The sequence below is a fragment of the Desmodus rotundus genome, chromosome 1 (assembly GCF_022682495.2).
Source record: "Desmodus rotundus isolate HL8 chromosome 1, HLdesRot8A.1, whole genome shotgun sequence".
NCBI classification, from domain to species: domain Eukaryota; kingdom Metazoa; phylum Chordata; class Mammalia; order Chiroptera; family Phyllostomidae; genus Desmodus; species Desmodus rotundus.
This window is the reverse complement of record NC_071387.1, coordinates 83210509-83498866: the sequence shown is the minus strand read 5'-3', so window position 1 is coordinate 83498866 and position 288358 is coordinate 83210509. Positions and strand designations below refer to the sequence as shown.

Genomic DNA, 288358 nt, shown 5'->3' with positions numbered 1-288358 from the left:
ATATGTTTCTGTGTGCAGCCTTGCTCTTCAGTATAAGGGGTTTACTTATGAGTCAGTTGTACCCTGTCCTCTCTCTAGCTCTAGCCCCCGTTTCTGAGTGCCTGGCTATTGTACCTCACTGGGTGAGCCCCTTCCTACTCTGGGCCTCCGCTCACTCAGTAGTGCACCATTAGACTGTGAGCTCCTTGAGGGACTTCGTCTTAATCGTTGTTGTACCTACAGCCTTGCACCATGCCTGGCGCATAGAAAGTGCTCAATAAATTATATATATATATATTCTGAACCATTTGACAGCAAGCCTCAGGCATGCTGCCTCTTATATACTTCAGTGTGTATTTACTAAAAACAAGGATGTTCTCCTAAAACCATAAACCATAGTAAAATAATCAAAACCAGGAAATTAACATTGATAGAACTTTAGCTACTAAGCTATAGATCATATCACAGTTCTTTTGCTTGTTCCAATGATGTCCTTTAAGGAAAAGGAACCCCAGGACTGTGGCACATCCACTTGTCACGTCCCTTCAGTCTCCTTTCATCTAAAACCATTCCCAAATCTCTTTTTTGACATCAACATCTTAAGAGTTTAGGCCCCTTATGTTGTCAACTGTCCCAAGACTTGGGCTTGTATGACGTTCCATCATGATTCCATTCAGGGGGTGCAGGTGGCTCAGTGGTGATGTCACAGCCTCACAGGGTAGCTGTTGGCACATCTCTGATTGGTCTGTCATTCCTGGTCCCATGTTTGAAGCCATTTGATTAAAGTGAAGTCTCCCAGGTTTCTCCAAAATGAAGTTCCTCTTTTACTCTCTCCACTGAACAAGTGCTCTGCAGTGAGCTGTTGGGGCCACCACAGTCAATTAGCCTGCATGGTACTGGAGATTAATGCTGAGTTTCTACTGGAGAATAGTTGGCAGCAAATCCAAGCTCCTGACCTCAACGCTAGTTGTGGGAATACTACATTCACATTTCTCCCCTGGTGTTTGCAATAGACAGGAAATTATTACTAGTCCCAGGGACACATTAAACTTAAATATTAATTTTTAAAACATAGCCCAGAAAGAAGCCTGGAGGGCATATTTCCATTTTGCCAGTAAAATCCATAGCAGGAAATGTGTAGTTTCTGGCCAAGAGGACTGGGACTTGTTCTGTCCATCAGGATGCTTTCAGTTTCCAGGACAGATGGCCTGCCCAGCCTCTCTCTTTGTCCTGGATCCAAGTCAGAGACCTATTTTCCCCAGGACAATCTGTAGAACTAGTACCTGCCTCCCACTACCTTCTCAGAGTCTCAGTCTTCATGGGAGGACAATGTGTGCTGACACGGGTGGTGAGAACTAATGAGGAAGCCAGTGGTAACCCTGTCCTATCAGTGGTGATATCTGTAGTATCAGGTGGATAAAGACCACATGCCCACCCTGTGCCTGGGGTGCAGTACCCCCTGCTCCACCATCCTCTTCCCATCCAGCTCCAGCAAATTCTACTCTCCCCAACTGTTTTAACATGGCCTTGCCCTTGCTGCCGCCCACCCCTTCCTTTCCTCCCTTGGCCACTCTGCCCCTGAGAGGGAGGGAGTGATGTTTCCATCACAAGGACAATTCCTGCATGGCCTCTGTCCTTTACATAGCCCTGGGTCACATCCCTACTCGGTGTCCCCACAAGAAAGGAACTGGATGCGTGAAGGGAAGTGTCTGCTTCCCTTCCCTCCAGCTGACAAAGGAGGTCCTTTCACACAAAAAGACATGGTCCCTGCTTCACAGGCTCAGGGACCAGAGTTGTGACACAGAACAACCAAAGAAAGATGAGAAGATTTGGTAAGAAATGAGTGAGAAGAGGAGCCCACAAGGTGGCAGGGAGGTGGGGGCCCTGCCACTCCCACCCAGTACAAGTCTCTCTGCAGATGCAAGACAGCTTGCTAATAAGTGAATGGATGAGCAGAATAAGGGGAGGATAGAGAAATCATCGTAATGGCCAGATGATAAGCTCACCCCAGCTAATCTCGGAAAATGTACACATTTCCCTTCATAAGTAAAATGGGGTGACACTGTTTTACCCTCAGCTGAGTTATACTGCTCACCTTAGCACCTGGGGCCAAAGAGGGGGCAAGATCCTAAAACCATCAAGAGAAAGACAGTTAATTACCTACAAGGAGGCTCCCATAAGAGTGTCAGCTGATTTCTCAGCAGAAATTTTGCAGCCCAGAAGGGATTGCAAGAAATATGTAAAGTGATGAAAATAAAGGACCTACAACCAAGATTACTCTACCCAGAAAAGCTATTATTTAGAATCAAAGGATGGATAAAGTGCTTCCCAGACAATAAAAAGCTAAAGGAGTTCATCCCCACTAAACCAGTATTATATGAAATGTTAAAAGGTGTTATGAAAGAAGAAAAAATATTAAAAATTTGAACAATAAAATGGCAAAAATACATATCTACGAATAATTGAATCTAAAAACAAAACAAACAAACCAGCAAAACAGAAACAGACCCAGAGATACAGAAAACATTTAGACAGTTGCCAGATGAGAGGAGGGTTATGGAGCTGAGTGAAAAGGCAGAAGATTAAGAAATATAAATTTGTGGTAACAAAATAGTCATGGAATGTGAAATATAGCTTGGGGAATGCAGTCAATATTCTAATAACTAGACCTGGTATCAGATGGGTGCAAGATTTAACAGGATGATCATTTAGTAAGTTATATAATGTCTAATCACTGGCTTGTACCTCTGAAACTAATATAATAGTGTATGTTAACCATAATTGAAAAAAATAAAAATGATTTTAAAATAAAAATAAGTGGTATGGGAAAGTATGTGAAGTTGGATGATGAAAAAATAAAGACTGTTATTTGAGATCATATACAGATATTAACTCAAAGTGGATTAAGGACTTAAGTATAAGATCTGAATCAATAAAACACATAGAAGAAAATATAGTTACTAAAATTACAGATTTTGGTCTCAGAGAGGTTTTTATGAACCTGACCCCAAAGACAAAGGAAGTAAAAGCAAAAATAAATGAATGAAACTACATAAACTAAAAAGTTTCTGCACAGTAAAAGAAGCCATCATCAAAACAAAAAGGCAATCAACCAAATGGGAAAAGATATTTTCAAACAATACCTCTGATAAGTGGTTAATATCCAAAATATATAAGAATTTATACAACTCAACAATAAATAAACAAACAATCCAATTAAAAAATTGAGTAGTGGACCTGAACAGAAACTTTTCCCAAGAAGACATATAATATATATATAGCCAACAGATATATGAAAAGATGCTCAACTTCACTAGGTATAAGGGAAATGCAAATCAAAACCACAATATAAGGTATCACTTCATACCTGTTAGAATGGCTATTATCGGTAAGACAAGTAATAACAAGTGTTGGAGAGGATGTAGAGAAAAAGGAACCCTCATTCACTGCTAGTGAGAATGTAAAAGAATGTAAACTGGTACAGCCACTATGCAAAACCTTATGGCGGTTTCTCAGAAAATTAAGGGTAGAGTAACCATATGACCCAGCAATCCTTCCTCTGGGTATCTACTCAAAAAACTTGAAGACACTTGTTCATAAAGATATACACACACCTATGTTTATTGCAGCATTATTCATGGTGGCCAATACATGTAAACAACATAAGTGTCTTTCCATGGATGATTGGGGAAAGAAGATGTGGTACATGTATACAATAGAATATTATTCAGCCATAAGAAAGATGAAATACTGCTAATTGCAACAACATGGATGAATCTTGAGAATATCATGCTGAATGAAATAAGTCAGATAGAAAAGGACAAGAACCAAATTATTTCACTCATACGTAGGATATAAAACAGAAAGCAACAAATGAACAAACAAACTCATTGACACAGACAACAGTATGGTAGTTATCAGAGGGGAAGGGAAGAGGGAGGAGGATGAGGAGGGTAAAAGGACCCAAATATATGATGACAAAGGAGATAAGACTCAAGTGGTGAGCACACAATGCAATATACCAGCAATTTTCAACTCATGTGCTGCAAGCGTTTTAAAAACATGCAATACCTGACTATTTAGGCAGGGGCACTGACCTCTTTTCCCTTAGACTGTCAAATTATAAAAATGACAATAGCCAACACAACAACAGCCATCCAGTGTGAATGAATCAAAATTATACTTATTGTTTTTGTCAGATCAGCAAAAAATATATTTTTTGGTGTCTCAAGGCAAAGAATTTAAGTAGTTTATATGTGTCATGAGTTGAAAAAGATTGAAAATCGTTGCAATATACAGGTGATATACTACAAAACTGTATACTTGAGGAGAAGTTCTGGCCAAGCTGGAGGCATAGGTAGATACATTGTGCCTCTTCCCACAACCAAAAGAAGGGCAGCATTTTAAAAAACAAAAAACAACCAGAACTGCCAGAAAATCAAACTGTATGGAAGACTGACAACCAAGAAGTTAAAGAAGAAACATTTATCCAGACCAATAAGAGGGGGTGGAGATGGACAGCCAGGGTGGAGAGGACTTGAGGCAAGGCTGTGGCTGGAGGACCAGGGAGGGCAAGGTGGAGGCAGGCAGAGTGGGCAGTCCCATATTTGTACGTGGAAAAACCAGGGGGAACAACTGTACAGTGAGACACACCATGCAATCCAGGGTTCTAGTGTGGGGAAATAAAGCCTCAAACTCTCTGACTGAAAAAACCTGTAGGGGTTGGGGTGGTGGGAAGAACTCTCAGCCTCACAGGAGTTCATTGGAGAGACCCACATGGTCCTAGAATGTACACAAAACTACCCACCTGGGAATCAGCACCACAAAGGCCCAATTTGCTTCTGGGTAGCAGAGGAAATGACTGAAAGCCAGCAAAGGGCTGAGCAAGCGGCACTGTTCCCTCTCAGACCCCTCCCCAACATACAACACCACAATGCAGCCACATGGGTTGCCTAGCCCTGGCAAATACCAAAGGTTCCACCCCCTATTACATACCAGGCACATTGAGACCAAAAAAAATGGCCCAAATGCAAGAACAGATCAAAGCTCCAGAAAAAAATACAACTAGCAATGAAGAGATAACCAACCTATCAGATGCACAGTTCAAAACACTGGTTATCAGGATGCTCACAAAAATGGTTGAGTATGGTCACAAAATAGAGGAAAAAGTGAAGGCTATGAAAAATGAAATAAAGGAAAATGTACAGGGAACCAACAGTGATGGGAAGGAAACCAGGACTCAAATCAACAGTTTGGAACAGAAAAAAGAAATAAACATTCAACCAGAAAAGAATGAAAAAACAAGAATTCAAAAAATTGAGAGGCTAAGGAACCCCCAGGACAACTTTAAAAGTTCCAGCATCTGAATCATAGGGGTGTCAGAAGGAGAAGAGAAAGAGTAAGAAATGGAAAACTTATTTGAAAAATTAATGAAGCACTTCCCCAATCTGGCAAAGGAAATAGACTTCCAGGAAATCCAGGAAGCTCAGAGAGTCCCAGAGAAGTGGGACCCAAGGAAGCACACACCAAGGCACATCATAATTACATTACCCAAGATTAAAGATAAGAATCTTAAAAGCAGCAAGAGACAAGGAGGCAGTTACCTACAAAGGAGTTCCCATAAGACTATCAGCTGATTTCTCAAAAGAAACCTTACAGGCAAGAAGAGAAAGAATTATTCCAAGTCATGAAAGGCAAAGACCTACATTCAAAATTACTCTATCCAGCAAAGCTTTCATTTAGAATGGAAGGACAGATAAAGTGCTTCCCAGATAAGGTCAAGTTAAAGGAGTTCATCATCACCAAGTCCTTATTATAGGAAATGTTAAATGGACTTATCTAAGAAAAAGAAGATCAAAACTATGAACAGTAAAATGACAACAAACTCACAGTTATCAAAAACTGAACCTAAAACAAAAACAAAGCAAACAACTAGAACAGGAACAGAATCCCAGAAATGGAGATCACATGGAGGGTTATCAGGGGGAAGAGGAAGTGGAAAAATGGGGGGAAAAGTACAGATAATAAGTAGCATAAATGGTAGGTAGAAAATAGACAGGGGGAAGGTAAGAATAGTGTAGGAAATGTAGAAGCCAAAGAACTTATATGTATGACCCATGGACATGAACTAAGGCAGGGGGGAATTTGGGTGGGAGGGGGTGTGCAGGGCAGATGAGAATAAAAGGGGGAAGTGGGACAACTGTAATAGCATAATCAATAAAATATATTTTAAAAAGGAATTGTATACTCGAAACTTGTATAATGTCACCCAATGTCATCACAATAAATTTAATTCAATGAAAAATATAAAGGGAAAAATTTCACTGTTCTGGAAGCTAACTCTGGACAACCAGAAGGCCTCATGCAGAGGCCTCTCCCTCCACAAAGACATCCATCTTATCTGCGTCCTCACTAGAAGGAAAAATTAGTGCTCTGGCCACCCATAAGCCCCCTCCCCCCATATCCCTCCAGGGCACAGTCCTGGTTTCATGACCACACGTTCCTTCTAGGACACTATAGGAGCTTGCATGACCATGTCCCGATGCTGGGATGATTTTGTGTGTGTGGTTGTGGATGTGTTTTGCAACACAAAGCATTTCAGCCCAACAGAAGACCAGACCACCCCCACTCACTGTTCTTCCAGGCAGTCTAAAGAACACTGTCACCTCCCAGAGTGCAAGCCCATTTGGAACCCCCATAACCCGGAAACCCTGGGGGTCTACAGACACAGCATGTCCAGGAGCCTGGCAAGAGCAAGCCTCTGAGAAGTTCAACTGCCCACTGCATGGCCACTGCCTTTGCCAGCTCTCAGCAGCCACTGTCACCCAGGAAGTGGGAAACTCTGGGTTCAGAGGCCCTCCCTGCTTCTAAGACAAGGGGCACCAGACACTTTGGGGATCTACAATTAGTGTTTGCCATGGGCTGAACTCTGCAAGGTCAGAAAACGGTTCCTTAGGGACATTCATGTGCCCCAGACAATCCTTGCTGGTCTTCTGCAAAAGCCAGCTCTCCTTTATGCAAGACAAGAAAAAGCAAACATCTGGATCTATCCAGCAATAATCATTAGTTGAACACCTACTGTGTATAGTACAGTATGCTGGGGCTGGGCTCTGACTTCAGCAAGTCAGTAATGGGGGGCACAGAAAATCCACTGAGCATCCCCCAACCCTGCTGGTCATCACCTCTTCTTGCAACCTCTAACAGGGGCTCCTCAAAATCAAGGAGACATGCACAGAAGAGGGTGAGAAGAGTCAGGAAGATGCACAAGTGTCAGATGAGGGACAGTCAACAGGCAGGTCTGCAGGCAACATGCAAATTAGGAGGCTCACCCCACCCTCAGACTGCAGCAGCATCCTTGGGGACAGGTAGAGAAGCTCTGGAGCAGGTTCTCAAACCAATACCTAATGAAACCCTACCCCAGGGTGGAAGGGATGTGGGCAATTGACATAGTCCATTTTTAAACAGGTTTGGAAAATGCTGGGTTCAAAGAAGGCTGGTGCTGCACCGCAGGATTTATCAGAGATTTTACTATATCACAGTGTATGCTGCATCTCCCAGAGAGAAACTTTGGCATGTAAAACTTGTTGGATCACAAATGCTTCACCCTGGACCATAAATCTAGGTTCCATGAGACACAGGTTAGGGGTGCAGTATCCAGTGTGTCCCAGCCCTAACACTGCAGGGGTTTGCTTCACACAGGACAGCACCCCCCCAAGGTGTTCCCTCCACCTGGGCACTGGCTAGAAATGCAAATTATCAACCTCATTCCAACATCCTGAATCTGAAAGCTGGAGTGGCCACTGATCCATGCTGCATCAACCAACCCTTCAGAGGAATCTGATGCCAGCTCTATTGTGAGAACCACTGAAAAGGGGAATGGTGACAACAGCTAGGACACACTCCAATGTCAAAACTGGGATCTGGGAAGTGGGGAGAGAATCTCCAAAAGTAACAACAATAACAGTAAATGAATTTTAGGTGAATTTCTCTTGATCCCATGGTAGAGGGTGAGTGCCACTCGACCTCAAAGGCTGTTCTGTGGGATGGCAGAGCACCCCCTGGTGTTGGCTCCCTGTGGCTGCTGCCAACCCCAAGCAGCTTGTCACCACCAGGCCCAGGAAAAGCAGGAAGGGGCTCTCTCTCACAACCACTGACACTGTGCAAAATAGAGGTTTCCCTCTCTCGGGGCCAGGACTGCAGACATCCATGTCAGATGGACTCAGCCAGATAATAACACCGGGAGCAACCTGAATCCCAGGGCCAGTCTGCGATGACAGGCTGGTGCAGAGAATAGCTGAGGCTAGCGGGAGCAGAGCAGCCTTGCCCAGTCTCCCTGACCTGGACACTGATGTTACTGCCATGATGACATTGCACCTCACCCCGTGTGTGCAGCACACACTCTGATGGAACTTTCATTGATGTAAATTGGTCCAAATTGAGCAGAAGTAACATGGTGACCTCAGGCAGGTCACACCAGGGGAGCAATCTGAGACTGAGGCCAGCTGCCCACTCTCCACCCCATCCTCCTCTTCCCTGGGGCAGGACCTGGCTGCTGGGTCACTCCACAGCTCAACTAAGGGACGTCACTTTACATATTTCATGGATATTAAAGATAAAATCCAGTATAGAAGCTTCTTGGTTGTTTTTTAAATCTTGGAAGGTTCAACTGGGGACATGGGATCTCTCTATCCTGAATTGTATAGCTCATTTTGGAAGTTTCTCCTTTACTCAAGTGGTGTGATATTTGGGGACAGTTTCTCATAATTTGGATCTGAATATATACATATACAACTCCAGACAGTATCATTAACTCAAAATTTCACAAGCACGTTGAGAAGCACTAATTTATCCCCTGATGCCACAGGTATCATTGGACCCACCAAAGCAGAGAACGGAAATGAAGGGGGCATAGGGTGGCTACCTGCCCAGACCTTTGTGGCCAGCGCAGGTGGACCCCTGGACCTATCCTCCTCAGGGGGAGCACCTGGACCTTTCCTTTTGTCAGCTGAATCACAACGCAGAGTGTGTGTGACTGGATGATTCCTGAAAAGTGATGCCATTGACAGCAGGCACATCACAGCCTCCAGCTTTGATCACTGAAAGGTTTGCAAATGCCACCTGAATCCAGACTCTCCCTAGTCCAGAAGGCCCTTCTGTGACCATATATGCTTTTTTAGTGCCGTTCACAGCAATAATAATAGAAATAATAACACCCATTGAGCACTTCTGTATCAGGCACTGTGTTGAGCATTTTAGTTAAATACCCTTAGTTAAATTTCCTAACATCCCAACGAGTAGCCCTCCTATCCTTACCATTCCAATTAATGGAGAAACTGAGGCTCGCAGGGTGAGGTAATATGCCCAAGTTCCCAGAAAGTAGGCAGGACAGAGCCCTGGTATTCTGACCCCAGAGCTCACCCCCTTTTTCTTTTTTTATTTGAGATATAATTGACATGGTATAAGTTTGAGTTGCTCAGCATGTTGGTATAATATGTGCACATACTTCAGCATGATTACTACAGTAATGTTAGCTAACACCTCTATCACATCACACAATTGTCATTGTTTTGTGTGTTGAGAACAGTCAGAATCTAGTCTCTTAGAAACTTGAAGCTTATAAAGAGAACCTGCCCTCTTATTCACATTGGAGTACTGCAAAGTCAAAATCTCAAAATTAGAAGAAATCTCTTTTGAATGACTAGCTCAGAAGTGACAAAAACTGGGTGTTCACTTATTCATTCATCAGGTAATTGTGAGACCCAGTTAGACATGTGTGTGCATGTGAGCAGAGGGCTGTGATGCGGAACACTGTGAGGCTGGAAGGCAACGAGGGAGTTCGTTTCTGTCTCAAGCTGTTGCTGGGTCGTGTTCCACATCCCCCTGGAGCAGTACTGCCTGAGTGGTGGGCCAGAAACTAGATAAGAATGTTGTGCCAGAATGTGAATCAAACAGTGCTTTCTTCATCCGGAAGGTGTTGTTTTGCAAAAAAAAAAAATGTTACCTGAGCTAAACAGTGTGCTTGGTGATAGTTGATTTACATTCTGGCACTAACTCCTTCCCTCCTGATAGATGGTAAAGTTAATGGGACCAGTCCAAGGATCACACTTTGTGCAGACCCCATAGTGCCCCCATCTACCCAGGGTTACCACAGTTTCCACCAATGAGAAGGAAGGAAAGAGAGAGTGTGAAGGAGACAGGCCCCTGCCTGAGGTCCCACATTACTTCTGCTCCCACTTCTGTTGGTGTAAACTTAGCCAGGTGTCCACACCTCCTTGCAAGGCTGTGAGGAATGTAGCCCCATGCCAGGTCAGAAGAGAACAGCTGGCCTCCTAGAGGCCTGAGTCCAGGAGAGGAGCCCTGAAGACCCCACATCCCTCACCTGCTTCTCTCTGCACGTTGCTGGTGAGTGGCTGCTACTGTGGAGGGCACAGTAGAGACTTCTGCTTTCCTTCTAGTCACTTAGGAAGATCACTACCTTGAAGTAGATGTGGCCAGGTGTTGTTTAGGTCATGAAATAGAAGCAGAAGTGACATGACTCTCTCTGCTTCCCGCTTCCTGCTTCCCTGCAGCCATGGTCATCCACTAATATAGGAAGACACCATGAGAACAGGGAGCCAACATGCCAAGGGGAACCAGAGGGAGGCTGACCAGAACCACATCTGACATTGAGTGAAAGAGAACTAAAGCTGTGCGTGCAAAGCACTTGGATGTCGGGCTGTTTGTTACCCACCTATCCTGACTCACACCAATGTGTGGCTGCTCAGGGCTCTTGGCACATGCCTCCTGGGTTGCCCAGTGCTAGCTCACTCTCACTTTCCCCATTGCACGGCTCCATGAATGCCCTTCCCACATCATGCCATGACCCAGGCAAAGCCACACCCAAACTTACCCAGGCAATCCCATACAGCTGCTGGTCCAGCTCCAAATCAGATGTTTGGGAGTGACGTCCATTCCCCAAGTGGACGGTAAGTGTGACTCACATTGACCTGGCACTCGGTGACTACAGAATGATGGAACACTCCACTTTACAAGAGGGAGGTGGGCCAGTAGAGCAGGGCAGCACTGACACAGAGCACAGAGCCTGGGCGCCACCTTCACTCACTGCAGGCCACCCCTTGGGCAGGGGATGGGTTAGGGTTAGGGAGAAAGGAGTGGGCTGCTATTGGGACCTCATGTCTGCTCCCTCCCCACTCAGCATTTGTGGGCACACTAGAGGCTTCCTCTGCAATGCCTGCCTGTCCGAGGACCTCTCTGGCTATGCAGGCATGCCTGGCCTGCAGTCAGGGCAGACAGGAGGTGTGTGTGTATGGGTGGAAGGGGTACTCTTAGAGTAGTTCAACCAAAGACAAACAGGACTTGTTAGATGAATCCCCTCTCCCCTCTGGTGTGATGACTCTGAGGGAGGGCCTTTGCCATCTCCCAGAATTCCCAAAGAGCACTGCAGGTACCCGTGATTTCTTGGCTGATTCAAGATATTTATTTGGTAAGACACTACTACAGATGTTGTTGTGAAAGTGTGTTTTAGATGTGATTTACATTTAAATTAGTAAGCTTTGGGTAAAGCAAATTACCCTCTATAATGTGATGTACCTTGCCTAATCAGTTGAAGGCCCTAAGAGAAAAAGATGGAGGTCCACTGAGGAAGAGGGAATTCTACCTCCAGATAGCCTTTGGATTTGAGCTGCAACATCAGCTCTTTCTTGGGTCTCCAGCCAAAGAGAAGGCAAATCCATTTCTCCCTTCTACAGGAGGAGATGGGATATGGAACTCCTCCGGGTTACCCATGAGGTTGTCCATGTTTGGGTTGGAGTGTTCCCCACACTGAGGCAGATAGAAGGAGTGGGTAGGCACTTCAGTGTGGCTGTCCAAATGGCCCAACCACAATTAGGGTCAACAAGTCTCCTACAGAAGTGGGCCACACCTCTGTCCACTGCATAAAAGGCACAAGTGTCATGAGGAAGGAGCCAGGCAAACTTCACTTCACCCCTGACCATAGGGAGGAGGGCACAGCAGGCCCCATGTGCACTGGATAAGCAGGCAGCAATGGGAGACATGTCGGGTGTGTTAATGGATGAACTGTCTTCTCAGTAAGGAAAGCAGCTGCGGCCAGGAATGAGGCATGCTCCCAGCCTTCATGTGAACTCTCCCCCAGACAGCCAGGATAGACCATGCCAGCCAGGCCACTCTTCCCAAGCACCACAAGAATCCCAGCAGCTCACAGAGTCACAACACAAGATCAGAGTCCCTTCTTTGGTCAGAGTGGACTCTTCTTCCTGGGGAGTAGGGCTTCAGGGAGCTGGGGCTCCTGCACAGAATGGAGGTCAGCCTGGGAGGTGGCCATGTGTGCATGTGCCCACACTCACAGCCACCTACTTCCATTTCAGTTACGGTTGCCTGAGGAGCCTATGCAGCTCTCCTCCAGAAGACAGGCAAGGACGCCCCTCTCTGCATCAGGAAAGCAGCCTTGTGCTGGGTGAATAGAGCCCTGAAAATTCCCTTTCACTAGAACCTGTGAGTGTGCTCTTCTTTGGAAACAGAGTCTTTGCAGAGGTAATCAAGTTGAGGTGAGTTCATACTGGAGTAGGGTAGGCCCTAACTCAATGCCTGCTACCTTTGTAAGAAGAAGGAAATTTGCACACAGACACACAGAGAAGAAGGTCATGCGCAGACAAAGGAGAGATTAGAATGATGCAGACACATGCTAAGGAACACCAGGATTGCTGGAGGCACCAGAAGCTACAAGGGGCCTGGAGCTGATTCTGCGTTGAGCCCCTCAGGAGGAGCAGCCCTGCTGACACCTTGATCTCAAACTCTGGCTCCACAACTGTGCAGGAATAAGTTCCCTGTTATTCAAGCCTCCCAGTTAGTGGAACTTTGCTACAGCAGCCCCAGCAAACTCATACAATCCCTAAAGGACTACATGGTGGTTTTAAAACATCTTCAAAAATTCCAACAAAAGATGGAGCTCAGTTCCCCTCAGCTCAAAAGTGTGCCTTGCTGCTGAGGAACACAGCTCTGGGGAAGCAATGTCACATGACTTCTGAGGCCAGGTCATAAGAGGTGACAGCCTAGCTCTCTGGGCACTCACCCTGGGGCCCTGCCACCACACTCCAAGGGAGCCCAGGGCACACAGGGAGGCCACATGTTCTGGCTGACAGCACCAGTTGAAGTCCCAGCCTCAGTCTCCAGACATGGCAGTGGAGAAATTTAGGGATGACTCCGCCAGAGTGACCCACGCCACATAAGGCACGCTGAGAGGACACACCCAGAGCTGCAGAGGTCATGAACAAGTAAGTCATTGCTGCTGTTTTGCAGCACTTAGCTTGGGGGTGTTTGTCTTGCAGCAATGGAGAACTGAGGCAGAACTAACCCACTCAGAGAGGAGAGACAGGAAGCACCGTAGATTTACAATCATGGTGGTGCAAAGGGAATTGCAGGACACAGAGGGGAGCCCAGACCAGGAGTCAACGTTCAGTGTACACAACACAATCCAAACACAGCCCTTCATTCTCAGGAACACTGCCACCTGACCAGAAGGAAGTCAGACTTTCCCAGCAGCCCCAATACCTAGAGTCAGGAGGAAGGAAGAGCCTCCAGAGGGTCCCTGACTCCGTCACAAAAAGGCCAGCTGGGACCAGGAGAAAAGGTTCATCCAGCTACATCCCACCTCTGGGGCAGTCTGTTGCTTCTTTTTTCTTTTTTATTTTTTTAAATATATTTATTGATTATGCTGTTACAGTTGTCCCATTTCCCCCCTCCCTCCACTCCATCCTGCCCACCCCCTCCCTCCCACATTACCTCCCTATAGTTCATGTCCATGGGTCATACTTATAAGTTCTTTGGCTTCTACATTTCCTACACTATTCTTACCCTCCCCCTGTCTATTTTCCACCTATCATCTATGCTACTTATTCTCTGCACCTTACCCCCTCTCTCCCCCTCTCTCCCCCTCCCACTCCCCTATTAACAACCCTCCATGTGATCTCCATCTCTATGGTTCTGTTCCTGTTCTAGTTGTTTGCCTAGTTTGCTCTTGTTTTTGTTTTAGGTGTGGTCGTTAATAACTGTGAGTTTGCTGTCATTTTTACTGTTCCTATTTTTTATCTTCTTTTTCTTAGGTAACTCCCTTTAACATTTCATATAATAAGGGCTTGGTGATGATGAACTTCTTTAACTTGACCTTATCTGAGAAGCGCTTTATCTTCCCTTCCATTCTAAATGATAGCTTTGCTGGATACAGTAATCTTGGATGTACATCCTTGCCTTTCATGACTTGGAATACTTCTTGCCAGTCCCTTCTTGCCTGTAAAGTCTGTTTGGAGAAATCAGCTGACAGTCTTATGGGAAGACCTTTGTAGGTAACTGTGTCCTTTTCTCTTGCTGCTTCCAAGATTCTCTCCTTCTGTTTAATCTTAGGTAATGTAATTATGATATACCCCGGTGTGTTCCTCCCTGGGTCCATTTGGAAGTAGAGGGGGCAAGTGTAGACCTTCCACTCCAGAAGAGCAGTTGTGAAGAGAAGAAAAGGCAGCAAACTCTGCTGTGAGAGGTCTGAGGTGGTAAAGAACACAAGCCTCCTCCATGGTCCGAAGGAGCCAGCAGCAGACTGTTTGGTGCTGCTCAAGGTGTTGTTGGCAGCATGGCGTGGGGTGGGGGTGGGCTGAGAAGGCAACACTGATGTGTCTTCCTAGTGTGCCAGGGCAAGGGCCTCGTTGCCTGCACTCTGTGGGAGGGAAATGACATCACCTCTGTGGCTGCACTAATGTGGAAATAGCCCCTGAGGGGACAGCAGTGACCAGCACTGCTGGGTACACCCTTAGAGGTCAGTAACAGCACATTTCTGGTAACTTCAACTGCTGTGGCCCTAGGGTCTTCTGCCCTTGTTGGCACAGCAGGCAGACACACTACTGGGGCAGACCTTGTTGGGGAGCTAATCAGGGTGACTGAAATGTCTTATATTACAATTTGTGGCAGTTACAAAACTATTTGTTAGAATTCTGTGGGTTGGTTGCTTAAAATTCTGAACTTTATTGTATTAATTTTATTCCCATAAAACTGACCAAATAAGGGGAGAAAATAAGTATTTTTTAAAACATACTCTTAATTTATGGACACTTTGGAGAAAGTTGAAAGGAAGACAAAAGTTTAAGAATCATATTAAATTTGTAAGGTTTATTTATTTATTTCCCTATGTAAAACATTGCTTAAGTTTAATGTTTATTTCCCCAAGACAGCCTAGCCTGCACTCTACTTAGATAAATTTTACAAACTAGTTTTCTGCTGCTTCTAGTTTTAAACTTTAACCTTGTTTCTGATGACAAGGAATGTTGCAAAAATACTCTAGTTCAACAAAAAGTTATGATCACAAAATAATTTTTATCCATTCTACAGTGTTTCAGATTTACCAGTTGATTTTTAAACACAAAGTAGAGATAGATGCTAATGGTGGCTAATCTGGTGTGTTTCTTATAGCAAACTGTTGTTCATGCAACACTTGTGCTTGAAGGGGAAGGCACAGGGTTTCCTACAGTGAGCCACCTTATAAAGAGTTCTTTTTGTACAAATTAATTTATGTCACATTTAATTTAGTGTGCATAACCTCTAAACTGAGGTATTATTCCAATTTATAAAAACCACTTGCATAACTTTTATGCAAGTTTTAAAAATACAAAGTTTTCTTCCTAAAGTGGCTCAAAATAGATTGTTCATGGCTGCCTACATCTAAGATAAAAAGATTCTAAAACAATTGAACAGATTAGGCATATTATTAAAGGTGTTCAAACCATTACTTGATTTGTACAGCTATTCAAACCTCTTCACCAGTCTTTATTCAGAAGTACATATGCACCAAATTTCATTTTAGAAGTTTCCATATCATTTTCATAGAAAACAAAGTTTGAAAACAAGTAATATTTAAATACAGTACGGTATTCTACCACAACTGAAACTTTTTTCTTCTGTAAATTTGTAAGATTTAAACTTTACCAATGAATCTAAGTTAATGCTAGGGCATCAAAAATGGGGGCACAGCACCATCTAGTGGTAAAATTGTGCACTTACAATATGCTGGATTTACCCCAGAAATGCCAAGGCTACAATTGGTTGAAAGATATTAATGTTATACTTTAATATTAAAAGGTCCAGTAAAAATGAATTTTGCTTAATTCACAAAAGTAAATTCTTAACAGTTAATACCTTCTAGTAGTAAAAAGTTGAGAAACCTGAAAAAAGAAAGTATGATAATACTTAATTTTGAGTGACAATTAAAATCATACTTCAGAGATATTCTCATTTTAATTAGAAATAAAACAACATTGCCTGCTATCTCTATTACTTAACATTTTTGTGGAAGTCTTAACCATGCAAAAACTAAAAAATATCAGCCAAGGTGAAGGCGTAGATAGATATGCTTTGTTTCCTCACACAACAAAAAGAAGGACAACAACCAATTTAAAAACAAAAAGCAGTAAGAACTGCTAGATCATCAAACTATATGGAAGTCCAACAACCAAGGAGTTAAAGAAGAAACATTCATCCAGACTGGTAGGAGGGGGAACAGAGACAGGCAGCTGGGGCTGAGAGGATTCGCAGCAAGGTGGCTGGTGGGGCAGGTGAGCAAGGTGGAGAGTGGTGGACCACAAGGTCCCACATTCGAGTGCGGCGTGCAGATAAACCGGGAGGAACAACTGAGGAGTGAGACAGACTGTACAACCCAGGGTTCCAGTGTGGGGAAATAAAACCTCAAAACCTCTGGCTGTAAAAATCTATGGGGGTTGCAGCAGCAGGAGAAACTCCCAGTCTCCCAAGAGAGTCCATTGGAGGGACCCATGGGGTCCTAGAATGTACACAAAGCCACCCACCCAGGAATCAGCACCAAAAGGGCTCAATTTGCTTGTGGGTAGTGGTGGAAGTGACTGAAAGACAGCAGAGAGCCAAGCAAGCAGCATTGTTCCCTCTCTGACCCCACTCCCACATACAGCAAAACAGTGTAGCAAAGAGGGTTGTCCTACCCTGGTGAATACCTAAGGCTCCACCCCTTACAATGTAATAAGTACACCAAGACAAAAGAAATATGGCACTGATGAAAGAACACATCAAAACTCCAGAAAAAGAACTAAGTAACAAGGAGATACACAACCTATCAGATGCAGAGTTCAAAACACAGGTAATCAGGATGCTTACAAAAACCACTGGGTATGGATGTAAAATAAAGGAAAAAGTGAAAGTTATACAAAGTGAAATAAAAACAATATACAGGGAACCAACAGGGAAGGGAAGGAAACAGGGACTCAAATCAAAGATTTGGAACAGAAGAGAGAAAAAAAACATTTAACTGTGTAGGGTAAGTGGAGGCAGTCTGGCTTCATCACCCAGGTGTATGGGTAGCTAAGGAAAGCAATGTTCCCATAGCCTTGAAGGGGCCTGATAAGTATTGTTCCCATAGCCTTGAGACTGGGTCCAATAAACTGTTCCCATAACATGAAGTGGGCTTGCATGTGCAGACTTATGCTATGTTATATAATTTCTGGCTTTTGCTGGCTTTGTTTGTTCTAGTATTTAAAAGGGGCTAGGGGCTCCCTGCAGGGTGCCACACTGGGGAGCAAGGGCCATGATGTGTGCCACGTAGAGACATGCAGGGAGACATGCAGCTTGCAGTATGCGTGACTCGCCAACCCATGAATAAAAGCGAGCCAGACAACCCAACAGCTCCATGAATATTCTTTCACATGCCTGAATACCATGAACCTGTTCAGCCCTGACAGGCTGCAACGCAAACCAGAACAGAATGAGAAAACAAGAATTCAAAAATATTAGGAGAGGCTTAGGAACCTCTGGGACAAGTTTAAACATTCCAACATCCAAATCATAGGGGTCCCAGAAGGAGAAGACGAAGAGCAAGAAATAGAAAACTTATTTGAAAACATAATGAAAGAAAACTTCCTCATTCTGGCAAAGGGAATAGACAGTCAAGTCCAGGAAGCTTACAGAGCCCCAAAGATGTTGGACCCAAGGAGGTATACACTAAGACACATTATAATTAAAGTATCCAAGATTAAAGATGAGAGAATCTTAAAAGCAGCAAGTGAAAAGAAGACAGTTACTTACAAAGTGGTTTGCATAAGACTACCAGCTGATTTCTCAAAAGAAACCTTACAGGCAAGAAGGGGCTGGAAAGAAGTATTCAAAGTCATGAAAGGCAAGGACCTACATCCAATATTACTCTACGTAGCAAAGCTATTATTTAGAATGGAAGGGCAGATAAAGTGCTCCCCAGATTAGGTCAAGTTAAATGAGTTCATCATCACCAAGTCCTTATTATATGAAATGTTAAAGGGACTTATCTAAGGAAAAGATCAAAACTATGGACAGTAAAATGACAAGTCACAAACATCAACAACCAAATCTAAAAAACAAGAACAAACTAAGCAAACAACTAGAACAGGAACAGAATCCCAGAAATGGAGATCCCATGGAGGGCTATCAGCAGGGAGGGGAAGGGGGAAAGGGGGGAAAAAGAAGCATAATTGGTAGGTAGAAAATAGAAAGGGGGAAAAGGGGGAAGAAAGGGGGGAAAAGTACAGGGAAAAAGAAGCATAATTGGTAGGTAGAAAATAGACAGGGGGAGGTTAAGAATAGTATAGATAATGTAGAAGCCAAAGAACTTATATGTATGACCCATGGACATGAACTAAGTGGGGGGTAGGGGGGAGGAAATGCTGGAGGGACAGGGTTGCAGGGTAAGAGGGAATAAAGGGAAAAAATAGGACAACTATAACAGCATAATCAATTTAAAAAATTAGCCCTGGCTGGTGTGGCTCAGTGGATTGAGTGCCAGCCTGCAAACCAAAGGGTCATTGGTTCGATTCCCAGTCAGGGCACATGCCAGGGTTGTAGGCCTGGTCCTCAGTAGGGGGCACGTGAGAGGCAACCACACATTGATGTATCTCTCCCTCTCTTTCTCCCTCCTTTCCCTTCTCTGAAAATAAATAAAATCTTTTTTTAAAAAATTAAAAAATAAATACAGCAAAAAAGACATTTTTAAAAAGGAGAAATAAAATTATTGCAGTTGAAAGGTAATAGAGTGATATACTTAACAAAACATAAGAAAATCATCTTTAAATTTGTATAATTATTCAGTGATCAGATATAACATTAAAGGATAAAAAGTTAATAGCTTTTCTACAACACAACAATTGCAGAATATAAGCAATAATGGGGGAAGGTTCCCTCAATAACAGAAGTAGCAGCAACAAAAATACATAAAATGCATATAGATAATCCTAAAAGAAATGTATAGTGCCAAGGAAGAAAACTCAAAATTTATTAAGTGGAGTACAAAAAAGTTAATATGATGAGGCATACAATGTCTTGATGGAGAAACTTAATATAATATGTATATTCCTTCTCTTCATTATCTTATATGTTTTGTGGAACTTTAGTCAAAATCATTACATTATTGTGGAACTTGTCCATACAATTGAAGTAAGTCTAAATACTACATGTATATATCCATAAAATGGACCCCACTGTATTGCTTCTTTTTTTCTTTTGAATATTGGAATGCATTATTTTGCAATTGGCTTTCTTGTGTACAAAGTTACCATTTTGAGATGCACTCATGTAAATGCATGTGGTATTCTATTATAGGCACAACCTCCAGTTTGTTCATTCTCCTGTGGGTGGACATTTACGTTGCAATGTATTCTTTATGATAGCACAGCTGTAGCTGTCGTCTCAGATCTCCTGGTGCACACACATGCACACATCTCAGAGCAGACTTGCTGGGACATGGGAATGCACACCCTCAGCCTCACAGATACAAGGAACTGTCCTCCAGAGGGCCAGTGCACCCCCAGCCATGGAATTATCTTCTTTTAAAGGCTAGACATGTGTTATAGGCTGAATTTTGCCCCCTCCAAAATTCATACCAACCCCCAATGAAATGGATTTTGGAGGTCTTAAGGAGATAATTAGGGTTAGTGCCCACTCCTTAGCCACAGTTTCCCTTTCCAGTTTTCCGTTACCTGTTCTCTACTATGATTCAAAAATCTTAAATGGAAAATTCCAGAAATAAACAATTCATAAGTTTTTACTTGATGTCGTTCAGAATAGTGTGATGAAATCTTGAGCCTTTTAGCTCCATCTCGCCTGGAACGTGATTCAGCTCTTTGTCCAGCTTATTCACACATTATACCCTACCAGTCCCTTAGTCACTTAGTCTTAGTTATCAGATCGACTGTGACAGCATCGCAATGCTTGTGTTCAAGTCACACTTATTTTCCTTAATAATGGCCTCAAAGTGTAGGAGTAGTGATTTTGTCAATCAGATATGCCAAAGAGAAGCCATAAAGTGCTCCCTTTAAATGGAAAGGTGCGTATGTAGAGGGGAAACAGAGTTTAGTACTATCTGGAATTTCAGGTATCCTCTGGCGTCTTAAAACTTATTTCCTGTGGAAAAGTGGGAACTACTGTAATGACTAAAATTATACTGCCTTAATAAATTTTCCCCAAAGTTTTTTATCATGTCAGTCAGATATATATTTTGCAACAAGTTGAATTCATAAATTTAAATTATAGTGTCATGTCCATATCAATATTATTTTTAAAGATCAATTAAATATAACATGTCTGACATGTTCATGCAGTAAAAAATGTTGCAGATTATGACTATTTCCTAAATTTCTTCATTTGCATTATTAATATTCTTCCATAATTTTTGTCCCCAATGCATATATCAAACTGTTTTTGTATATATCTGATTCATAATGTTGTTTTATGTTTTCTCATTGATGATTACAAATTTTCTTTATTTGAATCATGAGTTTATCAGGATATTATTGCCCATTCTGATAAGATGTGTTTCATACTTTCAAATTTTAGTGACTTTCAAGTAACATTTGCATCCAACATTTATGACATTAACAACAAAAATAAGCCACTCACTTCTTTTGAAATTAACAAATATTTTATTTTTTTAAGATTTTATTTATTTATTTTAGAGAGAGGGGAAGGTAGGGAGAAAGAGAGAGAGAAACATTGGTGTGTGAGAGAAACATAGATTGGTTACCTCTCACATGCACCCCAGCCAGGGATCAGGCCCACAACCCAGGCATGTGTCCTGACCAGGAATTGAACTGGAGAACTTTGCCTTTGTGGGACAATGCTAAACACACTGAGCCATGCCAGCCAGGGAAAAATTAGCAAATATTTCATGCTAGAAAAAGATATTATCTGTTTATTATGAGGTATTGCAATTATCCAATTTTTGTGCCTATTATAAATGTATTTCAAAATCTTTCACCAGAAATATAAACCTCTTTTTAATGCATTCAGAAAAAATCATGTATTCTGTTTCTTTCTTTTCTTTCTTCCTTCCTTCTTCCTTCCTTCCTTCCTTCCTTCCTTCCTTCCTTCCGTTCTTTCTTTCTTTCTTTCTTTCTTTCTTTCTTTCTTTCTTTCTTTCTTTCTTTCTTTCTTTCCTTCCTTCCTTCCTTCCTTCCTTCCTTCCTTCCTTCCTTCCTTCCTTTCTTTTTGAAGAGCCCTTGTGGGATCCTCCCTCTGCTGCTCCCTGCAGAAACCTAGAACATCAAGTAACAAATCATCATGGGCATTCTTTTACCTTTCTTACTTGCTGGGTTTCTTGCTCTTCCTTCTGATTTATTCCGTGATTTTGCTCCAGCATACCCTGCAGTATCTTCCTGAAAAAGACTATCTGCCTCAAGAACTTTAAGGACAGAAATGTCATTTTGCCACTCTTCTTCTGACTGCTCACACTTTCTGGGTCTAGGATTTCAGCTGGATGTGGTCTCCCTGCAGTCTTAGGAGGCATTCCTTTACCGCCTATGAGCCCCCATGTGGTTGAGCTTGAGATCCTTCTTTCCTCACCATAAATGTCAGGGTCATTTTTGGTCTCAGTGCTTTGCTTTGGGGAAGATCTTTTCTCTTCCATTTTATGGGGCCCCCCGTAGGTTCTTGAAAACTGGAGACCCAAGTCCTTCTGTTCTACAATTTTTTTTATGATTTCTTTGATAATTTTCTCCCGTTTGATTTCTCTCATTTTACTAGTTGGGTCCTCTAATATTCTTCACTTTTCTCCTCTATTTTCTTTTTAAGTCTTTTTTCTTGGAACTATCCCCTAGTCTCCTTCCATCACCTCCACTAAAACTGTGATCTTATTTTTTTAATTTCCTAGACCCATCTTCAATCTATGACTATTTCTTTCTTTGTACCTTCCTGCTTGTAGTTCTTAAGGCAATATCTTTATTCCTTAGAGAACACAAATCATAGTTTCTAGGAAATTTTATTTTTACATTGTTTTTCTCTTCTCCCATTTTTTTTTTCTATTTATTTGGTTTCTGTTTCTTTCACGGGAAGCTTTCTTCAAATGTCTGAATCACGACTGTCTGGTCTTAGAACAAGATACAAAAACTCTCACTGGAAGGCGTGGAGGAAATTCAGGGACAGCTACTTGGCTGGTGGGCTTCCTAGCAGGGTGACTTTTAGTTCCCTGGACTATTTTACCCAAAACAGTCTTTTCTCTTGGGTGGTGAGTTTCTCTGTGGCAGACTATCATGTCTCCTGCCTGGAGGGTGTGCTCCTGGCTGCCATCATCCTTGGAGTTGCAGAAGAAGAGGGCAGATGACCTTTCAGTATCAACTTTCTCAACAATGCCTATGTCCCTCAGATCAGACTCCTCACCTGGCCTTCTGCAGGAAGCAAACTTCCCAACATTTCCAGGGTCAAAGAGGGGAGTCACAGAGCAGCTGGGCAGTGGGGAGCTTAAGGGGTGGGGTCAGGGATGTGAGGGTTTTAATAGTTTTCCCACACAAACTATCTACCAACCTGCTTCCTGTTGTACTTACTTCCCCCATTGCCAGGGCTATCTCCTGCAATTCCTAACCCTTTCTGCATTCTGCTACGTGAACAGACCTGGCCTGTTGCAGGCAGGTTCAGCTTTCTCTGTACTTCAATTATCCCTGTCTGTCTCACCCCTGGCATCTGAAATGCAGTAACTGCCCTTCCTGCTGTTCTCTCTGTCCTTCCTGTTATGACTCCATTCCCTCCCTTTACAGTCTTTCTTGACTTTGGGGCGAAAACAGAGATAAAAGTAAATCCACCATTTTGTTTTCATACTTTGGGTAAGTTGTAACACACTCCAAGACCTTCATGAGATAATTTGTTTTTCCAAATTAATGAAAAGATATAACTTGCTAATTTCAAGGAAAACCAAATGACTTACTTTTTACAAAATTATTATTTTTGCATCCTTACTCTAGAATATGTTTTTTTGATTTGAGAGAAAGAGAGAGAGAGAAACATCAGTGTGAGCGAGAAGGATAAATCGGTTGCCTCCTGTATGCACCCCTACTGGGGATAGAACCTGCAAACTTTTGGTGCACAGGATGACGCTCCAACCAACTGAGCCACCCAGCATCAGTGGTTTACTTTTGATATTAGTGATACAGTTGTTGGATTCAAATGTTATACAAAAGTTGTATCATTAAAGGTGAGAAGAGACAAACACTTATCAGAATAGGCAGAGAGGAAGTGCCCGATTCAGACAAAAACAGTGTGTAATCATCAATGAGAAAATGTGTGATAACATTATGAATAAGTTTCACATGATAAAGCATTTGGGGAAAACTCATCAAATAATATTAATAAATTAAATAACATTTAGAAAACACCATCACAATTTAAAAGTGTTACCATGTAGTTAAAAAATACTTTGGCATCTTCAGACACAATACATTTAACTGAATTTAAAAGATAATATTGATGTGGTTATATCACTGCAATCTAAATTTATAGAATCAGTTTTCTACAAAATATACATTTGATTGAAATAAGAAAACAGTTTTGTGGAAAATGTGTATGTATATCAAGGCAGTAAAATCTTAATCATAACCAATGAAGCTTCAACATTTTATCATAAAATATTATTTTAATAATTCACTTAAAACATAAAATCCAAGATTTTTATGGTGAATTAGTGATTTTGTAGTGTTATAAGATATCTGGAATAATATATCAAACCTTATTGGCCTTGACTGGCATAGCTCAGTGAGTTGGATATCATCCAGCAAACTGAAAAGTTGCCAGTTTGATTCCCAGTCAGGGCACATGCCTGGGTTGTGAGCCACAACCCCAGTTGGGGGTGTGCAAGAGGCAACCAAATGCTGTTTCTCTCACATTGATATTTCTCTCCCCCCCCTCTTCCCCCATCTCCAAAAATAAATAAATAAAGTAATTTAAAAAATAAATAAACCTTATTGTCAGGGCTCATAAAATATGGCCTCAGTGAGAAGCATTCACACTCAGGCTTTGCCTGGTTCTGTCTGGGCAGTGCAGTGTGAGATTCCAGAAAAATATGCTGTTTCAGGCAGTTAGAAAACATTGAGGTGGTTTAATCTGACACCAACCACATTCTATATTCCTTTATCTCTGAAAAAATGTAATGAAGACTATAAATTAATTAACTTTATATCTTTTCTCAATAAACTTTATCCTTACTCCTACAGATGAGTAAAGCTCAGAGAGGATTAAATAATGTGTGTAGAAAAGGGGAATTAGAATAATGAAACTGGAACCAATGCTGGGGCCTGTGGACCACCACCGCACAGGCGGTGAGTGGTTCCTGGCCTGGGTGCTCACTCAGGTAGACACGGTGACATGGCAATCATTAAACACCAGGCCAGGAAAACTTTTCTAGAGATTTGGCTTTACTGGAAGAAAGTTCCATTTGTTAAAGCTAATGGATTAACACGAGGAGTGATCAACATTATTGAACATATAAAATATATTCATAAAGGCAAAGCAGGATCTATCAGAGCACCGAAGGACCAAGAGAGTCCAATTGAAACAAAGCCAAATGAAAAAGTAGTGGGTTGCCTGAATACATTATTTTAAAATGCATGTGTTACATGGTAACAAAAGTGAAAAAGACGTACTTTGAACCAAAAGTTCTTTCAAGTTACTGAGTCATAAAATTTGGGCAAATAACAGATTGTGGGTTGAAAGTGAACAAAAATTGGTAAAATTAAGCAAACTAAACAAACCTATCATTTCTTTTTTTTTTTTGGAAGAGAATGTTATTTATTGAAATTTTCAATAAGTGATCAAATTGTGGCTCACTTGTATTGAATTTCTTTTTTTTAAATTTTTATTGTTATTCAGTTACAGTTGTATGCCTTTCTCCCCATCCTTCCACCCCACTCCAGCTGAACCCCCCTCCCTCCCCCACCTCCACCCTCCCCCTTGATTTTGTCCATGTGTCCTTTATAGTAGTTCCTGTAATCCCCTCAAACCTGTCATTTCAATAAGCAATTTTCATTGACTTAGTTGATCATCACTGAAGAGTTGTATAAGAGCTGAGCCTGGACAAATGTCAGCACATTTAGTTCAGGACAATATGAGATTCTCCATCCCCATTATCAATGCTGTGGATGTCAGAAGATTCTTGGTGAGTAAACATCACGTCCCTGGATGACTGTCGGGCTAGGTGGTGATTAGAAGACTTGGAGCAGCTTCGTGTGTCCAATCAAGACACAGACATGGGTCCGCATTAGACACAGCCACAGCAAACCAAAGATGACACCAATAACGCAAAACTTCAGCAGATAACTTAAGCCTTATTGGAATGTTTTGTTGAATGATTTTGCTACTGATTTCATCACTCAATATGCAATTTTTAATATACAGAAGTCTGTTTATTTAGAAAATAAAAGAGAACGTATTCACCTATCCTTCTTCATTGCCTGAGTGCAGCCACCCCCACTGTGGTCAGCTCATCCAGCCTGGTCTCTCCTCTCTGACATGCATCTGCTCCTCCAGCCTCCACAGGGCTGGGTTCTCCCCTGCACACTGCGTTGTCTCAGCCTCTCACTTTGCTGGTTCCCACTCAACCTCCAGGTGCTGGTGTAGAAATCTGTCCCCTGCTGAGTCCTCCTCGACCCTGGGTCTAGACAGGCCCTTGATTTTACATGGTGTTCCTCTGTCAGAGCCCAACATGCTCTGTGTCCTTTCTCATTTGTCTGCTTCTCCTTCTGTTTCTCTTAGTCACATCTGGGTCACCCAAGGCCTAGCTGGGAGCTCAGTCGAAGTTTACTAGAGTGTCTGTAGGTCCTTCTCTTGCTGCTCTGTCGAGTGCTGCCAGCCTACAGTGGGGAGGTGCAAGGTCTGTGGTCTTTCTGAACAAGGTCTGTCTCAGAAAGAATCCTGGAGGTGGTGCCAATTCTACCTGCAAGGACTGCTCCCTTCACCTTCCTATTTGGGGATTCTGTCTTCTCATATCCCTTCTCTCCTTCTAGATCCCCAAGGCTGAGATTTAGGAATTGTTCTAGAAACTCCAATCTTCCTCACTGACCAGTTCCGATTGATCACCAAATCCTTTAGACTTCACCACCTATGTTTCTCCTGTCCCTCTGTCTTAGTCCCTTCAGGCTGCTGTAAGAGAATACTATCATCAAGTGAGTAGCTCAAAAGACAAACATTTATTTTTTACAGCTCTGGAGACTGGAAGTCCAATATGAGGGTACCAGTGTGGTCACATTGTGGTGAGAACTCTCTTCAGGGTTGCAGACAGCTGACTTCTCACTGTGCCCTCCATGGCAGAAGGAGGGAGCTCTCTGGAGTCTTGTAGAAGGCACTAATCCCATAATGAGGGCCCCACCCTCATGACCTACTCCCCTGCCAAAGATCTCACCTCTGCATACCACCACATTGGGGGTTATATTTCAACATATGAATTCTGGGGAATACACAAGCATTCAGACCCCAGCACTCTCCCCACCACTGCAGCATTCACCTGGTGCCTGAGTTACTTCCCAGCATTGCACGTCTGGTCAGGTTGTGCTAGAAAGTTCTCTAGCTGACTAGGTCAGACTGGGAATGGTGTCCCCAGCATTCCCCTCCCTGTGGTGCAGTCTAGTGCTCTCCATGACTCCTTGAAGGTTTTTTAATTAGATAAGGAAATGGAGAGATGCAGAATTGCCAGGAAGTTCCAGTTTGCCCTCGCTCTTCTCTGCTGCTGACCATTACGCGCTTTGGGAAAACCCACAATGGCAGGAGCCACACAGAGGCAGCTCCTCCATAAGCCCTCCTTCCTGGGCCACTTTGCAAAGCTCCAACTTGTCCACTACACACACCCTAGTTCCCTGCCAGGCCCTCCCATCTGCAGCTGCCAGATATAAGGGCTTATTCTTGTAACACATCTCTTGTCCCATAACTCACATAATGGATTCACATTCATGTCATTCTCCTAACTGGATGACATCCAAGCCAGAATATTCTAGGTCCCTGAAGACACTGCTTCTGCATATGCTTTTCTTGCTAACTGGAATTCTCAACCCAACTCTATGTACCAGGCTTAACTCCTGCTTTTCTTTCAAAGGCCATCTTGAGAGCCACTGTCTCCTTGATACTTGCCCTGAGAGAAAATGCCATTGACTAGGAAGAGAATATCAGTATGACTCTGTTACAAGCAATGGGAATTGAATCTGGTTAGCTTAAAACAAACAGAAAATATTGGAAGACCATTCTGTAGACTGTAACCATGTAAAAGCTGGGCAGCCAGGCCTAAGAAGTATGGGGCTGTCAGTCAGAGGGCCACACAAGCCAGCTCATTGGAACATTCTGTAGGATGCCTCAGCTCTAAGCCCTCTCCACTCTGGGTCTCAGCTCAAGATGCAAATTTTCAAGGAAGAATCTGACTGGTTCTCTTGGGTCTTGCACTCACATTGTAGTCAGGGTGGTCACTGTATCTATCCCCACACTCAAAACAGGGTGCTTCTCTTGCCCAAGGAAGAGGAAAGGGATTAGCCCACATTCACCATTAACAGGATGGATTAGGCAGAACTTTCTGAACTGATGTTCCAGCTCTGCCATGTCTCCACCGAGATGCCTTGGCCCAGTCCTTTAGTGTCTCTAAGTCTCCATATTGCACATGCAATACTGTGCAAGGTTGACAAGAGAAACAGAGGGGAACATTTGTTCTGTTTCTTACGACACCCAGATTGGTGTTACCTGGGCCACTGCACTGTGTTCTTGTCTCCCAGCAAAGTTGCCTTTCCCATTAGCCAGAGGAGTAACTAACAAGGATAACACTGCAGAAAATTCAGTCAGTAAGGAGAAGACAATCAGAGGCTCATTCTCTCATGGAAAAACAAGAAATGAATTAGAAAAACATGAGGAAGGTGATGGATATGAATGATTTTATTTCAATCATCAATCACAATATGCTTAGAAATGTCATATAGTGTGAGGTAAAGATCTGATTTTATTGTATTGGTGGCTTGTTTCAAAATTACTTAATAATCAATTCTTTTACCACTGGCATGCTATGTCTCTGTTACCTGAGATGTTTTCAGCCATGAGAAACAGTCATGGCTTAAACAGTGAACAAGAACATCCTGCCTCTGTTGCAAATGATAGCTCAAGGCTTGGAGGCTTGAGCCAGTGTGGCCCTGAGGTTCACACCTCCTGGGACTCTGCCCCACTTCCCTGGGGCAACTGTGGTTCTGCCTCACTCCACATGTTGCCTTCTTCTTCCGGGTACTGCCTCTTTGGAGCAAAAGCCAGCAGCCATGGTTCCAGAAGTTCCAACCTTACATCAACCATCCAGAGGAAGTAGGTCTGTGTTGCAGAATTTCCAAAATTCTCTGAGCTCCACACAGGGGAACAGGGACCACATCCACCTGTAAACAGTCACCAGACCCCGCAGTACAAGATGGAATGTTGACCTTTCCATCTACAAAGAAGTAAGACCCACTTTTCAAGATAGTAGGGGATCAACTTCCCAGACTCACATGGGTTGCTGGTGGCAGGAGGGAGAGATGAATAGGCCCCAGAGAACAACAGATAAGACTACACTCTCGCTTCTCAGGGGAGGGTCTAGTACTAACAGCAAAGTCTTTACCTGGAAGTGTGTGGGAATGCACGGTTCCTGCCAACTTGGACTCAGCATTTAACAAGAGGGCCAGAGTGTGAGAGTGTAGGCTGGTCCTGGAGGGGACAGGAAGGTGCAGAGGTAGACCAGTTGGTCAATGTGGGAGTAGAAAGTCAATCTTATTAACAGCACTAATATACCACAGGGAGTCAAAGGCAAGGTCATCAGCCAAGAACACTCTAAAGAAACAGAGTCAGTTTCTCTGGGACAGTGTTACAGTTCAAAATGCACTGGCAGGACCTGGAGAGAGAGAGGCCAGGGCCTGGACATGTCCTCATCTGTGATGAGGACACACATCAGTGAAGACTATGAATTTGTCCCCAACCGATAAAGGTGGAGACTTCGTCACTTGATGCACACCATCTTAATTCTAGAAGCGGAAGAGGGTTATCTGATGCAAGTTTGGGAGAGCTGCAGTGCCTGTGTGGTTGAGTGACAAGGCAAAACAGGTATAAACTATGCTGCAAGACCAGTATTAAAATCATGCATCAGCTCTGCGAGTAAAGACCTCACCAAGAGCACAAGTGACAAACTGGAGGAGCCACAAGATCAGAGGGCTTAACTACTTGAATTAGCAGCAAGTGGACCTGCTGGAAAAACAGAAGTAACACAAGGCATGGTGCATTGGAGCTCACAGCTCAGAGATGATACAGCTGTAGGTGATGAGGCTCAGCCTGGAGTTATGCAAGGGCCTTGTTGGCATGAAGGAGTGAAGGAAGGCTTTCAGAGTTAAGGAAGCAAGGGATGTCAAGGGAGGAGGGTTGGGGGTAGGTTGAATGCACCATTCACGTGGGTACTGATGAATGCATCATGCAGGACCCCACTGGAGTGGAGGAAGACTGAGCCCACTGAATGTAGCAGGGAAGGAATGGGTATATGGCCTTGAGTAAGAAAAAACAGTGGTTTTAAAAGATGGAGGGGACTTAAAAATGTACATTTGGGCCCTTGAATGGAGATGTAATTATCTGAAAATTAAATTCTTCAAGAAGCCAAAGAAATTCCTTCCCAGTTGACCTTTGGTACAGTGGAACATGTCATACCCAAGAACAGGGCATATCTTAGGCAAGACTGCAGGGATATGCCAACTTCAGGGGACAGTCATTTTCAGAAAGGGCCGGGAGATGGAGGGCCCCTCCTGAGAGGAGCTGGTGGAAGCTAATGGGGGCTTGTTTTCTGTGGATTCTGAGTTTTGACTGGCATCACGGAAGAACCTAGGAAGAGATGAGTTATAGAAGGGAAAGTGTAGGAATTGGGGGAAGGGAAAAGAAGAGGGAGGAAAAAGACTTTATTTCCAACTAGAAATGACAGAAAAAAAAATGTCACAAGCTTCTTTATGTGAACAGCAAAGCTGGCCACACAGGGAAGACCTGGGTGCTAATGGCCCCAAGGGAACAGAACAGGCCTGGCCCACATGTTGGAGAATTGGATCTGAGACCCCCATGTAAAGAAAGTCTGTGCCCTTGGTGACAGGAGGTGCTAGGTAATCCACCCCTGGCAAAGGGAAACAACAAGGAAACGTATCTTTTCACCACCCAGCTCTGCGAGAGGATGGGCGGTGGGGGGATATTCTTCCCTGAGAGTTGGTAAGTCTGGCCTCAGGAGCTTACAAATCAGTGTAATGTATTCTACCCATTTCATCCAGGATGGTTCAAGACAAAAAATTAATGTGTCCCTGGCATGGTGGCACCAGGAACAAGATAGAGCAAACTCACAGCCACTCTGAAGGAGGCATCTCAATTTGGGCCCCACAGAGTTCCCAGGAGAAAAGTCCCACCAAATACAAGCTCACAATCACAGGACAGGTCACCAATGAGCTCCACAGTCAAAAGTCCACCAAGCCCACAAAGCAGGATTAGCCTCCCCAGGCCGCAGGCCTGGTACTCATTTCTGATGAAACTTTTAGTGTTCAAAATTGTTTATCAAAATTTGTAATATACTTTTGTTGTTTTGCTCTAATAATTGTACTACCAACTCAATGTAAAAGAACTATACACTATTTTAACTTAGGAATTTTATCTACAGAAATTTATCTAGTAAAGTTCTGGAGGTCAAAAATCTGAAACCAAGGTGTCAACAGGGCCATGCTCCCTCCAGAGGCTCTGGAAGGCCCCTTCTTGCCTCTTTCAGCTCCTGGGGGATCCAGGCAATCCTTGGCTTATGGCTACATCACTCCAACCTCTGCCTCCATCATCATGGGGTGTATTCCCTCTGCCTGAGTTATATGTTTCTCAGATCTTCCTTCATTTTTCTTCTAAGGATGCCAATCATTGGATTTAGGACCCACCCTAATCCAGAATGATCCCATCTCAAGATCCTTAACTTAGTCACATCTGCAAAGACCCTATTTTCAACAAGATCATATTCATAGATACCAGAGGGTAGGACTTGGACACACCTTATGGATGAACACAATTCACCCAGACCAACTTCCAAGCATTAAAAAAATATATCATTAGGACACAATTTTGTGAGGAAATCAGAATATAAATATGAGAAAAATATTAATGATGTAAAATTTCTGACTATTAAGTTTATGGATTTCTAAGTAGATGATGCTAAAGATCAAGTTATAAGATGTTAATATTTACTATATACAGGAAATTACATTCTTTACAACTACTTAAGTTTCTGATTAATATTAACTTTATAATATGCAAAAACATACTTGACTTTTCAAAATTCTTCTAAGGAGTATTAAAGAGAAGTTTTGAGTACCCTGCCTTAGGACATGTGGGAGCCTTTCAGGGTAGGTCCAGACCATCACATAGCAGAATGATGCACTTGGGTTTTCAGGAGCAAGGAAAATGGGGGAAGGAGGAAGCAGTGATGCCCAGCAATGGGGCACACCCATTCTCCAGCCCAGCTTGGCCAGCAACCCAGGGGCTGAGGTGAAATTTAGCATTGCATTGCCAGGCTCTAGTCTCAGGTAGGGAGGGGCTTGCTTTTGTTAGTTGGTTTTCACCAGTATTCTCATCTAACAGCCACATACTGTGTCCTCCTGGGACCCTCCTGTGCATGTCTGTGTCCCAGCCTCCAGCTAGCAAGTTCCAAGGACTCCAGCCTGATTACCATGTGCTGAACCCGTGAAGAGAATATCATGTCCAGAAGAGCCTCATGATATCACCTGTGTAGCTCAGCCTTGATGGGGGCCTCAGACCAATCAGTCAGCAGTATGCAGCAGAGGCTGGCTGGCAGTTGCCTTGCCACCAAGAGCTCCCTATGGCTCCTGGCACTAACAGGACAGATGAGAAGTCTTTCCTTTGTTCAATTGTAAGTTGCATTGTCAGCTTTTGGTCCATGGCCACTTTCTTATCCCTTGGCCTCAGAGATTCACCACTTCTCAAAGGCCATATTCCATGGTGCAGTCAACCCCCCAGGAGATGCCTGTGGGGCAGAGTCTTGGCACCTGCTAAGGATAAAAGCATGTGAGGACACCTGCACACAGTGCAGGCCCTGGGGCAGACCTGGCTGCTTGGCCAGAGGTCTCTCTCTAGCTGGCATTTTCCTGGAGTGTTCTCTCCAGTTCTGTGCTGCTTTTTAGCATCAGAAATGAAAAAACAGCAGAAGAGTTGCATTTTCAGCTTGAGCCTATGGCATCAAAATCAAAACCAATGTGCTCATTCCTCTATGGCATGTTCAATAAATGTTAGAGGGAGCTATAAGAATCATTCTGTGGACTAAAGACATGTCTTACAGATATTGGACATTTTCTGTCTAATATTATTATTGAGCTCCCCTTCTGTGTCCTCTGCATGTCTCAGGTGCTGAGCACAAAGTTGTGAGCATGCCAGCCCAGTCCCTGACTTGGTGCAGGTCAATAAAGCACAGCCCACAGCCTGAGTGGTGCATATAATGATCTGATGCTGAATCTGATGTTCACAATGGAAAACCTATCTCCTTTCCAGGTTTCAGGCCTTGGGGCAATGCCACGAGAGCAATCTACTCAGGGCCTGTGCGCGTGAGTGTGTGTGTATGCACAAGTGTGTGTCAGGGAGAATGATCGATCATGGGTGGGGCATCAGTGGTGATCCTGTCATTGGGACCTGCTGTCCTATCACACTAATTGCCATAATCTGTCCTCTTCAATGCGCTCCTAATATCACTTTCTGCATCGAAATGTAAGTTGACTGACAAACATTAAATCAGGACTGAACAACAGCAAAAGAGAATAAGCCAGACATGAAATACATAATTAAATTATTCATCTTTTGTAGAAATAAGAACCTAGCTCTGGCTGGGTGGCTCAGTTGGTTAGACAGTCATCCCAATGCACTAAGTTTTTAGGTTTGATCCCTGGTCAGGACACATACAAGAGGCAACCAATGAATGCATGGATAGGTACAACAATGGGTTGATGTTTCTCTCTCTCTTTCTCTCCCTCTTCCTCTCTCTCTAAAATCAATAAATAGAAGTTAAGAAAAAAAAGAAGAACCTGATTACATACATTAAAAGAAAGACACACAATGCAATATACAGATGATGTATTATAGAATTGAACACTTGAAACCTATATAATTTTATTAACCAGTCTTACCCTGATAAATTTAATAAGATTTAAAAATAAATTTTAAAAGAAAGGCAAACAGGTCATAAGTGTTGTAAAATAGGAAGCAATAAATGATAGAGTTTGACTGGAGAGGTGGCAGATTTTCTGATTGTTCCATTTAGATTTATAATAAATATCTTAATTCTTTTTTAAATAGTTAAATGAGTATACATTGCCTTAACAAGCAACTTCAGTTGAAAGAAATAGTCCTGGAGGAGGCCGTGAAAATATGAGTAAGTTAGTTTGAAATTTAAATATTGTAGACCAACCACAATGTGATGAATTGTTAGCCTGGCCTCCTTTCAAGGGAACAAAATAGAATTTAGTGAAGTGTAATAGAAGTTTACTAAATTAATAATTCTGATATTAAGGAATTCTGTAACTTCAATACCCACATCATGCTCAGTCTGACCCTCAAAGCCCCCTGTTCATTAATTCTCCAAAGAGTCCTACAGTGTTGGAAGGGACTCTACATTATGTTACATCAGCATTTGAGGTGGATGAACTCAAGTCCTTGGATACTGGAGTGCACCAGGAATTTCATCAGGAGGGCAGGAGGCCAGTGAACCTAGACTCAGGAGGGAAGAGCTAATGAGGCTGACTTCATCCCAACCACATGAGGTGGATAACACAGGAGTCCAGGTGGGAAGGCACAGTCTGTACGAGGCTAATCCAGGCCTGAGTCCTGAATCCCTGAACGCATCTGTGTGCTCCTGCACTGAGCCACCCCCGACCAGAGAGGGCAGGGTGCCATAAATGCTCCCTCATTGCTGGAGCTTAATGAAAGATTTAGTCACTTACTGTGGCACAAAATTGGAACATTCCTGAATAACGTGTTTGAAACCATAAGAGTCCCAGACACTGAAGAGTCTGAGCAACCAAGAGCAACAGCACTGATGAAAAAGGTGACTGCTAAAAACATTTCCACAAAAGTTTAATCATGAGGAAGACACATTTGTTGTTGTGTTAGCTAATTTTATGTGTCAACTTGACTGTGCCCAGATATTGGGTAACCATGATTCTGGGTGTGTCTGTGAGGCTGTTTCTGGAGGAGATTAGCATTGAGTCTGTAGACCTAGTATGCAGATGCCCTCTGCAGTATGGGAGGGCCTCATCCAATCAGTTGAAGGCCTGAATAGGCCAAAAGGCTATTGACGGGAGAATTCATTCTCTCTGCCTGTCTTCTCTGAGCTGGCACATTGGCCTTCTCCTGCCATTAAATGTGGGTTCAGACTGAAGCTACATCATCAGCCCTCCTGGGCCTCCAGTTTGCCAACTGTGGATCCTGGGACACTCAGCCTCTGCATGAGCCAATTCCATATGATAGAGAGAGAGATAGAGAGAGTGAGAGAGAGAGACAGAGAGAGCTCCCAGACTAATATACTTGTGTTCATTATAAAAGGCAGGAAACAAAATTGCATGTGCTGTATGATACCAATTTTGACAATTTTATACATATATACATGTGTATTGCACAGTTTTGGAAGAATTACAGCAAAATATTCTCATGGTTGAAACTAAGTTGTGAAACTATAGATAATTTTGCTTTTTATATTTTATTTTCCATTTTACTAGATAAGCATAATTTACTTTTTTCAGAAAACAATATACATCCTTATGCTCTGTTCATTTACTGGGATATTTATTTGTGTTTGCTTGTTGCTAAATGTTGTCTCTTATCGAATTTTATTCCTTCCAAAATGATAATGTGTTATATATATCATTTTAATATATTTTTAACAGTTTAATATAAATACAATCATATACAAATCTCAACATAAAATGTTTCAAATCAATTTTGCTTTAAAAACTGTGGTGAATTTGAATGTATCCAAGCAAAATAACTTCTCCCAATTCAAACAATTTACAAAATGTTGTTTGCTATCATTTTCCTGATTTCTACATATTGTAACAGCCAGCTAAATGTCATTAAAATCAAGTTTTTCACACACACACACACACACACACACAAAATTAAACTGCTGACACCCCCACCTTGGCACCAGTGGTGTTTTCCTTATGTTTTTACATCCATTTTTCATGCTATAATCATAATGTGCTTATCTATTCACTTGAAGTATGAGGGCATCTGGCCATGTGATTGCATGGCCTACACGATGGCTGTCTGTTCCCTGTAATACAGTGTACTTGGTCTGTGCCCCATTGTTCAACTCGCCAGAAATTTGAGATTGTTCCCCTATTATAAAAAATGCCACGATGATCATCTTCCTGCACTTAATGTTTTTCCTTCAGTTGTTTCCTTGGGATAACTTCCCAGGCACCATGTTGCTGGGCCCAAAACTGTGAATGATCTTCACGGCTCTGGAAAACAGGCTTGCAGACTGTCCTGCCAACTGTGGCCTGGTCAAACTGAGAATGTGAAGTTGGAGGGGAGTCAAATGGCCACAATGGAGAAACAGTCAGACAAAATCTGATGGAGCCACACCCAGAACACTAGGAAACTATGAAAAGAGCACTGGTGGGAACTCTCTCAATATGTGAAAACGTGCCATTAGCAAGTCAAGGTTCTTACTGTATTTTGTCTTCTTTTTTAAAGAACACCAGTAGGACTCCAACACCTGACCACAACTGTGGGTAAGGAGGACTGTGTGTGAGCACATCACCAGGCTTCAGCAGGGGTATAGGAGGCAGAAAGCAAGTTTGGGTTTTCCTGGGCACTTCTTTATGTTTACATAGCATTGCCATACTCTTCTATCACACCTGAGCTTCCTCTTAACTTTCTTAGAAATGTCAGCAGCCCAAGGGGGTGGGATTCCTCCCTTCATGCTCCTTGTGGTCAGCATCTGGCAAGGAGCCTTGATGGCCTCTCCTGAACTCAGACAGCAGGCCATGTCTACTCTGACCCCTACACATCCCTGAATCTGCCCATTTCTCCCCAACCTCACTGCACAGTGAAGTCAGGAAACCATTTTTTGTATCCTGGGCAACACATCCACTGGTCCTTAGACTACTCACATTGGAGCCAGTGACAAAAAACAAATAACAGACACACATCAGATTGTATCACCTGTCTGCTCTACATTCTTGACGGCTTGCCATTCCTCAAAAATGGTGTTGTCTAATTTGCAGCCAAAGTCGTATGTGTTACTTAAGTCACACTAGTCGAATTTCAAGGGCTCAACAGCTACATGTGGCTGACAGCTACCACACTGGACACCACAGACTTAGAACTTTTATTACAGAAAGTTCTTCTGGACAGTGCTGCTTCTAAAGATAAAGCAAAATCTTTAATTGACCCTCAAGACCCCACCATCCTCTCCAATTTCACCTGCCTCGGTATTTCCCTACACTCATCACCCTTCCACCACTCCAAACCTTAGTGTCCTGGTTCCCTTCCCAACTCAGGGATGTGGCTCATTCTCTGCCCCACTTCTAGCTAATTCCTTGCCTTCCTTTAGAACTTAGTTTTGGTATCACTAGCTCAGAGATTCTCCTGTCCTCCCAGATGAGGTCAAATCTCCTTGCAGGACAATCTCATGACTCCCTGTACTTCTCTCCAAACACTTGTCACCATTATAACTTAAATAATGAATCATACCACTCATTGCCTGTGTCTCTTCCCCAGAAGGATGGGAAATTATGGGTGGTCACAAGAGAAGTATTATCCTAGAACCAGTACAGTGCCTGGCATGGAGCAGGAGATACATAAATATTTGTTGAATAAGTGAATGAGTTTAAAACCTGATTCAAACATGGATAGATATTAGAAGAGTATTAACATCTAGCAAAGGGGTATTGAGCAATCCTAACACAGAGTAACTGAAGCTGTGAATAAATGTTTGGACTATCTGGTGTCTACTTCATGTGTCATTTGCTGCAAGGACAGGGGAGGGGCTGGGCATAAACTCAGACAGGGAAAACTTCCTGAGCACTGCATAATTTGAAGGTGATAGCCCAGTTTTTTCCAAAGCCTGTGTGGTACATGATATTTGCCTGTTAATATCCGAGGGCAGAGCCAAGGGTAGACTGTGGTCATAGAAGTCCTTTAATAGGCATTGCTTAAACTAAATCCTGTACTTTTATGTTAGAACTACCTAGTGAAGTGTGATCAAGTAAAATGATGGGACGGCTGGGGTCTGCTTTAATGTGAATGGATATCCATGGGAAAAAGTGACCTTTGACCCCTGCCTCACATGTACACAATAATGTGTGGAATGGATTGTAGACCCAAAATAAAACTAAACCAATAATTCTTCTAGAAGTGAATACAGAATGTGTTCGTGTCTTCAGTGTAGACAAAGACTTCTTAGAGGAGATATACCAAGCAAAACCATAAAAGAAAAAAATTGGTAAATTACCCTCTATCAAAATGCAAAACTACCACTCATCAAGAGACATCAGTGAGAAAAAGAATAGGCAAGCCACATACGGGGAGGAAATGTCTGCAAAGCATGCACAGTCAATCTCATTATTTGCAGTAGTTACAGTCTATAACGTCACCCTGAACAACGAATTAGGGGACATTGAACCATGACTCCTAGGGGAAATCCAGGATTAGGTTCCTGAGAGCCTCTGGTTACAATATTTTCATCAGTCATTCAATATATAGCCTGATTTTATATGTTTCTGTTTAAATACACTTAATTTAATTTATACTGTTGATTCATGAACATTGAACTCATGACCAACAGCACTGTAACTCCTGCTTGAATGGAGTTTATCTAACACACGTTTTCTCCATGAGGCATGTCACAGCCTTCTTCATTTAGGGACACCAGATGGCAATTCAGAACTACACTTGGGCCACCATGAAGTTCTAAATTACCAAAAAAAGTACTAAAAAGAAAAGCCACGGGGCTCTAAATAGAGACAAAGGCACTTTTTACAGTGTATGAGCTGAAACAATTCGGCAGCACATCACCTTGTTCGGCCTCAGCTGGGACATGGGTGTCAGTGACCCAAGTTTTTCCCCACTCCATGAATGTCCACAAAGGACCACCAGAATGCTGTGCTGATTTGAGGGTTACAAATACAGCTTAGTGAGTAGATGAATTCTCAAATATAGAATTCACAAATAACGAACACTGCCTCCGTGGACTGAGCACACCCACCAGCTCCCAATGTCAGGTAACTGGAACTCTCGGGCACTGTTAGTGCAGTGTGAACTGGATGTTCGTCACTAAAACAGTCTGGCAGTTTCTTACACACTGCACATTACCTTCCTCTGATGGAGCAAGTCCACCCCTAGGAATTTGCCTGAGAGAAATGAAAGCATGTGTATATACACACATGCACACAGAGTTCATAGCAGCTTTATTCACAGCAGCCAAAAACTGGAAATAGCTTAAGTGTCCACCAACAGGTAAATGATAAATTAATTGTGGTATACCCCCCAAATGGAGTACCACTCAGTAATACCAAGAAAACACATGAATGAATCACAAAATCATGCTGAGTGAAAGAATCTTCCACGAGAGAATACATAGTATATGGTTTTATTTATATAAAACTCTAGAACAGGCGAAAGTACTTTGCAGTGGTAAAAATCATAACAATGGTTCCTTCTGAGGGGAGGGGAGTATCACCTGGGAAGGAACATGGGGGAATCTTCTGGGTGACAGAGACATTCCACATCTTGATAGGGGTTTGGGTTACATAGGTACATGCATTTGTCAAGTTCACCAAAGGGTATACTTGAGATTTATAAATTTTACTGGGTGTGAATTTGATAGATAGATAGGAAGATAGGTAGATAAAGATAGGAGACACGGTGAGGGAATAGATGAAACAAGATGGCCATGAGTTGATTGTGTGTGGATATAAATGGAGTTACTTTTACCAAGTGGTCTATTTTTGCATATGTTTAAAATTTTCCAATACATGCAATACATAAATTTTGATTCTTAAAATTTGAGAATCTTCCAGAGCCCTGTATTAAGTGTAACTTATCCCTAGTTAACTTAGTCAAAGTTGAGTGATTACACCAATGCCCTGCAGAATTGGGGGCCTCAGGGTCCTCCAGGCAGGGAGGGGGACTGAGCCTGGCCTCCATACTGTGGGAAGTTTCAGGTCCTCATTTGGGCCAAGGTTAAACCCACCCAGAGGAGTAAAACAGTAGGGAATACTTACTTTGAGATTATCGCAATAGGTGAGAGATAGGGTCAGCAATGAATGCAGTGAAGACAGCCAGGGGTTTATGGCCAAAGAGCAGAATGGTGGTTGGTGAACGGGAAGCCACTAAGAGGAGACACCTGGGGTGGGAGATCTGGATAAACTGACTTAACAGATTCTTGCTGAAGGCCGGCTGGGGTGGTCACATCAAGGGTGGGGATGAGGAGTTTGATCAGATAGCCAAGATGAGCAGATATCAGGGGTAGGGGAACTCTTCCTAAACTTACTTAGCAGTATTCTTAGTAAAATTTAACTAGATCGACAGAGCAGGGCAAGGTTGAGGCCTAAAGAGGACCCATAGGAGCCTGTCTAAGGTTTGATCAAGGAGAAAATCATTGTCACAGGCAAACCAGACATCAGCTGGGGGTTCTGAGAGTGGCTGAGTGAGAAGCAAAGGGCTACAGGAGGTGGAGGGTCCCCAGAGCCCTGAGGGGTAAAACCAATGTGCCTCTTGTCATCTTTTCTAGATCCCATGGTCCCTCAGTGTCCACTCACCTGGGGAGCTATCTGACCCTCTACCTGGGCTCTGACCCAAATCTGGATGTTTCAGAATGAAGTTGCTTCCCCAGCCTCCCCAGCTTCAAAGCCAGGACGACTGTTTGGCAAATGGAGTTTCCTTCAGTAAATGCGTCAAAGCAGATAATGGTTTCTAAGACATGTGGACCCCACTATGCAGAATTCAGGGGTGTGGGTTGGCCCCACTTGCCCACATCCCCAAGCTCCTCCCACAGACACCCTTGGAGCTGGAGGCCAGGCCTTGCCTGTGAGAAATGCCCAAGTCCAGGTTCTGCATAGTTACCATACTTTGTCTCTTTTGAAGGACATTTAAAGTACCAGCTCCACACCTGAACCTTCTCCTTTTGCTATTTCCTCCTTGGCCTCATCCCCTTCTTTCACTGTCTCTGATTCACTCTTACATGTTGTATATTGTCCTTGAGAGAATGCAGGACAGGCTGGATGGCCATCTACCTGACTGGCTCAGGGCTACATCCCACTGCTCAGAAGATTGCCTGGCACAGGCAGTGCCCATTAACTATATGTCACCTGGAAGACTCCCGAGGCCAGCTGTCACACTGGCAGGGTGTTCGCTAAACTAGTTAGCATTTCTGTGTTGTATTTGTCACATTGACTCAGCCTACTACAGGGAGAAGTGTATTAGACAGCTCCCCTCCCCTCTGCCTGTATGGGAACTCACTTTCTCCGTGACTTGTGTGTGTTCCTTCAGAACAGAAGGTTCTGTTACCAACTTTGATACAAATGGCCACTCCATCAGAGGTGAGTCATATAGCCCCTGAGTCTAGATTTCCTCATAAGGACACCAAAGAAGCTTACCAGAGAACAATCAACACCTGTCCTGACACCCCACACAGGTGCTGGGAAGCCCTCGGGCCCACCCCAGGGCTGGATTCAGGCCTGAGAGGCAGAGGACCTGCTGGGTTTGGCTCTCAGTCATGCTGACTGGGAAACTAAGTAAGACTAACCAACTCCAGCTCCAAGGTCTTTTAGATAAACTCCCAAATACATCTCTGCTACATTTTTCCTGTTTAAAATACCCTCTGTTGTTTCAGAAACATCATTATAACTACGATTTTAAGGTGTTGCTTGTAAAATTCTCTGGCAGATTGGAACATGCCATGAGGCCAGGCCAGAGTTTCTGGGTCCTCCTCTGCAGTTAGTTATCACCTCGGTTCTGCTAGTAAGTGTCCAGAACAGCCTCTAACTCCGTTCTCCTGCTGCTGTTACAACCCTGATTGTGCCTCAACTTGCTCTCACTGGAGAACAAAGGGCTGAATAGGGGCTGGGGTAACGCCCCAGCCTGTCTTGGCTTGCCTCCACTCACTAGCAGGTGGGCTACAGACCTCCCTCCAATATCGCTTCCTAGGAGGGAGGTGCAGATTGTAAAACCTTGGCCCTGGATGCAATCCATCCATCTTTCCAGGACTACCTCCGGCAGGCCACCCATGTTGTTTGTCCACATGGCTCCTTTTGTGTCCATCCTGCAGGTGGTTTTTTTCCTTAGTTCTATTTTGTTTCATTTATCTAACATTAACTGAGGCTTCTTATGTCCCTGACTCTAAACCAAATGCTTCAAGTACATTTTCTTGTTTAATACTCCCATAACTGCTTCCTAGGCACTAGGGTCCTTAACTTACAGATGTGGAAACTGAGGCCTGGATAAGAGAGGAATTTGCCTCATCCTCCAGATGTTTAGTCAAGGTTCAAACCAAAATCAGGACACAAAGGGAAAATGGAAACTCGAGAAGGGGTCCCCTAACTGGGACAAGAGGCTTGGTTCTGTGCTCAGCCCCAGGGAGACAGCTGGGGTCCCAGCCAGGGCTGAAAGTCTCTATGTTGAAAAAAAAATTTAATTAAGAAATACAAAGGAGACTTGACTAAGTAAATGGAGGCATATACCATGTTTATGGATTGAAATTTTCAATATGTTAAAGATGTAAATTCTCTAAAAATTGATCTATAAATCAGTGTAATTCCAATCAAATTTCCAACATTTGTATATGGGTGGGACTTGACAAGTTGATTCTAAAGTGCATGGAAATGGAAAATCTGTAACACCTGAGGGTGGAAAGACTTATTCTACCAGACGCCAAGAGTTATTCTATTATAAAGTTTCAAGAATTAAGCCACTGTGATATTAGCGCACAGATTTTTAAGACACATACACACAGACCGATGGAACAGACTAGGAATCTCAGAATGACATCACACAAGCATGACCCTTGTTGCCTGAGGAAGGGGATCCTACAGAGCAGCGGGTCTTTCTGATCTCAAACCAAGACAATGGCATCAACTGTGATCCTGGGTCTATGTGTAGAGGGAAGTGTTAGAACTTTTAGAGCTAACGCAGGTGAACTCCAAGACCTCTGGTCAGCAAGGACATCTTAAACTGTACATAAAAAGCACTAACTATCAAAGAAAATACTGAAAAACCTTGATTTCAATGAAATTTAGAATTTCTGTTCATCAAAAGAGAACATTAAGAAAGCAAAAACAGATTAAACTAAATGATAGTGTTCAGAGATGGTGCTGAGAGGGTAACAGCAGTACAGAAAGTCAAGGAGTAATTATCACAAGCATCTGATCAGCTGCAGGGGCTTGAGGAGCTGATGCTAGTCCAAAGGGAGGGCAAGCTTCAGGAGCAGGCCATGTGCAGTTTCTTGAACTGGGTGGTGTTACATGGGGTTTGATTTATAATAATTAATGAAGGCATGGCTCAGAAGTTTTCTGAACTTTTCTGACCATGTATCATACTTCACAACAGAAAGATATGAAAATGCTTATATACTTCATTATTTTTTTTAATTCCACTAGGATGGAGTGCTTTATTATTTGACTATATGGTATCATATGTGAGCTATATTTTTAAAAGGAGCAAAGGTTCTTCCTAGTCTTTAAAGTTCTCCCTAAAAGCTTCCTGAACTCCATTGCAGAAGCTCTGGAGAGAGCAGATGCTGTCATTCTGCACAGTCCTGGGATGCTCAGGGACTGAGAACAGGCTAGTTCGCATTGAGCACCCACAGTTACACAACTCTTCCCCATTCATGTTCAACTGCCTGGTCTCCACGAGGGCTTTGCAGAAATAAAAATCAGCTTATGAAGTTAGTTAGACATGTCTGCTCCACCCTACACTCTATATATAGACTATGGTGAGACACCTCAGTGTCCTGCAGATGGCCCTCAGCAAGAAACTGTGACTGAGGGACAGTCATCTGAGCAGGAGTTTCCTGACCCTCATGTCTAATTCTTCCAGTCAGGTGGCACATAGTCTGTGGTGGAAGAACAATATGGAACAAAAAATTCTGTTTCACACTGGAAAAACCCAGTGTTTTCAATGACACCATGACAGAGCATGGGGAATGCATGCCCCGCAGATGCAGAGGGCTGGCGGGAGCTGCCTGTGACCAGGTCAGCAGGCAGGCCAGGTGCCCGAATCACTACATTGGCACCAGCCTTCCAGTTCCTGTCTGAAACAGCCCAGGTGTCCTTGGAGGCAGTTCCAAAGCTAGCTAGGGTCACAGAGCAAAGTGCTCAAAGGATCCCCTGAATGATTAATGAAGAGAAAAGCCTTGACCAGGCCCTCATGTCTAGGGGACTTGATGGCTTTCATACTAAGTGCTCTCAGGGACTCAGAGGCTTTCACGTTTTCATTATCTCCAAGGCCCAGAGAAGTAATCTCAAAGATCAAAGTTAGAATTTACTTGACTCTGGTCTGGCTGGTGTGGCTGAGTTTGTTGGAGTAGTGTCCCATAAACTGAAAGGTCATGGGTTCAATTCCTGGTCAAGGTACGTGCCTAGGTTGTAGGTTGGATCTCCTGATGAGGCACATATGAGAGGCAACCAATCAATGTTTCTCTCCCTGTCACTCTCCCTCCCTTCCCCTCTCTCTAAAAATCAATAACTATGTCCTCAGATGAGGAGAAAAAATAGTTTACTTGGCTCTGAACTCAAATTATTATGTTTAGGTACTGGGCAGAGGATGAAAACTAAATATTTAATTTTTCCTTATATTTTAGGGGAAATAAACTTTTGTGGGAGTTACTATGACCTGAGATAAGAATCTATTAAGTAGGGACAGAGAATTTTCTGTTCTCCTTGCTATGGGAGGAGTTGAAAACATAGTTCCTTTTAAAGCATAACCTGAAAAAGACTGGCAGCTATACCACTTAAAAATATAAAAAGGAAACATGTAAATGTTGTAAAAGGCATGCAGCAACAAGCATAGGTAAGGATATGGAGCACCACTGGTGAGGATAAAAACTACACAAATGCTTTGGAAAATAGTTTGGCATGTTCTTTAAAAAGTTAGACATAAGCTTATTATATGACTCAGGCATTTCACTCCTAGGAATCTACCCCACAGAAATAAAAACATTCATTCACACAAAGATTTGCATGCAAATAAATGTCTATGGCAGCTTAATTTACAACAGCCAAAGTGTGGAGACAACCCAATATCCATTGACTGATGACTGAATAAATAAAATCTGGTATATCCGGGGCTTCCAGCCAAGATGGAGGTGTAGGTAGACACACTGTGCCTCCTCACACAACCAAAAGAAGGACAACAACAATTTAAAAACAAAAAACAACCAGAACTGACAGAAAATCGAACTGTATGGAAGTCCGACAACCAAGGAGATAAAGAAGAAACATTCATCCAGACCAGTAGAAGGAGCGGAGACTGGCAGCTGGGGTGGAGAGGACTCGTGGCAAGGCGGCGGCTGGAAGACCCAGAGAGGTGGTGGATTGTGGAACAGGGCAGGCCAGGCTGTAGCTAGCAGACCCCACAAGGCGGTGGCTGGCAGACACTGTGGCCCCACATTCATACATAAATAAACCTGGAGGAATGGCAGGGGAGTGAAGCAGACCGCGCAAACCAGGGCTCCAGCTCAGGGAAATAAAGCCTCAAACCTCTGATTGAAAACACTGGTGGGGGTTGAGGCGGCAGCAGGAGAAACTCCCAGCCTCACAGGAGAGGTTGTTGGAGAGACCCACAGGGCCCTAGAGTGTGCACAATCCCACCCACGGGGGAATCAGCACCAGAGGGGCCCAATTTGATTGTGGGTAGCAGAGGGAGTGACTGAAATCCAGGGGAGAGTGGAGCAGGCACCATTGGTCCCTCTTGGCCCCTCCCGCACGTACAGTGTCTCAGCACAGTAACCAGTGTTACCCTGCCCTGTTGAACACCTAAGGCTCTGCCCCTTTATATAACAGATGCCCCGAGACAAAAAAAAAATGGCCTAAATGAAAGAAGAGATCAAAGCTCCAGAAAAAAACACAACGAAGCAATGAAGAGATAGCTACCCTATCAGATGCACAGTTAAAAACACTGGTAATCAGGAAGCTCACAGAATTGGTTGAATTTGGTCTCAAATGAGATGAAAAGATGAAGGCTATGCTAAGACAAAGGTAAATGTACAGGAAACCAATAGTGATGGGAAGGAAACTGGGACTCAAGTAAACGGTGTGGACCAGAAGGAAGAAAGAAACATCCAACCAGAAAAGAATGAAGAAACAAGACTTCAAAAAAATGAGGAGAGGGTTAGGAACCTCCAGGACATCTTGAAACATTCCAACATCCAAATTATAGGGGTACCAGAAGGAGAAAAGGAAGAATAAAAAATTGACAACTTATTTGAACAAATAATGAAGGAGAACGTCCCTAATCTGGCAAAGGAAATAGACTTCCAAGAAGTCCAGGAAGCTCAGAGAGTCCCAAAGAAGTTGGACCCAAGGAGGAACACACCAAGGCGCATCATAATTACATTAGCCAAGATTAAGCAGAAGGAGAGAATCTCAGAAGCAGCAAGAGAAAAGGACACAGTTACCTACAAAGGTCTTCCCATAAGACTGTCAGCTGATTTCTCCAAAGAGACCTTACAGGCAAGAAGGGGCTGGCAAGAAGTATTCCAAGTCATGAAAGGCAAGGACCTACATCCAAGATCACTGTATACAGCAAAGCTATCATTTAGAATGGAAGGGCAGATAAAGTGCTTCTCAGATAAGGTCAAGTTAAAGGAGTTCATCATCACCAAGCCATTATTATATGAAATGTTAAAGGGATTTATCTAAGAAAAAAAAGATAAAAAATATGAACAGTAAAAATGACAGCTGGAGGGATGGGTAGAAAAGGCATACAACTGTAATTGAATAACAATAAAAATTTAAAAAATAAAATAAAATAATAAATAAATAAATAAATTGCACAAGCATTACAAAAAAAAATGACAGCAAACTCACAGTTATTAACAACCACACCTAAAAGAAAGACAAAAGCAAACTAAGCAAACAACTAGAACAGGAACAGAACCACAGAAATGGAGATCACATGGACAGTTATCAACAGGGGAATGGGAGGGGGAGAGAGGGGGAAAAGGTACAGAGAATAAGTAGCATAAATGGTAGGTAGAAAATAGACAGGAGAGGGTAAGAATAGTATAGGAAATGCAGAAGCCAAAGAACTTATATGTATGACCCATGGACATGAACTATAGGGGAGGGGAGTGTGGGAGGGAGGGCGTGTGCAGGATGGAGTGGAGTGAAGGGGGGGAAATGGGACAACTGTAATAGCATAATCAATAAATATATTTAAAAAATAAAGTAAAATCTGGTATATCCACACAATGGAATACAATTCCACAATTACAAGGAACAAAATACTGATACATTCTACCACACATTGTAGTATTGCCCTGATGTGAATTGGCAGGAGAGACATCCATAGACAGAAAGCAGATCGGTGGTTGCCTGAGGAACAGGTGGCCACAGGCTTCACAGCATATGGACACGATAGAGGTTTGGGGTGAAATAAGAAGCAGAGGAAACAAATGAACAAAGAATGCATTAGTGAATAAATAGCATGCAGATGCTGGCTAAATATTTAGGGGAAAGAAATCAACTTAAATTCTGACTATACTATGCATACCAAAATAAACCTAGTTTTATATTAGCCAAACCATAAAAACTATTAGATTTTTAAAAAGCAGTTAATAGGTAACTCATTTCAATGTTGGGAAAGGCTAAGTATAAAAGCAATGGATCGAACTGGAGAGTATTATGCTAATTGAAATAAGGCAGGCTGTGAAAGGCAAATACCATATGATGTCACCTATAAGTGAAACCTAATGAACAAAACAAACAAAGGGGCTAAATAGAACCAGAGACACACGGAACTAAGGAACAAACCACAGTGACTAGAGGGAAGGGGAGAGCGGGATAACCGGGGAAGTAAGAGAAGGGGCAAGTAAGGAACATGTACAAAGGACCCCTGAGCAGGGACCACGGGGTGGTGATTGACTGTGGGACCAAGGTTTTAGGGAATGGGTAATGTAGGGAGAGGATATGGAAAAATTTGGGACCTCTGCAATTGAACAACAATAAAAAAATAAAATAAAATAAAATTTAAAAAAAGCAATGGAAAAATCCACAAAAGAAAAGAAATGCTTTATTTCACTGTGAAAAGGTATATACTTATATATATACAAAAATATATAAAATAAAGTTAGGGACAAACCAAAAATATATTTTTGCTACAAATATGACAGGGTTCCTTTCTCTAATGTTTATATACAGAAATCATAGCAAAAACACTAGCACTGATGGTTCCGAGAAAAAGATGCCCCAATCTCATTGGCACACACATCCTCAGCCCAGTGTCTGCTGTCCCTGCATGTCCTCTTCAGCCTGCCATCCAACACTCCCAGACCAGACATTTGTTCAAATCCAGCCTCACAAGAACATGGAGCTCCTGGTCACTTTGGACTCTGTCCAAACCCAATGCTGGGAGTGTCACTGAGCTCCAACTTGGCTGACCATGGTTCTCCTGCTGTCCCCGAAGTCCCCTCATACTGGGAGTTAAGAGCTCTCTGTCTCACCAACAGGCATGAACTACCTCCAGAGAGAGGCACCTCCCTGAATGAGTGAGGCTTCAAGCAGTTAGTTATCAAGGTTTTCACTTTAGCTTGAATTTCGTGATACTGTCTGTGAAGACAGGGAGACAAAAGGAGGGGAGATATTTAATTGTGGCAGGTTAGTAAGAAGCTAGGGAAATTCCTTGACAAGTGGAATAAGGGAAACTGAGACAAAATAATTAAACAAGGCCAAACAATTTGAACAATTTACAGCCAGCTAATGAATCACAAAGTGTTATCTTCCCTAACCAAGGACACTTGGAGCAAATGGTTTGCACATTACAGACCGTCCTGAGGCAGACCAGCCTTGGTCCTGGTCTCTGTTGATGATGTTCTTTGAAAACAAACCTAACCAGAAACTAACCAGACCCCTCTATACACATATTTTAATGAGTCAACATATTGAAGAACACACCTGGAAAGACAATGAATCCCCTAAGATTCCACACCTCCACCCCTGCCGCTTGCCACCAAAGAAAGACTAAAAACATCAAGACAAAGGACCCAATGTCAAGACAAAGGACCCAGGGTGCTGTTGCTAGAGCATACTCATGCCTCGCATCCCTGCTGCCTCCTCCTAAACTCTAAGGGACCCCAAGGGACTTTCAACTAGAGGAGCAGCAGGCAGCAGCACCTCTTCCCAGGCTAACCCCCTGAACCTGTCTCCAAGGCCCCTCCTTTTTTTAAACTTTCCAGTGAGTTAACAGCAGCCCCACCTTGGCTCACTTCTTTTACTGTGACTTACTTTTATTTCTCAGTGAGCCAAAGTAGCCCTGCCTAGGCTCCCTTCTGTTGCTTCTTCTACTGTAAGTCCTTCCTTTGTTTCACTGCCCCCAGCTTTAATAAACATACCCTCATAGTCACTTGGACTTGTGTTGTGAATTCTTTCCTATATGAAGTCAAGACCCCACACACTACAGGCCTGCCCGAGGCAGACCCGCTTTGGGCCCACCTGTATCCGGTAACACAATGTACCGGGTGTTCGCCTGGGATAATACGTTTGGGGAGAAAAGCGATGATTAGAATGTCTGGCTAATAAGGAAGGCAAGAGGCCTGAGAAACTAGGCGATCCTGGCATGAAGATTGAGTCACACTTTCAGAAGTGCAAGAAAGCACACTTTCTTCAGTTTCTCCAAATTCATGTACATCTGGCTCTGAACTATCATTCCCTGGGTAAAAATTCAGTCTCTCACCCTGACTGATGGAGCTCAGTTGGTTGGGAGTTGTCCCACAAAGCAAAAGGTCGCCAGTTCAATTCCCAGTCAGGGCACATGCCTGGGTTATGGGCTCAGTCACCAGTCGAGGCACATACAAGAGGCAACCAATTGATGTTTCTCTCGCACAGCAATGTTTTTCTCCCTCTCTTTCTCCTTCCCTTCCCCCTCTCTAAAAAATGATCTTTAAAAACTAGAAAGAAGAAACAATCTTCACTTTTTAAAAAATTCAGTCTCCCTCCCAGAGACAAAAGGTGTGCCCAGATCTCAGGCACAGATTGATGCCCTTTCCCAGCATCCACTCAGCATCCCTTGTTGAGGACAGAAACCATGTCTGCCCAGGGCATTGTGACATCCCCTCAGAGATCTTGTCACTCTGTAGGATGCTGCCAGGATGTGGGGCATGTGTCTGCACTAAATTATGGCCCCCAAACTCATCCTGTGCCCACTCTTCTCTCCTGGAATCTCCTTTCCCATCAGTACTCCCAGCACCATCTCTTCCATGAAGGCAGGATTTAAAACACACACACATAACCACATATACCTTACACATACTACACAAACTCTACACACATCTCACATACCACATACTTCACACACATAACACACACCTCACACATATAACACACACAATATATACCTTACACACCACACACACCTCAAACACATACACACAACATACCACCTACACATATAGATGCATACTCAACATATACAACTCACACCACATACATACAACACATACCACACACACCATAGTCACACACATATGCCACACTGCACATGCCACACAAGAAGCCACTGAGTCAGGAGTGCCTGTCCTTTCCCTTGCAAAGGTATAAGTAAATATCAGGACTTGATGATTTGCTTAGAACAGAGGCAAGGGAAATACAGAGGGAACAAATAAAACTAATACCTAACTAATGATCCCAGGACTGGCCCAGACTGTACTTCATCACACAGCTCATTTCCAAACCTAGGGAAGAAACAGCTGTGGTATTAGGTTACTTCATCCTGAACTTTAAAACCAAAGGCAAAGTGCCAGTGGAGAACCAAGGGTTTGGAGGGAAAAGCTCCAGATGAGCATCCATAGACTCCTTGATGTCCAACAGACTTTATGCATCAAGGGAAACCTCTACTCCCCTTTGGTACTTTAACTAATGTCTAACTTACTTCCCTTAGGGGTCAACAATCCCCCATGGAGCAATGGTTCCCAAACTTGAGCATGCATTGGAACCCCATGGGGGGCTCATTAAAACACATTTCTGGGCTCCTCCCTCAGAGTTTCTCATTTAGCAGGTCTGGAGCAGAACCTGATAATTTGCAGTTCTAGCAAGTTCCCCAGTGACACAGATGCTGCCGGTCTGCAGACCAGATGTTGAGAACCACTGCTGTAAATACACACTACTCTCATATCTGATAAACCAAAGACCTAAGTCAAATCTGATTTCAGGGACCTCTCAGGTCCCTGAATTTTGAAATATTGATTGCAAACTCAAACTCTTCTAAGCACTCAAGTAATATCAAAAGAGAATTGTATCAGTTGCTCTTGAATGCTTCAATACTTTAAACAGCATGTGAAATGATCACATATTATAATGATACAATATAATGATTACAAACATAATTGGCACATGAAAGTAAATGCTTGCAGAAGTGGCAATTCCATGGCCTTTAGTTGGCTTTTGCATGATTTCTATTCCAAGTCTGATTTCTGCTGTTATTATTTCTGTTCTCATTTACTCCCAGGGGCACAATTTGACTCCTTCCACCAGACAGACAGACAGTTACTGTGTTACATGCTCAGTAGCTTCGAATGAGGGACACAGGTGTTGGGTGCAACTTCCCAGGCAATTCCCCTGAAAAGCATCAGTGAGCACTGGGTGTGCAAACATCTGGGTTATGACCAGAAATCCTTTCAGGAACATGCAGCCCCACAGAGGGACAGGCCTTTTTACCTCCTGGCCCAAGTGTTCTCCTTCCAGGCATGCAGAGGAAGGAAGACACATGCCTGCAATAGGAAGATGTCCTTCTCAGAACTTCTGGCCAAGATGGAGGCATAGGTAGATACACTGTGCCTCCTCTCATAACCAAAAGAAGGACAACAACAAATTTAAAAACAAAACACAACCAGAACTGCAGGAAAATCAAACTGTATGGAAGTCTGACAATCAAGGAGTTAAAGAAGAAACATTCATACAGACCAGTAGAAGGGGTGGAGACAGGTAGCCAGGGTAGAGAGGACTAGAGGCAAGGTGGTGGCTGGAGGATAGGGTGAGGCGGCAGCTGGCAGAGCAGGCAGTCCAACATTTGCATGTGGATAAACCATGAGGAACAACTGGGAAGCGAGACAGACTGTGCAACCCAGGGTTCTAGCACAGGGAAATAAAGCCTCAAAACCTCTGGCTGAAAGAATCTGTGGGTGTTGCGGCAGTGAGAGAAACTCCCAGCCTCACAGGAGTGTTTGCTGAAGAGACGCACAGGGTCCTAGAATGTACACAAAACTACCCACCCGGGAATGAGCACCACAAAGGCCCAATTTGTTTATGGGTAGCAGAGGAAGTGACTGAAAGCCCACCCAGAGCTGAGCAAGTGGCATTGTTCCCTCTCAGATCCCTCCTCCACAAACATTGCCAAAACATGGCTCCCAGCATTGCCCCACTGCAGCAAATACCTAAGGCTCTGCCCCTTACTACGTAATAGGTGCAATGAGACAAAAAATGGCCCGAATGGAAGAACAGATCAAAGCTCCAGAGAAAATACAACTAAGCAATGAAGAGATAGCCAAGCTATCAGATGCACAGTTCAAAACACTGGTTATCAGGATGCTCACAGAATTGTTTGAGTATGGTTGCAAAATAGAGGAAGAAGTGAAGGCTATGAAAAGTGAGATAAAGGAAAATGCACAGGGAATCAACAGTGACGGGAAGGAAACCAGGACTCAAATCAACAGTTTGGAACAGAAGGAAGAAATAAACATTCAACCAGAAAAGAATGAAGAAACAAGAATTCAGAAAAATGAGGAGAGGCTTAGGAACCTCTGGGACAACTTTAAACGTTCCAACATCCAAATCATAGGGGTGCCAGAAGAAGAGGAAGAGCAAGAAATGGAAAACTTATTTGAAAACATAATGAAAGAGAACTTCCCCAATCTGGCAAAGGAAATAGACTTCCAGGAAGTACAGGAAGCTCAGAGAGTCTCAAGGAAGTTGGACCCAAGGAAGCATACAATAAGGCACATCAGAATTACATTGCCCAAGATTAAATATAAGGAGAAAATCTTAAAAGCAGCAAGAGAAATGTAGACAGTTACCTACAAAGGAGTTCTCATAGAACTACCAGCTGATTTCTCAAAAGAAACCTTGCAGACAAGAAAGGGCTGGAAAGAAGTATTCCAAGTCATGAAAGGCAAGGACCTACATCCAAGATTACTCTATCCACCAAGGCTATCGTTTAGAATGTAAGAGCAGATAAAGTGTTTCCCAGATAAAGTTAAGTTAAAGGAGTTCATCATCACCAAGCCCTTACTATATGAAATGTTAAAGGGACTTACCTAAGAAAAAGATGATCAAAAATATGAACAGTAAAATGACAACAAACACTCAACTATCAAGAAAAACAAAAATAAACTAAGCAAACAATTAGAACAGAAACGGAATCACAGAAACGGAGATCACATGGAGAGTTATCACTGGGGGATGGAAGGGGGAGGAAAAGGGAAAAGGTACAGGGAATAAGTAGCATAAATGGTCTACAAAATAGACAGGAGGAGGTTAAGAATAGTATAGGAAATGTAGAAGCCAAAGTACTTATACGTACAACCCACGGACATGAACTAAAGAGGGGGGATGCTGGTGGGAGGGGTTGTGCAGGGTGGAGGGCAATAAAGGAGGGAAAATGAGACAAATGTACTAACGTAATCAATAAAATATATTTTTTTTTAAAAAAGAAGATGCTCTTCTGTTTTGTTCATACCAGTTAACAAATGCTGCTGACATGCATTGGCCACCAAAGCACATAGGTCAGGGTAGCATGGTCTGTCATAGCCTTGCTATGGGGGTCCTGGCAGTAGAATTATCACTTTATTTGAGATGGGTTTGTGGTCATTTGTCTCCCTGTCATCAGATGAGCTGGGAGCAGAAACATCAAACTGGGCCAATGAAGTCCCTTGTCTCCACCTTAACATCATCATCGTCATTATTCATAGACACACACATGATTCCACAGGATTTTTACAGAAACCATCAACAGTAGGATGGATAAAATGTATACAATTGAATATGATAATATATCAGATAAATCATAGCAAAATTATCTGTGAACCATATGTAAAAACTATATATAATAAACAACTATATAAATTATCACATAGGATATATATGACATATTACTTATTACTTAGCTATATCATTATATTGTACAATACATACATTTGTTATTACACATGTATTATTTATATATTCAAGTAATATTTCTGTGATGCATATGGTAAAGCCATGGAATTGAATGTTGTGCAGCAAGAGTGAATAAATCAGCTGGTCACCTAACAACATGATGTGGGTGGAGTGAGAGCAGCCAGCCCCAGGGACACATTGGGATTCCAATGACAGAAGTCAGTGGCAGACCACCCTGAGCTCTGTGACCATGCTCTCTCACCAAGGATGGCCTGAGCCTCATTCTCAGAAGAAATAAAACCAGGGGAGTGGGGCAGGAATCTGCTGACTCTCCTTCCAAGTCTGGCTTTTAAAACTCTGTACATATCTCATCTTGGTAAATAAAAATAAACATTAATTTTAAAAAGACTATAAAAAAATAAACTCAGGGAGTCAACACCAAGTGCAGAATGCCAGAGCAGACAAGTCCAAAGCCAGTGGCTCTGAAAAGCCTAGCAAAGGCAGCTCTAGTGACCAGGCTCTGGGAGAGAACATCCTCCCAGAGCAATGCTACTATGCTGCAGGTGCTATTCACCACCCGCATATGAGAAGTATTTCTCCCCTGTCCACTCAACTTTACTTCAAAGACCTCGTGCGAATGTCTGACCGTGACTGACGAAGAGATGCACATGTCTGCAAAGGTGATACCCTAGGCTTTTAGATGTTTACATAAGAGCAAAAGGAGCACTTAGCTCTCCCCAGTGCACATGCACACTCTTGCACATGCACATAAACATGCACACATGTACACACAGGCAGGCATAGACATGTACATACCCAACACACAAGAATACAGAGCATGTACACAGGTAACATGCCTGCACACATGCAAGTGTGTGTCCATGTGTGTGCATGCACACACAGGCATGCACATGCTGCCCCGTGTGTGCTCTAACAGACATCATGAGGGTAAGCAGTGGCAGTGACAAATGGCAGAGCTAGGAGCAGGGGATGACACACTGGTAGGCCCAGATTTCATACCTGGGGGGCACCCTGTGACACTGATCTTTCTTCAAAGACATAATTCTTCCTGGTTCACTGATGGGCCAATGAAGACCCCTGGAAATAACCTGCTCAGGTCCACCAGCCATGGGGGTAAGGGACCAGTACAGCATTTTCCTTCTTCCCACATGCTATCAACCAGGCCTCAGGTCGCACCTGCAGCCCACAGTGCAAAGAGAGGCAGCAAGGACACTTGAGGGTCAGTAAAGCCTTAGAGGGAAGGGAGGTGATGAGGGTAAGCAGCCCCTCATCCCTATGCCATCCTACCTCATCCACCCAACTGTCATTCCCCAGTGAGTCCTCCTCCCTCTCAGACCCCAGCTTTCCCCAAGAAGCATAAATGCTGGGCCTGCTAAGGAGAAGAGCTACCAAACCCCTCCCTCTGCCTATGACCTGCAGACACTGACAGTCCGGACACCTTCCCAGCTCACTCACAGATACCCTGCCCACACCCCTTCAACATCCTCAAACCCACCTTTGAATTTCGAGGCTGTTTCCCCCATAGGCACGCCTGTGATCACCCCCAGTTAGTGGACCTGAGACTACAATCATCTCCTGCTGGGCCACTTAGCCATCTCCAGACCACTGCTCTCCACCAGGCCTCACTGACCCAAGGACCTCCATCCCTCCTGGGGCTCAGCTGTGCCCCTGTGCAATCCACCTTAAGCCTGCTGGCCAGCCAGCCAACCCTCTAGGAAAAGATCTCCTATCCAGCTGACCCCCTTGCAGCAAATACAGTATCATCTCCATCTACAGATATAGGAACCAGAAATCAGCAATTTGCCAAGAGACTGGCAAGGAGAGGGGTGCCCAGCTCTACCCACTCAGCTCTAGGGACAGTGGAAGGGGCATGGCAGGCTGTGACAGCGGGTCTTGGCTTATTGTGAGGGATACAGTTTTGTCTCTTTTTACAAAGGGATCTCCACCGCCAATGTTGGTGCAACATAATTGCTTGATCACAACATGAAGCCAAGAGAGGCCTGACTCCCCTTGCCTGCAGCCTGGGCCCAACAGTGTGCCCATCCTGGGGAATCAGGGGCAGTTTAAAAGAGCAGGTGCAGAGAGAGTACAGCTGAAAGCTGAGGGTTGTCAACAGGGCACAATTATCTGTGCACCTACTATGCTCATAAAAGTTTGGGGTTCTGAGGGGAGACAGAGCTTAGAGGCTAGAAGGAGAGAGAAAAGCAGGAAGATAATGGAAGGCACATGTCTAACTGCCCAAGCTGAGTGGGCACAGTCATTCAATCTGCCTTGCCTCCAGGAGAGGAGGCCACTCCTGTTGCATTTCTGCCACTATTTGCACAAGACCCCCCACACCTTAATGCTCACTGTTGGCAGAATTTAACAAGAACAACTTATCTTGCTCAAAAGGGCCCCCTCCCTTTTAATGGCCACTCTTCAGAGGGCTCCCAGACATTACTATTAACTGTGGAATTTACGGTTCAAGGGAAAAAATAGGTGTCTGGGTGGAACACTCTCAGCACATGGGTCATGAGTCAGCTTTTGTCTCAGACACACCCCACAGTTGTTCTAGGTACCAGGTAAAAATGTGTCTGAACTTCCTTTCCTCTCATGGATTATAAAGGATATGAGGGAATAGAAGCACACTTGTGCTTTTAGAAGAGCAGGAATTGTATTTTTCCTCTCAAAATGATGAATGCAATAAAAAAGAGGAAATGGCCCAGGGACCAGCTCCAGGGGATTTGGTCACCAGTAACCCAATTGTGGTCTTTCCCTCCTAATCAAAAATGGTATCTGTTTACAGCAAAAGGACCTGGGGTATTTTGCTCCAAGGATAGCACACGAGAGGAACATCTGGATTATAGCTCAATGCCCAGCTGAGGTTTGTCTGCCATCCATAAAGTGGGGTCTCTTCAACAGCTTTTTCTTGGTTTGAGACCCCACTACTAACAGTCCCTGAACACCCTCTACAGAGCACACCAGGTCAAGGCTGAAGGTGCAGTGGCTGGTCCTGGGGCCAAGGAAAAACTGCACCCAACCACCTCAGGCCCCCACATATATGTAGAGGCCTAGTTGCTGGTCTCTTCAAAGGTTCCTGAGCCTCCCTGAAGCTGAGTGGGCACTCAGCCTCCAGAAGAGCAGTGGCGGCTAGGGAACCCACTAGGCCAGAGGCCCTGCTACTCAGGAGCTGGTTGCCCTGGCACAGCAGTTCTCTGAGCTAGAACTACCACTGGTGAGAAGTCACAAATACTCCAAGGAATTGTTGAATGGGTTAAACAAGAAATCTTGGGGGGGGGGCAGTTCTCTTCTTTCTATTTTTCTATTTTCATTTTTGTGTATTTGTATTTTAGCTTTTTTTTTTACAAATGAGACACACATCTATATCTATCTATATCTATATCTATATCTATATCTATATATTTGTAGGTTTTAAATAAGTACCTTGACTTAAGGAAAGCATTTGGAGACACCTCCTGTGTGCTGCCTCACAGCAGTTTAAATTGTTAAATAGAAAAAAAAAGAGAAAAAGAAACAAAAAGGAAAAGAAGGAACAAAAAGGAAAGAAAACTGCTTGTTTTCTTCCCTCTCACACCTCACCATGGCTAGCAATTTGGTCTACTTCCTTGCCATCTTTTCTACACAGAGACATCCCTACGTGTGTGTATATGTGTGTATGTGACCTATATTTTCACATAGTGTTATGTCATGGACATCTTTTGATGCTATTACATTACATTCTCTGATGTTAGTTTAAATGCCTGTGTAATGTCCCTTAATTTGGATATATCCTAATTTATTTAATGAATCCTAATTCTGGAACCACTACTTTTCCCCATTCATTCACACTGAAACCGTCCTCTTTTTTTTTTAAGGGAGGGAGTTGGGGGAAGGAGGAAGAAAAAGAGGGAGAGAAACATCAATGTGTGGTTGCTTCTCAAGTGCCCCCCTACTGGGGACCCGGCCCACAACCCAAGCATGTGCTCTAGACTGGTTCACAGGCTGGCACTCAATCCACTGAGCCACACCAGCTAGGGCCAAAACCGTCCTTTGAACCATCCTCTCACTGACGAAACCAAACTTTACCCTCATGCCTTTATCCACAGTTGTTTGCCTTATTTTGTTTATGATTTTTTGTTCATTCTTATGAAATTATAATATCAAATTAGATAAATAACACCAAATTACATAACTAAATATCTATGAATTCCTCCATAAACTGAGCCATGTGACCAGTGTCCTTCTTACTGCACACTCATGAAGGCCTCTCAGTGCCTTTCTCAGGCCTGCACTCCCTTCCTCCTCTCTCACCCCAGACCCTCCCCCTCCCCCTCAGACGTCAGACCTCCCCAGAAGTTTGCTTGGCCTACAGTTCTTTGAAGTCAAACTTTATGACATCAGGTGGGGGTTGTCAGAAAGTCACTCCTGGTATGCTATGGGACAGTTGGTGTCTCTTCTGACCTAGTGGCCATTTGGGGCTCCCTGGGCCTGTGGACATGGATGTCCTTGGGGCTGCATTCACCTGCCATTCTGCAAAGAATGTGGGGGTCCCTGAGATACATGGGCATCAAGAGGGCATGTTATACTGCTTCACCTCAGCCAAGCAAAAGATGGGCCTGGCGGGCACCAATGTAATTCCCCAGGTGTGACAACTGTCAACAGTGTCAAAGTTCTACACACATGGTGAAGTCCATCAGAGTTCTGTTTGTCAGACAGTGTGAAGGTTGCAATTTTTATCTAAAAAGAAAGTTAAAACATTCACTATCTTAGGTAAGTAATCTGCACTTATTTCCACCCCAACTCCTATAAAACTCAGACACATATAATGTCCTACACTCGCACACATACACACACACTCAGACACACAGTCCCCTACAGCCATGGTCCTCATCCCAAGCCCAGCAGGAATGTGCCAAACACAGTATGAACAATAGTGTGTAGGCACAATCTCAGGCACAACCAGGAGTCTCAGGAAATGACTCCTGTGGGGCTAAGCATCACTGACATGCTCCCTACAAGAACTGGATAACCAGAGAGGGAGCTGGAGGCTTCCTGGAGGAGGAGATGGTGTTGACAGATGGGGGGGGGCAGGGCGGTTGGAGGTGGGGGGTGAGTTACCAGGTGCTGATGAGAGAGGAGGATACTGGCTTCTGGGAAGAGTATTAGATGCTGGCCTAATGGAGGAGCTGCTGCTGGTGACCCCAGGAGCCTAAGGGCCCACTGCAGACCTAAACTTGGACAAAATGGAGCCTACAAATGTTTGAGCAGGAGCATAAGAAGAAGACAATGGTTTAGATCTTCAATGTTGTTTTTGGTGTTGTCCATTTTAACTGTCATAAAAATCACAGTCCAAGAAAACATATGTAAAATTATGGTGTTAGCATCTGTTCACTTATGTTCTGTGAAAATAAAACCACACACATGCACATGTGTGCACACACATGCATGCCCACATGTGCATGGGCATGCACACAGTGCCTACCATCAACATGAGCAGGGCCTTGCTCTCCCACCGTCTTTATTAGCACCCTTCACTGTTCCAGGAGACTTTGTCCAGGCCAATACCGTAATTATTCATGATGGGAACTTCTCAAAAGACCCACCAACTCTTCCATGGAAACACCCACAGTTTGCACTATAAGACTCTGGGAAATCATCTAACTGTAACATGGACCCCTGACTGCTACCCAATCCTAACTGAGATGACCTTAAATGGGACATCTGATTCTCAGTGGATTCTGACCTTGCTGCCCGCTTCTGGTGTGCCCATGATGCTCTGGGCCATGGACCTTCTTCCCCTTCAGCAGGACACTCAGCTCTTCTCATGCCCAGGCCATTGTGGTGGTGCTGGGGATCTGTATGGAGATCGAGGGTGACTGGGATTATTTCTTTACAAGTTGCTTATTTTCTAATTGATAAATATTTCTTTTTAAATGATAAAACCACATGGATAAACATTATTTTATTAATCATCAAACAATCCCCAAATGAAAATAGGCCAAAAAAGAGAGAGATTGTGTTTTGGAGGACATTAAAGAACAGAGCTAAAAATGAAAACCAATATAGGTAGGGCACTGCAAATAAGGGGAAAAGAGACCCAGCTCCCTGGTAAAGAGCATTTTTTATAAATATCTCCCAAGATACTAAGAAATCAAAGGCATTCCTGTAGACCAACAATGAAACATCAGAAACAGAAATCAGGAAAAAAATCCCATTTGATATAGCAACAAGAAAAATAAAATACGTAGGAATAAATCTAATCAATGAGGTAAAAGACCTGTATTCAGAAAACTACACAACACTGAAGAAAGAAATTAAGTAAGACACAAACAAATGGAAGCATGTACCATGCTCATGGATTGGAAGAATTAACATCATCAAAATGGCCATACTACCCAAAGCAATGTATAGATGCAATGCAATCCCTATTAGAGTACCCATGACATATTTCACAGATATAGAACAAACATTTCAGAAATTTATATAGAACCATAAATGACCCCGAATAGCTGCAGCAATTTTGAGAAAGAAGAACAAAGCAGGAGGGATCCCAATACCTGATATCAAACTGTATTACAAGGCCACTGTCATCAAAACTGGAACTGGCATAAAAACAGGCACATAGACCAGTGGAACAGAACAGAGAGCCCAGAAATAAACCCCAGTCTCTACAGTCATTTAATATTTTACAAAGGAGGCAGGAGCATAAAATGGAGCAAAAATAGCCTCTTCAACAAATGGTGTTGGGAGATTTGGACAGCTACGTGCAAAAAAATGAAACTCCATCACCAACTTACACCATACACAAAAATAAATTCAAGGTGAGTAAAAGACTTAAATATAAGTTGTAACACCATAAAAGTCCTAGAGGAAAACATTGGCAGGAAGATCTCAGACATTCCGCTCAGCAACATCCTCACAGACACGTCCTATAAAGTAAGGGACATAAAGGAAAGAATAAACAAATGGGACCTCATCAAAATAAAAAGCTTCTGCATGGCTAAAGAAAACATCATTAAAATGAAAAGAGAACCAACAGTATGGGAAAACATATTTGCCAATGATACCTCAGACAAGAGCCTGATCTCCAAAATATATAAAGAACTCACATGACTGCATTCCAGGAAGACAAACAACCCAATTAAAAAGTGGGCAAAGGACTTGAACAGACACTTCTCCAAGGAAGACATACAGAGGGCCAAGAGACATATGAAAAGATGCTCAGCATCACTAGCCAACAGAGAGATGCAAATTAAAACCACAATGAAGTACCATCTCACACAAGTCAGAGTGGCCAACATAAACTAATCAACAAACAAATGGTGGAGAGGATGCGGAGAAAAGGGAACCCTAGTACATTATTGGTGGGAATGCAGACTGGTGAGGCCACTGTGGAAAACAGTATGGAATTTCCTCAGAAAACTAAAAATGGAACTGCCCTTTGACCCAGCAATTCTGCTGCTGGGATTATACCCTAAGAACCCTGAAACACCAATCCAAAAGAACCTATGCACCCCAATGTTCATAGCAGCACAATTTACAATAGCCAAGTATTGGAAGCAACCTAAGTGCCCATCAGCAAATGAGTGGATCCAAAAACTATAGTACATTTACACAATGGAATTCTATGCAGAAGAGAGAAAGAAGGAGCTTGTACCCTTTGCAACAGCATGGATGGAACTGGAGAGCATTATGCTAAGTGAAATAAGCCAGGCGGTGAGGGACAAATACCATATGATTTCACCTTTAACTGGGACATAATCAACAAAAGAAAAAAGCAAACAAAATATAACCAGAGACATTGTAGTTAAGAACAGTCTAACAATAGCCAGAGGGGAGTGGGGAGAGGATAGTGGGGAGAGGGGCTTACCAGAACTACTATAAAGGACACAAGGAGAAAATCAAGGGGGAGGGTGGAGGTGGGGGAGGGAGGTGGGACTGCCTGGGTGGGGTGGAGGGATGGGGAGAAAATGCACACAATTGTAACTGAATAAAAATAAATAAATAAAATAAATAAATTTAAATAAATAAATAATTGAATTTAAAAATTAAAACAGAAAATAAAATAAATAAATAAATATCTCCCAAGGTGTAGAGCACACATGAGCTGGAGGCGGCTGTGAAGAATCACTAGATTGAATCATTTCAAAGGCCTTGCTCTGCCTTCTGAGTCTGCTTCTCAATTTCATCTCCCTTGTCAGCTGTGTGGATTTTTCATTAAAACAATAGTTGCTATTCATGGATGACTTATTATGTGCCATAAGAACTTCAGTCTTCCACCTGACAGTACCAGTGTCACAGGTGGAGCTGTCATCTGGACCATGGGAACCCTTTCCACCCCCACCTTCCAGGTACCAAGCCACAGACACTTGATAGGTTTGGACACCAGTCTTGAAAACGTTGTGTACCCTATGATGGCATCAGACACATCTTGTCTACCATCTGAGGAATCACCACTGTTTTGTCTGTCACCATGGCAACTGGAAAGCTCTGGAAAAGCAGCCTTAAGGTATTTCCCAGTACAAATACTCAATCTACCTAGCAGCAGAGCTGTCTCATGCTGAACAGGCAGGATGTCACCAGTGGGCCATGGAGCCATGGGCTAGTTCCCTGGCCTGGCCAGGCACCCTGGTGATGAAGATTAGACAGTGTCACTTATGTCATGAGCAAGAAAAGTGCCTGGTTATGGCTGGTTCTAATAGCATCAGTGTTACCATCCTGCATGGCTGGGCATGAAGCACTAAGTGCCCAATGCAAGGTGCCCCACTCCCACTCTCCTGCAGTGTATGTAGGGGCAGAGCCACCTTTAGGGTGTCAGAGCAGCTCTGATGTGACAACTTTGACTAGCTGGCACTCCCATGCCCTTTCACAAAAGAGGACCTATGGTGGTGATGATGAAGTAATATACCCTGCACTTACAGCAGGCCTGTTGTATGCCAATCACAAAGTCCTGCCCAGGAATTGCAATTCTGAATGGCCACCTTTGTTCCCAACATTATTACAAACCATCCTGAGCCATCTCAGTTCTTCCCCCATCAGTGAGATGGGCAGTCACATTCCCCCACCCACAGAGCAGGACAGTTCCAGGAGCCTCTGCCCTCAACTAGAAGGGGTCCATGCATCTCCGTGTCATCACCATGACAGCCCAGAGAAGCAGACATTGTCATTCCCATTTTAGAGACAACAAACTGAGCCTCCGGGAGGCAGGGCAGATCTCAGGCCATTAGAGGCAGAACCCAGATTCAAAGTCTTGTAATGAGGGCTGCTGGACTATACACTGGCCCATTAAATTCAAATTTAAGACAATTAACAAATAAACTATAGTGTAAGTATATCCCAAATATTGCATGGGACAATATTTTATGTGCTATGTCTCACAACCTCAAAGTAACTGATGCTACTCCCACAACATTTAAAGAAGCATGTGGGCAAAAATATGCACACTGGTTGCGGCTAGGCAGAGCCATGGAGATGTGGGGGCCCCATGCTGGCCCCTCCAGGCCATCTTCACCACCATGGAGGACTGGCAGAAGCTCCAGGAAGAGGCTTGTGAGCCGGCCTGGGAACAACCCCCTGCCTGGGCACCAGGCACCAATGTTCCAGTTCATGGGGGCTGTGGGCACCCCAGGCCTGGGATTGATTCAGGCTAGCTCCCCATACAAGTACCCAGACACTTGAGTCTGCTGCATCCAGCAGAAAACACGGCCCCAGAGACAAGCTGGACTGAACCCCTGGCATTGTGTGGGTCCACACTTACCTTTTGAAATTTGACAGTGGAAGCCAGGACACATGGGCCAAGAACGGTCTCTGTCTAGGAATGGAAACCAGCACTCTGTCTGGGAGTGATTCCCTGTGCATGAATTGCTGACTCCGTTTCATTCCTAGCAGGAGAAAGTTCCTCACTGGCAGGGAACACAGTCTAGGACCACCGCTGGTCACTCCCATTCTCGCCAAGACCCCTTGACCAGGGAGAAGTAGACAAATGAGTCTCTCAGAGACAATCTATTCATCACAAAAAAGAGCCTCAGCTTTCTCCCAGATCCCAGGGCCAGGGAGTCACCTCCTTGTCTGAATCTCATCCTATAGGAGCCCAGCCACTTTCCACCTTCATTCTGTAGGTGATGAAATGCCATTGTCTCATGCTCTGGGGAGGACTTGGACCATGGAGGAGTGATCTACCTGGTTGTCCAACCAAATGAATGGAGCTTATGGCTGGATTTCTCTTAATGTTCTCTCTGGAGGGATAATGTGGATGAATGTAAAGAAAATTATTGTATGAAAATTCACATAAAATTTTAGTACAGTTGATGTTTGAACAACACACCTTTGAACTGCATGCATGCACTTAAATGCAGTTTTTTTTAAATAAATACGATTCCTTATGATTTTCTTAATAACATTTTATTTTCTCTAGCTTACTGTATTGTAAGAATACAGTATATAATACCTATAACATACAACATATGTATTAAATGACTATTTATGTTATCAGTAAGACTTCTGGGCAAGAGCAGGCTATGAATACTTAAGGTTTGGGGGAGTCAGAAATTATACACATATTTTCAACTGTGCAGGGGGTGACACCCCTAACTCCTGTGTTGTTCAAGGGTCAACTGTATATCCATACAGATATTTTCAGAAATTTCATGGGAAGCTTTTGGAGCAGCAAAATTCCAGGCTTCTCTTTCCTTGGCTGAATCTTCCAAATGTTACCTGAGTGAAGTCAGCCAAAAGACCTTAAAACACAGGATAGATAGACTCAAAAGTAGGACCACTCTGGTCCTGTCCTGGAGGTGAGTGGCTGGAGGAATTTCCCAGGCCTGTGCTGATGGGATGGCTCCCCACCCCTGCTCTACCCTCTGGGCTCTAAACTGTCATCACTGCTCCTTCTCCACTTCCTCTCCCTTCTCCCATTATTTGTGAAATACTGAAAGCTGAGAAATGGAAGAAGTCGTTAGACCTTTTCTTCCACTTATGTCTTCAGGCTCAGAAATTACATCTAATAAATCATTAATGTAAAAGTGTTGATCAAAGAAAAATCCCCACATAAGACTAAATAGGCTGTTGGCATGAATTATTAACAATAACCACAGTGACTGGAGTTTCAGGGCCCGCAGCTGGGTCCTCTGAAACTAACCAACATGTTTAATGGCCCCACTTTCCATAAAGGTTCACATACAGCTTAGGAGGCACTACTCCATATGGACATCCAATGAAAACACCTCTCCAAACCCTGCAGGCAGCCTTCAGAGAAAATCCAGCTGCAAAGAGAATCAACTGAGTGGAGACATTTTAAAAACCACAGTGGCTGGGGGAGGGAGGTGGGTTCAGCTGTGGTGGGGTGGGGGGATGGGGAGAAAAGGCATACAACTGTAGTTGAATAACAATAAAAATTAAAAAAAAAAAGCCCACAGTGGCTCACCTGTGCTTTCAGCAGCATTTCTCTTCTCATCATAACATCTACAATGCCACAGTCTTTTCATTTCTCAGTGTCTCTAATTCCTTTCTCCCCCTTCCCTTTCTTGTGCCCTTAACTTTCTTTTGCATATTCCTAGGGCAGTAAAAATCTAGTCAGCTAAACTAGATGGCTGAAGGGAGGCACATCACATTCACTGAATTTCAAGAAATTCATGCCTTTTCCTCCCAGGGAAGAAGATTATATAGCTCCCTAGAGGCATCCTACCTTTCTACTCACATTGAGGGGACTGTTTAAATCTTCATTATTTTAAAATGACAAATGCTGAGGATGTGGAGAAATTGGAAACCTGTGCACTGTTGGTGGGAATATAAGTTGGTGCAGCCACTATGGAAAACAGTATGGAAAGTACTCAAAAAATAAAAATAAACTTGACATATGATACAGCAATTCCATTTCTATGTATTTGTCCAAAGGAAACAAAACATTACCTGAAAGAGATATCTGCACCTCCTTGTTCATCGAAGCACTCTTCACAAAGTCCAGACATGGAAAAAACCTAAGTGTCCATCAAATATGTGATATATACAATTGAATATTATTTGGCCATAAAAAAGGAGATCCTGCCTTTGCAACAACATGGATGGACCTGGAGGATATCGTGCTAAGTGAAATAAGCCTGATACAGTAAGAAAAAAAAGCTATATGATCTCAATTCAATGTGTAATCTAAAAAAGCTGAATACCTGAAGGAGAGAGAAGAGCAGTGGTTAGTAAGACTTGGAAGGTGAGGAAAACAGAAAATGCTGGCTGAGGGAGGCAAAGCTGCAGTTATAGTATGAATTAGTTGGGAGAATTGATGTACAATATAATGACTCTATTGAATACTGGAAATTTCCTAACAGAGTTTCAGGTGCTCTCATAACACAAACAGAAAATAGTAACTATGGAAAACAGAGGGTTACCAGCCCCACACCGGGACATCCAGCCCAGGGTTCCAATGCCAGAAAGATAACACCACATAACTTCTGACTGTAAAACTCAGTGGGGGTTGGGTTGGCAGAAGAAACTGAGGGATTCTCAGGAGTCTCCTCCTGGGGGGGGCTTCCTGCACATGGACTTACTCAGACTCACTCCCTCTGGGCTCCATCACGAGGGCAGCACCTTGAAGGGCACCGGTGGCATACAGGAAGGAGCTGAAGTGTCTGTCATCAGGGCGAGAGTTTGGGGATAGCTTCCTCCCAGACAGAACTGCAGATAGCAACCATTGTACCTTTTCTGAGCCCTTTGTCACACAGAGCCACAGTGTGGTGGCACCATATCTAAGTCTCCATCGACCTGGCTCACACAGTAAGCCCTGCCTTGATGATTACCTACGGGTCCTCCCCATCCAACTTATAGGCCCATCCAAGATGGTAACAGGGCTTTTCCCTTTGAAGGGTTGTGCTAGGCACAGGCTTCAGACCTTCCTAAATCCACTCAAACAAACTACAGCTGAGAGGTAGCCCCATACCTCTCACAGAGTGGCCCCAGGCCCTGCACTAGCAGCAGCCATTTGCAGATCACTTTACAGCTTATGCCAAGGGGCCCCGGACAGAACACAGGTGGAGGCTGGCCTTGGCCTACAGCACCTTGGAAAGCTCAGAGCCTGCGCATCCAGTGGACAGTTACAAACCATGATGGAGCACCATGCAACCACCTCCACAAGCCATGGAGGGAGGTGATTGCTGGCCAGGAGTCACAGCTAGTCCTACCAGCTGTCTGGACTGGGTAAATCAATCCCACTGACCTGCCAAAAGCAATCAAGACTCATCTACAAGAGAAGAGAGTACTCAGCCCACACAGAGGGAGCGCCTAGAGTACCCAGCTTGGGAGATAGAGGAGGTTGTGCCACTGGACCCTACAGGACACCTACTATTTTAGGCCATGCTACCAAGACATGGAGTCAAAGCAGCCCTACCTAATACATAGAAACAAACACAGGCATGCTGCCAAAATAGGGGACAAAGAAATGTGGCCCAAGTGAAAGAACAGAACAAAACCCCAGAAAAAGAACTAAACAAAATGGAGATAAGCAATCTATCAGCTGCAGAGTTCAAAACACTGGTTATAAGGATGCTCAAATAACTCAGTGGGTACTTCAACAGCATAACAATGATCCAATCAGAAATGAACCAGACACTAAGTGAAATAAAGAACAATTTACAGAGAATCGACAGTGGAGTGGATGAAGTCAAGAATCAAATTAATGATTTGGAACATAAGAAAGAAAAAGACATCCAATCAGTACAAGAAGATAAAAGAATCCAAAAAATCAAGGATAGTGTAAGGAGCCTGTGAGACAACTTGAAATGTTCCAACATTTTCACCATAGGGGTAACAGAAGGAGAAGAGAAAGAGCAGGAGATTGGAAATCTATTTGAAAAAATAATAAAAGAAAACTTCACTAATTTGGTGAAGGAAACAGACATACAAGTCCAGGAAACACAGAGGATCCCAAATGAGATCAATGCAAAAAGGATCACACCAAGTGGGGAGGGGGTGGGGGGGTGCTCTGCCCAGTAGAGCTCTCCCAGCCACTGTGGATGAGAATAAGTCATCCCAGACACAATCTGGTGTTCCAGCAGGAAAGAGGGTGGCAATTCCCTCTAGTGGAGAATGCCCCAAGTCCTTCTCCAAAACAGCTTTTATTGGGATCCGTATGTGCAGGGGTTTACAGCATGCATGCATAGCTCATCAAACAATGCCCAAAGGCTGTAGTTAATAGAAAACAGATATTATCTATAGATAAGAATCAAAGGAATACAGATGTGGTCTCAGGTCAGGGTCTGCAAGACACACTGATGCCAGGTGGTCATTAAGGCATGTTCAGGAGATAAGGAGCTCACTTCTTATCCTTTGAACTCAAACATCTGGCTTATAACAACAGGGCTATTGCTAGGCAGAGCAGGCTTCAAAAGATATAATGTATATTTCAGGTCTGACTTCCCATGGGAACCCTTGGTGTCATGTCGGCCACTGGCTTTCCTGGTTTTCCAGGGAGACTTATTGGCCTCTTCCAAGGCTTTGTTCGGTGGGGCTATAGTCTCCAAAACCACACAGAGTGGTCCCCAACGACTAAGACACATCATAATTAAACTGCCAAAGGTTAAAGATAAAGAGAGAATTTTAAAAGCAGTAAGAGGAAAGCAGATAATTACCTGCAAAGGAGTTCCCATAAGACTAACTGCTGATTTCTCAAAAGAAAGTTGGCAGGCTAGAAATGATTGGCAAGAAGTATTCAAAGTAATGAAAAGCAAGGACCTACAACCTGGATTACCCTATACAGCAAAAATTTAGAATTGAAGGGCAGATAGTGTTTCCCAGACAAGGTAAAGCTAAAGGACTTCATCATCACCAAATCATTATCATATGTAATGTTAAAGGGACTTATTGAAGAAAAAGAAGAAGATCAAAACTATGAACATTAAAATGGCAATAAATACATGACTATCAACAACTGAATCTAAAAAACAAACTGAGAGCCAGGTTGATGGAGTCTCAGGTATGGCACCAGCTTGATGGCTCTGTGGGGGGAGGGTTTAGAAAAGGGACAATGACCTCTGCTTGCCTTGATGCCAGACACTTCAGTTCCTCCTTTTAGGCCACTGGTGCCTTTCAAGCTGCTGACCCAGTGCTGGAGCTCAGAGGGTGGGTGTCTGAGTAGGCACGGGATGAACTGACCTCCTGGAGAAGATATTTCATCCTTACCCTTGGGCCAGAGGGAAGCTGGGATGGATTTGCCTTTTGCTTGAAGAGAGAAGGTGCTGATGAAAGGGGCTAAACTACAGGACACCATGAAAGAGGACACTGGAGGCCTGTCCCTGGGTGCTTGTTCAGCATTAGCTCTGGGGGAGGGGTCCTGTGTCTACTGTGGAGGTCACCCTCAGGTAGCTGCTATTCGAGAGCATCAGCTAACCCCCTTCTCATCCTCTGATCCATCCTCAAGTACAACTGAACTGCAGCAATGAAAGCAGCCTCTGTGCTGCAGGCTCTGCATATATTGCATCCTTTTAGTCTTCACGGCCAGGTTAGCAAGGCAGCATTATGGTCCCCATTTTACAGATGAGGATACAGAAGCCTAGAGAAGTGACCTAACATGCCCGAGTTCACATGACAAGCCTTGAGGCCAGATCTTTGACCCTGGCCAACCAACTACACTGTCCTGCTTTGAGCCCTTTACCACCCTTGTTAGTGTTCTTTTGACCTTCACATGTCAGTCTGAGGCTGCCACCCATGTTCTGTCTAGTTCTGGCTTTGTCCAGGAAATAGAGTCCTGGGCTCCCAAGAGATGTCAGTGACAAGCTTTTAGGAAATTACTATTATATGATACTCAACATGTACAAAAGAAAATGTGTAACATACACATACAAGTTACAAAGTATTGGGTTGGCCAAAAAGTCCATTTGGTTTTTTTCTGTTAAATAAAAGATGGACATTTTTCATTTTTGCCAATAACTTTATTGATTTAGATATTTTTAGTTTGTTGCTATCTCCTGAAATTGCTTCTAGTGGGTAGAGGCCAGGGGTGCTACTAAACATCTTCCAATGCATAAAACAGACCCACAGCAAAGAATTATTTGGCCAAAATGTGGAGAAATGTCGCAAACCACTTTTGACATATTCAATAGGTCACAGCACTTTCTCCATACACTGCACAAATCTTTTATTTTCAGTTGCATTTTTACCCTTCTTGAAATAATAAAGAATAATACACCAAAAATGTTGCATATCTTCTATCTTCAATATTAAAATGGCTGCACAAGAATTCACAGATTTATTTTTTTTAATGCACACTGATATGACAGCTGTCATAATACATCTAACAAAATTGTTTCGAATGAAGTTAAAGACAACTAAGGGCTACTAGAGCCACCTTATGGAAAAAACTAAATGAACTTTTTGGCCAACACAATATAATAAATAATAAAACAAGGCCCATACCTCCCAACTTAAAAATACACTAACACATTTTTTAAAAACAAAATAAAATAAAATACAAACTGAGCAAGCAAGCAGAAGAGAAACAGAATCATAGATATGGAGAACATTGGAATGGTAGCCAGTGGGAAGGAGCTCCTGGGGAATTGGGGGAAAAGGTGCAGGGATTAAGAAGTACAAATTGGTAGTTACTGAATAGGCAAGGGGTTGTTAAGAGCAAGTATAGGAAATGGAGTAGCAAAGGAATTTATATGCATGACCCATGGACATGAACTAAGGAGGGGAGATCACCAGAGTGAGTGTGGGGGGGGGGGGTGCTGGGTGGAGGGGAGCAAAAGGGGTGAAAATTGAGACAACTGTAATAGCATAATCAATAGAATATGTATATATATATATAAAATAGTAACTATGTCAGAATGATGCGAGCTCCGTCCTGTGGAGTCCATATATTGTGGATGCTCGAACAAACTCACACAGACTACAGAAGTCCTGTGGAGAAAAAAGGATTGCATGGCCACTCTCTGAGAGAGAGAGCACCCTGACCCCAGCCTGGACAGGCTTTTATTGCTTTTCTGGGTACACTACATCGAAGATGGTCCTCATTTACTATGCATAGGTTCACTGTAGGTGATTACCTTTTACAGACAACAGAGGAAAGAATGTTGCTAATTACTTCAAAGGGAAGGATGTTGCAGATCAAGGGGAAAAGTGTTTGAACTGGTTACACTGGTCCTTGGGAGGTTTAGCATAGATTTTAGGAAGTTACTTTAAAGATATGCTGTAAACATTTGCTGCCTCAATCCAGGGTGAGGGAGTTTTAGCAAAAGTAAGCCTCATAACAAGCAGCCTAGGTACAATGCAGGCCTGATTCCCCATGGGAAAACCGATCCGTGGGTTTGGCTTCCTGTGTGCTGACCTCACTCCCCATCGGTTTTCTGAATCATGGGCTGGGCTACATTTGCCATACCACACAGACAGGTTCCCTATATCAGAAGATATGTAAATTAGCTTGATTATAGTTATCATTTCAAATGTGTATATACATCAAATCATTATGTTGTATACCTTAAATAGATATAATTTTTATTTGAAAATTTTTTAATTATAAAACTATAATAAAATGAGAGTAACTCATGTGCAGATTTCAGATGCATAGGCAGAAAGTCCAAATGTAAGGCATATGAGAATGTCACCAATGTTACACTTCTCTATCTAAGCCGTTCTACAGATTAAATCTATACAGATGGTGTTATCATCTGCCCCAGGTCACCAGGTAAATGTAGGCAAAGAGAAGAGGCATGCCCTTTATTTCTTAGGGGTGATGCCACACACTTGGGCCTCTGCCCCCATGGGCGGGGGTGAGGGCAGTGGGAAGGAATGGGACAGCTCAATTCATACTATCCAGGAGATCCCACCTCTGATGGACTAAATGTGGCCACACATTCTACCTCAAGATGGGGGGTAGGAGGGAGCTGTATGTCTCTACCCGCAACATGGGCTGGCATCTGACTACCTGCATTGATAGAGGTAGCCCAAGGTGATGCTCTGTGAGAGGCCCACCTGAGACCACCACTGCATGGGAAATCTTGGAGACCCCAAGGAACAAGGGCCCCGGGTACTTCTAGACATGGGCCAAGCTCTGAGACACCCACATAGGACATGTCTGGGCCCAGCTGAATACTAGCAGAATCATGACAAATAATAAATAGCTACTGTTTATTAGCTGTTTAGGTCTGTTTGTTGCACAGCAGTGGATGACTAACAAAGTTCAAGTTGGTGGTCCAAGTTCAGCTGGCCTTGAGTGCGCAAAACTTTTCAGTACCTTCCAGCAGCTCTGCTCTCTCCAAGCAGGTTCTAGGTGCGGCAGGGCCAGCAGAGGGAGGATGCTAGGTGCCCTGGTATCCCATAGGTCTGTTCTCTCTGCTCAGTCAGGACCATGGGCCCCCAGGCAGCCAAGATCTTCTCTATCACACAGCAACCCCTAATAGCCCCGGTCACACACCTGTCTCACTCCACAGCCCTCCAGGGAGCTGGGCACCCCAAGAACACTGGCCAGCACTGGCACTCACTGCAAACCTCCCAAAGAGTTGCCCAGTCAGTGGGCCGGTCACTGTTCCTCATCCCGTGTTCTAGCCTAGGGCCCATCATTTGGGACAGTCATGACCTAGACTGGGGAGGCTGGAGCATGACCTTTCAATAACCTCTTACTCACATCAGCCCCAGCTAGGCTAGAAAGCTGGACAGCAGGGTGAGCATCCTCTGAGCGTGCTCTCTCTGTCTCTGTCTCCCTATCTTTGTCTATCTCTTTCTGTTTATCGCTGTCTGGTGCGCTCGCACTCTCTGTCTCTCTCCCTGTCTTTCTCTTTCTTTTTTTTCTCTCGCTCCTTTTTATGGGAGAGCAAATTCCTAGGCAACCCAGAAACAGTGGGACACAGGGGGCGACATAGTTAATAGGCCCCTACTTGGAGCCTTCCTGTCTACTATAGTTGAATTAGGCTATGGTAGAATTCCTTAAGAGGATATGCTAGAGAAGGCCTTTCCATCTGAATCTCTTAGGCAGGAAGGGGAAGGCTCAAAGGTGCTTTCTGAGCCTTTTGTTTCTCAGTAACCAGCTTAAAATCAATATTCTGAAAGGCACATTTTGGGGTGGTAAAACTTGGTTCCCCTTCATAGACAGAACTGGCTGAAAAAAAGTTTTGAATATAGGCCCCAGATAACAAGTGTGCACTTCAGAAGGAACCTCTCTGGAAGCACCATTCCTGACCAAGCCCAGTCTCCTAATCTCCAAGGCTTTACTTACCGACACTAGGGCCTAGGCCACCTATGTGGCCAGCTCAGTGGTCCTACAAGAGTCAAAGCCTGTTAGGGGCACTTGACCCAGCAGAAACAGGCATGGGAACCAGGCAGCAGGAGGGCTAGGATGAATGAATTCGTGTCAAGTTGAAGGCCCAGAGCCTGCAGAATGGGACAGGTGAGATGCCACAAATGGAAAACAGAAGTGACAAGACAGGTCCTGGTTCCCTCTCTCCAGCCTTAGCCCTTCTCCAGGTGCTTCTAGAATACCCTTCTCAGACCTGGCCAGAACCTGCTTCCAAAGAGACAGTGGTAAGATTCCAGCACAGGTGCCCTTAGAGAGAAGCCTGGGCCCCAGGACATAAGCTCCTTGCAGTGAAGGAGTGGCACCCCTTCCCTGGCTTCCCCACACTGTTCCAAAGATGGACCCCCCAGTGACACCCAGGACTGCTTCCTGGGTAGCGGCTGTCCTGTGGCAGGTTCTGAGCAAGGTGTCTCAACCCCTCAGTCCTGAGAGAAGGAAGACAAAGCAAAATGTTCCGAATAAGGGAATCTTGCCTCATGAAACCAGAAAGAGCAAGTCCCAGAGGCATAGACAGCAGACCCTCCAGGAGGCAGCCAGGCCTTGCTCTCCTTAGGGGTGGGCACCATTCAGTCACTTGGTTCACAAACAGCAGGTGCCTTTGGCTGTAATGATGGGATGGGCATGAAGAAAAGAGGGGACATAATTCTAACTCAGGCTTGAAGCAGTTTCACACAATTTAATTAAAGCAGGAGTTGGTAACTGCATAATGAAAATAAACATGTAAAACATTCAAATGGGTTAGCCCAAAAAGTGTGCTTTTCACAAACCATAGATGAATCTATTTTCTGTTCCAAAACAGAAGCAGTACATTATTGCACATTGGCATTAATAAAGGGACAACACTGCATGTGGTCGCATCATGGGGATCTTCTTTGCTTCCAGGACTAGTAGCAGTGGGGGTCAACAGACACCATTCTCCTACACAGAATGGGATCCCCAGGACAGGCCCATGAGGAAGCCCACCCACTGTTCCTCCTGGAAGTGCACTGAGGTAATTTTGTTTCTGTCCTTCTCTCTGAGCTGGATTTGTTCCAGAGCAACCTTGGCCATGTTCCATGTCTTTACTGTGAATCTGGGTGCTACTGCACCCTGGAGAAAGACCAGGGGAGTGCTGAGCCACAGCGGTTTCCTGCTCACCTTCTCTCTCACCAGGCCACTCTGGCCTCCTGTGGACAATGGACCCACCCCTGGGCCCTAATGCCATTAGCACATCCACAGCGTGCTTAGCAAACCACTTAAGGAGAAAGGAAACAGCTTCCTGCATAGGAGGAGTAGATCCACACTGCCCATTTCTCATGAAATGCTTTCAAAAGCAGGATTTTCTTTCGCATTCAGTTGCAGGGCATTTATCACCTTGAAAAGGTCATGCATACTTCAATTTTCTCTCCCAGCTAAGAATACTTGTGCTTGAAGAGTAAAGGGCTGCAGGTAAGAAGGTTCTTTATGAAACATTATTATATTAGAGGGAAAGAATATTAGGAGGGTTTAGAATTTAATCCTGCTTGTGTCTCACCAATCACTTTTTTGTTACTACAGGTATCAGGGAAAATAGCAATTTTTCTAACTCGATGTTATTTTCAAAGAGTTCTGGTACAGTATCATACAACAAAACTTTGACCATATTAAGCCTGGCAGAACTACATTCGTTTTCCTTTTTGGGCTGTATGATTTACTGCAAGCTCTCAGAATGTGACACTTTGAACAGATTGTGGTAACAGATGGAAAATATCACCATCTGATTTTGACCTGACACAAGAAATAGAATTTGATGAACAATAATGAGAGAAGCCATAGACAGCCAAAGAAAGCCATCTCAAAACAGGTTCATGTAGGTAGGAAGAGGCTTGAATATAGAATGGGGGGGGGGCATCAAAAGGCATGGGATATGAACTCCATTATAGAAAAAGGAGCTATTTCAGGGCTTGCTATCTTTCTAGGAGATTGCATGCTAATTGGCAGGCTTTCCCGGTGTCACCTAAGGTCCCCAAAGAGTCTGAGCTTGGCCTATAAGTCATTTCCATCTGGGTACGCATGTCCACCACAGTGATATTTCTATGCGGAAGAAAAACACCCAAATCTGTGCCATACTCATTTTAGGGAAAGCAAGGAGACTGAGGCTGGGAGGGGGCCACAGAAGGGCTTCACTGTGCCAGCACCCTTATTGTCTTTTGGGTGGATAATTTGCTGTATTCTTTTCCAAAAGTTTGTGTGTTTTAAGTACTTCATGGTAATATTTTAATGTTTTTTAATGGATATTATCCCACTGTGTGGCTCATATAAGTAAGTGCTCAGTTAAAACAACAGTGTCACAAGAGAACAGACTGATGGTTACTAGAGGGGAGGAGAGTTGCAGGGGGACTGGGTGAAAAAGGTGAATGAGTTAAGAAGTACAAATTGGCAGTTACAAAATAGTCATGGGGATGTAAAGTGCAGCATAGAAAACATAGTCAGTAATATTGTGGTAACTGTGTAAGGTGCCATGTGAGTACTGGAAATATCAGGAGAACATTTTGTAAAGTATATGATTGTTTAACCATTATGCTGTACACCTGAAACTAATACAAAATAATATTGAACACGTAAACTGTAACTGTAAAAAAGTAATGTCGCTGGTTGACATTAAGTGTCTACATTTAAGTGGTGGTTCTGGTGACATAAATGAACAAATGGACAAAGCCTCCTAAACTCTTGCAGAATCTCAGAAAAACCCTTTCAGTGCTTATAGCTCCAAAACCCCGATGGAGAAAGCAGGGACAGAGCCCAGAAGAAGAGGGGAGGAGCTGAGATGTGACCGAGGCTCGGGGAGGACAATGTTTCTCTGGACTTGTATGAGCTTGGACCCCAAGACTCTTATTTTTAAAGTATGATGGAAGGTTGCAACTAAATCAACAAAGCCCAGTTTCACCTGCCAGGCAAATACCTCCAGTCATTAAGTACTATTAGTTACATTTAATTTACTTAATTATAAACACAACAGGCATGAGACCATCCATCCGTATTATGTCTGAAGAACACCTGGAAACCAAGAGCATAGATAGAAGTATCATGGTAAACATGAGTTTAAACATTCTAGGTGATTGAATTGCTCTGGCGTGCACATGGGGCCGGTGTGGGGTCCAGCATGGCCCTCTGGAGGCATGGAACCTTGTGTAGTGAGAGCCATGATTCCCCTCACCCTGGTGTGAGGTCAGAGCCCAAGGAAGCCTGTTGTCTCTGAAGTCAAGAGAACAAGCCTTGGAAGGGCAGATAAATATGAAGGGGAGAAAGTGGGAACAAGCTGAAACCCAGAGAGAGACTGACCCACATCCTGCCCACTCACCTCCAAGAAACCTCCATTATGTGGATCGTCTCAGAGTGAATCATGCACCCTTCCCAGGGGATGGAGAGGTTGAGGGGGGACCCCACGAAGGCTGCAGCAGCTGTAGGCCTGGCCACTTCCCCTTGGGTGGTGAGACCAGCAAGGACCAGTGGGCTTCAGCAGTGGCTAGTGGCCCTGCCCTCTCCCCTTCAAGCACAAAACTGCTCTGTGCTTCACTTCTGTCTTCCAAATAGTGTGGCCCACACTAACCCCCCACAATGTGGAGAAGCTTAGCTAAGGGGACTCCGTAGCCATTCCCACATTACCCCACCCCAAAGTCTGGTGGAGCTCAGCCTAAGAGCCACTCCCCTTACTTAGACCACACCCATAGCCTGGACCTGCAGGACCCCCCCCATAAACTAGCTCCAGGAGACTTTCCCCATGAGGAAGCCGACCTTATGCACAAAGGCAGAGGAAGGCCAAGCCAGCCACCCAAATCAGTTAGCCCAGGATCTGTTGTTGCAAATGAACAGACAACCAAGGCTTTTTGGACACCTAGGAAAACTGGCAAAAAGAGAGGAACTTGTTGACCATGGAGAAACTCTAGTAACTCAAGGAACAAAAGAGAATGTCATATAAATTCTTACCAGCTTCCTCAGACATTGGAGAAGGTGTTGAAACATATATATTTAAAAAACTAATATTGAAAAGATTAAGTAAAAAGGTGTAGTGTGCAATTAAAAATACATTTTTTTAATGAAATGAATTAATGGCTGGACACAGGGATGAATGGATATGTGATCACCACCTGATTTTACTATACCAACCAAGCAAGTGTAATAACATATTAGTTGGGAACCCTTAGTAGGTATTTGTGTGTTCACAGTTCAATACTTGCAACTCTTCTATTTGGAAGTTTTCCTATGAAAATGTTGGGGGAAGAAATGAGCGATCATGGAAAGGGGAGAAGAGATGATAGTAGCTGTAAGATGTCACTGTGACATCTTTCTAAGTTGGCATCACTCACCCAATTCTACGTTATCGTAATGTTGCCTACATAGTGTCAAACACTGAGCTTGAGTGTTTATCTTTCCCACTCACTTTAGGCAGTTTCATTTGAATGAAATGAAAAACAAATGCTTGGACATCCTGTCCCTTTACTCCCACTACTCCACCTTCTCTTCCTCCATCTATTTGTTCCAAGGTTGTTTTTCACATTTTGACTTTTCCGTATTGTAATCCATCCCCTTAAAAAACCAGAATGTCCAGAAAAAAACATGTTCAGGATCATAAGTCTGTAGTTGTCATTCTCCACAGAATGAGTGACAGACTCCTCCAGGGGAAGGAAATGTCATCCTGGGCCACCCACTCAGGACCTCAGAGAAGCGCATCCCAAAGGCCAGGACACACTGTCCTGGACCTTCACTCATTCCTCTTAAGTTGCGCCATCAATGTTTGCCTTGTGGTTGTACTGCAGCCTTGATATTTTTCTTTTGTTTTCCTGGAATTTCTAATGCTTTTTCCTTCTGAGCATATGTCTCTATGATAACAGGGATTTTCTGTCTCATTAGTTTGGTGCTGCTTCTTACTTATGACCCTGTCTCTTCCTGCTTCTCAGAGCCTCTGCCTCCCACCCTGCTCCTGGTTTGCCTGTTGTCTTTCTGTCCTGCCCGAACAGCCTCACTCTCTTGGGTTAGATCCCCTTTATTTAGCTGGCTTCCTCATTTAGATGGGTCACCTCCCACCCTCCACACACATACATACACAGAGTGGGCCCTGACGAGACATGTGGTCAGAGCAGGATGCTAGGTTGGGTATTTGGAAGGTCTGGCTTCCTTCCCTAGCAGCTCCAGTGATGGCTGTCCTGCTTCTCAGCACTTTACCCATGGACCGTTTCTCTCTGGAACTGGTTGGACTCTCTCTTCCTTTCTCTGATATGCCTAAGCATTTTTTTTAAATTGTCACTGTTGTTTTACTCTAGGAAAACTTCATGGATAAATTCTTTAATTTTTTTAAATTCATTTTAGAGAGAGATGAAGTAGAGGGAGAGAGAGATTTGTTGTTCCACTTATTTATGCATTCACTGGTTGATTCCTGTTTGTGCCCTGACCAGGGATCAAACCCTCAACCTTGGTGTATTGGGATGATTCTCTAACAAACTGAGCTACCTGGCCAGGGCATGAATAACTTCTTTAATAATTTCCTTTCCTCTGATTTTTCTTCTGTAACTCCTCTTATTCAGATGTTGGCCTCTGAGAATTCATTCTCTAATTTTCTTATTTTTTAAATTTAGCAGGAAACAAGAGATGTGAGGGCAGGTGGGAGGTAAGTCATTTCTCATCCCAAGAAGCCATTAGCAATCATCTAATGCTGATAAACCAGGAAACAAAGACATAGCAGCTTCTGCTAGAGTTACCTTCGTAACTCTAACAGAAATAGTTTCTTTGGGACTTGGAATAAGAGAGAGGGTGAGATTTTTTAAAATGTATTTCTGTGTTGTTGGATTAAATTGTTTCTTACTTTGTGTGCATGTTCCTTTGATGGTGGTTTACGATGATTTTTAGATGACGTAAGGCTATGTGTGCACAATGAAGGATGTCCCTGAGTGAACTGCATAATACAATTTAATTTCCAGTCCCACTGAGAGAGAGAGAGAGAGAGAGAGAGAGAGAGAGAGAGAATTTATACCAGACCTTTTAAAAGAGAACATCCATACTTACACATTTGTTTGCAGGGAAGCAAGGCCTAGAAGAAAAAGCAATAAGATTGTCCAAGAAAGTAGAGGAGGAAGGAGGGTTGTCACTTCTTGTTTTGTTTATTTAATTCTATTTAGTTTAACTACTTTTGATATTCTTATATAGTAATTATAAAGCATAATAGATGTAGTTCTACATTATTGGATACTCTCTGCTGAAACCAAGGTTTCCGCTAGGATCTCCTTCTAAATGTCTTACTCTTGTATTTTGCTTCAGTAATAGAAAATTTCACCTTAATTTTGGTTAAAACTCATTCTTTGCAAACATATTCTTTTTCAAAATGACTTTGCTTCTGTTGAATAAAATGCCAATGAAATACTTCGAAAGCAAGCCTGAAATGTCAGTGCTGGGAGGTGGGGGAGGGAGGTTGTCGTGTTCCCCGCAGGGGTGGAGACAGCCCCTGAGAGGGGCCAAAAGGGGCAGGTCTCATGGTTTTATAATGCTTAGACAATGCCCTGATTTGAAAATACTTCTTATCTCTGCTAGTCAATGCAGAGTTCTTAGGGCAGAATCCTTCAGTTAGGGTTCTTCATAAAATCTTCTTTGAAAACTAGACCATAAGAAGTGGGTTGCAGTCATTTGCGGCCATGTAGTAATTTCATTCAAAGCTGACTATTTTCTCATTCCTGCTGGAAAATAAATAACACATGTACTAAGGATTTGGTTAGTACCTCCATCAAATATGATGAAGGATCTTCACTGAAGGGAAAGGCAGGGCACAGATTCTCAGCCATGCTGCAAGAAGGGAGCTATCTCATTGCCAGGAGGCCTGAGTGAGTAAAGTCATGATCAGAGACAAAACCACAGAGTAGTACTAAGGGCGATGGAGGCCTTCAACTTTTCTCTTTGAAGAATCCAATTCTTGGTGGTTTCTAAATCCCTGATTAATCAGAAGGGAGTCTGGATCACTGAGCTCCCTGTCCCAGGTCCAGCCAACAGGTAAACTGGCATCTGAGGCAAGTGTGAAGGTGAAGGGCCTATGGTTCCCTGGGCAGGTGGCTTACTCACCATGTTGTCTGATCATGCCCATGTTTGCACAAAGCCTTCTGACATGACTGTGTATAGACAGCACCACCGAAAGTCCTCACACCAGGGTCCAAATCCTGCCTCAGAAGGCATAAACAGTGAAGAGTAAGCATAACCAACCTGTCCCTGGTTCCTGTCTGGAAAATGAGACCAGTACACACTGCCTGCACATTGGTATTGGGAAGCTCAAGTCCTGTGGTGTCAGGGACCCAACTCTGCCTGCCAGCAGCCTCTGCCCACCAGGAATGCTCCAGTGGGGGCAGGGGATTCCAGTTGGCAGGTTCTCTAGAGAGTTGAGTCACCACCGATTTAATGATGTAACATTTTCCTTTTTTGCATATTTGTACTTTTTGATTGAACCATAAATCACAAACACAAAACTACAGACATCCTCAGTGCTAGAGGATTTATAGATTTCATCCTCAATGAATTCTAGCATATGTATCCATTCGGCTACCCACTATGCAGGGTGATAGCAAGTGTGGATAGTGCCTATGGTGACTTCTCTTATCAGAACCTGCCCAAGAGTGAAGGAGGTCTGTCTATCAACAATCACTATTGATTACATTTGCCTGTTTTAGGTTTTCATATAAACTGAACATGCAGTGTGGGCTCTTTCTGTCTGAAGTCTTTCACTCAGACAGATATCTAAAAGACTCATTCATTTTGTTGCATGGAGCTCTTCCTTTTTCAGTGCCGAGTAGTATTCCACTCTGAATACACTAGGCTTCTTTACTTCTCTAATGTTGATGTCTACTTGGATTGTTCCTGATTTGGGTTATAATAATAAAGCATTCTTACATTTGTCTTTTGGCAAACAAATTGCACATAATTTTGTCAGGTATAGACTTAGAAGAGGAATTGCTAGGGCATATGTATTTTAGCTTTCATGGTGCTGCTAGTTTTGCAAAGCAGCTGCCCCATTTTACATTCCCACCAGCAGGTGTGAGCATTCCAGTTGCTCCACATTCTCATCAACAAATGATATTTTCAACTTTAGATATTCTAGGGGGTAATTAGTGTTCCACTTACACTTACTACAGCTCCAATAACACTAGAAGGTGTATGGCACTTCCTAAGTGTCCACTCAGATCTACTTTCCCCTTCTCCAATGTAGTAGACTTTTAACTGAGCCCACACAGTCACTTGGTGAGCAACTACATGTCCAAGCCTCCCTGGAAACTACACATAGCCCATGAGTAAGTCCTAGTCAGCATGATGTGACAGAGGTGCTGTGTGTGCTTCTTGGTCTTGCCCTTGAATCTGTCAGCATGCCCTTCCTCCCTCTAGTCAGGTGGGTGGTAACATCCACTTAGAGGATGCACAGCTGTTTCCAGTCCTGTTCTGTCTGTCTGTCTCTGGGAATGTTATATAAGACATAAATAAATTTGTATCTGGGTTAAACCACTGTATTTTAGGTCTCTTTATTACAGCAGGAAACCCTGCCCTCAAAGGAACGCACTGTGATTACTCACTCACCCTCTAGCTCTAACACAGCTGAACAGGGTTGTTTTTGTCTACTCAGCACAATCTCCACACTAAGAAAGTGCTCTTCACCCAGCTCCGAGGTTCTGTGAGGTGATCAACCACACCCCGCCTCAGGTGTGGGCATGTAGCCCAGGTCTGACTGGTCATGGCTCCCCATCCCTATCCAGGGTTATGAGTTATTGGGATGGCAGGAGATCCAACCGAGCCAACCAAAGTCCTTCCACAGGACTCACAGTATGGCACAAAAGAATCTTTGTCATCATTTTGGATTGAGGCTGCCAACAGCCTTGTGACAGGAAAGAGTGAAAGCAGGCTGAATTAGGGCCAATCAGAGAGGAAGAAGCAGAGGCATCAGCAAGAGAAAGACTTAACAACAGCAGTTCCATCCCTGGATCCAACTATGCCTTCAGCACCTTTAGATGGGAGTGAGCCAAGAGTTTGAGCTGAACTTCTGTCACTTACAACTAAGAGTCCTGTCTCCTTCATTAATGCAATAAACATGTTTGAGGGTAATTGTATAGAAGCTTTGTGCTAGGTGCTCGTGATCTGAAGTTCCTTCTCTTTAAAATACTAATTATTAATCAGGATACACTTTGGACAATCCACCCAGGTAGAATGGATGGGGGGGGAAATTACATTCTCCCCTACAAGTAACCTCTAAGTGAAGTTAAGCATTTCTTTCAGGTACAGATGCAGGTAACAGAACACAGTCTGTCATGTTAGCCACACGTGCCAGTAGAAATTGCAGATGTTTTTACATCACATCTTATAACACCAGACAGCTTATTGCAACTTCAAAATTACTAGTTATCAGACCTGCTGCTAGAGTATGTTATTCAATGTGTAAATAAAGCAAATAGATCACAGTTTAAAATATTTTGATAACTGAGTTCAATATAATAGGTTTCCTTTCTAATCCTGCATTTTATATTATGTATTTAAAAGCATTATACTGAAAAGAGGTCAATAGACTTCACCAAGCTCTAGAAACTCAAACGGAAGGCCACACCAAAAAGAAAGATCAGAGAAACAACCACAGTGGGCCTTGGTGCAGGCTGTAATTGAGACATGAGAGGTGACATCACAGTGGGAGGGGATGTTCTACTGGGCTGAGATGTATGGCTGGGGCTGGAGAGATGATGCCATGCTGAGTACGGTCTGTGATGCCTGATGGACATTTGCAAAGGCAGGGGGCACAGGGAAGCAGGGTGGCTTTGTCGTAAGTGGTATCAATGGCCTTTGGGGGTGAGAAAGGCGTTGTTGGTGCAGGTCAATGAGGATGCCAGCTCTGGTTAAGCTAGTGGTCAGCCCAGGCAGCATGCCAGCATCCCATTCTGCAATCCTGATTTCCACTTTTACCCCAGTTACAGGAGGGGTGGTGCTCAGCCACTTTCTCCAGACCTGCTGTCTGGAATCCTACTCCTGAGTATGACAAAGAAGGGTTTGATAAGCCATGCCTTGCACTTTGACATGGAAAGTACTAGGAAAGTGTGCAGGACAGAACCAAGATGGCGGCATAGGTAGACACACTGCGCCTCCTCGCACAACCAGAACTGACAGAAAATTCAACAGCAAGGAAGTCCGACACCAAGGAAATAAAAAATAAACATTCATCCAGACCAGTAGGAGGGGCGGAGATGGGCAGTGGGACGGAGAGGACTCGCAATGCCGTGGTGGGACTGAGACTGGCGGAGTGTGGGACGAACAGGGCAGGCAGTCTAACCACTAGCAGACCCTGTGGCCCCACATTCGTGCACAGATAAACCAAGAGGGCCGGACTCAGAGTAGCGGAGAACGGGGCAGGCAGAGAGGCGGGTAGCACCCCGTGCCCCACAATCACTCACAGATAAACCGGACAAACGGCAAACGGTGGGGAGCAAAGCAGACCTCGCAACCCAGGGCTCCAGCGCGGGGAAATAAAGTCTCAAACCTCTGTTTGAAAACGCCCATGGGGGTTGGGGCGGCGGCGGGAGAGACTCCCAGCCTCACAGGAGAGGTGGTTGGAGAGACCCACAGGGGCCTAGGGCGTGCACAAGCCCACCCACTCAGAAACCAACACTAGAGGGGCCCAATTTGATTGTGGGTGGTGGAGGGAGTGACTGAAATCCCGTGGAGAGTGGAGCGGGCGCCATTACTCCCTCTCGGCCCCTCCCCCACATACAGCATCACAGTGCAGCGACAAGCGACTAGCGTTACCCCATCCCTGGGAACACCTAAGGCTCCGCCCCTTTAAGTAACAGACGCACCAAGACAAAAAAAAAAAAAAAAAATGGCCCAAATGAAATAACACTTCAAAGCTCCAGAAAAAATACTAAGCGAGGAGGAGATAGCCAACCTATCAGATGCACAGTTCAAAACACTGGTTATTAAGACGCTCACATAATTGGTTGAATTTCTTCGAAAACCAGATGCTAAGAGAAACAAAGGAAAATGTACAGGGAACCAATAGTGATGCAAAGGAAACTGGGACTCAAATCAATGGTGTGGACCAGAAGGAAGAAACATCCAACCAGAAAAGAATGAAGAAACAAGAACTCGGAAAAATGAGGAGAGGCTTAGGAACCTCCAGGACATCTTGAAACGTTCCAACGTCTGAATTATAGGGGTGGCAGAAGGAGAAGAGGAAGAGCAAAAAATTGAAAACTTATTTGAACAAATAAGGAAGGAGAACTTCCCTCATCTGGCAAAGGAAATAGACTTCCAGGAGGTCCAGGAAGCTCAGACAGTCCCAAAGAAGCTGGACCCAAGGAGGAACACACCAAGGCACATCCTCATTACATTAGCCAAGATTAAAGATAAGGAGAGAATCTTAGAAGCAGCAAGAGAAAAGGACACAGTTACCTACAAAGGGGTTCCCATAAGACTGTCAGCTGATTTCTCAAAAGAGACCTTATAGGCAAGAAGGGGCAGGTAAGAAGTATTCAAAGTCATGAAAGGCAAGGACCTACATCCAAGATTACTATATCCAGCAAAGCTCTCATTTAGAATGGAAGGGCAGATAAAGTGCTTCTCAGATAAGGTCAAGTTCAAGGAGTTCATCATCACCAAGCCCTTATTATAGGAAATGTTAAAGGGACTTACCTAAGAAAAAGAAGATAAAAAAATATGAACAGTAAAAATGACAGCAAACTCACAGTTATTAATGACGACACCTAAAACAAAAACAAGAGCAAACTAGGCAAACAACTAGAACGGGAACAGAACCACAGAAATGGAGATCACATGGAGGGTTATCAATAGGGGAGTGGGAGGGGGAGAGAGGGGCGAAAGGTAAAGAGAATAAATAGCATAAATGATAGGTGGAAAATAGACAGGGGGAGGGTAAGAATAGTGTAGGAAATGTAGAAGCCAAAGAACTTATAAGTATGACCCATGGACATGAACTATAGTGGGGGAATGTGGGAGGGAGGGAGGGGGCAGGATGGAGTGGAGTGGGGGGGGGGAATGGGACAACTGTAATAGCATAATCAATAAATATATTTTAAAAAAAAGAAAGTGAGCAGGAGACCAGATTACACCCCTTCACCACAGGGAGTTCGCACTTAGTGGTGTGACAGTCAGAACACTGCATGGGCACACAGAACAATGACAGCAGCTCAGCCACTTCATGTATATGCCAGAATGAGGCTTTCAGGAAAAGAGCCCTGCATCCACTGGGGTCTCAGGAGGGCAGTGGCACAGCAGGGCACTGGGGGCACTGAGATACTTCCCTCTTTAGCTGAAGAGACTGCTCTGAAAATGAGCAATGAGGTGCCTGGTAGAGAACCTGATGACAGCATGAGGTGGGCCTTTTCTGGGGTGGGTGGGCAATGAGTTGTAGAGTTGCAGTCATATATCAGGAGCCATAGCAGCACTCACAGCACAGGCTTGATCCCACACATACAAAGAGCACTGTATGGTCACAGTCGAAAGACATTTCCCCAGATTTGGAGGCCACACAGGCTCCCCACATGTTGCCTCAGCCCCCAGAGCTGGTTTCTCCAGGGGCTGTCATTCCCTTTGTCTTGCAGCCCACGAGCTAAGCCCTGGTCACAGGCTGGGACTAGGGCTAGGGCTAGGGCTAGGGCTAGGGCTAGGGCTAGGGCTACGGCTAGGGCTGCACCTGCAGCTGCAGCTGCAGATGAAATGCAACAATCCAGGTCTTCTCAAAAACATTCCTCCTTGCTCAAATACCCCCATGTGGAAGATCTTAAAACTGGTCCCAGCCTACCACACAAATGTTTCACCTCACACAGAGGAGCAGAGACCGAGAAATGGTGTCTGCCATTGTGTCCACTCAGGTGATTGCAGAAGCTGAGTGTAGCCTGTGCTGTTTAAGCTACCACACTGAGTTTATTTTCATATGGAATTTAAATATCACCTAGGTAGTCACTGTGGTCACCTATACATAGATGGTGTCCACATGCCAATGGGAGATACAGAGACACTTCACAAATGTGACCTAAGTGACCACTCAGCATTTCTGGGGAAGCTTGAAGACAAATTGGTTCCAATTGGTCTTTGATATGTTTCAAATTAATGCTGGGGGACTTCTGGCCAAGATCGAGGTATAGGTAGACACTGTGCCTCTTCACACCAAAAGAAGGACAGCAACAAATTTAAAAATGGAAAGAAACCAGAACTGACAGAAAATCAAACTGTATGGAAGTCTGACAACCAAGGAGTTAAAGAAGAAACATTCATACAGACCGGTAGGAGGGGCGGAGATGGGCAGCCAGGGTAGAGAGGACTCACAGCAAGACCACCGCTGAAGAACCAGGTGAGGTGGCAGCTGGTGGAGCGGGCAGTCCCACACTTGTGTGCAGATAAACCAGGAGGAACAACTGTGGAGTGAGACAGACTGGACAACCCAGGGGTCCAGCGCAAACTTTAGTTTCCTTTAGTCCAGGAAACTAAAGCCCCTAAACCTCTGACTGAAAAAAAAACCTGTGGGTGTTGCAGCAGTGGGAGAAACTCCCAGCCTCACATGAGAGTTCCTTGTAGAGACCCACAGGATGCTGGAACATACACAAACCCACCCACCCGGGAATCGGCACCAGAAGGGCCCAATTTGCTTGTGAGTAGTGGCAGAAGTGAATGAAAGCCAGCAGAGAGCTGAGCAAGTGGCACTGTTCCCTCTCTGACTCCTCCTCCACATAGTGTCACAATGCAGCTATGTGGGTTGACTCGCCCTGGCGAATACCTAAGGCTCTGCCCCTTACTAAGTAATAGGTGCACCAAGACAGAAATATATGGCCCAAATGGAAGAACAGATCAAAGCTCCAGAAAAAATATATCTAAGCAATGAAGAGATAGCCAACTTATCAGGTGCACAGTTCAAAACACTGATAATCAGGATGCTCACAGAATTAGTTGAGTATGGATGCAAAATACAGGAAAAAGTGAAGGCTATGAAAAATGAAATAAAAGAAAATGTACAGGGAACCAACAGTGATGGGAAGGAAACCAGGACTCAAATCAACGGTTTGGACCAGATGAAGGAAATAAGCATTCAACCAGAACAGAATGAAGAAACAAGAATTCAAAAATGTCGGGAGAGCCTCAGGAACCTCCAGGACAACTTTAAACGTTCCAACATCTGAATGATAGTGGTGGCAGAAAGAGAAGAGGAAGAGCGAGAAATGGAAAACTCATTTGAACAAATAGTGAAGGAGAACTTCCCAATCTGGCAAAGGAAATAGACTTCCAGGAAGTCCAGGAAGCTCAGAGTCCCAAAGAAGTTGGACCCAAAGAAGCATACGCCAAGGCACAGCATAATTACATTACCCAAGATGAAAGATAAGGAGAGAATCTTAAAAGCAGCAAGAGAAAAGGAGACAGTTACCTACAAAGGAGTTCCTATAAGACTATCGGCAGATTTCTCAAAAGAAATCTTGCAGACAAGAAGAGGCTGGCAAGAAGTATTCCAAGTCATGAAAGGCAAGGACCTACATCCAAGATTACTCTATCTAGCAAAGCTATCATTTAGAACGGAAGGGCATATAAAGTGCTTCCCAGATAAGATCAAGTTAAAGGAGTTCAATAAGCCCTTATATATGAAATGTTAAAGGGACTTATCTAAGAAAAAGATGATCAAAAATACAAACAGTAAAATGACAACAAACTTACAAGTATCAACAACCAAACATAAAAAACAGAAACAAAAACAAAGCAAACAACTAGAACAGGACCAGAATCACAGAAATGGAGATCACATGGAGGGTTATCAGCAGGGAGGGGGAGGAGGAGGGGCGGATAAGGGGAATAGGTACAGGGAATAAGAAACATAAATGGTAGGTACAAAATAGACAGGGGAAGGTTAAGAATAATATAGGAAATAGAGAAGCCAAACTGTGGGGAACCATTCCAAGCGTGGGAAATGTGGCTCAGCCCCCACTCGGAAAAGCCAGTGGGGAGCGAGGTTGGCGGGCAGGACCCAGGTCCATGGATAAGTTCTCCAGTGGGAAATCAGGTCTGCATTGTACCTAGACTTCTATGAGACTTGCTCTTGCTAAAATTCCCTCACTCTGAGGCAAGCAAATGCTTACTGAGTATCTTTATCTTCCTAAAATCTGGGCTAGACCTTCCAGGTATGGAACCTAGCTGTTTGGACCACTTCTCCTTTTACATTGCAAATATCCTCCTTTGATGTATTCAGCAACACCCTCTCCTGTGTCTGCAAAGATAACCACCCAAAACAAACCTTTGCATAATAAAATAGGACCTTTGATGTAAGGGGCCAAGAAAATCAATAAAAATCTGTCAAGGCAAGGGTCCGCAGGCTCCCCCTTTGAGGGAGTGGCCGAGGTGCTCAGAAGCACTCTCCTCTTGAGAGAGTGGCCGCGCAGTCCCTTTTCCCCCACAGGACCTCTGTAGTCCATGTGTATGTGTATTGGAATACTGCAACAATGGATCCTGCGGGCCAGGATCCGCATCACCAAACAACTTATATGTATGATCCATGGACATGAACTAAGGGGGTGGGGAATGTGGGTACTTGGGGGGGTGCTTGGCAGAGGGGAATAAAGGGGGGAAATGGGACAACTGCAATAGCATAATCAATAAAATATATTTAAAAGAAAAAAGATCTAAATAAAATACAAGTTAATGCTGGGGGAATGAGTTGGGTGACTCAAGATCCCACCCCATGTGTGGGAGAGGGAGGTCACTTGGCTAGTCTAGGGACATGTTTAGAATGTCACATAGTAGAATGTAGAATAGTGACAACAAGAACAAAAAGACAAACTCGATCCCTTTGTGTTACCCGAACAAGGCCACAGAACAGGAGGATCTCCCAGGTGCTAGGTGGTGGGAACTGTCATCATCTCATGGAATTCTCTCCTGTGTCCTTCACACAAATGAGGAAACAGGCCAGGAGAGATTTGGGATTGAAGGTCCTGAAGCAGGAAGCATTGGCTCCAGGCCAGGTATGCTAACTAGCCTCTTCCTTGTCAGGGCTACTTGCTCTGCAGGGGTAGTATGAAGGAGGACAGGACCTGCCTTATGTGTGGTTTTAAGAAAGCATGGAATGGATCTGGCAGCTGGGGAGGTCCCAGCTGGCACCCCCCAGCTGCAGACACCTCCAGCAGGCCCTGTGGTAGTTCCAGAATCTGTCTAGACACTGACCCTAAAGGACACACTTCGCCAGGCATGGCTGGATCCTCTGGCAGGAAGATCTTCCAGAAAGCACTCATGGAGGGTGGAAACCTACTCTCTAATCTAAATTCCACCAATCTGTCCTCCTTCTGCCCTTCCTTGCCCCACAAGGTAATCCTTCTTCCAGGATAGTTTTGGAAACATGTGGATTCCAACCATTCTGTGCACTATTTTCCAGGGTGAAGTATTCGAGTGTGTCAGTGGCCCCCTGGCCCCCCTCCAGGGCCTGCTGGTTGCTGTCCTTAGAAACCAAGCAAGAGCACCATGTTCTACATGTGTCTCACAAGTGAACAATACAGGACAGCCTCCCACCCCACAATCTCTGAGATGCATTTGTGGACAAGAGTAGGTCCCTGTTTTTGCCATGGGATGCTGTTAAAACAACCCTGCCCTAATTCCTTTCCATCAAGCTTTAATCCAAATAAAATAGGACATAAACTCCACAGGCTCCTCCAGCTGGCAGGGAGCTTGGGAAGGACATCCTGCCCACTTCCTATACAGTTTCCCAGCATGGAATGCAGACACACGGTGCTATGGACTCTCAGGTGATTCCTCCCTGATGTGCAGCTGACCCTGGAGATGGTCACCAGCTCCTCACCTTGGGGAGCTCCCAAATTTACCTTGGAAGCATCAGAGCCAAAACAAACAGGAGTCTATCAGATTCTGGTCATGATCTCCACTCACAGCAGGAGAGCGTGAGCTCCCACCAAACCCTGTCTGCACCTTGTGCACTCACTTCACCATCTTGGTCTTCACCATCTTGGTCCACTGGTCCTAAGAGCCTAACACCAAAGGGTGATGGTGGGGGGAGGGGTGGCCCAGCAGGGAAAGTCGGGAGGCCCCTGAAGGAACTGAAGCTCTGGGGCCATTACTGATCATTTAGGAACAGCCTCATTTTAAAACTCTCGCTCTAGCTCTTGGCAGCCAGTGATCATCAGGAAAGCAGCCTTCGCCTCCCACGTGTACCCTGCAGCCCATAGTACTGGCCAGGCCCGGTGGGCAGGAACCCCAGCTCCCGACTCAGGAACTGTGTCCCTTTCTCAGGTCAGTGTCCCTCAAGAGGCCTACCCACCAGCCATGGTCCCAGGCCCATCACTTCTCTCTCCCCGTGGAGGCCAGTAGTGTTCTGAGGGCACCCAGGGCCCCGCACCCATGGATTAGTACAAAGGTGTGTCACCAGGGACTGCACTGGGGAGCCCTTTGACATGAGGTGTAGAAGATGGGGAACCCTTAGTAAGTAGTTGGCACACAGGCACAGGAAGGCCTCTGAAAACAACATTGCAGGAGGCAACTGCTTGCCTTACCTGAGAAAATGGCAGGGGGCCTGGTTTGAAATGTTCTTGCCCAAAGTCAGATTTGCTTAGAAGCAACCGCACAAGTGGCCTGGAGGCCTACAGGCTTCCCTCACTCATTGTGCAGGAGGTGTCCAGCAGTGCTGTACCAGGCAGGGCCTTGGGGGCCCGGAACATTGGGGATTTGGGGGGCCTGGAAAGGGTGAAATTTGGTGGAGTTCCCAGAAGAGGCAAGTTGGTCCATTAGCAGGTGGTAAGGAGGGGTAATTGGAACTTCATCAGAATTCGTGCTGAACCCAGGAGAGGCCCAGGGTTCCGGAAGCAGCCTCTGGGGGTCTCGGAGCGGGAAGGAGGGGAGTGGAGGAAGGTGAAGAAAGGGGAGGGAAAGAGAGGGTGGGGAAAAGAGGGGGAGGGATGTGAGTCTGGCGGGAGGGACTGAGGAAGGAGCGGAGAAGGGGAGGAGAAGTGGGGTAGGCGGGAGCAGAGGAGGGGCCTGTACGCCATCCCGCTCCTTCCTTCTCGCGTCCGCCTAGCTCCCTTGCTACCCGCAGCATCCCTGCACCGCCCCTCCACACCGCCCCTCGGCACCAGGCCTCCGCCTCCGCGTCCCCCGCCGCTGCTGCCGCTGCTGCCGCCGCCGCCATTCCTGTGCCAGCGGTCGCGGGCCGGGCACCGGCAGGACGTTCCGCACCAGGTAAGGGCGGGCGGTCACAGGGAGCACGCCGGCCAGGCAGGTGCGCTGGGCGGCGTGACCTTCCTAGGACCCCCAAGACTCCTCCTCCCCCCCCACCCCCCGCTTCTTCTGGGTTCGAGCGTGCAGGTGGCTCCACCAGGCTCGGGGGCGCAGGGTCGTGGGGCTTGCGGCAGAACCAGGCCGGGAGCCGGGGCTGGAGCACTCAGTCTGGGCCCACCTTGCTCCTGGCTCCCATCCCCGCCCTGCTCCAGCCAGTGTGGCCCCATCCGGCCACTCCAGCCCGGCAGGGCCCCACGTATTCTATTTCTGTCTCGGAGGCCGCTGCTCTGCCCGGAGCCGCTCACTCAGACAGGTGGGGCAGGTCGGCCCCAGTGGCTAGTGCTTCAGGCCTTGTCTCCCTTTAGGGTTTTGGCTGAGTGATTCTAGAACTGCCAGGGAGAATCACCAGCCTTGGCTTGGCTGCACCTGTTGCCGCAGCCTGGTGAGCTGAGGGCGGAGGTCCGTGTTGAGTCCGCTGGGGGTTTGCCTGTGCAAACAAGGAGAGTTGGGTCATGGTCTCCTTGTTCATTTAGTTGATTTAGTATGGGGGGGGGGGGTGCATGGGAGTCCGTAGGTGGGTGGTTCACTGAAAATGAAGCTTGTAGTTGGGGGCTGGGCCTTGCTTTCTGGAGTGTGTGCCACAGAAGTGGCTCTGCTTTTGTTTTGTAAACCTCCCTTTTCATGGAGCACATCCCAGGCCTTGGTGGCCAGGCCGGACCTGGGGCCTGTGGCCAAGCTGCTGGCCCTTCTGTTCTGAGTCTATTCAAATCCACTAGGTGCCACCAAAGGTCCCAGGGGGTGAAGTGACATCGCTGACCTGTCCCCTCATATCTGCCCCAGGCCTGGGGCCTGCCTGCTGGCTGTCTGGGTGCCGTTATTTGGGAGTGATTACTGTGCCCCAGAAATAGACCAACTCAGGCAGTAGCAGTGAGGCCAGGATTCTGGAAGAGATAATGCCCCAAGTGTCACTTGAACGGTTGGTGTCTGTGCACATCATCTGCAAGAGTGAGGAAGAATAAAGCAGGCCTGCTCTGAGTAGTCCAGGCACTGTGTGCTACCAGGGAGAAAAACTTCAGGAATGAGGGGACACGCCAGGCATTTCTGTGGGCAAGGACTGGCCCCCTAGGGGGCCAAACCCTCAGACTGATGATATGTGTCTATAGTATACCCAGCAGGTAAATCAAATTGAGAAATAAAAACGAATGGCTAGAACTGAGAGGCGACTCTTCTGGGTCTCTCCTTTTCAAAGTCCCTCCCTTGTAGGGTGTTACAGGACTTAGAGCTGGCATGGGATGGGACTGGCTTCTATGATGGGCTTTACCGTGAGTCTGTCTGTGCCCTCTGAAATGGTACCATTGAGTTCCTCTGCTCACCCTCCTGACCAGCACACATATCTGTTGGAAAATGGAGCCTTGCAGAGACTTCTCCTCTGATGACTTGGGTGCTTTGGTGGCCTTGCCTGGAGTCCCAGGCTGAAATGTGTAGTACAGGGCCTCACAGTGTGTCTGGGGAGAGAGATGAGCCCCACCATGTAAGTAGTCTAAGGCCGATTTCATCTCAAGCGCCTTCTCCACACCAGGGAGATGTCTAGGCCAGTGCTTGGGAGTGTACACTAATGGCTGGCTCTGAATGTGGGGAGGACTGTTCATCGGTGCCAGCACACAGCAAAATCAATACTGCATTGCAAAGACCAGTGGTTGTCTCTGCTTCTGGAGGGAATCCATCTCCTGCACCCAGTGTGGACAGGCTCAAGCCTCCCACCCCTTCCTCTGTCCCATTTGTGGTGGTGGGGGAGAGATGGGTGGGACTGGGAGGGTGGTCGCAGAGCTTCCTCCTGACCCATGTCTTGATGTCTTGTGTGGCAAGCCTGGGGCCAGAGCTCATGAGACCTATGTCTTTTGAGTGTCCCTAGTGTCCCTGGGTTAGGCTTCTGCAGCTGTGCAAGTGAATTGGCTTCCTGATTGTTTCATAATTTATACCAACTTTCCCCTTCATGCTAAGAATTTACTTGGTTAAAAGAACTCCTGGGAAGTTGAGGTGGCAGGCAGTGGTCCCCATCCACCACCCCTAGTCTCTTCTAGGAGCAACAACAGTGACCCATTAACCGTCTAGGAGTACAAGGTGGCAGGGGCCTGGTGAGGCTGGCTGTGTAAAATGTACATCTGAATTTCTCATCGGCTGGCTGTTGAGGGTTGTCCCTGAGAGAAAGGCTTTGGTCCTTCAGATTCTCTGCTGAGGACAAATATTTCTCCCTTGACCTTGCACCATTCCAGAAGGGAGAATAGAAGGTAAGAAGGAAAGTGGACAAAACAGTGACAGAGGCATGGCAGGAGGCCCTCTCTTCCTCTGTTTCTGTTTGCCCTGGCTGTCTTAAGGCGAGTCTTTGGGCGTCACCAAGAGGGGACAGGTCGGGCTGGCTACTCTGCACTGGAGATGGCAGGACTTACAGCCATGTCCAGCCTCCCTGCTGTCAGGCCTTGCCTAGAGCTAGGGTGTTGATTTCAGCATGCTAGTAAAGGTCCGCCTTGGGACCAGGAAACTGGCTAATCCCAGTCCCTTGGAGTGGGTCACTTTCCCTCTTGCATAACCTTCCTAAATGCAGGCATGGGCTGGCTCTCTGCTGCTGCCCCAGGCACTCCAGCAGCCCCTGTGCTATGCCCCTATCTACACACCTGTGTGAACCTTTGTCTGTTGGGACAGGCTCTGTTATTTGGCTTAAAAATCTCAGATGCCCATGAAACCAGAAGCTGCACCCCCTCCTGGATCACATTTTAGCAGTACCCCAGGATTGCAGGCTTTGAATGAAATGCAGTCAGACCAGCATTTCCAAGAATCACTCCTTTCAAAAATCATGGTGTTTATGAGACAGTTGGACATTTGTTGGGCAAATGATGATTTTAAAGAATGATCGTATTCCTTAACAGCACTGTGGCTGTATTAAAAATTGAAAAGATCATTACCTTTTGGCAAACGCAGTGGAGTATTTGCAGAGGACATGATACTGTGTTTGGGATCTGTCCACGGGCAGACAGTTGTTGGGTCTGGGTGAGGGTGCCTGAGGGTTCATTATGCTGTTCTGTCCACTTCTGTGTATTTCCAAAATTCTCCGTAATAAAAAGTTGGTAATAGTCTAAGAACCCCATTTCCCCCCCAAAACATGCCATAGGATTCTTTACTTCATGAAAGAGTTCGAAGGTTTACTGTAAAAGAAGCACCAATATATGAAATGAAAATGTCACACGTGTGTAAGTACTTATGCATAGAAACCTCCTGAAAGGTCACACACTTTATGGAATAGGTCATTATGGAGTGCCCGCTGTAGACGAGTGGGATGGGCACTGCTCCAGGCTCTAGGGACACAGCTCTGAGCAAAAACACCCACTGTTAGGGATGGGTGGGAGGAAGGTACATATGAGTATGTGCATGTGCGTTGGAGGAGGAAGTGTGTGTGTTGGGGGAGGGGGGCCGAGGGGGAAAGCATATACTTATTTCTCTTATATATGTTTGTTTGGTTTGTTTCTTTACAGTGGAATTACTTTCATAATCTTAAAATTAATTTGTAAGAAGAGGTCTTCATTAAGTAACATAATATCCTATTTTAAATATTCTAAATTTCTACATACAAATTTATTTTAAATGGCATTCAATTTGTAGAAATTCCTTTTTCTACACAACTTAATAAGAGATGATGTGGCTTAGCCCTGACCAGCGTGGCTCAGTCAGTTGAGCACTGTCCCACAAAGCAAAAGGTCACAGGTTCCATTCCCGGTAGGGGCACATGCCTGGGTTGCAGGTTTGGTCCCTGGTTTGGGTATGTATGAGATGCAACCAATCGATGTTCCTCTTGCATTGATGTTTCTTTTCCTCTCTTTCTCTCTAAAAAAAAAGTGTGAGAAATGATTTGGGTTAAATGAGACACTCAATGAATCAGGAGTCACGGACCCTCTGAATAATGCTCTGTAAACCATGAAAACACAGACATCGATAGTTACCCTGCCCTCAACAGAAGGTAGACAAGACCCAAACCTTTAACGTTCAACAGCAGTGTGTGACCCACCAATGGGAGAGTGAGCAGAGACTGTGCTATGTCATGGACCATGGGGTGGGAGGCCCTTACCTCAGACCCACCACAGCCCTGGTTCTGGTGGAGAAGCACGTTCCCCTTCAGAAGTGAAAGCAAAGGTGGGTCAGGGCCTTCGCGGGTGTCTCCACAACCAGTTGGAAAGCCTGCCACTGTGTTGCCCTCATTTTCCGACGTTTTGTCTGTTTTCTCCGTAATCTACAACAACAGAAAAAGTATAAAAATGGTAAGTCCACAAAGTAAAAAGTACAAGTTGCCTGGAATTCTAGTTTTTGGGTTTTTTATTTTCCTGCCCTGTGGCAAGAAATTTGAGTTGCTTTTAACACCAGAATATAATTTCCTTTGATCTCTAGATTCTAGCATTTGGGTGGTTTTGGCCAGGTGTGTATTTTGATTTTGTTTGGAGGGATACTATGTTCAGGGGCCTGCCCTAAATAAGAGCCTGAAGCTGTGTTCCTTTGTTCTCACCTTGTGGTTGGGAATTTTCATTGTTTTTTGTTGACCAGTGTTTTGGGGGGCTGAGGGAGGGCACAGCTGGGCTAAACCCTGAATCTGGGGTCATGTCTGTGTGGCCTTGAGTCACCTGCCATCAGGATAGGATGGGTGCAGCATATACCCCCTTTTCCCATTCTCCTCTGTGCAGTTTGTGCTTTCCAGTTCTTTGAGGAGTTTTGAGGTCCCATCCAAGCAGAGCTGTGCCACCCAGGCATTCAGGGAACTCAGCAGGTCTGCAATACCCCATTGGTGGGTGATATCCCATTGCTCATTTTTCTTGAGTTGAAGGAGTTGGACCTTTAAGCCTCTCTCCACTCACAGATTTGTTCATTTTATGAAGTCTCACTGCTTCCCCTGTAAATGTTTCTTTAGCAGCAGTTACAGCAAGAAACCAAGAAACAGAAGGCCTGCCCACTGGGAGCTTCTGGTCAAGTTGAGGGAGATGGATGATTACAGAGAGGAATGTGTCAAGATTATGTCACCTATGGGGCCTTAGTGGTCTGGAGAAAGAAAGTGTGTGGGGTACAGGCACTGAAGGGAGCCAGCAGTTAGGGATGTTTGGGATTTGATATCAGGGAACCAGTTGGCCTCCCTGAGCCAGTGGTGTGGAAGAGGTGTAGAGTGACCGGGGACGAGGAGATACCCGAGCACGCCGGAGCAAGGCCAGAGTGGAGTGACCACTGGGAGAGGCAGGAGCCCAGGTCTGGCCAGATTCTGGGTGTGTCATGAAAATGGAGCTAACAGGATGGTTGGAACAACAGAATAGTCCAGATGACCCTGAGATTCTTTGCTCAGACAGCCAGAGGGATGGGTCATTGTCACCTTGAGATAGAGAATTCAAGAGGATGATGATCAGCTCTCCAGGCAGTGCCTTGTAAGCTCCATATCCCTCCATGCAAAGGTGGCGAGGGGCTCGCCTCACAAAAGAAATTGGAGTTGGGGAAAAAGTCCTGAGCTGAGTGGTGCCCACACAGAGGTGATGTTTTTAAAGCTCTGAGTCAGACTCCAGGGAGGTGGGTAGATGGAGGAAAAGAGAGGTCTGAGGCTGATGGATCAGGAAGGCCTGGGCAGGGAGGCAGGAGAAAGCCATAGCGGGGTGGGGTCGGGAAAGCATGGCAGGAGGTGCTTGGGGAGGAAGGACTGCCCAGCCAGCGGTCCAGTGAGGCGAGGACTGAGTGTTGACCTTACAGCATGGAGGTCATGGTGACCTGAGGAGTGGTCTGTCTGGGGGGTGGGGGGAGGGGGATACCAAGAGTTTAAGAAAGAAGAGTGAGCCAAGGGGATTGTGAGAGAAGACCTCAGGCTTAGGTCTCTGTCCTGAAGGGCAGGATGGAGCAGAGGGGAAGGAGGTGGGGAGGGGAGCTCCTGCCAGGATCCTCCAGTCCTAGGAGATAGGTTGGGCAGATGGGAGAGGTTTCTGGGTCAGGCCAGCTGTCCCCTGTATGCTGTCATTGGCTGTAGTATGCAGGGTACCTCTGCTTGGCCCTTGGGTCTGGAGGCAGGGGAGGGGGCCTGGGTGGCAGAGAATGGTTATGGCAGCTCAGGAGGGCTGAGCCCTGAGCATGGCAGGGGGCCCTCAGGGGCATGGGCTCCGGAGGCCTGGAGAGCTGAGTTGCCCAGCCCCTGGGCAGGGGTAGCTGCCCTCCCAGAAGCCGTGTGGGGCAGGAGAAAGGGGCCAGGTCCACAGGGGCACGGGGTTGGGAAACTGGGGCTGAAAGTGAGGCCTTGACCTTGTGCTTGTCCAGTTGTCAGGTGGACTGTGAGCATTTCCTCCTGAATTAGCCTGTCATTTCCTACAGTGAGGCTGCAGTCCCTAGCAAGGGCCCAGGTTTTACATACAATGCCAACTTAACTCCACATGCACTGAACACTAGGAGCAGGAGAGAGCACTTCCTAAGGCATGGTCCCCATGCTGGCAGCATTGAATCCTCTGAACTGGTTGGATGAGCAAGTTCTCGGCTCTACCCCAGACCCCCTGAATCAGAAACTGTGTTTTCACAGGCCACCGAGGGGATTCAGACACATCAGGGAGTGTAGGAGGCCTTGGGCTTAGCACATGCTGCCCTCCTGAGTGCACTCTTGGGGCAGACAGGAAGGCAGCGGCTGGGCATGGTCCTCACTCTGGGTGCACATTAGACTCTGGTGCTTGTCTGTAGAAACAGTGTTTTGTTAACCAGATTTATTGAGGTATAATTTACATACAATAAAAGGTACTTGTTTTAAGTACACTGTTCAGTGAGTTTTAACAAATGTATAGCATGATGAACCTGCCACTGTAATCACGATAGAGGCCAGGGTTGATAAACTCCGGCCTGCAGGTCAGTGTGCTATGCCCATTCACCCATTCAGGTATTGCCGGAGGCTGCTTTGGTGCTGCTGCACCAGAGTTGAGCATTGGAGAGAGGTTGTTTGTCCTGTGAACCCTCCCAAAATTCCCTGTTGCCCCTTTGGACTCAACTCCCTCCTCCTGTCCAGGCAATCACTGATCTGTTGAGATTAGATTATTATAGATAAGATTTGTTTTTTCAAGAGTTTCACAGTGGAAGCATGTGTTATAGCCTTTGTGCGTCTAGCTTCTTTCCCTCTGCACAGTATTTCTGAGATTCTTATGTGTTGCTGAGTAATTCATGTCTTCATTGCTGAGTCCTGTTTCATTTGTGGGTATGCCATGTTTTATTGATTCATTAACCTGTTGATGGATGTTTGGATTGCTTCCTATTCAGGGTTGTTGTGAATGTAAGTGCTGTGAGCCTCAACTTAACACAAAAGGACAAATAGCCAGTTAAAACTTGAGGAAACATATCTCCAAAGAAGATATAGAAATGATGAATAAGCACATGAAAAGATGCTCAACATCTTAGTCACTAGGGACATGCAACTCAAAACCACAGTGAGAGACCACTTCCCACTTACCAGAATGACTTTTGTCAAAAAAAAAAAAAAAAAAAAAAGGAAAATCAGTGTTGGTGAACACATGGAGAAGTTGGAACCCTCCTACACTACCGATGTGAATATAAAATGTGCAGCGACTTTGGAGAACAGTGTAGAGATCCCTCAAAAAGTTAAACATGGAATAACCATATGCCCCAACAATTTTACTCATGGGCATGTATGCAAAAGAATTGAAAAATCCAAACAAATACTGTATACAACTGTTCATAGCAGCACTATTAACAATAATCAAAAGATGGAAACAACCCGTATGTCCATCACTGAATGGATAACCAAATGTTGTCCGTCCTGACAAGGGGATATTATTTGACCATAAAGGAATGGAGCACTGACACATGCTACTGCATGGATGACCCATGCTACTGCTTGGTGAAAATAGACGTAAAAGGACACATATTTATGATTTAATTTACATGAAATGTCAAGAATAGGCAAATTCATAGAGACAGAAAGCAGATTAAATGGTTGCCAGGGTTCAAAGGAGGGGAGCATGGGGAGACTGCTTAACATGTGATGGTTACATAACATTATAAATGTACGAAAATGTCACTGATTGTACACTTTTAAATACTTGAATGGTAAATCTTATGTATTTCTCATCACAATAAAAATGATATATGCATTCATGTGCAAATCTTAGTGTGGACATGCGTTTGCTCTTGGGTACCTCCTGATGAGCAAGTTGTGTGGGAAGTGTCTGTTTAACTCATCAGAAACTGCATACTGTTTTCCAAAGTGGATGTATCATTTTCCACCCCTACTGCTCCTGTGTGAGTGCGGTTGTTCACATCCTTGCCAACACTTGCTGTCGTCAGTCTCTAATTTTAGCTGTTCTAGTGGGTATGTTGTAATGTATCATTGAGATGAATATCTTTGCCAGTGTTTATTAGCTATTTGTATTTTATATATCCTTTTAAGTATCTGATCAAATCTTCTGCTGTATTTCAAATTTGGCTATCTTATATTTGAGTTGTAAGGGTTGTTTACATACTCTGGAGTCAAATATTTTGTCACAATTTTTATGACAAATATTTTCTCTTAGTCTCTGGCATGCCTTTTAATTTTATTAACGATGTCTTTTAAGGGCAGACAAATTTTTAACTGGAAAGACCTAAGGATTAAGGTTCGTGTTTTGCATAAGGGTATCCAGTTGTTACAGGACCATTTATTAGAGAAACGATCCTTTCCCACTGATATCTCCTGGCATGTTTGGGAAGTAATTGAGTATGTTGGTATGGCTTTGTTTCTGGACTCAATTCTGGTCCACTGTGGGTTATTCCCCACTGGCCCCCACACCGTGCCATCTTCACAACTGCTGCTTTATAGTAACTCGAAGTTAGGTTGTGTGAGCCTTCCAGCTCTGCTTGTTTACAGTTATTTTGTCTATTCTAGGTCCTTTGAATTTCCATATAAATTTAAAATCAGCTTCTCATGTTTCACAGGAGAGCCTGCTTGGGTTTTGACTGGCATTGCATTAATTCTTTGATCAATTTAGAAAAAAATTAACGTCTTAAAGAGTATTGAGCCAGTAAGCATGGACTATCTCTCTTTTCTTCCTTCATTTCGCTTAGTGATTTGTAGTGGGCAGTGTACAGGTCTGCTTTTGGTATCAGGTTAATGTTGACCCCACACAATGATTTAGGAAGTATTCCCTCTTCATTTATATTTTAGAAAAGAGTTTGTGTAGATCTGGTATTGTTTTTTCCTTAAATATTTGATAGAATTTACTAGTGAAGTCATGTGGTATTTTCTTTATGGAGAGGCTTTTAGTTATGACTTCACTTATAAGGCTATTAAGATTCTCTGTTTTTTCTTGAGTCAGTCCTCATGACTTTTATGTTTCAAGGAATCTGTCCATTTCATCTAAGTTGTCAAACATGTTGGCATAAAGTTGTTCATAATATTTCCTTTTTATAAATATATTTCATTGATTATGCTATTGCAGTTGTCCCATTTTTTTTTGCCCCTTTATTGCCCTCCACCCTGAATGGCCCCCCCACAAGCCCTCCCTTCCCCTTAGTTCATGTCTATGGTCATACATATAAGTTCTTTGGCTTCTACATTTCCTACACTATTCTTAACCTCCCCCTGTCTATTTTGTACCTACCAAATATGCTTCTTATTCCCTGTACCTTTTCCCCTATTCTCCCCGCTACCTCTCCCCACTGATAATCCTCTATGTGATCTCCATTTCTGTGATTCTGTTGCTGTTCTAGTTGTTTGCTTAGTTTGTTCTTGTTTTTTAGGTTCGGTTGTTGATAGTGGTGAGTTTGTTGTCATCTTACTGTTCATAGTTTTGACCTTCTTCTTTTCCTTAGATATAAGTCCCTTTTACATTTCATATAATAAGGGCTTGGTGATGATGAACTCCGTTAATTTGACCTTATCTGGGAGCACTTTCTCTGCCCTTCCATTCTAAATGAAAGCTTTGCTGAATAGAGCAATCTTGGATGTAGGTCCTTGCCTTTCATGACTTGGAATACTTCTTGCCAGCCCCTTCTTGCCTGTAAGGTTTCTTTTGAGAAATCAGCTGATAGTCTTATGGGAACTCCTTTGCGTGTAACTGTCTCCTTTTCTCTTGCTGCTTTTAAGATTCTCTCCTTATATTTTATCTTGGCTAATATAATTATGATGTGCCTTGGTGTGTTCCTCCTTGGGTCCAACTTCTTTGGGATTCTCTGAGCTTCCTGGACTTCCTAGAAGTCTATTTCCTTTGTCAGATTGGGGAAGTTCTCCTTCATTATTTGTTCAAATAAGTTTTCCATTTCTTGCTCTTCCTCTTCTCTTTCTGCCACCACTATCATTCAGATGTTGGAATGCTTAAAGTTGTCCCAGAGGTTCCTCAGGCTCTCCTGACATTTTTAAAAAATTTTTATTGTTATTCAATTACAGTTGTATGCCTTTTCTCCCCATCCCTCCCCCCACCCCAGCTGAACCCACCTCCCTCCCCCACCCCCACCATTCCCCCCCGATTTTGTCCATGTGTCCTTCATAATAGTTCCTGTAATCCCCTCTTCCCACTGTCCCCACCCCACTACCCCCTGGCCACTGCTAGACTGTTCCCAACCTCAGTATCTCTGGTTGTATTTTGTTTGCTTTTTTCTTTTGTTGATTATGTTCCAGTTAAAGGTGAGATCATATGGTATTTGTCCCTCACCGCCTGGCTTATTTCACTTAGCATAATGCTCTCCAGTTCCATCCATGCTGTTGCAAAGGGTATAAGCTCCTTCTTTCTCTCTGCTGCGTAGAATTCCATTGTGTAAATATACCATAGGTTTTGGATCCACTCGTTTGCTGATGGGCACTTAGGTTGCTTCCAGTACTTGGCTATTGTAAATTGTGCTGCTGTGAACATTGGGGTGCACAGGTTCTTTAGGATTGGTGTTTCAGGGTTCTTAGGGTATAATCCCAGCAGCGGAGTTGCTGGGTCAAAGGGCACTTCCATTTTTAGTTTTCTGAGGAAATTCCATACTGTTTTCCACAGTGGCCTCACCAGTCTGCATTCCCACCACCAGTGCACTAGGGTTCCCTTTTCTCTGCATCCTCTCCAACATTTGTTTGTGGATTTGTTTATGCTGGTCTCCTGACATTTTTGAATTCTTGTATCTTCATTGTGTTCTGGTCGAATGCTTATTTCTTCCTTCTGGTCCAAACCGTTGATTTGAGTCCTGGTTTCCTTCCCATCACTGTTGGTTCCTTGTGCATTTTCCTTTATTTCATTTTTCATAGCCTTCACTTTTTCCTCTATTTTGTGACCATACTCAACCATTTTTGTGAGCATCCTGATTACCGGTGTTTTGAACTGTGCATCTGATAGGTTGGCTATCTCTTCATTGCTTGGATGTATTTTTTCTAGAGCTTTGATCTGTTCTTTCATTTCAGCCATTTTTTTTTCTTTTTTTGTGGGGGCAGTCTTGTCACACCTGTTATGTAGTAAGGGGCAAAGCCTTAGGTATTTGTGAGGGCAGGGCAACCCAGGTTGCTGTGTTGTTTGCTGTATGTGGGGGAAGGGTCTGAGAAGGAACAATGCCACTTACTCAGTCTCTGCCTGCTTTCAGGCACTTCCACCACTACCCACAAGCAAATTGGGCTATTCTTGTGCTGATTCCAGGGTGGGTGGGTTTGTGTACTTTCTAGGGCCCTGTAGGTCTCTCCAACAAACGCTCCTGTGGAGCTGGGAGTTTCTCCTGCTGCCTCAACCCCCACAGGTTTTTTCTGTTAGAGGTTTAGGGGCTTTATTTCCCTGCACTAGACCCCTGGGTTGTGTGGGCTGTCTCACTCCCCAATTGTTCCTTCTGGTTTATATTCACGCAAATGAGGGGCTGCCTGCTCTGCCAGCTTCCACCGTCTTGCCAACCATTGTCCTCCAACTTCTGCCTTGCTGTGAGTCCTCTCTACCCTGGCTGCCCGTCTCTGACCCTCCTACTGGTGTGGAAGGTGTTTCTTCTTTAACTCCTTGGTTTTGAGACTTGCATACCGTTCAATTTTCTGGCAGTTCTGGTTTCTTTCAATTTTTAAATCAGTTGTTGTCCTTCTTTTGGTTGTGTAAGGAGGCAAAGTGTATCCACCTACCCATAATATTTCTTTATTATCCTTTTAATGTCTGTAGGGTCTGCGTGATAGTCTCTCTCTCTCTCTCTTTTTTTAGGATTTTATTTCTTTTTAGAGCAAGGGCAAGAGAGGGAAAGAAACATTTGATGTGAGAGACAAACATCGATCGGTTGGTTGTCTCCCATATACACCAGACAAAGGATTGAACTCATAATCTATGTATGTCCCCTAACCGGGAATCAAACCAGTGACTTTTCACTTTGTGGAATGATGCCCACCCAACCAACTGAGCCACACTGGTCAGGACCCCTCTTTATTTCTTGAGCCTGGCATCCTTTAAAAAAAAACCCAGAGATCCAAGATGGCCAGGTAGTAAGTAGAAGCTGCACTACTCTACTCCCAAAACCAATCTGGAATTACAACTAAATTGCAGAAAAATCATCCTGAATACCAACTGAACACAAGGTGGAGGCCTTATGACCATAGACAGACAGAATAAACCACTTCACCACAATGTGACTGGTATGAAGTGCAGAGGAGCAGCGAGAGGGCTGGCTGGGCTCCCACAGACAGCAGCTAGAGATTCTGAGGGATATTTGAGTGGCCAGGGGGGTCTCCCCTGAGAAGTGTGGGGTCTAAACCACACTTCTGGGCTCCCTAGACTATAGCACCAAAGCCAGAAAGGAACCCAGATAACACCCAGCTGTGAAAAGCAGCAGGGTTTCTGTTTGCCAGGGAGAGATGACTGTAGACTCAGAGAGCCTTGTAAAGGGCCAATGCACACATTTCATTTGTAGCCACTTACCCTGTGTGCTTGCAAAGGGAGGGCAGAGTGGACTAGAGATGCTGGAGGAGAGTCTCAGGCTGCTGGCTCTGGGGAGAGAACTGAAGGAACAGCCACCAGGATCCCTGTGCTGATTCATTCCCATACTGCAGAAGCCATCTTTCTGAGGCAAATTGCTCCCCTCCAGGTGGCATCAGCCTGAGGGGAAGGAGTAGTCCTGCCCACAGGAATTACTCTGGCCCACCCTCTGGTACTTAAGTCAGTACCACACCTTCATTATACCTTCATTATATTAACAAACGGATTGGTTTAGTGGCTGATTAGTTTACCAACAAAGGTGGAAAATATAAAGAAGCAGCCAAATTGGGAAGACAAAGAAACAGACCTAAAATGAAAGAACAAGAGAATTTCCCAGAAGAAGAACTAGATAAGATGGACACAAGCAATGTGTTAGATAGAGAGTTTAGAGTAATGACTATAAGGATACTCAAAGGCCTGAAAAAAGCCATAACCATAAAAAAAGACCAGTCAGAAATGAAGAATGCACAATCTGAAATAAATAATACACTAGAAGGAATAAAAAGTAGGTTAGATGAAGCAGAGGATCACATCAGCAATTTGGAAGACAAGGTAGGAAAAAAACACCCAGGCACAGCAGCAAAAAGAAAAAAGAATTTTAAAATATGAGGAGAGCTTAAGAAACATTTTAGACAACATGAAGCATAACAACATCCACATCATGGAAATACCAGAAGGAGAAGAGAGTAAGCAAGGGATCGATAACCTATTTGAAGAAATAATGATGGAAAACTTACTTCATCTGGTGAAGGAAAAAGACACACAAGTCCAGGAAGTTCAGAGTCAAAACAAGTTGGACCCAAAGAGGCCAACACCAAGACACATCATAAATAAAATGACAAGGCTCAAAGAGAAGGAGAGAATCCTAAAAGCTGTAAGAGAAAAGCAGGTAGTCATCTGCAGGAGAGTACCAATTAGACAGTCATGTGATTATTCCACAGAACATTTCAGGCCAGAAGGGAGTCCCATGGAATATTAAAGGTTGAAAAGCAAGGACCTACAACCAAGACTACTTTACCCAGCAAGGCTATCATTTAAAATCGAAGGGGAAATAAGGAGCTTCCCAGATGAGAAAAAGCTAAAGGACTTTGTTAACACCAAACCAATACTGCAACAAATGTTAAAGGGCTTGCTTGAAAAAGAAGAAAAAGAGAGAGAGAACCAAGATGGTGGCATAGGTAGACACACTGTGCCTCCTCGCACAACCAGAACTGACAGAAAATCGAATGGCAAGGAAGTCCTACACCAAGTAGATAAAAAAGAAACATACATCCAGACTGGTAGGAGGGGTGGAGAGGGGCACCAGGACGGAGAGGACTCCTGTGGCCATGGCAGGACCAAGACTGGCGGAGTGTGGGACGAACGGGGCAGACAGTCTGACCACTAGCAGACCCTTCGGCCCCACATTCGTGCACAGAAACCAAGAGGGCCAGACTCAGAGTGGTGGAGAATGGGGCAGGCAGAGCGGCAGGTAGCAGCCCGCAGCCCCACATTTGCACACAGATAAACCGGAAAAAACAGTGGGGAGCGAAGCAGACCTCGTAACCCCAGGGCTCCAGCGCGAGGAAATAAAGCCTCAAACCTCTGATTGAAAACACCCAGGGGGGTTGGGGCGGCAGCAGGAGAGACTCCCAGCCTCACAGGAGAGGTCCTTGGAGAGACCCACAGGAGCCTAGAGTGTGCACACGCCCACCCACTCGGAAACCAGCACCAGAGGGGCCAAATTTGATTGTGGGTAGCAGAAGGAGTGACTGAAATCCCGTGGACAGTGGCCATTGCTCCCTCTCAGCCCCTCCCCCAAGTACAGCACAGCAACCAGCCTTACCCCGCCCCAGTGAACACCTAGGGCTCCGCCCCTTTAAGTAACAGATGCACAAAGACAAAAAAAAAAAAAAGGCCCAAATGACAGAACACTTCAAAGCTCCAGAAAAAATATAATTAAGCGAGGAAGAGATAGCCAACCTATCGGATGCACAGTTCAAAACACTGGTTATTAAGACGCTCACATAATTCGTTGAATTTCTTCAAAAACTAGACGAAAAAATGAAGGCTATGCCAAGAGAAACAAAGGAAAATGTACAGGGAACCAATAGTGATGCAAAGGAAACGGGGACTCAAATCAACGGTGTGGACCAGAAGGAAGAAAGAAACATCCAACCAGAAAAGAATGAAGAAACAAGAATTTGGAAAAATGAGGAGAGGCTTAGGAACCTCCCGGACATCTTGAAACGTTCCAACATCCAAATTATAGGGGTGCCAGAAGGAGAAGAGGAAGAACAAAAACTTGAAAACTTATTTGAACAAATAAGGAAGGAGAACTTCCCTCATCTGGAAAAGGAAATAGACTTCCAGGAAGTCCAGGAAGCTCAGAGAGTCCCAAAGAAGCTGGACCCAAGGAGGAACACACCAAGGCACATCATAATTACATTACCTAAGATTAAGCAGAAGGAGAGAATCTTAGAAGCAGCAAGAGAAAAGGACACAGTTACCTACAAAGGGGTTCCCATAAGACTGTCAGCTGATTTCTCAAAAGAGACCTTACAGGCAAGAAGGGGCTGGCAAGAAGTATTCCAAGTCATGAAAAGCAAGGGCCTACATCCAGGATTACTGTATCCAGCAAAGCTCTCATTTAGAATGAAAGGGCAGATAAAGTGCTTCTCAGATAAGGTCAAGTTAAATGAGTTCATCATCACCAAACCATTATTATATAAAATGTTAAAGGGACTTATCTAAGAAAAAGAAGATAAAAAATATGAACAGTAAAAATGACAGCAAACTCACAGTTATTAACAACCACACCTAAAACCAAAACAAAAGCAAACTAAGCAAACAACTAGAACAGGAACAGAACCACAGAAATGGAGATCACATGGAGGATTATCAGTGGGGAGAGGTAGCGGGGAGAATAGGGGAAAAGGTACAGGGAATAAGAAGCATATTTGGTAGGTACAAAATAGACAGGGGGAGGTTAAGAATAGTGTAGGAAATGTAGAAGCCAAAGAACTTATATGTACGACCATAGACATGAACTAAGTGGGAGAATGCGGGTCAGACAGGGGTGCAAGGTGGAGAGGAATAAAGGGTAGAAAAATGGGACAACTGCAATAGCATAATCAATAAAATATATTTTTTAAAAAACAGCTATGGACATTGACAAAATGATATACCACTTAGCCATTAAAAAAAAGAAGAAAATGTTACCCTTTGGGACAGTACGATGAACCTGGAGAACATTATGCTAAGTGAAATAAGCCAGTCAGAGAAAGACAAATAGCATATGATTTCACTCATGTGGAATATCATGAACAAACTGAACTAACAAGGAAAATGGGGACAGACTCATAGATGGAGAGCAGATGATAGCTGATTGAGGGGAGGTTAGTGTGTGGAGGGATTGAGCAAAAGGAAATGGGACTGATGAACATGGACAACAGTGTGGTAATTGCTGGAGGGAGGGGAGTATAAAGGGACTAAAAGGTAATGGGAAATAATACAGTAAACATCATTAAATACAAAAACAAAACCACAGTGCCTCCCCACACCTGCCCAGTTACATCAGAACCTTCTGGGTAGTGCATCTATGGTTGTGACAGGCAGCTCAGGAGATTCTGATGGGCAGCCAGAGTTGAGAAGCTTCAAGGTGGAGGCATAAGGGAAAATACTTAGTTCCTGGTGGTCCAGGCTGGCCTCCCCAAGGGGGAGAAGGCAGATCTGAGGGAGTAGATGAGCATGTGGGGCCACAGTCTGAGCACAGGTTCTGTCTGGAGAATGCCAGTTTGTGGTGGCCCTGGCAGGGGTGGGGACCCTGGTGGGAGCGTTGCACTTGCACAGGCTGTGGGTGTGCTGCTTGTGGACGTGGCAGGTGCTGAGTTAGTGCTTAAGGTGGAGTGAGCGAAACAGGAGGACTGCAGCTGGGTTGGGTGACCATGCCTAGAATGCCGCAGCACACAACGTAGGCCTACTTCTCTGCAGGGCTATTTGTTTTCAAGTCACATTTGCCGAGTTACAATTTGTACACAGCAAAATTCACTCTTTTTAATGTCCTACTCTGTGAGTTTTGATATACAATCATGTAACCATCACCAAGTGAGCATATGTAAAATTTCCATGCCTCTACAAATTCCTGTGTGCCCCTCTGGAGTCGGATCCTTTCTCCCACTCCCCCAGCAACCACAGATCTGATTTTCATCCCTATAGCCTTTTCCAGAATATCACCAAGTGTAATAATACAGTTTGTAGCCTTTGAGTCTGTTGTCTTCACTCAGCTTCATTGTCCAAGTGTTGGAGCCATTGTTGATACCAATGGGATCAGACCCTGTGTAAGGGTGACCCTGTTTAGGGGTGCCTCTGATTGCTGAGTTGGATGGCTGGGATAGAGGCAGGCTGTTGTGGGAAAGAATAATATGGTGATAGTCATGGTGGCCTCATAAGTGACGTACCAGGTGCCTTCTCTGCTTGTCTTGTGGAATCCTGATCACAGTCCTGTTGGATTGGGAGAGAGTCCCTTCCTCAATTTCACCAGTGAGGAGGTTGAGAGTAAAGAGAATAAGAAACTTGTTCATGGGTCACTCAGCCAGGAGGAGTGAGCACTATTGTGAGCCCAGAGCTGTGACTCGCTGCAGAGAGGTGCACATTTCAGCACACAGCATCTAAGGGGCACACCCAGGGGTGGCCACAGGTCAAGCGTTTTAAAGATTCTAAAGATGCATGTACCATTGGCCATTTGGGATTCATCATCTGGAATTTTATCGCAGAGAAAGATGGATATAAAGAAGCGTTTATTGAAAAGGTGGTATCCTGGTATTTACAAATAGAAAAACCAGATTGAAGCTAAAAGCACTGACATAGTGTCAGAGATGAGGAGGTACAGGCAGGTAGCCAATCTCTAGAAACAGTAGTGTCAAATAAGACTAATGCACAGGAAGTCTTCTTAACACACCAAATGCTACACCCAGTCCTAAAGCAGTATGAACAGCAAGGACCTGTAATTGCCTAGAAATGACTAGAGAGACTGCACCCCATGTGGTGGTCACGCAAGCAGTTGATGACATGCTGATGATGCCTTCTCTTGATGCTTGTCTGCCAGTCTCTGGTGTTCTACAGGAATACTTGTTAGGGGAATCATAGAGGAAAAATAAATGGAAAACCCAGCTCTCAATCACACACACACACAAATCCGTTGTCCTGAGAGCCTGACACTTTTCTTGTTATACTTGTCTAAAAAACCTGGTGGGTGTTTTACTGTGTTTTGTACTTTTAAGTGGAAAACATCACATGGGAAGCAGAACAGCCAAGACGCCTCTCCCAGACAGGGCGAGGGCCAGCTAATGGAGCCCGGGTGTGTGGTTACTGTGTGCATGCACCAGAAGTGCCTGCAGGGCTGGCAGTGGGCACAGGCTCTTTTTGTGCTCAGCTCCAGGCGAGCCTGTTAGGCCCTGCCTTGACCTGCCACCCTGTGTGTGGTGTGTGCAGCCTCAGCAGGGCCTGGGTGATGGGGCCTCCTCTCTGGGACGCCTTCTGCAGAGGCACTCCAGGGGAGCTGCAGGAAATAGGCAGCTGATGGGCAATGACACATACCCTCTGAATGTTGAGGCTGGAAAGATCCTGTTGGAGTCAGGTCCACCTGGAAGAGGCTACTTGGCTTCCAGCTGCCCTCTTCCCATGGCCACCCACCACCAGTCCCTTTGCCTAACTCAGTGGTGGCACCTGTTTTTGGTCCCTTTCCCATCTTGAAATGCAGGGGAAGGTTACCACTAACGGAACTGCCTAACCTGCCCTTCTTCTCCATTTTCATCTTCCTGTTTTCCTCTTCCTCTCCTCAGTGAGATGTTTGCACACTTTATAGTGATGGGCACATGGACTGGCTTTGCTCAGAAGTGTAGCCCGACCGTTTGACACCCAGAACACTATGCCCTGAAGCTCCTGGGCCCTTCTCACTGCTTCCCTGGAGTACCACTTCCACACAGTCACCACAGAGGTGCATCCTGGCTGGGTTCCTCTGTGTTCCATGGGTTCTATGCATGCTTCAGTTATGTCACTTCTGGGTGTGGGGTAGGGCTGGGCTGCTCACCTGGGCTCTTCCTTGACTTCATTGTCTCGTATGCCATTGTGGTCATGTGCCTCAGTTTCCCTTGGCTTAGTTTCTGACTTGGGCTATTATGAGTATGTTGTGAACACTTTTGCACTTTTATTCTCCATTCAGGACACAGGGTCTTTGATTGTTACAGCTCACTTCCCAGGGCAAACAGCTCACTTCCACCTGTAGCTGGGCTCCTGGAATTCCAGTCTGAGACCCCCCCCACTGGCACCCTGTCTCCAACCTACTCCGAAGCCTGTGCCTCAGCCAGGGAGCTGCCCTGGCCTGCTCCTCTCCTACCCCACAGCTAACTCCTCGGGGATCTCTCTAGCTGTGCCTCAGTTCTTGCCACCCTCTGCACATCCCTGCCTGCAGGGCCCAGTAAGGCTGAAAGGAAACCTCCCTGGTCATTATAGTACAGGTGGGTCTTCTCGCTGCATTGCTCTGTTTCTTGCTGCATTGACCCCTTGCATTTATATATGCCAATGTTCATTCCATTCGATGTGCCCAGCATGTGCTAGCACTGTGTTTGTGGTAGGGGTCAAGACACAGCAGTCATGGGCAGAGGGAGAGTGGACAAGATGAGGTGCTTCCAGCTGGACCACAGTCAGACCAGGTGCTGATAAGAGATGCCCGCTATCAGGGAGGGGATCTTGAAGGTGGCGCTGACCAACAAGGAACTCTGAATCAGAACTTGAGAGTGAGTGGGAAACAGTGGGAAGCTGAATGGGGCACAGGACTTTGGCAATTTTACAAACCTGGTTACAAATCCATCAGCATTGCTGTCACTGGAATGCAGTGTCTGCCCCACCTACCCCCATGGGTTGGGGTCGCCTCAGGACTACTTGGATCTTGGATCCCCAAGATGCCAAGCAAGGGGTTAACAGCTCTGTGGCCATTGTGCTGTGAAGAAGCCTGAGTCCCTGAAAGGCCATGTAAGGCTCCACAGTGGTCTGTCAGGACTCCTGACCTACAGGACCATGAGCCCATGAAGTGATCAGGATGCCAAGTCTGGAGTAGAGTGTTATATGGCAGGAATGGCTGGGATAGTCGTGGCTCCCAGGGAGAGGGAAGGGCTTGGGGGTAGGCAGGGGCAGCCAAGGACATAGGCGCTGAGTAGGAAGGTGGAGGATGAACCCTAATGGTGCTATGAGGATGACTGCTTGAGTTTCATACTACAGGTTTTATGGCCTGTGTAGCAGGGAGGCCTTCCTGCCTTCTCGGCAAACTGGTCATGGAGGCCGTGTGACCCCACCTCATTGAATCACAGTGCTCACACAGGTGTCCTGGGGCTGCCATAACAAGACATCACAAACTAGGGGCTTAGAGCAACAGAAATGTATGTTCTCCCAGTTCTGGAGGCCAGAAATCCAAAATCAAGATGTGGGCAGGGCTGTGCTCCCTCTGAAGGCCCTGGGGAGGACCCTTCCTGCCTCTGCTGGCATCTGGTGCTCCAGGCATCCTTGGACTTGTGGCTGTGTCACTCCAGTCTGCTGCGTCACCACATGACCTTTTCTCTGGAGTCTATGTGTCTCATAGGACACTTGTCATTGGATTTAGGGTCCACTTGAATGATCTGAGATGATCGATCTCATCCTAACTTAACGATCTTAAATTAATTATATCTGCAAAGACCCTTTTTCCAAAGGGACCTGGCCATATGCACAGGCCCAGGGTGGATGTACTTTGCTACAGTAGGTGGGGTGGGCGGCGAGGTGGCGGCCAGGCCAGGCAGGGCGGGCAAGGCTGGCAGGCGTTCACCTTCACCAGGATGTATTCCACTGAGGCTTTATCAGCAGGAAAATGGAAACCACAGCAGCTTTCTGCATTCATGGGAAGTCATAGAAAGAGCACAGTGGAAACTCGCTGCTTTGTATGATAATTTTGCGTTGACTCAGAAAGGAAACAGGAAGGGGCCTTCTATCTTTTTATGTGAGTTTTTATCTCTGCTGCCTGGGCCTTTTCTTTTAGTGGTGTTTCTACAAAAATACTCGTTGAATCTTTAGTGTGAACAGGAAATTAGATATGCTGACTAACTTTTCCTTTATTTTAATGGCATTTTTATTGTTTAAAAAATAAAGAAAGAGAACAAAGAGCAGAAGCCTCGTACCCAAGGTGTGCCCCTAAGAGCTGTGTTCCTCAGGTCTTCTCCATGCATTTCAGACACACACATGTGCATGCACATGTACAGATAGTAGGGCATGTTCACATGGACGGTACTTTCCCCAAGGGGTGGCCACCAGGGGTTTGCAGCTTGATTTTACCACTCAGCACTCTGCAGAGATACACATGCTTCGTGTGCCCGACATTGCTCTGTGAGGGCTGCATGTCCTCTGTGGGGCGTGTGCCCTCCCTGTGTCCCTCAGCCCATGGTAGAAGTTTGGGTGTCTCCCAGTCTGTCATATCCTTGACACTTTTCCTTGGTGTACCTCAGTGACTGTTTTTATAGGAAAGAGTTTTAGAATCAAAATGTTGGAGTTAAGGGTATATGCATGTTCAGTTTTGACCCAGGTGGCTGGCCTGTGGACAGGACAGCATTGTGCCCACCCCTCAGCATCACTGGTGAGTTCAGTCCTCACCAGGATAATGGAGAAGAGAGGAGGTTACAGGTCTCCGATCACATGTTTGCAACTTACTGGTCATTTGTATTTTCCTACTGAAGCACCTATCTTTAGGCTTCACCTTTTATTGTATAAATTGGGTAGTCGTTCTTTTACTAATTTAACTAACCTGAAGATTTTTTTTTCATTTTAGAGTGTGCTGAAAAAAGGAAAGCCTACTTGAAAGCATTTTATCTGTAAGTTTTAAAATAGACATGAACGAACTCAGACTGGAGACTAATGGGACCATCACCGGCTTCTTGGGGCTTATCTAGGGGGTGGGGTTGAGGGTGTCCTGAGGGACCAGGTCCTTTCTGACATTTGCTCTTAGAAAGGCATCAATCAGTCACATCTGCTGTGCCAACAGGACTGCAGTGGCCCCTGTGAATGGTGGGGCTGAAGAGGGGATTGGTGGTATTTGTAGCAGGCTGTGTGTGTGTGCACATGTGTATACGGGTGCACGCACATTCCTCCAAGGCAATGCACAGCATAGCTTGAGGTCTGCATTATCAAAGGCTTCTGTGGATTTAGGAGTCTCTGCCTATGAGGAGGCTTATAGAACTGTTCTCCTTAAGTTTTAACTGTTTTTTAGCCAAATAATAAAACTCACCTCCCACTCCTCTCCCTTGCCTCTCACTTATCTAGAATGATAACACATGGGTGATAATTCCTTTATGCTGCCACCAGTAATGCCACATGTTTGCCTGGGAGTCAGTGTGCATCCCAACCAGACACTGCAGGGTTTGTTGCCAGTCATTTGCACATGTGGCTTTTCATTGGAACCCTCCGTGGGGTGCTGTGTGCTCATGGGCATCTTCTCTCTACAGTGAAGATTTGCTCTGAAGCCCAGGCTGGTGGCCTCTCAGAAGCTGTGTCCCCAATTGTATTAGTCAGGGTTCCCCAGAAAAACAGAACTGACCATGTGTGTGTATAGAGAGGGATTTATTTTAAGGAACTGGCTCACATGACTAGGGAGGCTGGCAAGTCTGAAATCTGCAGGGCAGGCTGGCAGGGGAGACCCAGGGTACCTGTAGACTTACAGTCTGCTGATTCAAATGTTAATGTCATTCAAAAATACCTTTACAGAAGCCTCTGGAGTAGTGTTTGACCAAATATCTGGGCACGTGGTCCAGCCATGATGACAAGTAAAATTAACCAGAGTGCTGATCAGTACGCCAAGTACCTGGACCCCATGGTGGGCCACAGCTAAGGTGTGTGAGCTTGCTGGGCTATGAGGATGAGGGGTGACCTGCTCCCCGAGCAGTTAGGGCTCTGGCTTGTCCCAGAGGCCACTGGGCTGTCATCAGAACAGAGGAAGCCCATATTTCTTGCCTTCAGAGGGCTCTGGGAAAGTGGATTGGCATTGTGCCAGCTGAGCCCCACACTTGCTGGCCTGTGCCTCATCAGGACTTCTGCTTCACTCCTATCCCCTCTGACCTCATGTTCAGGTTTAAGCAACTCCCCCAGTGCCTCTGTGATGATTCCTGTTGTCCTCCCTCTAGAAAATTCTTCATTTCCTGACTTGAACATGCTGGAGGTGTTTATGAACGGAAAGGAAAGCCTTGGTTCTCTGCCTCCATATTTTCTTCTTCTGGGAAAAGAAACTTTGTTCGGTCCCAGTCTTGCCGTCTTGTCCCTGCCTTGTGAGCTGTTGACATTGGCCTCCTGTCCTCCTGGCCCATGCTTATCAGGCCTCTTGGCCATCCTGTTAATTTGATGATAAATAATGACGGTGAAGCAGAAGACATGCAATATGGTGTCCAGGTGGGCTCAGCCTACCATGTGTATGGTTTTGGAGATGAGGGGCTCAGTGGATAAATGGACGGAAGCAAAGAGAAGGACTGCAGGCTCCCAGAACTGACAAAGGAACATGGTTCTTCTTTCTTTTCCATCAGGTGTGTTTGAGAGGAATGATTGAATGCATGCATGAATGAATGCACTAGTCCCAGAGGCTGGAAGGGCTTGGTGTGGCCGGCAGTGTGCTGGGCACATGACGTGCAGACATGAGTGCCGGGGCTGCGACCCAGGGTGAACATGGGTTTTCTGAGCCTGGCGCTGGGCATGTCTTATGCTTCCTAGCTGCCTGATCTCAGAGAGGACCGTCACTAGGAACCTGGGGCCACAGGCCTGTCCTTGCTGTTCCTACACTGCACTGGCACAGTGCAGGGCTCCACCTGCCCTAGGCCTTAGGCCTCTGGTCTCACTATTTCTAAGAAAAGTGAGGCCTTTGGGATATGCATGAGTTTGCAGCTGCCCTGATGTTCACCATCTGACCATCTGGGCCCGCTTCCTCCTGCCGGGCCTGGGGGGCCTTTGTGGGCTCCCTGAGCCTGTTAGCCACAGGGTCATTTGCAATGCCAGAGAGCAGCTTTGGGTGGAAGTCTGGTGCTGGAGGATGAACTTGCTGATGACTACCCGAACAGTGTGGCAGTGCCAGGCCCACTCCTCTCAGAAGTGCCATCTGGAACTTCCTAGGGTCACCCAGCTGGGCGTCCAGGGGCTCCAAAGCTGGAACCTTGAGGTCCTATGGGTGACAGACCTGAGACCAGAATGTCTGGTTCAGCGTTCATTATAGAATGGTTTGGCCAAGAGGAACAGGAGAGTAAAGTATAAATTCTTTGATTTTCCCTCTTTGAGGGACACATATATATCAGGAAGAGGCTAGGGAAACAGTGGGTTGACAATTTTCCATGCTTTCAGCCCATTCTTTGGTCAGGTTGTTCTTGGAATCAAAAAATGTGAAACAATGACATCTGTTTAGTTTTTTAAAAATGGTACACATGGCCTCAAGCTTGGGCCAAACCACAGGGAAGAAAGAGAAACTAGTTTAAATAAGTTTACAGAGATAATTTATTTGGTTCTTTCATTTCTCTATCAAGGGAATATTGCTAGAAGTTAAGAAGGGGGAGACGTTCAAATCAGTTTGTATTTTTTTTGTCCAGCATAATCTCTGGGATGTTCATATTTGTATTAAAATGCCAGTAATTTCTTGACTCAACCAGCAACACAGAGTTTAAATAAAGGTTAATTCCTGCTGAAATGCGTGGGATGCATAGAGCTGGGTGAATGAATTCGATTATGTTAGTCTTTGGTGTCTCTTGGTGCCAAGTGTCTATAAGGTACAGTTTGCATTTGGACATCTTCGGGGTTGAGTCTGTTGGCAACCAGTGGTGGGGAGGCAGGAAGATGCGTGCCCAGAAACTGGTGCCCATTAGTCTGCAAAGTAGCTGACACTTCTCTGACTCAGGTGCCTGGACAGTGCAGCGCTGGGATCCACAAACACTGCTGGGGGTGTAACTTCCCTCCTCTGCATGGCCCTCAAGGAGGGGAGGCGGAATCGCCTCTGTAGCCCTCTGTCTACATGTGCGCCTGTTTGAGGTTCTGGTTGGCTCAGGTATGGCTGAAAATGCAAGCTGCTACTTCTGGCTGTGGATATATTTTACTTACTTTGTGGTTGCCTCTTCTGGGAAGCAAAAGCATGTTTCTTTGAAAGCCGAAGGGGTTGTACAAATTGACCTCTGCAGTCTCACATTAGTTCCTGGTCTCAGCATTAGCAGACCCTGTCCCCTGTGCCACGGCGCCTGCGTGCACGACATGCTCAGGGCATGTCTGGAATGGCTCGTGCCAGACTAGACAGCGGCTTTTCTACAGCTTGACCTGCAGTTCAGGTCTTTAGTTTCTTGCCTTTTAGAACTCCCATTACTGTTCATTTTTACACAAATACAGTTTTATAAATCTACTTTTCTGATGACGAATAAGGGCGTTTGTTGTCGTAAAATGTATATAACATAAAATTAACCATTTTAAGTGGCAGTTCAGTGACATTAAGCCCATCCACATTGTTGTGCAGCCATCCCCACCCTCTGTCTCCAGATTTTCAACATTCAAACTACAAACTACTGTCCCCACTGCCACAAATTGCCCCTTCCCCAGCCCCTGGCAGCCACCATGCGCTCTCTCCGTCTCTGTGAGTCTCACTACTCTATAGAGACCTCATGTAGGTGGGGTCACACGGAAGTTGCCCTTTCGTGACTCGCTAAACGTAAAGATTTTTGAAACATTTCAGTCCAATTGGTATAGTCCTTTTATTCTTTTTTCTTTAAATTAATATACAGGAATAATGATTATTTTGGTATACAGTTCTGTGAGTTTTAATACACGTATAGATTTGTGTAACCACCCCCACAATCAGGATACAGAACAATTCTGTCATCCCAAATCTATTGTCCTGTACATTCACACGCTCCCCTCACCCCTAACCACATACAGGGTGGGGCAAGAGCAGATGTACAGTTGTTCATGTGGGAAATAATACAATAATTAATAAATAACAGTACAAGAATAGACTGTTTCTCATACTTATAACTGTAAACCTACCTTTGCCCCCCACTGATCACTCTTTGTCCCTGTAGTTTACCTTTTCAAGAACGTCCTATAAATGGAGTCGTGCAGTACGTAGTCTCGAGGTTGGCCTCTCACTCAGCAAAATGCCTGCCTTGAACTGTGGGTTCTTTTTTGATCACTGAGTAGTACTTCACTATATGCTTGAATAGAGCTGACAAGACATTCCATTGTGGGCTTTTCTGTGAATGGGTGGTTTTGGATCCTTAGGACAGGTTCCCAGGAGAGGGCTTGCTAGGTCATATGGTATGGTGGGTATGTGTTTAACTTTAGAAGAAACTTCTCTGGACTGACTTACTTTCACATTATCACCAACAATGGGTGAGTTCCATTTGCTCCACATCAACTACACTTGATATTAAGTAGGTTTTAACTATTCTAATGTTTGTACAATGTCCCGTTGTGGTTTTAATTTGTATTTCCTGGTGGCTAATGATGTTAATATCTTCTCACTTGCTTATTTGCCATCTATATATCTACTTTGGTGAAATATCTGCCCAAGTCTTTTCCTCATATTTTTATTGGGTGGTTTGTTTTCTTCTCGTTGAATTTTGAGAGTTTTTTAGTATGTTCTGAATTTTGTATGCTCTTTGTCATATATGTGACTTGTAAATATTTTCTCTCAGTCTGTAGCTTGCTTTTAAGTCTTTTAACAGGATCTTTCACAGAGCAACACATTTTAATTGTGACGAATTTCTCTTTATCAGCTTACTGAATGTTGATAGAGTGTGTTACTGATCTTGTAGCCTGTGACTTTGCTAAACTCACTTGTTAGATCTAAGAGCTTTTCTTTTTTGGTAGATTCCTTGAAAATTCCATATGGAATTTTTTGCATAGGCAGTCAAAGTTGTCTGTGAAAGGGCTGTCTTATTTCTTCCTTGCTAATCTGTGTTCTTTTTCTATCTTTTTCTTTCCTCATTCACCAGCCAGGCCTCCCTTCAGAAATGGTGAGAGGGGACATCCTTGCCTTCCACCTGATCAAAAGCCCCTGTTCCAGGTCACAGACTTCTGTGTGTCCTAATGAGGTGGAAGGGGTGGCAGGCTCTCTGGGGTCACTTTTATAAGGCACTAACCCCATTCTTATGGCCCCACTCTCGTGTCCTAGTCACCTCCCAGAGGCCCACCTCCAAACCCCATCATGTTGGGGTTAGGATTTCAACATGGGAATTCGGGACACAGCCATTCAGACCGCAGCTGTTCCTGACTTGGATATTGTGGCATCTTCCTATGTGAGGGAAAGGGTCACAGTTGTTTAGTAGTTTCTCAAGCAAGATCAATTTGGCTTCCTATAATTAAAAAATCTGTGTCACTCTGGGCTTTAAAATAGGACAGAGATTCATGAACAGCAGGAGGATAATAGGTTTTTGCAAATGCAGAAGAGTTTGGAAATCCCTGTTTCAGGTAGAGAGAAGCGCCATCCCCTGTGAAGCCTGGTGTGGTTGTGGCACGCGGTCATTTGGATGACCAGGCCTGGCACAGTGACTCCTCAGTCACTCACTTTGCTGCCCATCTCACTGTCCTGTGGTAGCTCAGTCTGTCCTGCTGCTGCTTGTCCGCTACAGGCTGTGTGTGTTGTGTAGCTGGTCAGGACACTTCGGGTGAGGTGTGGTGGCTTCAATACCAGGTGCCTGTGTTACTGTAGGAAGCAGTTAGAAATGAGACACCTTTACAATCTAACAAAGAACTTAAAACAGGAGGATGGAAGCAAAAGGAAGTTGTGTTACACCAATTAACTCAGCAGTCCTGAGCCTGGTCTGGTAAGGTTGCCTGGTGTTCCGAACATCACAAGCAGGGATTGCGCAGGAGGAGGGGGGTCCTTGAGACTGTGCTGGGAATGGGAGCCTCTGTAGCAGTTTCACTTACAAGACAAAGAGCCTTTACTAGCTGAGAATGTAAAACCTTTATAGCTGTACATTATTCCCAAGATTTAGAAGGGAAGAACGAAGGGGAGCCTAAAAGCTGACTGAGGTATATAACCCCTGAACCCCAATAGTGGGTGGACTCAGATTAGCTAAGTGCCCACTTGTAGCCTCAGCTCAAGTGTATAGAACAAACTTACTAACAACTTTATTTCCTCTATACATGGGACATTTAGACTAGCCAGGTGCCTGCCTGTAGTTTTGTGCTTGTACATAAATAAACTTGCTCTTATTTCCACTATAGGTATTTGTCTCTTGCTTGAATTTGTGTCTTGCAAATGAGACAGGAACTGAGGAACAAGTTCAGGGGCCAGGGTGGGGGCGGGGCAGGGGGGAACCTCCTGACTTGGGTCTCTTCTTGGTAACACTGAGACAGCTCAGGTTCCAAGAGAGTAGCTTCCAAATGTGGGGTGTGGGGTGTGCTCCCTGCGGTCATATCCTTCTAACAATTGACAAGACTCATGACCTTTCTAGGTATGATTTCTTCTGATTATAAAACTCATACTTATTTACTGTAGCAAGTACAGAAAGAAGGAAAATTGAAGTCAGCCCCTCTACTGAGCAAGTTTGGAGTACATCCTTTCAGTACTCACAGTCCTCATCTCCTGCAGGGCTCAATTCTAGGAATCAAATGCTGGTGTGGGACCACAAGATCACTAGGTTCTGAGGTGTCAGAAGACAGGCAGCCAAGCTCGGGGGCCATGAAAGTGTGTGGAGTTGCTTGCCCGGGAAGAGCTTCCTGTGACCAAGACCCTGTGTAGCCGCGAGGAAAGAGACAGGCATGGGGCAGAGACGGGACCTGTTGGGACTACAGTGCCCACTTCTCTTTACAGCGGGTTTTCAGCCATGACACCTGCAGATTATTCATTCAGTCTTTTTCTGGGAGATTGGTGACATTTTAGTTTCTGTTCTGATTGCTTGTAAAAGAGTAACAAAACCCTTTCAAGCCATTCTTTCTAGAGCTCATGGCTTACAACCTTATAGTTATACAGTAACTAAGGCAGTGGGAATGGAGTGACATCCTTGCAAAAGGTTACAGTAATTAAAATGGAACTCACATTTGTCATTGTTACATGAACCCAGCAAGAAATCCTGGCAGTCACCGTCCTTGGCTTCACATGGGAACAGAACTCAGCTGCCACACTGACCTTTGTTCCTGCAGACAGCATTCCACGTGTAGTATGGGCACTGATCACTCGGGTATTGGTCAGTCACACTAATCGCAGTGCAAGGGTACAGTTTGGCTGTAATTGAGGAGTTGTGCATGCATGTGACCAACATGGGCCTTGAGAGAGGTGTTTCTTGAGTGTGGCCCTGTAGACAGAAGCACATGCTCTCAACGTGACGCTGTGTGCTCTGGATAGAAGGGACCTCACCAGTCCCTGGGCAACCTCTCTGGTAAGTGTGGTCCTCTGCAGAATGTCACGTCTCTGACCTCTGAAGAATGGTCTGCAGAGCATCAGCCTGTCTGAGCAGATACTCGCCCTCTGGAAGGGGTCTTGTACCATGTGGAGGCCCCGGGCTTCCTAGGGCAGTGTTTTACTCAGAGAAGAAGGCCTGAGGAAGTCCCTTTCTGATAGTAGGGTTTCTGAGAAGTGTTAGAGGAACCTGGATTGGCAGGAAGAAAAGGCACTTCTGGAAGTGAATTGGTGTCACCATTCCTTGTTTTTCACAGCTCTGAGCCATCACTGTGTTTTTGTTTGAGTAAGGGGCATAGGTTTTTCCTGACAGCAGTTAGCACTTTAACTCTTCATCACATTTTGCACCATCACCTGGTCCCAGCCCATTTTTCTTCTAAGTCTCATAGCTCTCCCGTCTCCTCTTCCCACCTTGGGCTTTGAAGTGAATGGCCTTTGAGTGGAGGGTTAGAGTGGAAGATTGATTTCTTCTAGCTGTGTAGGTTGATTGTGCAGTCACACCTGTCTGTAGACATACAAATGAATTCTCTCCATTGTGGGGGGGCGGGGGGAGCTGATTGCCTCCCATGGAAAAAGCCAGTAGTGTGCCTATTGGAAATTCTTTTCAGTATTCCTTTACTCCATATATTTTTTGAATTCACCTGAAGTTTCAGAAAGCTCTGCCCAAGTATTCATAGTCCTCCTGGGGGACTCTGGCCACAGAGGACATGATGCCTCATGTGACAAGGGTAGAAGGCCCCACAGAGCAAAGCTGGGGATGCAGGCCCATAAGTGGGTGCCCAACGATTAGCACCAGCTTCCCTGGGTAGGAGGGGAATGGGTTAGGGCTGCAGAATGGGACCACTGCCCAATGTTAGCATGAGCACAGGCCTAGGCCTCCTTGCTCTCCGTCCATGTCTGCCTTCAGTTCTGCTCTCTGCATGGGGCCAGAGACCCACAAGGTGGGTCGAGCGGGTCAAGCCCTGTGTCCTTTCACCTCATACCCTGCAGCTGCCATGAGTGTCTGTCAGACTTAAGCTGGGGTTGGATCCTCTGACTGAGCGTCCCCAGGTACTCACTACAGCCTGGAGGGACCATGTTCAGCTCAGGGGCCCTTCTCAAGGTTCCATGGAGTTTACTTGCTCTGATGGAGCTGGAAGAAAGAAGAGCTGCAGAGGGAGTGGTCTGTTTGTTTGGGTTGGGGCCAGCAGCCTAAGTATTACCTGCCAGAAGACCCAGGAAAGTGTCAAGGACCATTCCTGGTAGCTCTGGGTGCAACAGTGAGGAGGGGGTAGAGGAGTCAAGTGTGAGGGTGCCTGTCAGTCACACCCAGAGCTGGGAGGGGACACAGCCACTCCAGACCTGTGGCCACCTGCAGCTTGTCCTGGATTAAAGGCTTGTACAGACATGTCTGCATTAGAAGGAGTTTCCAGGAGGGACTTTTGTTTTCAGTGTGTACGATATTTAAGCTACTACTTCTTCCCCCAGAAAGCCCATCATGCTAACTGAATTGCTTTGAGGGTGAGGGTGGCATTGGGTGTTTGGTCCATGCCCCCTCCCCCTCAGCCCTGGGAGTCCTCCCCAACCTTCCTGTGTTAGGAAGCTGCCATAGCTTCACCTTTCACGTGTGCTTACAAGAGGCAATTTAAGATGAAATGCTTACGAAGATTAAAATAAAGGGTCTGGCAGAAGTAAGGCCTGCTTGAGTGTGTCTGGTAGGGTAATAATATGGGTGTAATAATTTATAGTTGTAATTTGAACATTTCACCTAAAATGTCATATGGTGTGGTTGAGTATGATATTGTTACATTACAGAATTACATGCTTATGATTTTGTAATAAAAGATTTTGTAATAAAAAAGGGGGTGTTGGGGAGAACCAAGATGGAGGCGTAGGTAGACACACTGCGCCTCCTCGCACAACCAGAACTGACAGAGAATCGAACAGCAAGGGGGACCAACACCAAGGAAATAGAAAATAAACATTCATCTAGACTGGTAGGAGGGGAGGAGACGGGCATGGGGGTGGAGAGGACTCGAGTGGCTGTGGCGGGACTGAGACTGGCGGAGTGTGGGACAAATGGCGCAGGCAGTCTGACCACTAGCAGACCCTGCGGCCCCACATTTGCACAGATAAACCCAGAGGGCCGGACTCAGAGTGGCGGAGAACAGGGCAGGCAGAGCAGCGGGTAGCACCCCACAGCACCACATTCCCCTACAGATAAACCGGATGAACGGCGGGGAGCGAAGCAGACCGTGCAACCCAGGGCTCCAGGGCAGGGAAATAAAGCCTCAAACCTCTGAATGAAAGCGCCCCTGGGGGTTGGGGCGGCAACAGGAGAGACTCCCAGCCTCACAGGAGAGGTTGTTGGAAAGACCCACAGGGGCCTAGAGTGTGCACAGTCCCACTTACTCGGGAACCAGCACCAGAGTGGCCCAGTTTGATTGTGGGTAGCAGAGTGAAAGATTGAAAGCCAGAGGAGAGTGAGGCGGACGCCTTTGCTCCCACTCAGCCCCTCCCCCCCACATACAGCGTCACAGTGCAGCCACCAGCATTACCCCACCCCGGTGAACACCTAAGGCTCCGCCCCTTAAAGTAACAGATGCGCCAAGACAAAAAAAAAAAAAAAAAAAAAATGGCCCAAATGACAGAACACTTCAAAGCTCCAGAAAAAATACAACTAAGCGACGAAGAGATAGCCAACCTATCGGATACACAGTTCAAAGCACTGGTTATCAATATGCTCACAGACTTGGTTGAATCTATTCGAAAAACAGATGAAAAAATGAAGCCTATGCTAAGAGAAACAAAGGAAAATGTACAGGGAACCAATAGTGATGAGAAGGAAACTGGGACTCAAATCAGTGGTGTGGACCAGAAGGAAGAAAGAAACATCCAACCAGAAAAGAATGAAGAAACAAGAACTTGGAAAAATGAGGAGAGGCTTAGGAACCTCCTGGACGCCTTGAAACGTTCCAACATCCGAATTATAGGGGTGCCAGAAGGAGAAGAGGAAGAACAAAAAATTGAAAACTTATTTGAACAAATAATGAAGGAGAACTTCCCTAATCTGGCAAAGGAAATAGACTTCCGGGAAGTCCAGGAAGCTCAGAGAGTCCCAAAGAAGCTGGACCCAAGGAGGAACACGCCAAGGCACATCATAATTACATTACCCAAGATTCAACGCGAGGACCTACATCCAAGATTACTGTATCCAGCAAAGCTATCACTTAGAATGGAAGGGAAGATAAAGTGCTTCTCAGATAAGGTCAAGTTAAAGAAGTTCATCATCACCAAGCCCTTATTATATGAAATGTTAAAGGGAGTTACCTAAGAAAAAGAAGATCAAAAATAGGAACAGTAAAAATGACAGCAAACTCACAGTTATTAACGGCCACACATAAAACAAAAACGAGAGCAAACTAGGCAAACAACTAGAACATGAGGGTTGTCATTAAGGGAGTGGGAGGGGGAGGGGGGGGAAAGGTACAGAGAATAAGTAGCATAGATGATAGGTGGAAAATAGACAAGGGGAGGGTAAAAATAGTGTAGGAAATGTAGAAGCCAAAGAACTTATAAGTATGACCTATGTACATGAACTATAGGGGGGGGAATGTGGGAGGGAGGGGGGTGGGCAGGATGGAGTGGAGTGGGGGGGAAATGGGACAACTGTAATAGCATAATCAATAAATATATTTTTTTTAAAAAAAAGGTGTTATTTGTGCCAGACCCTGTATATTCTAGAAATTTCATTGAAGTGGAAAACCAACTTACTTAAGAGATCACTGTTTCCAATGTAAAGCAGCTCTTATGGAAAGGCTGTGTCACTGCATTCTTTGTGGGGGGACAACAATTTTGTGCTTCCATTGCCACTGTGGGCCCATTCTTCTGGGAGCCCTGGGGACCCTGCCTGAACCTAGAACGGCCTCTGTGAATAGCTGACCTCTGGGATTGCATATCCTCCCATGAGAGCAGGGGCCAGGTGATGTTGGGAGGTCTGGCTTTGCATCACAGTGTGGTTGGTGGTGCCAGAGGTACCACTGCAGAGCCACAAGGGGCTCTGTGGTCTTCCAGGGTAGGGTTCACGTGGACATGTGTCTGGGGAGCCACAGGATATAATTTTCTGTTCACCCTTGACTTTTCTCTCAGACCCAAGTTCTTGAAGCCCAGATGTGCTTATGCTGAGACCGTGAGGGCAGATAGGTCACTACTGTGAGTCTGTGGTTGCCAGGCTGCCTGGTCTTTAACACCCTGAGGCTTTGTCTTACCAAGTGTGCCACCTGCGTGGTGCCACCTGCATTCTGCCCACTGCGATGGGGCTCCACGAGTGTGAAGGGAGTGCCCACCCATAGGTCACATGCTTCGTTTTCAGCAAGTGGCCGTCAGTATCTTGCAGAGCTGAGAATGGAACCACTGTAGATGTAGTTAAATGACACTGGAAAGGGAGTTAATTACTTCTGTAATGTGTCAGAGGCCTGGCTGCAGCCCAGTGAGGCTGTCACTTGGACAGACACCAGGACCACCCCCGAGAGAGCAGCATCCTCTGGGCACTGCCCTGGCCAATGGTGAGTGGTCTGAGCTGTTAGTCTGTGAAAACTGGCGTGGGACACTGAAAGTTCATGATTCACTGATGTAGAAAACTACACACTCTAACTTTATCCCTAACACCGATCTGTGCGAGGTGTTAGCCAAACATCATCTCAAGGTTTTTGGTCCAGATTATGTTACAGGAGCAGCAGGATCCTGATGAGGAGGCCTGTGCACAGCAGTGTGTCCAAAAGCTGCTGTAACAAGACAGAGAGCCCGAGCACCATCCAGATACCCAGGGGCTGGCCCCGGGTCAGACATCCACGGGCACTGCTGCTCTGTCCGCCTGCTGAACGATGGGGCTCCAAGGAGCCAGGACCCAGGTGAGCAGAGGGCTGCCATCCAGGACCTCTGTCCATAACAGTTGCTCAACTCTGACCTTGTTGGGTCCATTTATAGTGACTGGAAGCTTCCACACCTTCAACTACACCTGGACTCGCACTGGTTCCTGCATTAGAGCACATGTGGTAATACCACACATAGTATGCAACTGGTTCATGCTTTATACCTGTGCTGTCCAGTGCTGTGGCTGTCCCCACCCATGGGTGAAGTGGTCCACATGTGGCCGGTCAGAGCCAAGCAGCACAGCACTGCAAGTGTAAAGCAGGCAGGAGGCCAAGGCCCAGACCTGGGACTGCGGAATAGCTCATTCGTGACTCTGTTACTTATGCGTTGGAGTGATTGTGTGTTGGGTTTCTATTGGGTTAAATAAAATACGTTGTTAAGACTTTACATTTGCTTTTAACTCTCTGAATGTGACTTCTAGGAACATCTTGAATCACGCATGGGGCTTGCAAGTGCAGCTCACCCCACGCTTCTTTTGGAAGCACAGATCTAGACAGTTCTTTGGTGGCCTCTGCATTTGAGCTCCCCTTTCCCTCAAGGCCCAGCCTTTGGGTTGGTAGGCACTGATTAGTAACAGACGTCAGGTTTTGAGAGTACCTTCAAACCCACTGTAAGTGCTATTGTTTTTGCACTTCCACAGACAATTACTGACAGACTGCTGGGCCTTATTAAAGACGTGGGTTCCCTGTTCAGCCTGGTTTCTCCTGCACAGGGAACCCACACTCTGCTTTGGTGAGTGTGCTCCTCCCTGAATGGCTCCCCATTCTCTAGGTGTCCTCCCCATTTTCTGTGCATAAAGAGGCATGCAGTGTGTATGCAGCTTGACTTTTCACTTCACAGGGTGGTGGTGAGCAGAGCCTGCATGTCTGCAGGCACTGATGAAGCACTGCCTTGCCGCATGGGAGGAGGCACCACCCATTAACCGTCTGCTTCTCAATGTGCAGTCGCCTCCTCTGGGGTCCTACTGTTGGTGCAGCTGTGTGGCACATGCAGAGTCCTGGGAAGCTACCCGCAGGCATTCCCACATCTGGTCAGCTATTTATAATCCACAAAGGCCTGTTTTTCTCAAAAGAGTGGGTGTGTGGCAATGCTGTCATGCACCCGGGTGAAGCCAGTGAAACAAGCCTCTCATTAAGTGACATTCTGGTGCACTGGGCTTGTTTTCATCCCAATGCACAGGCCTCAGATTTCAGATCTGCCCTGCTGCTGTTTGACTGCATGTGTGGAGCCTGGCTGGAGCTCTGTGGCCCCCAGAGTGGCCCTGGCTCTCCCAATACTGGAGGAGGGGTAGCTTTCTTCAGGCCCATCTCTCCAGTGCACTGAACTCCCTCCCTGTGCCTGACATGCTCTGGGCACTAGGCCCTCCACGTGGAAGAAGCATTCTAGTGGCCGGGAAGATGGACTGCCAATGGGATCAGTAGGTCAGATAGAAGGAGTGAGATGTGGTGGGTGCAAAGGAGAGAACTCAGGTCGAGAAGGGGCAGCAGGAGGCCCTTCTGAAGAGGGGTAGCTGATTGAGAAAAGACAGGAGCTGGGCTTGGCTGTGGAGAAGAACATTCCAAGTAGCAGGAATGGCAGGTGCAAAGGCCCTGAGACAGGAGCATGCCTTTGGTCTTGGGAGCCCAGGATTTGGACAGAAATGCAGGCTTCCAGGGAGGATGGACCATGGAAGAGGTACAGGGAGCCCCAATAAGATGCTGTAAAGTGATCCTGGAGAGACATGGTGCGGGCCTGGGTGCAGCAGTCTGGGGCGGAGCATGGCCTGATTGGGCATTTATTGGGAGGTGGGGCTCAGGGGACTTGCTGCCATGTTGACTTTGAGTTGGGGTGAGGGTTAAGGATGCACCTAGGCTTTGGCTGAGCACCTGGAAGGATGGAGGGCCCACATACAGACCAGTTGCTCCCAGACTATCTAGGAGGCATCCACCCTTGGCATGTGGGCAGTAAGGCCTGGGTACATGTGAATTGTGGCAGGGAAGAGGCCCAGGAGTTGGGGAGACATCTGAGGACCAGCCCCAGGGTGGGTCCCTGCTGGAGCATTGAGTCCCCCAGAGGGCCGGCCACCTCACCTGGGAACAGGCTTCATTGGTGTATCCATTAGATAAGTGAGGCTGGCTGTGCAGGACACAGAGTGGGCCCAGCCCCAGGGAAGCCTCCATCAGGATTGGAGGGACAAGGACAAAGGCATACAGTGGTGAGGTTCCCAGTGGTGCCAGGCTGCTCAGAGGTGAGATGGCCCCAGCTAAGCCCTGTGGGGCACTCTGAGTGGCTGAGCGCTAAGGCAGCTGGTGGCAGGGGTCCAACTGTGGATGAGGCAGAGCTCACTCATGCCAGGACATAGCTAGGCTTTGGGTAGGACTCAGCACAGCATGGTGTGGGGCACAGGAAGTGGATTTAAGAAGGCAGCGCCTCCCTCCTCCTGTATGAGACTCGCATGGACACTCTCCATGCCTCCATCAGCTCCTTTTGCTGCCGCCTTTGAAAAGCAGGGTGACCCAAGGTCGGGGATGCCCCACACCTTTGAGTCAAACAGGGAGCTCATTTTTACAGAAAAAATGCTGTGGGCAGAAGAGTTTGGCTACTGTCCTCATTCGAATATGAGAAGTCCAATTGTGTTCATGGAGATAAGATCATGTGTCCAGTTTTACTGGCCACACTGGGAGGAGAGTTGATCACCAACCAAGCAGTGCTCCATTATGAACTTGGACCTGTTCCCCCTGTAGCCTCTCCCTTGGGCTCCAAGATTGGTTTTTTGGTCCCTGGTAGGAAGCTAAAGAATAGACCCAAAGAAGGCAGGTTCTAACCCCTGTCACCTCTGTCACCTTATGTAGAAATAGGGTCTTTGCAGAAGAGAGTCAGTTAAGAATCTTGAGATGGGGAGATGATCCTGGGTTATCTGGTGGGCCCTAATGCCATCACAAGTGCCCTCATGAGAGGGAGGAAGGAGGAGATTGGAAAGATAGGAAGAGATGCTGATGTGAAGACAAGTAGAGGTTCTAGTGATGGGGGCGTGATGGCTGAATTTGTGTGTCAGCTTGACTAGAGCCAAACACCTGGTCAGACATGACTCTGGGTGTTTCCGTGAGAGTGTGCCTGGAGATTAGCACTGAGTCTGTAAACTGAGTAAACAGATGCCCTCCCCCATGTGGGTGGGCCTCATCCAATCAGTTGAGGGCCTGAATAGAGCAGAAAGGCAGAGGAAAGGAGAATTCCTTCTGGGTCCTGCCATTGAGCTGGTACGCTGATCCTCTCCCACCCTCAGATGTGGACTCGAGCTGGAATTTACACCATTAGCTCCCCTGGGTCTCAGCTTGCTGACTGTTGATCTGAAGGCTTGCCAACCTCCATGATCATGTGATCTGATTCATTATAATAAATCTTTCTCTCTATATCCACATCCTACTGTTTCTGTTTCTTTGGGGATCCTCACTAATGCCAAAAACCAAGGTCTGCCAGCAGCCACCAGAAGCTGAAAAGGGCAGGAAAGATTTGCCTCCAGAGCCTCTGGAGGGAGTGGGCCCTGCTAACATCTTGATTTCAGCCCAGCGAAACTTATTTCAGACTTTCAACCTCCAGAACTGTGAGAGAATAGATTTCTGTTGTTCTAAGCCACCCAGTTTGTGGTCATTTGTTAGGGCTGCCACAGGAAAAGAACATAGCCACTATAAACAGTGCTACTGTAAATACCCTGGCCACGTTCACAAGGCCATCATTTAGTGCATGTCACTGCTGGGCCAGGGTGTGTTCCTGTTTGTTTTATAGATCTTGCCAGATCAGTTTTCAAAAAGATCTAACAGCTTGTCTTTTCATACGTGGGCCCTGACCCCAGCATGCTCCCCCAGCAGTGGGTATGAGAGTCTTTCCACTTTGTTTCCTGGCAGGGCTCCTTTGTTACCTGACGTGTGTCTCTCTGAGTCCTGGTGAGCTTAGGACCTTTGCTTGAAGATCCCTACAGGTTTGCATTCCTTCGTCTGTGACTTGCCTATTGTGTTCTTTGCCTATGTTCCTCTCAGAAGGTCTCTCCCTCTGTCACCCATTTGTAGTGGGTGGTTGTTACAGAAATTGATGGTTCTCTTCTGCCTTGAAAGCATCTATTCCCAATTCTATTGTTTGATAATTACTTTTAATAATGTGTCATTTGCCATCAAGGTCAAATAACTTGCATTTGAATATGTCTCTCTCTTTATGACTTCTGGATGCCTGTGTTTGTTAGGAAGATGACACTGCTCTCTCTTGATCTGCTCACTGGTGTATTACTGTTTTGTGTACTTGAATTCAGTTCTTGAGCATGTGTAGAATGCTCTTGCATTATATAGAATAAGTTGTCCATATGACAACTTGGGAAGGAAGTCCAGTGAGATTTCCTTCCAGGGTGCCAGCAGTAACTATTCAATAATCCATTCTTTGACTGAACTTCAGTCAACTCTGTGGTATATTACGGTCTCGTATAAACTGGTTCTTCTTGGGGGCTTCTCCCTTCCATCCCACTGGCTTGTCTCCCATGTGCCCACCTCATACAGGTAGCAGCTGTGTAGTGGAGCTGGCGAAGGAGCCTCCCCAGCTGTGCTCTGTATGCCCTGTGGGTGTCACAGGAGCGCCCATGCACATGCGCCCATGACTCTGTGTACATGTTCACATGTTTCTCATGGCTCCTGCACAGAGGAAGATTTGGATGGACACACGATGGCTGTGCTGCCTTTGGCAGTGAGGAGGAAGGTAGGGTGGAAGTGGAGGGTGGGCCAGGTAAAACAGGATACAGAGATCATCCTGCTGTGTAAAATTTTCCCTCTGTGCACACAGAATTTTACAAGATTATTAAACAAGTGAAATTGTTATATCCCAGGAATAAGGCACTGAGCAGAGAGCAAGGTTTTCATGGGAGGGTGAAAAGGTAACACATTGCACCAGCTCCACCACTGTGTCAGGGACGTGCCACGGTGTGGGCTTCTCTGCGCGTGGGTGTTCTTACCCTCTGCATGGTGGGGCATGTGTCAGTGTGGTGGGGTACTTGTACCCTTGGCATGTGCAAATATAGCTGTTCCAGGAACCCCATATCTGACCTTGGCTTCTCTCGGGAGCTCACACCTGGGCACTGACTCAAGCTCTGTAGATGCAGATACATTCTCTGTCCCCCAAATGTTTCTGTGTCCCCTAGATGCTCTCTGTGCCTGCGTTTGCAATATGCTGCCCAAGCTGGACTAGCCACACCCATGCTGGGGACCTGGTGAGGTCAGGGCTTAACCTCTTGTGGCCCTGGCCCTACCCATCCTGAAAGTGGAAATGTACCTTGAGGTTCGCACAGTCAGCCCCACCCAGGCCTGACAACCAGCAGACTCACATACCTCAGCAGGGGTGGGCGTGGGGTTGGGTAGGGTGGGTATATGCACTGCAGGCCTGGGGCTGTCCAGTCATTCTATGTCCCTAGCAGGTCCTCCTTTGGCAGCTGCTGGTGGCCCAGCCTGCTTCACAGGTGGCAGTCATGGACAGGTGGGGTCCACACTTTGCAGAGTAGACTCATTTGTCTCACAGACACCTGTGTGACCAGAGGCTCTGCAGGAACAACCAGACTTGGCACATCTGCTTCGAGGTCAGGGGAAGGTGAACCATGAGCCTCCCTGTGAGAGGAGGATAGAGAGCTGCCCCTGTGGGGAGATCTCAAGAGGATGGGGAGCAGCTGGTGCTGGTGCAGGACTGGTATCTACCCACTCTTAAGTGTGTTTTTGTGGGTGTCTTCAGCCATCTGGACGTGGGGAGTGGCCATATGTTGGGGCTGTCCTCGAGGGACCAGATGGTGCCTGGCACACCATGGGTGAGGGATTTGCCTGGTGCATATGAACCAGGGCCCACCATTGACTCAGGATCTGTGCCCAGTGGTCTGATCTTTTTCTTCCTGGGAGAGGGCTGCAGGGACCGTAACTCCTACATGTGTATTGACAGGAGAGCTCAACGGGGTGGGGGTGGGGGGCTGTACTGATTGTTTGCTTACTGTGGCACCTGCTGAAAGGAAACTCATTTCTTTTCAAATTTTACCCTGGACTGTATAGGTTCAGCCAGCAGAGGAGGTGGCTGGCAAGACATTCCCCTTCCCCTTCCTGCCAAGAGCACCTGACTTCTTTGAGACCCTGCAGGCACCTGGCTGCCCTGAATTTCTCCTGTTCTTTACATCAGCATGGAAGGCTCAGAGCTCCTTGCAGAGAGCTGTTTGTACCTCATAGACTGACATTGAAGCTTCGCCTTTCCCATGAGTGGGGCTGTGGGTGGGCACCGGGCAGCACTGGCCTCAGTTCCACTCACTGTAACCCAGGCCACACGAGAGAGATGAACCAAACTGACAACCAAAGGCTGTGGCCAGCAGTGGGGGGAAGGCTACATGGTTCCTCTGGTGCCCTGGCCAGGCCTGGTCCTGTAGTAACATAGCAGCCTGCCCACCTCACCTCTGACACTCTGCATGTCATAATCATGTCATAACATGATTTGGCCATGTGCACACAGACCCATGTGTCCAGTGGGATGAGAGTCATGTAAATACAGCTATGGGACTACAGGAGGCACTGCCAGTCTCACGGAGGTTGTCCCCTACATCCACCTCCTCCCCACCTGTCTAGGTCAGAGCTATCCCCTCTGGCTAGCCCCTAGCCCTTTGTCCTCTCAGTGGGGCCTGGTGTTATGTTGCTGATAGGAGGCCACAATTGAATGGGATGTTAGTGAAGGTCCAGTGAGGAAAGCCAGAAGCAGAAAGCACTGGACTGCAGTGGAAACTGAAGTGGTGAGAGGAATCCAGGGATCTCTGTGGGAAGGAAGCAGCCACAATCACAGTGGGCCAACGGGCTGGCTGTTCTGGACCCTACTGCCCTGGGGAGGAGCCCCCAATGCTGGGAGGTTGGGACCTTTTCATCTTCCTGCCTCCAGGATCCCCTTCTCATACCCAGGGCATCCTGACACAGCAGGGCCACAGGCACAGTGGCCAGACTCCGGGTCCCTTCTCTGACATCAGCTCTCCAGCCACTCACTCTCCTAGCTGTGCCCCTAACATGCAAGGCCCACTAGATCCCAGGCCCAGATCTTCCCTCAGGGCCTCTGTGTTCTCTGCCTGTTTCTCCTGATAGGGCGATGGCCCGTACACCACTCAGGCCCCCTTAGGCTGCCCCCTCCTGCAATGGCATGTTCACCAATAAGCCCCCTGAGAACCTACTTTCTCCTGGAAAGACCAGGGGCACTTACCTATAGGGGCCTGGGCTACATTTGAAGAGTGGGGAGGATGCCCTGGGTAGCTAATGTATGGAAGGAGCCCAAGCAGAGGACAGTGCCAAGGGGGTCTGTGGGGTCAGGAATGGTGATGCCTAGGGTATGTGCAGGTGAGGGGTCGGGGAGAGCAGGAGAGACGCCTCATGCCCTGGTTCAGGCAGCAAATGGTGAACCACTGGGCCTCTGCTCTCTGTCTGTACTATTCTTGGTGAAACTGAAGGCAGGCAGTCTGTGTCCCTGGCACCTCTCCTCACCCCAGCTCTCATGTGTACTTTGTGGCTGTGCACCAATGGCACAATTATACAGTGCATTCTTGGGTCAGATAGGGTGAATTAATGCTTAAAATTGAGACTATGATGTGGTGGACTTGAATGAACGTGGTTGGATGGGTTTTTCATTTACCAAAATTTGTACAGTGGATTTTTTTGCTAACTCTTTTTAAAGGGAAAGTACAGTACTTGTAAATAGGTTTTTAAAAATAGGCACTTCTCTCATCATCTTCCATGAATCCAGTTGACCTGTGAAGGTGCTCTGGGCCTGGGATCTAGTGGGTTGTGATGAACTTGAGATTTCTCTGCTGAGTTTGTGCTGCACCAGGAGCACCTTCAAATGGGAGTGGGATCGAAGTTTGCATCATGGATGGTGAAGGCTGCTGTTTGAAACCCTTAGCTTCTCTTGAGTACCTTAATTTTTCTGTAAAATCTTTAATCACAGAAGAAATATGTTTCCCCAAGTGTAAGTGTTTCTTTTAACATTACTGCTGCTTTAGAAAACTGCCTTCAGAGCTAATTATTTCATAGGCAATTTGCAGACCAGAGTGGTTTTACTCTCAATAGCTAGATCTTAAAGGTAAAGAGGATTAAAAAAACCCTGTTATTTAAAAAAGATATGCATATGTAACAAATCTAGGAAAATATCCAAAAATTATGTTGCAGACCTTATAAAAGTTTTTAAATACAGTATGGGGCAAAAGTAGATTTACAGTTGTTCATATGAAAAATAATATGATAACTAATAAATAACAATGTAAGAGTAAATTCTGTGTTTTGCATACTCTGTACTCACAGCTGCAAACTACTTCTGCCCCACCCTGTACATAAACTACAGCTGAGCAAGGTGGGGGTTAGAGGTGCCAACTTTGGATTGAAAATGCGTACATATAATTCTAGTCAAAGAATATAAAGAATACTTGAGTTCATTGCCTCAAAATATCTTTAAAGCCAGAAACATTCTTTGTCTCTCATGAGTGACAGAATAAGATGTTTTCATAATGTCACTTTGTTTGGAGCAGCTTTGAATTCATGATGGGCTGGATGAATATTTTCTCTAATTTCACACCATTACTAGTCAGGCTCACTGTCACCTGGCTCTCTGGTCAAATGCTGTGATTTGTGATGAGGCCCTGTGAGGCTCTGAGAGTCGTCCCCAAGCCAGACTGGGTGTGACATGCTCCCTGAGCCACGTTAGCACTGACCGTAGCCACCAGGCATGCCCTGCATCTCACCTCTGAAGCTGACACTTAGGGCGTTGCCACCAAAGGCTGTAAGGGAGAAGGAGGCATGAGAGGTCACTGGGACAGATGCCTGGGATCAGGTGGTCCGTCCTTGCAGGGTCTGCATCATTGCTCCTTCTTGTGCTCATCTGTGTCTCTCAAAGAGTGGCCTGCTGCCATGGTCTCTGGTTATAGAAACCGTCCTGTTAGACAGGGTGAGGTCAGCGGTGCTGGCAGCTGCCTGGCACTGCTTGTTTCAGTGGGTGGATAGACCGGAACATTCGTTGCTGGTTTAGGGGATTTTAGTCTTGGGTTCTGGGACCTGAGCATGTTTCTGTCCTGCTAGGGCAGCAACTCCAGGGCAGTATCTGCTATCAAACCAGAGTGGTGTGGCCAGTCCCTGTCTTGCTGTGGACCAAGACTCCCACTCACTGTGTTGAGACAGTTACTGTGGTGGTACAGTTATCTCTGCCCACCTAGGTCATGGCCTTGCTTCCCGGGGCAAGGGACACATCACCAGACCCCTGTCCTGGTGACTGTCGTGACCTGGAGTGGGCACCAGGAGCCCATTGCGGACAGCACACATGGGTTGGTGCCCATCATCACTGAGCACTTTTGTGTTCCAGGCCCACGTCCTCCCCTCACACAGTGGCATTGTCGGGAAGGGGTGCGTGCAGATGCTGGCCAGGGTCTGGGAGGCTGAGCCTGTGGATTTGAGACCTGGACAAACCTTCCTGCCCACTGCCCAACGCCTCCTGTTTGTTCACCACCAGGTGTAGGCACCACCATCCCCAGTCTGGGTCTCCTCCCAGGCCCTGAGGGTGATAGGGACATCCACTGCACCCCGCCCACCCCTCACAGACACCATGCGATATTCCCTGGGTCTGGTCCACTTGTAGGAGAATGTGCGTATAGGCAGTGGGCAGCCAGGAAGAAGAGGTGCCTTTGCCAGCGCCTGCTTCCTGTATTGGTTTCACCCCACCAGCTGTGTTGGGAGCTCGGTCAGGAAGCATTTTGGCCACATAACTTCCTCACTTTCCCTCTGCAAAAGGGCAACCAGGCACCTCAACTCTCTGTTTTCAAGACTGGACACTGCCTCTAAGAGGAGCTGATTGGTTTGCCCAGGGTCCTGCAGGAGAGCCAGCAAGAGGGACAGCTCGGCCATCCCCTCCCTGGAGCCTTGAGGTCCATGGGGACCTCTGTGGTCAGGTCAACATGATCCTTGGGCACTGAGGGGCCATGGCCTTGGCGGGACCCCTTCTCCACCCCACAGGGCTCTGAGGTGTCTTTCTCCTGGGGGACAGGAGCTCCTTCCTCCATCCTCAGGCTGGCTGGGCCCTGCCCTGCTCCCCTGAATGAGACCACACAGGATAACGGTCAGGCCCACATCTTGTACAGCCTGCCATTCAAAGAAATGAGAATGGGGCCAGCCTGTCCCACGGCCCAAGGGGAGGCTCACTGGAGGGCTCGTCCCACTGCTGAATGGAGCCTTGTTGTGGCCAAGTGGGCCCAGCTGCCCATGGCCCATCTCCAAGGCCCACACAGGCTGCACTCTGGAGCCCCCCAGGTGTCAGGACAGACACCCGAGGCAGCAGAGGTCCCCGTGAGGATGGGATGGCCAGGCCAGACTGGCTTGTTCTGAGCACTGTCCTCCCTGTGGCCAGTGTGGCTGTTGAGAGGTGAGCCTGGCAGCAGGTTTTGTTGCCAGAGGCCCAGCATTTCTTGTTTTCTTTTTTTTTCTTTACAGATGGCATGATGTGTTATTTTTTCACTAGAAAAATCCAAGAGGATCTACAAACTAGTGGGCACAGGATGTGTAAAAGTCAGAGTGTGATTTTTGTTCTGAGTGCTTGATGTGTGTGATCTCGTTTAATCCCCTGAGTAACTGGGGTGACGTGTGATCAGCCCCATTTTACTGACGAGGACTCGAGCACCCAGCGCATTATTAAGGAATAATAAGAGTTTCCTTCTTATTCATGAGGATGGGCTTTCATTTTCCTAGTTCCCGGGGCTCACTTGAGTAGGGTTGAGCGAGTAAGCAAGCAGGCGTCCTCCTGTCTCTTGCCCAGAAGCGACCTGGTCCGAATGGCCGGCCAACTTTCTCAAGAAATGAGAAGTCTCTCTGAGGAGTTTGTCTGTCAAACAGCTGGTTAGCGAGCATCCAGGGCTGAGGCTGTAACCCTGGACATGCACTTCACTGGCCTGAGCTGCTCCTGGATCCTTTACCTGGGCAGCTGATTCAGGTCCCTGTGGACATATAGCAGAAATGTGGACAGGGAGCTGGGAGTGTTGGCTGCCTCCTTTCTTGATTGGATTGCTTCTATCCCTTGGTTTCTCCATGTCCCATGTACTCTGGAAGGAAGCAGGTGGAAGCACTGGGCACTGACTAACCCGCCACTGGTGTAGTGGCCATGGGGGCAGGGCAGGACGCTTAGGCCAGGCCCTCCAAGGGCTGGTGGCCAGCAGGGCAGGTGTTGGGGGGATCTTTGGGGCTGGCTCAAGGCCCTGATGGCTCTATATGAAAAAGTAGGTGTATTTATGCATTAGATGGCATTAAAGTTATATTTTAAGTTTATGATTATATGGCTTTTCCTTTCATTTCCACATGGTTTTATGTTGAATAGACATTTATACATTCATTTTTTAAAGAGAACTTCGGAAATTGGACAATGTAAGTAATTATTTATCTTATTCGTGTGCAGAATGCTAAAATAAAGACCATCATGTGCAACTCAAAAAGAAAAAAAGAAAGAAAAAGTAGGTGTTGATGCTGTCCACGGTCTCCTTTGAAATGCAGTTCTAGTGGTGAGGTGCATGCTGGGGACGGTGTCCACTGTAACTCAAGTGTGTGCAAGTTAGAGACCTGAGGCAAGCGCTGTCCCTGGAGAACAGAGCTGGGGGGCAAAAGGAGCAAAAAATGCTCCAGAAACTCCACAATGCCTACTCGCAGGCTGCCACCGGAGTTTGGGGCCTTGTAAAAAGAAATAGTGGCAGGAAAGTGTTGAGCAATGGACTGGGGCTCTGAATGGGGGTGCTTGTGATCTTTCCAGAATTGGGATAAAATTTGCATCTGAATGACTAATCTAATCAAGCTTGCCATGGAATGTTCTGGTTTCCTTGCTGGTTTCCAGTTTCAGTTAGCAGTCATTTGCATTTTTATTCAGCCAGCATTCTTAAAATTAATACTACACTATGATCACCTTTATCCCTACTTCTCCTGGCTGTGGACATCTGTGTCGGCCCCTCACATACTGTCTCCTGGAGGGTTCACAGCAGACCCTCTTCCCCACCACAGGCCCCCCTCCCTGGAAGTGGGCTCTGAGCTCTCAGTGGGCTAACATTAGCCCTCAGTAGCAGATAGGTTTTGTTTCGCCTTTCCAAGTTTGAAAGTTGTATATTAATTACTTCCCAGCATTGAGGAATTGGGAGACTACTTAAAAATCTATTGTTTCCTAGAAAAAATTAGCAGTTGTGTTCACACTGAGCCACATCACTAAGTGACAGCAGAGGTCTGCTTCCAGTTTGCAGGAAGCATAAAAGTGACCCCTAAAGATGTCCCCATTCTAATCTCTGGAACCTTCAAATATGTTACTTTACATGGTGAAGGGACTTGGCAGATGTGATCAGGGGTCTTGAGATGAGGAGCTGAGCTGGGTTACCACGGTGGACCTTCCGCATAATCACAGGGTCTGAATGAGAGAGCCGAGAGGGCTGAGAGGAGAGGAGATGCAGTGCTCCTGGTGTGAGGGAGGGAAGTTTTCCTGTGCTCTCTCAGTCTGTCAGAGGGGCCTGTGAGCTAAATTCACAAATGACAGATCAACAAGAGAAAAAGGCATACAGATTTTAATATTGTTAAGTGCACAGGGGTAGCACAGAAAAAAAGTAAAAACCAAAAGTCTTGAGGCTGATATATCATTTTTAACAAAGGGTAAGAAATCCTACAATGAGAGCAGACAAAGGAAAGGGGGGTTGGCCTAAGGGGCAGTAAATTGTGGGAAGGTGACTAGGAGATACATGGTAGATAAGGGATGTGTGTAGTAGGTTTGTCGTGCAGGCTCACCTTGGGAGTCTCTGATACACCTTTACAAAGGGAAACTACATCCTGCTTTTAAGCAGATGGGGTATGGCAAGGAGCTCTTTCTGTATCTTATTGCCTGCAGCTCAAAATACCCCTCATGCCAAAGTGGCCTGTTTGGGGTGGTGTGTTCTGATCCTCTGCACTGGCTTTGAAGGTCGAGGAAGGAGCCCTGCACTGAGGAGTGCAGGCAGCCTCTGGACAGTGGGGATGCAAGGAAATGGACTCTCCCCCAGAGAGTCCTGAAGGAGCACAGCTGGCTTAGATTTTCGTCCAGTGCATTCCGTGTTGGACTTCTAGCCTCCAAGCCATTCAGATAATAAATGTGTGCTGTTTTAAGCCACTAAGTTTTTGATACTTTTTTACAGCAGCCATAGGAAACCAATACAGCTCCCTTAAGATGTGGTCTTGTGCTTAGAGGAGCTTCACCTTAGTCAGCTTTCACTTTATTTCGGATATGTGCACGTGTGTGCGCACACTCGCGTGCGCACACATGCACACACCGCCATGCATTCAAGCCACCCTCGGGTCTCTTCCAGATGTCATCCCGGAGTGTGTGGCCAGGAGATGTTGGTGGGGAAAGTGAGCCTTAGCCCAGAAGGCATCCTGCACCCTCCTGCTGATGTCCTCACTTCCTGAATTTCCCCAGAGTCTGGCTCACACCAGGACCACAACCCCTTACCCTGTGGGGTTGGGGCAGCCATGGAGTTGGGAATCACGTAGATGTAGGATAGGCCTGGCTGGCCACGCAGGCAACCAGGGTCCTCTTTTCAGAATCATTACCTCCCCTGGCCAAGGTCTGTTGCATTTTGAAACTCAAACACCTGAAGACAAGTATCACCTGTGTTGCCGTGTAGCAATGTGGTATGTGTTCTCACCTCCATTTGCAAAGGTCCACTCAGTGGATTTGATCCTGGCAGAAGGGCCATGTCAGCAGGAGCAGAATGTTCTAGAAGGGGAACAAGCTGTCGTCACTCCTGTGCTGTCTCAGATACTCCTAGATGCTGCCTTGACCCTCCCCTTCGCTCCACGTGCACCTCTCCTGTCTCTCTAGTGTCACATAGACCTGAGGCATGAAAAGGTCCCAAAATGCTGGTGCCTTCTTCTTAGTGGCAGCTTTGTGCGCCCCTGAGTGATGCCCCATTGGCTTGCGGCACCCCTGGGTGGTGAGCCCAGTGCTAGGTGGAGGTGGTGGAACTGGCTGGGCTACCTTGAAGAGGCGGCAGGTGGGGGCGCCTGAGGCATGTGACTGAGTGCCCCCTTGCCTTCCAGGAATGGAGTAACATTCCGTTGAATGGGTAGATCCCATTTTATTTACCCATTCCTCCATCCGTGGACACTTGGGTAGCTTCCACATTTTGATTGTTGTGAATAGTGTTGCTATGAACATGGGTCTGCAAGTGTCTGAGTCCCATTTTCAGTTCTTGCGTAAATACCCAGAAGTGGAATCAATAGATCATGTGGCAGTGCTAGGTTTAATTTTTGGAGGAACCACTATCCTGTTTCCCACAGCGGCCGCACTGTTTTACATTCCCACTGGCAGTGCACCAGGGCTCCATTTTCTTGGCATCCTCGCCAACACTTGTTCTCTGTTGTTCTGAAGTAGCCATCCTAACAGTATGAGGTGATTGTTCTGTGTTTAAAGCCTCAGTTTGGAAACTCTAAATTTCACATGCTTACTAAGCATCATTCTGCAATGCTGCATGTCTTTTGGGGGTACCTGTGAGTCCCAGGGGTGTTTCACGCTGTGTTGGTGACCAGCAGTTTGAGGGGGAACAAGTAGAGGACACAGAACTGAGTGCCGAACCCACAGCCATGGAGGTGAAGCCAGACTGGCCTTGGCCCCGTGACCTCTTACACTGCACTGGATCTATCCTGGCTGCCACATGGCTGTGGATGCTGCTTCAGGACTCAGTTGAAGGGAAGGTCATGGCTCTGACTCTCCTGGGACCATTCAGGCTGAGAGAGAGTCAGGCCAGCTCACGTTGTGTGGCTTCCCTCTTGCTCTCCATCTAAGACCTCAGTCCTCATAGTCCGTGTGTTGCCTTCAGCATTCCCCACGTGAGGCAGGTGTGTGGGTGCACAGGGGCTCGCCCCTCCCTGCCTCCACTCTTACACAGGCCCTTGGCCTCTGGGGGTGTGTGTGTGCATGTGTGGTATATGCATGTAGGTGTGGGTGTGTGAGCACAGTACATGTGTATGTGTGCACGCATGTGTGTGGTATGTCTATGTGTGCGCACGATGTGATATGTATGTGATGAGTGTATGTGTGTGTGTGCATATGTGCGGTATGTTTGTACTTGCCCGGTATATGTATACATACACATGATGTATTTGCGTGTGTTATGTTTGTGCATATCGTTTGGTGTGCTCATGTGTACCTGTGATGTATGTGTTCGTGTGTGGGTATGTGCACACGATCTGTGTGTGCATGTGTGATATTTGTGTGCACGTGTATTGGGTGTGTGCATGGTTGCTTGCATGTGTATGTGTGTGGTTTGTGTGATGTGTGTGTTTGTGTGATTTGTCCGTGTGTACACATGTGTAAAATCCTTTGTATCAGCATCTGTTAGCCTAGTGTCACAATCTTCTTGAGAGTGGGTCGGCAAGTGCTCTTGTGAGCTCTACGGAGAATGATTTCCAGCTCTTGCCTGGGAGGCATCTTGGGGCTCCCAGGAAGGGACTCAGGGCCTGGAAGCTGCGGGGAGATCTGGTAGAAATGGACCAGCCCCACTGTTCCCTGAGGTCCTTCAGTCATCTGAGCAGGAACTGAAGTCACCATCTCAACCCTGGCACCAGACTTCCTTGTGGAAAAGAACTGTCTCTGGGAAGTAAAAGAACTGTAGAGGGGAGGTCTGAGTTGTGCGCTGTGGGGAACTCATGGGCAGGGATCGGCCGGGGACAGGGAGGATGGCCTAGAGGTGCTCAGCAGTGGGTGCTAGGCAGGGCAGCAGACCAGTCTGGCCCTCATTCTGCCTCTGCCCTGGGGATGTGGGTGGAGCTATGCACAGGACACCTTGTGGCTGCAGTCTTAGGGGTACCGTTGGTATGGTTTGGGGTGTGAGATTTGTGGGGTTTACACTCCCTGGTTCACCTGTTGTAGGATGCGCTGCTCAGCCCCATCTGTCTTTCCCTTCATCAGTTACTCTTTTTACTGCCATTAGAAAGAGCACTGGAGGAGTGTCCACGGATGCGTGGCTTAGTGTTTCAGGACCCCACTAAGGCAATCCAACTTTGTCCCCTCAGACCTCGGCTCTCCGTGCTGCTGGGGGTCCGTGCTGGCTCCTGGGGCACAAAAAGCACCCTCTCAAAGCAGCATGAGAAGCCGCCCACTCTGCACTGACTGCACTTTGCCAGCCCCACCCTGATTCCATTTGATTTGCACAGGGCCTAAGGGCAGTTTTTGCCTGGGTCCTGTGTGGCCGTCCCTCAGGGCTTCCTTCCCCCCCAGCTGCAAGTGTCTCTGGAGTGGAGTGGTGGGATCAGGTCCACCTTGTACGGGGCTGGCAAGGTGTGGGCCTTGTTGTCCCACGGAGGGATGGAGAAACAGAGACATGGCAGAAGCTGTGCCTGCACCTGGCTGCCGGGGTCAGCTCTGCACCAGTCCTCTTCCTTTATGGACAATAGTGACTTCATCTCTTCAGAGGCTCATACCCCAGGCATTTAAACACTTGGTAATACGGTGGCACCACATCCAATATTGGGAAGGGCTGTGTGATTTATTCCCCAAGAGACAGCACCTTGTTAACTAAATGTTTCAGTTAAATCATTAAAGTGCTTCCTGACTGAATGTAGGTCTGAGGTGGCTGGCAGCCAGGGACACTGTTCTTGCTGTCCCTACCATGGGCCTCACTCTGCAGGCGCTGGAGGTGATGAGGGGGATGGGAACAAGTGGCTGAGGCCATGGGCGAGCCCTGGGGAGGGCAGTACAGTTAGCCAGGGGTACCTGCTGCTCTGACAGGGAGGGCTGTCTCTGTTCAATTGAAAACCCTCCTACCCTCCATCCTCCATGGTCTTCTTCATCCTTCTGTTTCAAATAAGGGTGTTAGTTTGCTTTGTGAATCAGTGTTCACATCAGCAACTCCTGTGCTCAGGTGCCCCCAAGGGCGAGCCAGTAAAATCCTGCAGGGTGACATCATTTAGGACAGGATGTGAGGGTCAGAGAGTGAGACCAGAGCCACTACAGGTGCAAAGACAGGTGGATTTCATCAGGTTCCCAGGACAAGCTCCGCTCCTCTCTGGTCAGTTTCTTTGGGGCGTGTCCTGGTAGAAAAAGCACAATGTGAAACTTAACAGGGGTGTTTTGTTATGGCTGCCACTCTTTGTAGGGTTAGACAGCTACTAGACGAGCGAGTTAAAGGTTCTTTGCGACTCAGGCCATTCATGGCCAATTTTCTAACACTGCTAACATTGGCAGTTGATAAGTGGTGTTAGGAACAACCCACACACTGAGGTCTGCTCTGTCATATAGTTCAGAAGCCAAGGGCAGAGGGGTTGACAAACTGGTCCAGGTTACATGGGCAGCTGGGCCTGCTGTCCGGTCTGATTTATGTTTCTCGTGGGGATAAATGGACAGGTCAGACCTTGACCGGGCATGGAGCACAGGTGTGGGGATATGAAGGTTTGGGGACAGAAGGACTGGAATGTGTCCTAGGGGGACTCAGGCTACCTTCCCTTTGTTGTGGGGTGGCCTTATGGGGGTTGTGGGTTGAGAAGTCCTCAAGAGAGAATCTGAAGAAACTGCTGGTACTTGGAACATGATTATTTTATAAGAAAAATACTGGAAAATGGAAAAAAAGAACAATACTGAAAAGTGTATTGCCTAATATAAAGAAATTAGAAGATACAGGAAAGTCCAAAGAAGATACTTAAAGATTTCCCTGAAGGTCTGCCCAGCACTAGGCACTGCTCACACCTTGTGCTCCTCTTTTGCCTCTGATAGGTGGTCACGACTCTGAGGTTAGGTGCATCATCCAGCTCACCTTAAAGGCAGGTGGTGCCGTCCTGCCAAGACCCAGGAGTCAAGGGTGAGTGCTGTGTGCTTGGAGTGTATACCACCTATGGCCCTTCTGGGCATGAGTGGTCCTTTTTCCACCTGAATAAGCTTACATTTAAGTGCTGCTTTATCATCTCCTTGTATTTAATAATGTATTGTGCTCATCCGTACTTGTCAATAAGCATTGACTTGATGGTTTGTGTTACCTATGCAGTGTGCTGTAATGTTATTACCTATTTAGCCAGTTCCTGATGGGCACACATTTAGATGATACATTTTTGCTGTTAAATGATGTGGAAATAAACATTCCTGAGCTGGCATCCTTTTGAACTTGTGGGATTGCTGAGGCAGAGGAAACAGTTTGGCAGAGCTAGTCAGGCTCTTCTGGAAGGCCCGCTCATCTCTGCCCTTGCCTGTGAGCTGGAACTTCTACAGGTCTTTTTCTGGGTCTGGGAAGCAGTGGTTCATAGGTCCTGCGTCTGGCCAGGTATGGGCTCTTGCCCTGGATGGGGGCATTGTAGCCAGGTGGCAGTCATCTCCGAGGGGGACAGTAAATTGTTTTCCACTGAAGATTGAGGAGCCACTCCCCCACAGTGGTGGGGTCCACACTGTTTTATGTGTATTAGAAGAAAGTTGCTCCCAGTGGTCTTTTGGGGTGGGGGCAGGGAAGCCAAGGTGAGCTGCACAAGCTGGAGCAGGTGCTTCAAGTTCTGGTTTGCAAGTTGAGAGTATTGCAAAAATAATTCCAGTTTTGAGATTTTGTGATGTATGTCCTTAGCTCTGAGTAGTCCCCCTCCCTGTGACTTAAATATTTTTAGAACCTTCTGTCACTTTCGGTGCCTGTCCTGAGCAGCTGGACATGAGCATCTTCCCCTGCAGAGCCGCTGCTCAGTGCCCCTTCTGACCACAGGTCAGAAGCCGCAACTTTGGAAATGTCCAGACAAGATTTTAGTTAGAGTTTTCAATCAGGTTTCACTGTCATTTGCTTGACATTGAGTAGAGCCCTAGAAGGCACGTGCTCTGACCGTGAGACTAGTCACCCTTCATTCACTGTGTGGATTTCAGTTCCTTTGACTTATTTCATTTCATTTTTATGCTTTTTCTTAAAGCTGCCAAGAAAAAATAAGTAGGGTACACTCTTGACAGGCCTGATTAGCAATATTGCATTTATAGGCAAAGTGACCCTCCGAGACTTCCTGTGGAGGGCATCTCCATCCTATATAAAGTGCCTGCTGGACTCCTCACTTGGAGCAAGTTGGAGATTTTGATAAGAAACTGGATGTAAGTGAGCCCAGTGAGGGACGTGGTGGTCCCCTGGGTCCGAATCTCATACAGGAGGGCAAATACAGCTTTCTGGCCATAAGGAGCTGTGAGCAGGCCCTGGTCAGACTTCAGGTTTTAGACACTGACTCCTTTGCTGGTGCGGCTTCTAGAAGTTTCCAAGCCTTGGTCTTCTTATCTGGAAAGTAGGGATGATGCCATAATGCTTGCTGGCTAATCAGGTTGCTACAGGAGTCTCTGTGAGGAGTCAGCACATCCCTGGTGCCATTTGTTGACCTGACTCACTCATCTTCCTGCCCCAGAAGGCTCTCACGGTAGTGATGGGGAAGTCTGTGCTTCCCAGATGTGTCTCCCTGCCCTCTCACAGGGGTCAAACAAGGCTAAGACTAAAGGAACCGGAGGGTGAGGGGTGGCTTCCAAATAGCTTTGGGTGAGGCAGTGACTCCTGGTGTGTGGAGGGAGGGACTGCCCCAAGCCCGGTCAGATGGCCAGGTGCCTGGTTGGTGATTGTCATCTTGGAAGAGCTGGGGCTGCCCTGGGTGTAGGTGCTTCCTAGGCCTAAGACAAGGAGACTTGCACCCAGGGTCCCCTGCATGTTCCCTCCCCAACCTACCCTGGGCTGCATAACTGCTTCTAGACCTGGAGTTTCTGGTGACCACGTGAGGGACATGGAAGGCTGGATGGAGCTGGGTTGGGTGGGCCCAGCCAGTGCCAAAGGGAGTGGCATTGGCCACTGACAAGGTCAAACATAACAATGAGCACCCTGCTTTTCCTAGTCACCCATGGCGGGCCAGGTCTGATCTTCTTTTCTGCTCTCCTTGGGAGGTACTTCCTCTCTAGGGGCACCCACCATCCCATGCCTGGATGTCAGGCTCTCATGAGAGTTGTCAGGTCCCAGGGCTGGGGACACTGTGTCCTCATGGAAGTGGAGGGCCAGACAGGGCTGGGAGCTGCCTTTGCCTCAGTATCTTCCTGTCTGGGCTTCAGGGGTCCTGAGGACTTGCTGAAATGACATTTGCACCATACTGAGAGTCCTGCCTGCACCTGGCTGAGGACTCCCTGCCTCTCCTCTATAGTCTAGCACCCCTCTGGACAGCCACAGGTATGGCCATGCCCGTACTGGGCCCCCCATGGGCCCTTGTAGATCTGGCCCACGTCCTTCACTGTGTGTGGCACACAGGGGCTCAGGTCTCCTTGGCAGGGATGTGACTGGGCAGCACTGGTTGACACTGAGTGTGGATCCCAGAGGGAAGCCGTGACAGTAGGGGTTGCCCCGTCCTGAACTTGTGACCACTAGGAGCATAAGGAAGTGCCATTTCAGGAAGTGCCCCCATACTGCCCCCAATTTGTCTGGACCACATCCTGCCGTGTGGTCCAGGGAAAGCAAAAATGCTGGGGAGGCCTGGCTAGCAGCAGGCTTGCAGGCAAGAGGAGGACCTGTCCCCAGGACCAGAGACCTGGGACCGTGACCAGGCCACGCTTATCTGAGGTCAGTACATCGGGCACCCATGTCTGCCCAGGGCAGCAGCCCACCCGAGGGACTGGGCTGCCGGGCTGGCTCTGCCTGTCGGATCACCTGCAGGTGGCCATGTGCCCCAGGGAGTTCTCGCCTGGTGTCCCTCAGCACAGGAAAGGCAGTAATCCTCCTTGGGGATGGGGGTCATCAGGAGCCCACTGGACATGAAAGGCTTGCACTTGTATTTCTTGGGGCACCCGTGCTCACAGGAAGACCCAGGCACCTGGCTCGAGTGTGGGTTGGCATCGAAAGGGAGTGGTTTAGTTATGTTTCTGTGACACCCCCACTGGCGCTCAGCAAAGAGAGACTGTCAGGAGCTGGAAGAATGAGTCGTGCAGTGGGGGACACACACCCGTTTTCTATCAGCTTGATAAGTCCAATGAATAGTGAATGATAATCACCCACATTTCCTTTACCAAAAGCATGTGTCCTAATAAAAAGGGTCCTGAAATGTGGAAAAATGGAGCCCTTTCCTCTGGCTAGCACTGTTCCAGGACCCACGTATTACGGTCCCCCCTGTTCTGTCCTTGAGTCCTTTCCTCATGTCCCAGTCACTGAGCGCAGGTGCCCAGAGTTCCCAATGTGGCGAGTGTGGCTGCGTCCCATCCCTGGCCAGCACCTGACATGACCATGCCCCATGCAGAGCAGGGCATCTTGACTCTGTGCTGGTGCGAGCGGAATCTGAGTTGTTCTGGGCCAAGATGACTGTCCGTCTGCTGGGACAGGTGGGTGTGGAGGGGATGGCCAGCTTATGATAATGTAAGAACATTCTAGAACCTCTTTTAGATTTTCCAGTTGGTTTTAGTTCCCATGAATAGGGAGGATCGATGCTCCTGGCAGGAACTGAGGAGACCACTCCACCTCCATTCCTAACCTGCCCCCTAACAGTGATCCCCAGAAGGGGGAGGCCTCCTTGGGGATGGCCAGACAGAATGAGGACCTGTTAACCCTCATTGGCTGTTCTCTTACCTGGAAGATAACTTGGTGATGTTGATGCACCAGCTACTGCTATTCCGTGTCTCACACCTTCTGAATCATCTAGAAGATGACACAGGGCTCCAGATGGGGATGCTCCACCCCCTGTGAAATGGGAGGACAGGCCTCCAAAGGGCCCTGGGAATATTAGGCCTGGCTCTGGGAGCAGGCTGCAGGTTAATAGGATGGGTGCAGCTAGCAGAGGCTTATGTAATGTGGGTGGACTCTCTCCGTGTGGTGGCTACAGAGCAAATCCCTGGAATCTGGGTCCTTGGTGACTTCCAACTTCCCTTCACACTGGGGACTGAAGCAAAAGCTACTCCTAGGCTCTTCCTGCCATGTTGAGGGATACAGGCATTTGATTCTCCAATACAGGCCTCTGGCCCTGGATGACACACTCTCCTGAGACTGACCTTCCCAACGGCTTCTGCATCACCTTGGGGTCAGACTGAGGCCCCTTGAAGCCAGGATGACATCATTTTAAGTCGTTCCCTCTCCTCTCAGTGCCAGACTCCAGGGAGGAACCACAGCAACTTGGCCTGGAAACATCTGGAAGAGCCTTGAGGGCAGATTGATTGGCAGAGTGACTGACTCAGGTAGCAACCCTCAAGGTTCCTTGGTGGTGGTGCACACTTGGGGATACACCTTTGCTGATAATGTGGAAAGTAGGAATGGTTGCAATTATGCCATTCGCATGCATGTAGATGGTGGGACTTGAAGGATCTTAGCAGCAGAGACAATCCTGGTGCTTCCCAGGTTAGGAAAAGCTGGGACTTTTTCAGGCCTCAGGTGGGCCCAGCAGTGTTTGCTTCCTTCTCCTCTTAGCTCCATGTGGGGCTGTCTCCCTGGCCCATTCTAAGTGCTCTTGAGAAGCCAGTCCACCTGCCCACAATGGCCATTCGGTCTTTGTTGATGGATGTGGGCTGGTGTGGTTTGACCGTGATTCAGAAGCAGCACAGTCTTGGCTGCAGGGTGCTCGGCCGATACTAGGGGCTAAGCAGGCATTCCTGGAGGTCACTGTGGAGGGTGTGGACGCTGGTGAATCAGAATAGAAGGCTTGTGCGGGTAGTATGTGCACCAAATAGTGAACAGTCAGAAGTCTGACATCATACTGAGGTAGGAATTAGTGGCCTGAGGTGATGGACTGGTGAATGTTCTTTCTGTCTTGCCAGGAGGGAGGGGACCTGGGGCGTTAGTGGAACATTTGCCAGAGTGTGTGGATTCTCTAATGGCCCGCGGCCTCGGGGGAGGCCAGGGTAAAAGAATGGGCTTTGTGTTGGTTCAGGCTCTGCTGACCCAAGTTGGATAACAGCCTGTGGTTGAGCTGCCTCTGACTCTGCTGTATAATTTTAAGGAAAGTGGTATTTTGTGGTTTTAAGACTTAAAAAAAAATCCTGTCTCAGGCCTTAGCTTGTTGAGGCTCCAAGGCCTGTCCCTCCTTCTGCGGTGGAGAGGAGACTGCCTCATCCTTCTGCCACTGGGCTAGGTCTGCGGGCCAGGCACAGGGCAGGAGGAGGCCAGTCCCTGGGTGAAACCACATCTGCTCTCCCCCAACCCTAGCTGCTGGAGGGGTTTTGAGCACCTGGGGGTGCTCAGTACTGCCACAGGCAGCCCAGAGTGCAATCCTGAGCCAGCCCCGGATTCTAGATGGTTCTGGGCAGATTCTGTGACATGTTAACTACCTGGCAAATGGCAAAGAGAAGAAGGAGCCACCATTTCTGAAGTGCCTGTTGTGGGGCCAGGACACCTCTTGTCTCTGCCTTGAGTTCCTGGAGAATGAAGGGTGGGGGCTGCTGCTCCAGGTACCAGGAACATCAGCCGGAAGCACAGTGGGAGACAGAATTTCACAGAGGGATTCCTAGCCCTGCTCACTGTGATGTGCTCCATCCCCAGTTCCGTGGACTGTTCCAGAGCCCAGTTGGCTTGTAGGTGATTGCAAGACCCTAGAGGAAGCATTGCAGCTGTGACCGTGGCCCTAGACTACTTCCTGTATTCGGTGAGTCTCTTTCTACTTGACAGCAGTTCCCCTAAGAAAACCTACTTCTTCCCCTCCTGTACTTGTTTCTGTTAGGATGTGGCCCGTGTGGCCATGAGATTCTGGTCAGAACTTTTTCTGCACTGGGGAGTGTTCATCTGTGTCATGAGATCATGGTGCCATTCTGTGTGACTGTGTTACTGTTTTATTTAAGTCCACTCCTACAGTGCGTGTGTGTGCTTTATAAGTCCTCATTCATGTAGCTTCGTCCCCAGCAGTGGGCTGCATTGTAGCCTCTTCCAGGGAAATAGCTGGGAGAGGTAGAGAGACTGAGAAAGGTGGAGGGGCTGAGGGAATGGCTGGGAAGGTTAAATAGGTGAGAAAGGTGGAGGGGTGGAGGGAGTGGCTGGGGAGGAGGAGGAGCTGAGGGAGTACCTGGGGGACTTGGAGTAGCTGAGAGAGGTAAAGGGGCAGTGACCTGTTCTAGGTTACACAGCTAGGAAGGGGCAGCACCAGACCTGAATGAACCTGGGCAGGCTGAGCTTAGAGCCCACACCTGGTCAGGATACTTTGCTGCCTCCCTTGTTAGGGGGAGAATAAATACAGATTGAACTAAAACATCAAGTTGATGTGAAAGAGGTATAAAAAGTGTTTGTGCTCCATGACTTGATTGTGTTTTATAGCAGACCACATACTTGTATGGCTTTTCAAAAACAGCTCAACAAACTGGGAAAACTAGGAAGAAGGTTAGATGAACATACAAAGGGTACCCCAAGAAAACTGGAATTTATTTATTAAAAAATTGTATATTTATCCTTACATGTTTAAACTTCATTCACCTTCAAGGTGCTCTCCATTTGAGGCAATACACCTATCGAGATGTTTTTTCCACTGCTCAGAGCAGTTTTTGGACTCGTCGATTTTGATGCCTTTTAGTGCTTCTGCCATTTTTTGTTTCATCTCTTCCACATTGGCAAAATGTTTCCCTTTGAGGACTTTTTTCATCTGGGGACACAGAAAAGAGTCATTTGGGGTGAGATTGGGTAAATAGGGAGGGTGGGGCATGGGGGTCATGCTGTTTTTTGGTCAAAAACCACTGAACACTCAGTGCAGTGTGGGCAGGTGTGCTCATATATCACCCATCATGAAGTGGACAAATGTGTCAAAAGAATCTTCAGATAAAATTCACTGAAGCTAAAGGCAGCCTCTCACAGCAACGCCAGCTGGAACACTGATACACATGGGTTCCTAGAACACTCACCTAGCAGGGGAAGTCTGTACTAAAAAGGGCCCACCCTCCTGAAGATAATTCTGGTTTTTGAGGGGTCCCTGTCATAGAACAGGCCCTGGCACACTGTCAGCCCTGTGTAGTCCCCTTTTGTTTGGGGGGTCAGGTTTGCTTGCTTCTCCTATATTCCTGCTTTGCTATAAGGAAACAGATTTAATTGGAATTAGGTTCTTTAATGCCCATGGTGTTTGACCTCAGAAGATGCGCCTCTCCAAAAGGATAAATGACTCCTGAAATCTGTCAGTGAGGAGAGGTTTACAGGGTCTCCGGAGTCTGTGGATTCCTCGCTGCTGTGGTGGCCTGTTCAGCCCCTCAGTTGCACTCTGAAGGCAGTGGTGCCCTGTGGCTGGGTAGACCCATCCTGATTGCTTGAGGGCTTGGCTCATTTATGCAGTTGCTCCTTCTGAAGGAGGAATTACGAGGTGTGCATTTCTCCCTTTGACTGGATTATCAGCATTGTGAAGTGGTCAAGTTGGGAGCAGAAGACTGTCTGACCTAACAGAATTTTAAAGGGGAAAAGAAAATTCAGTGAAAGTGAAAGAAGAAAGCAAGTCCCTGCTTTGTGGAAGATGCCTATGACACCACCTGTGACCTTGAGCAAACTTTAAAAATTAGTTATTTAAACCCTAAGGAATATTAGCTTCAATATGGCCTTAGTTAGCTGTACTTTTTTGGTCCATACATCATTAGTAAGAGTGTATCTTTCATTTTATGAGATAACTTTCAGCGTGAATGAGGAATCTCTTTTCTAGTTTACCGATGGGTTTGTTTTTCAGTCCCCCCCTTGTAAGTCATGGAAATTGTGTGGGATGAATCCCAGAAGGAGGAAGCAAACCTGTCAGTGTAATGAGTCTGAGTCGTGAGCCTGTTTCCTGCTCCCCAAGGACAGAGCTTCACAACCGTCTCACGGGACCTGCTGTGTGACACCCAGACGTCTGCAAGTAGGCTCTGCAGTCTAGATAGAAAAGCTTCTTGGTCAAGTTTTGCTGGTGGTTAAAGTCAGTCTTTAAAAATTCATTTTAGTTGATAATTGGCAGTGATCTGATTTCTAACAGTGTCAAATTTCATTGGAACATAACACAGCCATGAAATCACGCTGGGGAGCATGAGACACACACACATGGGACGATGTCACATGCAGAGACTTGTGGGAACGTAGCACAGTTCCCACGGGGGCCCTGCCCAGCCTCCTGCCTGCCCATGGGCAGTGGCTGCTTGCTTTTTTTTTTTGGACTTCCAGGTTTCTGTGTCTGCTGCCTTGTGGCTGCAAGCCTGCCTCTCCCCCACAAACCCCCCACACCAGGGTACTGTGGGCTCCTTGTGGCCTGCCCTCCCCCAGGCCCTGTGCACCCACTCACTTTAGCCCTGCCCTCCAGAAGTGGTCATGAGTGAGTACTCTCCTGTCTCAGTTATTTAGGAGTTGTTCCAACCAAGGGACAGAATAACCAGAAATGATGTTAAGTCTATCTGCTGTTCTCAAAAACGTCCATCTGACAAAGTCCGTGTAGTAAACTTCAAAATGGGAATTACATAATTATTCATTAATAATAAAGTTATTATAGCCCTTTTTTGAAATTGTCAGAAATATGCTCTCTGTATTTTCCAGGTTTTTTACATTTAATGTATCTTTTAATATCAGGTTAAAAATATCTTAATTAGGAAACCACATGCTTAAGGTAAGAACTCAGATAGTATTAAAAACACAAATAGTAAAAAATGAGATACATTCTGCCCGGGTTGGTTGGAGCATCTTCCCATAGGCAGAAAGGTCTTGGGTCTATTCATGGTCAGGGAGCATACAAGACGGCAGCTGGTCAGTGTTATTCTTCCTCTCTCTCCTTCTCCTCCCCACCCCCTCCTTCCCTCCCTTTCTATCTAAAAGCAATGAAAAAAATGTCCATGGATGAGGATTAAAAAAATTAAATATACTCCTACTCTAGACCAAAGCCATTCTCTAGTCACTCACTACCAGCAGGTCCTAGACTAAATTCTGATCTAATCAAGTAGCTCTCTTTTTTGATTAAATTATATACATACACAGATGGCCACATACCATGTGCCTGCACAAATAGGAACATACTATAACACTGCTTAGAACCTTGATTTTTACTGACCTAAGTATCTTGGACATACTTTTACCTTAGTGGCTGCTTATTCTTTTCAATAGCCACATAGTATTCCAACCTAGGGATTGTCACAATTCATATACAATATACATATGTGTGGGTACAGAAATATACATACCCACATACAAACACAGATGGACTTCTAGGTTTTCCTGTTGGGCATCTTTTCCACATATGGGTGTGTCCATACTGGTTGCTGGCAGAGAACTGCTGGGTCAGAGGTTCTCGCGGGTGTTTCCCAGGGTCCCACAGGAAGTTGCCCTGCGCGTGTGAGTATTGCCTGGCCACTCATCAGTGCACAGCATAGCCAGCTATCTCGTGTTGCCCTTCCCCGTGGTGGGACGTGGCATCTGACTATAATGTACAAACCCACCCCACACAGGACAAGTGGGGTAGAGTGTTGATTGCCGTTGAGGGTCTCCATTTCACTGACCTGGGCACTGAGAGGGGCTCTGGGCTAGGTGAGGAGGTTCAACAGAAGAGGCCTGAGACCTCCTCCCAATCTCTAGCAGCAGAGTGTGGCTGTGAGGTCAGTGACACCGGGGTGCTGAGCCTGAGCTCCCGTGGGCAGGAGAAGGCTAGTGGAGCCCCAAGACACTTTGCAGGAGGGTGCTTAGATGTACTGGCAGCCAAATCCTGCTTTTATATCCTACAGAGTCTTCTCAGCAGCTGTTCCCAGGTATGAAGAGTCACTACTGGCACTTAGGTTGTGCTTTCAAGGTGCCAGACTCTGCTTTAAGCTCTTTACAAGGTTACTTCTGGGTTCTCGAAACAACCAAGTGTCATAGGCACTATTGGTATGCCCACTTTCTGGATAAAGAAACAGAGACCCAGAGAAGCCCAGAAACTTCCTCAAGGATGCACAGCTGGTTAATGGAGAAGCCTGGCCCATAACCCAGGTCATCCTTACTGCAGAGCCCCATGCTCTGGCCCCATCCCACCTGTGCCTTCTCCACATGCTAAAGAGAAGACCTGGCTGCTGCTGGGTAAGGGAACTTCTGAAGGGGAGGTCACAGCTGCAGAACTCAGGTGAGATGCAAAGGCAAAGGCCCGCTGCACCCTGGCCCAGTGCTTCTGCCATGAGCAGCCGTCAGGCCTGGGCATTGAGGCTCCCACACTGCCGCCCAGCTGGGGGGCTGGTGGTGGGTAAAGCCATGTTTCTCGCCAGGGAGAGGGAAACAATTCTTTTCTGACTTAATTTCATTGCTTTGTTTTGCAAATGGACCCTTACATTCTTTATGGTTACCCATTATAAGAAGTTAAGAGAAGCCTAGTGAAAACTGTATGGTTCGTAATTGCAGGAGGAATATGTATTTTGCAATCTTTAGTGTGTGATAACTAATTATATATAGCTTGTGAGGTTTTAGCTTGAGAAGGAAGAAAAATTGCTGTGATAAAGGGTGCAGACAACTAGGGGCTGAGGCCTCTGTGGTTGACTGAGGCCGGAAGTGTGTATTTTTACCAAGAAACTGTAGGGCCTAGAAGCTGTTTGGCGGAGGTGACATATGGAAAGTTGGCGTGAAGGAGGAAATGAGGGCGCCAGGGCCCAGTGCGCTGAGGGAGGTTATTAAGAGTGCAGACCCCTGGCCTGTGTCATGTGTTCATTACCAGGAGATGAGAATGAGTAGGATATCTGCTTGTCCAACCACACAGCAAGCAGCTCTGGGCTTTTATTTATTAAGATGACAAAGCCTTATTGAATTTCTAGAAGAGAGGCAATTTTCTGTTTATGATTCTTAGTGTTCATGTTGTTTACATGAATCAGTCTTTTCCCAGACATCTGCAGGTGGCTGCTGTGCCCCGCCTGCCTGTGTGATGGGAAAACCTCACAGTTCTTCAGATTCACCCCTCATGTGTCCATCAGCTAAGCCAGCATCTCCCCCGGCATTCAAATGGAAGACAGCAGTTCTGTGTGCTGAGTGGATGTGGCCTTGTCCAGGACACTTACCTGCTTGCTAAGATGTGAAGTTATTTTTGCTGACAAGTGGCTATCAGAGGCAGCCGCTGCTGTGGGAAAGACCCAGACTCAGGCTTTCAAAGCCTTACCGCAGTGGGTCCTGATGAATCCTAACCATTTTCTCCTGTCACTTTGGGATCTCATTTGCTAACTTGAGGTGTTTGCTCAGGGTTTAGGGGACATGTCAGGCTCCAAGGGGCCCCAGGTGACCCTGGAAATCGTGTGCCATTGGTGGACCTGGGCGCGCACTCTGGTCTCTGTTCTGTGAGCATGCTTGGTCCCGCTCTTCCAGGCTGTGAGGGACAGATGGGGCACCAGCCTTGTTCCCGGGAGCCCTTCCTACTTCTTAGCTGTCTTCAGAGAAATGGCAAGAATTGTTTAAGCTCTTAAAGCAAAAGAAATTAACACTCCAGTGACAAATAATGCTAGAATTTGATTATCATGTTTAAAAAGTATGCTGGATCGTATGCAGCCATAGAGGAGTCAGCATCAGTTTAACCAACTGCTAAGCCCTCATTAATCCTACACAGTGACCCCCGGTTTCGCCATTCTGATTGTCTTTGTTGATAGTTGGTGATTTTACTGGACTCAGGTCCCTGTATTGAGGGCTCTGTCCTGCACTGTGCAGGGGTAACAAACACCACAGAAACCTTGTTGCACCAATGTGGAAATTCTTCTGTTTGGCTTAAAAACAGCAGTCAAAAACAGAAAATTAGGAATCTAAAAAGGTTCTTCAGGAAATCATTTTCTTGTAAATATTTTGTATTTATATTTTGTTTTCTCTTTCTTTGCCTCACGCCTTTGGGTTTCAAGGAGAATATATCTGAAGTTAATGGACAATTCAGGGATACTCTTTTGATTAATGGCTGTGACTGTGGCTCATTTCACGGGGAAGCAGAGACCGTCGGGGAGTGGGGACGAGCTCTGTACCTGGGTGACCAGCTGGGTAGCATGTCCTTTGTTTATGAGCGAACCATTGCACATTCACTCTGTCTGTACAAGTGCGTGAATGCCATGCCAGTCCTGGGTCAGAGAGTCAGCTGCCAGAGGACCCAGAATGTAAAGAAAAATTAGACATTTCTTTTTAATAATGTTCCAGAATTGATGCTGAGTTTATGTGGATGGACAACTTAAGTGTTTAAATGTTCTTGTTTCCCATTATTTTCAGAACAAAGATTTCTGAAGACTTCTTCCTAGAAACAATTGGGAAGTTTTAAGAGGCACAAGACACAGGTAAAATCACTTTTTTCCCCTTAATCTATATCCCAGTTTATCAAAGTTGACACCTCTTGGAAGCCTCAGTGAGATTCAGCAGAAAGTTGGTTGTTGGTCCCTGCACGCTCTGTGGGGGCACAGACCTGGGCTTGTTCGCTGTCCCTTGAGTTGGCTCGAGGTGGAATCCAGGAACCAGGAGGTACTGTGCACCCGGACCTCCGGACCTCCGTGCATCACCTGATTTTCCCTCCTCCCCCTTCGCCTTTCCAAGCCTGTGCTGCTTCCCTGGCTCTCTGGCTGGTGGCCCCTCTCTAAGCCCGGAAATGCTCCATCTTCTCTTTGGGAGCACATGGGTGTTGTCTGTGAGGTCCAATATAAAAAGAGGATTCTCGGTGTCATTATGCCCTGGATTTGGGTTGTTTTGTGATTAATTGTAATTTTGGTCCATTAATACATGGTCTACCATGTATTTTCTGGTTTAGAGTAAAGAGAAATACCAGTTTAATTTATAAAATCAAAAGGAAATCCCCCATCTCATCTTACCCCCTTTTGTGACTCGTGTCATGAGTGGACTGACAGGACTTCCGCTCTGCTGCCAGCAGGGTCCTGGGTGTCGACCATGCGTGTGGGACACAGCTTGTACCAATTTGGTGGGCAGCAGTCATGACTCAGCTTTACTTCTGGACACGTGGCACTGTCTGTTTGTTGGCTGGTCACAGACACACACATGTTGTTAATGGGTGGTCTGCTGGGCCGAGCCCCAAAGTTTCTTATTGGTGTGTTAGGTCACGACATTAACTAGGAATTCCAAACTCTAGAATTTATGCTCCAAGGACTTTTTCCCCCTGTATCATTTGTCTTTGGATTTTGTTTGCTGCTCCCGTCAATCTACCAGGCCAGGCGGGGGTCCTCACTGCTCTGGGTACCCACCCTGCATATGCCCATCTCAGCATGTGCCTGTCATCACTGATGGTTGATTCATGGTCAGTTGGTTGGCGTGTGTATGTGTGCCTGTCACCTCACTGCCCTGTCCCCTCTCTACCTCCCCTCAACATGCACGGCACACATGTGCCAGGTTTGGGTAAGGGAACAAGGTTGAGGCATGTCTGGCAACCTGACCAGCTTGTTTGCCCCTGCAAGGTAGCTGGAGAGGGAAGCAGGCACCCTGGGATGGTGTCCTGGATGATGTTCTCTGGAGTGAGTGCAGCCCACCTCCAGGGCTGCGCACGTCTCCATGTAGCTGGAGTGCTGCTCCCAGGGATCTGTCCTGGGAAACTGCAATTGAAATAATAAACTCTTTGTTGTGCGCATATGACACAGAAAGCTCCTGAAATCTATACTGATTCCTGGGGGGAGATGGCCATTACTTTGAGGTAGTGACAGTAGCACCATAGCTAGAGTTGGGTAAGGGGACCAGAGGTGGGGGAGGGAGACATGAGGTAGGGGGGCATGAGGTTGGGGAGGAGAGGCCAGGGGTATAGGTGGGGGCACAGGTTAGGAGACAGCCTGGGGGTATGCAAGGGGACATGGCCTTGGGGACAGTCCTGGGGTGACATTGGTAGGATATAGTCTTAGGTGATTACCTCACACTCTGCTCTCAGCTGAGAGGAGAAGGTGTGGGCAGGTGCATGTCCTCCATTGTCCTGGCCACATGGCCTGGAGGGGGAGGGGGGCTTCAACTGTCCTGTTTTTGTATAAACCCTTTAGTCAAGAAGCCAGAGTAGGCTGCCCCAGGAGTCATCCACAGCTGTCACCTGGGATCCCCTTTCACAGGTTCCCTGGAGAGTCTGGTGAGGGCACTTTTAATGTCAGCTAGCATCCTGTTGCTGGCAGGGGCACTGACACTTTGTGTGTGGTAGTGAGCAGTGTCCTCTCTGTGACCCAACCCTACTGCCCATAGCTGGTCCCAGAAAGGGAAGCCAAGGTGTGAGGTGGGTGTGACAGACCCCAGACAGCACTTGCAGTCCTCAGTTCCTGCCTCACCGGACACCAGCTAGCAGTCACCATTCGCATCTAAGAATGCAACACCAGATCAGATTTTTGTGCTCATCAGAACAGTGTACATACCGTACCACACACGCGTGGACACACACATGCACGTGTGCATGCACCCATGGGCACACACGACCACACACATGTGCCTGCATGTAAACACACGATCATACACACGCTGGTGTTGCACACATGCAGAGATGTGTGTGTGCCTGGATACATGCATGTGTGTGCAAACAGATGTTTGTGCACGCGTGTCACACCTGTACAGTGTGCATGCACAGATGTGCACAAGTGCACGAACATGTCTGCACACGTGTGTATACACACATGTGTGTGTACCCACAGATATGTGTGTACAGTTTTCTGAGCCAGCCCTTACCCTTACCCTTGCTGCTTGCTGTTTGCTGGGTTTTCCTGTGTTCTTTGCCACAGCCCATGGCTGATTCAAGGCCATTCTGGTGTCAAGCTGCCATGTGAATGACACTGAGTGATGGGCTCAGAGACCCCCTGGCTTCTGTTCTCTGGGCATATAAGTGGGATTGTCACTCCTCGTGAACCAGCACAGTTGTGTGTAGGTAATGGGAGTGTCATGTGCGACCCTGTCTTCCTGATGGGCCCCCTGTCTAGGTGTGAAAGGAAGCGCTTCACACAGAAAGGCGAAATACTACTGCTGACACCTAGCTCACAGCAAGTTACCTCTCTTCCTCAGAATTGCCCAGGAAAGCCAACAGAATGGGCACTTTATCCTGTTGTTACCATTGAATATTTAGGCTGTGATCCCTAATGTGAGACCCCCCTGCAGTTGCAGAGCCAGGCTGCTGGTAGAGTGTGTGGTGGCAGCGTGTCTGTGTAAGTGTGGGGTGTGCTTTGCTTAGCCAGTTTAAATTGTAAAAAATAATGTGTACAGACCTCAGTGTCCTACAACTGTATGGAGTTTCTGCAGAGTATTCAGTATCACTGGGCACTTGGGTTTGCTTAATGAGTGAGTCGAATTGATAGCACGGCACCATGTGAGAGACCTCACCTGGCCTGGGCTCCTGGAACCACCTGGTGCCCAACTTCCTACAGAGGGCAAGAGAGCAGTGTCCCCACCCAAGGCCAGGGTCCAAGGGCAACATGTCTCTCCTACATGGTGAGCATTTCTGAGAGTTCCTCCGTGGACAGTGAGCACTCACAGACTCTCCACAAGGCAGCCTCTCTTCCTCCTGGTGCATCTGGTTTTACACTTAGAGTTCAGGTTATGCCCTTGCTGCAGGGTACCTGGCCAGTCATCCGTCTGGATCCCCAGAGCAGGGCTTGGCGTGCAGACTGGCACCCGTTTCTGTAAATAGTTGTGTTGGTGTACAGCCATACATTATCATGATGGACTTGAGTAGCAAGGGTGACACTGCAGTACTTGAGAAGCTGACAGTAATGTCTCTTTGGTCCTTTGTGTCAAAGGGGTGCCACATCTGCCCAGTATGTGGCAGTCCAGGAGAAAATGAGGAACCGGGTGCTCCCTGACCTCAAGGGCTAATAGTAGGTCAGGATGGGGAACAGATACCAGGTGACTGGGAGCCTGGCTGGGTGGGCCTCCAGGCCCAGAAGAATAAGTGCAGAGGGGGTGCTGGTGAGGAAGGTGGGAGCAGATGAGGCTCAGTGGTGCCTGATGTTCCCCAGTGGGTGAGTGCCTTTGGTGAGAGTCCCCATCAGTTCTTCCTTAGGAAATGGAGCTGGGTGGTGGTTGTACCTTATTGACACGTGTACAAATAAAAAAAAAGAAAACGAAAAAGGAACCTTTTAAGCTCAAGAGGGCTACTGAGGACTAGTATGCTATCTGCTGGGCTTTGGGGGCCAGATAAGGACACTGGGGGTGCAAGAGGAAATGCAAGAGGTGACTTCCCCAGATGGGATGATGAAAGGGCTTCCTGGAAGCAGTGACTTGACTAGTTGAACAGGAAACCAAAACTTCTTTTAAAACCCTTTTGGAAGGTTTGGTTTGGCCTGATGTATAGGGGATTGAGGTGGGGCAGGCAGCTGGATAAGTACTAGTGTATGGGCAGTTGTGGGGGGCCTCCATGGGGGAGGGAATGAGGAAATTTGCTGCCCCTTGGATATCGTTGAGGCGAGGTGAAGTCAGGAGTCTAGCAGTGCTGATGGGGTGAAGGGAAGGTTCCAGAGAGGAGCCTGGGGTGTCAGTTGGACTGATAGACCTGGAGGTGGTTTGCTTGGTGGGGGGTGGGAGGATGAGAAGGAGGTGGTGACGGCCAACTCCCAGGGCCTATCTTAAAGAAGGGGAAACTCAGTGAGGAGGTCGAGCACCGGTGGACCCATGGAGCCTCCTGGGGACAGCGTGACTGCAGAGTGTGGGATGGGTTCTGCTGTAACTTAACTGTACTCCCCAAAGGTACTGGGCAAGGGTCCTGCGTCTGCTCAGCCAGTGTGTTGGTTTGAGCTCCTTCCGGGGAAGTAATAAGAGACCATCTCAGAGTCTTACTGGGATCCTAGCGGGCCCGTGGGTCAGGACAGGCGCTGTGATGGATCGCCTGACTTACTGATCTGGAGCCAGCTAGCCTGAAGCTGACGTCAAGGAACCTTGCAGATGGCACGTGGGACAGGTAGAGTGCAGGTGCCAGGAGGCATGTGGGCCCCCAGCTCCAGTTTCTCTCTTCAGCACAGGCTTGTGCTTTCAATGAGGTACTTCTTCTCAGTGACAAACCAGAGCCCATGGCCACTGTTTCCCTGGCACACAGACTTTTCAGGGAGGCTGGAGGAATGGGCCCATTGGGGATGGAGGCCCTGTCCCCTGCAGAAAGTCAGCCACTCCTGCATGGCATGGTCACACATGTTCATGTGTGTGCAAATGCACACATTTCAGCCTCTGTGCTGCCCTCTGGCCCTTCACTCTGGCTGTCTTTCTTGATGAGCAGTACAGCTTGGGAATCCAAAGTCTCCGGGGGAAACTGAAACTCTGTTCCTCTCTATCGCATTACCAGCTGGGCAGCCAGGTGAGCGTTTGTCCCCAGGTCTAGGTCCTGCTATCTGTCCTGCATTCCTGGTGGCCTCAGGGGAGGGAAGCATTGACTCCTGTAACTCTGGCATTGCTACAGAGCATCTGGGGTACAGTGTCTGTTCCCCTCAGAGTTTTCTGTATCCCTGCCCCCTCAGCGACTCAGCAGACAAAGCCCATGGCTGGAGCTGTGGGGAGAGCAGAGTTCTGGAGGACACCGAGCAAACAGAAAGTAGGCCGTATTGCCACACATCCTGACTGGTCACCCCTTCCTTTTGGCTTTCTTCCAGAGTTTCTGCAGAAGGTCGGAAAGAAGCACACCATTTAAGAATAGAACCAAGAGTCCTGTGACATTGGCAGTGGCGAGAGCCACCTGACCCCACCCAGTGTGCTGGGAAATGTGGGTCCTTGGGGGTCACGGTGCCTATCAGTTCCGGGCAGTGCTGCAGGTCACAGCTCCAGGGCTCTGAGCAGCCTCCACCCTGACCCTCCACCCGGACCCTCACTGTGGCCTCCCCTGCCCACAGGCATTTGCTGCTGAAGTCCCTGCCACAGCCCCTGCCGATGAGGATGTGTGCCCCCACCGGGGGGCTGCTCACTGCCCTCGCCATGGTGTTTGAGGCAGCTGTGGCATTTGCACCCATACCAAGGATCATCTGGGAGCACAGAGGTGAGGCCAGCAACTAGTCGGGTGCTGAGGGCATCTGCTCATGATGCTGAGATGCATGTGCGCCATTGGCTGGCTGGCTCTGTGCTCTTGGCACCTGTGTGTAAGCAGGTAGTCTGCACCACCATGGTGCAGGAGGTGTTTTGGTAACCGGAAACACTCGCGGAACTGGTAGGGCCTGCTGATCTGGTTTCTAAATCCAGGGCCCCTAAAGGAAGCCCATCTCCCTGCTTGGTGACTTTTGGTGCCCACTGTCTTGGGCAAAAACCACACTGTGTCCTGTTTTGAGAACATTAACTTTGTGCAGCAGAGCTTCAGGCTGGGGGTTCCCATTTGCTGTTTATTAGTTTCTTTTGTATTTATTTCTTTGCTTGGGAGCTGTGTCTTGGGATCGGTACCCTGGCTTCCCAGGCTCAAAGCCTGCATGGCTGGGCTGTCCACAAGAGCTGCGGGTAGGTGGTTTGCTGGGAGGGCCTGTGTCCTGTGTGCCTCAGTCTCTGATGCTGGTACTTAGAAAAGCAGGAGGCATGGACTCCTAACCCCTGAATGAATACACAGAAAGCCAAGTTCAAAACACTCACATTGATGCTGGGGTGGTTAAAAAGAAGAAACAGCTCCTTAGAAAACAACGTCAATATATTTATATCACCCCCTAGTAGCTAACAATTACATTCTTCCTGTTCCTAAATAGCTGTTGATCAATTAATTACATAGTAAGGGAAAATGTCACTTCTTTCTCTGCTTTGTAAGTTTGTATTGGTTATCCCTGAAAAATACTTGGGTTAAGGGATATATTCACTGAATCAATTTCATTAAAGGTAAATTTTTTTAACTGAAAATCCTAAATAGTTAAAATCTTTATGTACCTAATCTATGGATGATTCAACACACACAGACAAAAGTTTCATACAAAGTGTAGGGAGCTGCCATGGTCAGCAGCTTGAGGTGTATCTGGCCTGCAGACTCCTGGCAGGTCCCCAGTCACATTGCCAGGAGGTCATGCTCCTGGGAGGTCATGCTGCTGGAGGCCACACTGAGTGCAGGGTTTGGAACTCTCGGCTGGAGGGAGCAGAAAGAGAAGTCTGACCGTGGCACTAGTCAAGCACAGTGGCCCTGGGACCTCACAGGGGACCCATGCACTTGGTGGCTGCCTCAGCAGAACTGGTCCACCCAGAGGTACCTGAGCTCTGGCTCTGGGGGGTGGGGGGTGGCAGTACAGCGGTGCTGAGGTGAGAGCAGATGCTCAGGGTGTACCCAGGCTCAGAAATGCCTAATAGCTCCCCTCACCCTGGCCCCTCTCTCCCCAGAGGTGCAGCTGGTGAAGTTTCACCAGCCAGGCATCTTCAACTACTCAGCCTTGCTGCTGAGTGAAGACAAGGACACCCTGTATGTGGGCGCCCGGGAAGCCGTGTTTGCTGTGAATGCACTCGACATCACCCAGAAGCAGCATGAGGTATGGCCTGGCTTCCAGCTCCCCTGCAGTCTGGGCTGTAGACCTTTGCAGTGTTTTCTGCTCAGATCAGCACATGGGGCCCCTCCTCAGTCGTCAGGCCCTTCCTTGGCCATGCTCAGCCTGCGGCAGGCCTCAGATGTCCTGTCTAAAGAGCAGCCTCCCCTCCAGTCCGTGGGCTGAGGGCCCTGTCATCTGGCAGCTTCCTTCCTGCTCTGTGTCCACGCAGCCCCAATCTCAGATGTCCCCTGACAGCCTCACCCAAGGACCACCCACCCTCTTTTCAGCTTGAACGTCTGCAGTTGTTATTAAGGACAAGTTCAAGGGCACACAGGAGTGGAGGGAGTGATGTGCTGGATCCTCTGCCCATTGCACCTTCTATGGATGGGGGTGGGCCCCTTGTCCTCCACCCCCCCCACCTCCATCTCCACGCTCTGCTCCCTCTTCATGGCTGTGAAGAAAAACCCAGATACATGGTCCTCATCTTTCAAATGTCTCTCTGGGTATCTCCTAAAGTAAGGGACTCTTTTTTTTTTTTCAAAATAACCAAAATACCATTATCATATCCAAAAAATGAATGTTGTCAAATAATAAGTGTTCAGATTTCACAGACTCTCTGATCAATGATGTTAGACCATTCAGTTTGAATCCGGTGGAGATTAGGCCATCCGTGCCCCTGGGCACTCTGTCCTTTGAGTCCCCATTTCTAGGAGCCTCCCTGGGTGCCCTTGCTGGGAGAGCCACTCTGTAGCCCTGTCGCCCCCAGCCTCATCAGTCTGGCTCTTGGTGTCCTTAGTATGGGCAGGGCCCCCAGCCACTGAGGCAGGTGTTTGTCTCCTGGCCCTCAGCCCTTGCAGTCCAGCACCATCACGCATTGTAAAATGGGATTTTCTGTATTTTTCCTTCTCCATTTTTGAGCCAGAAATCACCTTCAAAGGGGACATGCCTATTGCCAGCTCATGTCTTTCCAAAGGGAGACAGGGAGTTGTTTGATTGTTTCTTTTTCTTTTTCTTTTCTTTCTTTCTTTCTTCTTCTTTTTTTTTTTTTTTTTTGTATGACCCTGGATTCATGGATTTAAAGGTGTTTGAAACCCCTTGATCCATTTGCATTCAAGTCCTCCCTTGATGCCCAGGTTGTCCCCTCCCTGACCAGTGGCAGCTTCTCTTTGGCTTGTGAGTTTTTAGTGCTTGGTGTAGTTTTCTCAGTCTGTGAAATCAAGATGGTTCAGGCTCCTCTTGTGCAGAAATTGTGCATTTTCTGCCCCAGACCTTTTATTTTTTGTTTTGTCTTAATCTCCAGAGTCTAGCATAGTACCAATTTCTTTTTTTTTTTAAAGATTTTATTTATTTATTTTTAGAGAGTGGGGAAGGGAGGAAGAAGGAAGGGAGAGAAACATCAATGTGTGGTTGCCTCTCACATGCCCCCTACCAGGGACATGGTAACCCAGACATGTGCCCTGACTGGGAATTGAACCAGCAACCCTTTGGTTCTCAGGCCGGCACTCAATCCACTGAGCTACACCAGCCAGGGCATACATAGTACCAATTTCTGTTTGACACATAAATGAACTTCTGGTCATTACCTTTTGAAAATAAGTGCATGTGTGACCACTGGGGTGCTCAGTCAGAGCTGTCATTGTTCTGTGCATGGCATTATTACAACCCCTTGGAGTGAGGGAGTAGCTTCAGGCCTCCTCTACATAAAGGAGAAGAAAAAGTGAAAGCCATGGCCAGGCTTCAGTGAACCCCATGAATGGGATCAAGGGCCTGTCAAGTTCATGCCCCCCTGTTTTTGTGCAGTTCATATAGATAGTGATGAAATCATGTGTTGTCATTTCTGAAGGAAGTTGTTGTTTGAAATGAGACTTGATTCTGCTTTCAAGTATCCTAATAGGGACTTTGTTTCTCTGAAAATGTGCTGCTCTGTTGCTGTGCCTGCTGTTCAGACTTGACTGGAAGCTGAGTTAGTGTGGAGGACACATGGCAGGGATTCACCTCCCTGCCATGGAGAAGCCTTTTTGCTTCCTGACCTTTGAGCCTCAATAACTGGCTTTGATTCTCTGGGTGGAAAAAATATATATATTTGGCCCTGGCTAGTGTGGCTCAGTGGATTGAGTGCTGGCCTGTGAACCCAAACATCTCTGGTTTGATTCTCAGTCAGGGCACATGCCTGGGTTCTGGGCCTGGGCCTCAGTTTGGGGGCATGTGATAGGCAGTTTGGTTGATGTTTCTCTCACACATTGATGTTTCTCTCCCTCTCTCTCTCCCTCCCTTCCCCTCTCTCTAAAAATAAATAAATAAAATATTTTTAAAAAAGAAAATGTATATATTTGGCATCAATCATGGCATAGCCCCATGTGGGAGAGGAAAGGCAGGGGTGTGGGAGCCCTCAGTCATGTGGCTTGCTACTGTCCATCCTCTGGAGGGCAAGCAACCCACTGGCCTTACGGTCCTATTCACGAGTCCAACTGGTGTAAGCAGCAGGAACACAGATCTCCACGGGCGTCGCTCAACCTGAGCGGTGTTGCTTTGGGATGCTCAACTGCGGCTGTCACGTAAAATTCACAGAAGCCCCCCAATCCTGCCATTGAGCCAATAGTGGAAGTCAACGTCAAGGTTTCTTTTATTGGGCTCTAGGGCCACTTTTAAATGGATTTTACCTTTTTATTTTTTAACATATAGTCTTTATTATATATTTTTTCCATTACCATTTAGTCCCCTTATACCTCCCTCCTCACTGTCATTATTGAATGGATTTTAAAAACCCACTTTGATGTTTGAAAGTACCTACAGTTTAGCTTTTTAATAAATTAATCCTCACTTTCAGTAGTTTAGTTTTTGCTGTTGTTTGCAGTGAGTAACAGGGACGGGGAGAGCCCTCCCAGGCCCCTCTGACTTCGAGACGAGGGTCCCAGTTAGGACCTTCACTCAACGTTTGCTCTCTCAGCCTCACTTTGCAGTCTCACGTTTCACTGTCTTGGGAGAAATCTGCTGTCGTGCCATCAGGTGCTTTGTAAACTGTGCATTCTTATACCAGTGTCTGCTTTCAAAAGGAGGACTATGCACTGACATAGATTCTTATTCCTCCTGACAGGCATATTGGAAGGTCTCAGAAGATAAAAAAGCAAAATGCGCAGAAAAGGGGAAATCAAAACAGGTAATTTCTTTTGCAAGCTACAAAAACACACAAGTAAGTACCTCATTGATTTAATCTTCTGAATGCCGCTACTGCTGGAATGCAGCCTGGGTCTCTCACGACTCACCTACCCCTCTATTCCCAGATAGTGAGATTGGGTCTCTCAAAATCAGAATCAAATGGAGACATTTGATAAACACTTTTTAAAGTTTAACTGAATGAACTTATTCAAATGACCTAAAACTTTAACTATGGAAAGTGATTTCTGGTGCCTGCTGCTAATGGTGTAAAATGTAGGGTTTATGCCCCCTGCATCCCAGCAGCCTGGAGGGATTGAGATAGGATTTCTGGATTTTTGGCAACACTCATCCTTTCTCCAGGAGTACCGGGCTCCTCAGCATGGTGGCCATGGGAAGAGGTGAGCTGAGTGTTCATCTCCCTCTGGAGCTCTGGGTTATCCCCTACCCACAGGGCAGCCTTGCCCCCAGCTTGTGCTGGACAGGTGTCAGAGTCTTGAGGTCTGAGAGCCCTGTCTCCCTTGATAGTTGGTCCTGACAGCTGAGTTATGGTAACTTTCAGCAGTTGTTGGCTGTTTTCAAAATGATTAAAACTTTTTTAAAAAGATAAGTAATGTTTTGCTAACCTTTTTTAGCAAAATGCTAAATAGTTTCACTAAAGCCACTAAATCCAAAGTTACTTTAGGAAATGAGGAAAAATGTAAGCATTTCAATGTAATAACAGATGTCTCAGGGAGTTGTCTTCAAGCTAAATTAGACCAGAGCTTTGCGTGGCCCATGTTAAGGCCGTGCACTGGACAGGGGTCCCTCCCAGCTCTTACAGGGAGCACGAATTACTTCCAACCAGATTAAAAGCAATTATAGTACAAAAAAGCCTTCCTGAGCGGTGATAATTTCAAATGATAGTGCATGTAACCCAATCTCATTTCAGCCTAAAATAGCAAGTGGGTCCTTAAGTGGCACCTGGTTTTCCTGCGGCCTTTCTGATGTGGAGCTAAGCTTAGAGCCCCCTCACTAGTCGAGCCTATCCCCCAGGCTGGGCAGGTCAGACACAGCCGATCCCCAAGCAGTGGTTCCAGTGTCATGTGTTGGGGTGAGGAGGGTAGGGTCCCCCAGAGGAGCAGGCCAAAAGAACCCTACACAACATGCACCTCTGCAGGTCTGTCAGTAATGCATGGTTTGTGTGTTCTGTGAGTAAAAACACTTTTTTTGTGGTGGGTGGTAAGACTTGAGGTCAGCTTTCATTGCTTTTTTGGCCAGCACATCTTTTCTTTCTGGGTATAAATTAGTGATTGCAGTGAAACTCCCCATTTAGCACTGACAGCCAGCTGTGGACATTGCAGAACCCAAAGCACTCAGCCTGGCTACAGATTGAAGTTTGCCTAGGGGCAGGACAGGATCTCTGGGAGAGCGGCCAGGGCAGGGCTGGTGCGGGAAGGGGGAGCGTCGGAGAGAGGGCGCAGTCAGTGCAGTCAGAGCTGCTCATGCAGGAGCTGATGTCAGCATGTGCTCTGCTAATTTAGGGCTCTGAAGTGAGCAGTGTGACCAGTGTGGATGTGGAGAGCATCCAGTGGAAGCTGGTGGTGGTTGACCTGTGCATTTCTCTTCTTAGACTGAATGTCTCAACTATATCCGAGTGCTACAGCCGCTTGGCGCCACTGCCCTTTATGTGTGTGGGACCAATGCCTTCCAGCCAGCCTGTGACCACCTGGTAAAGCTTGGGCCCCTCACCTGGTCAGCATTACAGCAGAGTGGGGCCCCTGGCAGGTGTCAGGCAGTCTCCACTCTGCACAACAGAAACTTGTTCTAATTTCCAGCTGTGTGAGGAGGGGCAACTGGGGCCCACTCAGGCCCCAGCGTCCTGTCTGTAAACTGTTGTGACTGAGGGCATGATTCACGGGACCATGGCCCCAGTGTAGAGCTGGCATGGGAGGACCTTCTGGGAAGTACAGTGTTGATAGCAAGAAGCACCAATGTGCCATGATCCAATATCATGCCCCCTTCTCCTTGTCATGTTTCGTGTTTTATGAGGGTGGCCTGGCTATGACAAAGGTCTTTATCAAGTGTCAAAGTCAGGACTTTACAACCCTAGAGGCACCAGCACTGCCATCTCCATCTCACAGATGAATAAACTAAGGCACCAAGGTCTTGAATAGTTCTTCAGAGCCAGGGTACTGGGGTGCTGGTGTCCAGACCTTAGACTGCTCTGGCCTGCTGCACACGCACTCTTCCCCCAAACAGCGAGTCTAAAATTGATGATACAACAAAAATGCATTGTTACTACTGAAATTCAGGCATTTGATGATACTTTCTTCCATTCAATTGTAGAACCTAACATCTTTTCAGTTCCATGGGAGAAATGAAGATGGCAAAGGAAGATGCCCCTTTGACCCAGCGCAAAGCTACACGTCTGTCATGGTTGGTGAGTTGTGCTATGGGATGCCTGTCACTGGCAGGGCCCTGCCACCTACCGAATAGCCACACAGGATGCTCAGTGCCTCCCCCTTTTCCGTAGTCTCCTCCTGCTCCCCTCTCACTGTCCTCGGCAAAGGTACACATTCCTCTCCTTAGACCGTCTGACGTGAGCGTGAATTCATTGTTCAGAAGGATAGCCAGCCCCACCATGGTCAACAAGTTGTACCTGTGGGGAGAGGTTATTTTATTGCCATCATTTGTGTAGATTGTCTGGGTTACTTGGCCCCATAGAGCTGACACTCTTGTAGGCAGGGAGTTTTGTGACTGAGCCCTGGAGCTGTCTCATGCACTGAGACAAGCAGGCCCTGAGCCTGTGCTCCCCCTGTCATGCTTTATTTTCCTAAGGCAGGAGTCACTTGTTCCTGTTAGTTATTATCTCTGACTCTCATAAAAACAGTTGAACAAGGAGCATATGATTATCTGTGTCAAAGAAACGTGTCCCAGGAGCAGGCGATGGTCCCTCTATGTCCCACAGGGCTCGGGTTGGAGTGTAAAGGAAAGTGAGGGGTTGAGTGTCTGTCCCAGCACTGGTGCTAACTCCCTTCTCCTCATTCCTCCTGGGCCTTGAAGATGGAGAACTTTATTCAGGGACATCATACAACTTTTTGGGAAGTGAGCCAATCATCTCCCGAAATTCTTCCCACAGTCCTCTGAGAACGGAGTACGCAATACCTTGGCTCAACGGTAAGAAGTAGGGGGTGACATTGAAGGTGTTTTTCTACTCGGGTGGCCTCTTCACCAGGAGAGCCCCACGGCGCTATAATGCTGGAACATTTTGCTGGCTTGACCTCTTGTGGGCCCCAGAGCTCTTGTCAGCTGGTGTGGTAGGTGAGTTTCTGGAACTGTTCGGGACTGTGTAGCTAGCTACCTGGGCTTCCATGTTTTCTTTTCCACTGAGAGATCACTATTTAAGGCTGCCTTTACCCTCCTAGAAAATGGATCAAGGACACTTTCCTAAACTGAGGATCTGATGGTCCATGGGAGCTCAGGCTGGTCAGATCACTGTGTGATGTTGCCTTGCTACCTCTGGGCAGCATGTGTCCACGTTGCATTCATGGTGCAGAAGGCTCAAGGCCACTCACACAAGGCTTTTTTCCTGGGCACCAGCCAGCAGGGTCAGGGCTTGGAAGCCTCCTAGACTCTCAGAGGCAGGTGATGTGAGGGACAGTATGTCCCTCCTTTACATGGGATGGCCTGCTGGTTAGGGGTTTGTCTGAGGCAGGTGCTATTTAAACCAGCAAAGATACATCTACTAGCAGGTCTCTGGGGTGGTGGGATCTGGCCCTCCTGGGCCCTGGGCTGCTTGCCAATTGGGAGGCCCAGCCTCAAATTCTAGGGACTGTTCAGGAGCATGTGCTTCAGAACCACATCAGGACACCTCTTTGGGCTGAGGAGGACAAGATGGGCACCATCATCACTCTGGACACTGAAGTTTGTTTGGGGCATAACACATGCACCCTCCGTGTCTTGCAGGGAGGGTGTAAAGGGACATGCCCGAGCTCCTTGGCATATTCAGGGATATGCCTGGGTCCCTCCATAAATTCAGGGATGTGCCCAGGACTTTCTCTGTGTGCAGGGGGTGCCTGGACTCCTTGGGGGGGGGGGTTGGGGATCACCAGGTGTCTCTTTCCTGCAGAGCCCAGCTTTGTCTATGCCGATGTGATTCGAGAGACCCCAGAGAGCACCGAGGGTGGGGACGACAAAATCTACTTCTTCTTCACAGAGGTATCTGTGGAATACGAGTTTGTCTTCAAGTTGATGATCCCCCGGGTAGCGAGGGTGTGCAAGGTGAGGCTGTTTCCCCATTTCTCTTTGTTTCCATCTGTGAGGACAGAATGTAGGATTAGTCACCTTGTCTAGGCCCCATACTTCCCTCAAAAGGTCGATTTACCTACCGTGCTGTTCCTTGGTGCTACAGGGGTCAGTGTGGATGGTTCTTCCTTCTGGGGCATGTGGAAAGAGCTAGAAACCCAGGGAGCTTGGCACCCTGAGTGACCGATAGTTGGCTTCCTGTCCTCAGAGGGTCTGCTTTTGACATACCTTCCTGGGTTACAGAAAGTTACTTTTTTGTTTTTCCTCCTTTGTTCTTCTCCACTGAGAAGACAATCCCTACACCCTTGTCCATGTCCATAGGTCACACATATGCATTCTTTGGCTGCTCTGTTCCCTATGCTGTACTTTACATCCCCATTCAAAGTGATGAAAAGCAAGGGCCTACAACCAAGATTACTCTACCCAGCAAAGCTATCATTTAGAATCGAAGGGCAGATAAAGTACTTCCCAGGCAAGAAGAAAACTAAAGGAGTTCATCATCACCACACCAGTGTTATATGAAATGTTAAAGGATCTTCTTTAAGAAGAAGAGTAAGATCAAACATATGAACAATAAAATGGCAATACATATCTATCAAAACAAAGTAAGCAAGCAGAACAGAAATATAATTATAGATACAGAGAACATTTTGATGGCTGCCAGGTGGGAAAGGGGTCAGGGAGATGAGTGGAAAGGTGAAGGGATTAAGAACTACAAATCAGGGCTTTGGGAAGTTGGTGGTGAGATAGGTAGGAGCAGGGTTCACTTCCCCCAGCAACTGGTGAAACACCTAGAGGATCTACTGAGGAACAAAGCGAACAGCCAACAGTACCCCAGCATTTATGAAGATAGGAGACCAAAAAGTGTAGAGGACACTGAAAAACCAGACTGTAAGGGGATTGCTTTAGGACAATAAGGTCCCTGGGATCAGCATGGGGACCAGGGCGACTGCAGCCCCAGGCCCGGCGCCTGCCCAGTCTGCCGCAGGACTCTTGGGAGAGAGCCGGGTTAACGGCTCCCTCCCCTTCCAAACAAGGTTTGAGCAGCACCAGGAGAGACCTGGTTGCTTGAAGTCGCAGGGAGGAGCAGGGAGGAGAATAAGGACAAGTGGTAAATCCACAGAGACCGTGTATGCCGGCTGGGGAGAGTTGAGTGTTGGGCTGTGACAGGCCCTGACGCAGACAGTCCCTGGTCTAGCTGGAGAGGTGGGCTGTGTGAGAGGACAGGCCCTTGTATGGAGTGGCAGGATTGAGCAGGAGGAATTTCTCACAAAGAAAAAGTGAAAAAAAGAGACACTCAGGGGCAGTTTGGGGAATTCTGCAGCAGCAGCTCCAGCCTCCTCCCCACCCAGCCCCTCGGCACTCCCACTGTGGTGTGGAAGGCCCCGAGCCCACATCCTAGGCACCAGGGAGAGTGCGCACCTCTGAAGGCCCCTGCTCACACCTGTAGCCCCGAGGAAGGTACACTCTGGAACCTGCAGCACCAGAGGCTGCTGGGGAACTGGGCTGGAGGCTGGCCAGTGCTGATCAGGAACTGGGAAGAGTGAAACTAAGCCCCGCTCAGCCTGCTGCAGGCAAAAAGACCAGCAAAACTGGCTTGGCCAGTTTGAAGCCAGCAGAAGGCTTTTTTTTTTTAATAGTAATTCTTTATTATTTTTCTTTTTTTTTTCTTTTAACACCTTCTTCCTCTCCTTTCTTGTTTTATTCCTTCTTTTCTTCCATTTATATCTCTTCTTCCTTCTCTCTCTCTCTTTTTTTTTAATTCCCACAAGTGAGACAATGAAACCTGGAAGTGTGAAAAGACCAGAGTTGGACCATAAGGGAGGGTATCCCAACAGCTGAGACAGTGAAACAAATTTCACTTTGCCACTCCAGAAAACTTGCAAGTTATTGTATATTTGTATTTTTTTCATTAGTTTTACATCTCTCATTTTATGAATATTTTTGTATTTCTCTTCTTTCTGTTTAGTCTTTTTCACTTGACTGGTTAATTTGCATTGTTTGACTGGTTTCCCCTTGTTCTCTTTCATAGTGTATCATTAATTAACTGTCTTTCACTTCACTTGTGTTCCATTAGCATACTACTCTAGGACCTGTACTCCCTATTCTAATTATGCAAATCACATAGATTCTGTCATATGATTGTTTCTCCATTACTATTGTAAATAATAGCTATTCCATACATTTGTAAATACTACACAGCACCCCTCCCAGATCTCAGCCCACTTCACTGTTTCCTGAACTTTATTACTGGTGTGGTTAACTCTATTCTCTCACACATTACACCTATTTTCTACTCTTTACTCTCACTTTACCTCATAATCTGACCTATCACAAGCTCACAGCTTTCTAGATACAAATCACAATCCTTCCCCACCTCCACCAAGAGTCTTATCTTCTTTCCACCCTTACTAAAAAGTGACTAGATGGGTGAATTATAACGGTTAACACTATACATACCCAAAGGATCTCCTATCTCTTCTCTACAGGCTGGTACTTTAAATATCATAGAATACACGCCTGCTATCTTAAAACATTTCACGTTCCCCCTCTAACCTATCACTAAAAAGAGTAGATAGAAGCTGTGAACACCAGGATACATCCTGGAAGAGGAAACCCACCAGCAAAGGAACCACCAACAGATAAGATCAGAAGAAGGTGAAGGAGGGACTGGAAGCCACACTAACTCAACCCAGGACCTATCTGGAAATACAGCTGAGTAGTGGAGAAATTACTCAGAAAAAACAACTGAACAAGAATAAGACAAAAGCCACAAAACCTTGTACACATGGAAAAACCAGCTCCAACACAACCTGCCCACACCTGCACAACAGAAAACAAGAGGTGGTGGACAGAGTCACCCTCAGTTAACCAGCTAGTGGGAAGGACCCACCAAAGAAATACCCAACAACAACCAAAAACCAAAGACATGCAAAAGAGCCAACATAAACCACAGCCCAAGATGAGTGAGCTTGGGAGATCAAGGAGACTGTACCACTGAATCTCACAGGTATTCTGCCACAGAAGTTCACACCATAAACCCAGGGCGACAAAACAGAGTAACTTAAGAAGCAGAGGCTAACAGGAAGAGTCTCACAAACAATGGGAAGACAAAGACACAATCCCCAAATGAAAGGAAAGGAGGAAGTCTCAGAAAGAATGGTAAATGAAAAAGAGGCAAGTCAACTATCAGATATTGAGTTCAAAGCATTGGTTATAACGAAGCTTAATGAACTCACAGATAATTACCAAAAAATACACAGAATCTACAATGAAATCACTGCAAACTACATCAACACGAAAAAGGATGTAGAAACTATCAACAAGGGCCAAGAGGAAATGAAGAATACAATTTCTGAACTGAAGAACACAGTAGAAGGAATCAAAAGTACGCTAGATGAAGCAGAGGATCCAATCAGCAAGCTGGAGGACAAGGTAGAAAAAAACACCAAGATAGAGCAAGAAAAGGAAAAGAGACTCAGAAAGAATGAAGAAGGGTTAAGGGAACTGCAAGACAATATGAAACATAATAATATCCATATAATAGGGATACCAGAAGGAGAAAGGAAGAGCAAGGGATAGAAAACCTGTTTGAAAATGTAATGATGGAAAATTTCCCTAATCTGATGAGAGAAAAAGTCACACAAATCAAGGAAGCACAGAAGGCCCCAATCAAAGAAACACAAACAGGCCCACTGCAAGAAAGTTCATAATTAAAATAGCAAAATTCCAAGACAAAGAGAGAATCTTAAAGGCAGGAAGGGAGAAAAGGATGTAACATACAAAGGAGCCCTGATAAAGCTAGCAGATGACTTCTCAATGGAAATACTACAAGCCAGAAGGGAATGGCAAGAAATATTCCAAGTAATGAGAAACAAAGGACTGCAACTAAGACTCCTCTACACAGGAAGACTCTCAATAAAAATGGAAGGCCAAATAAGGAGCTACCCAGACAAAAGAAGCCTCAAAAAATATGCCTCCTCCAAAATATCTCTGCAGGAGATGCTAAAGGGCTTGCTTTGAGAACAGGAAGAAAAACAATGAAAGAGACAGGAGCAAAGGTACGAAAAAATGGCAATGAATAAGTACCTATCAATAATAAAATTAAACGAAAGTGTATTAAATGCCCCAATCAAAAGACACAGAATAGTGGAATGGATAAGAAAACATGACCCACACATATGCTGCCTACAAGAGACCCACCTCAGGACAAAAGACCTACACAGACTTAAATGTAAAAGGCTGGAAACAAATATTCCAAGCAAATGGACAGGGGAAAAAAAGCAGGGGTAGCAATACTCATATCAGACAAAATAGACTTCAAAAAAAGAGCCATAAAAAGAGATCCAGAAGGTGATTTCATAATTCTCAAGGGAAGAATCCATCAAAAAGACATAAAATAGTAAATATATATGCACCCAACATAGGAGCACCCAAATACATAAAGAAAATCTTGGAGGACTTCAAGAAAGATATTGACAGCAACACAATTATAGTAGGGGACTTTAATACCCCACTGTCAAAGATGGACAGATATTCTAAACAAAATATCAACAAAGATACTGTGGCATTGAACAAGGCCTTGGATGAAGTGGACTTAACTGATATATATAGAGCCTTTCATCCCAAAGAAGCAAAATACACATTCTTTTCAAATGCACATGGAATGTTTTCAAAGATAGACCACATGATAGGATACGAAACAAGCCTCAACAAATTCAAGAAAATTGAAATCATATCAAGCATTTTCTCTGACCACAAGGGACTGAAACTAGAAACCAACCCGAAAGGAAAACACCCCAAACACTCAAAATCATGGAGACTGTATAGCATGCTACTAAACAATGAATGGGTCAAGAACGAGATTAGGGAAGAAATCAAAAACTTTCTGGAAACAAATGAAAATAAACTCACAACAACCCAAAACCTATGGGACACACTGCCTCAGCAAAGGCAGTCCTGAGAGGGAAGTTCATAGCAATACAGGCCTACCTTAAAAAGATAGAAACATTTCAAACAAACAACCTAACCCTACGCCTACAAGAACTTGAGGAACAACAACAAAGACAGCCCAGAGCAAGCAGAAGGAAGGAAATAACCAAGATCAGAGCAGAGTTAAATGACATAGAGAGTGAAAGCACAATTGTAAGGATCAATGAATCCAGGAGCTGGTTCTTTGAAAAGATAAACAAAATCGACAAGCCTTTCAGTAGGCTCATCAAGAAAAAAAAAGAGAGGATCCAAATAAACACAATCAGAAATGAAAGAGGAGAGACCACAACTGATACCACAGAAATACAAAGGATTGTAAGAAATTACTATGAAGAACTATAAGCCAAGAAATGTGAAAACCTAGATGAAATGGACAAACTTCTAGAAAAATATAACCTTCCAAAACTGAATGAAGAAGAAGCAGAAGGCCTCAACAGACCAATAACACCTGATGAAATTGAAACAGTAATCAAAAAGCTTCCAACACACAAAAGCCCTGGACCAGATGGTTTCTCAGGAGAATTCTACAGAGCATTTAAGGAAGAGCTAAACCCCATCCTCCACAGATTATTTCAAAACATTCAAGAAGATGGAGGATTCCCAAACTCTTTTTATGAAGCCAGCATCATCCTAATCCCAAAACCAGATAAAGACATAACAAAGAAAGAGACCTTCAGGCCAATATCGCTGATGAACATAGATGCTAAAATCCTCAACAAAATATTGGCAAATTGCATCCACCAATACATTAAAAAGATCATCCACCATGACCAAGTGGGATTCATCCCAGGGATGCAAGGATGGTACAATATTCGCAAATCAATAAACATAATACATCGCATAAACAACAGCAAAGACAAAAATCACATGATCATATCAATAGATGCAGAAAAAGCATTTGATGAAGTACAGCACCCATTTCTGATAAAAAACACTCAGCAAAGTGGGAATAGAGGGAGCAGTCCTCAGCATAATAAAGGCCATATATGGGAGACCTACAGCCAACATCATACTCAATGGACAAAAACTTAGAGCTTTCCCACTAAGATCAGGAACAAGACAAGGATGCCCTCTCTCACCACTCCTATTCAACATAGTATTGGAAGTCCTAGCCACAGCAATCAGACAAGAAAAAGAAATAGAAGGCATCCAAATTGGAAAGGAGGAAATGAAACTGTCATTGTTTGCAGATGACATGCTAGTGTACGTGGAAAATGCCATAGACTCGACCAAAAAACTACCGGAGTTAATAAATGAATTTGGCAAAACAACCGGATACAAAGTCAATACTCAGAAATCAAAGGCATTCTTGTACACCAACAATGAAACATCAGAAACAGAAATCAGGGGGAAAATCCCATTCATATAGCAACAGGAAAAATAAAGTACCTGGGAATAAACCTAACCAAGGAGGTAAAAGACCTATACTCAGAAAACTACACAACACTGAAGAAAGAAATTAAGGAAGACACAAACAAATGGAAGCATGTACCATGCTCATGAATTAGAAGAATTAATGTCATCAAAATGGCCATACTACCCAAAGCAATTTATAGATTCAATGCAATCCCTATTAAAGTACCCATGATGTATTTCACAGATCTAGAACAAACATTTCAGAAATTTATATAGAACCATAAATGACCTCAAATAGCTGCAGCAATTTTGAGAAAGAAGAACAAAGCAGCAGGAATCACAATACCTGACATCAAACTGTATTACAAGGCCACTAATCAAAGCAGCCTGGTACTGGCATAAAAACAGGTGCATAGACCAGTGGAACAGAACAGAGAGCCCAGAAATACACCCAAGTCTCTATGGTCCATTAATATTTGACAAAGGAGGGAGGAGCATAAAATGGATCAGAAATAGCCTCTTCAACAAATGGTGTTGGGAGATCTGGATGGCTACATGCAAAAAAATGAAACTCGATCACCAACTTACACCATACACGAAAATAAATTCAAGGTGGATAAAAGACTTAAATATAAGTCATAACACCATAAAAGTCCTAGAGAAAAACATTGGCAGAAAAATCTCAGACATTCCACACAGCAACATCCTCACAGACACATCCCCTAAAGCAAGGGACATAAAGGAAAGAATAAACAAAAGGGACCTTATCGAAATAAAGAGCTTCTGCATGGCCAAAGAAAACAGCATTAAAATGAAAAGAGAACCAACTGTATGGGAAAATATATTTGCCAATGATACCTCAGACAAGAATCTGATCTCCAAAGTATAAAAAGAACACACATGACTGCACTCCAGGAAGACAAAGAACCCAATTAAAAAATGGGCAAAGGACTCGAACAGACACTTCTCCAAGGAAGACATACAGAGGGCCCAGAGATATATGAAAAGATGCTAAGCATCACTAGCCATCAGACAGATGCAAATTAAAACCACAATGAGGTACCATCTCACACCAGTCAGAGTGGCCAACATAAACAAATCAACAAACAAGTGCTGGAGAGGATGCGGAGAAAAGGGAACCTTAGGGCACTGTTGGTGGGAATGCAGACTGGTGTGGCCACTGTGGAAAACAGTATGGAATTTCCTCAGTAAACTAAAAGTGAAACTGCCTTTTGACCCAGCAATTCTGCTGCTGGGATTATACCCTAAGAACCCTGAAACACCAATCCAAAAGAACCTGTGCACCCCAATGTTCATAGCAGCACAATTTACAATAGTCAAGTACTGGAAACAACCTAAGTGCCCATCAGCAAATGAGTGAATTCAAAAACTGTGGTACATTTACACAATGGAATTCTACGCAGCAGAGAGAAAGAAGGAGCTCATATCCTTTGTGACAGCATGGGTGGAACTGGAGAGCATTATGCTAAGTGAAATAAGCCAGGCAGTGAGGGACAAATACCATATGACCTCACCTTAACTGGAAGGTAATCAACAAAAGAAAAAAGGAAACAAAATATAACCAGAGACATTGAAGTTAAGAACAATCTAACAATAGCCAGAGGGGAGTGGAGAGGGGACCGTGGGGAAAAGGATTTCAGGAACTACTGTAAAGGACACATGGACAAAACCAAGGGGGAGGGTGGAAGCAAGGGAGGAAGGTGGGTTTGGCTGGAGTGGGTTGGAGAGGTGGGGAGAAAATGCAGACAACTGTAGGTGAACAACAATAAAATAATAAAATTTTTAAAAAGTACTAATTGGTAGTTACAGAAAGTTGCTTCTTGTTCATCATATTAACCATATTCTTTGGTATTGGGCTTTCACCGTTCAGTGTAAAGTTGGTGAGGGATTCATTTTCAGTTGTATCCAAAATAGATAAGGATGCTTTAGCTTTACATTCCTCTGCATCCTTATTTCTGTGTTTCATTATTTCTCTCTGGACCAAGTCATAGCAGGTGTGTTCTGTGATTGTCACTAAAAAGTGTTTATGGAGAACCTGGCAGGTCCAAAGCACTTCAGCAGAAAATGTTGTGGAGAGAAAGGAAGTGAAGATCCTCCTCTCCCTTGAGGAGCATCTGTTGGGGAAGACCAGACCTGCACATATTGGCCTGAGACAGACTGGGGAACCGATAAATCCACTGGCTTCTGACCGCACAGGTCACTCAGAACAGGTCACTCACGGACATGCAGAGGCCACAGGTTCAGAGCCATGAAAATGTGCTCTGACATTGAATGTGGGCAGGTTTGAACAGTTATTCTAGCTGCCATAGGTGGCTTTTCATCAGCAGAGTTTTGTTGGGTTGGTTTTAATCCACAGCCCAATCTGCATGGAAGGAGTGCCAAGTCACGTAGTTGTCTGCAGTTGGCTTTTTTTCAGCATGGCTTCATTTCATTCAGACAGAGCTATTGTGGGCCCACGCACCTCATTTGTCACCTTTGCATGGGGAATATACCCTCATCTTACCTGCATATCTTTGTATTTCAGGGGGACCAGGGTGGCCTGAGGACCTTACAGAAGAAGTGGACATCCTTCCTGAAGGCCAGGCTCATCTGCTCCAAGCCAGAGATCAACCTCATCTTCAATGTGCTGCGGGCTGTCTTCATCCTCAGGTCTCCAGGCCTGAAGGAGCCTGTGTTCTACGGGGTCTTCACCCCACAGCTGTAAGTACCAGGGCTTTTGGGGTTTCTCCAGACTCCCACCCTCCGGGCAGTCACATGGCCCTTTCCTCCCCAGGAACAATGTGGGTCTGTCGGCTGTGTGCGCCTACAACCTCTCTACAGCTGAGGCGGTCTTCTCCCGAGGGAAGTACATGCAGAGTGCCACAGTGGAGCAGTCCCACACCAAGTGGGTACGCTACAATGGGGCTGTGCCCACGCCAAGGCCAGGGGCGGTGAGTGAGAGGGGCCCAGGTTGCGGGAACCTAGTGTAGGGTGAGCATGCTGCACCCCCTGCACCACCCAGCACACACCCCTGTGCCACGCCCCAGTTCGTGTCTGTCTCTGCAGAGAGTGGGCATCCCCGTGGGACTGGGACAGGCGACAGGCACTCTAATCTTTTCCTGTGTTCCTTTCATTGGCGTGTTGTGTAACTGCTGTTGCCGCATACTGCCCCAACAAGAGTCTGTTCTGGCTGGCACGGGGTGTTCTACGTTGCGTAATATAGTTAGATATGTTTCATTTTCTATTTTCTGTAGAAAAACATGATTTCTTGGCAAAGAGATGGCCAAAACACATGATTTCATGTACTCTCTATTTATCAATATGAATCACACTTTGTCTCTTAAAAGTAGTGAAGTTTATGTAGAAATCAGTTTCTAGGCCAATTCAGTTTCTAGATCAATTCAGCTATGAGCATTCATTCTGTGACTGGTGTGTGTGGCCCAGGAGGGGGTCTGTGACCTGAGGGAGTGGCCTAGTGCCTGGGGCTCACCCTCAAGACTGTCTTTCCTCCCTGGCACCAGTTATTACTTCTTCCATACATATTATTAAGTAAAGCATGTTCACTTGGGTCACAAGTTTTGGGTTGTGCACATCAGGACCTAGGACAGAAAAAAGAATACTTTATGCTCTTGACCTTTATGCTGTTTAGAGTTGGACCATTTCTAGGAATTTTTTACCAGTCCTCTTTTATTGGAAAGCTATCAAATAATCAGTATTTATTTTTTTATTTCAAAAATTTAATATTTTTTTCATTTATAAATAGATGAAAAATTACCTCACTATGTATCATGAAACTTAATTATATCTTGTGAGTAAAGGGACACTTGTGTCTCCTACATGCTTTATGACACTATGTCTTCAGATTTCTGAGGATCGGCCATATTGGTTCTTCCCCTTTTTTACGAAATCCACTCTGCAGTCCCTACTTTTACGCCTCCTGGAAGCCTGTCTTTGTGCAGAGCACATGGGGGCTGTCTGTGGATTATGGTTAACACAGCGGTGTCTGCTCTCTGCAGTGCATCAACCACGAGGCGCGGGCAGCCAACTTCTCCAGCTCTCTCAATCTGCCTGACAAGACACTGCAGTTTGTCAAAGATCACCCTCTGATGGATGACTCTGTGACCCCGATAGACAACAGGCCCAGGCTGATCAAAAGCGGTGTGAACTACACACAGATTGTGGTGGACCGGACCCAGGCCCTGGATGGGACCATCTATGACGTCATGTTTCTCAGCACAGGTAGGTCCCAGGCCTTGGTAACAACCTTGGTAAATCCAGCTGGCCTTAGCTGAGTGGAGCTACCATCTCCCTCAGGCACACTGAGCAGTTTCTATTTCTGAGAAGTCTCCACACCCTAGTGGCTTCAGATCTCTGTGACCATCAGAACACTTGGGTACTTGTTAGAAATGTAAATCCTGGCCCAGATCTGGAAATTCAGGTCTGGTAGGTCAGGGTAGGTGCCAAGGGAGCCAGATGAGAGCACCTCTCCCCTGCCTGTCCTGACCTGCCACAGGAAGCACTGTTTCCCGGGAGCTCGTGGATTAGGAAACAAGTATTTCTGGAATGGAAGTCAGTGCCCAGCACAGCAGCAGTTGGCAATGCTGAGGTCAACACTGGGTGCCTTCTAGTCATGCCTCTGAGCAGCAGGGAGGGCCCTGCCCTCACCTGTCAGGGGCCACCTTGCAGGATGGCACCCTGGGGGCTGGTGGAACCCAAAAACCACTTTAGGTTGGTCTTATGTCACAGTGTTGGCTGCACTGATAAGGAAGTTGGCATCAAGAATGAAAATTTGTTTATTCTTCATAAAACACTGGGAATAACTGATACCACTTGAGTCTCCATTGTTTATTTTGCCATGGCTTTTCTTTTTCTATTTCTAATGCAAAAATGCCATATGTTTCCATGTCTTGGGCTTGAGGAAGGAGTGGAGAGCAAGAAGGGTGACTGCTGCCAGCTCTGGCTGACAATGCAGCAGCATCTTCTCCTTCCAGGGCTAGTCACTGACCTGTGTCCTTTGACCTTGCAGACCGGGGTGCCCTGCATAAAGCCATCAGCCTTGAGAACGACATTCACATCATTGAGGAGACACAGCTCTTCCAGGACTTGGAACCAGTTCAGACCCTGTTGCTGTCTTCCAAGAAGGTAAAGGGACCGCATGGCTATAGGCAGGGGTAGCCTTCTCATGGCCTCGTGTCTTGGTGGTCACTGGGCTTGGGCTGGCCAGGCCCCTTTGTCTGTCTAGCCCAGAGGAGCCCACCTTTGGGCTCTTACAGAGTCCTTCACTCTGTGGAGTTTGGGCTAGGGGGAGACAGTCTGGGAAGATGTAACTTTGTCCTGAAAGTTGGCAGACTCTCACTGAGTTGGGGCCCACATTATGCTAGGGAAGTTACATGCTGGCCTATGATGAAAGCACTTCCAGTGACCTGAACTTGGCGAGGGTGAGACCCTGTCAACAGTATGCTGTTGATGTGGCCTACACATCAGCGTTCTGTGCTATATCATGTCCACACTTTTGCTAGGGTCCCTATGTAGCTCCTGATGGCCCTTTGAAGTTGCCTGCTTGGCCTCTCACCCAAAGGAAATTTTCCTCACCTCTGCAAGCCAGATGACTCCCTAACTGTGCTCTGTGGCACTCTCACTCTTTCTGACCGTGGTGGGCACATAGTCTCCTCTGCCCAGGTCTCTACTGATGTACACAGGCGGACAATGTGCCTGGTTTCTCTGCTGCTTGTCCCACAGTTTGACTGCATGGCAGAGGGGACTTCCCTTCTCTCAGCTGTGCTTGTACATGTTGGGCTGGTGACCTTTGATACATCGCAAACCAGAAGATCTGGAGCCACATCAGGGACTTTGAGCTCCAGCCAGACTTTGAAGTTAATTAGACCTGTCCTCTGAAGATGCAGGCCGTTGTATCTCATCTAAGTCAAAATACTAAGCTCTGTGTAAACTTGGAACCTTCTGATGCTAACCAGAAGGTCTTTCTTGGACATCAAGATGACATGTAGGCTCCCAAGCAAAGGAGAGAGTGAGCACCAATAGCCAAATTAGAAGTCCCAGATCTGCTCTGGTGGACTTGTATGGGGCCTTGTTCCAGCCAAGCTCAGTGAAGAAGTCAGCCAGCCCTGATGGCTTGTGTGCCAGCTTGCAGCCAGCTCTAGGCACTGCGAAAGGGGGTCAGAGGGTGGGGACATCCTAAACCAAGCATGCCAGAGCACAAAGGAGTCTGCCCTGCTCTGCCCCGCTTCTGAATGTGGCAGTCAAGTTTCCATCTGCATGTTTCTCCCTCATAAATACAGACGTGTGACAAGCGGATGCCTCATCGCTTTTACATCATTTACTAGTATGGTGTTCACTCTCCAGCAACCTTTGTTTGTGACCCCTGCTATGGGCTGGGCTGGGTGCAGACACTGAGGACACTGCACTCTGCGCTCTGGGGCTCACATTGAGTTCTGAGGCTGTGCCCTGCAGCCTCTGGCCTGTAGTGAGGCCAGGTGTGTCCAGCTGGTGGGTCTTACTCCCCAGGAGGGCTGAACAGGCTCAGAGATGTTCTCTGCTGGTGGTCGGAGGGTGGTGGATGCCTGGACATGGATGGAGGGGTCCGGGCCAAGGCCCAGTGCACCTAAGTTAGCATGCAGATCTTGCTCGAAAATCATGTGCTACTCATGCTTTCACACACTGCCCTCAGGTTTGTCTGGAATATGACCCTGCCTCGCTCCTCCTTCAGGAGGTACTTTGTCACCCTCCCTGTAATGTTACTGGCTGCCTGGGGCCCACCTATTCTCATCTGTTTTTACCCACAGGACAAAAGTTTTATCTATGCTGGTTCCAACTCGGGTGTGGTCCAGGCCCCCGTGGCCTTCTGTGGGAAGCACAGCACCTGCGAAGACTGCGTTTTGGCCCGGGACCCCTACTGTGCCTGGAGCCCTGCCAGGATGGCCTGTGTGGTCTTGCATGAGAGCCACAGCTCAAGCAGGTACCCAGCGGCGGGATGTGGGGCATGCAGGTGCTCTGCCTGCCCCACCTCAAGAGCACGTACGAACTCTGTGCCCCTTGTTTTGCAGGGGTCTGATTCAGGAGATGAGTGGGGATATGTCTGCTTGTCCTGGTAAGTTGCTCATTCTCTCTATGCTCCCTTCAAGATTGGCCAGTCTCGTAACCATTTCATGACACTTTGGTGCTGTGGCATTTTCCACATTTTTTTCTTGTTCTACTCAGAACAGAGATCAAGTATCTTTTGGCAGACCTCATAACCTTTCTTTGAACCTTTTATTGCAGAAAAGGATGTTTGAAGCCACATAGTATATTTGTGTCCTGGAAATCACTCTTTATCCCAAATTGTAATGTCTGCTCTTAAGATGCTTCTCTCTTCTCTTGGCTTGGGCTTCTTAAATGAAGCCTGTACCTCTTGTGAACTGGAGGAAAGATTAGTCCTCGAGCAGTCAAGTCAAGACATGGGTAGTGTTCCCCGCGGGTGATATCACTCCCTGCCAGGGGGCCAGGTGTGTCCCAGCAGAAGGCAGACATGCCCATGGGCTCCTTCCCTTGAGTCCCTGACCTTATGGCTGTTATCAGTAAAGACAAGTTTAGGAGGAGGAGAACAGCACTGCTCAGACTGATGTGTGCAGTGGCCACTAGCAAAAGTGTGTTGTATTTGACTCAGAGTGTAGCTTCGGAACATGCAGCTGGCTGAGGCTCAGCCTCCCCACCTAATGCGTTTTCTCCCAGGAAACCAGGGTGTGAAATAGGATTTCTACTGCTCAGAGATACCTCCAATTTCTTTGTCTCCATGATCTGCCATCTAGGGCTCATCTTTGCTTTTTGGTCACACATGTCTTTATTTCCTTAGTTGTTCTGGAAGATTCCATGTTGCTCCAGTGGGTGAAACTTCTGTGTCCTCTTGGGCATATTACCTATTTTTAAAAGGAATTTAAGTAACGAGCAGGATTGTTGACGCTGTGCGCATTTATTTTGATGTTCCAGATAAAATTAAGGGAAGTTACCAGCAGCATATTTTCAAGCATGGCAGCACAGCAGAACTCAAATGCTCTCAAAAGTCCAACCTGGCGCGGGTGGTATGGAAGTTCCAGAATGGTGTTCTAAAGGCTGAGAGCCCTAAATACAGCCTGGTGGGTAGGAAGAACCTGCTCATCTTCAACCTGTCAGAAGGAGACAGTGGGGTGTACCAGTGCCTGTCAGAGGAGAGAGTCAAGAACAAGACAGTCTCTCAGGTGGTGGCCAAGCATGTTCTAGCAGTCAAGATGTTCTCATGGAGCCCGGTGGCCTCCTCCTTGCCAGCCACTCGGACAGAAGATATTGGGATCACCCCCGAAGTGTCAACAGGGCCCATCCAAGGCTCTTCTCCCCAGACCCCAGCTGGGCGGCTTACCACACCTTCCAGCCTGGTGCCCACCAGTACATCCTGTGAACCAAAGATCATCATCAACACAGTCTCCCAGGTCCAGTCAGAGAAGACAATGTATCTCAAGTCCAGTGACACCCGCCTCCTCATGTTCCTCTTCCTCTTATTCTTTGTCCTCTGCCTTTGCCTCTTCTCCTACAACTGTTATAAGGGCTACCTTCCTGGACAGTGCCTCAGATTCCGCTCTGCCATGCTGCTGGAAAAGAAGCAGCCCACCTCAGATTTCTCTGACTGTGAGCAGAGTGTGAAAGAGACACTGGTGGAGCAGGGCAGCTTCTCCCAACAGAATGGAGGGCAGCCCAGGCCAGCCCCGGACACCGGCTATGAGACAGAGCAGGACACCATGGCCAGCAGAGCGCCCACCGACAGGGAGGACTCACAGAGAATCGATGACCTTCCTGTCAGGGACAAGCCATTTGACGTCAAGTGCGAGCTGAAGTTTGCTGACTCAGATGCAGATGGGGACTGAGGTGTTGCCTGTGGAGAGGTCTTTGTGTTCCCATGAAGTAACCTTGTCCTGTGCCACGTAGGTAGCCCGTCCTGCGCAAACCTCAGTCTTGTGTCTTTTCTCTTGAGTCGAACTTTGACTTGGTTTCTCTTTGTCCTTTCGGAAAACGGCAAGCATCACACCTGAGCTCCCTTGGTCAGTTGGAGCGCTGTGAGCCGTACCTGCAGGCAGCGGGAAGATGGCTGGACTGCCACTGGCCTGGGAAGAGTAGTACCTTGAGCGTCACCTCCTCAAAAAGCAGCCACTGAATGATAATTTAATTCCAGATTGGAAATGACTTTTTAGTTTATCAGATTGGTAACTTATCACCTGTTGTCCAGATTGGCACAAAGCTTTCCTTCCACGTAATTATTTTTTAGGATTTTGCTTTAATTGCATTGGAGTGTTAGGTCATTTATTTTTTAAATTACTAAAGCAGATATTTTAATATTCAGAAGATGTGCATCTCCTAGATTTTGTTGTATGTTTGGATAAGATATGGCTTACGTTGCTTCAGATTCTCAGGGATAAACTTAATTTTGCTAAACATGTTCTTTCTGCTTTTAGAAATTCAGACAAAGCCGTCTTTTGATTACACTGACTTTTTCCTTTTAATTCCTTCAGGGAAGCATCATTTCAGAAAGATTTTCTTTCTATATATTTTTTTCTTTTTTTACCTCTTGAAGAGAAGGTGTGGAGGTGTTCCATGACCACCAGGCAGGGCTTTGAGCGAGGGACAGTGGCCCCACTGGGCAGAGCTGGGCTGGCCCAGAGCTGAGGGGACAGGTGTTTCACACTCCATTGCCTGTAGCCACTGGTCATAGCCTCCTGTCTGGACAGACTCTGGTCATCTGGACATCTCCTTTTTCTTTTTGCTTCCACTTCACACCTCTTACCCACCCAGACTTTCCAATTGGCTGACCTGAGCCATCCACTTGGAAGAGAGCTGAGCAGCAGGGAAGGATGGGCCTGTGTCCACAGCTGCCCACAGACACTGCTGTGGCGGACCTGCGTGGCCTGGCGCTGTCTCTAAGGTGTGACAAGATGTGACAAGTTTAACATCGTTGACCTCACACTCCACCTCCCACTGTCCAAATGCCCACAAGAGGAGACTTTTTTCACGGCAAAGAGCAATAAACTCTGGATTTGTGTGTGCCTGTGTGGACAGTCTCATCTTCCAGCATGATAGGATTTGACTGTTTTGGTGTAAACAATTGTGTTTTATAAGATTTACTTTGTTTTTATTTTTCTACTTTAAATTGTATACATCTGGAAAGTAACCAAATAAATGAGAAGCTTATATCCTAGATGTGGGCATGTGATTTGCTGAGGCCATGGGGCCTCCCTCCGGAAGGGTGTGATGGGCAGGATGGATCTTGTCCCCTTCACGCACACCTAGGCAGGAGGCCAGGACAGCGCTGGGTACCTTTTTCTTCCCGAGCTTGTTTTCCTTCTCTGCATGTGGTATGTTCCTGACGACTTCTGTCTCAGTACCCTCTCTCTTTTCTGTCCTCTGTCTCGCAGCCTCATCTCCTATGCCCTTCCCTCCTCCGGGGCCCTCTTCCCTGTCCTGTCTGGGCCCTGACTCATCTTCCTCTCCCCGAAGCCCCTGGCTGGCCTTGGGCTCCGGGCCTGACAGCCGCCCGAGGGTCACCTTGCTGCCGCCCTTCCTCAGTGACCAGGCCCAGCACGTGCATGCCCTGGGGACCTTCCACCTCTTCTGCCAGGCCACAGGTGAGCGGGGCACCTGTCCAGGTGGGGGGACGGGCTGCAGGGACCTCCTTCAACAACACTACCTTTCTGGCTGCACACCTCAGTGATCCGTAGCTATTTCTCTGAACAGCTGGGCCCAACCAACTTGTGCCACAAAGGCTGCGTGTTAACTGTTTTAGGCTTATCAGGCCAGGGTTTCTGTCCCAACTACTCAGCTCTGCCCTTGTGGCCTGAAAGCTTCCAGTGAGTGGGTGTGGCTATGCATCAGTCAGGCTGTATTTATAAACACCAGCCACGGGCCAGACGTGGCCTAAAGGCTGAGGCTTGCCAATCACTGGTTTATAGCAGCAATTTTCAAGCTTTTTCATCTCTCGGCACGCGAAAGCTAATTACACCAATTGAAAATCACTGGTCGATAGGATTATTTACATGTCTGAAAACAATTTGGGTTTGAGGATTTTGGATATTTCAAAAATTAACTTCAGAACCTCCAGAATGGGAATTGTTTTAACTTGCTTGGTGATGTTTAAATGAGGAAAAGACCATGAGTCTAGTAGATGCCCCTCAGACCCGGGAGGCGTTCATTGGATAGTACTGGGATGGGACATCAGGCACACACACCTTTGGAGCCCTGTGTATGGGCATCTGAATAGCCACAAAGAGAAAACAAGATATTACAGGCCTGGCAGCTCCGCCCTTTGCTGAGAAGAGGAATGAACTTAATAAGGAAAAAAGCAAACCCTGTTTTGTTTAGTTTTTTGAGGTTTTAAACAAACTATGAGAAGCTAAGAATGTTAAGCTGCTGCCTATCTCCCTGTTGAGTAAGCTCATTGGCCTCTGGTCGTCCTTCGTCTGCTGTGAAACAGCACAAGTGGCCACTGGTGGCTTCCACTGGTGGCTCTGCACAGGCCACAGGTGGTTGGCAGGGGAAGTTGCCTAAGAATGGGAGGTGGTGAAGCCAGACTTCAAGGACAGGCTCACATGGCCGGGGCCTCTGCTCTGGGCTAGGCCGCCCAGCTACTGCGCCTGCACCGTGATTCCCTTGGGGAAGCACCTGGGAACTGCTCCAGCACCTGGGCCTAGCCTCTGCAGGCATACTGGCACCCTTCTTTTCAGTGGGAAAGTGGGGAAAATGGTGTGGGATTCCTACTACCTGGCAGAGGATGGATGCAGGCAGGCCCTGTGGTTGGGAGCCATGTACTTTTACGTGTGAGCTCTCAGGTATGTGTTACCTGTTCTCTGGGTGTGTGCATGCACACGGGCTCTGGGGTGGGGAGAGGGTGAAGACTAGGGCCTGGGAAAACATATAGCGGCTGGATCAGAACAAGAAGCTACTCTGGGTATTTCAGACATGGGGAGTTTAGTGCAGGGGCTTTAGTTACAAAGATTATGGAAGGCCTGGGGGCCAAAGGGAAGTAAGGGTCCTCAAAACGTAGTAAATACACTGCAGGTGGCCTCCTGCGGCTGTTGGGCAGGAGCAGTGAGGAGTCAGAGCAGTCCTTCCCCCACCACGTGGCCATGTCTTTACTGTACTCGCTGCTGAGGGGCTTCAAGAAGCCTGCCCATTTTCTGTGAGTGCCTGTATGATGGGTTCTAGAGGAGCGCTAGTGGTCTTGCAGCCCAAGCAGGCAAAGTGGACAGAGGGAAGTGAGGAGCCAAGTGGGCAGGCCCCGCAGCACTGCTGATCTGGGATGGCAGGAAGAGCAGGTGCTCAGGGTGGATGGACCAGGGAAACTGAGGCCCCCAGCTCTCCACTACCCTCCTGCTCATAGGTTTACTGTTTCTTTCCAGAGTCATTTGGCCCACCTTGGACCTTCCCTAGTTTCACTGAGGCCACAACCTGAGACAAGGGTGGCCTGCGATGGACTGGCCTTTCTAGGGAGCCTGTTGTGAGCCATCCAGGAGGGGGTGCTCTTTAGGTCCTGTTCAGGGTCAGGGCTACCCCAAGGGGTCCAAGGCTCTGCATTTGCCCTCAAGGGGCTGAGATCTGGAAACTGAACACCTCACATACACACACACACACACACACTGCATACATGCCACACACACTGCACATGCCACACAAACACACCCCATAAACCACACACAAACACACCCCAAACACATACACACTCCACACTGCACACATCACACACACCATACACCCCTATGCACGTTATGCACACCACACAGCACACATGCAACACAGCATACACCATGTACATTGCACATACTCCACACAAACTACACACACAAATATACACACCACACTCCCCTCCCCATCTGGGGTCTTTGGAGCCTCCTGGAGATACTGTGGTATCTGTGGCTCCCCCAAGAACAGATCCTCTTTGGAAGCACATGAGGGAGAAGTGAGTGCACCAGACAGTGCTGGGGGAGGGGAGGCCTCATCCCAAACCACCCTGCATCCTCATGTGGCCTCTGGCAGCCCCAAAGCCCTGCTCCTACTCCACGCTCTAGAAAGACTCCCTTCTCTGCTCTTTTCAGCAGGCAAAAACCAGGCAATGGCCTTCAGGGGCCCCACTGATGGGCCTTCAAACACCCACTCCTCAACCTGCTACTAAAAGCAATCTGCTATTGAGGGATGGAGCAGATGAGTGGGCCCTGTGTCTGAGGCCCCACACAAGCCTCTTCCTGGGCCTGTTCTGCCACAGCCATAGGCATTGGGTGACTCCGGTGACACATCCAATCTAGGCATGTGTTGCCCTTTGCCCCCAAACCTAGTGCACAAGCCAGTGCTGGTTCACTGTACAATGTGGTTGCTCAAGTAGATGGTTAACATGGCAGTGTCTCTAGCCCCCCTACCCCCCAAGTCCTGCAAGGTGATGGACTAAAGGCCAAATTGCTCTGCAAGCCATGGTCTACACAAATGTTGGTTGACGGCTCTCCAGCCAAGGTTCCTCCCTTTCTAGGTGACTCCCTGTGAAGTCACCACAGAGCTCAGTTTATGAAACCAGGACACAGGCTCAGGCTCTGGCCCAGCTAAGGTCAGGTTGGCTTCTAAAGGTGGCCACAGCCTCAAAGCTCAGTGACTCTGATCACCATCTTCCCTCTGTCTCCTGACCTTCGCAGTGTAATGTGTGTGTGTGCATGTTTGCATGTGTGTGCCTGTGTGTGCATTTGCATGTGTATACAGAGTGCATGCATGCACATGCTGATGCATATGTGTGCAAATGTACGTGTGTTCTTTTTTGGTCCAAAGCACCCTGCATGTTGCTCTGTGGCCATGCCTCCACTCAGGGTCTCGGGCCTGAGCGTGGCAAGAATTCTGCATTCTAGAGTGGTGGATCTACATGCACTATGTAGAGTTAGGGGAATACTGACAAGGAAAAAAGGGGGCCCTGAGCTGGAGAAATAAGTAAGCATGCAGTTGTTTCACTTTTCTGAAATGATAAATCCATGCTCCTTGTGGCAAAATTAGAATTGCACAGATAAGCAATGAAATAACCCTACTGCCTACACATAAGCCCACGTAGCTTTGTTTTGATATATAAATGTGGACGTAAAGGTGGTAGCAGTGGGTATGATGTGTCTGTACCCATGCTTGTGCAAATCATGCTATGCAGGTGTACACACACAGAACTAGATCTGTATGATTTTTTAACAAAGACTCATTCTCTACCCTGTGGGCCCTGCCCCCATCCTTGATATGACTGTCCTTCTAAATCATAGCTAGACCAGTGTCATTTTTAAAGCTAAGAATGGACCTCCTATACCTTAGGTAACATTTGTATATTCAGGTTTGGGTGGCCTTTTATGTATTAACTTCAATGTCAGCACTCAGAGCCCTGTAAGCCGCTGGGGTCAGAGGGGCAGCAAAAGGAGGCCTGGTTCTCAGGAGGGTCCCAGTGCCCAAGCTCCTGCAGGGATGATTGGTGCGAGTGTGTGTGTTGGGACTCCTGAAGGGCCAAGGATGAGCTGTGGAGGGTGGTTGACTCATGAGTTGGTCATTTGCTGGAAATGGTCACCTCTCCACATTGGGGCAAGGTGACCCATCATCACCTTGCTAGAGTCTCAATGCTTAGCATGTTTGATGAGGTGGTTTTTCCAGAAACTGAGTCTCTTCTCTGTTGTGTCATAATCCATATGCCTTCACAACAGAGTGGTGCTGTCCTGTGGTTCCTGAGAGTCTCCTGTGTGCAGGAGTTTCATTCACAGAAGGGGACCCCCCATGAAGCTAGGAGACCATGTAGGCACTTCCTCATACCTCCCCAAGCATCTTTGTCAGGTACAGTTCCAGCACTTGAGACACACTGAAGAGGACAGCCAAAGAAATTGGATGGTGGAGACCTGGCAGAGCACCTTTCCCCTTCCCAGCTGAGTCTGCCTGATTTCTGTGCCTTTGTGGACTCCAGGGCCTGCAGGGCAATGCATGGTTCTGGGAGTCTGGTGTGAGTGTGTTTTGTGCATGCTGCCTCTGGGTGCTTCGAGAATGTCCTCCCAGGGGTGCACCCAGGCTCCTAGTTGCTGGCAGGACCCTGGGCATGAGAATGGGTGGTAGGTTAACTCAGTGGCAGATGGCCCTGGGGTTGGGGTAGACCACGTGCATGGAGCACCTGGAGGAGGCTTTCCTGTGTAGAGCTGTACAGATAGCCCAGGGACACCTGGTGGGGATGTGGCCCCAGTACTTGGGGTGAATCCCATCACATCCCCTCCATTTGGGCTCTCAGGCTCTCAGTTCCAGGATGGGTTGGCCTCACTACTCGGAGAGAAGCCACTGGTGTCAGGGTTTCTGGTTTTGTCAAAAAAATAGAATCAGCCCTGGCTGATGTGGCTCAGTGGATTGAGTGCCAGCCTGCAAACCAAAGGGTCACTGGTTTGATTCCCAGTCAGGGTACATGCCTGGGTTGTGGGCGCATGAGAGGCAACCACACATTGATGTTTCCCTCTCTCCCACCCTTCCCCTCTCTAAAATAAATAAATAAATAATATATTTTGTTTAAAAAGTAGAATGAGCTCCGCACCAGTGGCCTCCTCAGATGATGTGGGCCGTGGTGGGGCGGGAAGGCATGGACCCTGAGGTGAGTACTGGGGATGGAGGCTCCACCAGCCCCTGTCCACAGAGGTCAGTCCAGGGCAGCTGTGGGGGACAGGCCCTGCAGGCTAAAGTTCCATGGGGCAAGCTCCTGTGGGGTAGATAGGTTTGGGCTGCCTGGGTCTCCACTGCTGTCATGTGTGGTGACCCTGCTGACCAGTTTTAACTTTCACTTTCCCTCTCTCTCTCTAATTCCTCTGCATTCAGAATGAGTTGGATAGTTTTTTTTTTTTTAAAGAATAAATGGAACGTAAGTACTTCTTTAACATTTTTGTTTTACTATGGTTAAATACACATTTAAAGAATATTTAATGATGGTTAAGGATGTCCTTATGACAGAGGTGCACATGGTGTTTTTCATACTGTTCATGTCCCCGGAGCTGTGGTTTCTGGGGAATTTTTTGCTCCTGAAAGGTCCCAGCCCACGTGGTTAGGGTGATGAGTCAGTCCTCAGCTCAGGCCACCCAGGTTCCTCATCCCAGTAGTGGTTGTGAGAACCTTCCAGAAGCTACTGTGACCCATCTCGGGGGCTCCAGGCCAGGGGTGTCATCAGCAGGCAGCACTAGGGGATGAGGAAGGAAACTGGGCCTTTTTAAAACTGACCCCAGTGTCTGCTCAAAGCAAAGTGTTGCTCTTGATTATAACGCCTCACGAGAATCAGTTTTTAAAGTGAGAGTCCACTGAGATGCCCAGCAGCCAGGGGCCCAACAGAGTGTGGTGTCGTGAAGTACATTGTGCAATTATGGCCGTAGATACAGGTGTGTGTAGACCTGAACATGCCTACATGCAGAGGGAGATGAGTGTATATGTTCACATGTGCCAGTGTGCATATGTGTGTATATGTGGAGAGAGTTATCTATGGGCAGAGTACAAAACCACAAAAAGTTATAGTGGCAGAGTAAGAAAATAAAAACAAGTAAATAAACCTGGGAAGGCTTGTCCACTGGGCCAGGACAGCCAGCGGGCTGCTGTGCAAAGCACTTTTGAACAACTTTCAGAAACTCCTTCAGGGTCTATGGCACATTTCTTTTTTTCAAGAGAGCATTTTGTTTTTATTATTAAAGTACTGTTTGTTATAGTGAATTTGGAAACTCGAAGAAAGTATAAGAGCAAAATTTAAATGACCTAAAATTAAACCACCCAAAGGTAGTCACCACTAGCATTCTGGCCATTTTTAGGCCTTTTTCTCTGTGCATATATATGAATGTGTCTTCACACATGTACACATAATGTTAGTTTTTTTCTGTGTTGCTAAGTCATTTTCTTAAACATGATTCCTAATGAATGACAACACGGTAGCTGTTACATCATTTATGAGACCCCTGTCGGACATTTCCCAACTTCTCACTCACAGACACAGTGTCGGTACTCCTCTATGGGGTCCGGTCATCAACTCAGGAATTATTCTCAGGACTGTGTGGTTCAAGGATCTGACCTTCCCTGGGGAGGAAGTTTCTTTGCAGACCCTGACCACGGTGGAAGGCTGATGAAGGGACTGCACAGGGGTGAAGAGGTGCCATGCAGGGACCTGATGATGCTGAGGATCCACAGAAAATAATCTTCATTAAAGTAGAAGTCTCTCCTCTTTTCTAAAAGACATACCAAATGTCTGCCCAGCACCTCACCCTCCTAGGGTGGTTGGTGGTCAAGGCCTCCTCCTCTACCGCTTCTTCCCCCTGCATCTGGCCGTGAATGCACTCCCACATGCACACACCCTAACGTCTGTTGCTGTCTGTGCTGGTTTGTTAATCACTCTGCTCTGTGATTTGTTTTCTCTAATCAGTGAAAACAAATAGCCACAGATAGGCAGATGTAGTTCTTTCCACTGCTGACTGTCTTCCACAAAGGCACATTCTATTTCATCCTTCCTAGATTGGTGGGCATCTAGGAAGAATCTGGCCTTTAAAAACTGAGTCTTAGGTGGTGTAACGATCCTGTGGCTGCCCGCAGTAGGTGGAGTCCACACAGACTAAGAGACAATTGTCATGGAGCCAGGTCCCTGGGCGAGGGGGCTGGTGGGTGTCCCCTAGTCCATGCTGTCAGGGTGCCTGCCTGGCACAGATGGAAGTGAAGGGCAGCAGAAGGGTCAGCACGCCTGGAGGGAGTCTGGCCTCCATCACTGCTCTCATTGAGCTATAACTGGCCTGGGCTTCTGGGGTAGACCACGCTGCTGTGCCCATCTGGGCCTGGCCTGGCTTTTGTGGCTGTCCTAACTTAGTGGGTCTACACACACCCCAGCAGGAGCTTAGTGGTGCTCAATCCTTTCTTCAGCAGATCCTGATGGAAGCCAGTGTGTACACAGACCACAGTGGAGGTGGCCTGCTCATTTGTCCTTCAGTAAGGATGGAAGTAGGGCCTGTGTTGGCACAGCCCCTGGCCCAGGGCTGAAGCCCGAAACCCACAGGCCCACCCAGCTGCTCTGTAGATGAACAGGCGGCCCCAACAGGATGCTGCCAGTGCTGGGACCAGAAGCCAGATCTTGCCTATATCTTGCTTCTGGCTCTCCATGTACTGCTCTTCATGGCCCATCCTCCTCTCCCCTTAGTACTGGACTGGAACCTGGCCCCTGGTCCCAGTGGCGGGAAGCCCAGGTGCCTATGCTGCACTCCTGGCCCACAGCTAGCTAAGCAGAGCTGAGCCCCAACCAGGGGTGGAAGAAAGGTGGTGGGACCCATTCTTGATTCTCCTCCAATTCTTTATTTGCAAGGGATGGACCCTCTGCCCTTCTCAGTGCTCTGGTGCCTGTCTCCCCGCCCACCCTGGAGCTCTTGGGGACAGTTGCACCCACTTGCTTGTCAAGGCCCAGCCAGGCCCCATGAAGGGCAGGAGCTCTGGCCACTTGTTTGGTGGGGATAGTCGGTGTGACTCTGAGGTGGCAGAAGCTTTGGCTGAAGGTGGTGGCATTAGGACTGGGTGATTGTGGGGGTGGGGGGAATTGAAGTGCCCAGGCCCAGAGCACTAGCACAGAACAGACCCCAGCCCCAAAGCAATGCCACCAGGCATTGCACTGAGGAAGAGAAGCGGGTGCAGCCCCTGATGGCCTAAGCATGTGTTCAGGGATCACAGTGTGCAGACACATTTTGAGAAACACATTTGACGGAGGCTAAGGAGCAGGCACATGGAGTAGTGAGGGCACTGAGCGTGTATGTCTATTCCGGGGTCACTGGAGACCACAGCAGGCACTGCCCTTGGGCCTACTCCAGAGGCAGGCCAGGGATGGAGCTGAATGCGGTCCTGTCACTTCAAGTGCAGCTGGGAAAACAGAAATCCCCAATTTGAGTGGCTCCCAGCCCCTGCCCCTGCACCAGGGCAGTTTCTGTGGGTCCCTGTGGGGTCCTGGGACACAGGGTGGTGCTGGCCTGTGTGCCCCCAGGTCCTGCAGATGTTCGCTTTGTCTGGGAGAAGAATGGGCACAAACTGGAGACATGTGTCCCCGTGCAGACCCACACGCTTCCAGATGGCAGGGCCTACATGCTCAGCTGGCTGCGGGACACCATCCGTGAGAGCACCGAGTACCGCTGCTCCATCCTGTCATCGGTAGGGAGCCAGGCCTCCCAAGTGCGGGTCACCGTGATGAACCCTGGTAAGTGGTGCCCCCCTCACCCTGGCCCTGCTGCAGCTCTCTCCTAGGCCAGAATTTTTCAGTTTACTCTGTCTCCAATAGCAGGCTTGTGTGGTGACATTTCAAGCTGGCTCTCACTAAGAAAGATGAATGTTTGTCCTCACTGCCTGCCTCCCCAGGCCACAGATGCTTGTCTGCCATCCTCCCGGAGTGTGTGTGACATTATTGGGATGGCTGAGCCCCACGGGTCTGCTATGATGGACCTTCCTGTGCTTTTGTTTCCCGTGTAGGTACCACCGTGCTGAGCTCCATCTGCTTGGTTCTGAGTTTTTAATTTTACACCAGACTCTGCAGTTGTCTTAAGTCCCTGATCAGCACAGACTTGCTGATGTCCTGTCCCCAGCCTCCCAAACCTCTGTACCAGGGGCCAAGTGCCTCCCTTGGCTAATGCCTGGGAGGCTGCAGGTTCTATTTCTCGGACTTTGGACTTTGTGTCCTGTGTCACAGGCACACTTTCATTTTTCTGTGAAGTTTGCCCTCCAGCCCACCTCATGCAGGGCATCTGGGAAGTTGGTCTTTCCACCGCCTATGTTTCTCTTCTGTCTTCACAGTTCAGATGAGAGTTAAATAATTCTGGCCTAAAGTCATTACCTTTGTGTCTGAAGGCTTGCTCCGCAAAGCCAAGGTTTGGGGAAACTCTGGCTCCCCAAACCTTGCCTATGACTAGATATGACCACTGTCATTTTTAGCACCATGCAAGTTCAGGTTTTTATTCCTGGAGCACCCATTACATGTAGAAGCCCCTGCCCTTCAATTCTTGGAGGTTTTCTTGAACATTTTCTCACTGTTCTTCACTTCATTTTCTGTTCTCTCTCAGAAAATACTTTCCAAGATGCTGGGCTACCTGGGCTGGCCCACTACTCGTCCATCATCTCTTTGTTATCTGTCATCTCTCCCTGTTTTCCCTCTACTTCTGATAGCTTTTCTTACCTTTATCATGCACACCTGTACGGAGCTTTTATCTCACTATCACATTTTTATTAGTAAGAGTTTTGTATTCTGTTTTGTTCATGTTAAATTCTGTTCTTGTTTCATGGATATAGTATTCTCGCCTCACTCTCTGAGGATGTGGATTGATTTATTCTGTTTTCTTCGCCCTTCAAGTTGCCTTTTCTGCTTGTTTTGTCTGTCTGCTCTTTCCCTCAGAAGTCTCCTGGCCCTTGATTATCTGTTTACATTTAGAAGAGAAGCACAAAGATCCCTCCTGCTGAGGCCCTTTCTACCCAAGGTGTGGTCTGTGTGCTGGCAGCATTAGCATTATCTGGGAGCTCATTGGAAAGACGGTTAGAAATGCAGAGTATCTGGTCTGGCTCCAGATCTGAATCGAAGTTCTCCAGGCAATTCCTATGTGCACAAACGTCAGAGAAATCACTCTGCCTAGTGCCTCTTCACTTCCCTGTGTGCTGTAGTCCTCTGGGGGCATCCAGTTGCAGCCCACACTTGGAGCAACAGGCCCTCCAGGATTTCCATTGGGATGTCAGTGGGGACTGTGCTTGGACACTCATCATTTAGTATGGAAACAAGTGAACCTCTATGCTTTCAGTGCAAGCTCCCCCCTCGGCAGACATGCCCAAGCCCTCCTGTCCTGTGCCGTCTGAGGTGGACCAGTTTCTTGTGGAGCAAGGGAGGGAACTTCCCTGGCTGGGTGGAGTGGGAAGAGTCCTGGGGGACATGGTTCTGCTTCCAAACAGCTTTTGAAGAGAGCTTGTTAGCACCATAGCAGCACACCCAGGTTCCAGGCCATTCTGTGAGGTTGCTCCTTGGTTTCCCCATTCAGTCTGGGATTCATTCAGCTTCCTTAAGTCAGCGGCTTCCAGTGGCCCCTCTGCACTTCAACTACCATGAGTTTGCTGTTTCCTCTGCTCTTCAGTTTTCAAAAGTATGTATGTGTGTGTAGATAGATATTTAAATGGTTCTTTTTTTCTCATTTTAATTAGGGTTTTGGAGGCAGAAAAAAATCATTGTAGACATTCACTGCCACCCAGAACCTCTGGTCTTTTCATTTCTGTAAAACGTCCTGCCTGTTGCTGTCAGGGTAAAATAGAAAAATCGTGTAAATATGCTGTAAACTGAGAGTTAGGTGAGCAGTGCTGTCAGCAACAAGGCAGCTGAAGCCCATTCGTGTTTGTTTGTTTTTTAAAGATTGTATTTATTCCTTTTTAGAGAGGGGAAGGGAGGGAGAGAGGGAGAAAAACATCAATATGTAGTTGCCTCTCGTGCGCCACCTACTGGGGCCCTGGCCTGCAGCCCAGGCATGTGCCCTGACTGGGAATCAAACAGGGGACCCTTTGGTTCGCAGACTGGAGCTCAGTCCACTGAGCCACACCAGCCAGGGCCCACTTGTGTCTTACGTCATCTAAGTCAGTTAGTTCTCTAATGAGGTACGGACTGTTATCCCCAGTAGGCAGATGATAAAGATTAAGTGACTTGCCCAAGGTCACACGAAAGTCAGCAGAACCTGACTTTGATGGTTGGACTTGCTTGGGTAAGTCACTCTACAGATAGCAGACATAACCACAGTGAAGACACCTCAGCATTTTCTCATCTCACCCAGACCTTACTGAAGGTATGGGAGCAGGATGAATTTAGGATGTGCTGTGTCAGGGGTTCCTGCAGGGCCCTGCAGGAAATGACCACAGACTGCAGGAAGGCTGTTTGGGTGCCACGACCCTGGCCCTCTCAGGTCTGCTCAAGGTATGAGCACTGCTTCCTGTCTGAGGGGAACAGGTTCTTGTACCCCTTTTCTGAAACTACTGGCATGCAGTTTTTTGTCCAAAGCAACAACACAGTTCATTTTTGTTTTTGTAAGGAAAAACTGGCTCAGGGTTGTGCCATCAGACATTCCTGCAAGTATCTCGTTTTCATAATCCAGGATCAAACACTGGGCAGGCTGTGAGGATCCAGTAACAGGTGATGTAATGTCCCCAGAATGCACAGTGTCTGCTGGTCTACTGGGAGGCCACAAACTGATTTCTGAGCCTCAGCCCTGCCCACCTGAGACCCAGGGTCTCTGCATCACTCCAAGAGGTGTAAGAGGTTAGCCCCTGTCTTGCCTGGGCAGAAAGTTCCAGTAATATCTGGAGGACAGGGCCAGTGTGCCATGGGGAGCAACTGCCACCAAAGCTGGTAGCCTGGAGAAGTGCAGCAGTGGGGAATAACTGGCTGTAGAAGTCCCCACATCCAGGAAGACGAGGCCCTCAGGGGTAAACACCTTACACACCACCACCTGGCTTCAGGTTTGGCTCAGCTCAGCAGTGGGGCCTCTGTAGGGGGATGGTCACCTACCACTTGCTGGCACCTACCCCATCATGAGCACCCAAGGTGCCACAAAGGCCTACAGAGCTGAGACCTTGAGCTCCACTTCTGTCTTGCAGAGGTGACCCAGCAGGAGAAGTGGACCAGAGAGCTCGCTGCCTGGAGGGCAATGGTTGGGGAGCATGACCGCATGATGCAGAGCTGGAGAAAGGTGTGGGTACGTGGCCCAGGGGCAGCTGCCCCTTCTGAGGGGATTGCTCAGGGCCCATTCTGCCAGTGGGCGGGCCCTCACAGCAGACTGAAGACAGGCAGGACCGGAGGGATGTGGGTGCAAAGGGCAGGGCCAGCTGCTTCTGGTTAGATGTGTCCCCATAGATATCCCCACCTCCCAGACAGAGCAGGAAACCTGGAGCAGGTGGGACATTGGGTGCTGGTGAGAGCAGTTGCTTGTGACCTCAGCACTTGGCTGGGTGTTGGCTGGGGGAGCCCCAGAGGTTGCAGGCACATGGGCAAGCAGCGCACCCTATCCCAGCACAGAGGCAACAGAACAGGCATTCCCAGGCAGACCCCAATGAGGCCGAGGCATCTGGCCCTGGGCTCCCTTCTTGGCCACCACCTCACGGCCAGACAACAAGATTATCACAGGGAGGAGTGGTCAGCTGTGACAGTTCAAACCTGAGGTCTTACAGTATCCTGGGTGAAAGGGCTGCGCAAGTCCCTCCTTGTGGCCAGCAGGCTATTTGTGACTCCTCCTCCAAGCCTAGCCTTCCCGCAGGGTCCCCTCCTAGACCCAAGGGAGAGCACACAGGACAGGGGACTTGAGTCCTTTGCCTGTACCTGAGACAGTCCATGGGGAAAGGGGGTAAGAGGAGGGGAGGCCCACTGTCCTGCCAAGAATTTAAACACATTGTTCTTTCAGGAAAGCTGTAACAAGGATACCTTTTAGCCACCAGGAGACAGTGCTGACCAGTGCCACCTGCCACGCCCCCCCGAAGAGGCCCAAAGTCAGGGAGCTGTCACTTGCCTGTTCAGATGCAGCCTTGGGGCTGAGAGCAAAGGAGGGCAAAGAGCCCTGACTGGGCCTATGGGATAGTAGCTGGAACTTATTTGTAAATTACATGCTTACATGTGATAGGAGGTCTGTCTGGCAGAAGCAGGAAACCAGGATGGTCCATGGGCTGCAAACAGACTGGTTCAGACAGCAATGTACGTGACGGCTCCTTCCCAGAAGCACTGTTGTTACTCCTCTACAGATCACTCACTCGTCTGTGACTGCAGTAACTACACGTTATATGAGTGGGCCGCCCCCCAGAACAACGGATGGTGTCAGCACAGTCTCCTCCTACAGGCTTCACTGCTGTAAATGGAGCCTGCCTCTTGTCCCCACCTGTAAACTCAGCCACTTTACCCTGAGGTGCACTATAGTGGAGGGAAGGCAAGGCTCCAAACAAAAAACGGCCTTGACTTTGAGTACACTTAGGCCCATAGTGGGAGCTGGCAAAGATCTGAGGTCTTTGTGTTCATCCTTACTAATCTTAGTATCAGACTGTAAAGATCTGAGTGTACATTGTCCCCTTGCAGCATCAGCCATGGGCATCAAGCTTCTCTGAGGCATCTCCTGGTGTCGTGTTGTTTTCTTCACAGTGGGTTGATCTGATGAGAGGACTGTTACACCTGCTTCTTAGTCTCATTATGAAAGCTCTATCTCCAGAGCCTCCACCACATGTGTGTGAAGATGAGGGCCCAGGTCCAACGCAGCTCAACCTATAACCACATGGACACATGATTTGTGGAAAGACAGTTCTTAATGGCATGGCAGCCTGTCATAAATCCAAAACCTCTGTCAGAAATAAAGCTGACCTTCTCTTCTGACCTTAGTAAATGGATGTGTCCTCAGCCTCCTGACCACAGCCTGTGTGCAGACTTGTCCTGAGACTAGTGAGTTTCATAGCAGCCTTCTTAAGAGAGCAGCACACACTCCCTGCCAGTTACTTCCAGGATCCACTGAGAACAAGAATTCCTGAGGATGGCTCGCTTTGGGGTTAGAGTCACCCTAACTAGCCCTTCACCCCCTCCACCCTCCTGGCCAGGTGCCCACCCATTCTGCCAGAGGATGGTGATCCAGCTCACTGACATCACGCACCATGATGTAGATTTTTTTAAGACACCCATCAACTTTCACTCGGTTTTTGCCTGGGATATGGCTCCAGCCACTATGGATGCTGAGTGAACTGCTCTCAGGTTTGGGACCTCAAGTCTGGATATAATAAGAACACTTTCATGCTCAGCAAAACAATTCAACACTGCTGGTTGTCACAAGCATGTTCTGTTGGGAAATGTGGTTGAGGGTGAATTTGGATTCTTTGCATGCTCAGAAAAATAAAGGTGGAGAGTTCCACATCTGCTCAGTGAAGTCTATACTTGGGAGGCCCAATGCCATCTGCATCCTTCAGCACTGTCGGTCACTGTGCCACTGTCTGCAACGGTGGCCTCTGTGAGGAAAATGACATCTTAGCCAGGGCAATGGGGCATCAAGTCACACATGAAAGGAATGTGATGTGGAAGCCCATTTCTCTGCTTCAGTTCTACAGCGAGTTCTTCACCCTGGATTAGCTGAACAACCACCATGGCCAGAGACCTCGGGCTCTGAATAGAGAGGACCTGCATGGCCAGCAGAAATATTTTCAATGATTTTTTTAAAGATCATTTTGCCTTTTTAATTTTTTAACTCTATTTTTCAATTACAGTTAACATAGAATATCATATTAATTTCAGGTGTACAACATAGTGATTAGACATTTATATACCTTACAAAGTGATCACCTCAATGTGTCTAACACCCACCTGGCACATACCCAGTTTTTACAATGTTATTGACTGTATTCCCTATGCTGTACTTTACATCCCTGTGACTATTTTTTGTAACTGGCAATTTGTATTTCTTAATCCCCCTCCCCTTTGCTGCCCATCCCCCAGCCCACCTGGCAACCATCAATTTCTTCTCTGTATCTATGAGTTTGTTTGGTTTGTTCACTTTGCTTTTTAGATTCCACATATAAATTAAATAATATGGTATGTGCCTTTCTCTGTATGACTTATTTCACTTATCATAATACCCTCTAGGTTCATCCATGTTGCAAATGGCAAGATTTCATTTTTTTAAAATGTCAGATTTATTAAGGTATAATTTACAATTTATATACAATAAAGTACAATTGGATGAATTTTAAAAAATGCATAGTCCTAGAACCATCACCAGTCTAGATGAAATATTTTCATCACCCCTTTGCTGCCAGTCTCCTTCCTCCCAGGCACACTGAAGGTAATAGTTATCCACTGGATACAGTGAGTTCTACAGTCCAGTAACTAGAACTCCATCCAGGAACAACAAAGAAACCAGTCATCTAATCCACCAAACACAAAACACAACAGGAAAAAGGACTGTAATAAAGCAGTTCTCAGTATGTAGGATACCAATTTGTGACCTTGTAGCACAATTACTGGGAACATTCAAACAGCCCTTGTTTTACAGCTGCTGGGCCTTTTTACTCTCTTGGTTGAGTCCCGTATCCATGGGAGTTAAGCCATCTTCATCCTTTAAGGGAGTAAGTCCTAAATAAGGCTATTTATACTGGAGAATTTTTTTTTATTTCTTTTTTTTGCACCAACATACTCCTTGGGCCCTACCACAGATCTAGTAAAACTTCTAAGATTCTTACAAAAGGTTCCCTGGGCTAGAGAAACACTGTCCTGTCACAATGCTCGTCTTATAAAGTCCACACAACTTTAAGTATATTGCTCTTCTGAACAAGTGTTAGTTTCTGCTAACAAAAATGACAAAATAATGAAAATATCTAGAACCAGTTCTATTTTCCCCTCTTCATTTCTTGAGCTCAAGTTAGAATAATTCAAAACTAAGTTTGGCAAATGAATCCCCCAAAATATCTGGTTACCTACTGTATTTGGAGTACTTTTTATGGCTACATCTACTGTATTTATAGCTGGCTGCTCTAGACTGAAAAAATAAAACACATTTACACAAAAAGGTAGCATTAGCTGTGAATTCTCTAGGCTACTTGCAACATTCATGGTTCAAATAAAGGTACTGTCCTGTGATGTTTGAAATTCAAATAATTTTTATTTAAGTTGAAAACACAATTCTTAAAACTGCATTGACAGTCAAAACCCTTTGTTTTAAAATCCTAACGGGTATTTCTAGTTAAGGCAGAAGTGGTTCTAGGTTAATAGGACCAAATTTGACTTGAGACTTTATCCTTTAAATTGTAGGGGATGAGAGGAAAAAAAGAGGTTATTGACAGAAAACATTATCTACATAGTTACTCAGAGTATAAGTTTGGTGACAGAAGAGACTTTTAAGGACATGTTGGAATCTCAGAAGCAGTTCTCAAGGAACTTAGTTTTATTTTCTTGGATTTTAAAAATGCCTAAGTTTCTTCATCCTTGATCTTGGGAGGCAGATGGTACTTTAAATGCCCCATATGAACAATTTTATACTCTAGAACAAGGGTTACATCTGCAGACATACTGAGCATTACTGTAGGAGAGAGCAGAGTAGCTCTTACACAGAAGGTCAGATACCTCAGTGTAAAAGTTAGCTGAACTGGCTCATTCATCTCTATGGTAAGAGCTTCCTCTTCTTTATCAACATTACTTAATATTTCCACATTCCCCACTTGCAGAAAATTTCACTCCGTCTTTTGCACAATGAAATTAAAAATAGCATCTCCGATATGACTGAGATCTCAGTATAGGTATACAAATTCATCAGAAGGCATCTTTACTATACAGCTAGCTATACTCTTGTCCTGGAATTCCAAGTTGTTCAACATCTAAATCCATTCACTTCATTTCATAGTCTGAAAACTTTTCTTGATTTGAAGCTTTAAATACTAGTGCCAAGGTGTCCACATTATCTTCAGTCCTAGGGTAATGATGTCTTCGTTGCCAGCACATTTTAGTATTTTGGACATGCTGGTGAGGTTCACTCCCATGGCCAGTTTGCAGTTGCAGCAGTATGTTTTGAAGCCTCTGGAGAACAGAGTGAGCTGCACCAAACAGGAGTGGGACGAGTTCATGCCGCTCGAGCTAATGTCCCTGCAGGCCTCATTGATTAGGTCCTTAAGTGCCTCCAGTATCTTTTCCAGGACGTAACCCTAGACTAGGCACATTTGGATATGGCAGCTGAGTCACAATGATGCGGCTAGAGACGAAGGGAAGGAAGAGTGCCAGCATAGGCTTCACAGGATGTATTAGAAGGCTCACACAGCAGTGAGAGCCTGAGATCAAAGATGATCTCCTATTTCATTCTTTTTTATGGCTGAGTAAAATTCCATTGTCTATAGAACCACATCATCTTGATCAATTTGTCTTATCAATGAACACTTAGGTTGCTCCCACACCTCGGCTATTGTAAATAATGCTGAAATGAACATAGGGGTACATATAGCTTTTCTTTCTTTTTTTGTTTAAAGATTTTATTTATTTTATTTTTAGAGACAGAGGAAGGGAGAGAGAGAGGTTGCCTCTTGCACGCCGCCTACTGGGGACCCAGCCTGCAACCCAGGCATGTGTCCTGACTGGGAATCAAACTGGCAACCAATTCACTCACACCGGTCCTCAATCCACTGAGCCACACCAGCCAGGGCAGCTTTTCTAATTAGTGGGGGTTTTTTTTCTTTTCTTTTCAATAACCAGAAGTAGAATTGCTGGGTCATAGAGTAGTTCTGTTTTTAATTTTTTGAGGACACTCCTGACGCAAATCCTGGCCACCAGGATCCGTTGTGATTGCTATATTCAAATACACACGGACTACAGAAATCCTGTGGAGAAAAGGGGGCTGCATGGCCACTCTCCAAGTTAAAGAGAGGGCCCCTGACCCCCGCCTGGACAGGCTTTTATTGTTTTTCTGGGCACATTACATCCAGGGCAATCCTCATTTACTATGCACAGGTTCACCACAGGTGATTACCTTTTAAGGAGGACAAAGGACAGGACACTGCTAATTACTTCAAAGGGAAGGATGTTACAGCTCAAGGGGGAAGTTGCTCACACTCCATACCTGGGTGGTTTTGCACAGACTTCAGGAAGATGAAGATACTCAGTAAACATTTGCTGCCTCAATTCAGGGTGAGGGAGCTTCAGCAAGAGCAATTCTCATAGCAGTCTGGGTACAATGCAGACCTGATTTCCCACTGGAGAACTTACCCATGGACGTGGGTCCTGCCTGCCAACCTCGCTCCCCACTGGCTTTTCCAAGTGGGGGCTGAGCCACATTTCCCACGCTTGGAAGGGTTCCGCACACACTCCATACTGTTTTCCATAGGGGTTGTACCAATTTACAATCCCACATCCCAAAAGGTTCATTTTCTTCACATCCTGACCAACACTTGCTGTTTAATCACTTGTTGATGACAGCCATTATGACAGGTGTGAGATGATCTCACTGGGTTTTGATTTGCATTTTTCCCTGATAATTAGTGATGTTGAACATTATTTCACATGTCTCTTAGCCATCTGTATGTCCTCTTTAGAGGAATGTCTATTCAGTTTATTTTTATGATGTTGAGCCGTATGAGTTCTTATATAGTTTGGATACTAATACTTTATGAGATATATTATTTGTAAATATTTTCTCCCATTACGTAGGTTGCCTTTTTGTTTTGTTGATGGTTTCCTTTGCTGTGCCAAAGTTTTTAAGTTTGATGTAGTCCTATTTGTTTATTTTTGTTCTTGTTGTCTTTGCCTGAGGAGAAATACCCAAAACGAGTATTGTTAAGACAAATGTCAGAGTTTACTGCCTATGTTTTCTTCCAGGAGTTTTATGGTTTCAGTCTTTATACTTAAGTCTCTAATCCATTGAGTTTATTTTTGTATATAGTGTAAGAAAGTGGTCTAATTCCAATTTTTGCATGTATCTGTCTAGTTTTCCCAGCACCATTTTCGAAGACACTGTCTTTACCCCATTTTATATTCTTGCCTTTGTCATAGACTAATTGGCCTATAGGTATGGGTTTATTTCTGGGATCTCTATTCTGTTCCAGTGATCTATTTGTCTGTTTTTATGCCAGTACCTTGCTGTTTTGATTACTATAGCCTGTTTTAAAGTCTATTTTGTCTGATATATTGGTACTCTAGCTTTTTGTTTCCGTTTGCATGAAATATTTTTCTATCCTTTATATTCAGTCTGCGTGTCTTTCTATCTGAAGTGGGTTTCTTTTAGGCAGCATATGTACAGGTCTTTTTTGTTGTTGTTAATCCATTCAGCCACCCTATGTATTTTGATTGGAACATTTAATCCATTTACACTTAAGGTAATTATTGATAGGTATATAGTTATTGCCATTTCATTGTTTTCTGATTGTTTTATATTTTTCTGTTTGGTTCATATTCTCCTGTATGTTGATGACTTTCTACAGTGTTTTGTTTAGATTCCTTTATTTTTATTTCTTGTATATCTCTTAGAGACTTTTGGTTTGTGGTTACTGTGTACTGCATATATACCAAGTTACATTTATAGCAGTCTATCAAAGTAGATTTTCCCTTAAGATTGAATACATTCTAAAAGCACTAGTTTATACTCAACAACCTACATTTGTTTTTATCATTCTTCTTACCCCTTAATCTATTGTAAGCACATAATCTTCCTACTTTTGTCTTTAACCTTTGTACTAGTTTAATAATTGGTTGATCTACTATTTTTACTTTTTGATTTTGTCAGTAAGAACTTTTCCTTCCTATGTTTTATTCACATTTTTCATATTACTTTTCTACTTAAAGCTTTTAACATTCCTGGTTTAGTGGTGATAAACCCCTTCAGTTTTTTTCTTGCCTGGGAAACTCTTGACCTCTCCTTCGATTTTAAATGACAGCCTTACTGGGTAGAGCAATCTTCCTTCAAGTTTTCCCTTTCATCACTTGGACTATTTCGTGCTATTCCCTTCTGGCTTTCAGTGTCTGTTGGAAAATCATCTGATAGTCTTGTAAGAGTGCCCTTGTCTGCAACTAGGTGCTTTTCTTTTTCTACTTTAAAAATTCTCTGTCTTTAACTTTGGGCATTTTAATCACGATGCGTCTCACAGTGGGCCTCTTGGGTTCTTCGTGTTTAAGACTGTGTACTTCCTAGACTTCTATGTCCATTTACTTTGCCAAGTGAGGTAAGTTTTCAGTCATTATTTCTTCAAATAAAATTTTTAATTTTTTAAATATTTTACTGATTATGCTATACAGTTGTCCCAATTTCTCCCTTTGCCCCCCTCTACCTGGTACCCCCACTTCCCTCCAGCAATCCCCCCCTTAGTTCATGTCCATGGTTTATGCATATAAGTACTTTGGCTACCCCATTTCCTATACTGTTCTTAACATCCCCCTGTATATTTTGTACCTAACTATTTGTACTTCTTAAATCCATGCACCTTTTCCTCCATTCTTCCCCTCCCCGCTCCCAAACAATAATCCTCCAAATGATCTCCATATCTATGATTGTTTGCTTAGTTTGTTTTTTAGATTCAGTTGTTGATAGCTGTGAATTTATTACCATTTCAATGTTTGTAGTTTTGATTTTCTTAAGTAAGTCCCTTTGGACATTTCATATAATAATGGATTAGTGATGATGAACTCCTTTAGATTTACCTTGTCTGGGAAGCACTTTATCTGCCCTTTGATTCTGAATGATAGCTTTGCTGGGTAGAGTAATCTAGGTTGTAGGTCCTTGCTTTTCATGACTTTGAATAATTCTTGCCAGTCCCTTCTAGCCTGCAAAGTATCTTTTGAAAAAATGAGCTGACAGTCTTACAGAAACTCCTTTGTATGTAACTATCTGCTTTTCTCTTGTTGCTTTTAAGATTCTCTCTTTATCTTTAACCTTTGGCATTTTAATTATGATGTGTCTTGGGGTGGTCCTCTTTGGGCCCATCTTGTTTGGTACTCTCTGTTCAAATAAGTTTTCAATTTCTTGCTCTTTCTCTTGTTCTGGTACCCCTATAATTAGGATGCTGCTATGTTTGATGTTGTCCCAGAGGCTTCTTAGCCTATCCTCATTTTTTTGGATTCTTTTTCTTCTTGCTGTTCTGATTGAATGTTTTTTTTCTTACGTTCCAAATCATTGATTTGATTCTCAGCTTCATCCCTTCCACTGTTGGTTTCCTGTATACTTTTATTTCTCTTAATGTAACCTTCATTTCTGCCTGGGTCTTTTTTATGTTGTTGAAGTACCCAATGAGTTCCTTGAGCATCCTAATAACCAGTGCTTTGAACTCTGCATCTGATAGATTGATCATCTCTATTTTGTTTAGTTCTTTTTCTGTTTTGTTCTGTTCTTTCATTTGGGCCATACTTCTTTGTCTCATTTTGGCAGCCTCTCTGTGTTTGTTTCTGTCTATTAGTTAGAGGGGCTATGACTCCCTCTCTTAGAAGTGGGGCCTATTATAGAAAAGTACACTGGTAAGTTGGAGTGGAGCCTTATGTAATCACCAGGGCACGGCAAACCATGTCACTCTCTGTGGCTCTGTGGCTCCTTGTGGGGAAGGGCTCAGGAGGAGACAATGCCACTACCTGACCTTCTGGAGTTTTATCTCGGAGGAGGCTGTCTCCCAGTACTCACCCTGATGCCACTCACTTCAATTTTTCCCTGTATGCCACTGGTACTCTTCCAGCTGTTCCCCTGGTGCTGAAGCCCAGAGGGAGTGAGTCTGCTAAGTTCAAAGGCAATTGCGGGCCCTTTAAGGGGAAACTCCTGAGAATCCCTCAATTTCTTCTGCTGCCCTAACCCCCACTGGTTTTTACAGACAGAAATTATGGAGACTTATGGGTGGCCTGGTATGAGACTGGGATCCCTCACTCCTGAGGTATCCCTCCTGATTTTTATCTACCACACATAGGTGTGGGATCCCCCATTCTGCGTCTTGCACTTCCCCACACCTCTTTACATCTCCTTGCCTCTCCACATGTCTCTGTGTCTCCAACCCTTGTACCCATCTGGATGAAGGTGGCTTTAATTCCTTGGTTATCAGACTTCCATACAGCTTGATTTTCGGATGATTCTGGGTTATTTGTTTTGTAACCTAGTTGTAATTTCTGCTATGGTGGTATGAGGAGGCAACCTGTATTTACCTATGCCTCCTTGACTAGGAGATCTTAGTTTCTAATACCACTCTTCAATAAATGAAACAGATTCCTTGGAAAAATGGCTGATTCTAGGACTGGAACAGGAAATACATGAGATACATGAAGTATCTTCTAATGTCAGAAAGTAAGGAAATGCGCTCCTGCCTCCACATCCTTAACCACTGCAGCTGCTATAGCTCTTCTAATAGATTTTCAATCCCTTTCCCTCCCCTCTTCTCCTTCTGGGACTCCTATTATGTGAATGTTGGTACACCTGACATTGTCCAAGTTCCCTTAAACTATACTCATTTAAAAAATTCTTTCTCTTTTTTGCTGTTCCAATTGGGGATTTTCTACTACTCTTTCTGACCACTGATTCAATTCTCTGCTTCACCTAATCTGCTGTTCAATCCCACTAGTGTATTCATTTGTTACTGTATCTTCAATTCTATTGGTTCGTTCTTGTGTTTTCTATCTCATTTTATATGTTTTCTCTATGTTCTGAGTTCATCTATTCTCCCATAGTTCAAGGAGCATTCTCATAACCAGTGTTTTGAACTCTATCTGGTAGATTCTTTATCTCCATTTCATTTAGTTTTTTTCTGGAGGTTTTTTTTTTTTTTTAAATATATTTATTGATTATGCTATTACAGTTGTCCCATTTCCCCCCCACACTCCACTCCATCCGGCCCACCCCCCTCCCTCCCACATTCCCCCCCATAGTTCATGTCCATGGGTCATACTTATAAGTTCTTTGGCTTCTACATTTCCTACACTATTCTTACCCTCCCCCTGTCTATTTTCCACCTATCATCTATGCTACTTATTCTCTGTACCTTTACCCCCCTCTTCCTCTCCCACTCCCTTATTGACAACCCTCATGTTCTAGTTGTTAGCCTAGTTTGCTCTTGTTTTTGTTTTATGTGTGGTCGTTAATAACTGTGAGTTTGCTGTCATTTTTACTGTTCCTATTTTTGATCTTCTTTTTCTTAGGTAACTCCCTTTAACATTTCATATAATAAGGGCTTGGTGATGATGAGCTTCTTTAACTTGACCTTATCTGAGAAGCACTTTATCTTCCCTTCCATTCTAAATGATAGCTTTGCTGGATACAGTAATCTTGGATGTAGGTCCTTGCGTTTAATCTTGGGTAATGTAATTATGATGTGCCTTGGTGTGTTCCTCCTTGGGTCCAGCTTCTTTGGGACTCTCTGAGCTTCCTGGACTTCCCGGAAGTCTATTTCCTTTGCCAGATTAGGGAAGTTCTCCTTCATTATTTGTTCAAATAAGTTGTCAATTTTTTGTTCTTCCTCTTCTCCTTCTGGCACCCCTATAATTCGGGTGTTGGAACGTTTCAAGGTGTCCTGGAGGTTCCTAAGCCTCTCCTCATTTTTCCAAGTTCTTGTTTCTTCATTCTTTTCTGGTTGGATGTTTGTTTCGTCCTTCTGGTCCATACCGTTGATTTGAGTCCCAGTTTCCTTCTCATCACTATTGGTTCCCTGTACATTTTCCTTTGTTTCTCTTAGCATAGGCTTCATTTTTTCATCTGTTTTTCGAACAGATTCAACCAAGTCTGTGAGCATATTGATAAACCAGTGCTTTGAACTGTGCATCCGATAGGTTGGCTATCTCTTCATCGCTTAGTTGTATTTTTTCTGGAGCTTTGAAGTGTTCTGTCATTTGGGCCATTTTTGTTTGTTTGTTTGTCTTGGCGAGTCTGTTACTTTAAGGGGTGGAGCCTTAGGTATTCACAGGGCGGGGTAATGCTGGTCGCTGTGCTGTGATGCTGTACGTGGGGGAGGGGCCGAGTGGGAGCAATGGCACCCGCCTCACTCTCCTCTGGACTCCAATCTCTCACTCCGATACCCACAATCAAACTGGGCCACTCTGGTGCTGGTTCCCTTTTTTTTTTTTTTTTTCATTTGGGATGTTTGTCTTCTGATTTTGGCCGACTCCATGTTTGTTCCTATATATTAGGTAGATCTGCTACATCTCCCAGTCTTGACAGAGAGGCCTTATGTAGGTGTCCTGTAGGGCTCAGTGGCAGTCAGTCTTCCTGGTGCTCCAGGGTTGTCCTCTGTGTAGGTTGTGTTGGGTCTCAGTTGCTGTTGGTAAATCAGTGGTTGGTGCTGACTCTTTAGCTGACTGGCTCTGAGGGCTGGCTGTAATTACATTGGACCAGCTGTTATGTGGGGGCTGTCCATATGATGTAGGCTCTGATGCCAGCTGAGGCTACCTTTCTCGTGTGTCAGTTGTGGAACTGGTACCATCTAGAGCCTCTTGGGAGGGGCCCCGGTGCAGGCCAAAGTCAGCTACCATTTGTGCCAGGCTTGGGGTCACTTGGCATATAAGCAACAAAGTGATTTGTGTTTGATTTCCACTTGTGCTGGGCTTGGAGGTACTTGGGAGAGGCTACGCTGAGAACCAAGACCAGGTGCTACTTGTGCCAGGCTTGTGGGTGCTTAATTGGAGATATGTCACAGGCCAAAACTGGCTACCACTTATGCCAGGGTTGGGGCCAACTGTTGGGAGTTACAAAGCAAGTTGAGACTGGTCGCCATTTGTGCTGGGCTTGGGGCCGCTTGTCAGAAGCTACAGTGCACACTGAGGCCTGCCACTGCTCATCTAGGGTTCAGGGGCAGCTGCCACTTATGTGGAACTTGCAGACATTTGAGAAAATCTGCAGCACAAGACTAGAGCACTCCTGTGAGGTTTGTAGATTTGGAGGCAAGTACACAGCACAAGCTGAGGTGAGCTCATTTGGTGGAGTAGCCCCTGGAAGAGGTTTGGGCCAGACAAGAAGATTGGATGGAACAAGGTCTCAGGGAATCATCAGTGAGGGGTGAATGGTGTTAACCAGGTTAATGGAAAGCACAGATTTGGTGCCCACCTTAGCGAAGACAGCTGGGTGGGAGAGCTGAACAGTGGTGTCTGCCAGGACTTATCTTTGGAGAAAGGTGGCCAATCCCTACCCCTTCAGCCACTGTCCTAAAGTATGCCAATTTAGTTCCTCCCCAAATGTCCCAAGCACTTTTCAAGCTGCTGGCCCTGTGCTGGTGCTTAGAGGGAATTTGTGAGCAAGTGATTCTGTGTGTGGCCCCTTTAAGGGCAGCACCTTATTCTTTGGAAGTTCTTTTTCTTGGACAGAATCCCTGATGGTTTTCACAACCAGATGTTATAGGGACTTCTCTTCCTGGCTCTGGTACTCTTAGGCTGGGACACCTGGTGTGAGGGCAGGACCCCTTGTTTCTCAGTGGGGGATCTCTGCAGTAGAGATATCCCTCCTGCTTCTTGTCACACAGTGTGTGGGACCTCCCCAGTCCACATCTCCACTCCTACAACCAATCATGATGTGGCTTCTTCTTTATATCCTTTGTCATTGGACTTCTGTATAGCTGGTCTTCAGATGGTTGTCAGTGGTGATACTTGTATAATTTAGTTGTAATTTTGGTCAGGAGGAGGTGATTTCAGAAGTTACCTACTCTGCTATCTTGACCAGAAGTCTATTAATAATTTTTTGATTTATCAGTTTTCCAATTCTAGGCTGCTTAGTGCAGCTGAAAGGCTATTTCATTTTCTCCCTATAAATTAATTTTAGAAACTTTATTCTCAAATAATCTATTTTCAAACCTGCTACAGTTGATTTGCTACCTCTTGATTATAATGAGGGCAGGAAAGATCTTCCTGATACTGCTCCTCCTGGCAGTCCAGAGACAGAAACTCATGGACAAGACTCAGGGTTTGAAAGTTAGGAGCTGGTCAACCAGATCCTATGTCCCCATTTCAACACCTCAGCATGCGCAGGGCACATACTGGGAATAATAAGTGTCAGAGACGACAGGAGAGGTAGGTGCTTCATACACACAACCTCTGGTCATACTGTTAGCCCTGACCACACAGTGTACCATTTCTGTCTCATTATTCCACTTTTATTTGCTCATGACAGGCTGCTTACCTCTCAGAGATACAGTATTTGGTATAACTAAGTTCGACTAAGAGTATTTTCAAAGCCAACACCCATACACTGTCTGCCCGACAAGCACAAACCAATGAAACTCCCTCCAATCTTGCCATATCCTGTGACAAGTGTGCAAGCAGGTGGACTGAGGCAGGGTCTGGTGACGGCATATATCTGAGGGTCTGGGATCTTAGCAGTTGCTACTTCCAGCCCCAGGAGGTCTGGGCATAGTAAACCTCTCCCTGCTCAGTCCCCTTCCATTCAAAGTCTGAAAGGCACAATTCAGGACAAAGGAAGAACCAGGTAAGAAAGAGACCAAGGATAAACCAAATGACCAGATAACCAGTCTCCAGAGAAATTAAATAATCACTCTTTATTCAAAATAAATAAGCCCTCTTGAACAGGAAAATAAGAAAGTAACCTTCTGGTCTCCTGGCTTCTGATATAGAAACCACATTCAGAATATATTCATTTATAAAAAAAGATACGTAGATTAATAAAACTGAACTTTAGGAACTTCAATATATTGTTTCTATGAAAAATAAAGACTAACAGAAGTAATTCATGTCAAAGGCCACAGGTTAGAAAACTGATTTTCCTTTTGAGGCTCATTTTAGCAAACCCTCCAAATATCCCCACTCTTCCTGCTGAAAGGCCATGTCCTGAGGAAGGGCCCTCCCTCCCTCCTGTTCTAATGCTGGCTCCCTGCAGGGCTGAGTCACCACGACTAAGAGGACATCAGCCACACTGCCCCCGTTGTCCACAAACTAACTTGCCTCAGCTCTTCTGCAATGGACAGGATGTTTCCTTGGCAGCAGAAGACTCAGAGTACCACATTTTCCAGTGTTTTCCAGATTCAGTGTGCTCAGAGGGCTTTTAGGAAAGGTTCAGTCAGCATGCCCAGGTCCTCGTTCATGGCACGTGCACTCTGAATGTCACAAAGGCTGCTTCCTGTGCCCTCCATGCTGCTAATGTCCCAATTAAACACATTACAAATACATTAGATCAACGAAGAACTAAGAAGGAACACAAAGTTGTTCAAAACTCCTTACTCCAAACACACAAACACACAAAAGAACTCTTCTTATAAATTCAGGTTCATCATCTGAGAGGTTGAAGACTCCAGCGATTCTTCTAGCTCTAGGGCACACTGACTGTACACTTCCAGATGTTTTCTCCAGACTTCAACTGGAAATGAGAAAGCAGCACAACTATGAATAGGCAGGGGCAGTCAGGACAGTCTCTCGTGGAAAGCGTACTGTTCAGCGGCTCAGTCCCCTGTGTGGGGTCTGGCATGGGCTCAACCCACCATCTCCAATGCACCCCTGAACCCCAGTTGTGAGCAGCACAATCACACCTCAGCACTCGGTGACCTTATCAACTTTCTGCCAAGGATACAGCTGTTCTTGCAGCCATGCTCTCTCTGAAGGCCATCTGACCAGTGGTCTGAGAACACCTCTCAGATAATGGACAGGACTGAACTGGCTGGGCCTTCTGCATCCAGTGTTATTGCAGACTCCCAGGCACCTGGACTCTTTAATCAAAGTCCACAAAGACTTGAAGGACACTTTGCCCAGACTCAGACCCTCCCCAGCACTCACTGTAGTATGGCTCTTCTGTCTTGGGAGAAGCCAGGGGACTGTCTTCTGCTGAGTAGCTGGTGCCCTGCACAGGTAGGCTGGCTGGGGCCTGCGACCCAAGCTCTCCTGCCAGCTCCCCACGCACATTCTCCAGCATGGTCTTATACGCCTCCCGCGCTGCCATCGTCAGCTCAACCATCTTGTGGAACTGGTCCTTCGACAGAAGTGAGTGCACAGGTGATGTCCCCTGACCACAGAAGACAGGGCTCTCCTGCAAACCACACTGGCACCCTCCACAAAGAAGGCTGACAAATGCCTAAGTTGCCACCCTGAGAGAAGAACAGGGAGCCTAGGGCACCTCTGTGGCAGCAGTAATCCCAGAGCTAAACTTGGAATTACACTTCCTTCCATGGAAGTCCACTGAAACAAAGTCCACTGAGGCTGTGTGGCTCTGTTGGGCTTTGTCTGCAGACCATACTATCTCTACTGCCTCCCTCCCACAAGCAGTGCTGACAGGCTGGAGCCTCCTCCCAACTCACCTGGGCCCCATCATAGCTGAAGATCCCCACCACGCTGACAGGAACAGCTTTGTTCAAACTGCGCCCCAGAGCTTTGCGGTTGAGAGCAAACACAAAGGGAATGTTCTGTTCACAGGCATAATTGATAATGGTGTGCAGGGTGTCGTCCAACCCACCTGTCCAAGGACAAGGAAACATGGTAGGGATACTGGTTGGAAGGGCTTTTGCTACAAAACAATACTCTCCAGATACCTTCTTTATTTCAATCAGTGGCCTATGCCAGATGTCACCAGGAGAAAGCAGGTCACTGCAATATAAGTACACTATTCCTCTCAGCCATTTGGAAGAATTCACACAAATGACCATTCCTTAATGTAACGAAACATGCCTACGTTGAGTCACCAGCTGGCATTACCCCTAAGAAAGTCTTAGGAATATTTACTAAACACTCACTAAATGCCAGGCCACTGTTCTAACTTCCTCACGTATTACTTCCTGTATCTTCAGAAAACACTACACTTACAGAAGGGAATCTGCAGCAGAGAGATCACTGGGCACCTACCCCACATGACCAATGCCTTCAACATGACCACCCGTGGGCTTACTGTCCAACCATCCGCCTCTGCCTCCCAGAGAGGCACCAGCCAGAGCTGGTGACCCGGAGAGCAGGGATAGGCAGAGTGAGTTTAAGAAAGGAGGGTAAAGGAACTTTGTGTGCAGGGATAAGCCTGCCGAGTTAGAAAGCCAGCAGCACCAAAGAATTACCACCAACAAGAGCACTATGTATGGAGCCTGTGCACAAATAAGCAGAAACCACGAGTTGGCACACACACGCAGCCAGCTAGAACGCATGATGGAGAAATGACTCCACTTATGAAAGATACCACAAGATTGTAACAGACAGGAATCAATTTATCAGGACACATGACAGATTCACAGAACAACTTCAACATGGTATTAAAACGCAACAGAAAATTAAAACAAACAGAAGTCACCTTTGCTCTTGGACAGGATGATCCAAAATTATAACACTGATTCTACATCAACCTAAAACTTTCAAACACTATGACTTACTACAAATGCATTTTTTAAAAAATATGAAAAAACACACAAGTAAAAACAGCATTTTGAAAAAGGAAAATATCAGGCTAGCATCATCAGCCCTGACTGGTGTGGCTCAGTGGGTTGGCGTCGTTCTGCAAACCAAAAAATCGCTGGTTCGATTCCCAGTCAGGGCATACGAGAGGCAACCAATCAGTATTGCACATTGATGTTTCTCTCCCTCTCTTGATCTCTCTTTCAAAATATAAATTTAAAAAAAAAACTTTAAAAACAAAAACAGTGTGCTATAAGAACAAAAATAAGGGAATGCAGGGTGACAGGAGAGAGGGTCCAGAAATGACCCAAATACGCAGATCTTAAGCATGTGAGCAGTGGAGAAGGGACAAAGTGGGCCAGCCTCTGCAAAGATCTATCTTAGACTGAAATACATGCTACATAAACAAACATGAAAACATGGTGAACAGGGGGAAAAATCAGAATTAAGAAAACTTTAATTCCCTGGGAGGAGGAAGGACAAGGACTGATATAAAACCTAGATGTGATAAAAACGTAGGAATAAAAAAATACTGATATATACATCTACTCCCTGCATGGTCAAAAAAAAGGTGAAAAGAAAACAGGTTACTGAAAAACCAGAAAAACATTTATCACTCTTAACAAAAAGGGCTAACTTCCTTGTTTTTAAAAAACGTAGTATCTATGTAAAAAAGATCAACCTCCCAAAAGACAAATGGGCAAAGAATATGAACCAACAGCTCACAGAAAATACCATGCCCTGAAAACAAGTGAAAAGATGCTCAACCTCTCTCAAGCGGGGGGGTAAGGAGGGGGTGCACTAAGCCTATGGGGGATTATGGTGTCTCTGGAGGTGTCAGGCACAGCACTGTTATCATGCACGTGCCCTTCCATTCTCGATAGGAAACCTAGAGATGTTCACACAAACAAGAGTGTTTAACTCACTGACAGGTGTGAAGTCTAAAAACAACTGATGTGCCCATTATATGGGACTGTGCAGTCTTTCAAGAGCAACACAGTCTGTATGCACCAGTGTAACAAAAGGATGTGGAGACACTGAAGCTATAAAAGGTACACAGGGGTCCAGGAGGCCAGATCACACACACACAGTGTTTATAGACACATGTGGACTATCAACAATACATAAAAATCTGGCAACAGTGGCTGCCTCTAAGCAGCTGAAGACATTTGAGGGATTCACCCCTCAAAAGAAACTAATAAAACAATGTATCCGACCCCTCACATAGTGAGCTGTTTTAACCTAGCATCTAGAAGGACCACAGCATGTGTCACATGCTCCTTCCCTCCGCATGTAGACCTCTCCTGTACAGACATACAGCATCTTCATGAAAAGAAGAGATTCCCCAATACCACTTACCCTCTGGGAACTAAATACATGGTTACTGAATTTTCTTCCAAGAGAGGAACTTCCCTAGTGTATATCCCTCCCACTGTGCAAACTAGAAACTCAATTCTGCAGCTGGTGTATCTGGGCATTAATTTTTAAGCTCCACATCCTTTAATTCATCCGCCCCTACTCCAGATCTACCAGAAGAACATGAGGAGGCAACCTCTGGGGATATAAACACCAAAGAAAAACACCAGTTCTGGGCAGGCTGGGGAAAGGGGAGGCGGGCAGAGATAAGGTGACATAATTACAAGTTATCACCAGAGACTGCCTCAGTCCTCTAAACAGCAGCTGAGTCTTCTCTCCTTCCAGGGTCGCTCTGCCTCAGGTCCAGCTCAGCCCTGGGTTGATCATGAATCCAAGTTCAGCAGAAAAGATCAACCCAGCCAGCTGACTGCTGCTATCCCTATAGAGACCTGCTTATGCAGTTGGACCTTGGCTGGCAAGAAATGTTGGGTTTAGAGAGGGCTCCCTATCTGGTCAGAGTGGCTGATGTGCCTGTGCTGCTTGTGAGAACTCTGAGGTTTATGCTGAGACCAACTTCCTTCTGAGATTCTGGGAGTTGGTATGTGTCAGGCAGAGTGTGTCCACGTGACCACAATGTGTTTTAAATACATAACAAATCCTCAAGATGCCTATCAGTAAAATCTTAGCTCGGTTCTCTGGCACAGAGAAGAGGACTGTTGACTAAATACAAACATACCCATTTTTTTGTTTGTTTTTTAAAGATGTAAATGCACAAAAGAATGAGAGGTCATTCTTCAGCCCTAGCTGTCCCATTTCGACAGGGGAAGACTGGACCCTGCCCCAAGCTGAGATAAGCAAGACTGCTAGGCTGGCAACTGAGCAGGTCTCACTACTGTTCTTGGGCCCCTGGGGGCTGCACACAAGTAAGGGACCTCAACTGTTCAGATGGGACATGGCAACTGAAAAGCTCACTTGCAAAGGCAATTCCACTAAACTGAAGTTGTCACAGCTGCACAAAGGACTGCGATGGGGAAAGCGTGTGAATGTCCAGATACATATATGGAGGGCCAATGTCTGCAGCAATGTTCTGCTCCTGACTACCAGTCCCCCTATGCAAAGCCTGTGGAGGACATATAATGGACAAGCCAAGGGCCACTGGAGAGAGGTCACATATAAGAGTCCACTGTCAATCACCTCACCAGCATTTCATACCTCACAAAACAAAACCGAACCTATGGCATTAGTAAGATGGCCAAGTGCTTGGACAAACCCACATCTTTAATGAGGGAGCAGACACAGGAGTTCATCACAGACAGAACTAGGAAATTTAAAATGGAACATGAGGCCTTAAACAATGCGCTCAGTGGATTGGGCGTCATCATGCAAAAAGCAAAAGGTCACCAGTTCAGTTCCTAGTCAGGGCAAATGTCTGGGCTGCTGGGCAGGTCCTGGGTTGGTAGCGTGTGAGAGGCAACTGACCGATGTTTCTCTCCCTTTCTTTCTCCCTCCCTTACCCCCTCTCTCTAAAAATAAGTAAATAAAATCTTAAAAAAATAAAGTAAAATAAGGACTCTTGGCCAAGATGTAGGTGTAGGTACATACACTGTGCCTCCTCACACAACCAAAAGAAGGATAACGACAAATTTAAAAACAAAACACAACCAGAACTGACAGAAAATCGAACTGTACAGAAGTCCCACAACCAAGGACTTCAAAAAGAAACATTTATCCAGACCGGTAGGAGGGGTGCAGATGCACAGCCAAGGCAAAGAGGACTCGTGGCAAGGCAGCGGCTGAAGAACCAGGGTAGGCAAAGTGGTGGCTGCCACACTGGGAGATGGTAGCTAGTGGAGCAGGTGGTCCCACATTTGTGTGTGGAAAAACTGGACAGAACAACTGGGGAGCAAGACAGAGACCACACAACTCAGGGTTCCAGTGTGAGGAAATAAAGCCTCAAAACCTCTGACTGAAAAAACCTGTGGGGGTTGAGGCAGCAGGAGAAACTCTAGACCCACAGGAGAGTTCCTTTGAAAGATCCACAGGGTCCTAGAATGTACACAAATCCACCTACCTGGAAATTAGCACCAGAAAGGCCCAATTTGTAGGTATCAGAGGAAGTGACTGAAAGCCAGCTGATAGCAGAGTAAGCGGCATTGTTCCCTCTCTGACTACTCCCCCACATACAGCGCCACAACACAGCAACCTGGGTTGCCCCTCCCTGGCAAATACCTAAGGCTCTGCCCCTTACTACAAAACAGGTGTGCTGAGACAAAAAAATATGGCTGATAAGAAAGAACAGATCAAAGCTCCAGAAAAAATATAACTAAGCAATGAAGAGATAGCCAACCTATCAGATGCAGAATTCAAAACACTGGTTATCACGATGCTCACAAAAAATGGTTGAGTATGGTCACAAAATAGAGGAAAAAGTGAAGGCTATGAAAAGTGAAATAAAGGAAAATGTACAGGGAACCAATAGTGATGCGAAGGAAACTGGGACTCAAATCAACAGTTTGGATCAGATGGAAGAAATAAGCATTCAACCAGAACAGAAGGAAGAAACAAGAACACAAAAAAATGAGGAGAGGCTGAGGAACCTACGGGACAACTTTAAACACTCCAACATCCGAATTATAGGGGTGCCAGAAGGAGAAGAGGAAGAGCAAGAAATGGAAAATTTATTTGAAAACATAATGAAGGAGAACTTCCCCAATCTGGCAAATGAAATAGACTTCCAGGAAGTCCAGGAAGCTCAGAGAGTCCCAAAGAAGTTGGACTCAAGGAAGCACAAACCAAGGTACATCATAATTATATCACCCAAGATTAAAGGGAAGGAGAGAATCTTAAAATCAGCAAGAGAATAGGAGACAGTTACCTACAAAGGAGTTCCCATAAGACTACCAGCTGATTTCTCAAAAGAAACCTTATAGGCAAGAAGGGGCTGGAAAGATGTATTTCAGGTCATGAAAGGCAAGGACCTACATCCAAGATTATTCTATCCAGCAAAACTCTCATTTAGAATGGAAAGATAGATAAAGTGCTTTCCAGATAAGGTCAAGTTAAAGGAGTTCATCATCACCAAGCCCTTATTATATGAAATGTTAAAGGGACTTTTATATCTAAGGAAAAGAGGAAGATCAAAACTATGAACAGTAAAATGACAACAAATACAACTATCAACAACCAAACCTAAAACAAACAAAAAAACCCTAAGCAAACAACTAGAACAGGAACAGAATCACAGAAATGGAGATCATAGGGAGAGTTATCAGAAGGGAAGGGGAGAGGGAAATAGGGGAAAAAGTACAGGAATAAGTAGCATAAATGGTAGGTACAAAATACACAAGGGGAGGTTATGAATAGTATGGGAAAATTAGAAGCCAAAGAACTTATATGTACGACCCATGGACATGAACTAAGGGGGAGAGGGGGATGCGGGGGGGGGGGGTGCAGGGTAGAGGGGAATAAAGCGGGGGGAATGGGACAACTGTAATAGCATTATCAATAAAATATGTATTTTTAAAAAATAAAAAGAAAAACAAAATGAAATGGATAGAAGCCCACTGCCTGGCTGCTAGTCACATAACCTCTGTGGTGTAAGTGACACTGACCCTCCCTTGCTCCAGTGCAAACCAATGGCATGCCCAGCAAGCTACATAATGGAGCACACACTTTCCTGCTGCCAGAGGCCTGCAGGGGGCCCAGCTAGAACTATGCCATGAAGACTATAGGGGCTTGGCTGCCTCACAGAGTAAGGCATGTGGTGGGCACATAAATGCCAGAAGCAAATTACTCAATTAAAAGAAAACACTGCCCATGCGTCACTCCTGACCAAGGCATGGTAAGCAATGTACCAGGGACAACAAGGCACCATTACCTTTCGACTGTATCTTCTCACAGTTGGGAGAGATGATGACACATTTCAGCTTTCTGAGCTTCAGGTGTTTGAGCACCTCCCTCAGCCCCAGCACAAGCCGGCGTTTGGTCTTGGCCTTGACAGGATCTTTCTGGTACATACGGTCTTGGAAACGGACCAGCTCTTTGAGCAGATCCGTAACACAGGCGTCTACCTCTTTACTGAGCACCTGGCTGCAGTAACTAAAAGAAACATTAGATGCTGTCAGCTTTCTGCTGGCCATGACACTGCAGGTTGCTCCTGTCCCACCTCAAGAGACATGCAGATGACACAGCCCCCGCTCAGGAAATCACTTTAACAAGCAATACTAATCAAAAGTGGGGTTCCTGACTGGATTTAATAAAAGGATTGAAGCACCCTCCTCCACTGCCACCTACAAGGGACAGAAGCTCTACATCCAGTCCTCTACCATGGCTTTTCAAGTGTTCCCCTATTGTGGCCATTCCCTGTGCACCTTTCCTCCTGAAAACACCTGGAGAGTCTGCCCTGGAAGAAAAGTGTGGTGGGGGGAAGAGCTCCCTAAGAAATTATGTGAAGAAGTTAAACCATGAAAGGGAACCCGAATGTCACGTACTATCACTCACCAGCCATTCCCAACTGGAAACCTGGATTTATGGGCACTTCTGCCATCACATCAGTAGGATGACAGACCTCGTAGAAGCAGATTCAGTAGCCCTGACAAGTGGTATGACTAGGTACCTGGCCACTTTTACTGGAAGGATAAAAACATGGCCCCAGCTCTCAGCTTTCCAGTCTGAGCACATCAGGGTGGAACCACTCTCACACCCAAGGCCAGAGTGAGCATAGCACCCCCTCCCATCTCTAAGGCCTCACTCACTCCCTGAATCTCCGGCTGTGGATCTTGGGGCAGCTGGCACCTTCAGAGACCAAGCAGCAGGTTGCCACCTCCTTATGGATCTCAGTTTCCAGTAGCTCTTCTGAGTTGTTCTCTACCGCAGGAGTGGTGCATGCTGACACTTCTGTTTTCCCTGGAGCTTCACAGAAAAAAAGGCATGGCCCACGGTGTCTCGCATGGCCCTGTTAGCAGAGCAGCCAGATGCAACCCACACCCACCTCGTTCAAACACAGCTGCTGAGCACCACAGTTGGCAGCAGTGATGTGAATGACTTTGGAAAAACAGAAGAACCTGGCAACTTTCTGTTCTGCCTGGAAGTGCCTTCCTAAACCCAGTTTAATTATTTACTTTTATTGTGGCAAAACATTTATAAAACTTACCATTTTAACCATTTTTAAGTATGTGGTCCAGTGGCCAAATTTGTATTTTAATTTTTTAATTTAATCTGAAGTACCTATTAGGAAGTGTTAAAAGTAGGTTGTGTTCTGAAATTTTTGCACTTAAATGCTTGAGACTATTCTTTTATCAAATAATCCTTAAATAAGAGCTAACCTATAATATCTAATTTATAAGAGCCCCTTCAAGGGGTGTGCTTAAACATATCAGACAGGATTCAGTAATTGCTACAGTCCCCAAATGTTCCTTCTGGAGATTTCCAGAGTGCAAGGGAGGTATTAGCTCACTAGAGAAGGAATTCAGGGGCACACACACCAGCCAGGACGGCAGACACAATAAAGACAATGTTTTTCAAGATGACCTCTACCCACTGTGGGTGGAACTGGTAACACACCTGAAAGCCTCTGGCAGGAGCCTCCGAGGCTGGACCGCATGGACCCAAGCTTGCAATCTACCTGGGGAAATGCCAGCAGGAAGGAGTGCTCACACCCTCCACACCACACTGCCACAGTGATTCTGCATCTAATGGCACCATGGCACATTTGTACAACTGGACTCTGCAGCAATGACAATTGGGAATTGCCCCTTTGGGCCACAGACATACTGCTGGCCAGAGGGGCACCCACTGCAAGATGCCCTGGGAAGGAAGCCCAAAGGCTCGTCAGTGCAACTGTGGTTGATGCCAGGCCTTGGGCTGGGACACCAGGAACTACTCTGAGTAGGGCTACTCTGTTCCTCAAGTTAGTGCTATGTTCACTTTGTGAAGTCCTCAAGCTATATCTTTAGTGTATATCCTGAGTGTATCATTCAACAAAAAGCTTACTAAACACGTTCTTTTTAAGACACTGTATCTCGCACTCATGGGAAGCAGCTTTGCAGTTAGTGAGGTGAATTCTCAAAGCTGCTTCAAGTCGCAAGGACCATCTAATGCCATACAGATGAAACTCAGGGGCCTCATCCCCTGTCCCTCACAAGCCCACCGCCCATGGGGACATCCTCTAACTGTCAAGTTTGGAGTCTGAAAACATCTGCATTCTCAGGGTTCAATGTTGCCTTGCTTTTACCACAAAGTGGCCAGAGGCTGGCAGAATTCCAGGTGGTTTGCTGCACAGTTGCCCCACTGAAGGATTCTTTAACACACACCCAAAAGAACTGGGTAACTAAAGGCTCACCCTGTTCGAGAGCCAGGTCATCACCACCACTCTCTACGTCTTGTGTATCGTCAGCTTCTGGGCTCACAGTGTTTTCTTGGAGACGCTGCTGCTTTCTCTCTTCCCGTTCTTTCAAAATAATCTTTAAAATTGAATAAATGATTAAAGTACCTAAATACCGGTACTTACCAATAAGGTCTTCTGCAAAATAAACCACTCAAGGTCAGCTTACTGGCAGTGTGCCCATCCATGCCTTCACAACAGCAACACGACCCCCCACGCCGTCCTGGGGGGTTGGCCCAGGAGCAGCATATCCCGCACACAGGTGCACTGAGCAGGATGAATGCAACCTGGGTTCTGATGCAACAGCACAGCTTCACATTCACTTGACCCCACACAAGACACTTCCCCATCTTAGACTGACCACACATCACAGGCTGAGAATTAAATAAAAGAACGCATGCAACAGTCCTGATAGAGTGTCTACCAGGAAGTGTCCAATGGTCACTGAATCTGAACAGCAGACAGATCCCTCAAGTAGGATGAGGGTATCAAGTGAATAAGGAGAATATAACCCCTCCCATTTCTCGTTTTCTGTCCATGTCACTGCCAAGTATTTTTTAAAATGGCTCCCTTCCCAAGCTAGTAGCTGAGGCCACCCCACTGCGTCACTAGGCTAGTGAGGGATCATTTTTCAGAGAATCACTAACACATCCTCTAGAAAATGAAAACCTAAAACCTGAGTTGAAAGAAGTAATGCTGTAGGTTTTCTAGTGCTCAGTTTGAAATGCAGCACCACTCACCTTCTTCAATGAGGTAGGTTTCTTGGTCTTGGGGACCTCCCTCTGCTTCCCCTTCTTCATCAGAGGAGCACTGGAGTCCAAGGGGTTGTGTGGGGTATTTACCTGGCTAAAGCGGTGGCCCTTCTTCCCTGATATGGCCTCTTTAGAGAGAATAGGAACTGCCCCCACTGCAACACAGTGAGAACACATGCCTCAGGGAGGGCTCCCTGCACAAATCAGGGGCTACCCATGCCATTCCGCCCGTCCCCACAACCTTACTCATCCTCATTACTCAAACTGTCCCTGAGACATTCTTCTAACTGGCAATGACTGTCATGTAACTTAAGTGTTTTTGGGGGGGAATCTAAAAAAATCATTAACTAATTCAGGAAGAACCATCTTCCTATCCCTATAATGAAGCCTGCTGTTTCTCAGTAAAGTCTACTAATGTGTGATCTCATTCTTTGACTGAGGACATTTCTGGTAGTTTGGACTTACAATGACCCTTCTGAGTAAGTCTCTCTCCACCACTTTCAGTTGACACCACCTTTGCAGAAGTCAGCTACTGGTTACCATATGCATAACTTTTATTGTGTACGGCCCTTGTAAGAGTCTTGTAACATTTCTAGTTGATTCTTTTGCATTTTTCACACATAAACCTATTTTCCCAAATCCCCTCATGTGTGGTAGGTAAAAGTCCCTCCAATGTGATTATGATCACTACTCGATACTTCTACTGCATTCTCTGGTTCTGCTCTACTTCCTACACCTTACTCTCCCCCTCCCAGGAAATAGTTCATTCATGTATACTTTCCCCCTACTTTTTAATTAGAAAATTTACAACATACATCAAAGAAAAGAGAACAGCGTAACAGCAAAAAGTACGTATCCACTGTCCAGCTTCAACAACCATCAATATTTTTCCAAATGTATTTACCCAAACTCCTTAAGTGTGGAATTTAGGTTATTAGTGTGTTTTAACCAGGTGTATCCATTAACTCTCTCCTGTGTGATTCACTGCTACAGTGTAGAATGTGTCTACTATGCCCCTGCTCTGTGCCATTTCTAGCCTTGGCTACGTACGGCACAGATGCTGGCTACCTGTGGAAATGTGCTCTTACCATTATGTTTAAAACGTACGTGTAACTGGCTTGGCTCTTGTCATCAGCTGTTCTTGAAAAACAAGACCATAACAACCCTGCCTACATTCGCTTGCTCTCCCCATCTCCAATGCCAACTGTGAGTTCAGGACCTCAACTAGGCTCCCGCATTATCTGCCACCCAAGCCCACCAGCACTGGTCACTCCTGTCTACACCCCTGCACCCCATTGCCCTGTGACTCTCCATAGTCCTAACAGTAGGCCTGGGGAAGGAGGGTCCCCAGAGAAAAATTCCCAGTAAATGCTCTGGACTCAACCTTCCCCTCCATTTTGCCCTCTGCCTCCTGCCTACCTGGTACATCCCCACGTGGGCCCTGTATGCCATGCCTCCTGTCTCTAGGACTTGAGAGCATAATAAACTTTGCTTTTTCTTGAGTTTCTCCTATGTCTCCTCTTGTAGCCACACCTGACTGACCATATCATCAAAAAAATACTTAACAAGGTCCTGGCAGAGTTGCTCAGTTGGTTGGAGCACTGTCCCGTGCACCAACAGGTCGTGGGTTGGATCCCTGGTCAGTTGGGGCATGTACTGGAGGCAACTGATAGGTATTTCTCTCTCATTTCAGTGTATCACCCCCAGCCTGCCAAAAACCCCCCAATAAACATATCCTTGGGGGAGGATTAAAAAACAACAAAAAAACCCAACATAACAAGCCCAAAGTTAACTGTCAAGGAAAAGTTGACTTGCCCATGGGAACAGGAATAAGGTGAAGATAGTAGAGCAGAACCAGAGAATGCAATGGAAGTATAAAGTAGTGATCATAATCACATTGACTGGAGGGAGTGTTACCTACTGCACACAAGGGGAATTGGGAAAATATATTTATGTGTGAAAAGTGTAAGAGAATCAACTAGAAAAGTACTAGTCTTTTATAAGGGCCTTATAAGATAGTTAGAAGATATGCATATGGTAACCAACAGCCGACTTCTGCAAAGGTGGTGTCAACAAAGTGGTGGCAAGAGACTTTTCAAAAGGGTCATCATCAATACAAACTACCAGAAATGTCCTCAAACAATGAGATCACACATTAATAGTCTTTACTGAGAAAGAGTAGACTTCGTTATAGGGATAAAAAGATGGTTCAACTTCCACCAAAGCACCTGGATTGGTGTGAAAACATTAATACACAATAACAGCACTACAGGCCTTTACCAAACACAAGATGAGCTGAGAAAAGCAATCTGAAGAAAGACTATCCTGGAGGACAGTGGTCCCAAGCTTTGGTATACAGTAGTCCCCTGTTAACAGCAGTTTTGCTTCCTGCAGTTTCAGTTACCTGTGATCAACCATAGTCCAAAAAATGTTAGATGGAAAATTCCAGAAATAAAAAATTTGTAAGTTATAAATTGTATGCCATTCTGAGCAGTGTGATGAAATCTTGCACTGGCCTGCCTGGGACGTGAATCAATCCTTGGTCTAGCATATCCATAGTATACATGCTACCTGCCCGTTAGTCACTTAGTAACAGTCTCAGATCAGCGATGGCAGTACTGTAGTGTTTGTGCTCAATAAGTCCTTATTTTACTTATTGGCCCAAAGCACAAGAGTAGTTTAAAATTGTCATTGGTATGCATTATATAGGAAAAAACAGAGTGTACACAGTGTTTGATACTGTGGTTTCTGTGGTTTCAGGTATCTACTATAGGGGAGGGAGCCCTGGAATGTATCCCTCATGGATAAAGGGGACTATTATATGTAAGAATTACTCAGACATGTAACGCATGAACCTGTAGATCCTGATATGAATAAAATTACCCAAATTGCTTAGACAATGAAGGAAATTCAAATATAGACTGAATAGAATATGCAAACAAGAAATAATCATTAATATTATTAGATGAGAGGATGGTAGGGTGGTTTAGTTAAAAATAAAACTATCAGAGATGCTAACTGGGTTATTTACAGATAAAATGACATGTCTATGAGTTGCTTTAAAGTACTTCGGGGAAAAAAGCTTCTTAACCATTTCCTTGATTGCCTACATTTTCTTTTAAAAATAAATTAATAAACTGCCTCAGAAGGAGGAAATATACTTAAAAGACTATGGTGGTAAATGTGCATATTTCTTTCTCTGACATGTTGCAATTATAACTGTCTTGGCTCTATGAGAAGACATTTCAGAGAGGAGAATGACGTTATCAGAACCAAGTCAACACTGTTATGAGCTGCACCCCATGAATGGACAGGTAATTCCCGTCTATGAGATGCAGCCTTGGAAACTGTACAGGGCACTTATATATCATGATATTTCCAGGTAAACAGTGTCATCATATCTGCTTCTTAAAATCATATTTAAATAACTTTTTGAAATGTTGTGGTGAAATACATGTAACATAAAATCTACTATTTTAACTGTTTTTAAGTGCACAATTCAGTGGCATCTATTATGTTCATACTGTTGTACAACCATCACCACTATCCATTTCCAAAACTTTTTCATTCCCTAAACTGAAAATCTGTCCTCCTTAAACGATAACCCTCCATTCTCCCTCCCCTCAACCCCTGATAGCCTCTACTCAACCACTATCTATTAATTTGCCTCTTCTAGAAATTTCATGTAGTGGAATCATACAACATGTTTCCTTTTGTGACTGGCTTACTTCACTTAGCATTATGTTTTCAACTCTACCCATGTGGCAGCATGTGCAGCATGTCCTTCCCTTTCAAGGCTGAGTAATATTCCATTGTGTGCATAAATCACATTTAGTTTATCCATTCAGATACACATTTGGGGTGTTTCCACCTTTTGACTATTATAAATAATACTGCTATGAACACCGGTATACAAGTGTCTGAGTCTGTTTTTAATTATTTTGGATAAAGGAGAGTGCAATTACTCAGTTACATGGCAATTCTCTATCTATATTTACCATTCAAAAGAACCACCAGACTGTTTTCCAAAGTAGATGCATCTTTTTACATTTCTACCAGCAGTGTACAAGAGTTCCAATTTCCCAATGCCTTGCCAACGCTGGTCATTTTCATGCATTTGCTTATAGCTAGCTACCAGAGTAAGTATGAAGAACTACCTCACTGAGGTTTTGACTTATACTTCTCTAATGGTTAATGACGATCTTTTTATGTGCTATTGGACATTTGTATATCTTCTTGAGGAGAAATGTCGTTTCCAGTGCTTTTGTCTACTGTTTGAGTTTGTTGTAGAATTATAGTTCTTATATATTAGATACAGATATTAAACCCTTAGCAGATACAACTTTCAAATATTTTCTTCCATTCTGTAAGTTGTCTTTTCACGTTCTTGAGAATGTCCTTTGATACACAAATGTCTTTAATTTTGGTGTCCTACCTAAAGATTCATTGTCTAATTCAAGGTCATAAAAATTTACCTCTGCCTTCTTCTAAGAGTTTTACAGTTTTAGCTCTTATAATTAGGTCATTGATCCATTCTGAGTTCATTTTTGTTTATGGGGTAAAGTAGGTGTCCAACTTTATTCTTTAGCATGTGGAAGTCCAGCTGTCCTATAACCAAGTTTTAAGAGACTGTTCTTTGTTCTTTTAATGAACTCAGCACCCGTCAAAAAGCCAGTGGCCATACATATGTGAGTTCATTTCTGTGCTATCATTTCTATTCCATTGGTCTATGTCTATCAGTATTCCAGTACCATAGTTTTGATTATAAACTTTGGATTGCAAAAGAAAAATCACCAAATAGTCTACCTGAAAAAGATTTTCAATCATTTGAGATTAAAAACATCTTTTACCTGAAAACACCAATGGTTTGGAGGCCTGCTTTGGACTCTGGGTGTGCTGCTTCTTTTCCAGTGCTGTCAGCATCCCCCCCAAGTCCAACTGCACTGGAATTTGGCTCTTCTTTCCACCAGTTTTAAAATTATTCTAAAAAGTTCAAAAATCAAAATTTTATAATATTTTACAAACTGTGCTTTTGTTGTATGACAAACAAATCATTATCTGCCACTATTTCCACCGTGGTTACTTACTTCTTCCCTCTCCTTTCACAACACTGGGTTTACATCAAACCACCTACAATTATGCACACATCTCCACTAGGAGCAGCAGTGCACATCTCCAGACAAGAAACCAACACCTGTATAAAGTCTTTGGCTACAAAAGTTTGTTGTATGTGAGGCTAATTGGTCAGTATTATTGCCTCGTTAGCCCTATTCATTTTCTAACTGTCCAAGTGAGCCAAACAAATGCCATTAAATCATGGGAGATATGGCCAAAAATTAACACAAGTCCAAATCACATCCAGCAGTTGAGGGCTAAATTTAGACACAAAGTTTGATATACTCTAAACAGTACTTCTGACATAGTTGTGAACTGGGTTTTGAGACAGTGTAAAAGGTTGTACAGGCAGGCTGCCTCATTGCTTTAGCACCTCCTCTCCTGCCTACTGTTCTCTTCCCGGACACCAAAACCTCACTGGCTGAGGGCTGCAGCACAGGTGGGCTATAGAGTGTCCAAATTATAACATAGTAATGCAAAGTTAATTCACACAAGGGTTTAGCATTTTACTTTTCACAAGTGTGAAAATAATCACCCTCCTCTGACAAGCAAAACTTACAACAAACATTCCGAAAAGAACCATATTTTTCAGACCATAAGATGCACCTAGGTTTTAGAGGAGGAAAATAGGAAAAAAAAATTTGAAGCAAAAAATGTGGTAAGATATTTAATAACATAAGTAACAATATTTCACCAATGTAAATGTAAGCTACATTCGGACTATATGACGCACCCCCATTTTCCTCCCAAATTTGGGAGGGGGTGCATCTTATAGTCCAAAAAATACGGTATACAAGTTCCCTATTTAGATAATAACCATAAGTTCATCCTGAATCCACAGCAGGGCTGAGGTACAAGGACAATCTTCTCTTCAGTTTGTTCTGACTACTTAAGAGTAAAATTTAGGTGGCTCTGTTATTTCCCTCTGTCAGACATTACTGCCTCACAAAGGAATTCTTGTTTCCTGAATAAATTGAATCTACATTCTTTCCTTTAAATCAAAGCTTCATAAGCAGTATGTATTCCGCTCCTTTCTAATAATAGTAGTGGTTGGTATCAACAGTCTTATTACAAAAGTGGCAAAGTGTTTTAGTTTAAAAGCAATTCTGCTTCAACATACTGGATGCCCTCCGGCAATGAAGGAATAAATCAAAACAAAAACAGTTTTCCATACACAAAGAAGTCTGGAAAGCAGTTTTTCCTCAAGAGTTCAGTTTAGCAGGAAAAGTTAGGCCTAAAGCAATTGTGGTTTCACTCTAAAATTTACCTGTGGCTGCTGTTTAGATTGAAATTTCGGTGCCTCTACTCTGTCTCTTCTTTCAGATGCAACTGCGAGATTGGGAAACTCCTCAGCATCCTAAGTAAACCACACACCCTTTAGCACTTCATAAATCATGAGACTCAAATATGCCCAAGTGAAGCCTTCTCCTTGTTCATATTTTCTATGATAGGCTCCCATAGAAGTGCACCAAGGAGATACAAAACAGATCAAAAAATTATTACCTAAGGGCTTCTGCTTAATTTTACTCTTAGAACCAATTTAAAGACCACAGTTCCAACCTCCCACTCCAGAAAACAAGAGCAGGGTCCCCAAGGAGTAAACAGAGCTGCCCCTGACGACCATGGCATGGCAGTGTTGAAGCACCCTTCCTTCTATTAGGCTTTGCATTAGGAAACCCATCAATCCAGAACCAGAGGATGTAAGTGTGCTGTCATGTGTGCTGATACCAGGCTAAAAAATGGAAAGAGAGGCAAAGGGCCTCTAAAAAAATATTTAAGTCATTTTAAAATGTCTTATGTGCTTCTGTCAAAATTTTAGGTGCCTTGGAGAAGTTATGTGAGAAATAGGGACAAAAATATGAACTCTTTTATTGGCCCAAACCATAACGCTCTGCCATGGTCATAGGCCTGCAAACATGACTCCACTAATCTCAAGGAAATGTTCCAAACTCCCAGGTTTGTGGGAAAGCCTTGGCTTAGGCAAGCCAGACATCTGCGCAACACCGCTGACCCTTCTGTGGGCACCAGGAGCCAGGCTGCTGAGTCTACTACTGCAGACCTGTGAAAAACACGGTCAGAGCCAAGGACAGAGACATTCTTGGAGCAGTCAGGACAATTTAAACAGCATTTTTGCAAATCCATGACATTCTTGTGACCAGGCCCCACGATGGCTCTCTGGTATTCTAAATTTCTCTTTCTAGTGAAGCACATTATAATAAGATTTTTGGATAAAAAAGGAAGCCCTGCAAAAGCCAACATGCCAAAGCAAAGATTAAAACAACAATAACAACAAAAAAAACAGGTAAAGAAGATACATAGGGGTAAATAGTAATACTATGGTACACAAACTATTTGATTTTAATATGCGTAGTTTTGTCTCTAGATCAAGGGTGTCAAAGTCATTTTCACCGGGGGCCACATCAGCCTCGCAGTTGCCTTCACAGGGCCAAATGTAATTTCAACTCCTTAACAGTTAAGGAGTAGTTACATTTATACAGTCCTAAAATTACTTTGGCCCTTTGAAGGAAACCATGAGGCTGATGTGGCCCTTGGTGAAAATGAGTCTGACACCCCTGGGTCTAGATCAAATTCATTCATTCACTCCAACATTTACTGAGTGCCTGCTATGAGATAGGTACTGTGTCGGGACCTAAAAATGAAGAGGTGAGGAAAATAGATAATGGCTATTTTCTTTAGCACTAGGGAAATGATGATTAAAGAAAATGTTGAAGATCTTCCCTTAGAAAACCAGTATGAACCCACATTTCTATTAAGACAGAACCATATATTATACCACGCAAGGGAAGAAATAAATATATACTTCAATCCTTGGTGGCTCTTGAACTGTCAGGACTTCATATTTTGATTTAGACTTTTCTTTCTTTTTCTTATTCTTTCTTGAGGCTTCATTTTGCTCAGGATCACCACCTTGTGTTGCTTTAGACTAGAACAAAACAAAACCATGGGTTTTTGGGACATTCAATAGAATGTTTAATTCCTTGTATGAGAACAAAATTAAGATATCAAGTTGTTGCCCTGGCAGGTGTGGCTCAGAAGGTTGGGTGCCAGCCTGCAAATGAGGGGGTCTCTGGGTCGATTCCTGGTCAGGGCACATGCCTCCGTTGTGGGCCAGATCCCCAGTGGGGGGGACACAATGTGTGGGAGGCAACCACACACTGATGTTTCTCTCCTTCTCTCCTCTCCCTCCCTCCCCCTCTCTCTAAAAATAAATAAATAAAATATTTAAAAAGATATCAAATTGTATAACTATATGGGGATTTTATTAAGAGTTTGCCTCCTCATTCTCTATTTTCCAAAGAGCCAGCATTCAGGAGAATAGTTGTGAAGAAAAGATCAATGAGAACAGTTGTTACATTCATTATTTTGAAACTGGTAGATTTAGATATAAGCCAGTTTTCACCCTGAGAAGGCCATGTTAACAATTCTCCTAATTCTGACTTAAGTCTTTTTATAAATCCAGGTGTGCCATTTCAATCGCCAGGACCCAGTGGTTCCTAAAACTGACTGCCCATAAGAACCACCTTCAAATGGTTCAGCCTTCAAATTAGAATGTCTGGGCCCATCCCAAACATCTTGAATCTGACTTCACCCCTTCTACCCTTTCTGCAGCCCCTGACCTTTCCTCAATCAGGTCCAAGGCAATGGCCTCAGGGCCTTCACACATACACTCACACCTGGATCAAGGCTAGAACTACACCCTCATTTGAGCTCCAGAGTCATCCCATCCCTATCTGGACTCTCCCTCTACATTCTCCTCGGAGCACTAATCGCTCCCTGACAGCTTCTGCACCTCTCTGCACAGTGCTAGTCCCTCTGCATCAGAATGGGGATCGAAGAGGGTGCCTTTTTATGTTTGGGGCCCTGCTTTATTCCCCAAGGGAACTTACCTTCACAGCTAAAAGCCTCAGTGGCCATTAAAATGAGTGTTTATCTACTGACCAGGAGAAGCTGTCCATGGTATTTTTTTAAGGGGTAAGGCAACGTTTAATGTATATAGAATGACCACATTTTTGTTAAGGAAGGAAAAGAAACAAAAACAAAAACAAAAAACCAAACAAACCTCTTTGTTTATGTTTTCAGAAGCCTGAGGTGGAGTACACACCAGGTTTAATACAGGCTTCCCTGGGGGGCAGTGGGCACCAAAGGGCTGTGGGAAAGATGACCTTTTCCATAATTAGATCCTTGTAGCACAATATTTGTTATTTCAGTAATAAAAATTTACAACACCGAAAGTTTCAAAGGGAAAAGTCATTAAGACCCCTATAATCCCTGCTACGTACAATGTAAAGCAATCTAGGTTCGAAGATTAGAGGAGACCTCCATTTTATCACCTTTTTAAAATGATTCTTTGGAAATAAAATATCTGTTGATTCACAGTGTTAACTATAAGGAAAATCACTTCGGAGAGTGACTTGATTGGCTGCAGCGAGAGAACCCTTTGATGCCGATACAGAGAGCATGGTGGGGTCTCAGGGCCCCTGGCCTCTGGGTGTACTCAGATGGGGTCTCACTTGCACCTCCTATGTCCTCAAATGAATGCACAAAGCTGGGTAGAACAGCATACAGGGTTGTCTTGCTATAACCGTTACCTGCACACATTCCCTTAAATCAACCAAGCATAAATGCACAGCTCCCATCTGTGCAGGATGTGACACTTAGGGTATCAAAAAGTATCCTCATACCTCAAAAGACTGGAAACCACTGCGCTAAAGAAATACAACCATATTTCAGCCTACAAAGAATACAAGGTCTGTCCAGAAAAACTCCAGCCAGTGCTAATGTAACGAGAACAGTTTGCACGACATCCATGTAACCTGGCAGTCATGGCGGGTGGACTGGAATGCACATAAGTGAACAATGATGACTTCACTATACTAGTCAGTGGGAGCTGTAGATGCCATTGAGTTAACATGTGTACTGTGTGGCCATTGCATTAAAAATGACTGAGTGAGTAGAGCAACGAATCTGCATCAAATTTTGTATTGTGCTTGACCATTCCTACGCAGAAACTATCCAGGTGATTCAGAAAGCCTTCTACGGACAACTGGTGATTGGCAGCTTCATCACGACAATACACCTGCTCACGCATCACATTTTGTGCAGAGCTTTTTGGCAAAACATCAGATCACTCAGGTGACTCAGCCACTATACAGCCCAGATTTGGCACCCTGTGACTTCTGGCTTTTCCCAAAACTAAAATCACCTTTGAAAGAGAAGAGATTTCAGAACATTGATGAGATTCAGGAAAATACGATGGGGCAACTGATGGTGATTGGGAGAACTGTGTGAGGTCCCAAGGTGCCTACTTTGAAGGAGACTGAAGTGTCATATTGTCCTATGTACAATGTTTCTTGTATCTTGTATCTTTTTCAATGAATGTCTTTATTTTTCATATTATATGGCTGGATACCTTCTGGACGGACTTCATGTATCAATACACTGAAAATCAAGAACAAAATCTAGACCAATTAAAAACGCTCTTCAAGATACAAATCTAGGGATCAACAAAAATGATAGCTTAAAATGATTTGAACTGAAAGGAAAAAGTCAATTCTGAAATTCTATCTTATAGTATGTAAGCTGCAATCAACCAAGAATTGGTAGCATAAATCAAATGAATGCAAAAATTTGGAATTGAATTATTGTGCAATTAATGCCCTAGTCAATAAAAGTAATTTAAATTCAGTAGACAAAAGACTGGGAGAAAGAATGCAGCACCACAGCATACACTTCTGCCAGCAGCTCTCCTTTAAAAAACTCAAAATGGCCCATAGATATGTTAAGACCACTGGTGTAAAACATATACCCTCACTCACATATGAAGCTATTACTTACATTCCTTGACTGAGGTCCTGTTCTTTTTTCCAAACCCAAGCACAACCAACTCAGATGACTGACCACAGTATAGAATGAAACCCTTTCAGTCAGCATTTGAGAAAAAGAAAAAAAGACCATGCAGCAGTACAGGAGACCTACATTATCCAAATGTGACATATACCTTTTTAGGTGAATGGCCAATGGGTTTCTCTCTGTTGTAGGAAGAATCCGAAGATAAAACTTGTGAAGACGATACGCTACCATTTTTAGGATTTGCTGCTGAAACAACTGTCTTTAGGTTTATCACAGAAGTAACATTTCTAGGGGCTGGTAATGGTTCTGTAGATAACGTCTGACGGACAACATAACCCATTGGCGTCCAGGATAACTCTGCTCAGAGATAACCACAATTGGAGAACAGTCTCAGCAGTAAACAGAAACTCCTTAGAAATTCCAAACATGCATCCTGTGAGGTAATTACTCAAAGCATAATTAAATTTAGGCTGTTGTTCAAAACATCCTCTTGGAAACTACAATATTCACTAAACTTGTGTGTTCCTTGGATCATGCATGCTGAATTAAATTGTTAGGTTAACTAATCTTCCTAGAAACTGGTTTCTACTTAGGGGTGGTTCAATTAAAAAACAGCAATCTTCAATTATGTCCACATGGCAAACACACAGAATTAACAAGCTAAAGATCAAATGTTTGCCCTACTGACCTTGATGTGTATATTTAACAGAAGTCAAAGGTCACTAGACTTCAGCTATCACAATAACTGGAAATTTATTTCTTTTTAGAACACAGGCACAATCACAGCCATACTACTCCTTAGGTGCCCATGAAACTCTATATACAGACAATACAAAAGGGCAGCCATCAGGACATGGACAGGTCATGTTAGCAGCCTGTGGCTACCTCAGACCATCAGACAGACTGGTCTTGTCACCACAGAGCTACACATCCTTAAAGTAGCCTCTGAAGTGAAGATCTTTGTACCAGACGTGAGAATGCAAGAGAAAACACACCTGTGGATAAATCAGGAATACTTTTGTAAATATGTCTCCTGTTAGGACAAGCTACTTACAAAAATTTCAAAAGCAGACTCCATTGAACACTCACTGAATGTATTACTTTTAGGCCAGGCCAGGGCAGACCAGTAGTTCTCAAAGTGTAGCCTGAGGCTCCCAGGACCCTTAAAGTCAAAACTGTTTTCCTAACAGTAGAAATGTGTTATCGGTGCTCCCTGCCCCTGCATTCCCACTCCCCTTTCTTTCTCTCTCTTTTCCAGACTGCAAAGTTAGGACAGTGAAATAGCTAAATACCAAGGTAGATCTACTAAGCCAACTGTTAAGGAGTTGCAAAAATATAAAAAAGGGCTGCACTCCTTACTGTCTTAATTTTGGGAAATAGTTATTTTTAATAAAAATGCTATTTAACATGCAATGGGTTTATTATTGTTACTTTATGTGAATTAGTAAGTATTTTTAAAATTTCTGTTTAGCTTCAGATATTGCAAATACTGACAGTTGTCTAATAAACAGAAGCTCTGTGGGGCTGTTTAAGGGGTATTAAGGGGTCCTGAGACCAAAAACTTTGAGAACCTCTGGTACAGGTAATACTTAAGGAAGATGTCATTTTTGAGTTGATAAACTTTCTCAATGAACTGGACAAACACTTCATTTAGAATTCGTTGCTATCTTACACTCCTTACACATACATGTGGGATCTCATTTACTTTAATCTTTTAACAACAATGTCAGTTTATCAACAACCCTTCAGCTGCCTTGAAGAAGGCTTTAAGATAAGAATATTTCAGTTGCACTAGACTAAAAATGAACTTAAGAAATAGACAACTGACTTTTAAAAATAATAAAAGTAATAATAATGGTAGCCACTCTTACCTCTTGTACATGAAGAGGGATTGGTAGGATTATCAGTTACAGAGTCAGTCGAATTATTATTTTTCACCACTATTTCACCCTAAAAAGCAAACCAGTTATTTTACTATTTCAAATTGAAAGTAATCATTTAATCTTTAAATATAGCTTCCTTTGTCATTCTTAAAATCTTCAAAATATATGCTAATTAACAATTCCAAATACTGGATGTAAGGGGGATAAGTGGTAATGGAAAATAATACAATAAAAAATAAACTATTATGTCCTAGCTGGTATGGATCAGTGGACTGAGTGCTGGCCTGTGAACCAAAGGATCACTGGTTTGATTCTGACAGGGCACATGCCTGGGTTGTGGGCCAGGTCCCCAATAGGGTGGGAGAGGCAACACGCATTGATGTTTCTCTCCCTCTCTTTCTCCCTCCCTTCCCCCCTCTCTAAAAATAAATAAATAAAATCTTAAAAAAAAGGAAACTATTAAAAAAATTATAATAGTTTTATACTTTAGACACCAAAAGATATTTAATTAAATATCTTTTAATTAATGAGACACCAAAAGATATTTAATTAAAGTTGATGCATTTACATGAGGAAAAAAATTCCAAAGACCTATGTCCATAATGTGAAAAGTTCAATTATTTCCTTCTGCCAAATCTCTTTCCTTGGAAGAAAAACCATCCACTACCTACAGCTTAGCTACTAGCATCTCTCTACTTCTTTGCCTAGGATTTAAATACCTATGTATCACTTTTATATAGATCCCAATAATGGGATCAAAATGAAAGTAATCATTTAATTTTAAAATACAGCTTCTTTGCCATTTTTTAAAGATTTTATTTATTTTTAGAGAAAGGGGAAGAGGGGGGAAGGAGAGGGAAAGAAACATTGATTTCAAGAGAAACACCAATTGGGTTGCCTCTTGCATGTCCCCACCTTGGGACTTGGCTGGCAACATAGGCATGTGCCCTGACTGGGAATCCAGCCAGTGACCTTTCAGTCTATGGGATCATGCCCAACCCACTGAGCCACCCCAGTTAGAGCCCTTGCCATTCTTAAAATCTTCAAAATATAGGCTAATTAAAAATTCCAAATACCTATGTACGTAATGTATAAAAGTTAAATAAAGTACTTCTGTCTGCCAAATCTCTCCCTCTCTAAAGAAAATCCACCCACTGTCTACAGCTTAGCTAGCATCTCTTTACTTCTCTGCCTAGTAGATGAACACCCATCTATCACTTTTATATAGATCCCAATAATGGCATCTCAATCAACTTTTAAAAGATCAACATATTACAGACAACTTCCACATCAGCACAGATGTGCCAGTATCATTCTTAAAACTCCAGCGTCCCCACATGTATGCTAAAACATCATTTACCAAGCCCACGCACCAAAGTTCCAAAGTCCCTCAAAACATCCACAAAGATAACAAATAGAAGAATTACAATAGGTGCCTGCTTTTATAAAGACAGAAAGCTTCTATATGCATGGAACAAGAAACCCCGAAGACGCTGCGGGGCAGGCGAGTACATTAAGAGACATCTCAAAGTGACTGGCAGAACTGAAGGTAAAAGGAAACTGATAAATTCAACTTTGAATAGTACCCTTCACAAATTTACCCATTTTGCCATTTCATTATATCTGAATCCAGTAATAAAATTAAAATCATTAAAACACAGCCTGTTCTCTTAGTATATATATGTATACTGTATATATACTATACAGTATATATATATATACTTACCTGTTCAAAAATATATATATTAAAATTACTAAGTGGCAATCTGAATGCACTTTATTGCAATTACTTTCACTGAATTTGCTGAATCATTAGTAAGAGAGGTACAGATAAAAAGTCTGGAAAATCAGAAATTACACTATGCAGTTTTAAATACTACTATTTCAGTAAATAAAATCTTGTTGCCTGTATTGAAAAAGTGCTGTTGAACACAATGCTATGAGTGAGATGTTCACAATGGGCTATCTAACCAGCTGGATTCACGCTAGAATCTTCTCTTGTACCTTTTAGCTAACAGATAAAATTAAGTGTATTACGTGATTCTTTGAAAATGGCAGCACTAGTTATCACAGCCTCACTGTAAATAATTCACACAACAAAAGAGAAAAAGGGAAACAAGGGGAAGGAACCTGTACTCACCTCTGCTAACACCGGAGCAGGTTTCACCACTTCTCTCACAAGAGAAGTGTCCGTAGAGGCAGAGTGTGAAGGTCCCCACTTGGGCTGTTTTGGTGTCTCTAATATCTCATTGTTCTCTGCACCCTGCAGTTTAGGAAAATCCAACCTGGTAAATTCAAACTCAGGTTTGGAAGATGGTCCACATTTTTCAATGATTCTGGATTTCCTGTCTGTTCGTTTAAGATAACCATCTGTATTTACAGAATTAAAAATAGGAGGAAATTTTTAATGTTTGGTGATCTGTACTCATGCTTAACTTGCAGAATAGAAAATCTACTGCTATTGATGCAACAACATGTTATTGTCCAAAAAGCCTAACTTTTGCTAGTGCTATTAATCTTCTGTGTAACAGTGTAAACATAACATGACCAGAAGTAGCAATTTCTCTGGTTGGGCCACCAAGCAGAAAAACCAAAACAGTGTTAAAAAATTTTTTTTAAGATTTTATTTATTTATTTTTAGAAAGAGGGGAAGGGAGGGAGAAAGAGAGGGAGAGAAACATTGATGTGCGAGAGAAACACAGGGCAGATGCCTCTTACACGCCCCCAACTTCTCCCAACTGGGGACCTGGTCTGAAACCCAGGGATGTGCTCTGAGAGGCAAATGGGCAACTTTTGGTTTGCAGGACAATGCCCAACCCACTGAGCCACGCAAGTCAGGGTAACACTCCGAAAATTTCAGGAGTAATTCTAATGTTGATGTAATAGTTACCTAAACACGATTGTACAGCTGGGCACTTTGATTATTATTAATACACATTTTAGAGTTTTACAAATTTAGAGAGACATTAACAAATTTCCTTTAAGTAAGAAATGTTCCCTATTTTAGTTTCCTAGAAGAAACTGGAGGGAAGCAAGTAGAATTGAACTTATAACCTCCTTCCTATCTTTTTCCTTCAAATGCAAATGAATGACAATGTAGGTTGCAAAGCCATAAAGTCCCTGTATTTAATTATAAGACCAGAATTATTATTGTTAAATGTTCAACTTTCCTATTACCTTTCCATGTACCAGTTCATAAGTCAATGCAAAGAGAAATATGTATATACGAAGTAACATAAATTATACCTATAAATAAACGATAAGACCTTTCCCAGTAAGTACACTATTACAAAGGTTTTAAATCACTATATAAACAGGGGATGCCTATGATCAAACTGCACTTGTAAATAAATTACAGAAAAAAACAAAAACACCATGGAGAAACACTAACTTTCCGCCACAGACCAGAACGGTAGTTTTCAAGTCCAGAGCACACATGACTTCTGGCATGAATAAAGTCAGTATCCTCTGAGTAACTATACTGCCCCAGGTTTGGTATTGTTTAAGACAGAAGCAAAGTCAAAGACAAACTGTCCTACCTATTAAGAAGTGTTCCAACAGAATACTAGAGAAACTGTGTCAGAAATAAACATGGCCAAACATAATACAAAGGATATGGTTGTGATCTGCTTTTATTTAAAGATGTGTTTTAAGGTTTATGGTTGTGACTTACTTGCTATGTGACCTTAGACAAGTTCTTGTGTAAAACAAGGTAAATAACATACTAAGGGCACATCAGAGCCCACACAACAGGTCCCCATCCCAGAAGGAAAGGCCTCCTGGATCCCACAGGACATCTGATGGCCTCACCTTTTCACAATAAACCCGCAGAAACAGCTGTCCAAAAACAGCAAAGCTTCTGTGGTGGGTGGAGCAGGTTGACATAACACAAAACATAGAGTTTGATATTTTTACCTGATTTCAAATTAGTGTCAGCACAAATGGACATATAATGTGAGCCTTTTACTGATTTTGTATCAGATGATATAGTTCCATCAGCCTTCTTATTGTCAAACTTTTGTTCATCACATATTTTTTTCTGCAGGAAAGATGAAAAAGTAACACAAATTAGGAAAGCTACAGCCGACCCTTGAAAGAGGAAGCTCAGGGCACTCCCACCCCAGCAGTAAATAACCTGCATATAACTTCTGATCCTGCAACACTCAAGAGCCTACTGTTGACTGGAAGCCTTACCGATAATATAAAGTCAATTAACACAAATTTTGTTTGTCATGTATATATTATATACTATATTCTTACAATAAAGTGAGGCAGAGGAAAAAAACTTTAAATAACACCGTTTGCACAGTTTTTTAAACTGTCACAAATCTCCTAAAAATTTTCCAATATATTTATTTTAAAAAAATCCACATATAGCCCTGGCTGGTGTAGCTCAGTGGACTGAGTGCCAACCTGTGAACCAAAGGGTCACAGGTTCGATTCCCAGTCTAGGGCACATGCCAGGGCTGTGGGCCAAGTCCCGAGTAGGGGGTGCATGAGAGGCAACCACACACTGCTGTTTCTCTCCCTTTCTCCCACCCTTCCCCTCTCTAAAAATAAATAAAATCTTAAAAAATAAAAAAAAAAATCCACATAAGTGGATCCAGTGGTACATTTCAATCTCAAGTTGTTCAACTATACCACTATAAAATAGGTTTAAAATTGCAAATATGTAAGTACAGTCATACCTCGGTACTCTCTGCTTCAGAATTCATCAAACCCTTGGCTCATTGCATTTTGATGAGAAAAAAATGTTCAGCACTCAGCTCTTGCTTGGGACTTGTCACACTTGCTAGAACCTGTATGAGTCACGACATCGCCCCACGAGAAAAAACGCTTCATCATTCAGTACTCGTTGGTTTTGGCACTCGTCACAAGTTCCAGAACAAATTAACAATGAGTACCAAGGTACCACTGTATTCACAACTCAACCATTTTAAGAAAGGTTAGACCAAATCAATTCTTAAATACCACAAAAAAGATGAGTAATGCTTAAGTTAATGTAAGAACTGATCAGTTCTTTACATTTTAAATGCTAACATGACCAACAAAACCACAGCATTCCTGGCTGGTGTGACTCAGTGGATTGAGTGCTTGTCTCCAAACCAAACCACAGCACTTACTGACCTTAAACAGGGCTTTTGTGTCTTGTGGGAGAGTGTTCATGTGCTCATACCGTGGCTTCACCCTCTGAAAGCCTTGGTAACGACTGGGTTGACTGTAATCATAATGGGAGCCAGGCACTGGGCAAACATTCTGTGTAGACTCCAGGTTGTAAGGAGAACAAGTGTATGGATGAAGAGCCATCTCAGATGATAAATAGTGATGTGGAAATGTTGAAGCTCCAAAGGCCATATCTTCAGGATAGAGTTTCTGCCTAAATAGAAATAGTAAATTTTAGTTACAGATTTCATATCACAAACCACAGAGCTTTAATATTTTGCAATAAAAAAAGTTAAACATTTGTCCTGGCTGGTGTGGTTCAGTGGTTTGAGTGCCGGCCTGCAAATCAAAGGGTCACCAGTTCAATTCCCAGTCAGGGCATATGCCTGGCTTGCGGGCCAGGTCCCCAGTTAGGGGTGCAAGAGATGCAACCACACACTGATGTTTCTCTCCCTTTCTTTCTCCCTCCCTTTCACTCTCTCTAAAAACAGATAAATAAGATTTTTTTTTAAAAAGTTAAACTTTCATTACCTTTGAGGTCATTCATTCTACATTGAAATAATTCTAATTAAAAGCCAAAAAAACCTCTGAGCCCTTCTTTCTTAACCTGCAAAGACAGATGCTGACCTAATTATTGTTACTACCAGGCTGGAACATCTTTGAGAGGACCCTACTATAATGAGCATCAGGAAAGCCCAAGGATGCCCCAGCAGCTTTTCACTCTCAAGATGTCCAATATTTGGGAAAGTCTCTCAGCAACCTTGGCCAAACGGGACATTGAAACTATTCTTTCTACAGAGGACGCCACAACCCAAATCCAGCCTCCATCCCGATAACCAGCAAGGCCTGCCTCCTGGAGACTCTGGGTGCCCAGAGACATCCTGCTGTAACCCTTTCCCTGTTTCAAGCCCACCACATCCCATGTTCTGCTGACTTGCAGGGCCAGAGCTACAAAAGGGATGCTTCAAGCATGGTGGTCCAGGAATTACACATCCTGCTGACCAGATGGACACCATCTGTGAACTCTGCCATTGCTCTAATTTGCTTAAGCTGCTAGGTTAAACCAAAATACAGTGTAACAGTGATTTTTCAGCAAATTTGGTACATGGCCAGAGGATTCAACCATTTTGCAATGAAAGCCAATACACTGACAAAATGCTAAAGAGTTGAGTTAAAACGTCAATCACAACCTTTTCATCCCCACAACCAAGCACTAGATGTTTCTGTGAATTTCCACAGCTGAAAATTTTCTTGCAGCAAATCAGTGAAATCCCAGTGTGCTGGTCCATTGAAAGGCAGGAAAATTCAAAGCTAATAATGGGACATCCTATATGATCTTCCAACTGTCCAACCATCAGGAGATATGGGCCTGGGTACCAACACTCTTATTAGAAGTCCTATTTCTACTCTACTGCAAGTAAGAGCCTGAACAGGAGAGAGAGGGTCACTGTGACCAAGTTGGACTTTGAAGACACCGTGAGGATGGTCACTGCTCTCATTTTCATGCAGTACCTAATCACAGACTGTCTGGTATTAATTCATGATATTTTATAGGTTTAGATCTTGTAACATCTTTTACTTATCAACAATTTATTCTGGTAATGAAATTTTCCTAATTAAAAATGAAACAAAACCCCTTTATTAAACTTTTTCTGCTCCACAGACCATCTGGCTAGGGCTGCTCTTTGAAGAGAAGAGGGAGTCTCCAAGCTGCATCCCACTCCCCAAATGCTAACCCTAGACGTGACTCCCCATTTTATTTATGTGATGCTCAGAAAATCTAATGGGGCTCAGATGTAGGTGAGAGGAATCTGTTCTTTACAAGATGGGCAAAGAAGATGATTTGATAGAAAAAATAGAAAGACTGTCTCAAGTCCAAAAACTGGATAAATGAACAGACCAATAAAATTTAGGTAAAGAAGAAAAAGAGGACAGATCCAATGGTGGCTTTTTAAATTTATTTTTATTAATTGATTGATCTTTTAGAGCAAGAGAAGGTGGGAGGGTGAGGGGGAGAGGGAGGGCAGAGAAGAGGGTGAGAGAGAGCCAGGGAGAGAGGAAGGGAGAGGGAGAGGGAGAAAAACACGCTGACTTATTGTTCCACTTCTTTATGCATTCTTTGGTTATTTCTTTTATGTGTCCTGACCAGGGATTGAACCTGCAACCTTGGCATACTGGGACAATATTCTAATGAAATGAGCTATCTGGTCAGGGCCTCAGTGGTGACTTTGAAGACTGCTGTCATCCAGAAAATGTTCACCCCTGAGTTAGCAGACTTTGGCTTGGTCCTCGCTCTATCACAATCTAGTTTTCCACAATCTATCATCACTGGTCCTCCCTCCTCTGAAAAGTTTTTTTTTTCCTTTCCACCCAAGGTAAATACAATTATATGCACAACTCTTCAAATGGCTTGTCTGTAAAATTCCAGTTGCCATAAACTGCCCAGATGACCATTAACCATAGTAATACTATCTCCTTTATGCCCACTGTGTCATCCTCACTCATTCCCCCTTGATAGCAGCAGCTCAACTCTGTCATGTATTTGTGTAATACTTGCTGATCCCTCTGCTCCTGTTCTCCTTGCTCCATCCGCACCAATGATCATGAGTCTCTAGGACAGGGGTGCCAAACTCATTTTCACCGGGGGCCACATTAGTCTCGCGGTTGCCTTCAAAGGACTGAATGTAATTTCAACTCTTTAACAGTTAAGGAGTAGTTAGTTACATTTATACAGTCCTAAAATTATTTTGGCCCTTTGAAGGCAACCTGCTCTAGGACTTCCTTCCTGCCACACTGTCACCTCTTTAGCACAACTGGCTGGGCTTGGCCCCTCTATCACACCACTAGAAAAGTTCCTCTAACCTGGAATTTCCTAGCCTGTAAGTCCTGCCCTCTTCTTGCTCTCGCCCACCTCCCAAAGCCTCCTCTTTGGCATGGTTTCCCCTGTACTCTATCTCACCTGTCAGATTCATAGAGTCCAAGCCTCTCACTGATCTGTTCAGGATATATATATATATATATCTCAATACTTGCAATCACCTTGCAATCAAAGTACCTTTATCACCTCCGGCCCTCTAATTCCAACTTATGTATCACTTCCACTTAATAGTTCACTTTCCCCCAATCTGGTACCTATAAACCTAAAATTTAACATCCGGTCCCCAAACTAGCCCTACTTCCAACTTGTGTTCTCATAAATGACTCTATGATTCTTTCTAACTATTAATTGAAAATTGCTATACACCTTTCCCACCAACACCCATATGGATAACCACAGAATCCTTTTTCTCTTACAGCAGGTCTCAATGTATTTTCTTTCCAGTCCCTGGAACCCAGTCAAAGCTTTTAGCCCCTCTCCCTTAAAGTCAAGCCAGAATCCAGGGGTGAACCCAAAAGCTCCCTATTTCATACCCAGCAAACCTAAACTTTCAGTTGTACTATGTAGGCTTTTAATTGCCTAATGACACCCCCTTAAAAATGGGAACTTTCTCTTCTACTATCTCCCAACACATCTTTCCAATGATCCCTCTGGTCAGGCCAGCAGCTGTCAGGGATCCAGCCACTCCACCTACAAAACCAATCTGAGCCATACTGACAGCACTGCTAGTTCTCAAAGCTGAGAGGTTTTAACTTAAAAGCATCCATCTGTGCATTGTGACATTTCATAGTATACTGCAAGATGCTGAGAATGCTCAACAAACTCTTGCCAACAGCAACAGCAGCTTTGGGAAATAAAACTGAACTCAGGGTAGAAAAACTAAATGCTAATTCTGATTCTGGTGTTACCTATCTGAATAACTTTGGTCAAGCAATTCTAGCCTGTTTCTCATGTGTAGAAATAACACTATAGTCTCAGGCATACCACCCTGAACGCACCTGATCTCATTTGATCTCGGAGGCTAAACAGGGTTGGGCCTGGTTAGTACTTGGATGGGAGAAATAACACTACACTTCTCTGTCAACCTCATGGATGTGGCAACCATGAAAAGATGTCAACATATACAAGAATACCCAAACAAAATGCAACAATGAGAGAATTTGTTTTGTCTACATAGCCTCTATTTGTTCATTATACCAGTAAATAATCAGTACTTTCCAAATGGGCAATTCTATATACCAGAATACCTCTACTAATATTTGTCTTGTCTATAATATAAATTTGGAGAAGACTGGTACATTTTCTTTCATCTCCATTAGTTCAAGTCAAAAGATTGAGAGCTCAGGAGATAGTCTTTCCCCTTTAGCATCTAGCATTTCCCATACAATATTTAACCCCAACTGAATAAATGAAATCCCTTTTGAGTGCACTGTTAGAGGCACTGGAGGTAGACAGATTCTGTAAAAGGTTACTCCCCCTTTTTAAGGGGATGTACAGAGTAAGGCTGTAATAGTGGAATTAACAGGAAAGAGGAAATATGTTTGTTATGGAAAAGGCTACTCCTTTTCTTCATGGCAGCAAGAGATCTCCATTTAGATGAAATCTGACTAGAGCAATGCACTTATTAACCTACATTAGAAACGACTAGATAATCTGTTCTCCCCTAGATAAAGTCTCCCCATTTCCTCCTCACTTTAAAGGCTCCTGTTCTTTCTAACCTTTCCTCTTTGATCTCATGCCTCCTCTGTCCCTAAGCATTTTCCTGCCAGTCAGGAATATTGTCAGCCAATCACTTCCTTTGTTATAAACAATTAAAAATTAAAATCAGCCCTGCCTGGTGTGGTTCAGTTGGTTGTAGGTTGTAGTATTGTCCCATACACTGAAAGGTTGCCGGTTCAATTCCCAGGCAGGGCACATATCGAGGTTGTGGGTTCGATCCCAGTTGGGGCACACAGGGGAGGCAAGCAATCAATGTTTCTCCCTCACATCAAAGTTTCTACCTCTCCCTTCCCCTCTCTCTAGAAATCAACGAACATGTCCTCGAATGAAAATTAAAAAAAAAAAATCAAAATCAAAGATAAAAAGGATCAGGGGTTAAGGACATAATGTTTAAACTTAGTACTGCATATCCTTGAGCCTTGAATCACAGTTCATGCTACTGCCAGGACATTGCTTTAGCTATATGAATGTTTTCCACCTTTATTTTGAGTTCCCAGAATACCACCCAGTAGATGGCTTAGAAACCTTGTCACTGAGATGTATTTTGTATTTTATTATGTGAAACACCCATGGTAGGGAACAACTCAGATGAGACCCATGCCAACACCCCTTTTACAAAAGATGAAATTACACTGGAAAATTTGGGTATTCCTACCAAAGACCATTAGCAAATACAGGTAGGTCTTCAACTTTTGTCAAAAAATACAATTTTCAATATTTCCTAAATATACCAGACAACTCATTGATTTTCTTACTCATTCCAATTCTCAATCTTGTGGATATAATCCTAGAATATATATGAAGTATAAACAGTTTTCAATTACACCATGTAGGTGTGGGGAAAAAAAAAGAAAAAAGGAAACAAACTTGACGCACATCAAAGAAATGTAAAGAATTCTTACATAGCAAAAAGGTGATTCATACCTTAAAAATAAATCTACGAATAATCTTCACAATTAGGTGAAAAGTTTAACACTTATTTTTCTAAATTCAGCTGACAATGAAACCATTCTGTAAATAACTTAAGAATGTATTCTAAGGAAAAAAATGTAAACAACATAGCCCTCTTTCAACTCAAATTTAGAAAAATTTATAACCCAATTTTGCAGAAACCATCTCCATAAGACACACATAAAACAAAATGATTGAAAGCAAAACCAGGCAATTTGTAAAGAATTATCCATGCAGAGGCAGCTACGATTGCTAGCCCCCATTCCTTCAACAGCAAGATTTTTAAACGTCAAACCCTAAAACTGAAGAGCCTGCTTATTTATTTGGGTTTTTCTCTACCCCATTCCCTGCCCCCTCACCCCCTGCCATTTCATCTGCCATCACATACATGACATAGTTTTAACTGTATGCACAAATGAACCCTTAAACTGCACTTCCTACAAATAAATGCAATGTAGTCTACACACTTTCTTTACCAAAAATACCTGAGAATAGAGAAAGAAAATGAGAACTGAAGCTTCAGTTTCTGCTGCAGGACACACTTAAGTTGTGCTACTGGTTCAGACTGTTCCTGGCTAAGGAGCATCTTCTCTAGTTGCTTTGAGAACTTTAATGTGTTAGCCAGCATGTTGTAAAGTCTAGTCACCATGAAAGCCAAGAAACAAAGTCCTCAGGTAAGGCAAGGCATTTATAAAAATACATACTCAGGCAATGGTAGTTCCTGAACACAAGGATAGTACGTGGCTGCGCAGCTAGGGAACACGTGTGCTTCTGATGATTCTAACCATGCCACCCTGAGCCCAGCAAATTTGGGGATAAATGGTTTGACATCTGCTGACAACTTGATGCCCTGAGGAAAAAAACGAGGTTATAGCTACATACATTATGAGATCAACCAAACGTAAACAAACAAAAAACCCGGAGTGGCTCCATTCTGGCAGCCCCCCGAAATGCTAATCCCAGCGCTGTTGTTCAAAAATCTCTGCCTAGTAAAGACAATCATTTGCCAACATTTCTTCCCCAATGCTTTTTTAACTAGAAAAATTGGCCCACCAAATATTTAAGTGAAAAATAAGACACCAATTATACTGAAAGTAAAATGCAGCCCAGATTATATAGTTAGGACCACAACTAAGGGATCCTTAGCTTTAGCTGAGAATAGGGGTATTTTATCTCTCTCAGCTGTAGCTAGGGATAAGCCAGCACCATAGCACTGTGGGTAATCAATCGTTACCTATAGCACAAAACACATTGCAAAAGTTTATTTCCATTGAATTTCTCAAGAGTTACACGAACCATTTTCTTTTCACTCAGTGAACCACTAAGAGTTTTGCTGAAAAGCAAACGTTTTGCTAGAACATCTATTGCCATAAACCCTTGGAATACTTTAAAGTAGATTTTGGTTCTTAGACACGTGTTGATTTACTTTCACTGACAACTCTTAAGCAAGGTGTTTGACTAGTTTGAAAGCCAATCTATGCAATTCCCTGGGCTCCATCTAGTGGTTACGCTGCGTACGTCTAGCGGAGATTCTCGCTTCAAAATACGCTTGAGCGAGAGCTACTTTAACCACTCTTGGCCACGAATGCGAGGAGCCAGCGCGGCGGCGCAGTGTCCCCTCGACCGTGTCCTTTCTCAACCCACTCAGCAGTGGGCGATGCGGACGCCGGGGCTGGGGAACCGGCTGCCCGCCCCGCGCCGCCCCAATCCCGTCCGCACCCCTCGGTTTTCGAGGACGCCTGGAGCCAGGATCCTCACCTCGCCCGTGGGCTGCCGAGGCCTCTCGGACGCCATGGCCCGCGGATCGGAGGCAGCCCAGCCTAGGAAGCCAGAAGCTGCCCTGTCGGCTGGGCGGACAGGAACGGATCACTCCTCCTCACCACTATTCATCCTTCCGAAAGGACGCCAGGAAGTACGTCACAGAAACGCGCCCCGGCCTCACCCCGCTTCCGGTGGGGAGTGCTGTTTGTGGTGGGGGCGGTGGGTCAAGCTAACCCTGAACTGATGTGGCCAGCTCTTGTGTACCTTACTGTTTGCAAAGGCAATGGGCGGCACTCGGAATGCGGGTGGGCCAGTCCCGGATGAGGAGTCCACACGGGGTAGCGGGACCTGGAGCGGGGCGGGAGTGCGGTAGGTTGGGGTCTTAGGAGAAGTGCACACCCGTTAAGTTCTACATACCTAGAAAACCAACAAGACTTAGTGTCCTAACTTGAGGAACTTTGGAGGTAACCACGGAAAAGAATTTCAAAATTGCCCAGTTCTTTTCACCTATTAGCTGTTAACTAGTAGGAAGGGTGCTGGGAAAGGGAGAGAGGAGAGAGAAAAATAGTGGTCTGATTTTCCCGGAGGGAAAAATGCCATCCAGAGGGAAGTAGGGTGAGAAATGGACGGGAGTCGGGGGTCACGCGGAGGTGAGGGAGGCTGCGGGGTGAGACCAGGAGGAACTCCTGACTTGCACTGGAGCTGGGAGAAAGGTGTAGGAATTACTTAAGGTTGCTACCAGAGTGGGTTATTTGACACGTAGGAGTTGACTAGGCTCAGAATACTAGGCTTGAGGTTAACTCTAGGAAACCTGTACTTTGCACCCAGAGGGATTGAGTGACTACCAAGTACAGTATTTCAAGCATGAAAAATGCAGGCAGCTCTATTTCTTCAGGTTTCTGTCTGTGTGGTTAAATTAAACATGCCTGGGCACAGCCAAACCTCCAGAGCTTGCAGAGGTTCAGGGTCTGGTGGCAGTAATCAGTGCTGGAGGTTGGGGAGGGGGTCGTCCCCCCTTACCTCTCAGTATTCTTCGGTCTGCCCTAAATGCAATAAAGTTTACTTGCCAATTCTGTCATCTTTTTGTTGACTTGCTAGCTGTAGACTTCTAACTGATGGGTCCCCGAAGGCAGGAGTAAGTTCTAGGTTGCTTCAGTCTTTATTGTACTTGTGTAAAGTCACCCCTTTCTAAAGGGGGACATACAGAGGACCACCCAACTGCGGTCTTACCTTAAGCATATTTAAAAGATTCTCCAGCATACCAATGAAGATAGACTGCATTAGCTTTAAAATGTTTCCCTAGCAGCTAAAAAAGCAACTTCACAAGACAAAAAATAAAATATGGCATGAAGGGGTTTTTACAGTGCTTTCAAACTTTAAAAGATGCTGTTACGTTTTACAGTCAACATCCCCACCTGGTAAAGGGAGTAACAGGATTAAGTGGTTTCTTCCAAGGCCAATAGATGTAGCCATTCTTACGTAAGTGGAAGCAGCCCAGAGAGTATTAAGTTGGGCTCCTTACTCTTCAAATGGAGGCCCTAGACAATTAGCTCTAGTGAATTTATCCCTGGTTCTTGGTTTCTTCGTAAGTAAATTAAATGATAACCTCATCACACGAAGCTGTTTTAAATCCCTTTAATTATTTCTTCAGGACCAAAATCATCAAACTGAAATCATCCCAAAACTTCTAATCATGAATTAACTTTAAAATAAACTTCAATAACTTCACACAGTGGTAAATGCAACATACAAACTTTATTTAACAAAAGAAAATGTAAAGTCAAACAGGCACTTACATTGAGTTAACTAGAAGAAATTTTAAACACCTTACAGTAACCTACTTGCAGTTGCATTTAACTGAGCTCTGTTGCTGTGAAGAATACAGCTCATGCACAGGTATGGATGAATGATTTGTACATTTTTCAAGTATTCACTGAATACTACCTTATATACACATATACATTAAATTTGAAAAAGATTTAATTGACGATCCTCAGACATACTTCATTTTTGTTGATCTTTTGGAAGAGGTCGTCTAAAGAGAAGAATATGTGGTTCTGTGGAAAGAAAATGGTTTATATCATTTTTAATATAATATAGTTAATTTTCACTCAAAATTCAAAAAATTCTCAACTGAACCAAAATGAAGTAAAATAAACCTATTATCAACTAATGTTACTTATTGAGGTATCTGAAAACTTTGCTTAAAAGTCACTGCCACCAGAAAGAAGAAAAGAACCTGACAATGAGAGTATTTCCCAAGTGTTTTTAGTTTTACCCAACCTGGAAAAAGGGTTGGTAAGCACAAAAGCTACTTTGGGGAGAATGGTTTCTACTTTTAGAATCTCAATTCCACCAAAAAAATAAAGAGAAAAGTTATCTCTGTGGTGTAAAGACACAGACACCTCATTCAAAAACCACCATCTTATAAAAATGCCAGTCCCAGGGATCTATCCCAGTAGATTATTTCATTCTGGGGAGGCCTACGAATCTACAGTTAAGTTCCTCCGTTGCTTTTGTATTATCTGGAGAAACACCTCTTGAACTCTAATACGATTACATGCCTGAATCCTAACTGCGAGTCTTAAAAGAGTTTTTGATACTGCTACTGCTGCTTTTCCTTAGCAGGAGTGGAAAACAAGATAGCTTTAGGCCCATCTAACACAATTTCTATGGTATGCCTTCAAACTTTGTTCAAAGAATTTTACATTTTAAATCCTTGACTTTAGATTTACTGATATAACCCTTAAGTAGAATTTAACCCCACAAAGTTTTAGTTTACAATTTAGTTAATCTGGAAAACTGGTAAATACCACTTACACATTCACAATGTACAACATAGGTAGCACATTTGAATTCACTGGCCATTTTATCTATTTAATCTTACATATGGTTGATAACAATTACCCTTTAATAGAACGCTAAAAGAAAAGACAAATCGCTTCAAATTGCATAAATTTCTGTATATAAAGCTTGAAAAAATAACCTATTTATTTATAGACAGGGGAAGGGAGGGAGAAAGGGAAATAAACATCGATGTGAGATAAGCCAAGCCTCTCATATACGTCCAGAACAGGACGGAAACCTGCAACCTAGGCATGTGCCCTGACCAGGAATTGAACTGGTGACCTTCCGCAAGAGGACACGCAACCAACAGCCACACATTGGTCAGGGCCTCCCTACATAAAATTTAAGGACACTTAAGTTGTCTTAAATTAAGTTCTTAGTTTCCAAAGAAGGGATAACAGAATACTAAATATACTTATGGTAAAATAAGATTATTAACAATGACACAATTTTTTTTAAAAGAATAGCCTAATTTTCAACTCACTTTTTGCAGGGGAGAAAAGTGCATTATTTTCACCCACGTAGTATTTTATTTACTGTAAAATTGGAACCCTCTCTAGAGAGGAAAAGAATCAAGTCATTCGAAAGTAGTCAAAACTATCAGTTACTTTAGGATTTCATTGAATGTCAGTTGTACTAAAAAATTTTCAACAACCACAACAGCTACTATTCTAATTCAGTTAATGTTTTCCCAAATAGCAAAACTTACCTGGCTCATGAATCATGTAATGAACCCATCCTAGACTTTGTTGGACACCGAGTCTCCTCCACTCCTCTTCAGACATCAGATGGGTTTTGGGTACTTGTTTGGAAAGTTCTCTGGGTAACATGACATGCCTGTTCAAAGACACAGCCAAGCATTAGTGTTCTTTGTGTAAATATGCCTTTTTCTACAATTGTGATCACTTGACACATCTTTAGGATACTTAAAATTTGAGGGATTTTTGTCCTCAACGTTCTTTAAAGTAACTGGTATATTGTGTCAATTGGCATCAACCTTGACTACAATCTGCACTACCTTTAAATCTGATTTTTAATGGCCTATGTTCAAATTAGGGAAGGATATGTAGTCTGAAACCAGAAGGCATTCATTTTATTTAGAATTAACTTCTCCTCATACCAGAGGGCTTGCAAGTTGTCTCAATGTTCTTCAAAACTAATTTGGGCACACAATTACCCGAAAAACATCCAGACTTCCCTGCAACTATGTCTGGCCATGTGACTAAATCCCGGGCAATGGGATATAAGAAGAAAAAGGTAATTTATGGAAAGTGTCTGCAAAAGGAAAGAACATGCCCAATTCTTTTCTTTATCTCTTTTCTGTTGACTATGAAGCAGATTAACCTGATTAGGAAGCTAAAGAAGCCCAAGACCACAGGAACAACTATAAATTGAAGATGGTCCCTGATTATAGAGCTGTCAATCCAGCCTCATGGAGCCTTATACATAAAGGAGAAAAAAATGTCTCATTTGTTAACAGTTTATTTGGGTTTCCTATTAACATTGTAGATTTGAAGCATAATCAAATCCTTGTATACTCCAGAAGTTGCTTTATACTTTGTTCAGAATCAAAAGTAAAACAGTACACTAATTACACATACACATCTATCTTGCAGCCTTCAGTTTTCCAGTTAAGTTAATTGGCCTGTACACCCAAAATTTGTCCTTTTTTTAGGAAGGCATGTAATATTCTTCAATATGAAGAACACATAACATTTTAGCTTTGTTAAATTCTTAAACACAAATCTACACCACCCCTTATTTAATTACAATACAAAGATCTTCATAAAAATCACAGTTCCCAGCACCATTTCCATAACCACCAACCAATTTTTTTTTTAACCAATATAGGATAACTATACCTGTGAATCGGTTGGCTGGGAGAGAAAGGCACAATCTGGTTATTTTCTGGCACACAGGAGAAGTAAATCCATAACCCATCATAAGACTAATGTGTCATCAACCTAGTCTGTGGCTGGTTAGTTAAGTATCAATTTCATATTATTTGCAGAACAAAAGTGAGCCTTGGAATGACTGTATTATGTAGCTAGAATGCCATTAAGGCCAAGTCCAATTATGCTTACTATCATTGTTGGTTAAAATTTCACCAATTCCCATGAACTACATGGTGAATCTTAATACTTATCAGCTACGTCATTCATTCTTAAAATGCTACTTTAACTACTTTTAAGGTTCTGCAAGAACCGATTATCTTATTTCTATCACGTTGTTGATTAGTGTCAAAGAGAAATGTAATGCTAATTATAATTAGATCTATCCTCTTATTTATGTGTACCTACATAAATGTACCAACTTGTCCTTCTGATAGAGGTCACAACCCCTACCTTTTCCAGAAACCATGGAAACAGGCTCATTGAGGTGTGATTATAAAGGAAAAATCTGTAAGTTGCTTCAAGTTCCCATAGAAATTCTACCTGTATTTCATTGCATGGAGATAGTTTCTAACTACAGGTAAGAATAATTATTTCCAAAACTCAATATTTATTTCAGTACTATGGGCTTGTCGTGGAGAGAAGGTAAAGACAAACAAACAACAAAGGAGCTACTAGATGTGATTAGGAGGGACAACAGAAGCTGTGGATTCGGATTTTTAAAATACTAATTTACAGCTTTTATAAATTTAAACCCATACATCCTATAATAGTTGTTCCAGTCGTTATTTTAAAGAACTAAGTCTTGAAGACCATTTACAAAAGAACCTAAGTGTAAATAAAAGGAATAGAAAATTAAGTGTGCATTTACAAAAGAAAAATCAAAGATGTAGATAACTGCACACTGGCAAAAATAAACCCTTTTGAAATTCACATTGCATGCTGCACTGCCATATACAAACTGCCCTAGAATCATACCTCTCTGATTTTATTATCAACTATTGATTTGCCTTTAAAGCAGCTCTAGAGATTAATTACTGTTCTGTTTCTATTGTACAGAGGTAAGTGGCTTGGCTAAGAAAGACCATCATTTTTAATAATGGATTAGAAATATATCACTTTAAATATGACAGGATTTTCTTCTATACATGAATACACACAAACTACTAAGTAAATTTGGCTAAAATTTTGATAGCAGTCTACTTATCTAGTGCTCCTCAATGACTGTTAGTTTATTAAAACTAAAAAATGAAACTACTGCCAGAATAGTATCTTAATTTATATGGGGCCATACGTGCTTCAGAATTATTTTTTCTAGGTTTTAGAAAGATAATATGGTCTACATTCTGTCCATTGTCTATCCCCAGTGTCGACCAATATTGTCTATTGGTCGACATAACAGAATTGAACGTTATTCCAACATATTACAGCATTCAGGCTGTGTACTTCGTAGTTACCGCGTTTAAAACGATCGACTTCAAATTTCTATCCAAAAAAGCAATATTTTTCTGATTGTAGTATAAAACAATGTATTACTAATCTCTAAGCTCTGTTTTTCTTCTGAGTGTACAGATTTCCAACACAACTAAAGAGACACACCAAACTTGATATTCTTTCTTCCTCAAATATCATTCTTAGAAATCTAACTTCAAAGGCAGCACACAGAAAACAAGTTCACTACTTGGCTCCAGAAGGAAGCTTCCTAGGCACCACCCAGGAGGACCGCCAGGGTCAAACCGATCTTTGAAGCCACGCCCCAAGTAAGTCTGCAGACAATAAGACCAATAAATGACGTACTTCTTCCCTCCCACGAGTTGCTAATTTTAAAGATTAATTTCAACATGTCTGTTCTAGTGCATCACACCATGATTCAGAGGCCAAAAAATCCTCAAAGCGAAGACTACTTGGCCAGTATGCACTAGCGGGGGGGGGGGGGGGGAGCCTGTAATCCACTCAAATTCTCAACTGAATCTGGAAAGGAGCCCCCTTTAATAATGCCCTCGGTCCTCATGGTTAACGCACAAAAGGCTACGTAGGTCACCCAAAAAACATTTTTCAAATCCTAGTCAGTATGTCAAGTTTTCGGGGATTCCCCTTCTGGGTCGTTTTTAGTATCACAAACTTCGAAAACAACAACAAAAAAAGTGTTTCTCTATGTTAACAAACTAAAACCACCCTTCCACCTGGTAGTGACTGCAATAACACTAACTAGTTCCCCATTCACGGGAACCACTGCACAGTGGAGGAGGCGGGCTCTCGCCCCTGTCTGTCCCCAACTGTCCAACCCAGAGAGCCGACCCGACTGTGGCCGAGAACCCGGGTCTGATGCTGCCCTTCCGCCCGTTCCCTCTAAGGCAGCAACTCAGAAGCGGCCCTATCCCCGCACCTGCCTCAGCCTTCTAACAAACCGAACAAAAAAGCGGAGGTCGGAGAGGGCCGCTGAAGCGAGAAGAGGGGAACGTTCCAGCCCCGACGCGTCCCGACATGCTTCTACCTCGACAGCCTCAACCACAATAGGGACCCTTCTCCAACTACCCGCGACCACCTCGCCTGACTTCCGGTCCCATCAGAACCCCGGCCGCCCGGCTGAGGGAGCCCGCCTGAGGCCGCTCACCGGTATTCGTAGTGCTCGTCGAAGTATTTGTCTGAGTAGTAGATCTGTTTGTGGGCCATCCTGACAGAAGGTGAGCGGCGAAAAGAGGGAGCGATGGGGCGGGAAGAATGGGAGCGACCCAGCGCAGCAAACTTCCACGTCTGACCGAGATAACGACTCGAATGCGACTAACCGACAGCAGGCCGAACGATCTCGGTTTGAATCCGATAGCCCGCCGTTGATTGGAAGGAGAAACTGACCAATCATCTTTTACGCAAACTGCGGGAAGGCGGGGCCTGCACCCAACCTATTGTCAGCGCTCCTCTGCGTTGTTCACTCCCAAGATCAGCCACTCAGAGGCCTGTTGCGAGGTTGCCTGAGGGGAGAAATGGATGATTGGCAAGGCGTAGAGGCGGAGAGCTTCCAGACGTAAGGAGCGTGACTTCTAAGGGCGAAGTCGAGACGTTAAAGGCCGCAAAGCGCGTGCGTAGGAGTTTGGAACGTTCCAGGTCTGCCGAGCCGTTAGGGCGACAAACCTGCCGGACGTGTGAGATATCGTGCGGTTTGGCGAGACTTGGGCGGGGCTGCGGGGCTGCCCACCCAGCGGCTGCTTACTGGCAGGCGCCGAATCGGGGTCCCTGGGCTGGTGTTCGCGTCGGAAGTCTGTGGGACGTGGGCGAAGCGGGCAGGCCACGTTACGCTGCGGCAAGTCCAGGTTTGGGAAGGGTGAGAGGACTAGGCCTGGTTCGGGGAATAGGGATGCGGAGAAGCCGAGGTTGAGCTCCAGGGAACGTTTCTGGAAGCCGGCCCAGGTGCAGCCTGGACGGCGAGCCCCGGGCCTAGCCCGGGAGGCCTGACTAGGTAAAACCTGTGTTCTCACGCCGTGCGCACGCTCGGATAACCACCCTATGGGTACGTCTGTATATGCGTGTTTTCTAAATGGGAAAGTGTAAAAAGATTCCTTAAAATGACACTGCCAATTAATGGGATTAAAAATGGTTTTTAAAAGTTCTTTTGGCTCTTAGTATTGAACTCTAGATAAAGTGGTTGGGGGGAAAATGCCAAGATGTATACTGGTTCTTTTTAGGTGACAATTAAAAGTGATCTTTAGTATTTTCCTTATTTCCCCAAATAAACATGTTATTTTTGTAGTAACAGAGCCTGATTCAGTGTTAGTTGCCGCAGCGTGCAGATGAGAACATAGATGGGCTCCACATCTCCCAAACACCAGGTGGGCCTTTACCTTCAGTTTTCTGAAAGGGCTTCCTTATGCCTTGGGCTCTGGAGGTCCCCGCTTTCCCCATTCCTTTCCCTCCTTGTGTCCTTCTGGTTTCCAGCCCCGTCCACCAGTCTTGGCTGGGACTGCCCGGCCTCCCACGTGTGCTGTTGCACACTCTCCATAACCCAGGGAAGAGGGCATGTCTCTTTTGTTCACTCATCACTCTGTACCACAACATAGCAGAGTCCTTTGCAGATCAGCACTAAATTTAAGGTAATATGTAATAATGAATGCCTAAATAATTGGGTGTGGTTATGTACTGTAATGGTAAAGATGTAAATAAACTGTTATGGGTGATGATTAGGGAAATCATGAACTTTCTGGCAGAAGCTGAGAAAGGAAAGCTTCCTAGAAGATGTATTTTTACAGAGATGTATTGTGGAAAATTTCAAACACATAAAACTGGAATAGTAGAATCAACTGGGGTGTACCAATTATTTAATTCAGCAATAAATAGACTGCCCTTCTTGTTTCATCTATTCCCCCTTTTTTTTGCAAGAATATCTTTAAAGAGGTCCGAAATATAATGCAGTTTACTCTGAAATGATACTTTGTGTCTATCTCTGTCCTTATGGTGTACCTCTCAAGAAAATAAAAAAAAAAAATTCTCTGACACCTGTTTTAGATTGATTCTGATTAACAGTTGCCTTTTTATGATTGGTTTGGATCCATGTCTAAACTTGCGCCTACACATTGAATTTGTTTTTTGTTTCTTTTAGCCTTTAAACAAGGCCCCCTGACATCATCTTTTCAAATACGGGTTTATCAGAGAAACCAACTCATTCTCACCTGTGGGTCAATCCCTAAGCTGGTTTTGAGTGATTTCTTTGAGGTGGTGTTATTTACTTGGCTTTTCCTATAATCTGGTTTTGTTTCTTTTTATTATTTAACTTCATGGGGTATGCATGCCAACACTCCCCATCCCCAGATCCTTGATGGTGGCAGGGATAGGACATAGGGAAAATGTTAGGGGCAGACTGGGCCAGGGGTTGGGAACCAGAGGGTTGAAGCCCATGCTGAGGACCCACCTGGGAAACAGTGGGAGGCAAGGCTTAATGTAAACTGAGGCTCCCAACCATCAGTGCAAGCTCTCTTGTCCCACCAGACTTCACTTACAAAACATAAATTTAAAGATAAAATTAGTAAGAATTGCCAGATGTGAAGGCAGAGCATTAAACCCAAGTGCAGGGTCCTGTGTGACTGCACTAGTTGCACACCATGAGAAAGTTGCAACCAATTCATTTTTTAAAAACTTTCTTACGTAAGAGAATAAACTTTTCATAGAACTTGAAATGTTGGTAAAACTCTTCAGAAGACTTCCAATTACTGCTTCAACTTAAGATAGAGGGCTCATCAGTCTTTTTCTGACTTCTTGAGCCAATACAGGATTAAAGAGGAAGTATGTGAAGGTAAAACCAAGAGACCAAGCAAAAACAAATAATGAAATAGCACACTTAAAACCTAACATCAAATGTCACATACCTAGAAATAAACCTAACAGATACACAATGACATGACATGCAAAATTAGGAATTTTTGAGAGACATAAAAGATTTGAATAAAGGGAGAGATATACTGTGTTTGAGGTTAGGAAAATTACATGTTATAAAGATAGAAATTCTCTAACTTGGTCATAGAGTCATTGTAATTCTAATTTAAAAAAAAAACACTTTCAAGGTACTTATTTAACTGACTAAAATGTGTATGGAAGAGAAAAGGGCTCAGAATAGCAAAGACATTTCAATGGACTAACATGATTTATTAAGCTCTAGAAATTAAGACAGTGCAGTAGTTGCTCATAAAAATTAAGATAACATGGTACTGGATAAACAAGTTGACTTTGAGATGTAACAGCCAGCCTGGTATACTGTTTGCTGAAGTTTTATCATTGTTGTAAATACCCTTTAGATCATTTTGAGGATGTACTCTTTCATTCCTAGTTTGCTAAATTTTTATCATAAATAGATATTGTATGTCCTTGCATACTTTTCAAGTTTTTATCTTTTATATTAAATTTTTTTAGAGTTATGAATATAAGATATACTATAAAGACATCAAAGGATATTAGTAACTGCAGTCTTAAGAATCAATCAAATGGCAACGTTATTGAAAACTAAATAGTTGAAATAAAAAATTCGACAGCTAAACTGAAAGCATTATGGACAAAAGTAAGAACACATTAATGAGCTAAAGGATAGGGTTGAATAACAGTCCTAGAAAAACATCAGAAAGGGTAAAGAGAAAGACTCAAGGAGGCTAGAAGTGACAGCTGTCATTACAATAGTGGCAAATGGAGAGAAAAAAAAAAAATAGAGGAGAGGCAATACTGGTACAAATAATGGTTGTGAATTCCTCAGCTTTAAGGAAAGATAAAAGACTATGGATTCAAAGGGCTTGTGGAGTGCCAATTGTATAGATAAGAAAAATATAACCATAGAGAGATTATAATGCAATTTAAGAACATCAAACACAAAGCTCTAAAAGCTTCCAGGGAGACATTACAGATTGCACCTACAAAGCAACAAGAACAAATTAACAATGGCAATCTCCAAAGCAGCTCTGGACTCAAGGAAAATAGGCTACTTGTTCAAAAAGGGTTGAAAGAGTAGAAGTGAATTCAAGACAGCATTTCACAATACAGTAAATCCTCACCTGACATCACTGATAGGTTTTTGTGAGACAGGATAGTAAGCCAGGACAGGGGGAATAAGAAACAGACATAGCTGAACAAACTGGTGGACCAATTTACAACCAGATGCAGAAGGCCACCTTCCTACAGACATCTAGGCCTCAGTTGTATTTCAGCTCCAGGCCCAGAAAAGCAGCAAAACCAGGTGGGGGACATTAGGACCAGTTGTTATGACTAAGGACCCCTCCCCTAGCACTGACCAGTCATCGGAGACCACAACCCAGAAAGAGCATACCTGGAAAACTGATGAATATTCTGCTGAAACCCTCCCCTGAAATGTCCCCAGAGATCCCCTGCCTGCAAGAGAAAGATAAAGTCTTCAAGACAAAGGACCTTCTAGGTAGCAACCCATGCTATTCTCTTCCCCCTGTCCCCGCCTATTGTTCCTTCACAAGCATGCTGCTCCCCAGAAGACTTGCAACCAGGGGAGCAATGGGCAGCAGCAACTCAACTGAGGCTAATCCCCTGAACCTGTCTCTAAGACCCCCTTCTCTCTGACTTCCCAGTGAGTTAAGGCAGACCAGCCTAGACTCTCTCCTGTTGCTTCCTCTACCCTAGGTGCTTCCTTGTTTTACTGTCCCCAGGTTCAAAAATATACCCTTATAGTCACCTGGACCCACATTGTGAAATTTTTCCTGCATAATGTCAAGAACCCCCACACTACTGGCTGGTCCTAGGTAGACCCTCTCAGGGCCAGATCCGGTAACATTTGGAAATTGAAAACTGCAGCATTAAGTGAAACAATGTATGATGAAACCAATTTGACTACAGGCTAATATAAATAAGAATTAAGTTCCTATAGCATATTTCTGGTCACAAAAACCACCAGGCTTCTAAATAAAGGCTGAGAAACACTTTTAATATTAAACATTGAAATAAATATGAGCTATACATACGTTTAAGAAACATTAATTTAAAAAAAAAGATCACTCTTTTACAACCCACTTATTCCAGTCAGGGTTGGGGGTGGTATCGCAACAGCTCAGGGCACAAATTGGGACCTACCCTGGAGAGGACACCCTTCCATTGCAGGGAGCACTCATACCCATACCCACACTCACTCAGACTAGGCAAAATCTAGACACATCAGTTCACCTACTCTGCACATCTCTGGGATGTGGGAGGAAACCAATGCAGACAATGGGGTGAGTGTGCAAACCTCACAGAGACAGTAACCCTGACCAGGTACAAAATGACATTGAATCAAATTATTTGAAGACCTGCGATATACTGAAAATAAAGCAAAGTAAATAACCTAGTATATGTAGCACAGGAGCCCCCAAACCACCTGGAGGACTAGCATGTGGACATGCTGTTTATTACTCACATTACAGGGGAGTACACCAATTCCTGTTTGGATTCATGCAAACATATTGCTATGGAAAGAATAACACTCATTAAGAGCCTCCAAATTCCAGAGGGATCAGATAGGGAAAAAATATAAATGCCTCAGTATTGCTTATGAAAGTACACTTTACAAATTGCTTTAAGAAACAAAGTTTTCTTATGTCTGAAAAACAAATGATTAAAAGTTAGCAATGCTTTTCAACAAAAAGTTATAAAAACCAGTTATCTTCAGTTCATTTTGTCCCATAATTAATTTGTTTATCCTGATCATCTATCTGCAGTCACCTCTATAAATCCAGTTATTCCATAGAGTTCCAGCAGTCTTCACTTAGTTCAAAGATATAATTTGAAAATCTCTTCTCAGAAATATGTGATCCAAAACAAGTCAGAGTCCTCTCTGTGAACCCCTCCCAAGACATAACATTTTTGCAAAGGCATTAGAGCAAAATAATAACTTTATAAATGACAAAACTTAAAACGACATGGTTACAGAATTGAGTGTAATACAACTGACAAAGGAATTTGCTTTCCTATAACAACATGTTAAGATGCCAAGAAAAATTACAAATGCAAGTATATCAGAACTCATATAACCTCTAGAATATCTACTTTAACAATAAAAACGTGTATACAAATAGCATGTACTTATTTCTTTTTTATTGTATATATTTTTAGATTTCACTTATTTATTTTTAGAGGGGAAGGGTAGGAGAGAGGGAGAGAAATATCAATGTGTGGTTGGTTGCCTGTTAAGCTTCCCCTACTGCGGACCCAGCCCACAACCCAGGCATGTACCCTGACTGGGAATTGAACTGGTGACCCTTTGGTTCATAGGCCAGCACTCAATCCACTGAGCCACACCAGCCAGGGCAATTAATATTTCTTTATTTGATAAAGCTTACCATGTACTTTAAGCATATTAAGTAAGCCTAATTAGTTCCAAAACTTCTCTTTTATAAAAGAGGGAGGGCAAATACTTGAGGTATTCCAGGGTCCCACTGGAATAACCTAAAGTCATTTCTTAATTAAAACATCTCTTAAAATTTGAACTTTTGGAGGGCTGTCAGACAAACTTAACCAAAGTATACTAACAAACTTTTTGTAAAACAACACTTTTTTATACTAACTTTAAGACAGTAATTAAAACTGGTTTTCACATCAAATAATTTGTCCAGACCATAGGATCCTGTGTAATTTATGTGTTTACTTTCTTTAGTTCAGTAAAATATTTCACCGGAATTATGCCACTTAGAGGCAGAAAACACACCACATGTAATACACAGATAAACACATATTACATACAGATCACACAAATAAAGACTGTATATGTAAAGCACAAGATTCTCTCATTTGCTTGTCTTTTTTGCTTCTTCCTTCTACACAATCCTTCAACTTACATAGACCCTCTGCAAATTTTCCTAGTCCCTTTTAGTTTGCCATTTTAATGCATTCAGGAATTAGAACAATTTACTTTTAATTCTATTTCCTTCAAAATATATTGCCATAATATATACATTTTATTCCCAAAGCCATATTTTTTTCAACTTAAATATAAGTAATTAGCATTCTTCAGATTGACCAATTCATGAATGCTTCATAAATCTTACCCCGTTTATTAGACTTTAGCCAAACAATTCTAATTAGTCTAAAGTGCAATCTAAGCTGCTTCTTTCCAAAACAGAAACAAAGACAAAATCTAAAGCAAAGGCAAAATTCAAGAAAGGACTAGGACTAGCTTTAGAATCTTATTTCCTTATTTTTCTTTTCACTTAATCTCACCCTCTAACTGCCATACATTTGCTTCAGCTGCTTCTTCCTTTTCCTCCATGCAGGTCCCCTGCAAAGGCCCAGGGGAGAGTTGGGGGCATCACTCCAATACTGGTGCACCACCCTGGGATTACCCCTGCCATTTCCAGGATTAGCCCCCTGGCCTTCCCCACCCGACACACTATCTCACATGTAGTCAACCCCACAAAGGTATTTTCCAGAATATCCTGTTCATGACGCCAATTGTAGCACAGGAACTCCAAACCAGGGAACTAACTGCTTAAGTGTTCACGATATTCTGAAAAAAACCACCTGGAGGGCTAGCAGATGTGGGCACGTCATTTATTACTCACATTACAGGGAAGTGTACTGACGGTGGTGGGTCTGTGAGAGAGAGACTTCACCTCCTCCAGTCTGAGAGGCTCATTATAAAGGGTCCCAGACAAAGGCAGCATGGGTCTAGTTTGCAAAAACCTACGTGTGGCCTGGAGCAGCGTTACATCAGTGCCTACGTGCAGCAGGCAAAGGTCAAGAAGCAGCACAGGACAAGAATCTACTCTCAAAAGAAGATAAGGAGGGAATTACAATCCATTCCCATTCCCAAAACAATACACATTCCTTCTGGACAGGAGCTCTCTAGCCAGTCCTCTTCATAGGTGGTGGGAGAGTAATGTATTGACCCCCCAGTATATTTATTGTCTGAAAAAGAAAATTTAAAAAAATGTTTATTATTAACAATGTTGTCTTGTTTATGATGTACTCTGACACCCTTGCGGGGCAGCAGAGGTTGGAAAGCTAAAAACACTTCATGGATTTTATTGCAGCTGTGATTCTGGATGTAATTAAATTTTCCCTAATCAGGTATATTTTTGAGATTTAAGTTTAGAACAAAAATAAAAGGGGATTGCATCAGTTGTCTATTGCTGCCTAATAAACTGTCCATCCACCCCCACCCCAAATTAGAGACTTAGAGCAATAATTTGTTTTTTCTTGTGGTTCTGAGGGTTGTTTGGGCAGTTCTGAAATGGGTATGGAACGAGGTCCCCCAAATGTTGAGAACTGCCACTAACCTGGCTTGGGGAAGGGGAAGTGGAGCAGGGCCATTGAAAGTTACTTTGCATATCTAAAGAACTTGGCCAGTGTTTTAGTAATGCTAATAGCTGTGCCCACTGGAGCCTGGGAGATAGGTGTGACTCTAACCCTTGCTGCAGCCAGGAGGTTGTCCCCTGGTTACTGCACCTGTGCCAGGAGTTTGGAGGCGGTTTCCACGTCCTGGGACCAAGACTGCCAGGACCAAGACTGCAGGGACCAACAATGGCAGCGGAGAAAGGCAGAAGAAACCAGAGTACTGCCAGGTGTAACCCTTTGTGGGAGAAGTTGGAAATGGTGTTATGGAGGAAGATCCGTGCCTGAATTTAAACCCAAGTGTGGGGCAGGCATGCTCTCTCTACCATGTGGCTTAAGAGCAAGATATAGCAGCCATGCAGGGCGGGGGGGGGGGGGGGGGGCAGGTCTTGGCCACACAGTTTGAAAGGATGCAGAAGGACCTCCACTGGCCCACCATGAGGAAGTGCCATGCAATTTTGGATTAAGAGCGGAAGACTAGCCAAGCATGGATGACTGGAAGAAGCCAAAATACAGATGGGGATCTGCCTAGCTAAGTTATACACTTCTGTTTCTTTTCCTGAGAGATGGTACCCCTGACTGACCTGGTTTGGCAAGGGGAGGCAGGACTTTGTGATTACGGGTGGTATTTTTTGTTTGTTTCTAAAGGAAGTGGGATTTAATGGCAGAATTCAGTCATTATTCTAAACCTGTATAACTTAAATAAATAGTTCCTTTCCTTTTCGTAAGACTCTGGCATTGGTAGTCACAGTTTTCTTCAGTGGTGGGCAATAGAACCCAGAGGAGCAGAACCCAGGGTGGTTTCATTTCAGTTCCTTTCCTCATTTTTCTCAGTCTCACCCAGGTGCTGTGTTCAGCACCTCATGCATACGTTTTGCAGCTGGTGCTAACAGATGGCTAGGCAACTTAGTTCTCCTCTCCAAGGCTTTTTTACATGACGACCACATTACAGAGTAGCATTCCAAGAGGGAGAAAGCAAAACCTTAAGAACTAGTCTTAGCCCCCATAAACTCAATTTCTAAAAAAGTTAAAAAATAGCTCCAGAAGTCACATAATGTCACTTAAGTCACATTTATGTTTGTGAAAGCAATTTACAAGACCACAGGACCAGATTAAAGGTGGAAAAATAGTCTTTACCTATTGATGGAAGGAGTGCTGAAGTGCCTCTACAAAAGGTATGCATACAAGGATGGAAGGTTTTTGTGACAAGTTAAAATCTACCCCAAGGAGAGATGTGGTACTGGGAGCATTCTAACTTTGCTACTGCAGATAGTAGTTTAACAGGGAATATAGAGGATAGTCCCCATAAACATGGCTTGGGGGAAGGAGAAGAAAGGACAGCCATTAAGAGTTACTTTGCATAACTATGGCAACTTGGCTAGCTTCATAGTAATGTTAAAAAGCTGTGGCAGCCACTGGGAGCCAGGGAGATGGATGTGACTTTAACCCAAGATGTAGGCAGTCCCCTAACTGTTGCACCTTAGAGAAAGCAGGAAGGAGGTTCCCCTATGTCATGGGAGATGCTTGTCCAGCCTGACAATAGCAGCTGGAGAAAGGCAGAAGATACAGGAGGGCTGACAGATGTAGCCAGTTGTGAGAGGAATTGGAAATGGGGTTGTGCCAGAAGCCCTGAGGCAGGATTTAAACTGGATACGGTAGCCACTCAGGGTCTTGGCCGTGCAGTTCGGAAAGGAGTAGGGGCTCTTGGCCCTGTGGGTAATAGCAGTGAGAAAGGAAAGGAAAATCAAGATGTAACAGCTGTGCAGGGCTGTCTCCCACATGCTTAGAAAGGAGGACGGTTTCTGCCATGTAGTCCGTAGTAAGGGATTAGGTCATGCGCTGATGCTGTGATATGCCTTCTCTAGCTGACCAGAGCTGCAAAGGACTTCCTTGCAAGATTCTGATCTGCTACTCCTGAATTTTACCTGGACTTTAAGACCTGTGCTTTTCCTGAGTTTGACTATGATCCAGAGTAACACAGAACATGATTTTCTGGACTATTAAAAGGAGGCTGACGGACATGTACCCCAGAACCTGAAGGAGAGAACTGCTGCATCAGGATGGTGACTTTGGTACCTTCCAGAGGGATTGGAGAACTCTTTGCATAGCCGACTTATGATAAGGAAATGGGGAACTATTTTGGGGGTTTCTGGCTCATAGCCTGGTGGGGAACATGGGAAGTGCTGGGTCTCGTGGGAAAGGAGGGCTCTGAGCAGCCCCAAGGTTGGAATGTTGTAAATAAAGATCTGCTCCTTCCAGCACTAATTGTTGAGTCTCACACCATGGCACCACATAAAAGGGACTGCCCTGCTCTGTAACAATAGCAGGAACAAAGTGATTGCAGCTAACAACTTTGTGATGGATTCCTAATCTCATTCAACTTCCTAAAGCTATTAACAGCTGCAAAGATAATACCTTAGCATGCATTCATTTATGAGTAACATAACCTTTACACCAAACTCAGAGAGGTGAATAAGAGAACAAGAAAAGCAAAATTAGAATCATTTCAATTTAAATGTAGATGTGAATTTAGCTAAATAAGCCTAACAATTTATTAAAAATTGCATCAAGTAGTTTGTCTCAAAAACACAATGGCAATGAGTTCAATCACGGTGAACCAATCTATCAATGTAATCACACATAATGGACAAAGGGAAAAAAGAAATAGCATGTTACTATATGCAGAAAAATGTGATCCCTTGTTTATAATAAAAATAATCAGAATAAAGGAAAACTGTCTTAACTGATAGTGACTACAAATCAAAAATCTACAGCAAACACATATGTATTGGAGCAACTTTTGACACATGCCCTTTAGATTGGGAATAGTACCAAGATGCCTGTTATTGCCACATGCATGAAAAAGATTGCAAACACTGCTATAAAGTATCTAAGACTTAACCTAAAAATGACTGTACAATATCTTTATGAAGATAATGAAGGAAGATCTATACAAATGGAAAGATATAACACATTTATTGGACTGCCAATGCAACATTGTGAGAAGTTAGTTCTCCCCAAATAATTTTATAAGTTCAATTTTTATTGCTATCGCTATAAAAATTCAGGAGAGTTTTTTGAGGAGGTTGACAAACTTATTTGAAAATTTATATGGTAGAATAAAGACCAACAAACAGCTAAGCCAACTTTGAAATGAGGAGAGAATCTGAGAAAAAGAAAATGCTGGAAGAGAATAAGTAATGTAGAAATAGATCCATGTATATGTGGGGAGTGGATATTTGATAATGAGGGAAATTTATATCAGTGGAAAATGTATGTAGTTGATAAAATTGTTCCAATATATGGAGAAAATGTGAAAAAAAATTATGAGGCTAACGATGAAAATGTTGGAGATATTTTTGTGAACTTGGGGTCACATAAGGCAGAATATTTATGTGACACAACCGTAAAGCAAACAATTAATGGTTTTAACTACAAGAAGAATAAATATTTCTGTCCGACTGGGACACCTACAATAAATCATCATATCAAATGGAAAACAAAATATATTTGCAATCAACTCTATCTGGTGCCTGGCACAAGATATTTGCAATATAATTTCAACATGAAATTAATATCACTGCCCTGGCTGGTGTGGCCCAGTGTATTGAGTGCCAGCCTGCAAACTGAAAGGTAACTGGTTTGATTCCCAGTTACGGCACATGCCTGGGGTCAGGCTACGTCCCCAGTTACAGTTGTGTGAGAGGAAACCAATTGATGTATCTCTCACACATTGATGTTTCTCTCCATTTCTTTCTCCCTCCCTTCCCCTCTCTCTAAAAATAAATGAATAAAATCTTTTTTAAGTACATTTATTTTTTATTTATTGAACTTTTTTTTAGAGAGAAAGAGAGAGAAACACCAATTTATTGTTCCATTTGTTTATGCATTCATTGGTTAAATAAATTCTTTAAAAGAAATTAATATCAAGATTTTACCAAAAACTTCTATAAAACAGTAAGCAAAACTAGAAATTTGGAAAAAAATATAAGTAGGTAATTCACAGAAGGGAAAAATCTAAAAGGTTAAACAGTATATGAAGAGATGATCAAATTCATTTGTAATCAGAGGAAATTAAAATAACTATGAGCAACTTTGATATAACCCATCATATCGACCAAAATTAGGAAGTCAGATATCTACAGGTTAGAGAAGCTCAGAGGAGGCCTATATGATGGTGTTACAATCTCAGAGACTTAAAGTAACCACACAGGATAATCTGAAGTTAAAAACTTCTAACTAAAAGCAAGTCATGGTGGGTAACCATGTCCACTATCTTTACTTATTTATTTTTTTTTTAGAGAGGGGAAGGGAGGGAGAAAGATAGGGAGAGACACAGCAATGTGTAGTTGCCCCTTGTGCACCCCCTACTGGGGATCTGGCCTGCAACCCAGGCATGTGCCCTGACTGGGAAATGAACCGGTGACCCTTTAGTTCGCAGGCGGGTGCTCAATCCACTAAGCCACCCCAGCTGGGGCTCTTTTCCTAACAAGGGTCAATCTTTACCTTAAGCAACTCTGTTGTCTTTTTGCATCTACAACAACACACCTTTGGATTGTCAAATTTCATTTTTCCAGACTCCTCAAAGCACAGGTACCTCACCAAGGGGAGACCATAGACCCCGTCATTGTTATTGTTATCATGTTAATTGTTGACTGTTACTATCCTGTACCCACCTTTGTAAAAGATGTGTCTATCATTTTACTTTTTACCCAGTCCCAGAGGTTTCCCCACTTTGCTTCCTGCCGCCTCCCTAATCGCCAGTGGATTTCATGTAACCCACTTACACCTCTTCTTTTGATTGTAACGTATAAAATAAAGTGCAAAACTGCCATTCTTTGGAGCATTATCTCAACTCTGAGGGTTTATTCCTGGCAATTATTGTCAGTTTGGCTCAAATAAACTCACAAAAATCCTCTACAGGTTTGAATGTTTCTTATGTTGACATTTACTTGCAACAGGATTCCAAAGAGGCCCACCCAGAACCCTCTTACAGACCCATACTCATGCTAGGTGTAAGCAGGGGCCCATTGTGCCTCACTGACTCCTCGTTTTGCAAAGGGTGAACTTGGGTGAGTTTCAGTTGGAATTTCGAACCTCCCTGTTTTAAGGTATGAGGCCCTGACTTTATTTGAGCTGTCTTTTTAAATCCTGAAAGTGGGGCTAAGGTTAATAAAGGGTTGACAGAAACCAGGCTATGGCAGGACTGAAGGAAAAAAATGAGTGGCTGGTTTTAAACTTTGGTTTTTCAATTGGAATTGCTTTCTGAGAGTCTGAAGCACGGATTCTATAGATCCAAAAATAAAACTAAAATTAAGTTGGGAAACTGTGCCTCCGAGGCTAGAAACTCCATGACCCCAGCTCTGTTAATACTCGAGTCGGAAGCAATGACTTGGCAAGTAATTTACAGAAATGGGAAGATTTAACTGAAAATGATATCAACTTAAAATGGCCAAAATGCAGTTTTCTTTTGGTGCCTAAATTAATTTTTTTAATGCAAAATTAGAAAATGCCACCTCTAAAACTAAACTGAATGAATGGGAAGCATATATTGATTTGGAAATTAAAAGCTTCTAGGAGGAGCACTGATAAAACTTTTTTTAAGTTAATAAGAAATTTTAGAGATTGTGAACTAAAGAGGGCTAATGTTAAGGTGGTTGGTGATGTGGGCTGTGAAAGAATTCACAAAGAGAAGAAAGTGTAGAGAATAAAGTTTGTATTCACTCTCCAGGAAAGGAGAGGGGAATGGTGTGGAGAGATGCACCAGTATTGAGGGGTGGGGGTTTTGAGCTTTTATTGGATTATAATTGGATTAAAAAAGGGTGAGGGGCTTGCTGTTGTGTGGTCCTTGGGGTGTTGGGGTGTTGTAGCATGAGGCTGCTCTTTATTACAATTCTTTTTCTAAAAATTTATTTAGTTATTTAAATATATATTTTATTATTTTTAGGGAGGGGAAAGGAGTGAGAAAGAGAGGGAGAGAAACATCAATGTGTGGTTGCCTCTTTTGCACTCCCTACTGGGGACCTGACCTGCAACCCAGGCATGTGCCGTGACTGCTCATTGAACTGGCAACCCTTTGGTTCATAGGCTGGCACTCAATCCACTGAGCCACACCAGCAAGGGCTGTTTTTTTCCAGTCTTACCTTTTGCCTGTGACTGTAGGGAGCAGTTAGTTCTGTTCTTGCTTTCAGTAATTTCCAGTCCTGGGGACAAGCTCAGAAGAGTAAAAATGGCAGTCATGTTTAACAACATCACAGGCCTGCTTGGCAAATGGTGCCATATAGCAAATGCGGGTGGCTTTGTCCTTTTACCTAATAAATACCACCTAAAGAAGCTAATATACGGCAACACCCCATCCTTCCCCTCTACAACTCTGAAACCTAAGTCTGTCTTTGAAATGCCAATACCTGGTCTCCAAGAACTCTTATCTGGACCACCTCTTAAAATGCAAATTTTTCAGAAGATAAATCGTGTTTTTAAATACTTCATTTATTTATTTTTAGAGAGGGGAAGGGAGGGAGAAAGAGAGGAAGAGAAACATCAATGTGTGGTTGCCTCTGGCATGCTCCATACTGGGGCCCTGGCCCACAACCCAGGCATGTGCCTTGACTGAAAATCTAACCAGTGACACTTTGGTTCATGGTCCGGTGCTCAATCACTGAGCCACACCAGCCGGGGCCAGAAGGTAAATCTTATTAAAAGGATTGAAATAAACCTTAGCCATATCTGATCAAACCAATTTAATTTATTTTAGATATTTCTTTCTAAATTAGTGAATTTTGATTAAAGTTATTGAATATCTAGATATTTTGAAATGCTAAAACAGTAATTGCTGGACAAGTCTTGGGTTCATCTGCTTTTGGCTTTTGTTGCACAGAGGCTGTGGAATGGATTTGCAGCTGTTAATGAGCGTGTTGTTAATAAATATCTTTGTTAGAGGCGTGCTTCTTGAAAGTGAGGATTTGTGGAGAGAGGAACCTATGTTTCTACAGGTTATGAAAAAAGTCAATCTAGGGAATACTGGCTGCTTATTTTTGGTTATCATTGGAAATTGAAGTTTCTAAAAGTTAAAAATTCACTTAAGTTGGAAAGAAATTGCATGATTTTGGTAATAGAAGAAATGAGATGGAAATACTTTTGAGGGAAAAAGAAAAAAGTGAGTTCTAAAGATGTTTATTTCTGAATGGATAAGAAGGTTTGTGAAAATATGAAAGTTGTAAAAGTTTTGTAAAAGGTTGTGAAGGTTGTAGAAGTTTGTGAAAGTTTTAAGTTTATAAACTTAAGTGGCTAACATTGCCCTTGCCTTCTCTTCAAAAATCAGTAATTCAGATTATGTGTGTGGTTTTTATGTAATATGTGTTTGTTTGTATATTATGTGTAATCCATTTTTTCTGCTTCCAGATGGCATTACTAGGGTGTAATATTTTATTGGCTTAAAGAAATTAATACTTATATAAATTAAGCAGGATCCTATGGTCTAGACAAAGTATTTAATATTAAAACTGGTTTGTTTGATTGATGTCTTTTAAAGTTATTACCATAAAATGTGTTTTTTTTTACCCAGGTTCACAAAAAGTTTTATGTTATGTTCTTTTTATTAAGTTTGTTTGACAAACCTTTCCAAAGTTTACATTTTAAGAAACTTTTTAACTGAGAAATGACTGAGTAATTCCAATGGACCCTGGCTTACCTCAAGGCTTTGTTCTCTCTCCTTATAGAAGAAATTTTAAAAAATTAATTAGCCCTATTTGACTATGAGACTGATGCTCTGCCCGGTGCACCAAGAGGGACTAATTAGGCCTATTTGAGATTCCTGAAGTTACATAGGAATCTTTGCCAAAATTAATAATAAAAAATAATGTTCTATTTTTATAACTCTTTGCTTTTACCCGGGAAGATTACAAATTTACTGGGACAGAAATGCCCCAGGTATACACAGTAAGTCCCACCTATTGTCTTAGATACTAAAAGCTGATTTAAATGATTTTAAATTTCCTAGAGATTCCACTCTAATCCAACATGTTGATAATTTAGTTTATACTCTGGTAAATTACTAGATTCCCAAAAAGCACAATAGAATATCAAAGGAAAATATCTGATACTGTTTACCTCAGGTAAAATACTTTGGTTATCCGCTTTGTCAGGATACACTAGTAATTAGCCCTGAAAGACTCAGAGGAAGCCTATCTTTCCTTCTTCCAATAATAAGAAAGCAGCTTAGAGGATTCCTGGGTTTGACTGGATGTTGTCACAGTTTGATTCCAAATTTTTATTAATGGCTCAACCTCTATATGTCTTATTAAAATCAAACTGACCTGACCACCTTCTTCTAGGAATGGTTTATAGGAAACTCCTTGAAAATGCTGATTTAATTTGGTTTACAGGTGGATTCTTAAAAAATAAACAGGAATGTTACCAAGCTTCAATATAGGTATAGGTATAGGTATAGGTATAGGTATAGGTATAGGTATAGGTATAGGAAGGTATGCAATAACTTCCATGGTGGACATAACAAAATTCTTATTTACCCGAATAAGATCCTCCCAACAAGCCTAATTAATTTTTAAAAGGTTTTTTTTTCCTCGAGGACTTTTATGGTGTTACAACTTATATTTAAGTCTTTTATCCATCTTGAGTTTATTTTTGTGTGTGGCGTAAGTTGGTGATCGAGTTTCATTTTTTTGCACGTAGCTGTCCAGATCTCCCAACACCATCTGTTGAAGAGGCTGTTTTTGCTCCATTTTTTGCTCGTACCTCTTTTGTCAAATATTAATTGACCGTAAAGACTTGAGTTTATTTCTGGGCTCTCTGTTCTGTTCCATTGGTCTATGTGCCTGTTTTTATGCCAGTACCAGGCTGTTTTGATTACAGTGGCCTTGTAATACAGTTTGATATCAGGTATTGTGATCCCTCCTGCTTTGTTCTTCTTCCTCAAAATTGCTGCAGCTATTCAGGGTCGTTTATGGTTCCATATAAATTTCTGAAATGTTCATTCTATATCTGTGAAATATGCCATGGGTACTCTAATAGGGATTGCATTGAATCTATAAATTGCTTTGGGTAGTATGGCCATTTTGATGATGTTAATTCTTCCAATCCATGAGCATGGTACATGCTTCCATTTGTTTGCATCTTCCTTAATTTCTTTCTTCAATGTTGTGTAGTTTTCCGAGTACAGGTCTTTTACCTCCTTGGTTAGGTTTATTCCTAGGTACTTTATTTTTCTTGTTGCTATATCAAATGGGATTTTTTTCCTGATTTCTGTTTCTGCAGTTTCGTTGTTGGTGTACAGGAATGCCTTTGATTTCTGAGTATTGACTTTGTATCCAGCTGTTTTGCCAAATTCATTTATTAGGTCGAGTAGTTTTTTGGTGGAGTCTATAGGAATTTCCATGTACACTATCATGTCATCTGCAAACAATGACAGTTTCATTTCCTCCTTTCCAATTTGGATGCCTTTTATTGCTTTTTCTTGTCTGATTGCTGTGGCTAGGACTTCCAATACTATGTTGAATAGGAGTGGTGAGAGAGGGCATCCTTGTCTTGTTCCTGATCTTAGTGGGAAAGCTCTAAGTTTTTGTCCATTGAGTATGATGTTGGCTGTAGGTCTCTCATATATGGCCTTTATTATGTTGAGGAATGCTCCCTCTATTCCCACTTTGCTGAGTGTTTTTATCAGAAATGGGTGCTGTACCTTATCAAATGCTTTTTCCACATGTATTGATATGATCATGTGATTTTTGTCTTTGCTGTTGTTGATGTGATGTATTATGTTTATTGATTTGCGAATATTGTACCATCCTTGCATCCATGGGATGAATCCCACTTGGTCATGGTGTATGAGCTTTTTAATGTATTGCTGGATGTGGTTTGCCAATATTTTGTTGAGAATTTTAGTGTTAATCTCAGACATTCCACGCAGCAACATCCTCACAGACATGTCCCCTAAAGCAAGGGACATAAAGGAAAGAATAAACAAATGGGACCTCATCAAAATAAAAAGCTTCTGCAAGGCTAAAGAAAATAGCACCAAATTACAAAGAGAACCAACAGTATGGGAAAACATATTTGCCAATGATACCTCAGACAAGGGCCTGATCTCCAAAATACATAAAGAACTCACACGACTGCACTCCTGGAAGACAAAAAACCCAATTAAAAAATGGGCAAAGGACTTGAACAGACACTTCTCCAAGGAAGACATACAGAGGGCCCAGAGAAATATGAAAAGATGCTCAGCATCACTAGCCATCAGAGAGATGCAAATTAAAACCACAATGAGGTACCATCTCACACCAGTCAGAGTGGCCAGCATAAACAAATCCACAAACAAATGTTGGAGAGGATGCGGAGAAAAGGGAACCCTAGTGCACTGTTGGTGGGAATGCAGACTGGTGAGGCCACTGTGGAAAACAGTATGGAATTTCCTCAGAAAACTAAAAATGGAACTGCCCTTTGACCCAGCAATTCCGCTGCTGGGATTATACCCTAAGAACCCTGAAACACCAATCCAAAAGAGCCTGTGCACCCCAATGTTCATAGCAGTACAATTTACAATAGCCAAGTACTGGAAGCAACCTAAGTGCCCATCAGTAAATGAGTGGATCCAAAAACTATGGTATATTTACACAATGGAATTCTACGCAGCAGAGAGAAAGAAGGAGCTTATACCCTTTGCAACAGCATGGATGAAACTGGAGAGCATTTTGCTAAGTGAAATAAGCCAGGCAGTGAGGGACAAATACCATGTGATCTCACCTTTAACTGGAACATAATCAACAAAAGAAAAAAGCAAACAAAATACCACCAGAGACATTGAGGGGGGGGGACTGTCTAGCAGTGGCCAGGGGTGAGTGGGGTGGGGACAGTGGGAAGAGGGGATTGCAGGAACTATTATGAAGGACACATGGACAAAATCGGGGGGGATGGTGGGGGTGGGGGAGGGTGGTGGGTTCAGCCGGGGTGGGGGCAGGGAGGGGGAGAAAAGGCATACAACTGTAATTGAATAACAATAAAAAATAAATTTTAAAAAAAGGGTTTTTTTAACTTATTTAAAGAGATAGGAAGGGAAGGAGAAAGAGAAGGAGAGAAATATCAATGTGTGGTTGCCCCTCACGTGTCACCAATGGGGACCTGGCCTGCAACCCAGGCATATGCCCTGACTGAGAATTGAATCAGCAACCCTTTAGTTCAGAGGCCCATGCTCAGTCCACTGAGCTACACCAGCCATGGCAAGACTAATTAATTTTTTAGCTCAGACTTGTTAATTGGCCAAATGTCAAATAGCCAATATTTATGATGGACACTCAAATTTTGGAAAATTTTTAGTTGCAGGTAGTAGCTAATAAGCTTAGTAATCAATGTATGTAAAAAGCTATTGTTTCTGGAACTGAAGGTATGACCCACCTGGATTCCAGGAAACCATAAGCAAGCAGTTCTACCTTTTTGCTTCAGGAGGTCTCAAGCAATCAGGATGGCATCTGAGCCATTGTACTCCAGGGTATACAGCCCAGGACAGAGATGAAAGAATGTTATACCTTTTATCTGAATAACTTTTTCCCTGAATTCCAAGCCCCTTACCTATACTTTTCTTCTCCTTATAAAAAGGGTTAGTTTAAATGGAATGTAAAATGGTCTGTTAGGGTACAAACCCACTGTCTTTTCAGATCACTGACCATCTGAATAAAGTGCCCATAAAGATTCAGTCCCTGCCTCTGCTTATTGGGTCTGGTAGGTGACAAACAGCATGAGTGTTGACTTTTCCAGTTTCAGGGTCACTCATAGCCAACAGCATTACCTAAAGAATCTAGATAGCTTAGAATAAAAGGTATGTAGTGGCTGGTGCTGTTACAGAACCAGCCAATAGTGTTTTGGAACAGCTGTGGGGTTTGATTGCCTGCTGCCAAGAAGCATGACTCCCAAGGCAAGTGTTTAGTGAAAAAAGAAAGGGGTTGTTTATTTCAAGGTTATACAGATTCAAAATAATAGCAGATTTCTGCTGTTAAGTCCTGCTCCCTTTAAAAATACCCCAAAACAAATAGTCCAGCCTCCCTCTGCCAAACCAGGCCAGTTTCAGAATATGCCACTCAGAGGTGCTGTCGGCAGAAGTGTGCAGCTCAGCATTCCCAGTCACAGTTCAGCTCCAAGCATTTCTCACATCTCTGGGTGGCCAGGCAGGTCCCCGCAGCTCCATCAGCTCTGTCGCTGTCTTTTCCAGGCAGATCTCCCAGGCAGACAGATCTCATGGCTGCCTTCTCTGTAGACCTCTCTGCAGACCTCCTCTGACCTTGTGGCTCTCCCCTTCTGACCTTTGGCCCATCCTAATTTAAATGCTTGGTTCTGAACTTTCTTTGTGACCTCATATCCAGCTCTTTCTATGGTGCGTTAGTGTTTGCCATTTTTGTCAGCTCCCCAGTCTTTGACCCTCTTCTGGGCGCCATCTTTAGTCAGGGCAACAGTTCCTAGTGATACACAGACATCCAGTGAGGGTGTCTGCCCCCCTGGCTATGCCCCGTGTCACTGCATATTCTCTGTCTCAAATACAATTCTGTAGCTTCCCAGAAAAACATGGCTGTTAATCTTGCCTTTGTTGTGTAGTGTGTCTTAAATGTACTTTCCGCTCTGTGGGCACCCCTCTTGCCCACTTCCTGCCCTTATAGTAGGGGGACCCCATGCTCTGTACCCCATTACAGTATCACATTTAAAGAAAAATAAGTTAAATATTTCAATGACATAATGAGTCCTGTCTTAGAAGGAGGACATTGTGGGGGAAACAATAAAAAAATTCTTTTGCTAGGTTGATATTGATAATTTATCTTCTGTAGGAGAAACAACCCAGATATCTGGTACCCAAAAATACATGTACATGAATTTTCTTCTGTTTTAAAATTTTTTCCTCAATACTTCCATTGTTGAATCTTGCCCTTGGCCTGATGTAGCATAAAGTTTCTCATTTCTTCAGTAACAAATACAGGAATGTCTTTTGTTGCAATTAGACCATGAGTCTTCTGAGTTAGCAGTCAAATACATTTAAAAGTTCTTAGGTATGCAACATCCAAAACTGAAATCTGAGAGGCAGTTTAAGAGCTTCAGAAAGGCAGAATTTTTAGAAATGACTCAACTTAAAACCTAAGTGAAGCATATAAAAACTCAGTTCTTTCTATTATTTTCAACTGGTAAGTGATGGCAACATGCTTGGTGAGGGTGGGTAAGTGGTGTTGCTCCAGGTCCAAAATATCCCAACTTCTTAAACTAGGACCCTAAAGAGGAGAAACACACAAGTTTGTGGTCTCTAAAATTCTTTTTTCCCTATATTTTAAAAAGAAGAAATAGTAGCTTTAGTTGTACACCACTGGTTGAAGGGGTTTTCATCCAAATGACAAACTCTACCCCTTGTCTACCCCTAGTGGGACGGGAACCACCTTCCATGTCCTGTAGCACGTGGTATCTGACTGTGGAGTGAAGAGTAAGCTGGCACAGAGCCCTGACCACTGGAATTCAGACTAGATGGTGTTTTGCTGCATGCCATTGTGTGCCAATGTTTTGATGCTGGGGGCACTGGTTTGCTGTCCACAGCCCCTGTGAGAAGTCACACCCACCTCAAAAACCTCATGAATAACTTTTCAAAAACAACGGAAGTTATAGTCTATTAAATCTTTTTGCTCAAAACTTTCTTCCCTAAGAGTGCAGACAAGGACCAAAAATCTAGTCACTTCCTTTAAATAAATGGCAGTTGTATTATTCAGCTTGATAATTGCCATAAATTCTTTGCCATAAGCACTTCCACTGCCATTTTCATTCAACCCATATATACAAGACACATCAGTTACAACATTAATCATGTCACAGTGAAGTTCATAAGACTGCATATCCACAGTAGAACCATCTGTTGCAATGCAGATTTTGTTGACAATTTTGAAAAGTTTTTCCAATGCCTGAATTTAATATAAAAAATGTAGTAGTTTTTCCAAGGTTGGCAGTTGTAGAATGAGTTTCTTCTGTACCACCGTACTAAAGGCTTCAGATATTGAATGGTCATAGATATGAGTACAAGTCAAATAAAAGTGAAGGTGGAGTATTTCTATCTGAGCATCTTCATGGTCATCATTGGCCCTTTGATGGATGTCCCTCTGTGTTTCTATTTTGTGATCATCAGACAGACCATCATGGATACAGAGAGTGATTTGATGGTGCCAGATGGAAGGGGGTATGGGGGTATGAAGAGGTGAGGGGATTAAGAAGTACAAGTAGGTAGTTACAGAATAACCACAGGAATGCAAAATACAGTATAGGAAATGGAGTAGCCAAAGACCTTACATGCATGGTGTAAGTTCTTCAAACAATGTAAGATAATGAACAATGGTGTGGGGATTGCCTGAGGGAGTGGGGGTGCTGGGTGGAGAGGGACAAAGGGGAAAAATTGGGACAACTGTAATAGCATAATCGATAAAATATAATTTAAAAAACCTATATTCTAGTTTAGTTTTGTATTCACATTGTACCATTATTAAATGTAGTTTTCTTTGGAAAAAACCATCAAAAGTCATGTCTGGGTTACCTTTGTAGGCTTTAGAAGCAGTAATGTGAAGTTTTGGTAAAGCCTTCATGTAGTCACCCTGTGCATTAATGAGGTCTGTCCAGAAGGTATCCAGTCATGTAATATTTAAAAATGGAGACATTTATTGAACAAGATACAAGATACAGAAACATTGTACACAGGACAATGATGCCTCACTCCCCTTCAAAGTAGGCACCTTGGGACCTCATACAATTCTCCCAATCACCTTCAGTTCCCCATTGTATTTTGCTGAATCTCACTGATGGTCTGAAATCTCTTCCCTTTCAAAGGTGATTTTAGTTTTGGGAAAAGCCAGAAGTCACAGGGTGCCAAATCTGGTCTGTAGGGGGCTGAGTCACCTGGGTGATTAGATGTTTTGCCACAAAAACTCTGCACCAGATGTGATGCATGAGTAGAGCATTGTTGTGATGAAGCTTCCAGTCACCAGTTGCCCATAGCTGTGGCCTTCTGAATCATCTGAATAGTTTCTGGGGAGGAATGTGCTAGCTGAAAGCAGATTCATTACTCTACTCGATTAGTCATTTTGAATCTCACAGCCACACAGTACACATGCTCAGTCAAGGGTGTCTACCCTCCTTGCTGACTAGTACAGTGAATTCATTATTGCTCACGTATGCGCATCACAGTCCACTCCCCTTGGCTGCCAGGTTACACTGATGTCTTGCAAACTGTTCTCATTATATTAACAATGGCTGGACTTTTTCCAGACAGACCCAATATGTCGATGCTCCTGTTCCACTGAAGGTCATTTCATAGTCAAAAGTTGGGTCAAAAAAGTCCATTTGCCCAGGGAAAGTCCGTATTTGGATATTCACAAAGGAGGTATTGGAAATGTCATCTTTATAAATCTTGTTAGGTGACATTAAAAACTTTTTTTTAATTCTTGTTTATTCTGTTACAGTTGTCCCAATTTCCCCCCCTTTGCCCTCCTCCACTCAGCCCATCCCCTGTTCCCACAGTCAATCCTCACATCCGTTGATCATGTCCATGGGTCATTTATACATGTTCTTTAACTAATTCCTTCCCCTTCTTCCCACCATTCTCCTCCCTTTCCCATCTTCTCTGGCAGCAGTCAGTGTTTCATGTTTCCATGTCTCTGGTTTTGTTTTGCTCATTAGTTTATTTTCTTCATTAGATTCCTCTTGTGAAATCATATAGTATTTGTCACCAACTGGCTCATTTACCTTAGTATAATACCCTCCAGTTCCATCCATGCTATCGCAAAAGGTAGAAATTCATTCTTCTTTCTTTCTGCTGTGTAGTATTCCATTGTGTAAATATACCACAGTTTTTTAATCCATTAATCTATTGATGGGCACTTATGCTGTTTCCAACACTTGGCTATTGTAAATAACACTGCTATGAACATAAGGGTGCAAAAGATCTTTTGAGTAGGTTACATTCCCAGCAGTGGAATTGCCGGGTCAAAAGGCAGATCCATTTTTAGATTATTGAGGAAATTCCATAGTGTTTTCCACTGTGGCTACACCAGTCTGCATTCCTACCAACACTGCATGAGGGTTCTCTTTTCTCCACATTCTCACCAGCATTTCATTAAATGTCAATTGGGCATCATTTAACGAAACACCACCTTATAGAAGGAGGACTTTGACATTGCTCCAAACCCCTTGAGTACAATCCTCGCCGCCAGCCCCCTACCCTTAATCACCCACCACAGCCTCCCCGAGTCCCCGTCCCAACCGTGCCTCCTACCTCTTTTTCCTCCTCCACCAGGCAGCTGTAGCCAAAGTCCTTTGCAAATGAGTCACTACTCCAGGGACTGGTGCCAGAGCCCTGCCACCCACTACTTGCCAGGCCAGCCAGACTGCCCCTCCCCAGGTTACCATACCCCTACCTCCACTCCCCGCCCTGCCCACAACTGCCACTGCCCTATTGCTCCTAATTTGTACTTAAACTGGTTAGTTTAGTTTGTATTTATTTTCTTCTTTACCTAATATATTTTATTGATTATGCTATTACAGTTGTCCCATTTTTCCTCCCCTTTATTCCCCTCTGCCCTGTATGCATCCTCTCACATGCATCCCCTCCTCCCCTTAGTTCATTTCCATGGGTCATACATATAAGTTATTTGGCTTCTCCATTCCTATACTATTCTTAACCTCCTCCTGTCTATTTTTCACCTACCATTTATGCTTCTTATTCCCTGAAACTTTTCCCCCGTTATCACTCCTCCCCCTCCCCACTGATCTCCATTTCTGTGAATCTCTCTGTTTTCTAGTTGGTTGCTTAGTTTGTCTTTGTTTTTGTTTCTGTCTTTTTTAGGTTCGACTGTTGATAGTTTTGAGTTTGTTTTCATTTTACTGTTGGTATTTTTGATCTTCTTTTTCTTAGATAAGTCCCTTTAACATTTCATATAATAAGGGCTTGGTGATGATTAACTCCTTTAACTTGACCTTATCTGGGAAGCACTTCATCTGCCCTTCCTTTCTAAATGGTAGTTTTGCTGGATAGTGTCCTTGGACACATTCTTGGATGTAGGTCCTTGCCTTTCATGACTTGGAATACTTCATTCCAGCCCCTTCTTGCCTGTAAGGTTTCTTTTGGGAAATCATCTGATAGTCTTTTGGGAACTCTTTTGTAGGGAACTGTCTCCTCGTCTCTTGCTGCTGTTAATATTCTCTCCTTATGTTTAATCTTGGGTGATGTAATTCTGATGTGCCTTGGTGTGTGCTTCCTTGGGTCAAACTTCTTTAGGACTCTGAGCTTCCTGAACTTCCTGGAAGTCTATTTCCTTCACTAGATTGGGGAAGTTCTCCTTCATTATTTTTTCTAATAAATTTTCCATTTCTTGCTCTTCCTCTTTTTCCTTCTGGCACCCCTATAATTTGAATGTTGGAGCATTTAAAATTGCCCCAGAGGTTCCTAGCCTCTCCTCATTGTTTTTTTCAATTCTTGTTTTTTCATTCTGTTCTGGTTGAATGTTTATTTCTTCCTTCTGGTCCAAACCATTAATGTGAGTCTTGGTTTCCTTCCCATCATTGTTGGTTCCCTGTACATTTTCCTTTATTTCACTTTTCATAGCCTTTACTTCTTCCTCTATTTTGTGACCATACTCAACCGTTTCTGTGAGCATCCTGATTGCCAGTGTTTTGAAATGTGCAATTGATAGGCTGGCTATCTCTTCATTGCTAGTTGTATTTTTTCTGGAGCTTTTTCTGGAGCTTCATTTTGGCCATATTTTTTGTCTTGGTGCACCTGTTACATAGTAAGGGGCAGAGCCTTAGGTATTTGCCAGGGCAGGGCAACCCACGTCAGTGTGTTGTGGCACTGTATGTCAGAGAGGGGTCTGAGAGGGAACAATGCCACTTGCTCAGCTCTCTGATGGCTTTCAGGCACTTCCTCCACTACCCACAAGCAAATTGGGACCTTCTGGTGTTGATTCCCAGTGGGTAGTTTTGTGCACATTCTAGGATCCTGTGGGTCTCTTCAAAGAACTCTCCTGTGAGTCTGGGAGTTTCTTCCGCCACCTCAATCCCCTCATATTTTTTCAGTCAGAGGTTTTGAGGCTTTATTTTCCCACACTGGAACCCTGGGTTGCATGGTCTGTCTCACTCCCAAGTTGTTCCTTCTGGTTATCTGTACACATGTGGGATCACTGGCTCCATAAACTGTCACCTTGCCATGAGTCCTCTCTGGCAGCCCATCTCCACCCTGCCTATTGGTCTGGATGAATGTTTCTTCTTTAACTCCTTGGTAGTCAGACTTCTATACAGTTTGATTTTATGTCAGTTCTGGTTGTTTTTTGTTTTTAAATTTGTTGTTGTTCTTCTTTTGGTTGTGTGAGGAGGCAGAGTGTGTCTACCTATGCCTCCATCTTGGCCAGAAGTCCCCAAGATTCTCTACCTTTAACCTTGGCATTTTAATTATGATGTGTCTTGGAGTGGGCCTCTTTGTATCCATCTTGTTTGGGACTCTGTGCTTCCTGGATTTGCATGTCTATTTCATTCACCATTAGGGAAGTTTTCTTTCATTATTTTTTTTCATAGATTTCCAATTTCTTGCTCTTTCTCTTCTCCTTCTGGCACCCTTTTGATGCAGATGTTGGATCTCTTAAAGTCGCCCCAGAGGCTTATACTATCCTTATAGTTTTTGGATTCTTTTTCTTCTTGTTGCTGTGTTTGATTGTTTTTTCCTTCCTTATGTTCCATATCATTGATATGATTCTTGACTTCATCCACTCTACTGTTGTTTCCCTCTAAATTGTTCTTTATTTTACTTGGTGTAACCTTCATTTACAACTGGATCTTTTTAATGCAGTTGAGGTCCTCATTAAGTTCCTTGATCTTAAGTATAATCACTGTTTTGAATTCTGCATTTGATAGATTGCTTATCTTCATTTAGGTTAGCACTTTCTCTGGAGTTTCAATGTGTTCTTTCATTGGAGCCATGTTTCCTTGTCTCCTCATTTTGGCAGCCATCCTATATTTGTTTCTATGTATTAGATAGAGCTGCTTTGCTCCATGTCTTGGTAGTGCCTAATGTATTAAGTGTCCTGTAGGGTCCAGTGGCACAGCCTTCCCTTTCACCCAACATGGGTACTCAAGGTACACCCTCCGTGTGGGATGAGTACACCCTCCTCTTGTAGTGGAGCCTTGAATGCTGTTGGAAGATCAATGAGTGGTATTTACCTAGGCCAGTGAGCTGCAAGGATCGGCTGTGACCACTTACCATCAACCTCGGCCTTCCATAGAGGATTAACGGTGCAAGGGCAGGGTGGTGGTTCTGCAACGTGGTCTGTAGCTGTCTATTGGGTGTGCTGTCCCAGGGGTTTCCTGGGTTCTGCAGGCCAAGGTCAGCCTCCACCTGTGTTTTCCCCATGGCCACCCTGTATGAGCTATAAAGCCATCTGCCATGGCTGCTACTTGTGCTCAGCTTGGAGATTCCCAGGTGAAACCAAGCTGTGAATCTAGGTTGGCTGCTACTAGTGTTGGACCTGGGGCTCACTGAGACCAGCTGTTGTTGCTTGTTTGATAGTAGTTAGAAAGTTGTGAAGCATCAGGCAACACATGCCATGCATATGGAAAAGCAGCTTGGGCAGACACATAAGTTAGCTGGAGCACAGTCCCTAGGGATCTCCAAGATAGGTCAAACAGTGTTAGTCATGTTGATGGAGTCTGAGATATGGCACAAGCTTCCTGGCTCTGTGGAGAGAAGGTTTAGAAAAGAGACAGTGGCCTATGCTCACCTTGATGCCAGATACTTCAGTTCCTCCCATTAAGCCACTGGTGCCTTTAAGCTGCTACCCTGGTGCTGGAGCTCAGAGGGAGTGAGTCGGAATAGGTGAGTCTGTATGTGGGTTCTTTAAGAATAACTGCTTGTGGCTCCAGCAGTTTCTTCTACCACCTGAGTCCCTGCTGGGTTTTGCAGCCAGAAGTTGTGGGGACTTAACCACCCTGGGCTGGGGTGCCTGGAGTGGGTCTGGGACTCCTCATTCCTGAGATATCCCTCCCAGATTTTTATCCACCACAGTGGGTGAGGGACCAGCCCATTCCACATCTGTGCCCTTCCTACTAGCCTGGATGAATGTTGTTTCTTTAATTCCATAGTTGTCCAACTTTCATTCAATTTGATTTCTGATGGTTCTGAGTGATGGTCAGTCTATATTTTAATTGTAATTTTGATGTGCAAAAAGGTGAGTCATGTCTGCCTATGCCACCATCTTGACCTTAAGTAAAAAATCTTTTTTTTAATTCTTTGATTTTCCTGTTAACTGGATGCATGTAAAACTTAAAACAAAAATAAAAATGAAAATAAAGGGAAGAGTATTGAAGCAAAAGGAAAGGAAGTAGTTAATTTCATTGTTTTCAGAATAGCACATGACTTTTGAAAGTAGAAGACAGACATTTGGTACCTAACAGTGTGACCTAGCAAAATAAAATTTTGGGACAAATAAAAGTGATGGGGCAAGATGACATCCTAGTGAATGGGTCAGAGTGTAGGCTTCCAAGGTGTAGCCCAGAGCAGCAGCAGCAGCACTTTGGAACTTACTAGAAATGCACATTCTCAGACCCACACTAGACTTGCTGGATGAGAAACTGTGTGGTGGGCCCAGAAATTTTTATTTTAACAAGAGTTTCTGTGAGTTTGAGAATGACTGCGATCTCCAGAAGTTTTTTTTCCTCTGAGGTACATATTTATTCTCCACTCCTCTAGATTGGCCTGAGGCCCAGGCCTTATGTTTTTGAAAGGGGGTGGGGGGCTTCTTTTTCTACCTATTCTTGTTTAAATATAACATTTCATTATGAATTAAATCTTAGATGCAAAAGACAGCATTTAATGTGTGTACAAAATCAATATAAGAAGAATAAAATCAGCATTCAATTTAGGAACTAGAACATTACTAGTACTTACAACTTCCTTATGCATCTCAAACCAACAGTTTTCTGAGATTGAGGGCACTGGGCCGTAAGGTACTATTATTTTAATGTCACTCTGTTTTATTTTCTTTTACTACTTCAGGGTCCATAGCATTAGTTAGGCTTAAACTATTTCAAGGATCAAGCATAACTTTAATTTAACTCATAACTTTCAATTTGTGTTCTTATTTATAGTGTTCTCATCCTAATTGATGGTCTATATGAGTCAGTTCCTTAAATTTTTTTCATTTTTGTAAACTTCAGGGTCTGCCTTATTGGTTAGTGTCAGGGTTGCAGTATATTTGTTTTAATTATCTACAGCTTCCAATTTTGTTGTAATTCATAAAATCCTCATTAAATTTCTTCCTTCCTCCCTCTCTTCCTTCCTTCCTTCCTTCCTTCCTTCCTTCCTTCCTTCCTTCCTTCCTTCCTTCCTAAAAATGTCTGGTGTCCAGGCAAAGACTGATTAAATTAGCTATACCAGCATTAAAAGTGAATGCCTTTTTGTTTCATTTTTACATATCAGGACATGCCATGGTTACTGAAAAGGGTCCAGGTAGTGCCAACATGCAGATGTGCTAATATATTTTCTCTGGCTCAGTCTCTCAGTTACTTTAACATTACAGTAACTAGTTTCAGGTAAAGTATTTTTTTCTATCCTAGATTAATTTGGGGAACTTACTGTCTTTTATTTCACACCCTTGATTCGACCAGCACTGAGGCACTGTTTTAGCTGCAGGGATAGACCAAGGTGACTGACACAGAAAAGAACTTACAAAATGACAATCCTTCTTTCCTATTTATTATTTTTCATCAGTAATCATCTCATTGCAATGTTGAGATAAGACCACATTCTCCAAGTCCTTATGAATTACTTTGGTTTGCAAGCAATAGACACCAACTAGAGAAACCAGTGTTTCATGCAACCCAGGTATCGGGATTCAGTTGGAACCAAGGACTTGACTCCCCCAGAATTTCATCTACTCTTTGCTGTTTCCTGTGATTCTTTTTGTTCTTGTGGTTGTGGTAAAATGTACATTGTCACAGGTGGGTACAGGTACCCAGATACTTCGTGATCATGGACAAAGAATTGAACTGAACAGTTTATAGCAGAAAGAGAGAGAGCGGATTTATTAAGTGATAGTACACTCCACAGAACATGAGAGTGGGCCAGCCCTGAGAGATTGACCTCAGGGGCTGGAGGGATTCTATTCTTATAGGGCAGATATTTCCTGGCTAGTGACGGCTGGGTTTTATTGCACATGTACAAGTAGTTATATTACTTTAAAGCTACTGCGCATGTGGTCTCCCATGATTTTCCGTGACTGGCTACCAGGGAAAAGGGTCTTACAGTGTTAATTTATTATAATGCTATTATAATTAAGCAGGGGTCAGGTAGCATCTTCTGTGCAGTCATGAGTCACCATGATTCAGCACTTTTCCAGAAAGCAGGAATAACTGGTCTTAGAACTGGTCTCTGTCCTATATCACTGTCCTTTGTCTTAGCCCTGGGGCGTCTCCAGAGTTTCCTCCTTCCTATCTCTGGCCTCAGCATGACATGAAATTTACCATTTTAACCATTTTAAAGTGTACTCGATGGCTTTAAGTACATTAACATTGTTGTGTACCCATCACTACCCTTCATCTCCAGAACTTCATCATCTTCCCAAAGGGAAATTCTGTGCCCATTAAACAACAACTCTCTATTTCCTCTTTCCCCAACCACTCTTCTACTTTCGGTCTCTATAAATCTGGATATTCTAAGTAACTTTTTTAAGTGGAATCATACAATATT

General features: G+C 44.9%; 4 protein-coding genes and 1 pseudogene across 21 annotated transcripts; 1 reads left to right on the top strand and 4 right to left on the bottom strand.

The window, feature by feature from the left end:
* The first annotated feature begins 90901 nt into the window (after positions 1 to 90901).
* Positions 90902 to 200425, top strand: SEMA4D (semaphorin 4D). 14 transcript variants are annotated; one of them, XM_045197693.2, is made up of 21 exons: positions 90902 to 91101; positions 148880 to 148982; positions 155501 to 155565; positions 160822 to 160931; positions 161059 to 161201; positions 162506 to 162651; positions 165743 to 165805; positions 167414 to 167512; positions 168130 to 168223; positions 168847 to 168960; positions 169913 to 170064; positions 178982 to 179157; positions 179231 to 179387; positions 180453 to 180675; positions 181463 to 181578; positions 183237 to 183409; positions 183498 to 183541; positions 186867 to 187076; positions 195461 to 195670; positions 199084 to 199175; positions 199884 to 200425. In XM_045197693.2, coding segments are annotated over exons 4-21 (2241 nt in total). In that variant the 5' UTR covers positions 90902 to 91101; positions 148880 to 148982; positions 155501 to 155565; positions 160822 to 160929; the 3' UTR covers positions 199911 to 200425. The 14 variants fall into 14 exon arrangements, 13 of the variants coding, with proteins under 13 accessions (XP_045053628.2, XP_045053627.2, XP_045053625.2 ...); XM_045197692.2 differs by having other exon boundaries at positions 199084 to 199181; XR_006655920.2 differs by lacking the exon at positions 199884 to 200425 and having other exon boundaries at positions 195529 to 195670; positions 199084 to 199168.
* A 1602-nt stretch (positions 200426 to 202027) lies between these two features.
* On the bottom strand, positions 202028 to 204153 carry LOC112307267 (proliferating cell nuclear antigen pseudogene; annotated as a pseudogene).
* A 9239-nt stretch (positions 204154 to 213392) lies between these two features.
* Positions 213393 to 250219, bottom strand: SECISBP2 (SECIS binding protein 2). Of its 5 annotated transcripts, XM_024563349.4 has the most exons (17): positions 250067 to 250219; positions 249013 to 249158; positions 242725 to 242974; positions 241513 to 241636; positions 239738 to 239967; positions 237586 to 237664; positions 235863 to 236071; positions 232665 to 232787; positions 231111 to 231200; positions 229579 to 229711; positions 224717 to 224883; positions 223935 to 224055; positions 222349 to 222505; positions 221472 to 221692; positions 215164 to 215318; positions 214646 to 214838; positions 213393 to 214232 (listed from the first exon to the last, which is right to left on the bottom strand). In XM_024563349.4, exons 1-17 carry the CDS (start codon positions 250100 to 250102, stop codon positions 214129 to 214131), a joined length of 2538 nt encoding a protein of 845 aa, XP_024419117.1. In that variant the 5' UTR covers positions 250103 to 250219; the 3' UTR covers positions 213393 to 214128. The 5 variants fall into 5 exon arrangements, with proteins under 5 accessions (XP_024419117.1, XP_024419119.1, XP_024419120.1 ...); XM_024563351.4 differs by lacking the exon at positions 231111 to 231200; XM_024563352.4 differs by lacking the exon at positions 232665 to 232787.
* A 1586-nt stretch (positions 250220 to 251805) lies between these two features.
* CKS2 (CDC28 protein kinase regulatory subunit 2) lies at positions 251806 to 257612 on the bottom strand. Its single transcript, XM_024563369.4, has 3 exons — positions 257423 to 257612; positions 253626 to 253753; positions 251806 to 252126 (listed from the first exon to the last, which is right to left on the bottom strand). Exons 1-3 carry the CDS (start codon positions 257479 to 257481, stop codon positions 252074 to 252076), a joined length of 240 nt encoding a protein of 79 aa, XP_024419137.1. The 5' UTR covers positions 257482 to 257612; the 3' UTR covers positions 251806 to 252073.
* Positions 257613 to 279110: 21498 nt separating this feature from the next.
* On the bottom strand, positions 279111 to 285025 carry LOC112307266 (ras-related GTP-binding protein C-like). The gene is given in 4 exon segments (XM_053912180.1): positions 279111 to 279780; positions 280132 to 280240; positions 280896 to 281055; positions 284876 to 285025. Coding segments are annotated over 4 exon segments (1089 nt in total).
* Positions 285026 to 288358: the final 3333 nt, after the last annotated feature.

Bases quoted from the DNA above. Each gene is read 5' to 3' on its own strand.
- SEMA4D (XM_045197687.2), top strand. The intron at 168,961-169,912 runs GTAAGAAGTAGG...TCTTTCCTGCAG, and splicing joins CGCAATACCTTGGCTCAACG to AGCCCAGCTTTGTCTATGCC. The intron at 183,410-183,497 runs GTACCCAGCGGC...CTTGTTTTGCAG, and splicing joins GAGAGCCACAGCTCAAGCAG to GGGTCTGATTCAGGAGATGA.
- SECISBP2 (XM_024563349.4), bottom strand. From the start codon at position 250,102: ATGGCGTCCGAGAGGCCTCGGCAGCCCACGGGCGAG. The intron at 222,506-223,934 runs GTGAGCCTTTAG...TTTTCTGTGAAG, and splicing joins TGACCTGGCTCTCGAACAGG to CTCCAGGGAAAACAGAAGTG. The intron at 215,319-221,471 runs GTAATGGTGCCT...GTCCTTGGACAG, and splicing joins TGAGAAGATACAGTCGAAAG to GTGGGTTGGACGACACCCTG.
- CKS2 (XM_024563369.4), bottom strand. From the start codon at position 257,481: ATGGCCCACAAACAGATCTACTACTCAGACAAATACTTCGACGAGCAC. The intron at 253,754-257,422 runs GTGAGCGGCCTC...GTCTTTGAACAG, and splicing joins GACGAGCACTACGAATACCG to GCATGTCATGTTACCCAGAG. The intron at 252,127-253,625 runs GTAAGTTTTGCT...TTCTTTCCACAG, and splicing joins TTACATGATTCATGAGCCAG to AACCACATATTCTTCTCTTT.